The sequence below is a fragment of the Anopheles coustani genome, chromosome 3, assembly GCF_943734705.1.
Source record: "Anopheles coustani chromosome 3, idAnoCousDA_361_x.2, whole genome shotgun sequence".
In the NCBI taxonomy this organism is placed as follows: Eukaryota; Metazoa; Arthropoda; class Insecta; order Diptera; family Culicidae; genus Anopheles; species Anopheles coustani.
In genome coordinates, this window is record NC_071288.1 from 70,289,902 (window position 1) to 70,576,076 (window position 286,175).

Here is a 286,175-nt window from a genome sequence, read left to right on the forward strand (position 1 = left end):
GCGCATCTGAAACTATGATTTTTCCTCGAACGGTTCCAGGGCGCACCTTTGTGCGAGAACGTTCTGCAGAAACACTTAACGGAAAACGCACGTGCTCTTTGGCCATACGCAACCAAGAGGTCGAAGTGAAATGAAATGAAGCGTAACGTTTTTATCGAGTTCCAATCAAGCGGCATTGACTGGCGATTGTACAAAACGTTTTATGTTCCAGTACGATATGTTGTTGATGCTAACCAATTTCAGATATGCAGCATTAGTATTTACCATATGCAAAGACAATTCAGACTATCAGCATATTTTGTCTTGTTTACTGATTCCTTATACATTTTGTTTATTATAACATCAATTTTCTTTTTCATGATTCACTACATTCTTTTGAATTTAATTTTTTCTCTACTATTTAATTTATGAACTGAAACACACTTCCTTTTTCTCAAACAGAATTTAATTTCGTCCTTTCGACTCACAGTCCGCACACATTCCGAAATTGAATATTTTAAAGCAGAAAATCTCTTGTTGTTGTTTGCAGTTGCACTTTTTTCGTTTTTCTTCCATCCAATTTCAACCCGTACCGCTCCGATTGGCTCGTTATGCGTATACCGGGGTCATAAAATTTAAGTTTTTATTACCACCACAATACAAACAGGCCCGTAAAAAGGCGTACGGCTCGGGCTGAAATTCAGCTGTCGAGCTCACGTGGCCACAAGGCACGTTCGCAATTCTTATAATCGAAAACGACGCTAGTTTGGGGATTTTCATTTTATTTCAATTTTATTTTTGTTGCTCACTTTCGGCAACGCGTCCCCGGGGCGGCTACCGAGAAGGAGAGGATATCCTGATCGACGTGGAATGGTGGTTCGTGCAGGTAAACGAAAGGGAGAAAAAAAACGTATTTGACCAGAAATCGGACGGTACGAGCTGCAATTGGCATTCGTAAAAAAAACCGGAACAGGGGCGGCCAAATCGAACGGGGAAGTACACGGTGTAAATAGAACAAAGATATGCGAATCAAGATATCCAAGATTTGTGCTGGTCACGAGCGCACCGGGAGTCGGCAATTCCCCTTTTTCCTCGGGGGTTACCCGGTTGGAAAATGAGAAAGGTCCGGGTAATCTATTAGGAAAACGAAAACCATACGCAGTGCCACGGACGGTAAAGAGATTTCTTATTTTCTTTACATTTACCCAAAGAGCTGCATGCCAGCCCATAAAAGGCAAACTCTTGCGTCTGTTCTTAAGCGGCGGGGAACAGATTGGATGGACTTTCCATCCGTTTTTAGAATTTTCCGAGCGTGGATATGGCTGCGCCTGGAACGTGGTCATGCTTTTCGCCAATCGGGAGCGGGGGAGGTTGTTGGCGAAATCCAAATAACCCTATCAATTGGCAAAAAACCCCGGCTCAACTTGGGGTGAAATGGCCGACCAATTATTCTGTCTCTAGCAGAGCGGGCCATTTTATCAATTCGTTTGCGTTCCTCCCCACTTGACTATAAATATCAGATAATAGAATGATTGAACATTTACGGTTCAAGTACTGCAAATAATTGCGAATCTTTGTCATTCAACGAGTACTTAAACCGTAGGGAAATTGTTTTATTTGTTTCATGTTTTCTATTCCCCCTGAAATCTCAAACATTCACAATGAATTCATTTTACTATAAACTTTACCTCAATGTTTTTAATACCTCAATGTTTTTAATCCTATCGTATTACCTTAAAATACAACCTTGAATATGAAAAATAATAATAATTTTTCCATATTTGTTGGTTTTACGGTTTAAAAACCTCTTTTCCCATAGATGCAATTTTAATGTGTCAGTACGCAGCCACTCGCTCAAACGCAGCCATTGTAGTTGCATATGTTACGCCATTTGCCTACTTTAAGGCGTTTGCACTCGGTTTTGGACTAAACGCCTGAGGGGCTGCAGAAATATATCAGTTTATATTGTTTTGTGAAAATTTAGATGAATTCAAACTAAACGAACATTGAATATATTGATTACAGAATAAAATGATTTCAGAATAATGAAACCGAGCAAAATAGCTCCGATATGCGAGTAGAACATTGTCCTTTTTTACAAATTTAGCATGTCCAACCTAATTCGTGTGTTTCATTCCCGCGCTCGCGTTACACGCTCTACAGCTACAGTTTAGTAACTTTAACGTGCACCTGTTCCGAAAACACGTTTCAACGGCCCTTGAATACGTTTCGAAATTCACCAGAAACGGTGTACAAAGATCCATAGAAAAACGGATTTGCTTCTAAATTAGCTTGCCCTGACGGGTTGCTCTTTGCATCGTGCATCCGATCTGAACGTCCCGCCGGACGACGCAGGAACAAATTCACAGTCATCGTCAGCGTCAACCTTTGCTACTGTCATTTCACCGGTTACAATTGTTCACCCGGGGAACGCCGGTCCAGCTACAAGGGATCCCAACCCCAATTTTATACTCAGATACCGGGCATACCATTGCATCGTTAGAGGGTAAGAACGGAACACCATAATCGAATATTAGATTCCATTGAAAACATTTTAAAGTTCATTAATATTAATTGCCTCTTGTGCAAACCCGTCACCGAGCGCAAACCAGTCCAACACGTCATTACAACCTGCTCCGGGAACTCAAAGGATTCGTTACCTCTCGGGTAGCGCGTTAGATTACGTTTAACCCTCTTTCTATCATCACGGCCGGTAACAGGATAGCTACCGTACATCCTAACGGTTTGTTTGCCAACCCTAACCTTCCTTCAGAACGTTGCAGCTCACTCGAAGCGTGTTTGCATTGCATTACGGTGGCTATTAAACGGACTGAGAAACAACCACCGTGCAGAAAGTAAATGGACTCTCTCGTTTTGCGTAAGCAATTCTGCAACGCAAAGCCATGGGAGGAGGATGTGTTTCAACTGATGAATACAGTATTCATTAAAGTGTTGTTAACGTAGGTAGGTTGGTTGAACTTGAAAACCTCATCAATTTCAAGCAGTTGTACTACAAAACAACAAAATGAAAAATTGTGTTCTACTTGAAAGAAACTACACAGACAAATAAATCAAACAGGTTTCCTTTCATCATCACCAGGAAAAATCTTTCTCGAAATAATTGCACAACATAACAGATACATGAAAGCTCGCGAATCGCTGATGATTACTTTCTCCACCTGAAGGAACATGAGAACGTTTTCGATAAAGCTATTTCAGTCTCACCGGATACTGTTTTTCCGAGGGTGTACTTAAAGTCGGTCACACTTGTCGCAGCATCCAGCAGCTTTCCGCACACCAATTCCATGCTATTTTTTTCATCCCCAGCAGCTACTGATTGGCTTTCTACAGCCAGTTTTGGCACGAACCGGAGAGTACTATAATTTTCTTCCTATCCATTTCGAGCGCGCGTTCGTACGGGACCAAGCCGGAGGGCGCGGGTGAACATATCGAATTCCATAACAATGATATATGTTGTCAGTGGAAAACAATTTGCCGTTAAGAGAGTACCGAGCGGATCATAAAGCTTCCCGGTTTTTCGATCCGACGGGGTTGAGAAGTTGGGGAGCTTTTGCCCCGGAAAGGAAAGTGAAATTCAATAGCACTTCCGGGCTGCAACCGGATATAGAGCCGGACGACCGATCCAACAAACATTTGGTCGACCATTAGTTGTTTCCCGTCCCGTCCTTTCCCACCACAACATCCAGCCGTGTCCTCGTGGCGCGAAAATGAAGCCCGAAAGAAGCTCGGGAAACTTTCGTTGCCGTCCGAAGGCGGAAAGTTGTGCGAAATTAGAAATGACACAAAAATCGATCGGTGGAATTTTTCGACACATACTCGACGGCAGCAGCATCCATTCTTCTGGCCCTCTTCCCATTTCAGTTTCCGTTTCTGCTTGCAAATCCTCATCGTTCGATTGCTGGAACGCTTCGGCAGAGTAATTCTCCGGTGCGACTTATCATCTCACTTGCCCGACTTTCATTCGCACTGACATGACGATTTTCTTCCGATGGTTGGGGTTTTTCGTCTTCTTCTTCTTCTTCGTTCTCGACCTTTGGCTCGTCTTGGGTTGTGCTCCTTTGGTCGAGCACCTTAACACTTCAATCTGTCAACGGAGGTCTCCCAGTGGGAAATATTGCTCCGCTTACGATGCGATCTTTTTCACCGGCTGTCGGTTTTTATTGGTTTCCATAGGCGTCTCACGAAATGTGCAAGGCATTGCTTTCAACAAAACAATTCCCCGAAATCATGTTGAGCGGTTCGTGAGTGAGTATTGTTTTCTTTACCTCTAAAAGTGATACTTAAGTTTTTGAGCTTTTGAACTTTGTCAAAGTCGACTACGGCTTCTGTAGAACTTTCAATCAATCAACACAAACTTGATATGAGACGACATACTTTTGAAAAATAATCACTCTAACACGAATAATCCTAAATAAAGAATAAACGAATGGATGAACGTCTGGGGAATTAAGATAAAATTGAAGATTGATTAGTTTTGATACTGTGTACAATTGGTTAATCTTGCACTTGTTTACCATAGACATGGAAACAAATATCTCAATTAAAGTGTGCGTCGAATGTTGATCCTTGTTGAATGTCAAATTCATTCTTTCGAAAGAGGTTTTAGGTGTTTATTTTCGATGTTTCAATTCGAGATGCAGATGTAATAAATAAAATTTTGTATTGTGTTTGCTTCTATTCAAATAAATTGACGCAATAAAACTTTGAATAAGTTTATCAAATTTCACATCACATCATTGTTCAACTAGATTTAGAAATATAAATTTTACAAAGAGCGAATCACTGTCAAATTCTTGAATAGAAATATATTTTACAATGTTTTAATGTTATAACGTTTCGATATATTCGTAAATTGAAACATTTGGCATTTATTTGCATCTGTTAGTGCAACTTTACTCAAGTGTTTAACAGATTCGCTTGTGGGATGCGATATTTAAGATCGAAAAAATCATAGGATTGAAAGCATTGCGGGAATAAATTATTAGTTGCGTAAGATAGTATTTATTCAGGGTGAAAAATTTAACACCATCGAGCAAATAAAAACAACTCCATGATTGCACACATTACGCATGGTTTAAAGAACAAACAAACGGTTGAATGTTCGCTGGCATACAAAAGACACACACTTCCGGTTTTTTATGGCCCTATGAAAAATGTTTATTTTCTAACACTTCAAAATCATTTCAGATAAACTAAGCGCCATTATTACGTCGTGTCCCTGTTCCACCGAAAAGCCAGTAAAAACAAATGCAAGCTACCAGCAGCACAAGTTCATGCTGCTCGACAGCGTGGAAAATAAAAAAAAAGGCACCAAAGGACGGCAACCATTTTGCGCCCCAGAGCGCATTAGTATGCCGCCGGTGGAAAGTACGCCTGTCAGTTCGTTTGTCATTCCAGCTGACCGATTCCGCTTCCCCGGAGACGGTTCTCATGCCGGTCTCGCATGAACGTGCCCTCAGCATCGACTCCACGGTCCACGGGGATCCCACGTCCTGCGTCCTGCGCACGGTGCGTGTGTCCTGCGTGCCGACCCTCACGCCGGGACTGTGCGTGATTTGTGCGGACAGTTGCCGTCGGTTTTAGTAGCTTCCCCCATTCTCCCCGCCAACCCAAACCGTTAGGCAGTAAATGTTGTTTTAAACACTTCGCCCCCATGTCCAAATGGATACTGAATTTACGTTGTCCCTCGGTGCTGCGAACGGAGACCCGACCGCCATCCGAAAGCGATTTGTTCGCACGACCGATGGACCGGAGGACGCACTTGGCGTAGCCGGCGAGTCCCACATGTGATAACGATAACGATAAAAACCGGGATTCCGCCACGCTTCCGTTGCAGTGTCGGTCCCAGAAGGAATAGCTGTCAGGGACAGAATCTTAGCGGATCGACCCAGCACGAAGGTGCGGGAGCAAGTTAGCTCGGGAGAAATGCTCGTTTTTTTTATCTCCCGGAAGTGCGAGAAGTGGTAAACGATGTGTTACCGCAAACATTCTACGCTTAATGTTTTCTGAGTGCCTTCGAAGTCTAGTTGTAGGAATGACAAGACGAACTAGGGCCGTTATAAAAACCAATTTCACTGCAACATCGAACATAGGTAGACGTTCATGCACTGGTTGGCTTCAAACGATGTAAGGGAGACTCTTCGGTTGTGGGCCACCTTAAACCTTAAGAGATACCGATGATCTCAATAATGTCCAACATGTAGTTTTACCACACGCATAATCAGACCTAATAGCAAGCCTGAACTGATAACGTTAAAAAACGGAATATGTTTCTAAATTTGTGTTACTTCCCAAGCATCGAAAACTCAAAAGAAAACATTGGAAAAAGATGGGTTGAAATGTAATGTTTGTGCCGTGTAATTTAGCTGAATAAAGGAACGATGTTCCTGGTTACGACACCTGGCACCTGATTTGTGTTTAAAATATGTGTTTGGCCTTGATATGTGATAAAATATCATTGTTTGAAAATACAACAGCCCTTTCCTTTTTTTTCGAATTTGACACTTTTACGGCTTCTTTGGGCTCTTTTACATTAAAATTACATTTTACATTATTTTACGTTCAAAAATATCCTACAGTTCAAGAGAGCTTATAAAACAAGTTAGTCTCTGCTTGGTATCCATATCACTGCATAATCTTGAGTGAAACAAATATTGTTTTATAAATTCTAGAATTAGTATAACTATTAAAATGCCCTGGAAAAGACCAACTGTATGTAGAAGCTGAAGAAAAAACTGTTTTTGATTGAATATTATGTCCGAAATTTTGAAATGAAAAGAAGATGGCCTCACAAGACAGATTCATTTATAAATAGTAGAAACAGATACAGGTAAAATAATTTGTGTTATTCAATAAACTGCAATACTGTCAGTCATATGGATAAAAGCATTGAAGTTTGTTTGAAAGTTTGAAATTTTACTCAAATATATCCAATGTCTCAAGAAAATAATTAAAGATGAACAAAACCGATGTTCAATCACCCAAATTTCAATTTAAATCCTTTACGAAACTGCAGGCAATATTATGATTCGCCTTCAAGAGCAAATATTAAATTGAAAAGTTATCAACTCCGCCAAATAGCTAGCTTCCCTTAAAAGAAACAAGCCACAAATGACACCAAGGTAATCAGGGTCTGGAATGGGGATACATTTTTCCCAAACGCCCTGATAAACCGCTTTTTTCCAACTCCAAAAGTAAATGGAAAAAATAAACAAACACCAAACACCACTGACGAACCTTCGGCGCGCGAAGAAGGAAAGGCGCAAACCCGGATCCGAGGCGAGGTGTGAAACGGTTTCCCTCACACGGAAACCGTGTGGTCGGTGTCTATCGCGTCGAAAGGTTCGAGCGATCGTGCCCAGGGCCCCACTCCTCCAACTACCTGCGCGGCCACCTGCCTGTAAGGGCTTCATTTATTATTTACTTGCGGATTGTGCAATTCTTCCCCCGAGAATGCTTCCGCAAACGATGATGGATCCAACCGACGGGCCGTTTACTAAAGAGGGAGGTGGGGGGGGGGCAGTTTTCCGGCAGGCGGTCGGGAAAGTGAGCTGTCCGGGCGTCGGTGTCTTTCGGCGTGTCTAGCCCGTTCGCGTCACAGGATGAACGTCCCGGATCATGGATTCTTTCGCTTTCTGATTTAGCAAGCCCAGGCCAAGCCACCCTGTCTTGTGACAGTGACGCACTGCAGGACTTCTTTCGGGACGGCACTGGTCTTTGATGCCCTGTGGTGTTACTTTTCAACAGCTGCGGTACGTAGCCGTCGGTTTGCTGTCACACCACGGGACAGCGTCAAACGACGAGTCAGACGACGACGAAGACATTTGGTAACTGGAGTTGAGAATGAACCTGCATCTAACGAACTTGAAATTTGAAGTTCATAAAAGTCACAGTTCTTGTAAATTAAAAAGACAACCAAACACTCGTAATAGTGACCAAGTATAAAGACTAGAAAAATAGATATACCAGATATAAAGAGTATAAAGACTTTATAGAAAGACTAGACTTCGGTTCAAGTTCTTTACATAAAATATATTTTAAACAAGAACTCTGACAAGCTTATTAATGTAGCATTCACGATAAATAGGAAAACAATTTTCACGAAAGACAATGAGAAGAAGATGAATGTATCTTTTCATTCACAAGAAGAATTTCAGGATATTAGAAATATTTAAACACTCGACTGACATGCGTTAAAATAGATTTTCGATCGAATTCCGCTCATGCAAATTCCAACGTTTTAAATCATCCTTGTTTATCAATCTCCAAATAGCACCTCTGCTTCCGCCGTCGTTCCGGCAGAAATTTGACGAACTTCCATTAGCGTTGAGCGACAGGTTAATTTTTGTATTCAAATTGGATGAAAGATATTTAAATTGGCCTCACGTCCGTAAATAGCCAATTGAACTCTTTTCACTCCCGGGCCAGAAGAAAGAAAACCCCAGCTGATCGAGTTCAAATTTCGGGCCGGGCCATAAATCATTTCCTTTTGGCGCACTTCCCGCACGGGACGGACCGGGTGCTGCCCCCACCCTCCGTAGAAAATTGGCTCCATGATTCATGGGGTCCTTGGGAAGGGAAATGTTGGAAGACGAAAACGGAAAAAAGCATCCAAATCTTCCGATAAACCAAACGGACTCTACGATCCGCCCGGCCATCGCAACCGTTTGCCATAAATTATCCCACCGACGGGATCCGAGCCTCGATTGCTGGCTATTTAGTGCTCGGTTGGTGCACCCCTAGCTGTTTGTGTGTGTGTACTTGTGTGTAATCTATTTCGCCACCGTTCCCGAGCCGGGGGAGTAATCGAAGCACTGCGGAGAGAAAAATCCCACCCCTTGAGCGTGATTGATGGTACGGTGTACGATGGGGAGTGTGGGAGGAAAATTACGATCGGTGTAAAGCCTTATGCAACTGCACTTTATCCTCGGACTTTAGCACCTTTAGCGCCCGGGACAAGGTGTGCTCTATTCTCTTTCTGCTTTCTGCTTTTGCAAGGGTCAGTCAAACGAGTGAAGCCTTCAATCCTGCTATTTATTTCCGGAAATCGTCCTACGTGGCACAGGATAATCGCGCCACTGCAGAGTATTTGCTTTTCGAACTCGAGTGCTTTCGTTGGAGGATTCGCTATTGGTCGTTGCTATGCGGTTGTATCTTAGATTACACTTCCAGCTAAGAAAATGGGTTGCATTTGAAATGAAAAGTGCAGAAGTTGTTCAGAGGCTCCTTTTGAGATGTTGTTATCGATTATTTTTACATTTCTAGTTTACTTGTTAATATATTTTATGTCAAAAACAACACTTACTTGTTTAACGTACCTAGTTGAAAAGATACTCTATGTTTATTTCTATTGAAGCAAATTTTCCAACACACTGAAAGTTGAAGTAAAAGTATAGACTGGATCTACTTTTTGTGATACAATAATGGAAGTAAAGAATTATATCTTTCAATGTTTTCTTCACACATTGGTCCTTAGCAATATAATATTGTACTTATTTTACCACCATGTTTCATGTTTTGTAGAAATATGCATGAAATATTAAACCCATACATAAATGTTATTATTTAGAAGCCTTTTTAAACATGGTCTTCAAATAAACCTTGATGTCGTTCAACGAGTAACACAAGAAATACCACAAGTAAATATGTTATATTTTTTCGTTTATTTCTATTTTATTCTTCACTCTTTTCATTTTCTACGTATCATACTTCAAATATAATGGACTTTGTATTAGTTCACTCGTAATTGTATTATGAAACATGAAGCTTTTACACAAAGTCGGTTTTCTCTGTTTGAATGTTAACTTAACAATATTAGTTGGTATTTAAGGACGAGTAATATACAAAATAATAAACACTTTTATTTATGATCAAGATAAATTATATATATTTAAGATAATTTGATTGCAATTAAAATGATCAACAATCTTTCAAACATTTTTTAGCCCTTGAAAGCACTAAAATTAGCTCTCCTTTTGAGTAGTTGAGCTTAAACAAGTTTGACTGAAACTCTAACCGGTGAACCTTACACCGTGAACCTAGCAGTGAACTTTACAGATAAATGTTAGATTTTTGAAGGAATGCCTAAACATTTACCACAAAAGTTTCTTGCAGCGACTTATCGAGTGCATAAAAATCATGTTGTTAAATCCCCGAAGCAATGTTTTAAAAATCTTCCTTCAACTTTAAGACACCGTATTTCAAAGAGGCATTAAAAAGCACCCACCCTCTTTCAGCTGCATCTCGCCAGCATCTCCCCACCTACTTCCCACCCGCACCAGGACAGCTCGGTGAGGAACGAGAAACATTTATCCCATTAAGACTGGAAAGCTTCCCGGCTTCATTCAACCGTTGCATAATTTATAAACTCATGCCCACTGCAGCAAGTCGGGAAGTGCAGGGGGTTGGGGGTGGACACTATCTTCACCGCCCAAAAGGAACAGACGGCTTCCGCTCGCTCGAAGATCCTCCAAATCCCTACAATCAAGAAGTGCATCCCGCACGGCCACATCTTGCTCCCGCGGGGAGGTGGTTCCGGCGTCCGCAGGAGCAGAACGACGTTTCGGTTTCCGTTGAGTGCAGCACCAGAGTAGTGCAATGCACTCAGCAGTGCAACGCTTCCACCTCTCCCCCACTCTTCTTCCAACAAACAGGAAACCGGTTTCGGGATGGCGTACCATCCCGCCTTCAGCTTTCGGTGAGCCAGTGAGCGGAACGCTGGTGCATCCTCTTCGGGGTGCGCTAATAGTTTGCCGGAAAGGAAATGCATTCGTACACACGGCGACGGACGGAGCTAAGCGGAGCAGATTGGCACTTGCAGGTTGCTTGCCGGGCACACCATCGGGCAAACCATCTTCGTGGCCGGAGACCTCAGAAACAGAACCGGCCGCGCGCGCAGGAAGGATGCAAGCGGTGCCGGATAAATCTATTGGCGGCGCTGGAAGACGTACTGGCTGCCAATGCCAAAATGGAGCGTGCCGGCAACGGAACTGATTGCCCGGACGGGAAGCTGCTGACTTGAGAAGCCGGCTTCGAGTGCATCGGGTGAAACATTGCCCAGTTCGCCCCAGACGAAATGCAGCTCGCTTCCGGCGTCCTTTTCGCTCCCAACGTCTCGAAATGTTTCGCAACGCCGTTCGGAACGTCGTGAAATATGGCCAAGAAAACAAAAAAAACACCACCCCTTCTTCCCACCGCATGAACTGCGAGGTCGAGAGTTATTCAATTTAAGTTTTGCTGTGAACAGATAATGTGTACCATAGATCTTTGCGCCAAGAGGGCAACATCGGTGCAGGTAATGTACGGCGAGCGCGCGGAACCAGCGTTATTTATTGGCGATCGTTGCGAAGGATTTCGAGGGCCACGACGGCTCATTATAGGGGGGAAGTGCGCACGGGGGGCTTTGTTGTTTCTGTCGAGTGTCGGGGAAAATCCCGCCTCTCAACTACGCCGATAAAATGGCATCGATCGGGCGTTCGATTGGTATAGTGGGTGCATTTGTTGCAAGGTTTTCAATTACGGGTTAGTTTATGTGAAAAACGGGAGCTCGCAAACGCGAAACAAGATGATAAAATCAGACATCACAATCTAGTAAATTTCGCGAAGTGCCAAAATGAAATCGAATCGAATAATGTATTTGCTCTTTTTCTTTCCTTAGACCACTTCATGTCGGGCTCTAAAATTGCTTGAATTTTAAAATGTTTTCATTTATTCTTTTTTCAATCAGTCAATCACATATAAAATATATTTTTCTGTTTTTCGGAAGAAGTTTGTTTGTATTAAGTTTTTTTTTTACATTCTTTAGGACAGATAAGTTATTGTGATAGTTTGTCTAAAGACTCATGGCAGTTTTGATCTGATTGAACTCTATTGGAAACCAAAAGAAAACTTGAGTGAAAAGAACCAATGATTCTTTCCATTGAGGTCTTCTGAAAAATTCATTCAAGATAACATTAAATTAAATGGAAAATTTAATTTACGAATGGAATCAATTGAACCTGTTTTCTACCATTATTCTCTTTAAACTTCTCAATACCTTTCTCTTTCAACATTTAAGAAGAAATTTGCTTTCCTGACTGTGTGCTTTACTATGGGCTATGTTTTGTATGTTAAATAAATATACATCCAGCATGTTGTTAAAATGTCCATCCATGGCATTGTGCCATAAGAACATAAGTAATAGAGCAATAAAGTGTATGGTAAACTATACATTTTCGAAAATTATTACGAATTGAGTGTTTCGTTTGTGCTTGCAAAAATATATGTGTTTGTCTATAACTCTCAAAAATGAACCGTATGGAGAAAGCGTGAATTATAGTTGGTTTTTGTTCTTAAGGAATATGTTTCTTTAAGATTATCCTTATATGCTAAATAATGAGCTACTAAAATGATTTCTACTGTTCAAACTGAAAATCATAAAAATTAAAATCATCAAATTTCATTAATCAAAAGATCCTTGCAGAACAAAGGCATGTTCTACATTTTCGAAGTAACATGTGATTTTCTGATACTAGCATTTTCCAGCGTTTTTATTGATTCATGCTAATTGCACTTAATAGCTATTGTAGGTATGTGAACTTAACTCCTTATCATAAAAATTCATTGTAGTTTAATTAAATCTTAAATGGATTGAACACTCTCTCAAATGAATTGCAATGAAAAATATTTTTGTTAATATAATAATGAAATCCAAGTATATTATTAAGTAACTTTATTTGACCATGATTTTTTTAAAACCATCTCCAAAAAACCCTATAGTACATGTTGACCTCGAAATCTACAGTACACAGATTACCTTGAGTTGTCAGTGTCGGTGGGGAAAGCAGTGTCCGATGAAATACTCACATCGGCTCTTCCCTCCGATTCTCCTGCATTTTCAACCACCTTTAATAGCCTTTATCCCCGATAAGAGCTCCAACCCGATGCTCGATACGGCTAAGAACTTAATTCCTTCTGACCGAGTTAATGAAAATCTCTTTAATTATACAACGGCCGTGGACCACCGGCTTCCCGGCCTCTTTCGTCCGCCGTTTCTCGCGAAGCCGGACCGTATTTCGATCCACCTTTTATCGCATTAAACACTCAGCCCGCGCTTGGCGCCGTCGATCGAATCGGCGAACCGGCTTAATCCTGCCACTTTCTTTCGGGGGGTTTCGCGTTTGGGTGGGTGGGAAAATCGACGGGACGCCGGCTTGAAGGTGGAAGTGTGAAGTTGATCATTGCGAGCCGCGCCGGTAAAAGTCCCGACGTTCTCGATTGACATCGCGGTTCCGGGAGGTGATTGGAATGTTTTCCGTTTGAGAACAGAGCTATCGTTTAAAAAGCAAACCAAACCACCAAAAGCAAATGGCACCAATCTTTAAAGGGCGTCCGGGCGTTCGGCAAAAGAAAAACCCGGAAATTATCCCGGGGCCCGGGTTGGAAGGACGGATTCCACGGTGCGTACCAGAATTAATCAATGTCAGAGAAGACTTTCCTTTGTCTTGCTATCAATGGCCCGAATGGGGGGGAACAACGGTTTGAAGTTAAGACTAATGGTACCGGGAAGCCCGCTCTGTTTATCGCCTCCCCACTGTTCCCCACTCCTCACCGAGATGAAACATTTTTCTTCAGCTTCCTTTTGGTCTCAGCTTTTACTTTCCACTCGCTGCGAACCGAGACCGATCAAAAGCGTTCCATTTTCCACCGCTTTCCTCGCCCTTTGTGCCGGGCTTTATTTTGCCCCGCCCCGGAAAAGATACAAAGATTCTAAGAAAACGGATGAACGAACGTTCTAACGAAAAGGTTTTCCTTTCCGTCCTAATGGCCAGCTATGTAAGCTCAGCAGCAGCAGCAGCAGCACCTTCTCCACAACCGAAATCCAGGAAACAGTCCGATTACGCTGAGCAACAAACACCCCCGAAAACACGGCGGCCCGGTCCACGATTGTTTTGCCGGGGAATAATGAGATCTTTATTTCGGAAATGGTTCGATGAGTTTTCCCTGTACCACCACCGACGGGCCAGGTCCAGGCACTAAAACCAACACCCCGAATGGATCCATTTCAAACTCAAACACGAGTTTTCCCTCCCGCGCCGAATCGGGTGAAAAGCTCCGCGCCACCACCCGCACCGCCCGCTGTAATGGGTTCCACTAAAATTTGAAAGCCTAATGAAACTTTTGCCAAAGTCAATCAACTCTGTAATATTTTCAATTATTACCAATGGCCAATGGAGGCGAGTGAACCGAGCGGGAGGTGTAACTTTTCCACCGGCCTCCATCGTAAACTTGCCATCAAAATAATAAACCTCATTAAAAAGGATAAATTGTTGCTGTTAAAGCATTAAAAGAAAAACAGTAATCGCTTTAAACTCTGATCTGGCGTAGATAATCGAGCCGAATCGGATGTAAAAATTTGCTTCGCGCCACCGTTGTTTTGAATTGGGGTTTTGTTTCGGATGAGTTTTTGGCACATGCCGGGAAAATAAACATGAATTTCAATTTAAACATGATATTATCAATTTTATTACTAACTCTTACGGTCTACGGTTACGGTTATGTTTTACGATTTAAGTCTGCGTTTTGATGGCTTGATTAGTGTTTTATCTTATTATCGGTTTTATGCTTTTCTTTCCATTTCAATATGGTTTGGTTTCAGTTGAATGTTCTTATCGGTTGAGAAAATTCGAAAAAAGAATGGTCGCTAGCTGATACTTCTCCTTACCATACCATCAATCATAATTTGGCTAACATTGATTGCGCTCTCCTTTATAAAACTTCATACTCTGGCTGTCATTTTAATGGTCCTTAAACAATATTCATGTAATTTAAAAAAAATCATATGGTATTACAACTGAGTTCACAAAAAGTTTGCCTCGGAAACGAATAACTTACTCGATATACTGCCATTTTTTTGCCATTTCCTCTGATAAAGAAACTACTTTTATTTTGTGTGAGTTATTTGTATAGTCTTATCGGTTGATTAGTTTAAAATCACATCATTAGATCAGTTTCTTCTTCGGATGATAGTTTTATTTTGCCTTTGGTACATATTCGATATAGGAGAGATCTTACTTTCACTGTCGTGTTTTCTTAGTTTTCTACAAAATCTTGTGTCAGCCAGTTTTGTGTTTCTTTTCCTTTTCGTCCTTCGCAACTTGTTTCGATGGAAAGTGTGTCTGTACAGCTGTAATTTTTGTTTTCTTTTTGTTAATAATATTCATTGGTAATTACTTTAGATTTGTATTCTGGCCGTCCTACCGTTTGATATAGTTATGATCCGATTGTAAACATTGTTGTGAAATTTCCCAATATAGCTTATAGACTCCCATTATGCATTTCTAAGATTGTTGTCGGTCGTTAGCTTTGCCTATTCGAAAGAAAACTTTCCCGCTTCCACACCACTCGACTTTAATGCTGAATGTAGCAACAATCGTCGAATCATTTCCACCTTTCAACGAAACATTCCCATGCCGCCATGCGAAACTACCGGAAAACTAAAGACGGGCGCTTATAAATATTCATCACTTTCACTTGCTTTGCCGATTCTCGACGCGTCCTTCGACGTTTTGCTTTTCTAATGTCAGGGCAAATGGGCGAAACTTGCGTCTAGCCACATGCAGCTTTCACTCTCGGGCGCTCCCTCGAACCCCTCCCTTCTTAGCCATCCCAACCGTGACCGTACGGGCTGCTAATTCGTTGTGCGGTCCGGGAGTAGCGGATAAGATAAATAAAATAATAACCTGAGCCCGAGTTTATCCACATTTACATAATTTATCCTAATTACTACACTCCCGCTCAAACGGTTGGGATCGTTGGATCCGGGGTCGGAAACATCCTTTACAAACAACATGTAACGGAAACGGTGGCCGCGAAGTGGCCCTTCGTACATTTTTCCCCGGCTCGATACGTTCCCGAGCGTGCAGGTGCTGCTCATTTGTATGAAAGGATCGTTCGACGCCCACCTGATAAGCTAATGAGACGTGGACCCGCTCACCGGGTGATCCATTTCATTCCCCCCGAAGTCGTTCGTAGAAAAAGTTGTTCTTCTATTGAAGGAATAGACTTTTATGTTGAAGAAAAAAACCCACTCACACGTTATTAACTTCCTTCGAAGCGATATGGAAGGAGAGAATCATAATCTCCACCGTAAAACTTTTTTCCATTTTGCCACCAATTTTGAATCGACTCCAATGGATCCTAATTTTTTACGAAAAACATCTATCGAAAAACCCACGTTCGAACACACACGGGGATGCAAAAGTTTTTCCGGTACGGGCCCGAGTTTTCCCGGCTCCCGGGAACGAACATGATAAAGCGGTTAACGGAACCACCATTCTGGCGGAATAAGGAAGTGGGAAATCGGGAAGCTAGGCGTCTACAATACCGCCACCCCCGGCCACCGACTTTACTCAATTACCTGTTAATCTAATCAAATATTTTGATTTTTTGTGTGGCGTGTGTGGGTGTGTATGTGGGTATTTCCTTCCGAAATTCCACGTTGGGTCATTCATGCATGATTACGACAGGTGGTGACAAAACCGCACAACGCTGATGAGGAGAAAGCTGAAACCCTAAGGCGGGAGGGTGGATGACACGTTGGCATGCAGACTGGGCTGGCGAAAATGAGGAAAAACTCGTTCATGAAGTATGTATGTGATCGACACTCGCTTAACGCTTTCCACGGAGGGTTGGCGGTAAGTGATAGGGAAAATTTTCAACAATTTTCCAAAGCCAACCGAGCGGAGCGAGGTGCGATGCGGTTGTGAGTAAAAGTATTCACTCGAAGCATTACGCTTCCGTGTTGAAGCAGGGTGAGGAAAATTGATTAATAACGTGTTCTAAAGAGACAAAAACAGTGAAGAAATTTATAAAATTCTTTGACTTTCATAAAAAAGCCTAAGCGCATTTTGTTTACTTTAAATCAGTTGAATAACAGTCAACAAAACACAAATCATAGCAGGCTCTTTGGGTAATTTATTTTTCTCCCTTCAATCATAAAGGTTATTTTTGTTGTTGTGTATAGAAAACAAACGCAAAAATTATCATTCGATTGAATAAAGAAACTAACTGCACTCAACCATTGTCCAAATCTAAACGAAGTAAAAGTAGTACCATGGTGAGTGAGTTCTATTTCCTTCAAATACCAGGCGTCTCCATTGTAATGATTGAAAAAACTTCATCGTACCGGTAGCGAAATCGCTACTAGAGCCAGTTTTTCTTCCCACCAACCAAGCAGCCCGTGAATCGCGGCCAGGTTCTGGAATGAAACACTTAGATGAAATTGCAACAAAGCAAGCGAGGAAAGGCAGCCCTTCATTGGTATAGCCGCGCCGTTGAACGGCGTCGTGTTAAATGTGCTGTTAATGTTTATCTTCTCGCCAGGTGGAAACCACTTCCGCGAGTGTAGACCGGCGTAATGATCGCTGGTTGGCGTTCCTTTTGTTTTTCCCCCCAGACGCCCGAATGCCATCGCGCGTGCCATGATGTATGATGCAAAACTCCTCTTCCGAACCGAAGACAGAACCTCAAGCAAACGGTACGGGGAACGACAAGCAAGAAAGAAAAACGTACATTGAAACAAAGTGTGCAGAATTTCCCACCCCGAGGCCCGCCGGGCATGAGTGGTGCGAATGCGTTGGGAATTCAAATCCTTACCCTTGTCTGGCGTTCGGATACACTCTGCAACGCGAACACGCGCCCGGGAAACGGCCGTAAACCGAACCTATCATCGCACGTGTGCCCTACATTTATGGGCCTTTTTGCCACACACTAACACACACACAAACATGGAACAGTTGAAGCGCCCACAAAGTGCCAACGATACGTATTTCCCGACGAAACGGGCACCGCGAGCGTAATCGACCAGACAGTCACGATCCCGCTCTATCGTCCTTGTTTTATTCCAGTCGTTTTTTTTTTGTTTTCTATCCCTTCAACTTCTTCTTCCCAGGAACCAGTTACAGCTGAAAGCCGCCTGCCGGTACGTTACACCGACGGTAATTACAGATTCATGTAACGTGAGCTATTCGGGGAGCATTCAAATGGAAAATCCACCACCGGTCCAATCCACTCGAGACCGGGCTTTTCCGTTGGGCTCCATTTGTTTTATCATTCGGTTTTGTTTTACCGTGTATGTGTATGTGTTTCTTTTGCGCCCCGAGGCCCCAGAGCAAAACTTGGCCCACCACCAAAACACAATGAATGGGAAAATCCATAATTTGTTTTGTTATTTTCAACCACGAAAAAGGCCGCCCTTCGGTTGTGTTGCGTCCGAGAGCCAGACCGGGAAGTTTTCCAAGCAAATATTCATACATTCCGGTGGCGTGAACCCGCAACCTGCAACACCAATGCAACTACCGCGACGGCCGCGAAAAGGGAAAGTTAAAGTGACCGCGAGTTTTCCGGTGGCTTCCCGAGCTTTACTCCGTTGAATTTGTGCTCATTATTCGAGCACACCAAACTTTGGCCAGCAAACGAGTAAAAGGAAACCCCGTCGTCACGGCACGACAATAGGAACGGGCGCTTTACAGTTGAACATCGGAGTTTGGTGGCTTGGTACGGAATGCTCTTTAAGCGGCCACACGGTTCACACATTTCAACTGCACTTCCGGATGGTCGCATTATCGTCGGAATGATTTTTTGCCATGAGCTCCCAATGGTGTGAGGAGAAAGGAATAAAACACTAGAACCGTTGGTGCCAGGCAAACGAGGTGAGCAAGCGATTCATTCGAATTCCCTGTCAGCACCAACATCCCCACCAGAGTACGGACTCTTGACTCTTTTCACCTTTCGAGAAAAACAATACAAAAACTCCATCGGCTCCGAAAATCACTTTTCGCAACGATCTCGGGTCCGAAATCTACCGGGAGTCACTCGCCCCTCAAAAGTCACTCGTTACCACCAGTGCGACGCGTAGGGAACATCGGCGGCCTTATCTATCCTTTCCCATACGCCAAAAACCCGACCGCAAATGGGGCGGCTAAAGGGTTTGGGCAAAAGTTTTCCCTCACCCGGAAAAGGAATGCATTACCCGAAAAAGGTACATTTTCAGATCCAACTGAAATGGTATGCCAGAGTGCGAGATGGGGAGAACGACAGGGAGATATACCATTCGTTGCCCTTTTTTCGTTGCCGGAAAAACCGGGACGCCGGGACGGGCCGACGGGATGCCGACGTGTAAAAAGCATTCCGTTAAAAACAACGGACAACAAACGGGGATAATCATGGCAAACTGTGGTGCTGGGTGTTTCCGTAATTCCGCAACTCCGGGAAGCCCCGGGTTTGTTGCGCTGTCGTACGAAGCGATGAAAATAAAAACGTACGGATTGCGGTTAGTCGCCTCGGTTTATCCTTTCAATTTTCACCAACCAATTTCACGTTTTTTTCCTCAAGCTTACATTTTCGCGTGCGTCTTTGGATTAGCGCGGGGATTAAAACTCACTCGCCCTCAGCGTTCCATCTGCATACCGTAACCGAGCAGAATCTAACTTAGCTGCTTCCGTGCTAGTCACTCTTCAACACATTTTAATTACAATTACTCGCGAGAAAAAAAAAACAAATGGCGAGCTGCCCGGAAAGTTGGAGCATACACTTGGTGCCTTCTTGAACGGAACCAACGCTCCTCGAAAGTACGTCTCGCTCGGTGCAAGCGGAATGATGGGATTGGTCGAGGATAATGGTGGTGTTCCACTTTGCTGCATATCGTTGCTGTTGTGGCGCAGCGTTTCCCCCTTGAAACGTCCGAGCGCGCAACGGGAAAGTTACTTATTTTCTTTTCTTTTGAGAGGACAATTAACAATGATTAAATTAAAATTTTCCGCCAGTCAAAATGGGAGTTGGATTTAGTTGGATGTTTCGTTTGTGTAATGTATGCAGCTCTATTTATTTTATCATTCTTGCAGATGCTTAGGATAGCGCACCAGATTATCATAAAAAAACACGGGAAGGACCAGTTCGTGATAATAGAGTTTAAGAGCTCTCATCTAACCTACGAACACTAGAGCTATTTTATCGTAATGTGTTTGAATCTTTCATTATTGCTGCTTGGTTTCATTTTTGTAGTAACACGAACACTGTTTCGCACTTCTTTTGTTAAAAGGACTGCGAGTATGCTTGGAGAGCCTGGATTCGTGTAGAAATACTGATACATTCACTTGATTGCGACCCAAAGGACACCACCCTATGCCAAACATTCGACCAAATCATCAGTTCATTCCTTGTGTTGAAGGAAACATTCAAGAAACATTTCCAGCACTTCACTTAAACACGTCACAAATACCTTACACGAGCATCGGTGCACGAGGACGTGTGTTAAAACTTATGCAATTTTTCGTAGCTTTATACAGCACAACTTTTCTAAAATGTACACGTATGCTTTGTACCGATGAAAAATCACAATACATTTATCTAACTTATTGTTTTGAGTGACGAAATAAAATATAAACTAATTGTCCTGTCTGGCTACTGTGGATTCGTAAGACTTAATTACTCTAACTAAAAATAAAACCAATTGCTTAACGTAAGATGGAATTTTACAAACGAATGGAATGGAAACAGATTATCAAATACTTTGAGTAAATGGTCGGACGACAGCCTCGTTCGCTAAGTATCTGTTAAGTGGTATAAATTAATGTATAGCTTATGTAGACATAGATATCATCGGAATCGTCCCCGAATCACCTTCATTCGCTTCCTCCGATCCGATGGAAATCAATTTACACACTTGCATCGCACTCCTCCAACCTTCAGTACTATAACTCCGTCATCGGAAGTGGCTTGTTGTAGTAAACGTTCGGGTTCTGCTGCAGGTACAGCGGGTAGCCGTTGAGAATCGGTTGCGCGGCCGGTCCGTGGTAGAGATTGCTCGACCGTATGAAGTAGTCGTCGTCCGAGAGTGGCTTCTCGTAATCCCCGTGCACGGTGGATAGCTCGGCCCGGTGTCCTAGCGGAGGCAGTACCATTGGCAGCCCACCACCGCCGGCTGGAGTGACACTGGACGTGGCCGCTGCAGCAGCTGCCGCCGCCTTGCTTTTGCAGCCATTTTTAACGTACTCCCGCAGCAGCCCACGGAAGCGGTAGAACGCGAGGGCGATGGCGGTGACGATGGCCACCAGGGGCACCACGACCGAGATGAGGTTTTTGTTCTTCTCGAGGATGTACTCACATTCCCACTGGTCGGGCAGGTGCTGGGGGCAGCCGGTCGCGTTGTAGCTGACGCGTGCCGCCGTCTGGAGCCGCAGCAGCAGCTTCGAGTAGTAGCAGTCGCAGTTGATCGGATTGTCCGAGATGTCGACCGTGCGGAGGCTGTTCCACGAGAACATACCCTCGTCCAGCCGCTCGAGCCCGTTGTTGCGCAGGCTGAGGTGCTTCAGGTAGAGCAGACCGGCGAACGTTTCCTCCTCCAGCTCGGTGAGCGCCTTGTTGGACTCAATCACAACCGCCTCGAGGTTGGTGTTGGTCTGAAATGCGGCCCGCTCGATGCGCCGCAGGTAGAGCGAACCCTTCAGCTCGAAGCGCTTCAAATTGGAGAGCCCTCGGAACGAGTGGGCCGGCAGCGTTTCGAAGTGGTTCTGTCCAATCGCCAGCTCCTCCAACCGTCGCAGCACGGCCAGGGCAGCGGTCGGCACGCGCTGGAACCGGTTGTCGGCCAGATTGAGCGACTTCAGGTTCTCTATCCCACCGAACGTGCCCTCGGTGACGTTCGGCAACAGGCTGCCACGCAGATCGAGCAGCGTCAGCTCGGACAGCACCCGGAACGCACCGTCCTCGATGCCGGCGAGCGAATTCGTACCGATGTACAGCTCCGCCAGCTTGTCCACCGGCCGCAGCGTGTCCTCGGACGGAATTACACTCAGCAGATTATCGTCCAGCAGCAGTATCTTCAGATCTCCGATGCCCACGAACGCCCCGACCGACAGCCCGACGCTTGCAATCCGATTCTGGCCCAAGTTCAGCTCCTCCAGCTTCGCCAACGGCGTGAACGTCAGCGCATCAATCTGATCGATCAGATTGCCCCGGAGATTCAGCACCAGCAGCTCGCCCAGCCCGACGAACGTCCGGTTCGAGATGGTGCTGATTTTGTTGTGATTCAGGTGCAGCTGCTGCAGCTTGCGCTGGTGGCCGAACGTGCGGTCCGGGATGTTGAAGAGATAGTTGAAGCTCAGGTCGAGCAGCGTCAGCTCGGAGTAGAACTGAATCGACGAGTCGATGATGCGAATTTTGTTATTCTTGATGACCAGCCGCTGGATGGACGGGTTGAGCGCTATCGGTAGCACGTCCAGGTGCCCTTCTTCGCAGTTCACGTCCAGCTTGTCGTCGTCGCAATGGCACCGGTGCGGGCAGTGCAGCAGACTCGACGACAGGTCCGGCACGATGAGCCCGAGTATGAAGATCCACGAAATGATGAGTGCCATCTCGGGGGATCAAATATCAAGTACGGTTATCTGCAACGAGGTAAGAAAACATATTCGATAAGTTTTGGGGCGAATGGCGATTCGATGGTGGGAAATGAGGGAATACATATTACAGTCGTTGCCACCTATTGAGATAGCTTATCAGATTCTGTCTCTGACTTTGTCTCTTACTCATCAGTTTTTGTCTCGTGTTCTTCTGAGCTTGTCTCTTGATTTCAAATTTCTCTATTTAAAAATCGCTTATTTAGAATGATTCAAAATGTGACGATTATTATTTGTACTAAAAATTACTTTTTAAAGCTGTCTACAAAAAGGAAATGAGACAAAATTATTATTAAATTAAAATTTATATTACTAAAATTAAATATAGTAGCTATGAAAATACATTTATAACCCCGAATTCACGGATCCTGTGAATTCGAATTGCGCATAGAAAAATGTACTCGAAAAATCGGTAAATTATAATAAAAGACACAAGTTAGTTTTAAAACATAAATGAATTAATATTGATTGTTGTTACAGTGTTATCTGGGAAAATCATAAACACCCTGTCTAAATCTTCCTCTGTGTTTTCAGCAAGAGACAAAAACTGGTGAGCTAGAGAGAAAGCCAGATGCGTTGGAAACAAAATCTGATAAGCTATTTCGAAAGTTGGTGCCTTAGAGACAACATCACCTGCTTTCGTGCTAAAGTTTTAGAGGCAATGGCTGTAAATCAAACCATGTTATAAAGATTAGAGGCAAAACATTGTTGTTTTCGATAACTTTTTTCGCCATAACTTGAGTATGTTGGACCGCGAAAAAATATGTAGTTTATCCTGATCATTTAACACTTGTATCCTTCCATTCCAAAGCATGAAAAAAGGATAAACCCGGAACAAAAGAATTAAATTGAATTCATCTTTGAAACAAGTTTAAGAGTTTGAAAACGAAACGACCATTACATTGGGTTTCAACTTCACAGGGAATTAAAAAGAGCACGTTGTTGACCAGTTCAAGGGAAACCAAGATTCTGCGTGCTCCAAGTGGCACAAACTCTTCAAATTTTGACCACCGAACCCACGCTCCTACAAGTGCTGGATTTGACAAATTATTCATTCCAAACACGCCTCATCCACCATCGGGGTTAGTGATATAAAAAAAAAAACGCACCAACTTCTAACAGAATTTGTGTCAGAATGTTACCGCTTCGAATTGAATTACTCCAAAGAAGGAGACATGAGAAGAGAAAAAAGTCCCACATGTCGCAGAAGCTTATATCATATATATATACACACCCGGTCCGCCGGCCGGGAAAGCTTGCATACACCGTGACTCACGTGTGACTAAAGTCGTTATCCTTAACGCAGCGGTTTTTCCGAGCCCTCTTTCTTCCACCCTCCCGCCCTGGTTCAGCGCAAAACCGATGATAAGCTTACCGGTGTGAAAAGCTAAGACGAAATCGAATTTTCCATCCCGGCGCGTGTGGGATACACTTCACCAATGGGGGTCCGGGGGAAATGGAAGCTAGTCGAAAGCCGAGCGTGGATAAGATGGATTAGTGCTCGGGGACAAAAATGATTCGATGGATACGGATCCATCGATTCCCGGGGTAACGATTAACTTTCTACCATCCATGGAAGTATCTGCCACTCCCCGGATCTCCTCGGAACTTACTCCTTACTTAGTTCCAGCGTTTTCTTTCCAACTCGAAGTGCGGCTGCGACTTACTCCAGGACTATTTTTGCCGGTCCAAGAGTTAAATTTCTAAAGGAAAGTCGAAAGTTCTCGTCCCCTTCCCCGATCACGAAGTCGCATTCCAGCGTTTTAAATCGCATTCCATCCGCGGGATGAATCCGATTTTTAACTCACCCCCCACCCCGAAACCAAACGGCGAGTCAATCCGAGCGGGTGATGGAAAATCCCGGAAACAGCCCGGGCGAAATCCGAAAACGCAAATGGCAAACGCCCAACCATTAGCACCAAATCGGGGGTTGGCAAGAAGCGCAAGAAAGTCCCATACCGCGTGAAACAACTTTTCCAATAATTCCGTTATTTACTTCTTCTGACAGCTTAAAGTGGAGGATGATAAAGTTTAAGCAATTCCGATGGCAGGCGACAATCGGCTGTGGAAAGCGCAGCCGTACGTTCTGTCCTCGGTGGCACCGGATGGTGGTTCCCCGGGTTTCTTGTCATCCGCTTTGGCAGAAGCGCCATAAAGCAATGGTTCGGGGATGAATTCTTCGTTATGCATACGGCTCGCAGCTGACTTTCCAAACCCGGCCCCGGAAAATGGGGTGCCATTTGTATGTGCACAACCCAACCGGTTTCGGAACCCGGATGGAGTGTGACGAAGGGGGGGAAAATATGGTTCGGACTCTTCGCTACGCCGCCTGCCAAACCCTGGCCTGCGTACGGGACGGAGAAGATCTATCTCACATTCTTCCCCCGGAAAGCCAGAAAGTAAAATTTCTTCCCGGACGTACCGTTCCGCTTGCACGTCGTCAAACGGAGCAGAAGGAAAGGAGTAAATAACGGAGGCAAGAGGGACGAAAAACTTTCGAACCTCCACCTCACATCCCGGCGTGGCAAATGTGTTACCTCCCGTGCCATTTCCCCCATGTGCCGTCCGCTCTGGGGATATCGAGCTGAAAAGAGCTTACTTTAATAAACGATTCAATGGACTAAATTGAATTTGATAACGTTCTGTGCCTCTGTCTTCGGGCTCGTGCCTGCCATACTTCGCACCGGAAGTTCCGGACACTCCAAAAGGGCTCACGTACGTGTGCTTCCACAAACCTCCGACTAACTTTCACCTGCTCCGGGCGTGTGGGTGTGTGTCGTTTCTATCTGTCTGCAAACACGCCTGCCTCTTCCTTACATTAAATTGTCGTCTTAAGAATATCGTCCTTAAAACAGGGAATGTTCCACAGAACACAGGAACACACACATACACACACACACGCATAGTCGAAAGGAGTGCACCGGGCAAGATATGGATACGGAAAAAGGCACACCTGTCCTACTCCTGTCTCTCACTCTTTGGTGTGAAAATCCGACATTGGCATATGGTAAAGGAGGCCGGCTGGAAAAACGGGAAATTTTCCAACGCACGACACACACGGCGAGACATGTCTTCGTGTTCGGAGTCAGTCGGCAAGAAGTAAGGTTATTTCCGAACAACATTTATTGCGCTCCACCAAACTTAGGGAAGGCGCTACGTCCCGTCCGGAGTGCCGGAGGCTCGACGTCTCAGTTCTTCTGACTAAACAACAATTCCTCACAACAGTCCCTGGAGTGTAATCAATTTTTTCCCCCCTTCAGCACCATTTCCCGATGCTGAGGAGGAGCTAACGGGCAAACAGCTACGGGCGAAAAAATGATCCTACCGATACCGATACCTACCAACCGTCCCCTCATGTCGGACTCACCTTCCCGGGTGGTTTTTCGGGGGGGAAAACTTTCTGCTCGCATTTCAAAGACGCAGCTCGTGGTAGGCATTAGGGTAGGGCAGCGGTATGAACATTGCTAATTCAGGACAAATAATACCGAAGACGTGGACGGCCGAGTGGTAGGCAGTGGAGGGTAGCATACTTTCTTCGGAAGGAAACAAGAGACCTTGGGAATGGTCCCGGCGTCTTGGAATACCTTTCGCTTCTTCTTCGCTCCACATCAAACGGGCTCCCGAGTAACAACAGCGGTTGGTAGACGTCGTACGAAAATAGAAAGACTGACATTTTCAAGCACGAAAAGATCCGTTACACCCTGCTCGCCGGTCTCGCCAATCGAAACGGCGGCTAGCTTGGAAAAGTCTGGTGAAAATCACGAACAAATCGGCAGCCCTTTTGAAGGTTCGGGCCTATCAACACCACCCAGCATCCTGGCCTGACGCCAAATATATCCTTCGTCTTCGTCGCGTTTGATTGAAAGCACCCCCAAAATCCGCACGTCAAATGCTCCAGCTCAAACCCTAACCTCAAACCACCAGCTAGACACGAGCCGGTTCCTCGATGGAGGTTAGAGTTCCGAAGGATCACCGTTACACGATTAGCCTAATCTTCGCCCACCTGCGCTCAATCTGCCATCATCAAAGCCGGTCTGAAACCGCCGGTCGCCGGTTTTTCCACCATTGTCTGATAAATTCCGGCGCGTTTTATCGATCGAGAAAAACACAGCCCCGCCGAAGGGAAAGCTCCTACGCACCTAGGCGACGGGAGGGTGGGGGGAGGTAAAAAATGCCAGAATATCCAAAATACCCCAGCATAAATTCCACCCCTGAACGTGCTATCGTGTTTCGGGCCGTCGTCGATAAATGAATCTGGCAGGGCAAGGGTTTCTCAGCCGGTGGCATTTCGACACATCATGCCCACCGCCATTGCCAAAACATCAAAGTCCCGCGTGAGGAAACATCAGTGCGGGAAGTGAGGGTAAGGAGGTTTTTCCGTACAAATAAGACCTTTTTCTCGAGGGGATCTTGGTTCCGATAAGGCAAACGGGAGATCCAGCGATGGTGAAGGTTGATACAACCGTGCGCCTTTTTTACATCTGAGATCATAACTCGATACGGCACTTAGACCTTTGACTGAATTCTTATCACATTCCGCGAAATCATGTTAATGGATACTCCAAGAACCCACTCATGGGCTGTAAGAATAAAAAGGATTTTTTTCTAACTATAAGCAGACGAAATGAAATGAACCTAAACATGCCGTCTCAAGGGTTTATTTACACGAAATGATGGTAAAGTAAGATGCTTCAATAAAAGATGTCATTTCAATAAATACAAATCAGATCTTCGCAGGTAAAACAATGCATTCTTTTAACCTTAAGGAAGCAAGGTAACCTTTTAACCTTGAGGAATGAAATACAATGCCAGGAAAGGGATATTAACTGGAGCACTAGAAGTAATTTCAAGCTTTTAGGAAAATGTCTAAATTGATGCAAAACAAACCTTCCAATAAAAATATCTTTAGATCTGACTATATTAAGTATCACTCAGTTATCATTGTATTAGTGTATCTTATATCTTTACCCAGTGTATATATGATATCACATGTTTTCCGAGTGTGCCTTTGAATAGTGGGTCTTTTTTGGAAAGTTATACGTCACAATTGAAACTCAGCTTTACTAATCCAATAAAATAAGCAGATAAACATGTGTCAAGGTGTATGCACTAATGTTATACAACAAGGTTTATACAACATGGGTAAATCGATGAACTATTGACCAATTTAAATATACCGTTAATGTAACAATTAAATTAAAACATAACTGTCAAGTAAAGAGTTAAAACCATAATTCATTTCTCAATCCCTTTTTCGCTGAGCATCACCGGGGCTAGTCAACGTCAACCTAGTCCAGTATTTTCTATTCCGCTCGATATGACGCAAAGTAAGATTCATATAAATCTAGATAAACATGCATCAACTTACAATAGAACCGCCATTTCTAGATTGAACTTTAAGAGGACTTTCTTATTATGTTATGTTTGATAGACTTCTTCCCTTGTCTGTACACTTTCGTTCGGAAAATCAAACAAACCCACACATTACAAAAATTGTTTGACGTCTGCCTAACGCATGTTTGATTTTATCGGAGCTGAACTTCCAAACAAATAAAGTATGTATAGCTTGATTTTTTTCCCCGTCTCCCCCTTTCCGGTCTTGTCAAAACCAATCGCCTCGTGGCGAGCAACATGTCGGCGGACCGAAGTTAATCATCGGCAAGCAGCCGAACAACTTTGCCGACAGCGCCGGCAAAACTTTTCCTTCCAGCTCATCAGCCACAAAACCGCACGAAAGGGCATCACACGAAACGCTCCCAAAACTGGCAGTGACACGCAAGCGGCGTTCCATCCTTCCGCCCGGACCCAGACGGACTAACTTATGTCCTGGGATTAACTGCGCCGTGATGACGGCGCGATACCCATGCACAAAACTGTGCTTCCCAAATAATTAGTCCTTCACCGACGTCGGTTAAGGATAATTGAACGGAGCGTCTCTGTCATTAGGAGTGGGGGAAACCCGGCATCTTTCCACCATCCCACCAATCCCACCGGGGGCCAGGGCTGGGTTGATGGATTGTGAGTAATAAAAGCAACTTCGCTACGATTTTCCGCACCAATTTTACTTCCATTCAACCTACATCCAGACACAACCCACTCCGGTGTTCGGGTGCCGATGAGATAAAGGATGCCTTCCCGGACGGGTTACGGGTTTGAAAGCCGTATCCAGGACTCCCCAAGGACCAGCAAGTGGTTTCCAGCAGAATGAAGGAGCCTGTTTGCACCTCACTCGAGGACCCAGGAAGTCACACAGGGAGCTAAATTGATGACGACCCAATTGGCACGGTGGAAAGCAATAGCACACGAAAGGAAACCCACGGCAAGAAGTCGCACCGCAGCATACCAGGGAGTTCCTGTTCCACTGTTCGGGTTGCCTTTTTTCCAATTAGATGACCTAAAATGCAGCACTCGCAGCCGAGCGGAGACGGCGATGGCGTACTTTTCGCTGCAGTGCCATAAAACCGTTTCCCCCAAAAGATGCAATCGTGGACGTGTGAACAATCAGACCGTAGATTTTATTGCACCCCTCCTATGTGCACAGGACCATGACGAGGTAAGGCCTGTGGGACGAAAGGGAACCTGGGGAGCGACGTTGCACAGCGATCTCACTGATCCTTTCCCGGGTCGTAAAGAAAGAGAAGAAAACAAAAACCCGTTGGAAACCAACACGGGATTTTAGAGTTTCTTCACACCTTCCACCAGCATCATCTTCCGGGAAATATTAAAGCAGATAAGAGAAAAAACAAACGGTAAAAAGAGGAAAACCTAACCTGCAAAACGTTTGTGACAATTGTTTGAGAACTGAACGAGCAAATAATGAAGAAAGAGCGAACGAGGTGGAGGAGAAAAAAAAAGAGGAACAAACATACGAGGAAGGAAATAACAAACGACAGCTAGCCAAGTTGGCTCATAATTAGGTTAGAAGGTCAGTTGAAATTTATTTTTATGACTCTATTTTCCACATCCTCCAGGAAGCGCTAACATCTTCCTCGCTTTTTTATATCTTTTATTTGTTGTTTGTGTTTCTATGTGTTCGCCACACAACTTTTACCCGCCGGCATATGTAGTTCCACCGACGGAACCGGCATGACAAATGGAACTGTGATAAAAATAAACAAAAATGTACCAAAATAGCTATTGTGCGGGAGGAAGGAACAATACATCCAAAAACCAAAAAAAAATGGATGTAACCGGGAAAACGATAGAGCGCAGTTAGAGCGAAACGAAAAAGAAAGAAAGACAACATCCTGCGAAACAATTCGCTGAAGCAAAAATTGTTTCCTGTAAATTTTTTAACAAACTACCGCATCGCAACCTCACCGTTAGCAGCGCAAGTGGAGTTAGAAGTTGAGGGAGATACAACAACAAAAAAAACACATTCGCGAGTAACACACACATTAGCACGGTAAAGTGCAGTCCGTTTTTTTCGGAAGGAAAAGCGCAGCGACTGGAAATGGACCGGCTGGGGCACGTCCAGAGGTCCAAGATCCAAGGTTCGTTCACTCACCAGCGACCATCAACAAAACGTAGCGAACCATTTCCGTGGACATAAATAATTCCCCGGTCATTACCCCGTGCCGCCGCCCGGAGACCCCCGGAGAGCTGTTGCAACACGGGGAACACTGTACATATCCTTTTTCACAACCCACCCCTTCTTTTGTAGCTCCACCATGCGTTAGGACTCCAAGAAAAAGAGTGGTAAACGGTAAAAAGTCACCACACTTGCTGCATACTTTTCTGCCGCAGAATCCAACGGTGTCACAGAAAGCCTACAACATGTTTTGTCTAGCTGCGACTGTGTGCGAGTGTATGCATTGCGCATTTTGTGTACGTGTGCGGGAGAGAGAGTCAGTGAATTTATATGTATTTCTAGTTGGGTTTCATTTTTTTATAACTTTTTCCGAACTACAATCGCATCCTTTTCCCTGCCACTTCCTGCGCCCGGTGGAGGTGCTGTTTATTGTGGCCATTTGTTTTCGATCCTTGTCATGACGGCTGAATTGCTGATGCACATCCGTGCTTGGAGGGGAGACGGGGCGGTGCTGCAATTGGGGCAAAGCTGCAACATTATGTGCCACCGAACAATACGGTCACGTGGCATAACAAAAAAAAAAAACCGGGGAACCAGCACGGGAAATACGTACCAGAAACCGGACGAATGCGGGAAAGCGTATAAACCAATTGAATTCAAGCCGCAGTGAACAGGTAGATAACAACGGGACAATTGTTGGAAAACAATATGAGTTACGCGAATGTAGTAAGCCATAAATACACCACACTCCGAATGGTGCAGTTCTCTATCGCCCGACGGTTGCCGTAAATCACAGCATCATGCACATCTAATTGGCCAGCCATTATTTAGTACTGATTTCCGAAGAAAGCATCGCACATTCAGATCATAATGGTTCGTTTTGTTTGCACTGAAGAGCTATAATTATTGGCAATGTTGAATATAGAACTCCACGAAATGGGGTCGAATGGACTGTATTACTTTGAACGTGGTTAATCGGTAAAAGGTTTGGGAAAAGCCTGAATATGTTTGCTTATTAAATATCCTTTACGTACCACGAACTTGTTAGTGAAATAATAAAAAAAAGAACAATCGAACATCTTGTATTACTTTGACCGTGGATGATCGGTATGCGTTTTTGGAAAAGCCTGAATATTTCGACTTATGAAATATTGTTTAATATACCACGAACTGATAAGCGAAATAATAAAAAGTTTAATAGAAAATACATTTTCAAACACTGACAAATATGCACAACTTTAAAACAAAATTTAAAAAAAAAATTCGATCTAGATCTATCAAGATCATAATTAATCAGCTATATGGTAAAGACGAAAACGTAATACCGCGCAGCGCACCGTGAAGACTTTGTACCTCTCTCCAGTTTCTGAGGAAATTATATTTAAAGACATATTACATTCTCGTAAATTTGATTTAAAAGTGAATTAAGCCACCAATGTCACAGATAACTGCACTGCAAACCTTGCGCCAAATTGTATCAATTAATTTCTTTTCCATTTTGAAATAATTTAGAGTTTAACTAAAACCTTTAATTAATTGTTTTGTTTCTGACGGCAACAGGCAAAAAAATTAGAGAAAAACTTCGGTGTTTCATAAAGATAAATTATTTCATTTAGGGAGGGTAAAAGTAAGAAAAAGCAAAGGAGTAGAATTGAACATTTAAAGCCCATTAACAACAATTAACTAAATTGGAAATGACTAAGAAGATGGTATAAAAATCGTGAATATAAAACTCATTCAGTTTACAAATTATCTTTGCAGCGAAGGAAAGAGATTCATTTAAAATGCATAATTCACAATTTAAAAATACCTATTTAAAAAAATTAAACTAGATCTTTTCACGTAAACCATGGTCAACCATCCCCTGTCATACTTTCAGTAACCCTCTGATGTTTTATACAATCATCTGCCCTAGTTTCCACTACCCCCACCACCCTCCGCATTGGAGCGATGCTTTTTCCATTTGTGCAAATTTGATGTTTCCACCCGTATTTCACCTATTGTATCACTTTGCCACAAATGCAATTACCCTTAATAATATGTACAAACTCGGGTACGACGCTTGGCTCCCTGTGCAACGAATCCCTGCAGGAATCAGCCCCCCCCCCCCCTTTACCATCATATCCCTCCCAACCCACGGTCGGACGGTCGGTTGTGTTAAACGAATACTAAACGGCACAATCGAATGCAAAATTTCCCACCACATGGTTCGCGAGAACCGGCCCCGGGAAAACAACTGCGGCACAACGGCGACCCCAGAAACACACCGAAACCGCACGCGGGAGCGCAGCGAATTCGTCGCAGGAGGCGGTGCCGCAAACAAACCGTACACAAGATTAAACCACGTTCAACCGCCGTGGCGAATCCGATTTGTCTTGCAACACAACACGACGCATTTATGAATATTTATGCGACCGTCTCCACCCACGCGGTCCGCCATTTTGGCTGCGCCACTGATTCCGGGCGGTTTCTTTTTTTCTTTCTCTCTCATCTGTTTGCTGTTTTCTTCCGTTTTTCCACCCCTCTCTTCTCAACAACTGGCAGGGCTCGATAGTGTTTGCAAGGATGGAGTGTCGCTTCTGCTCCTGCACAGCTTTCATAAAGAAAAGCACGAAAGAAAAACAAGCCAACTTCCGACAAGTCGGTAGAAATCTATCCTCCCGAGGCACACCCAGTAATCGGTACCGACAACTTGCTAATGAATCTTTGCCATCGAAGACTTTGGTACTCGTACTTCTCATACCTTACCAGGGGTTTTTCGGGACCCGGAAATCCGGGCAACCGTCATCTTCTGCGGGATCTCCCCGGTCAACGAGCTTCTCGGACTGACACCCCAGTACCGGCGCGGAGGGTTCCGGGCAGGATCCGATTTCCGAACGGAGTTTGTCACGTCACTCCTGCAGGATGGGTTCGACGAGTGGCACCAACGGCACCGGGGCTCCTAAGGGTAGGGGGTAAGCAAAGGCGACGTGCCAGGTTCAGGTGCGTTCGAACGTTCACGGAAAACAAACCGAACGTGATCGCTTGCTCGCTGCAGGTTCATCTGCACACAGCATGCTGCGATGGTAAAGCTCCGAGCAACCGAGCAACCAATAGCAACGGACCTAAGCAAGCAAGCAAGTATGCAAACAAGCAACTATTTGCAGCTCTCGGGTACCAGACGGTTGCCGACGAGGCGTATCCTTTTCCAACGAACGTCATCCGTGAGCTTCCCAGGATCACCGCAGACTTCCCTGGAAGTGGCACTTGGATGGTGAGTTGAAAAATGTTTTAAATTAGCCACTACCACCAGCACCACCACCGACGGGGTACACTTCCTGAATTACCATTGGGAAAAATTCAGACCCCGACCCGCTTCTCGAGAGTCCTCTCTCACGTGAAAATTCTACCAACCATCCTGACTTTATCCGGCTCATTGTACCTCCTTTCTCGCTCACTCCAGGATTTCGGCAATGGTCTATACAGTGGCAGCAAGGTTCGAGCTTTGAGATCCAAAGATTCGCAGGGACGTCGAACGACAAACAATGTCCCACACCCCTAGGAGTGACTTTTTTCCGGCAGGGTGGAGTAAAAAAGGCTGTAGATAGCAGAGAGGAGCACCAGTGTCACCATGTTGAAAAAAGCCAACACCCCAAGTCACCCTGCCTGGATGTGGTTTGTTGGTGTATTTTGTACCATCGGTAACACAAACCCAACAAACACACACACCGATGCAGAAACACCACGACGGGACCATCGACAACCCCGAGTGGACCAGTTTTCAGCGTTTGTTTTTCCTCTCTGTGTGGGCGACGTTTCTTTTCCTTTCCTCCCAGCGTCTGATGAACCGCCGCTCATTTTCGCTCGATGTTGACGCAGGTTGTCACCCGTAGGCGGCTCCCGTGCGCTGGAACAGCCTGCAGAACACGCGCGCGGTCGCTGGCATATATTTGCGTACCAAATTTGCTGTTAATAGCAGGTTCAATTTGTACTTGGTATCGGCTGCAAGTGGAGAGGTGGTGTGGGGCACGACGATGACGACGACGACACGACGAGGAGCACGGTTGGGGGGTTGTCACCGTTTATCCGCCTATCGTTCGGAAGCTACCGTAGTAAACCGAGCGAAACCCTCGCACAGAATCGGAGTACTGAAGAAGAGTTTCCACGGGAGGAGAGTACAAAGGGCAACAAGGAGCTTGTCATCGTCCCCTCTCGAAAAAGCTGACGGCTCCCTCTCGTATGAGACACGGTACCCTACGTCGGCCACTTCAAACAGTGTCCCTTTCAAGCCGTATCGCCCCGATTCGTCTGAGTTGATGAAAAACTTTAAAGAAACAACATTCATTACTTGGCGGTTCACCTTAATGAAAGGCTCGTGTCTTTGCTGGTTGAGGACGTTTCGAGGACGTTAAAGGAACCACCACTTTAGCTACACGGAAAACCGCATCGGCTAACACACTCTGGTGGTGTGGCTCCATTTCGCCTCGGCAATCTCGACAGAGCAGTCTGTCGATGGTTGTAGCTCATTAGGATATCGCAGGAGTTGGGGACCGGATCGTTTTGCCATTTACACGATACTTATTCGGCGGACTAGCAATGAGCCGTGGGGATCCTGAGGGGGAACCCGAGTCGGTTCAACTTCAAACAGATAAACAATAGAACCTTGTCAAACGACGTCAACCCAGACCGCAAAGTTTGCGTGAAAGAGGGAACGGTTGCATCGACGGGAAAAGTAGTACGGAAGCCTTCGACCCGGGACTGGTTGTCATTTAAATTCTTCCCCACCGCAGTGATAACCTTTCCAGAATCACTTACCACGATGGATAACGGTTTGTCACGTAATTCCCGGGGGAAAAATGCGGCCCAAAATGGTATCGTAGTGATTTCACTAAAGGCCCATCACGCATCGTCGTTTGCCACGTTTACCTGATACTATACGCATACCAATTTCAAACAACCCGTAGAGTTTGTTAATTGCGTTGGTGATAACGTAGTACTATGGGTTTTCTATTAGTTCACACATTTAAATAATTTAACATTAATCGATTAGGCAGAATTAAAGAAGACAAAGGAGTTACCTAAATCGGTGAGAAATATGTCAACATTGGAGCAATTCCGATCCGGATTCATGAATATGAATGATTATTTGCATCGTGTTAGAGATTCATGAATCTTTTAAAAGAGAGATTCATTAATCCCAAAGATTCATTGATGTTAAAATAATAGAAAACTAAAGACCAAACAATGCGTAGAGGGTTCCTTGTTTTCGCACGATCCACACCAATGAAACAATCATCAAAATTCGTGAAAACACCATGAAAAAATAATGAAAATTTATTAAGGTTTCGAAAGAACATTCAAATCCCAAAAGATTCATATGTCAATCTGAATGAATAAATCTCGCCTAAAGATTCATAAGCCACATCACTAATTAACTTGATAGTGTGAAGAAGGAAACTTGATGAACTATAACAACGACTTGAGTTTGCTATTGATTTTCATTCAATCTAATCGACATAAAGAGCAGTTTATTTTTATCAAATAAAAAATAAAAAGTACAACAAATAATAAAATTTGAACAACGTTTCTAATTTGAACTTTGTTTGCGCCATTTTTTAACAAAATTAGCTCGTGTATGAAAAAAATTAAACGTTTACAACTTGTTACTTCTTATTTCTTGATAAACAACACACAAATGTTTAAAATGTGGTACGCTAATGTTCTATGCACAAAAACGTGCCACTCGATGTGAAATTAAACTACAAAAAAGTGGAAAGTAACATAAAACATTATTGTTGGGTGTAAAATCAACAGTTTCTTTGCTCAATAAAATGCGCAACTATTTTTAGAATCCAATTTTACAATATTATTTCCAAAAGAGTGACTAAAATTGTATGCAGTAAATATTTAAACGTAAATATTTAAAGTAAGTAAATATTTAAAGTTCCAAAGTCAAATTAGAAACTTTTCTCCAATTGTTTGTACTTTTCCCTTGATCTTCTCAACATCTTTCGGAGGTGATAATGATGCAAAATCTTCAGAAAACATTCCTTTTAAAATTTACAATCCATTCGCCACACAAATGCACACTTTGCTTGATTACAAAAACGCACGAACAAATAAAGAAAAACTTGCACATCAAACCCAACACGGCGCAACGCTGCGGTGACGAACATCTGTCGGCGGCCCGAAATGATTCGTTGCTTTGCGTGGTTTTAAAATAAAACAAAGTACAAAAGAAAGCAGAAACATGCGCGCACATCAAGCATTTGGGTACTCAGCAAACAGTAATCAAACTTCATGCTCACCCAACCACCCCTTTCCGATGACGGTTTCTCTTCCTTTCTCCCACTGAATCGGGGCATGACTCGCATCAAACCCTTAGCCCTTGGCCGTGTCTGTGATTCGGTTGCACCGTATCGACGAGTTTGGATGTCCCCCGGAGATGGAAAACGTTGAAGCATCGTTCGGCGCATAAAACATGACAAATTGCCGGGCCCCGGGACTGAATGTTTCGATCGAATTCGGTCCGTGTCTCGGACCGTTCGGCAAGTGCTGTTCACGAGACAGGGAACACATGTTTCCTTTAAAGGTTTATTTCAAGACGCATTTGAAAAAGTGCCAATCTTCGCAAGTAGTTCTCCTGGTCTCCGCCATCAACATCATCAACATCATCGTCATCGTCGTCCTCGGGTCGTTCCTGTTTTCGGTATCTCGCTCCGGCCGCCTCGCGAATTGGATGTCAATCGATATCGTGTCGCGCCGGGGGAAGAGAATGTCAAGCGCTTCCGGCTGAAAGCGATAAAGCACTTGCCCCATCGATTTTCCCGGAGCCACATCATTAGAAACGATGACGGGTGCCACCGCCCGGCAGGGGTTCATTTGATTAAAACCCTCACGGTTCTGCTCGAGCATGTTCCGCAAAGGACGTGTTCGCCGCTTCCATCATCGAGTACCACCACCTCGCCCCTCGAGTTGTTTCCAACCTTCTCTCCCTCTTCTCAATTGACGAACTAACGACACATCTTGCGCCCGCGAGTTGGGAAATTCGCGTACCGTAGGGTAGGCGGGGGAAAAACTCATCGCCCACAGGGTAGGAAAAACTCGTCAAAATTGCTGGGATGCGGCTGCGGTAGTGGGCTGGGAGTGGCCACTCGAAACTCCTTCGCCGACAACTACGCTTGAACGGTGATCCACCAGCCGCCGCCATCCAAACGGTGGCGCACGTGATTTGAGTACCGAGCGCGATTCTTACGTCCAATTTTCTCATCCACCGGGCGGCTGGCATTTCGGGTGCGCACACACACACGCACAAACATTCCGGGTGTGACGGGTTTTCGGGCAACTGCCCAAACTTGCCAACTCAATTGTCGGCTTTAAAACTCCCGCCATCAAACGGTACCATCGCACAGTGGTGTAACAAGATTTTTCCATATAGTTTCCTTTAAAATTATTTTTTAAAACCGTGCATGAATATCACATCTAAACGATAAAAATTATTCATTATTTATGTATTCTTGCCCAGTACAAACTAAATTATGATTTTTAACTTGGTACTTCCTCTTAAACGTTTTTTTTTTTTTTACATTTCAGTTGAAAAAGTTGCTCCAGGGATTCAGGTTCAGAGCAGAGAAGGGTTTAGATGAAAATGACTAGGAAATTTATGGAAGAAATGGAAAAGACATACAGTTCAAGTTTGCTATCATCTTTTGAAAAAAATATTGGTTAGTTATCTTTTTCTCTTGCGTTTGATTGGAAATGAAAATTTCCTGTTCATGGCATATAAAAACAATCTAATGTAATAAACTGAAATCTAATCTAATACACATCAAGATTTTTCAGATAACGTTTGCATAAAAAAAATAAACAAATTGCAACGACTTTTCCCGCAAAAACGAAAAAAGCTAGCAATTTTCTATTAAAAACAAAATAAAAAGTAGCATTTCTTTTAAACTTAGAACAAGCCGTGGCTAAAACGTCAAACCATCTACGTTTGATTGTATGTCTCAACTACAACCAATCGAAATAATATTTACAACACTTAAAGCTACGACCCATTCCAACATTTTCCAACAAACAGTCCAAACGGAGTAGCATTTGTTCATGAATGTCTCACAACAACTGAAAAACATGCTTACACGACTGGTTTTGTTTGGCTATGGATCAAGTTTCGGTCAAGAGCCATAAAGCCGCGTTACTGCCCGTCAGAATATTTTTGGAAAGTACTTAAAAATGTAACTTAACAAAAAAAAATACATCATTCAATTAGCTTGGTTAACTGTTTTCTTATCACCGATGAAAATTTGTCTTTTTTTTTTAATGCAAACATTCGTTCATTTAATACACAATAATAAGTGTATCTATGAAATGAAGTTTGAGAAACATTGATACAATAAATGAAACACAATAACATAAATGCAAATGGGAACCACTTGACGTTCTTTTGTCAAAGCAACAATCTTCTTATGTTTTTGTTAAGAACTGCAAATCAAACTACAACTAAATGTTGCAATACGCAAACTAAAATGGTTATATTTCGGGAATTTGGGCAATAAAATTGATAGTACTTGGTCTTCCCAAGGCATAAGATTTTAAGAAAATTTGATTTCATAAACTACTGTAGCAAAAATCCACTCGATGCACCACTGTGCCCCGGGTCCTGTCGGAGGGTTTGATTGGACAACACTAAACGATTGCATTTCAAGCGTTTCGAAACATCCCATGTTCTCGACATGCCAGCCAGAACACAACACCGATAACGATAAGGAGACGCCACCGGTGGTGCTTTCGCTCGCCCGTTGTACCTCCCCCCCCCCCCCCCCACCCCCCCCATCGCGCACCAATCCTTGCCCGGAGATTATAGGAAACACGAGGGAGAAGTTCTTAAAATTTAGCAAAAACCCTCACCGACCGAACCAGTTTGTCTATCAAAAGGGCAAAATTTAATTTATGTTTATTTGCTCACGGAACGGCAGACGCCAGGTCGGCGGAAAGGTCATCCCCGGGTGGTGGTGGTACGGGCGTGCCGTAAAAGGAGGATTTTCACTCTCCGATCCCGTGGCGTTTGTGGCGCGGTGTGAAAATTTCGCCCTCATTCCCCCGACCGGAACCGAAGCGTCCCAGCGTCGTGAAAAATGAACAATTCGAAGGATTCTCTGCAGAACTGCACACCCTTGCCCTCGCCACCGCCACCGCGCCCCTTTTCGGCCCCCGGAGCCAACTCGATAATGCAATTAGCTGCTGTTTTGTGTTTCGGTGCAATTTATGTTCGACTGCTCGAGAGGACGGGAAAATCCACGGGACCCTCCACCGGAAACGACCAAAATCAACAACCAGACACACACACACCTCCACCGGATCGTCCTTAGACGTAGTTCCGTAAACGGAATGAGCGCTCCGGTCCGGAAAAAGGGCTGTTCAACTCCGCTCCATGATGACGGCCGCTTTTGCCAGCGCAAAAGTTTATGTTTTATTTTATCTCCAGCGGCGCGGCGGACGAAGAATCGCGGGCACCATCGGGTGTGAAAATTGACTACAACACCACCAACACCACCACCACAGCCGGAGTTTGGAGTGTGCAGAGTCTTTAAACGCCGTGTCGTTTGCCGCCGTGCAGGACATGCAACGAATTTACGAGTGTCGTTTTGAGGTTTTCGGGCGAAACGGACGCGAGTGCCGAATCCGAGAAGAGGGAAGAGGGGTGCCCGAACAGCGCAACGACCCGGGACCGTGGAAAACGGTAGGGAAAAACCCCGGCATCCTTCGATAATAATAAACAAAACAAAAAGTACAATAAAACAGGAAACTCCTCCTGTCCTAAACTTGAAAACAAACCTCACCCCGTACCACGGCGTGGGTCCTTCTACGGGCATGTCGGGGCTTGGACAGGACTCGTACCCAAACAACCGGTGTGTTGGGGAGTTGGGGAGCCCTGACAGTAAAATAACAGTGAACAAGTGGACGGGAAAATTGGCAGTTCATGATAAATTGCTTTCGGCTGGCGTGGAGGGACGGAGGAAGATCGCTTTGTTCGACGGCGCCCGACGTCTTCTCGTTGTTAGCTGTCATCCCCCTCTCACTTTTCGGATTCCCCCCTTCCCCCTTTCCACGACATCAAACTGAAGAGGGTCCCCCAATGGTGGAGCCCACGGGAAGCGACCCCGAGAAACTGGTGGGAATATCATGCGACGCATCGATGGATAAATGGTTGACATTTTGGGCACTTTTTTCATATTATTCTTTTCCCGAATATGACACTTTCCACATTCCACCTCCTTCCCCCTTCCCCCAGGTGAAGTCCCTAGGTAGGAAAGGAAGTGCCATAAATTATGGAGTTCGTTAGTCAAAAAGGATATGACACGAGACTCGCAAGATTCGTTCGTTTCTTTTGGGGATGAGTTTTTTTTTCTTGAAATATGATTGTAATTCTTGCCAGAATTGGTGTTTACATTACTGGGTTGTATACATTGCTCCCTAATGTAAATACTTCCTTTGAATAACGCAGCATTTTTAAGTGGACCTTTAAGAAATTAAAGTCTTATTTTACTGAATTCACGATTTTATTTTATTTAGATGCATTCTTCATATGTTATGCCCGATTTAATTATGTATGTCTGGGTAAAACGAAACTTTCAACTATATTTTAGATAATCAAAAAGTGTTGTTTTACTATTAGAAGTTCACTTATATCGAAATCACTATTTCCATGACTTAGTACACACCTCCAACTACTTGTTCTAATATAGGAACACTTGTTTAGTGTAGAGAAACTTAATGTTATTCTGTCCAGGAAATGCCAAGTCTTGTTTAATTTGCTTCTTATACAATGTATAAAATCTTCTACAATTTCCGATAGAACATGAAATGGAAACCCTCAGGAAAGGTTCCTTCACAGCATGAATAATTGGTGAATGTTTCTTTCATCAAAGAATTAGCCAAAAATTTGGGTATATTCATGTCATAGAGTTTCCCTGTTTTTAATCAAACTCCTGTTTACCATCTTCGGAAACTGTAATATTTGAACAGACAAACAATCATGGATGATCCAAATTCTTCCCCAAAATAGTTTCGATCTCATCCTGATCCTCATACCGTGATTTTATCGAGCGAAACAGAGCAACTTCTTACAATGTAAATCGATAACCTGTGCTCGGTTAAACAAATTGAATAAAACCTCTCAAACATAGGTATGTTTATGGTATTTATCCATTCTGGAACATACTCGTGATTCTGTACCAAAACGTTGCTGAAATTATTTGAAGAAATTGAAAAAAAATCGTAAGAGCATCTACAAAGAGCTCGCAGAATATATACAAGTTCGGTGCAACTTTCTCTCCCCTGTACTGCTTGGGCTGCATGGCCATTTTGGGACACAATGGTACTTCACTTCGCTGTACAAACGGATGGTTTGGTTCTACAATCGACAATGACAAAACTATACCGCAAACTACCGCCCGTCTGGTACTTCAGCCATTTTCTAGCTCCAAGAATATTGGGAGCAGTACTGGGCCGGGAGTAGCAGAAGCGAGCGGAGAAATAAACCCAATAAAATGGACAAGAAATCGATTTCGTTCAACATTGCCCCCGGGATGGAGCATCTCTTTCCTCCGCTCCTCGTCCCAAAAAGTGGGACCCCTTATTTTTGCCGTCTCATCGACCCTTGGGCCCTTGTCAAACCGTCGCTGGACGGTTTGGATAACAAGCTGCCAGGGATATGCGGGCAACCGAACCGACCGGAGAACCATGTCCCGAAGGGTGACGGTCAACTCAATAGAGATTTTGAGCGGATTTTCAGAATTAATCACCTCGAAAAGTAGAAATCTTTTCTCCTTCATTCCACTTCCTACCACCGCCGCCGGAGTGCTTTCAAAAACCCGAACGATGCAGCCTTGGCGCAATCCTCCGTCAGGCGGACTTTTGTGCTCTTGTAAACCGTGTGTACCACGGAGTGTGAGAAGAATTTAGTCCGGCTAATTCTACCATGTTCTAGGTCACCGTAGTCCTTAGAAAACGGTGTTTTTGAGGGAACCGAATAAAAATCCCTTCGAATCCCTTTCAAAGGCATCACTACAGCTGGAAAATCTTGCGTCATCCTTTCCGGATGCTCGTAAGATGGAGAGATGTTGCTCATATAAACATACACACATACACACATAGGTGAATGCATGCCTTCCCTTGCCTCCAAGCGTAACCACACAAACCGGGAAAGGTTAAAAAGGACTGCGAACCTTCTTAAACCGAACCGATTGCCTTAGCAAAAGGAAGTTTTCTTTCACGATAGAAATCCCTGCGCTTCCATTCTTCCCGCGATGCCGAATTTTACTCCGTCATGGGTCGCCCTGTGGCCCACACAAAGCCCGAACCGTATTCATCCAACCACTAAGGATGTCTCGGTAACGGGTGCTTGCCTTTACGACGCCTCTGTATGGAATGCATGGTTGGAAAGTGTTGAATAGACCTCGGCCTCGGGAATCATCCAGGAGTTTTTGGTGCTTGTAGGGAGCGACGGTTACATGACAGCCTTCCACAGGGTAATGCAAGCTGGTAGCTGCTAAACAACGTAGAATATACCTCGCCATGTATAAAACTTGTAGTTGATGGGTTTAAACCCCACCATCGTTACGTTCTACAGCATCCGCCTCTGTTAGTTCCTCTGTTTTGAGTTATACCTCACGTTTATGTGTTTGATGCAATTGAATTGAGAAAAACCATGTGATTTATGTTATGTTTTCCTTTTTTACACTTCCCGAAGGTCCCTGAAATGCAACGAATTCACAAACAGTTTAGCGTATTCCGCACCGTCATCGACCCGAACGAGATCCTACATTCCCGGCTCTAAAGGTGCAACACGCATTCGGATCAAAATCGCCCTTTTCCCACCGAACAATCATGAATAATTTCAAGTGGCTCGGTTTGCCCGATCATCGGCCGAGGTTTTGCGTTTGGTTTCGAAGGTTTGTGATTGGATTCAATTTTATGCTCCAGCGAGCAGCTGTCATCGTTTGGGAACAACAATTTCCAACGAAACGCCAACGAAAAACAAGCCTCTGCCTTGGGAGAAAAACCCCCTAAACGATCCCGTCCCGTCCCGTGCCTTTCCCGACGGTAGGGTTGAATGAAAATTGCAGCCGGGCATTTGGAAATGTTTGCCAACCGGAGGCCTTAAGCCTTGGCCCGTTCGAGCGTAACCTCAAACAGATTAACGGAGGTATTTGTCAGAAGCAGTCGAGCTGCGAGCTGAATTCAATGGAATGTTTTGATCCGCACAAGGATCGCAACAGCGTTCGGTACGCCGTTTTCCCCTGCCGAGTCGATTAATTTTCTGCCCAATAAAATGTGACGGAGTTTCGAGTGGCATTTGGGTGTTTATTTTTGTTTGCGATATAATCTACCCAGTTCTGAGCCCGACGCGTATAGCTTGAAACGGAAAATTGAAAGGAGAAATAATTTAAATTCATTCCAAATGTTCTGCAAACGATAGAGTTACAATGCAATTGTGTCCTCCGAATAATTAAATTCACTGTTTTCCGTAAAGGAGCCAATTTTATTCCGAAACATCATGTTTATCGCACAAAGAGAATGTTGAAGTATGCATAAATGAATTAATTGTAAAACAGAAAGGACATAAAAGCATGTTTTACTGAGGCATAAAATGTTTTCGTGCCATGAAAAATATGGATTAAAAAAGTTAACTACTTCTACAAGTTTTCCTAGTCTTAGTCTTTCATTGTGAGTTTTTTCTTTTTTTCAGAAATCCAATTAAATCTTGTTATTGTAGCCACTGTTTTCTTCTTCTCCTTTGATGCAATAGAAAACCATCATCTCATGTTATCCATTTGCCAGCAGAAATATCATTCTCCATTTGGATACTTCCAGGAATAGCACCTTTCGTATTTCGGGAACTGTGCATCATTTTTCATGTTTCTTTACTTTGTTTCAACTTTCCTCCATTGGAAGATGATGAAACGAAGAGGCTGAAACTCCTGTTCATCGAAGCAGGATCCCTTTGGCGTGTTGGTAATATGCAACGCATCTTCGAAATACGACTCGTTTGTTTCAAGACCTTCTTTTCCCATTCCCTGCCGATGCCGAAGGTATAACATGTATGATAATAGAAAATAATTTTCCAAAAAGAATTATGGAATGGAAGGGGAAGGAAAATTAAAGCAACGGGCAACATTTCAAAGCCAGTTCGCACCACCGAAGGCGAGGCAAGGAATCGAGTCGAGGTCCTTTTTGTGTCTCATCGTTCATCGTTTTGCGCCCGCCAGTTCATGATATCGCCGTAGGTCTGGTTTACAGTTTGGGAAGTCGCACTTCTTTTCTCCCACTCCGCAACACAAAGGTCCTGCAGAAATGGTTGTGGAAGTTGGGAAAGTGGAAAATAACGGCCAACGGCTCACAAAGCAACAAAGTACCAGACCAGACAGGGCCGAGCGCGAATCTATTGCTTTCATCGTGCGAACGATTTATGCGCTCACTTCTGGTCCATAAATAAAGCCATTATTTACGACTGGTGATTGCACTGACGATCATAATTATCGTAATTGTTCTCGGGTCGCCCCTCGCGAGCGCAAGCACTCGAGGCCCGGGAGCCGGAAACGCAATATAGAGCTACCGGGGTTTTCCGCCACCCGGTTTGGCTGTTTCCGAGAGGACACGAAGAGAGAGCGAGGGAGAGAGTTCCGGGTTCAAGTTCAGCTGTCGACCGAAACCGAAACCGTTGGGTACCATCCTTACCGGGTTCCATTCCGACTAAAGAAGGCGGGATGTAGGAAATACGTCGCCGATACGGCGGATTAGGCTGGTAGGGTATAAATATAAAATGTATTATCTTTATTTTCCACTTTCACTAACGTGCCTTTTCCACCGACGCACCACCTGATGGCGTTAAAACTGCGTTCCAAAAGCACCCGAACTATATCCCTCGACAGAGTGGGGGTTAAACAAAAATGCTCTTGCTATAAAGTATCACAAAGCGAGCTACTCAGCTCCGACCGCACAGGAGAAAAGGTCCGGGCCACTCCGGAGGGAATAAATAAATAATGAATCATCGACAATGGCTTTAAGTTCATCCGAACGCTACCCATACACGGCAATCCCTTGCTCCAAACGGGGAAAAAACACAAGGATCACCTACAGGAAGCGCCTTCCGGTGGAGGAAAAACCCAGGATAAATTGATGAACTTAAATTACGATTGCGGACCCTACGGAGGGTGATTTTAGGGGAAGGACTCGCAGACTCGTACTGAAACATGAAAGTAGAAGCTACCGGTAGCGTAGGCAATGAGGAGTATGAGAAATTGTACAGAACGTCCGATATCCCTGAACGGTAAAGACAAAGAAGCAAAAATAAAGTAAACCATACGCCTAGGACCAGAGGTCATTTGAATCTCCTCATCGGTAGATTAGAAGTTGCACAATGCTTACCACCTGGGACCGGGAATCTAAGGATATACGAGATCATGGCCTACCTGAGACATGAAGGAAAAAACCTAAAACAGGACTAAAGACTACTGAGACTCGAGGTGCCCTTCTTTTGTCAAAAGGCAAAACATACGAGTCATCGAGCCATATGTGCCCGGGGCCGAATAGCCAGCCACTCCCACTGGTGGTTAGTCTTAAAGTAGGAAGAAGCCTTTTTGAAAAATATAAAACCGAAAATCTCGGCCCCGGCAAAAATTTCCTTAAAGCCAATGCGAAAGGAGGATTGCATGCCGGCTCGATGAAAACCCTCGTTTCATCGGAGTTAATTGTCTTTAATGAGCCACCCGTATCATGGGCCATCACCTTTCGAAAGGCGGTGAAGGACAAGGATACGAGGCAAGGTAGCGTTGAGCTTTAGGAGGGAAAAAACAAAAGAAGTCCTGCCAAGGTCTGGGAAGCGAAGGGCGAAGGTGAACCGTCCAAAAGTTTCTCGGTAGAAAAAAAAACCCAACAAGTGGGAACAGCAACGAATGGTTCGCCGAAGGTAGAACACAAAAATGGAAAACATTACATCCTTCGAAACAGGTGTTCCGACGGCGATCCTCTTGGCGATCCTTTTTTTTGTTTTTCGACCATCGGCTACGGCTAAGCCCCCGGAATAGGACCTAGGGTTTTTGGTGCCCATTGAGAAAGTAATTAATTTTTACTGCCCGTCCGTCTCTCGTCCGAGGACGATGCTTTTCCTGGGAAAACGGTTGGGAATCCGCTTGCGTTGGTCAGCGTGTGTGTGTGTGTGTGTTTCAGCAGGAGAACTTTTCCCAGCCGGAAAGTGGAACGCTTCGGATACGTGGGTCCTCGCCCTGGCCGTAATGAAGATGTGCTTGTGCTGTGTGTCGCCCGGCAGGATAACATCTGACTTATCGCACCTCGTCCTGGCCGAGGGTCTCGTTACCTGGGACCGATTGGATTTCGATTCCCGCGTGTGACGGCATGGCAACGGGGTTTCGCTCGGTAGAAAAAAGGCCAACCGAAGACCCGTCCCAGCAGCTCAGTTCATAGCTTTCCGGGAAAGTGTCGCACGGGTGTGTTGGCTGGAGATGGAAACTGGAGCTGGACCATCGACCGTAGATCGTTTCAACGAGATAAAGATATTTAAACAAATTGCTTGTAGTAATTTCTCTTTTCACCTTCGATCCCGGGACCGGCGTCTGCTTCGGTTTCAGGCACCCGGCAGTTGGATATTTGGTGACAAATTAGATTAGAACGGGCGATCCAAGTGGCGATCCTTACGCCGAGCCCGTGTTATCGGAGCCCCGAGAGAATCGAACGGACAACACGTGTTAATCGGCTTCCTAATAGAGAAAGAATGTAAAGTGCTCTTAACCATCCGGAGAGCCCGACGTGTGACAACCCGGCTCGTTATCGTTTAGCCCGGATGAAATAGCCTGCGTCCTTGAGCCGTTCTCAGAATAGCAATCTTTCTAAATACCCATACAGTGTATTTTGGTTTGCTTGCACATTAGAAAACTTTATAGAACGAAACACAATATCAGCAGTGAGTAATAAATACAAACATAAGAAAATTAAAAGTAAAAGTATAAAGTATTGTAAATGACCAAGCACAATATCAGGAATGAATAAAAAACAAAAATATAGGGAAACTTAACGCAAACAGGAAAAAAGATTGTCCAGATGCTTTTGCTTTAATTATCATATTTATCAATGAATCGATCAGCCCGGATGAAATACCCCACAGTTGCGTCCTTGAGCCGTTCACAAAATAACAATCTTTCTAAATACCCATACAGGGTATTTTGTTTTGCATGCACATTAAGAAAGTTCATAGAACGACACGCAATAGCAGGAGTGAGTAATAAATACAAACATAAGAAAATTACAAGGGAAAGTTTACGGTATTGTAAAACACTAAGTGCAATATCAGGAATAAATAAACAAAAATACAGGGAAACTGAAAGCAAACAGCAAAAAGACTTCCCAGATACGTTAGCTTACTTCACCCCAAAATAACTCACGCTATAAAATATTTAACAATTTGACGTAAAAATGAATAATGCGTATGAACTTATGGACTCGCTTTGTTGAAACCAATCGACTTATTTCTCAATAAAAAATATGTTTTTTGAATTGTGGAAAATATGTTTACGAATAGAAACTTGTCTACATGTTATCAAGTCAAGATTGAACTAAAACCTTTCTTGAGATTCTATGCGCTTCAAGGATAAAAGGGTTCTTTGTTACAAAGTCTTACAAGGGACGTTTCTATAATTAAATAAATCGGAACGCTTCACCTCAGTTAAGCTTGATGATACTGTTTTGCCTATATAATCCCCCCCCCCCCCCCCCCCCTCTCCCTCTACTCAGTTCAACTATCAATTTGTCCTCAAAGGTTTCGGAAATAGACACGGAACCCATCCACGGGACCTTTGATCGTGTGCATGTAAATTTTGGAAACCAATAAACGCACCTTATCGGAACGAATCGATAAGTACGCGGACCGTTGTTTGCGATACTTTCTTCTCCTTGGAAGTCGTGTCTTGGTGATTCCAAGAACCTCGACTGGCACATACTGAACCTGCAGGCGTAAGGGTACAGGACACAGAGCCGAGGCAGCGCCAAATTCTCGACACTCGAGCACTTTGTCAACAGCTCCGTGACGGTCCAATTTTCTGTCGCTAACGTCATCGCGCGCCAAATCGCGCCTGGCGCCTCCAAAAAGTCATAAACGGCTCGCGCAGCGGTGACTTTAGTTTGCTATTCATTGGAAATTTATTCCAACCATAAATCGAATTTATTTATTTCCATGTATATTGATTTCCCGAACCCGTAGGCATCGATCTCGCGGCCTGGGACCTGGTTGTGCCCGAACAGGCCGCAAGAGATATCGATGGTCTGAAGAGGTAGAACAGGACAGGGAACTCCCTAAGGGAGCACAGGTAAACGGCAGACGTTCCGGTCAGGACAGACAGGCAGCAACAAACGAGCGGGGTGTCAAGTGGAGCGGAACGGTTTTTCGCGGAAATTGAAACGCGTTCCAGCGAATTCAGCAGGACACGCCTGAAGAAATCAAATATCCCCCCCTCCGCCGAAAGAATGCGCCTGACAAGCTGCCACCTTCGTAGCGTTAAGCCGCACCATCAGCGCTGATGTCTGCGCCTGAGTTCGGCAGTCATGTACGGAGCTTTTATCACCATCACTTTCATCCGTGGATTGAAGGAGGAAGGAGACAAGAAGTGAGGGGGAAAAAAACCATTGCGCCATCCCAAATCGGTGAGAAAAGCTCCTTTGAAGAATTGCTGCGAGCAGCCGAAATCGGAAAAAAGGTGACCAAAAAAGAAAAAGAGGAAAGAATCCCAAGCAACCCGGTGAATGCCTTGAATGAGGGGCGAAAAGAAAGAAAAATATAACGACAAGAAACCCCAAATCAGATGCCGCCAGGAACGAGCCAAAAATCAGTCAATAAAATTTCCGCAAATCTCAATATCAATGTCACATCTGTCTTGCGCCTGGCTGTTCTTCTTTCGTCCTGCGTCCTGCGGCATTATTTTCGACACACCGGAGGACTGACTTCCGTATTTGCTTTAAGCCCAGCCACCTCTACCACCGGAAGTCCCCCCCCCTCGCGCACACGGAAGTGTCGATGGAATGGCATTCGTGGACCCGGCCTCGCCCCCGGGGCTTGGGCGGTGAATTTCAATTTAGGGCGTGACACGGTATAAATTCTCACCGTCCGCCGCAGTTCGCGTGCGATTTCGATCTTGGACTCTTACTTTCACTGTTTACATTTCACGGGTGCCATCGTCATAATAACCAAACTCGAGAAGAGAGAGAGAAGAAAAAGAACAAAGCTGCAAACAAAATAAATAACAGTGGAAAACATCCGAAACAGCAACCCACACACACACACCCGCTTGGCCGCAGAAAAGGAATGCAAACTAAGCTATTTTGGGGAGCTTCGGCCTGGAGTTGGAGAGTTCCTTCCTTATGCGTCTGCCTCCCGGGACGCGACCAGTCCGGTGGGTAAGGTGCAAAAAACAAACGGAAAGGTTTTTCTTCGACGACTTTCCCTCCCCCCCCAAACCGGACACACCCAACCGACACGGAAGCCGCAGGACTTTGGAGCCGTCCCGGAGGAGGCACAAAAGGATAACTACCCACCGCGGGCGGAAACTGGAAACGCGGTAATGTTGCGATATAAATAATTCATGACTACCTCCTTAGACGGGTGCGAGTTTGGATGCGGGGGGAAAGAATGTGTGGAAAGGTTCCTACGATGGTCCTTGCGATATGGGTCGGTATCTGGCCAATGAGAGTGGATGGTATTTAAAGAATGTAATAAATACAAACCTCTTTCAGCTTTCGTTCGCCGCACTTAGCAGGGGAAGGTGGGCTGGGAAAAAGGGCGTCGGACTCAAGAGGTTTTTCCTTTTTGCTCCTCAGAATTTGTGCCTCCCAGCTATATCTCAGAGGGCTAGTTGTTTTTTTTTTTTTTTGCGAGCTACTTTGATTGTCCGCAGTTCTGGTCCGTTTGCCTTTTTGTTCCGCTTGTCGGCATTCTTCTTCACTCCCGCACGCCGAGTTCCGGATTCTACGAGTCCACCAGGACCACTCCCTGGCAGTCCCTGGTCGCTGGTTTGCGACAGGAATCTCAAACAGGCGAGTCCCGACCAACTGGTGCGTTCAGATTGCACGTTCGTGAGCCGTCGCCGTTCAGATTGTTGCTGCCGGAAGTTCTGATGCGGAAGGTGTCGCAAAAATTGGGCCACGCATGTCCACCGGACCGTGTATCACATTACCCGCACCTCGTTGCAACGTTCGCGTCCTCAGTAGGCTGCGACGAGCCTCGCAACCGATCACCGAGAGTCCAATTTGTCAGCTTTCCGGTTCAGTGAACCGATAGTGTGTGTTCGATTAGTGGATGCGAACTAGTTCCCGTGCACATCGGCCACTAGGGTGTGGTTGTGTACACTTTGCTGGAGGCAACGAAAAAAACAGCAACTAACGTGTGGTTGCTGGCAAACCGAAAAAAGAACTACGCCCGTCCACCCGATTAAACTTGTGTGCCTATCCTTCCCGGGGTCGACCTTTCGCTTGACCCGTGGGGCACACGGAAAACGGGCACCAATAGGACACGCCTACACCAAGAAGTTGAGCGTTCGTCGCTTCCCGGGGACCGAAAGGACCAACCAACCTTAAAGTGCTTTAGTACAGGGTTTGGCAATGCGATTAAACTCCCGGAAGTTAAAACTGAGGTCCTAGATTTTATATTTTTGGTTTCGAATAAAATCACATTCACACACACACGCGCGACACAGGAAGGATCCTATTTCTTAGAAGGTACTTTCTTGGTTGGCAGGATGGAAAATTCACCACATTTGGCACGCAATTCAATCACGAGCTTACACGGAAACGGTCCTTCACGATGGTTGCTAAGGTTGTTAATGTTTTTTTTTTAATCAGACACACACACGCACACACACACTGCTCCTCGACGCGTCGATTTTTCACCTCCCTCGGGATAGAAAAAAAAATCCCCCCGAACGGGAAAAACGGTCTTCGCCCCGTGTCCCGATTCACACACGTACGGGACGCACTGCGAAAGGATGTGCCCTACTGGCTTTTGGTGACAAAACGCAACCGACCCAATGTTATGAAACATCCAGCTCCGACTAATCTTCCCTCTCTCGGAGCATCACACGCTTAGCTTCGCAGCAGCTTCGCCCTATTGTATACACACGTCGACACACACATACACACACATAACGAGAGCCAGGAAGGCTCGCCACCACCACCACCTGTCACACTACCATCGCCAGCAGCATCAACAACGGACACGGACGAATACGAACCGCCAAGTAATGGGCATCCTGGGATAAGCAAACGGGCGAGTTTCTCTCTCTTTCTCTCTCTTTGTCTCTCGATCCTGCCAACCGATGGTTACCGAAAGGCTCGTTCGAATGTCCTGCCACAGCTTGCTACGATATACGTGCTGGGATCGGGTCCGCTTTTCGCCCGCTCTCGACATAACTCTCTCTATCTCTCCCTCCGAAAGGCTCGCACACAAACATACAATTGTCCATTACTTTTACGGAAGGAAGATTTTCCTATTACTGTCTCGTTCGCGCGCGCTGGGAAACGCAAACCGGAGGATCCTTTTAGAACCGGGAATCAAATGCCGTTTCGTTCCTCAACCCTTGGTTTAAGGAACCCTTGATAATAAACAACAATGAGGGGTCGCCTTTTTCCCGAACAGGGGACGAATCTGAAAGGACCCTTTGTAAGGCAAACCCCCTTGCGAAAAAGTAACGTGCCAGACGCAAAATACAAACATGTGCTCCCTAAGGACACCACTGCACTCTCTCTCCCTTTGCTGCGCGGATTGTTATCCTCTTTTTCGCCCACCTCAAGGTTTGTGTCCAGGATAAGTTCGCCCGATTTTTTGCATCTGGTTTTTTTTTATTGTGAGCGGTGAGAAAAATCCTTTCACACGGCAGGATTGTGAGGGAAATTCTGTTTCGTTAAGTTTTTCCCCTCGATAACCGGTTGAGGAAAATGTCCTTGTTGCGCGGTTTTGGGTGGGGATGGACGTTTTCTTTTGGTGGGGATGAAACATTTCAACCAGGATCATGCGCAGTGTTAAGAAAGGATACGGTTTCATGCGGTCGATGTAATAACACGTGCTGGGATACTTTTCAAATAATGTTTTATGTTTAAATTGCACGACCAAAACTGTGCTCATGCAAAAGGAATGCTGCTTACGTACTATGAAAGTCCAAAGCCGTCATCAAACACAAGTAAATCAAAGGCACGTTAAGCGATAAGCAAAAGCAGCTGCTCCATCAGCCGTTTGTTTTATGTTTTGACCGGTTGGAACTCGATCGATTTGTTTGTTCGTCTGACGGTGGCGTTCAACGGCTTCCCATGTGGATTTCCCTGTTTGGTAGAAAGCAGTAAACAATTCGGCGAATACTACAGTAAATCATCTGCACCATAGCTTTGCATTTGCACACGATTAAAACTACTCGTTTGATTCCTCACCACAATAATCATGCACGAAAAACATATGTCCACATGGAAAGTATCGTACTTGATTTTTATATTTTTGTACAAACGATTCAATCAGTATTCGGCAAGGCTGTATAAAGAATGAGTAAAGCAAAAATACTTTACGCCGGAGTCTGATAATTCAAAACATAAAATGAAATTCATCAGCTTGGAATTTCACACACTATAACAAAGTGAATGCTCAACTCAACTCAAAAACTGTACTAAATTTCGCAGTGCATTATCATGCATGTTTTGAATAATAAGTGCAAAACAATAACATTCATTGTTCGATATCATTTCTTAAAATATCAAATTGAACTGATCACATAAAACACTCTTTCACACATTTCTTTTTTTGTGCTACATTTGCAACAAATGTTTTCTTGGTTTTAGTATATCACTGGATAAAAGCTGCATCTTGTTCCTAATTAAACATAAATATTTTTTGACATTTTGACATTTTTGTATTAAACGACAACAATACATGTTTTGTATAAAACAGTGTCGTTTTATTATCGTTTATTAAATCGTAAGAATAACTGAATGATTGTACGTTGTGGGAAATTAAAAAAAAAATGTTCGGAATTGCAAGCACTGTATCCGTTGTGTTGTAACAAAGCGTGAAATACATCCTTATTTTGACCCAGTTAATGTAGAAAAATAAACTTTTACACATCCAACCTTGAGGGCACCAACTCGGTCACGGTCGCACATTGGTTCGCCTATCTTTGCTAGAAGGCTGGCGAGGCCATCGACGAAGTAAATCAACGGCCTGTGCTGAGGCACACTGATCACAGGCCGTGACATCAATGACACCGTGTTGCCGCTTGAGAAACACATAACAAAATCCACTGAAAAACTATCTCCGACTCGGCTGCATCCAATTTGAAACACCAATATAAAATCCCTATAAGAACGGACGATCAGCATAACCAACGTCCGCTTTCATTTGTAGAATGTCTCGCTGGTTGATCATCTCGTCGGTGCTGTCGACTTTGGTCGCCGTCAGCCTGGCTACATCGATATTCATTGAACCTGGAAGCATCAAAGCGGCGTTCAAAGATGCCGGAAAAACGGTCGGTGTTGAGGTGTGGCGTATCGAAAACTTTCAACCCGTAACCGTGCCGAAGCCAAAACATGGAGAGTTTTACAACGGCGACTGTTACGTGGTGATGAACGTGAGTATTGAACGATGTAGAAAAAGCTTTCTTTGGAAACTGATATAATAAATAATTTTGATTTTTTTTTAATTTTTGTTTTGAATCATCAGACCAAGGAGGGCAAGAACAAAGTAAAGTCTTACGATATTCACTTCTGGTTGGGCACGAAGACTACTGAGGATGAGGCCTTCACGGCGCAGTACTTCGCCGACAAGCTGGGCAATATGCTGAACGGAGTGCCGGTGCAGCACCGCGAAGTTGAAGATGCCGAGTCGGATCTTTTCTTTAGCTACTTCAAGGGAACTGTTCGCTATCTGGAGGGAAGCGTCGCCAGCGGCTTCAAGCACGTCACCACCAACGATCCGGGTGCGAAGCGCCTGTTCCAGATCAAGGGTACGAAGAACATTCGCGTCCGCCAGATGGAGCTGGCTGTGTCGGCCATGAACAAGGGCGACTGTTTCATTCTCGAAGCGGACCGTGAGATCTACATGTACGTTGGACCGACGGCGAGCTGTGTGGAGAAGCTGAAGGCGATCATCTTCGCTAACCAAGTGCGCGATCAGGATCATACCGGTCGCTCGAAGGTGCACATTCTCGATGAGTTTTCCACGCTCACCGATCAGGAGAACTTTTTTACCGTGCTCGGATCGGGATCGCCGTCGCTGGTGCCCGACCAATCAACCGCTTCAGCAGATGCCGGAATACATTTGTAATAATCGTGTTCTTGATTTTATGTTACCACTAGATAATAACAAAGATCTTTTAGTACCAAACGGTATTGTTTAAAATATCATATCGACTCATGAATCCTCTAAGCTAACGCGAAATTACTACATTTTAATAAATATTTACCCCATTACGAAACATTGCTACAAATAATACTTAAACAACTTTTTCAATTTTATCATTTATCTGCATGTCTATGTTGAATAAAAACATTGATTATTATCAATAAGTAAAGATTGCGAAGCCCTGCATTTTAGTAGATCGGGTTGTCACTAGCAAAGCCCCAACGAGTGCGCAATTGAATGTACTTCTCACGATCACACATGATCCGCTGTCCGGTCCGCTCCGGAGTGTAAGTGTTCACTTTGTGTGAATTGCGGCCGTCAATAGCGATGACTGATGCACGCGTTCGGTCGGCGGTAAGAAGATCTGTAGGATTTGCTACGTAAGGAGCGTAATCTTTGATGTTTTTTTCCTACGATCGCGAGACGCTGGCCGCATCGTCCGGCATTGATCGATGTGTTGGTTCCACCACAAAGCGCCAACGGAGAAGATAGATGAATATAAACGATCGTCTCCATCGAACCGGCAGAACGTTCACGGAGTCGCTACTGGACGGTACACATCGGTGAAGTTTGCTCCTAAACTATAACAGGTAAGAATAACCGACCGGTTGTACGATATGGGAAACGAAAGAGTGATTGTTGGGAAGTGCAAACACGGTGTCGGTTGTGTTGTAGCAAAGCGTGAAATACATCCTTATTTCGATTCCGAAATTTACGATCAAGTTTATGTAGAAAAATAAACTTTTACACATTCAACCTTGAGCGCACCGACTCGGTCACGGTCGCACATTGGTTCGCCTATCTTCGCTAGAGGGCTAGAAAGGTCATCGACGAAGTAAATCAACGGCCTGTGCTGAGGCCCAACTGATAACCGTGACATCGATGACACCGTGCGATGCCGCTTGAGAAACGTGTAACAAAATCCACGGTCGCTTCTTGAAAAACTATCTCCTGCAGTGCTGCATACGATTCGACAAACAAATATAAAAACCCAATAAGATCAGACGATCAGCAAAATAACTCTCGTCTGCTTTCGTTTGTAGAATGTCTCGCTGGTTGATCAGCTCGTTGGTGCTGTCGGCTTTGGTCGCCGTCAGTCTGGCTGCGACGACGGCCAGTGGCCCGGGAAAGAAGTTGAACATTCCGGCGTTCAAAGATGCGGGAAAAACGGTCGGTGTTGAGGTGTGGCGTATCGAGAACTTTCAACCCGTAGCCGTGCCGAAGCCGAAACATGGAGAGTTCTACAACGGTGACTCGTACGTGGTGCTGAACGTGAGTATTAAACGATGTCAAAGAGGCTTTAACTATTAACTGGAAGAAGAAATAATTCTGTTTTTGTATTATGGTTTTAAATCACCAGACCAAGGAGGACAAGAACAAAGTAAAGTCGTACGATATTCACTTCTGGTTGGGTACGAAAACTACTCAGGATGAGGCCGGTTCGGCGGCGATCTACGCTGTCCAGCTGGACGATTTGCTGAACGGAGTGCCGGTGCAGCACCGCGAAGTCGAAGGTGCCGAGTCGGACCTCTTCGTCAGCTACTTCAAGGGAACGGTGCGCTATCTGGAGGGTGGCGTCGCCACCGGCTTCAAGCACGTCACCACCAACGATCCGGGCGCGAAACGCCTGTTCCAGATCAAGGGTACGAAGAACATCCGCGTCCGCCAGGTGGAGCTGGCTGTGTCGGCCATGAACAAGGGCGACTGCTTCATTCTCGATGCGGGCCGCGAGATCTACGTGTACGTCGGCCCGACGGCGGGCCGTGTTGAGAAGCTGAAGGCGATCAACTTCGCTAACGAAGTGCGCGATCAGGATCATGCCGGTCGCTCGAAGGTGCACATTATCGATGAGTTTTCCACGCTCACCGATCAGGAGAACTTTTTCACCGTGCTCGGATCCGGATCGCCATCGCTGGTGCCCGATCAATCGACCGCTCCGGCCGATGCTGCCTTCGAGAAGACAGATGCTGCCCGTGTGACGCTCTACCGGGTGACGGACGCGAAGGGAAAGCTGGCCGTGGAACCGATCAACGAGAAACCGCTGAAGCAGGAATCGCTCAAGCCGGAGGATTCGTACATTCTGGACACTGGTAGCGGTCTCTACGTGTGGATCGGCAAAGGATCCACGCAGCAGGAGAAAACTCAAGCGTTCGTTAAGGCACAGGAGTTCATCGGCTCGAAGAAGTATCCGGCCTGGACTCCAGTCGAACGGTTGGTCCAGAACGGCGAGACGGCTCCGTTCAAGCACTTCTTCCAAACCTGGCGCAACCCTGGATCGACCCAGTCGCGCTTGGTGTAAGATCTTCAAGATTTAAAATGTTAACACTAAAAATGACATGAACAATAAATGTAAAATTGTTGATTCAAAGTTTAACACGATTTGTTTTCTTCCCGCGTCACCTAACATAAGGACACAATCCTTTTCTATTGATCCTGATCTTTTTCTTCGTTTATATTTTGCTAGAAAACCAATGGGGTTTATATTACTTTCGAAAGCTAAATAAAATTCAACATCACTAAAACAATATAAAATATTTATACTATTATAGAAAATAACAAACACAAAAAAGGGTAGTGAAAACCTTCAATTTTTCAAAGCCGCATAACTTAGTTGATACAAACTGCATGGGCTGTTGTTTGTTATGCTTTAATTAAACGATACGCCACATCCGGTGCACGATGCTGGCAAAATATTCCGTAAATGGTTCAATTATCATCTCATTAGGTTGTTGTACATTGCCCCAAGCCAAGGAAATGTCATAATTTAATTGAACCTGTATGCCTACCGGCGAGCTGTATTGGCACCTATTTAAAAATGCCCTGCAGTCTATTAGAAGTGCCCTATAAAGACCTTAAAGTTCCAGGTGGCATTACGAGAAATAAGTCTTCAATTGATTTTATAAGTCTCTTATCACAATCATCAACATGAATAAACGGTTGTTGCTTACATCGACGCCTTTGTAACTCAAATTCCACGTGTTTTTTTCATCCAGTGTACTCATCATTCTTTTTTCATTTTAAATGTAATATTTACTACAAATATGTTATATTTCATATAGGGATAAAGACGAAATAACAGTTTCCAAAATCAGCGGTTAACAATTTGAACAAAACAGAAATTTTTAATGTAAATCATCAACGGCTTTTTTTGTGTGTATGCTGCAGATTTGGTATATTTCATCACTGAAAGGCGGATATTGAGCCCTTAGTTTCGTTTCTGAAACAAACAATATGAAAGTTAAAAACATATAGTTTAGTTTAGATTGTGACCAAGGCAGAAAAAGAAAAAAGAGTGAGAAAAAGGAAAACAACGCTTGAGTAAAAGAAATAAAATCACTTTGTATTCGCGGTAACGCAAATTGTTTTCTTAAATTTACGTTTGGATTTCAGAAACAAAATGAAAATGAACAAAATTAAATTTCAAAATACCATTTTTTCCGATTGGGTTCCATACCCTTACTAATAGTAACATAGAACTCTGATTGATTTCTGAGTCTGTTTCTCCTTGTATACCGAAATTTCATTAAAATTTGGAACTGTACATGAAATTATGTTTTATTCGTGGAACTCAGTTTGAATTATCGCCCGTTATCATAGTTCTATTAGTATAATGATATGTCGCTTATCTACGGCGTGGTTTGGTTTAAATCGATTGTTGTTTCTTGTTTATCGATTCCATACAAGGAAAACAGATTACAGCTGTTTCCATATGGCATGGTTATCGTTTATTTATTGAGGCACGTGATCGTCTCCCGTACCGAGATTTATTTCATATTATTTCGACAAACTATTTTGAGTTTCAGGCTTGAAATTTTAGACATTGTTCTAACAACAACGTTTACTGCTCGACATCGTAGTTAAATATATATATTTTAGGCCGATTGATGAGTAAATATAATTCTAAAGTACAAAAAATTGTTATTACGAATATTGGAGCTTTTTTCACTGGAAATTGTTTAAATCTTTATTCTCCGTTGTAATGTATGACATTATTGTATTTAATGTGAGCAATATTTTAAATCGGTTTCATTTCATTATTTAGTTCTAGTACAAAGTACTACTGTGCAAAGAAAGATAAAATAATAACATTTTAAATATTATGCTTCCCTAAGGGCATAACAAAAGAGGAGCAAATTTTTAGATATCTTAAACTAAACAAAACATTAAAAATAACACTACAAGTGGATCTGGCATCTTTTCCGCCCATCACTGTAAATAATGGTGTGAATTTTTCTCTCCATCAACCATGACTCATCTTCAACTCTCTTGGCTTCGAAACTCCCCCCGTTCTCTCGCTCGCAGTTGTGATGCAAGACTCGGTTATGTGCCGCATCCACCTCAACCCGTTTCTCCAGCCCTCCCAGCGCCCACGTGTCCGACTTGGGCCCCCCCAACGGAACCAAGTTCAAGCTCAATGAGACTCTCTGTTTTTACGTGTTACCCCCCGAAAAACTGCGGGCCGCGAGACACGCGAGATTCCGTCCCGCTGCTCTACCGGGAGCGAAGCCGGCCTCCACCGACGGCGAGGCGGTTCAACGACGACAGATAAACAGTCGCTACAAATGCCGGCCACCAACGGTTCGAGCGTTACAGTTCCGCGTTAGAGGTCGCGTGCTGCGGATGCCATTAACAGTGCCTTCGGGAAGCCGTTCCGTGGGACAACACCAACGCAGTGACGCTTAGTTTTGCGGCGTCATTCAAGTGGCCTTAGCGATAACACGGGGAACAAGTACAGTGCGTACAGCCTTAAACCCAGCGTAACCGTCGGTTTCGAAAGTGCCTAAGAAAGCAACAACCATGCATCCAGCGTTCGACAATGCCGGCACCAGCAAGGGCCTGGAGTTGTGGCGGATTGAGGTGAATATCGCAGTGAAGAAGCTAAATTTCGCGTCGTTGGGTGAAACGCAGTGAACCAAAAGGAAGATTCCACCTTCGTGAGAAAACAGGTTTCAACCTACGGAAGACAATGGAGATGCAAGCCAAAAAATTGTCGGATTGCTTTTTGGTAACCCTTTTGGCCTAACCAATGTTTGTGACGTGCTGGTGGTATGATTGTGCAATTTGAAGAACTTCGTAGCTTGGTGTGTGTGGTTGAGTGATTTTTATATAATTTTTTTCGAGACTAAAAATCGATTTCCGTACGCTCGTTATGGTCCGCTGGATGCTATATAGATCTGTATATGCGGAGGCCACGCCGGGAAAAAAAGAAACTCCCAAGAGACTTGACGCGCCTGCTTGACGCTGCCAGTTTTAATGGCCTGCGTCTCGGTGTGGCCATTTGTTCATGTGACTATTACGAGGTGGATAGATTAATGCTAAGCTACAGTGGTAGCTATAGTTGAACATTATAAAAATCAACGCAGTTTGAACACCCAACACCGATATACCGGTTTTGATAGGCCGATACAGTCGCTCCCTAATGGACCAGTTCCAGACCGCACTTTATCTAATCCAACCAAAGGTGTAAATAATACTGTCTCATAAAGGCAGCACGATGTTATCGATTGCATTTGTTCGTGTTTCGGTTATAATTATCACTACGTGACTAAACCATTCGAACAATATAGAACCATCGAATGTTAATACAATGCTGCTAAATGGTTTCCCTCGGGCGTTCAAAATCAGACAGTTCAGCGTTCAGGTTCAAAAATAGAAACCCCATCCATCTTGCGCTTCCCTGGAACCAAACCGTCTCGAAGCCAGATGTTTTGCTAAACCAACGGAATGTTTATGTCGGCGTTTTCGTTGACTTTAAATTAACTCGCGGGAGGGAAAATAAATCACACTTTGAAGAAGTACCGAAACTTATTGCCTTTTTTCAACTGTTTCTTCTTTTTTTTTTGCTTCGCCAATTAAAATGACCTAACAGAGAACCCTGTGCACGTTGTTCACCAATAGCTGGCATTAATCAGCAAACGGTCCCTGAAACGCCAGCCTACTCATACAGCGTCCCCAAAGAGTCATGAGATAAGATAAGAACCACCATATCGAATCAATTGTATGTTTGTAGTACTCACTCGGTCGGAAAAAAACAAACGCTAATGCAAGTCAATGTGCGCAATTTGACGATCTTTAATCGAGCAAAAACCCCCCAAAATACGAAGCCGAGGTCGTGGTGTGTTTTTAACCAGCCGAAACCGACCTTAATGTAAACTTTAGAAATTCGGGGGAGTAAATATGTATGCAATAAACGTGCCTTTTTTTGCACAACCATCTGTTTACTCGCGGCATTCCATTTAAATTCTGTATTTGCGGCAATGGGGGAAAAATGTCCGCTTAATAACACAAACTTCGTGGAACGTTCAGATAGTCGCTAACGAGCACGGCCTGATCCAGCAACCCTCTCTTGGGATGGTGGGTTAAAACGCAACGCGCTGACTCAATGTAAAGACTGTATAAAATGATCTTCTATGGGGGCTTGGAGTTAGATAGGGCAACCAACTATCATCGTACGATCCAATGCATCCGACCTTGGGTGTGAGTCATGGGAAAAAACGACACTCCGAGACGAACGCCAACCGTTACGGTCCGCTAGTCCGCGAAACGGTAGTTTTAACTGAGTGGGAAAAACAGTTTTCGGTTTCGGAAATCACTACCGCATATTTCTTTGAATTTTTATAGCTTTCTGTTGCGTTATGACATTGAGTCATTCCGTACATGCGTAGCACGCATACACTGCGCGACTCATCAAATTATATCGTTTCAGAACTTCGAGCCCGTTCCGGTGCCAGTGAAGGAGTATGGAAAATTCTACACTGGTGACTCGTACATCGTACTGAATGTAAGTATGCTTGTTAACAAGTAAGGTAGAATGAGGCATTATACACCGCATTAGCGAAAAATATCAATTTCTTACAGTCCTTTGACGGACATTACCCCAAATTTGCACAAATTAATCCTGACCTCTATTTCATTCCCAAAACATAACAAAAAAAACATTAATAGAAAGCAAAGATTGGAAATACACTCTTTACAATGCGTCATTTAACATTCTAAGCCCAAATGCTCCAAACCATATGGCAGAAGAAATCACGTCAACAGTTATTTAATTAGAACAATTCATCGCGATTCGATGTTTTTTGAACTTTTTTTATATTCCCATAACGAGTTGAACTCTTTTAAACAAAATTTAGCTAAATTTGTTTCAATCACCAAATGAAAATTCCTTTTGCTACAAATTTTGCAACAGTTTCCTGCCTATGAGTCAATATAAGTTTGCGAAAATGAATCATTTGTTATTCGTGTATACAGTATAAATAGAAACAAAAGTGATAAGTTCGGATAGCTCGAATGTTTTGCCTAATATTTATACTAATGCAGAGCGTGTTTCTGTTTTTAGTTACACAACCGGAATGCAAGATTTATCAAGTTGTCTTAACTAATATATCTCATTTCAACACTTTTTAAAGCTGATGAATAATTTTCATTAGCTCATAAATATATTTTAAAATTCCATTATTTATCATAAAAACTGTGAGGGCATTCAACCCCAACGATGTATCTTGCCCCAATGTTCGCTACTCGTTATCTATCAAATGAACGACTACGCTTTTTTTTCTAAAGTACACTGAACAAGACATTCAATAGAAAGTGTTTTAAACTTTTCGCACCACTAAATTGTAAAGGTGTTTGCTGGAAACACTGTGAAAAATTGATAATTTTATTAAAAACCATTTTTTATGTAAAACAATGGATTATCAACACTTTGTCAAAAACCAGAACTTTCATTCCTTAAGTACTAGTTTTAAACACCTTTTTAAAGGACTCTTAGAAGTCAGATTGGTTAAGATTACCTAGTTTATTAGACTAGAACAGCAGACTACGACTAATCCTAGGCATTATTGTACATGCATTTTATATATCCAAGATCATGTTCTTTAAAAACCTAAATGATCAACACTATCCTTTTAACGTCCCCAGACTAAAGCGTCCAAGAGTGGAGTCCTCTCGTGGGATGTACACTTCTGGCTCGGGCTGGAAACTACCCAGGATGAGGCTGGATCGGCCGCGATCCTGACCGTGCAGATCGACGATCGCCACAACGGTGCCCCGGTGCAGCACCGCGAGGTACAGGACCACGAGAGTTCGCTGTTCCTGAGCTACTTCCCGGGAGGCGTGCGCTATGCGGCCGGCGGCGTCAAGAGTGGTTTCAACGAGGTCGAAACGAACGCGGCCGGCGAGAAGCGCCTGTTCCAGGTGAAGGGTGCCAAGAACGTGCGTGTGCGCCAGGTACCTCTGACGGTCAGCTCGATGAACAAGGGTGACTGCTTCATACTGGACGGTGGCCACGATATCTACGTGTACGTTGGAAGTGGCGCAAAGCGGGTCGAGAAGATAAAGGCCATCAGTGCGGCGGGACAGATCCGCGATCAGGATCATGCGGGACGGGCTCGTGTACACATTTTGGGTATGATTGCTGTCGTGTCTCTGTGAGCTAATTTAATTCTAAATAACATCAAACTATTCGCTGTAACTTTGTAGATGAATTTGCAAGCTCCTCGGAGCAGCAGGAGTTCTTCGACGTCCTCGGAGAAGGTTCCCCGGATGCTGTAGCAGAAGAATCGGAAAGTGATGAAGCGTACGAGCGCTCGGATTGTAGTGCCATCACACTCTACCACGTGTCAGACGCCAGTGGATCGATGGAAGTCACTGCCATCGGTGAGCGCCCTCTGAAGCAGACCATGCTGGACTCCAATGTACGTACACGGGAGAACACTGTACTTCTGATAGTCGATGGGTTCAATTTCACACATTCATTCCTTTAGCAGGACTGCTACATCCTCGATACCGGAGCAGGCAGCATCTACGTGTGGATCGGCAAGGGTGCCACCGGCCAAGAGCGTTCGCAGGCGATGTCAAAGGCACAGAAGTTCATCGCCGACAAGGGCTACCCCGTTCACACGGCCGTCCATCGGGTGGTTGAGGACGGTGAAACGACCGACTTCAAGCAGTTCTTCGCTAGCTGGCGCGATAAGGGTATGACGCATGCTCAGCTGATTAAAACGGCTATGGGCAGTGGCGACGAAACGGACGACGATGCTGAGTTCGACCCCGAGGTGTTGCATACGTTCAAGAAGAATGGTGGCCGTGCGCTCGGCTTTATGCCGGACAATGGTCAGGGAACGATCGAAATCTGGCGCGTCCAAAACGTCGACCTCGTCGCGGTGGAGCCGGAGGCGTACGGTATGTTCCACGCCGGCGATTCCTACCTGGTGCGGTACGAGTACACGATCCGAGCCGGTGGCAGCGGATACATCGTCTACTTCTGGCAGGGTAAGACATCCTCCACGCAGGAGAAGGGCGCATCGGCGATACACGCCGTCCGCATGGACGACGAAATGGACGGCAAGGCAATCTTGGTGCGTGTGGCCCAAGGTAACGAACCACGCCACTTCATGAAGCTGTTCAAGGGCCGTATGGTTACCTTCCTCGGGGACTACGATAAGGCGGCCGAGGAAAGTACGCGGCTGTTCCGCGTTCGAGGCACCTGTGCCGACGATGTCCGGGCCGAGGAACTTGCGCCGAAGGCTAGTTCGCTTGCATCGGACGATGTGTTCATTGTGAAGACGCGGGAGACGGCCTTCGTTTGGCACGGAGTTGGTGCGTCCGATCTCGAGAAAGATATGGCCGCCAATGTGGTGGCTGCCCTCGCATCGGACTCGAACGTTGTCGGCGTGGAGGAAGAATCGGAACCGGCCGAATTCTGGGATGCTCTCGGAGGCAAGGATGAGTACGATCGTGAGCTCGATCCTCCGGGTACTCCGTTCTTGTCGGCCCGGCTGTTCCACTGCCGCATTCTGTACAACAAGAAGCTGCGCGTCGAGGAGGTCCCTCACTTCGAGCAGGATGTAAGTTGGCATGCGGTCATATTACAATCAATTCGCTAAACGAACTTTCCTCCTTCCAGGATCTCAACGTAGATGACGTGATGGTACTGGACGGAGGGGATGAGATCTACTGCTGGATCGGAAACGGTGCCACCGAGGAGGAGCGCAGCAAGTCCATCGACATGGCACGCCAGTACATTCGCACGGATCCGTCCGAGCGCACGGAGGACACGGTTCCGATCGTGATCCTCAAGCAGGGAGCCGAACCGAGAAGCTTCAAACGTCTGTTCCCATCCTGGGACGATGGCTTCTGGGAGGTTAGTCGCCGTTAACGCCGCGCTTCGTTAACCCCTGGTGCATGGTTTATTTATGGTGTCTTGATGACCGTTGCTTGAATCGGTTTTCCTTCTGGTGCGGAGGAAATCAAAAACGACACCGAAAACACATTCCAAAAAATTATGGCATAACATTTACAAAATTATAACATAACACTAGCTAACACTACCAATTGAAAAGCGCATTTTGATTTCTCTCTCCTTGATTTACTATCGTAATTTCGTACTACACTAATCGTACTGTATTGTTTTTTTGGTTTTATACATTTGTCGCTTCTTTTATCACGCTTCCGTCCGAGTGTCACTTTGTACATGGTTTGTTTTTCCTTTTTCTACACTGAACTGTTTTCCTAGCTCTCTCCTGTAGGTTTTTATATAGTGAAAAACATTAAACATTTCCATATTGTGCTATTTTTTCTCTCTCTTACAGTCGCAAATGTCATACGAATCGTTCAGACAGCAGTTCTTGGAATCAAACCAACATGCTGCATGAACGTATACATCACCATCTACCACTACAATCCATTGTAATCATTTTTAGTGTGTCAATAATATTACCTCGGAACGATGTTCACAGGTATTTTCGATCATTCGATTACCGAAATAAAATCATTTATATTCCTCGTACATTATAGCGTGGTAGTTTCATTGATAAAGAATTCGTGTAAGTAGGATACAAAATTGAACAAAATGGAACGTAAAACTATAGGTAAGTAATGAAAACAAAACAAAAAAAAGGATGAAACTCGAAATAATTTGAAGACAGAAAAATATCACGAACTAAAGCAAAAAGAGAAAACAACGAATTTAAATAAACCATGAAAGGAGATTAAAGACGTTTTTTATTGCTTTGTAATCTGTATATTCGGGGATTTAAACCATACATTTGAAATTCATCATGATTCGATAATTCCAATAAAATATGGTAATCGAATTAACACGTTCCGTACCGCGTCACCCAAATATGGGTGACAGCAGTTCTCGTTCTAAAAAGTTTTTGACCCATACATAAATGAAAATGCAACATAAAATTTATAGTTATATTAAAAATAATCTATTTGGTAAGCTAAGGTTTTACTTGGCCTTCAAAAATCGTCGGTTTAATAAATGGTATGAACAAATTTTATTTTAAAAAATTGTACTAAAAAAACACTTGGTACGCAACGTGTTAAAGTTAGTATTTTTGATTAATTGCTCAAATTCATGTACGCAAATCGAATCTAATCTAATATCTTTTTATTTGACTGAGTTTACTGCCAAAATAAAGAGTTGAATTTAAAGCATAATTAAGCAATACAGTATTAAATCCTTTCCAATCACATGAGTAAGTTAAAATTATTTTTTTTAATAAATTAGTTATTAAGTTTTGTGTAAAGATATTCACATTTCAAATTATTGTTGCTAACAAACAAATAATTTCAATAATAGTGTAGCAAAAATAAAAATAACGTAAACAATTCGAAATGCGGGGTGATCTTTGGTTATTTTATTATACGCATAATGTACAATGCTATTAATCAAGTGATTTTCAGGCGTTTGTCGAACTCATAAACCCATTTTCGGCCAATGCTGTGCTTTACTCCGCCGCATCGACATCGCTTTCCAACTCGTCTAAGCTTTCGTTGTTGGTAAGCTTTTCGCGCAGTTCGATACACTGCTCCGAATCGTCGCGGAATTCCTCCGGGCAGGACAGCGTAAACTGACGCCACAGGCAAACCACAAACTCGAACCCTTCCGGGTTACATTTAGCTTCGTCAGTCGGCGCAAAACCACTGTGCTTTTCGTCGACCTGATCGAAGCACTGCTTCACGAAGCCGGCCACCAGTGGTACCTTCCACTCCACGCTGCTCATGTGCTGCTCGACCGCGCTGGCCAGATCGGTGTGTAACAACGCCCCGGTCTCATCCGCTATGCCCTCCTTCTTGGCGATACACTCGGTTATGCAGTGGAGATTTTCACGGTTCTTGAACAGCTCCTCGTCTGCGGAGACAAATGATAATTGTTTATGAGATCTCTCTCTGCACAAAATAGTACACAGCAATGTTACTTACGAGGCACTTCCGCCAGGCCAAGTTCGGTCACACAACCCTCCTTAATTTCGGCAAACTTGGCGTGCACTTCGGATTTATCGAACCCATCGTTGCAACAGCGCATTGGCGCGTGGCGGCGAGTTCTGGGTGCGGAAATGGAACGATCGAATCGTCCTGCGGCAGCGACGACCACCATCAAGCTGACGACAAGCAATACTTTACCCATTTTTACACTAAACCACGGGAGGATTGTGAAGTTTGTCGCTCGAACCGAACGCTTTTATACCTCTCTCGAACCCAGAAGCGTACGTTTAAAGACATCATCTTGAGATGATCGTCAACGATCTTACACATTGTCATTGTCGCCCTCGTCGGTGAGGAAAATTGTGCATCGTACATTTTAATATCCCCAACGGGGGTGCTTTTCTCACCATTGTCTAGAACCATGGTGGAAATTAACTTCCAACTACCGGAACACATGCACATGACTTCCGACATAAGATCAAACGGTTCATCGTCGATTGTAGGTGAATCATTACGAAACTGAGGCTTTCTCCGTGAAGCTTGCAGCTGTTGAAATTTTAAATTAACATTGATTCTGTCATTGAACCGTTTGTGGCCCAACAACACAAAACCGGTTGTTGTTACTCCAAAAAAAAATGGGTAGAGATCAGTTTCGTACACGCGCCTTCGTCTTGATGGTTCAGTTATTTATTTACCACCTTCACGTTTTCGTCTATCGTAAGGTAAACATACACAAAACCGTTCCAATTCGACATATCATCATGTTGGATCATTGACCCGAGCAATCCGATGCCCATTGGGGCCCGACATAGGCGACGAACTGGAAACTGGAAGGGCAACATACAAATATTGGCAACATTATTCTAGAATCAGACATGGGGAATTTGTTGTTAGTTTTCGTTTTCTTCTGCCAGCTTTGCAGTACAACAAAATCCAGAAGATTCCCGATCGTCGACCGAGGAAACGCCCGGTCATAGAAACACATCGAAGCAGCTTTAGATCAATCTCGAGCGCCTGATCTTAAGCCCATCAATCATCAGTCATCTTTGGCCCGCGACGGCCCAGGATAAGTATCCATAGCGAAAGAATGGAGCATGTAGACACACGGTATAGGTGTAGATGTTTGTGACTAGCCGGCAAAATTGCATAAGACGAAAACAAAATGAAATTTTGCAAGTAAATTTATTACTTGGTCTTGCTTTGGAATTTCACAATATTTTCTAATCTCTAATATTTCTTACTTAATTATACGTTTCTTAAATTGCGTATGACTTGTGCAATTTGTCCTGTTAAACTCTGTCTTGTTGAACGTAATAATTGTAACAGCAACAACATAAATCCGGCGATTAAATCTGTTATATGGTCAATTTGATGAAAACCAAACAAAAAACGAGTGCGATCTTTAAGAACAAATCAAAATAAAGACGATTCAAGATCTTAAAGCCGGTTTCGTGTAACTAACCAGTTCAGAATCACCTACACCAGCATATCAAGATCGAATGAGGATCGAGAACGCCGGGAATGCGAATGGGAACTGCAAATACACACCGACACCTATTTATTCCTTATTTTTTCCCTTTCGAAACGGGTATAAATAGTGGGTCCAGCACGGTTTGGCGATTCAGAATCGTGTCCGGCCCCAGAACGGCCAAGAACTCTCCGTAATATCTCAAGTGGTGCAAGAAAATAATCCTTAATCATCATGCTGAAGCTAGTGTTGTTCATCAGCTGCGTCGGTTTTGTGGTGGCCTACGACTTCAAGGATTCGTTCTACAGTAAGGCGCTCAGGAACAGTGGACGGTGCAAGTTGTTTGTCTTAACGGTTTGCATTGTGTTTTTGTTTCTCCTTTCCGCGAGCAGATGAGCTGTTGCTGGAGGATATGTTGGATGGCTCGGAGGAAGCAACACTGATGGGCCGATTCCGCCGATCGCCATCAGGTGACTCGACGGACGACAAGTGCAAGCGTCGCTACAAGTGCTGCAACGATGCTAACGGAGAGAACATGGAAAAGATCCACGAGATCAAGAAGCAGTGCTTTACGGAGGTGCGCAACAAGAACAAGGCCGAAGGAAGTGAGTATAGAACGGGATATACAACGTCATTCAGGAACCTTCAAAACCACTGACGTGATGCATTTCTATCCGACCGATGTACACAGCTTACGAGCCGGTGGATATGTTCTCCTGCGAGCGCCTGAACAAGACCAAAATGGAAGTGATCTGCGCCATGGAGTGTCTTGGACGCAAGAAGGAAATCGTTGACGACTCCGGCAGTCTGCTCGAGCCGAAGCTGCACGAGTTCGTTAAGGTAAACTTTGCCGCCGACGAATGGCAGCAGCCGCTGATCGATGGCCACATCAAGACGTGCGTCAAGGAAGCCCGGGAGAAGACGGCCAAGAGTCCGCGGGAGGCTGGCCAATGCAATGCGGAAGCGTCCAACTTTGGCTACTGCATGTGGCGCCAGATGGCACTGGCCTGCCCGAAGGAGAAGCAGGTGGCAAACAAGCGTTGCGATCGCATCCGGGAGCGGTTGGCCAACAATGAGCCGCTGCACTACTATAAGGCTGAACTGGATGACTAAACTTAACGTAAATGATTGAACAGTTAATTCACTACGTGGAAAGGTCGAATTGGAAAAATAAAATAAAGGATCAAGCAGAATGGCAATGACAAAAAATGATATAACGAACTATCGTGTTTGTATCTTGGAAAGAAATAAGTGTTTTAACTGCTGAAATAAATGAAACAATGGGTTTCGAAAACCGATTGCCTGAAATGTTTGAAAATGATTTTTTTTTTTTATTTAGAAAGACGAAACTCCATTTAACTTTGAAAACATCGTTTAAGGTATCATCATCAAGTCATCGTATAAGGTATTCGGCCCGCGCTTTCGATTTCCTTTTAATCATCTGGCCCTTTCTAGGAAATGTATGCCGATCCGTGTTTAATGACATCAGTTCAACAACACTCAAAAGAGGTGACATCATGCCACTGTTTAACTTTCCTGCAACGTCTTGCCGATAAGAAACTAAGACCTCAACGTCATACGACTTGGGCAAACACAAAACGTTAGCTAAAACCATCCTCCCCAACGGCTGCCCGTTTAGCTGTGGCCCAGACACTGGGAGTGTTCAAGTGGACACAACCTTCCCAGAGGGGAAAAAGTATACCAGACCGGAAAAGGTGCGAACTGTATGGCATGCGAACTGCATGGCATAGGAATCAAACCGAACTCCTGAAGAACCATTTCTACAGCCCGTTGTTTGTTTGTACAACGAGGTGCAACACCCAATGACTGTAACGTAAATGCATCGCGTTTTATCTAACATATAAACTAAATTTATCTTTATTGAACTTTCGATTAAGCTGATAAGTGTGAATATTTACGATCGTAGGATATTCTGCTGTCCATGTTGATTTATAATAAACTTATCATTAACCTCTTATCTCACATACGCTTACGTCGGAAATTGAAAGACATTTAATTTAAACTACTTTCGTTTGTTTGTTTTGGTTTACGATCAATTATTTAAATGCTTATTCGCTTAACTCACAAGCTAGTAATCGTTGTTGGAACACTAGACTGTATTGAAAGAAAAAGTTTGCTAAAATTGTGAAACCAACCGATTTTTATACTTTTTATATTAGTATGTTACACAAAGATAAAAGATGTACAACAAACAAAGACAACTGATTCTTTAAATATTTGGTTTGCTCTTAAGTCTTTGTGGCGATGTGTGTATAAGATAAAATTTAACAAAAATTAACTATATAATAAAGAGAACCCGTTTTGCATACAAAATTCCTCTGGTTTCGGCGTGTAAATACAACATACCAATCATCAATCACATAAAATCAACTCAAAAATCCTCCCGTCTGGCCATATGCCAACCGCAGACGCTGAGTCACATCATAAGCACAAGATTAAGATAAATAAAAGTGTGCCAAAAATGAAGAAACATGCGCCGTGCACTAAACCTTCCGTCGTCACGTAAAACGCCACCGACGAAAAGAACTGATGCGCGGCCACGAAATGCATTCCGCCTAGATAAGCTTGCCAACCAGACGGGGGCCAGTTGTTGGAAAAACAAAATAGGTAAATCCTTCCTAAGCCGGTTATTGCGAATCGGAACTGGGTATCGGAAAATAAAATCACACCCCCGATGATCCATTCGCGCGCGACGAAGAAGATATGTTACGTTACCTTGATAATTCCGGACCATTCGGGCAGAGGTGAAACAAACGATTTGCTAGCCACGTCCGATTTACTTGTCCTTTCCTATCTACTTTGTTATTTTTTTTTTGTTTTAGTAAATGCGATGTTTTGTAAACACATGGAAACGAGCGATGCAAGCGATGTTTTTTGTTTTACTTTAAATCAGGGGTCGGCAAAGTCGGTCCCGCCAACTGATGTTATCTGGCCCGTGGGAAAATTTTAACGCTTCATACACAAAACCCGAGGTATTTCTGTTGAACCAGGTATTTCTGTTATATGTTGAAAAAAAAAATAAAAGAAAATAAGTATGAAAATGTTCAAAACAGTTTAATGATAACATGTCCAATATTTTATCTTTTACCACTGTTATGAAACTTCACTATTTAGAATCGTCAAGTCTTCGTTTAAGGTATTCAGCCGGCGCTTTCGGTTTTCTTTTAACCATCTGGCCCTTTTTAGAAAATGTATGCCGACCCCTGTTTTAAGTCATCAGTTCACCAACACTCAAAAGGGGTGACATCTTGCCACTGTTTAGCTTTCCTGTAGTCTCACGACAAACTGCCCTTTGGGGTTGGTGTCTTGTAGTTTATTTCGCTGTAGCGTCTTGCCGATAAGAAACTAAGACCTTAACGTCGTACGACTTGGGCAAACACAAACGGTCAGCTAAAACCATCCTCCCCAACGGCTGCCCGTTTAGTTGTGGCCCAGACACTGGGAGTAGTGGAAACAACCTTGCCAGAGGGAAAAAAAGTATACCAGACCATCGGAAAAGGTGCGAAAACGAACCCTCCTGAAGTGTGGATAAAAGTGTGAATTTAAATTTGGTTAAATAAATTGTCCATCTAACTAACCAGTGAGCTTCGGAAGTGATAAAACAAATTCAGTGAATTTTGGTTTTGAATTTTAACGAGTGTTTGCAACATGTTTCGCTTTTTCCGTGCCCTTCCTATCGTACGCCACGAGCCGAGGTGCTTGTGTGCAAGGATGGCACCTTTTACACAGCGCTTTTCCACCGAAGCGGACCCAATTGTGCATCTTCCTGGGTTGGGAAAACTGAAGGGATCGTACACTCGGACGGCCTGGACAGGCGCTCCGGTGCAGCAATACCTCAACGTACGCTACGCCGATCCACCGGTCGGTAAGAACCGCTTTCGGGCTCCGGTTCCCGTGCAGCCTTGGGATGGCGTCCAGGACGTGTCGGTTCGTGGCCGGGAAGCACCCTGCTATGGCGATCTGAAGAAACTCCCCAAGGACCGGCTGGGACCGGAGCTGGAAGATTGCATCAGCCTTTGCGTGTACACGAAGGACACCACGGTCAAGCGACCGGTGGCGGTGTACATCCACGGTGGTGGTTTCTACAGTGGCAGTGCGGCCCAACATCCACCGGAGTACCTGCTGGAAAAGGATATCGTTCTGGTGGTGCCTCAATATCGGCTCGGTGCGCTCGGGTTCCTTTCCACCAAGACGGAAACCATTCCCGGCAATGCGGCCATCATGGACGTACTGCTGGCGTTCGAGTGGGTCCAGAAGAATATCGAACATTTCGGTGGAGATCCGACGCAGGTGACCGCCGTCGGGCAGTCGGCCGGTGCGGGCATTTTATCGTCGTTACTGTTCAGCCCGGCCCTGAAGGAGTTCTACTTCCAGCGGGTCATTCTACAGTCCGGTGGCCCTTTCGGTAGCTGGCAGTTCGATCATAACGGTGAGCGTAACGCACGGGATATTGCACGCCGAGCTGGATTCGATCCGAAGGCTCCACTCGAGCAGGTCGAACAGTTCCTCGTCGAGCTGGACACGTACTCGTTACTGAAGGCGTTCATGCAGCACAACGTAAGTCGGGGAAGTGTAGATTAATCCATCTGATCGATCGGTAGCTAATCCACTCATATCTGAATGTACGCAGTGGCAAGGGCTCCCGAATGGAATCAACAACACTGGCGGTCGCATGACCATCGGTGGACCATCGCAGCTGTTCCCGGCGACACCCTATCAGGTGATGAAGGCTGGTGGAGGGCGAAAAAACATTCCCATGCTAACGGGAGTCGTAAAGGACGAAGGAACATTTGCCCTCGTGGACGTGTTTACCATTCTAACGGCACTGAAGCTGCACGACAAGAAGGACTTCCTGCGATTCGACGTGATCGAAGAGATTCAGCGAATCCTCGGTACGGTGGAAGTGTCCTGCTCCGTAACACCGCTGGCGGTGAAAAGTATGCTCGACATGGAAGCGGCTGCAAATGGGGATATCATAAAGATGATTCCGGGATTAATCGATGTAAGGTGGCTTTTGGTGACGAAAGGAAACATCTCACCATATTTGGATGCATCTTTGGTTTTTTCCTTTTTCTTAGCTTTGTGGGATGCACTTGATGAAATCCGGTGTCCTCCGGATGGCACAGTACAACAGCAGACACACACCTAATCAGACATTTGTCTACTCGTTCGATTACCGGGGCGAGCACACCCGGTTCGGGTACGATCAGGACGTCCGACAAATTCCGTTCGACGGCGGTGTCCATCATACGAACGATTTGCTTTATCTCTTCCCCTACCCGCCATCGGCCGCTCAGCTGAACGAACCGGACACCGCCATGGCGAAGAAGATGGTCGACCTGTGGGGTTCATTCATTACCGACGGTGTCCCGACGGCACCGGACCTTCCCCAATGGCCCGCATTTAACCGTAAGTAGGAAACGCCAACAAGAAAACCCCCCCAAACCGTGTGACGTAAACCCCTTTCGCTGCGCTTATCTCCCGCACCGACAGAAATCTTCGGCCCGTACGTTCACCTGAACGGTCAGTTTACGGTAGGTAACAACTTTTTGGACGAATTCACGGTCAACGCTGACGCCGCCCGCCAACGCCGCCGACAAACAGAGGCCTCACAATCCACCGGAAAGGAAGCCACCGGGTCCAATCGGGACCGGTTAATCCAACAGAATCTTACCCAACAGCAGCGGGCCTAGTGATTTTTAATCCAGTTCTCGGACCGACGGTTTGATAAAAATGACAAAATAAAAATAACGCAAAATAAGATAAGTGATCACCAGCCGCCGCAGACCGAAAAACAGCATGTCGACAGCGTCGTACGATATAAATGTTGTTTAGAAAATTATCTGCTAGCGGTGTATCTCCAAGTAGACTATATCGACGTCCGATGGACGAACATTGATAATAAAGATTAAATGATAAAATGCCGACGTACATGTTTTAGCGATATTGGCACGCAATTTTCCTTCCGCATCGGGAGCGAGTTTTAGACAAATTTCACCATTAGTCAACCGTTAGTCATGTTTGGATTAACCTTGCCGAAGGGTAACAGCTTAAAATAAACGATGCTAACCTATACTGTGGGGGCTATATTTATTCCAAACGTACTTTAAGAGTTTCATTCGAAAGAAAAAGATAAATGAACCGACCAGCTCTCAACTAATTGAGCAAATTTAAACGAATTATAAACAAGTCCGTGGTAACGACGAAAACAGAAACTGAAAATTACTTATGTGGTATTTAAATTACACAAATATTCGCATTTTCTGATAATAAATTCGCCAGACGTTTATGCAAAAGATGAAATGTGAAGATATAAGTCACGTTTTCTAGAAACAAACCTAAACACACGACAACAAACAAATTTACAAATAAGATTTGTTTGAATATATCGCTTTCAAATCAAAAGAAAGAGTAAGATAAAGTATTCAGAATGCAGATCAACAAGCAGAGGGCTTCTAACGCCTACTACGTTCTTCCATTTCGACAAAGTTCATTGCTATCTTAGATATAACATTCTTGGTAAAGTGAAAAGTAGTTCAAAAATAAGTACAAGCAAGACTAACCACAGAAACGCCCCACGGTATGCAATAAAAATGTGAATGTGGTTTAAAAACTATTCACCTGTACGTAAAACGACAAACGATAACTTATGCGATAACGGTTATCGCGGCCAGTGAAATCATACTGACCGCAGCCTACATTGTTTGAATATTTTGAATTCCAAGGCTGGTTTTTAAAAGACAGTTGGACCGAGTTTTAAATCGAGCAGTGTTCACAGATTTGTTCAGTTTCACATTAAACAAATAAAATACACAAAACTTTTGAAAAACACAAGGGATGTTTGTGCTCATAACTGTAGGATTACAGCTTCTCTGAAAGACTCTCTTGGTACGGTTAGAATCAATCATAAAAATATACACTTCACCGACACTACACTTCCAGATTGGAGTAATGTTAATTGGAACTTAAATATGACTATTAACGCTCAGATAATAAGACGATCGTGCAGATCAAATAAACCTTCATACGTAGTTAAACATCAGTAGGTTACCTCACATACCTAAATTCAACATCACATAAGTAACCATAACTCGCTGCCATTAAATACGAAAAGATATTTTTAGAAGTTTGACTGTCTACCTCAACCGTTTAGCAGTACTGCCCTGCCCGTTTCGGCTTTTCTTTTGAGCGAGTAAAGGCAAAGGTGCTTTCCGCCTCAATCCCTTTATCGGTTGGCCTATAAAACCGACGCTGGCGGATCCGACACATGACGACAGTGAGTGTGCGTGCAGAATAGGGAAAATCGCAATGTTTCTTGTTTGCAAAAATAAAATAAAAAAGCAGTTATCACCCTCCGCTCTAATCGTCTTAAGCAGTTACAGCGGCGGGTTTGGTAGACACAAAAATGTACAGGATAAAAAGCAAAAAAACCCCAAATGACGTGCGGACAGACGAGCAGTTATCCAGTGGCGTTCGGAACCTCCGGTCAGTTTGGCGATGGCATCGATTAGCAGAACACTTCTTCTGCCGGGGCGACGAAACGGTATCGGTCTTGTACGTGTCCTATCCTCCTCGGTAAGAAAATACTCGACCGGTATGGAGTGTCCGATCGTAGAGCTTCCGGGGCTCGGGAAGCTACGAGGTTCCACGACGACCGGTGCCTGGACGGGGGTGAATATTTACCAGTTTTTAAACGTGCGCTACGCCGAACCGGCAACCGGTGAACGACGCTTCAAACCCCCGGTACCCGCGAACGCCTGGGACGGGGTGATGGACGTGTCCGAGCCCAAACTAGGTTCGCCAGTGTACAAGCGGATGAAACTGCTAACCGACGAACAGAAGGCGCAGAACCTCGAGGACTGTATCAATCTCAGTGTGTTCACGAAAGACTTCAGTGCGCGCAAACCGGTCATAGTGTACGTGCACGGTGGGGGTTTCTACGACGGTGCCATCTCGCACTACCCGCCGAACTACATCATGGAAAAGGATGTCGTGCTCGTGGTGCCCCAGTACCGACTGGGGGCCCTCGGGTTCCTGTGCTCCAACACCAAGCAAATCCCGGGCAATGCAGGCGTCATGGATGTGGTGCTGGCGTTCGAGTGGGTTCAGAAGTACATCGCGCACTTCGGCGGAGATCCGCAGCAAGTGACCGCTATGGCGCAGTCGTCGGGTGCGGCGATGGTTTCGGGCATGACCTACAGTCCGCTGGTGGACACGGAGAAGCTGTTCCATCGGCTGATACTGCAGTCCGGCAACTGCCACGCCTCGTGGGTTTGGGATCGCAACCCGGAACACAACTGTCGCGATATCGCCGGGTTTGCCGGATTCGATCGGAAGGCACCGCTGGAGGACGTGGAACGGTTCCTCATGCAGCTGGACGTTTTAAGTCTAATGAAAGCCTTCACCCAGCATTACGTAAGCCGGAAGATAAGGTTCACCATCTATAAAGTGATATTTAAACCTGAGATTTTTTTATCATTCGCAGCGTGTTCGAACACCCAACGGAACCGACACCATCGGTGGGACTCGCATGGTTTTCAACGATCCAAACGGGTTGTTTCCGGAAAACCCATACTATACCATGCGAAAGGGAGGAGGACGTACAAATTTACCCCTCCTAACGGGCGTGACCCGACACGATGGAACGTTTGCCTTCCTGGAGGTGTTTCAAATACTGATGATCAAGAAACTTATTGGTGATCCGCATATTACCATCCACCGGATGGTGGATGAAGTGAACCAAGTGCTCGGAGTCGACGATCCCCGGTGTGCCGTGCGCACGATGGCACTCGCACAATATTTCACCCACGAACAGCTGGCTTCGGGTGACTTAAGGCAACTTGTTCCCGGGTTCTGTGATGTAAGTTCGGTGACATCCGAAAACTGTAAGCATCCGAAGTCCAAATTGTTTCCCTTTTACTGTTTTAGCACACAGCCGACGTTCTTATCAAAGGGCCCGTATTGAAGATGGCACAAAACAACGCAATGTATCTGCCGGAGCAGACGTACCTGTACAGCTTCGACTACGCGGGAGAACACACGCGCTTCGGATACGGTGGAGATACCTCGGCCATTCCGTTCGATGGCGGTGTGCATCATTCCAATGATCTTATGTACCTGTTTCCCTATCCGCCAACGGCGGCCAACCTCAACGAACAGGACACCGAGGTTGCCAAGCGTATGGTTGACCTCTGGACGTCGTTTGCGATTAGTGGAAAACCTCAAGCCGATGGAATCCCTTCATGGCCCGCCTTCAACAGTATGTTTGCCGTATGGACGAACAGACGAAAGCATAAACTAACAAACAATGTACTTTTCGATCTTTTCAGACGTCCTGGGTCCTTATCTTAAGATAGACAAACAGTTTACCATCGGAAAGGACTTCCGGCAGGAGTTTACTACCGCGCTCCAGGATCCTTCACAGATTCAGAAAAAGAACACCAAAAAACCAAAGGGAGAACAATAAAAACGAAATCGTGGGGGGTGACGGATTTGGTATAGGATTGTTGTGTTGTTATTTTCCTAATAAACCAAATGCATTTTTGATGTGTATAATTTTCACTGTGGACATGACAAAGTTTCCCCAGAACTTCGTAATTTATAGCCCGTAAAACGTTTGTAAAATGAAACATTATCTACAATAAGAATATAGGAACTCTTCCTACATCTTACACCGAAGACCGAAATATATAAATATATAAAAGAATACATAAAAATATAAGAGTTGAATGTTAGGAAGTGTATGGTAATGTTAAACGATTAACGATCCAAAATTAGTACCCTTTAATTCAAACACACAAATATTTACATGATGATGGAGCGAACGTAAATAGCTAATTGTAGGACAAGTGAAATTTCTATTGAAAGTTACAAAACTTACCCGGGTAAGCGATTTATACAGTTGGGTTAATGTGATTTCGAAATGTATCAGTCTAGAATATTTTTAAAAGTTTTATTTATCATAAGTTGCCACCGAAACTGTTTACCGTATAGTGTGGATATATTTGGTTAACTTTAAGACGGCTCCATCTTTCGCTTCCAAGCAAAAGTTGGCACCCGATGTTCGATACCCAGTGCCGGTGGCATGCTCACTGCCTTGAAATGACTTCTATTCTTCCCCATAATTCTTCCCCCTTTCTCTCTCTCTCTCTCTTCCCTTCACCCATAGTCCCATTTGGTACATGTTGTGCGATCTTACCAGCAAAGCGCAGCACGTTTAGCGTCGCCGAAGCACCGGATTTGGATTGTCCTCGACGACCACCGTCTTTGTCATGACGTCGTAGATGGACCGGTTGTGCCGGAAACACAGTAGCAGCAAACACATTGGGAAGAAAAACGCTATCACGACGTTTTTCACGACGGCCCGAGCAAACGCACGGCCAAAGCTGGGCGTTGTTGCGGGGTACAGGAGTGCCCGGAGTGGCGTTTGATTGTTCAACAGACCGGGTTGGGGTTGCGGTTCGAGCACAACCACCGACTCGACGTGGACGATCCGCAGGCCCATCAGCATTTTCCCGGGGGTCGCACTACCCGGTATGACTTGTACATGGGCCGTCCAGACGGCTTCGTATATGCACACCGCAATCTTAATCACTATCTCCAGGAATATCAGCTCGGAGGTAAACGATAGCAGTTCGGTGTAATCTTCCTCGAACGAGTTGCGGATAGCATCCAAATCCATGTACAATCTAAAAAAAAGAGAAGGTGTAGAAATGGAATATGTATTAATATGACTGAACAGACTGTGTGTTTATCGACATGATTGGTAGGATCCCAGCGTAACACTTACAGATCTATCTCGAATGCATCAATAAAGGCCAATGTTGTCATAATTTTCAACAGAAAAATGATGACAATATCGATCGCCTCGGCAGCGAATCTTTTCCAGAGCGGAGCAATCACGTACTCATATCCTCCGTGTCGATTAATAGCTGCGAAGTAAATAAAATACGTTATTGTGACGAATTGCGTTGCGACGTCCCGACGATTGAATTCGCTAGCACATACCCTCCTCTTGGCGGGTCTGATCCGATGTATCGTTCCTTCCTCGAGCATGTCCTCCATTTGGTCCTTGCGATGGCACTTGACCTGACGGTGTGCCCGACGAATTTGAGGAACCTGTAGAAGCGGCCGCAGCAGCCGCCGCTACGGCAGCGTTGATCGTGGCGGTGGTAGTGGCCGTTCCCGTCATGAAAGCATTCAGCCCCGGAATGGCCGCGGACATGGTGCCACCGGCATTCAGCTGAAACAGCTGTGGATAGTTGCTCATCAGGTAGTACGGGAAGTAGGCCTGGATGTGGTTTTGCATGTCTGCATGGTACACCCAGGTCCGCAGTAGCTCGAAATAAATCTGTTTCGGTGATTTACTCATATCCAGCTGCGGCACACCGTCGATGGGTTTATCCTTTTCACTGGTTTTATCTTGTTCGTCTCCCATGATGGCGAAGAATCGAGGAGGATGAGCTAAGAACGAACGAAACTTGCACAAGCAGTGATTTGTTTTGCAATGTTTTTCCAGCGCATCGATCTAGACACAAACAGAAGGTTCAACAATCGGTCGATTGTTCATCAAGTCTGTCAAACTGCCAAAATGGTAAACAAACCATTGTTCTTGTGAAACAAGTAGCACTCATCGTGAAAAAAAGGGATTAATTTCAGGAAACAGAGGTTTTTTTTAATAGTTAAACACAGTTTGCAAAGTCCTAATGTATTTTCTTGCACAATCTAGTAATTAAAACAATCCTGCAACTGAAATTTCATTTCCAACTGTCAGATTGACACACTGTAATCGATGAAAGAGATAATGTCGATGAAGCTCTTTGTGTCATTGATAGAGTTCTGAACCAGCCAACGATGACGTGTTACCGTCCGTCCACACGGCGCTGCGACAATTCTGCGACCGGGGTTTCTGCGACCGATTTGTGCTCACCGGAAGTGTCAAAGTAATCAAAAGTAGCCCAAGTCGGCCATCTTGCATGTCAAAAGTGTCGCAGAAACTCCCGCCGGCACCGGGTCGCGGCGTTGGACGATCTGGCCAACGTTTGTGTCGCAACTTTCTGCGACATTACAAAAAGACCGTTATTCGTATGTAAAAATGGTCATTGTCGTGGTTTGCTCGACGAGAAGGAGTTTTGATATAGTAAATAAATATACTGGCGTGCTAATTCATGTTTTTAATGCGTTTTTTAATTTAACTATTGTGTTAAAATGAAAGAATGTAAATAATGATTATAATGTAAATGCACCCTATAGCATATTTTTATTATTCTACAAAGTCAAAAATTAATGCTTTTCAAAAACATTAATGTTAATACAAGTAACCGTTAAAAGCGTTATTTTGGAAGCGCTTAAGTATTAATACCTACTAAATAGTATAATTATATTTTTATAATTAATACTTATTTAAAGGTATTTATACTTATACGCTTCCAAAATGACGCTTTTAACGTTTACTTGTTTTTACATTAATGTTTTTGAAAAGCATTAATTTTTGACTTTGTAGAATAATAAAAATATGCTATAGGGTGCATTTACATTATAATCATTATTTACATTCTTTCATTTTAACACAATAGTTAAATTAAAAAACGCATTAAAAACATGAATTAGCACGCCAGTATATTTATTTACTATATCAAAACTCCTTCTCGTCGAGCAAACCACGACAATGACCATTTTTACATACGAATAACGGTCTTTTTGTAATGTCGCAGAAAGTTGCGACACAAACGTTGGCCAGATCGTCCAACGCCGCGACCCGGTGCCGGCGGGAGTTTCTGCGACACTTTTGACATGCAAGATGGCCGACTTGGGCTACTTTTGACTACTTTGACACTTCCGGTGAGCACAAATCGGTCGCAGAAACCCCGGTCGCAGAATTGTCGCAGCGCCGTGTGGACGGACGGTTATAATAAAAACGTTCTGCGGGCCTTGCAATTTTCGTCTTATTAATTTTAATACATTTAAACATTTCAAGTGATTGCAAATAAATGTCTCCAGTAGCGTTGAATGCGGTGTAATGCTTTCTAGTTATAAGGACAGTGATTGGTTCCCCGTGCGTGATAAACCTGCAAGTATATAGACCGTGTGCACAAATTAGTGATGAGAATAACATCTCTTTTTAGAGATTTCAATCAGAGTGAATAATCATCACGATGATTCGAATCTTTAAGTCACTCTTTTGTGATTTAAAACGTGTAAAATGATTTATTAACCTTCGAGGTGATTTGAAACCTTCACTGGGATTCGAATCCCAAAAGAATGAACGAGTGGATAAAAGAGTCACTAGTCACCATAGAGATTCGAATCCCAAATTGTGATTCGAATCACAACTTGGGATTCGAATCTCTATGGCGACTACCGACTCTTTTACCAACTCGTTCATTCTTTTGGGATTCGAATCCCAGTTAAGGATTCAAATCAAAGGGCGTCACAAAAACTATCTGTTACTCGGTGTCCACACTACAACGCGACGTCGCCTGACAGGAGCTGAACTCCATATAAAAAAACCTTGCGCGATGTCGCGGGAAGCGCGCTAGATTTTTTTTGCATGGATTTCAGCGCCTGTCAGGCGACGTCGCGTTACGCGACGTTGCAGTCTGGAAAGCGTGTTAGGATTTAAATCGTTCATTCAATATTAAGATTCGAATCACTCACTCATTCTCACTCAGAGCGCACATCACTAGCTCAAATGCAAGGAGTGCCTACTGTCAAAAAAATGTAATGTCACTAGTTTTTGCTCGCGAACGAGAAAGGGAGTTTTCTAGATTCGCTGCTCCAGTTCGTATTAAATTTATTGATCCACAGCTAAAGACGTCCGTCTGCCGTGCGTTTTGCTTACAGGTCGACTCACCCCGGAGTATCGTGGCTGCAGGCCGGTTCGATACCGGATGGTAGAAAGCTGGTGACCCGTGAATCGGCATCCGAAAACCCGTAGCGTCCTCCGCAGCAGCGACTCCCAGAAATTATTCCATTGCTTTCCGTGCTACGCTGTGTGAGTGCGTGTGTGGACGTGTATGGCGCGTGGCCGCAAACGGTAAAACATTCCAACTTTCTTCGCGCTGGACCGTGTCTCGCTTCCAGCGACCGAGAGTTCACATCTTTCTTTCAAACGCACCGATTTGCGCTCGCACCGACTCCTCCGTTCCGGCACGGCACACGACGACGACAGCCACTCTAGCATAGGGGGGTCGCGGCTTTCCTCAGGTTTTCCAACGTATCGCCGTGTCAGCTGAAGGCAAAAGACGTAACAAAAAAAACAACAAACCAGCGCTAGCCAACGAAGCAGCTCGGGAGTGCGAAGACCCCTCTAGGTTTTGCCCGATACTTTTTTTAATCGTCCACATATTCCTTCCTCATTAGGCGCTAGCTTGTACCGGAAGCTCAAATCCCCTTGTGGCCAACGGGTCTTCCGAGGCAAGTTGATCGGCGAATCGTACGGGTGGTGTTGATCGTGCTCTGTAGGTAGTGTCAGTGCAAGTGTACGTGATCGAGACCGTGATTGTCCCGTGGAAACGGTGAAAAGTACGAGATCGCAATCCGGAGATAAATTGCAACCGATCCCAGGAATAATAATCGGTTCACGGCGCAGTGAATTACGTGTACACTACTTCGGTACTAGTGCTATTCTGTGTGCGTGTTTGTCACTTCTTTTTTATCCTGTGAGGTGTTCCTAGCCGCTGCTGTTTTGTGTCGTGTGATTTTCTAGTGCCGCCTCTGCTAGGGTGGAGGAGTAAAGTAAACGCGGTGAACGAAGAGAAAGGGCCTGTACGTCAAACGTCATTCACACGATGTCGTCATCCGGCGATTTTGGAAACCCGCTGCGGAAGTTCAAGCTCGTATTCCTCGGTGAACAAAGCGGTAAATATCGTGTTTCGTCGTCGTACTTTATTTCAAAAGCTTTGTAACTAGAAACTCTCAGCCTTCTAGATATCCAAGTTATCTTGGCATAACATTTATCCTCAAATTTGTGAGAAGTAGTGTCTAAAGGCAGAAATACTTATAAAAAGGCAATACATTTTCCACCGCGGCGAAGGACGGAAACTTTTGCTAATTAGCCATTATTCAATCAGCAAGAAAGGCGTTGGTGATCCATTTCTTACCCATCCCGTTTCGCACGGTACCGGCGTTGGCCTCGTCTGCTTTCACCGCCCCCTCCCCCGGGAGTACCTATCCGCGTGTACGTGAGAGCTACCTTATCACAATCATGCCAGCCGGAGTAAAACGGAACAAAATGCTGGCCTCTTTTTTCCGAGCAAACCAGAAAAAGGCCACACACCAACGGCGGCCGGAGAGAAGAAACAAAAAAAACAAACATCTCCCCGCAAGAAAGAACCACTTCGGAGGAAACCCGTTAGCCACGGAACGGAGAATCCGTTCGATGAATGATGCGAACGAGCATCATGACCTCACCTCATGAGGCAGCGGCGCGAAGACACGAAGCAGGCGCAATATGCTGGATGAGGAAAATCTCACGGCAAGGAAATCGCCCTGGGAATAAGATTTATTTATTCATCATTGTGTCCAACCTAGGTCGGACGCGCTTCTTTCCTACCTCACTCGTAGAACCCGTAGATGTGGCAACGGGGAGAAACGGTTGACCAAAGTTTTCCGACGTTCCGCAGCACAGGAGCGCAGAGAACGAAGCGACAAGAACAACAAAAAAATGCACCGATTTCGACCTTTCTACTTTAAGAAAGTGACTTTTTGTGCACGGTCACCGAGCATTTATCTTCGATATTAAGCTGGACAAAAAATGTCACTCGGGTTTTGTCTGTTTTTGGCAGTTTTGTTTTTCAACGTAGATCCTAATTTGCCCATAGCAGCATTTTCCTGTATTTCTTCATTCGAATTTTTTTTCGTTTTTCCATTTATAATTTTTGTCTTGATTTGCTTTTCCGAAAGTATGTCCTTTTAATATGATAATTTGACCAGAAACATCTTATTATGCTGCTGTTTTGCAGCCCTTTTTGTATGGTTTATCTTTTGTGATGAAGTTGTTTCGTTTCGACTGTTTCCAAATCAATAGAAACAATTTTGGGTTCCACCCGACATCGAAGCAGGCGTCAACTTACGAAACAAGACGAGAACACTAAATAACAAATGCGAAACCATGGATCTAGTTTTTTTTTTTGTGAAGCACAAAGAATGGAGGAAAATACCATGTCACCCGAAGAGGAATCAAAATCAAACCAAAGAAAAATTGCTCACTATACAGCATCAGTGGGCCAGTGACACGAGAGAACATTGGTGGCCCTCGAGGGTTCAAGAACTGTCCGCCCATCCATCTCCTTGGCTTTCCGCAACCTTCTTCTCGCCGGGCACGTAATCAAATTATGTGATACATTATTCCGGCTTTCTCCCTGCCATGTCTCACGAATCCGGTCGGGAATGGGAGCGAGGGAGAATGTGTGTTTTTTTTTTGTTGGCTTTTACTTTGTATGTATGACTTCTTATTTTGTGTCTTTTTTTCCATGGCCTCCTATGCCACATCCAACTCGATCATCCACCCGACGACTACGATGATGATGATGCTATTCACGGTCTGTTGGAAATCGCGTCCCCATCCCCCGCCACCCAGTGGGCAAAACATCGCTAATCACCAGGTTTATGTACGACAGCTTCGACAACACATACCAGGTAAGTGGGGAGAGCGGTCTGGAGCCGGACGTGGGATAATAGAATTATGTTTTAGGGATCAAGTTTCTCTGTTTTTTTTTTTTGCATACATGACTCTTGTCACCCTTTCGGGGTGGCGTTGTTGGTGGGGGCTAGGGTGCTCCATAGGAATGATTCATATCAGTGATTTCCACCCCATAATACCGGATCTTTGCGCCCGTTGCCCTTCTCGTGGTCGGTTGTTAGTCATGCCATTCGTTTTGAGGACGGTTCGATGGCATTTTGTCATTGATCAATTACAGCTGGCTCAGATTTGGTCATTTTTGGGATCGTCCCATTTTACTTTCGGTGTCATATTTTGCAGCCATCCATTTTTGATAGGCTCATGTGCTGTTTTTCTTTCTAGCTGGTATGCATGTAATCGATGTGTTGAAAGAAATCTTTGAAAAATTAAATTGTTAAGAGAACTTATCCTTTTCCTGTTTTTTGAGTGTTTTATTTCGAATTTATTCACTCCATTAATATAAACCGAAACTGTCAATTCGTTCAATAAACACAACACATCTGATCGCCAAGCTGACACAAAATTTTCCGTAATGATTCATTTGTTATTCTAAGACTTCTTTTAGGCCTAATCAGAATGACCATCAATATTTCACGCTGATGGAATTTTCTTTTCCCGTAAAACTGCGATAAGATTCGCCAGATCGGACACAATCGGACACAAAAACAGCGTTACCTTGGACGGGCAAGATAGACAAATTGATTTCCCTGTCCTCCGCAACAATCCATCACCACAACTGTATCGTTACTCTATCGGTAGATCTGAATAGCGAAAGTAAGCAGTAGGGCTAACTGGCGCTAACATAGCCTTTTTACTGCATCGTCCATGGGCGGTAATCAATAAGAGGATTGGGTTGTAAAAATGGCTTTCTTTTATCACTTACCACATCCGGTAGCATCATCGTACGTCATATTATATTCCTTCGAGAAGATCCAATGGTTCGCCTTTTTGCTAAAAGCTTCTTCTCCTGGATGATTCCTTCTGTGCCGGTGAATTTGTTATGGTTGTGTACGGCAGGAATCCATCGGTTAGTCCCACGTAGCCATGCACGGAATGTAAAAACACATTTACTTTACGAACTATCGCGGAGGTCAAATGTCACCGCCTTGCGCCAATGCCTTGCGGTTGAACGAAGGCACTGAGCTAATAGATTTCTCTAAAGTTCAATAGTTTATATCCTCCGGTGGACGGCATTGTGGCATTTCTGCGCCGTGAGTTGGTACCCGAGGTTAAATAAAATCTTGCCACACGTGATCCGGTTGTTCGTTCTCGGGACGAATAGAAATTGAATTATTGATCCTTTCTGTGGCGAGCGAGATCTTGCTGTGTCCCGAATTGGGTTACATTTTTCTTCCTGTGGCCTCAATGCCGATACAATCAGCTGCAGGAAAGCACGTTTTAGAATGACCATTTTCCGCGGCTTTTCTGGAACGCCCCGAAAGGACTAAAGGACGGCCGGAAAAAATGCATATTGTTCCTTCTTTGTGGGATGTTTTTTTTTCTTTTCAACCTTTACCAACTTTATTCGGCGAACAAAACCGAGAAAGAATCGAATAGGCGACACATTGACAATCGCATTAAAACTTTTCCGCCCGAGGCGTTCGAGGTTTCTAAATAGATTGGTTATTTCCAAGATGATGTTAAGCGCGCAATTAAAGAAGCAATCAGATGTTTTGATTTGTTTTGCTGTAATGAGAGCTTTTCGAACTTTACCGACGCGAAATTATTTGTTTTTTGAGATGAGGGGAACGAACAATGATTTATATTTGTCGTTAATTTAATTGACAGAAGATTTTTGCAGTTCCATCTAATTGGATTATTTGCCTCAGGTACTTTTTCTTCAGGTACATAATAAAAAAACAGTTTATGTGCGAAATGTGACGCTGTAAATGTGTGTTTATTGAAATGAATTCCTTGCAGCGACGAAGAACCCGGTCCAAGAGGTGACCAAGAGATAGAATAAGCAAGACCGCGAACCGCTCTTTGCAAATGAGCCGACCAATTAATTATAACTTAACCTAATTACTCGACTGGCACGTAATACGTCCCGGCGGCTCAGTCCGCGACAGACCCGCCATCCGGCAGTTCTCGGTCGGAATCTGTCGATTAGAGTAAATTAAGCGATTCCTTCATGCATGAAATGACCGATGGCGGGTGGAAAAAGAGGCAGAAGATGTCGTGGCAGGCATACTGATGGACAAACATTGCGCTCTACCTTGATCTCTGGGTGATGAATGAAGCTGGTGCGAGCAAGTTGACGGAGGATTTTGTTTTTTGCTTTCTCCATCATTGATAAAGGCGACGTTGACGATCTAGTTCCGAGGAGAGTAATAATAAATTATAATGTTTTAACGACAACAGCGTCATTTCGGAAAGATTTTACCATGTTCTAATGGATGCTCGCAATAAAAACGTGTTTAATTTATGTTGTTGTATTAATAAATTTTATGATCATGGTCTAAGACTTTGACTAAATTTTGTCACTTCAGAGGTAGCAGTTGCTTACACATGCCTCAAGTTAGCCTCTTCAACGTTTGTCTTATTAGATAAGAAGTGTTATGAATCATTCAATGAATCATGGTTGTTAGGAGTTGTACTTTTCTATAGTTTTTGAAAAAGGTGTTTGTGTTCAAACTCATACCAATATTTTTGCGTATATTCTACAAGCACATTGCTATATGAGCGTCAAAAATATATTTTTAAAAAGCACACTTCAAGTAACACGAACATTCCGCTGCAGTATTGGTTTCCCTTGCCACGTAATCGACCCGGGTTTTGTTTGCTGACGAATCTGTCCAACCACCTGCACACTGTGGGGGGGGAGAGTTTGATACTTGCTCCAGTTATCTGGGTTTTATTCCAGTTGTTTTCTTCAAACTGCATTCTCACACCTGTACTAGCTACGTTACGTTCGATTCGATAAGAAACGGTACGAAAGTTTACGACACGTAACTCTCGTAAAAAGGGGGCCAGCTCTGATAACCGTGGCGCGCTTTAATGAAAGTACTTAAACATTACCATCACCTCCATGGTGGAATGGTTGATAGGAAAAATGTTCAATACTACCTGTTTGTTCGGAGTCTCCGTGTTGGAAGACCTATTATTAAGTGTCTGTCTGTCATAAGTCCCTACCTTAACCCCATTCAGAATGTTTGTTTGTTCGGAAGGGAAGGTTCCCAAAAATGGCAAGGCGTGCTTGCGATGACTAATGCATTCGTGCAGGTAATATATTAATACGGTTTTGCTTGCTGATGTGTGCGAACGGCGTGCCATGCCACGTGTAAGTCACCCGCAAACACCTATTTGAAATTCATTAGCGTAACTTTTCACATCTTTTACGATGCTGTCCCGCCCTTTCGGATTCCGTCCGCCACTGTGGAATTGCGTTTGCGTTTCCAATTAACATAACTCTCCGCCAACTTATGACGTTATTTCTACTCTTCATTTTTTTGTTATTAATTGTTTTTTTTTTTTTTGGAAAATAAAATCTTTCCTCCGAGCGAACAGCGAACGCGGTCCATAACTGAGAAGTTGAGGCTTAATCCGGCCGGAATGTGCCACCCCGAGGAGTGGAGTACTTTTCCCATTTTGCCTGAAATTGAATCCTGAATTATTCAAAGTAGCTTCTCCTCGCCCAGCTAAGCCCTCCTCTCGTCCCCCTCCCCGCGCTAAGGTGGTTCAACTTTGTGCTGCTGCAATCAAACACAAAAACGCTCATCAGAGGCAAATTACAAGATGCTATGATTTTTCTTCCTTTTACGCCCATTTCGTTTGATGTTTTTTTACTTTCGTTGCGGCGTTTGTTGGCCTTGTCTGGAATTTGTGGCATTCCAGTTGCCACGCGTCTGGATATGATGTCGGTTAAAAATAATGCCACAACTTATTTGCAGCAGGAAAAGTTTCTATTATTTATTCCACAACTAATGTTCATCATATTCGATACTTACGGTACAGACCGTACGGTACAGACAGTTGACCGTGAGAGACAAACACGCAGAAACCATGGTATAATATTTTTGAGAACGGAAAAGTATCTGTGGAAAATTGGCAAAACGGTTGCTTGAGCAGTCTTTGTCGAAAACTTACGAGCAAAGCATAAACTGCTGGAGTTTTGTTGTTAATGGCAGGTTTATCTTCTTTTTGAGAAATAAGACACATTAATAAATAGAATATTTTAAGCTACTCAATTTCACAAACTTTAGTAATAAATATTATTGCTCAATCTATTCTTTATTTCTCAATTAATTTGCACCACATTTGAATGTAATTTGTTACGATGTTTTGACGACAAGTAGAATAATGTTTTGGACGCTATAACATTCTTTTTTTCTCTCCATTGATTGATATTTCAACAGATAGAAAGGCAGTTTTATTCTAACCAGGGAAAACATCGAAATTCCAATGGCGATAAGCACATTCCGCACAGACTAGGTGAAAATATCGTCCTCGTCTGCAGACACAAAACGGAAAGACTCGGGACATTCCTATGCGAAGCCGAAAAAAAAACCCAGTCTGATGATGTTAACGCGAACGACTACTCTAGTCCGGAAAGAGTAGAAATCGACGGAGAAGGTGTATGCGTATCGTCGGGCCAACCAACCATTCCGGTTGCTGGTGGTTCGTTTCCTCCCGACTTGGTGGTGCATTTTTATTTCCCCCCGCATACGCCTGGTTTTCCTTTCATCTTTCGCCAATTTTTTTTCGCAGCATAAAAAGCTCACCCCTCTGGGGCGGGGGGGACAGGAGAGAAACGTTGTTTACGACCACGCGCCGTAATGCCACACTTAACGGCATCCGCCGAGGTTCCCGGGCCAGAATCAAGGCAAGGAGACGAACCAACCGAGGAGCATTTGCGCTATTACAGCAAGTTACTAAGCAAGTGCTGGGGAAAAGGGGTTTATTGGCAAACAATTTTCACTACATCTCAACCAACCGGTTCCGTTTTGGGCCTCGCGGCAAGGACGTTCCCTCCGGGTTTCGGCGGAAGGTTTATGGTACATGTGAAATGTTTCGTTTTGTGTCTGCCTTTCTTAATTCACTAAAACCGTGGGCTGCTTTTGATCTGTTTGAGTTGTGGTTTGGTGTTTGTTTTTGCTTTGTGTCGTTAGGCGGCGCACAGGAAACCACCGGTGGCGGAAGGTGGCCAGTGTTACACAATTGATCATTTTAGTACTTGTTCTCATGTTTTGTTTTCTGCTTTGCTGGCTCTTCTAGTATTTACTTATGTTTATGTTCCTTTCATCTTCCGGACAAAGTTTGTGTCTGTTTCGCATGATGACTCATCTCATCGGGAGGGAGTTGTAGCTGTTACACTCTACTCCCTTTTTCCTCGGGAATGGAGGGGGCAAACATCCGGCCAACACACCTTGCACATTTCCCGGCGACATGAACCTGCGTACTACAAACACGTGCCGCGTCCCCCTCCCCCACCCAATTGGTGTTTCTTTTGTATCCGTACTCACGTAAACTTTCGTTTCCACTCAAAACCAGAAGTAACTTCGCTGTGTGTTGTGTGTGAAATTTAAGACAGAAAAAAACTTCCTAAATGATTCTCCCAACTTCTGGTCCGGTGGCCGCCCGGCTAGCCCTGCTTGGTGGCTTTTTCAGTTCATCCTTTTCATCAGTTGTGCAGGAGTGGTAATGGATTTTTGCCATTTTCTGAACGGTTCCTTATGTTGTGTCGAGCAGTTTCTCCTGGTGCTGAAAGGAGGTGGTTCGGGATCGCTTTTTTTGTGGTTGCATTTGTAAAGTTAGCGGTGCGCTAATTTATTTTCATCCTTATCAATCAAGCATAATGTTGAAAGGGGAGTTTTTCCGTAGGAAACTTCTATGGTACATTGTGTTTTTTTCTTCTTACAATTAGCAGCAAGTAAGTCCTCTTTAATGAGGGAGATTTAAACACTTTCTCGAAATTGAAACTTATGCCGGAATGAAACTTTTACATCAGCGTTTGCGCTTTCCCAGCAACGAAGAAAGACGCTCGGGGCTTTTCGATTCAGCCCACACCACCCGGTGCAGTCAGTGTGCCCTGTGTACTGTGGCTTACCATCCGATGCAGGAGAGGAGGGTAGGTAAACATCGAAGAAGGACACGACTCTCCCTTTCGATCAATGATGGTGCCCTTGGGCGATTCAACCAGGCGTCGGTCGAACAAGGAGAAACATCCATCATCATATGTTCCTTCCTTCCTTCACTCGGGACACGGAGGGGTCCGGAGTGCGCACACACACACACACGCCGACGGAGTTGAGGTGGAATTAGATCATTAAAATGTATGCGGAGACATCATGTCGCCCCACGCAAAGTGCAGCAAACCGTGGTCCGGGCGTCACCAAGTCCTCATGGCCACCATGGGAAACGGTACCGGAGCGACCGGCGCCATCGGGGAACGGCGCGGACGGGGGCGGTATATTTTAGGAACTTGATGCCACACCGACATCGTTACACGTTCCGCTGAGCCCGAGCGTCGACAACGATACGAACCCGATACTGTTGTTGTGTTCGCGTGCCGGCTTGCAAAATGAGCCCTCATGCACAGTGGGCCAGTGGTTAGGACATTCCAAGAAGATAATGTAACACCATTTGTTGTACTTTTGCTACTTATTTATGCTACCCATTTATGGGTGACGTCGTACGGAATTTGTTAAACGACTGTCATCAGCTCTTGTAAACAAGTGTAAATTCAAAATTATCATGCAATTTTGGTTGCGCGACTAAATTTTCACTTAACTTTAGGCTAAAAATTTACCATATCTAATAGCAATCAAATTAATTGGACAACTCGTTTTGAAAGAAGTTATTATAGGGTAAGGTTTTACAAAGTCGTATAAAACGAACGTTAACACTAGAATGCATTGCTTTGGAAACTTGCCCGAATGCTTTGTAGGCAGGTTTTCTGTTCTTTAAACGCTATTTTTACCCTTATTCTTAAAACTTCATTATTTTTGAAAAATTTTCAAATCCGCAAACATTTAGAACCTTTGTTGACTACCTTTTTTCGTTTTTAATTTTGTGACATTGTGGTACACCACTTCAGCATTCCGCTAGCTCGGTGTAACCATATCGGGGTTGTTTTAGATGTAGCTTTGGATTTTAGGAAAAGCCTTTTTTTTCAAATATTCAGCCGCCTACGAGATATTAAAATCGCAAATTGCCGTGGGGTCAAAATGACCCCTATTTAGATTCTAGTGTTAAACGAAAGAGAAACGATTCACTCTCGTAAATCCCAATGACAACTGAATATGCATAATTGTTAATTTTAGAGATGAAATAATTTGTTTTTCCGTTCAAAATAGCTGGTAGACAGTTAACGTTATTTTGTTTATGAGTCGTGTATGCATATACTGAGTACGGGAATTTTCATTCTACTGAAATGATGACGAATGAAAGTTTTCAATGAATGAAAGTTGCTGTCAGCTCTTTGCATCTTTGGAACAGATCCCCCAGCAATGTCGTACCTTCGAAGCCGTTTCTTTTGTCCTCCAGTTTCGCATAGTCCAAAGCACAATCGAAGGTACTGTTTGTTCCCCATTTTGGAACATTTCATGTTTCATGTGTAGGCGGAGGTGTAGGTGTATGTGCGTGTATACTAGGTCCCTTTCCCTCCCTCCCTGATCGCCAATTTAAACATGCGTTAAACCGCACAACAAGTACAACATGGCGCTACGCAGTTTAAAATCGACTCTCCCTCCCCCACCTCTGCTTTGCCTTAGGAACGGCAAGAAGCATCACCCGAATGTAGTATCCCGTTGAAGAACGTCATCGATCGTTGGAGGACAATCGATGAGAAATACACGAATAATGTGTCGTTTGCTAGCTCTCCAGCAGTCCCTTCTCACATTATGAAGCCGCAAACCCTGCCTTGTATCAGAAAAAAATGGATGATTGATCAGCCGAAGGGAAACGGTTTGTGGAGAATGCTGTGCTGGGTGGGATAACTTGCGTCATCATTTGTCATCAGGAATAAGGATGGATCGAACAGCACTTGTATCGGTTCTTCTGGTGTCATGTGAAAACACGCAAGAGCTTATAGAAGCACATATGTCCCATGGGATGGAGAATACGCTGGAGAAGAGAGGAGTTGTTGTTAAGCCAATACAGATTTTTCTCATCGAATATTTTCCATCATCTCTAATGAATTGTGAAGTTCGACGAAAACGTTGAATAATTTCATTCCATTTTCCCTATTCCATCGATACCGTTTGAGATTCCTGTTACCTGCTGGAAGCTTGGGTTTAATTTTACTTAAGACATTTGAAGTGTATTCTATTTGCCAAAAACTTTGTCTGTTTGTAGACTGAACCAATGCAAATGCGAGGCAATAGAAAATTAAACTAAAACCAATCATGCTGACAAATGACTGTTTCGAGCGATTGACTCTCGTCTTTCTATTGACAATTTGTCATACAATATGATCAATTAGCAAGCACCATTGGATGCTGCACGACTCGCAAGAGAATCGTGGAACACGCTATTTGTGCCACTCCATCGTCGAACGTGTGAGCAAGCTTGATGGCCCAGTTTTTCAATGCTTTATATTCCCATCGGATTTATTCTACCATTTGTTTTACAAGGGCACCGGAAATGATGATGCACATTTGTCATTGCGAACATTGTAGCACACCCCGGGTGCAATAAATCAACCAAACATAACCACTCAAACGCACACAGGACGCGAAGAGAAGGACTCTCGATTCGAGCAACGGACCAGAGCGACAACACGATAATGATTGTGTCTCGTCGGTTGATGGTTTTCTAATGAAACCGTTCGAGCGCTGAATAATTTAGTGCTCCAACTTACTCCATTCCGGGCCATGCGCGCCCCGGTGTGCCCTGCTGAATGCAACACATTCACAATGACTTCACCGTTGCATCTGGCCTCAATGGAGGGGGTTTCCTTCTTCGGCGACCCACCGTCGATGGTGACTTTCGCCCGGTGGCATATCGGTAGTGTTATCATTTTACTTATTCAGTTTAGAACTTTTGAAATCGTCGTCCAAGGAACACGAGACATGTGATGCACCGGGTGAAGTGCATGATGCTGCTACTGCTGCTGCATCCCTCTTGCGCTTCTGAGTGGCGTTTTATGTTTTATGTATGGGATGCACTCTCCTGGCTGGCTGTGTTTACGCCGGAGTTTCAAGTGGCATTCGAGATGAAGCAACCTATATAACGGCTGTATGTCGGAACCACCATCGCCTGTGGTTCTCCTCGCAGCGAAATGGGCGATGGATCTGATCCCGTGCTCCACGAATGTTCCAACAACCGCTGATCGTTGCAACGCGGGGTTAAGAAGTTTAACATCGCTTAACCTACAGGCGAACAGCAGCCGTCGGCAGCATCCACCATCGGGTGCTATTGCAACCGAGTCAGCAGTCAGCCAGCCAGCCAACATTATCTCATCAAAACACGTCCCCCGGACCGGAGTTGGCGTCGGACCCCGTTTTGGACCGATGGCGACCGCCCAGAGGAACAATTTGCCACCCGGTTTTTATTGCAGCGCGCGGGGAGCAATCGTGGAGCCATAATTTATGCTTCACTGTCCCGGCATTTTTCTCGTAACACTGAAACAAACATCGGTAAAATGGAGTTTTTCAGTGAGAAATAAAATTGTTCTACAGCTCTCGCAGCCATGTTATGAAAATGTTTATCCTACATAATGTTAGCGAAAGTTGATTACTTGAGGTTTACTTTTTACTTGATGGCTCTGGGGGCCTGAACACCGGCGTTCGTGGTCCAATTAGGTATTTAAACCTTAAAGCACACTGTTAAATCCTGTTTTTTAAACACTTTCGTCAAAGATAATCCAGTTTTCCGGAGTTCATTTAAAATTAAAATCTAATCTGGCCAATATTTTGATTGTCTTAGAACTTTATATGGTGTTTTTTCAACCATAAAAAGAAAGTCACTTTCCTGAGTTAAAGTGCGTTTGGTTGTTTCTAGGTATTGTTTTAACTTTCATATTTCAAATGCTTCTCTTTGGAACACATAGTTGAATTTATTGTTTATCATTGTTTTAATTTGTTTGAAAATTAATTAATTTGTTTGAACAACTTAATTGGTGTATTTTGCGCTGTATCTGCGTTTAACCTTCTGTTTGTTTCTCACGATTTAGAAAAACAATATTTATGATACATCAATGTATACAATTTAATGAGAATAACTTACACTTGGAACAAAACGTGTGGAACAGTCAGCCATCTAATATGCAGTTGATTATTTTCCTTCGTTTGAAAACTCTTTGTAAATCAATAACCAAATCTGGAACAGAACATCATATGTTTCACTTTTCTTCATAGGCTTCTTTTTCACAGCATTCAAATTGAATAACCTATCATAATTATCTTGATACATTACCGGCAACAATAGGGCAGGGAAACGACATTAAGGGTAGTCTCGACGATTCCCTAAGCGATCCTTGAAGGAACGTTCATGTACAAACTTTCCCCGGATAGTTATCCCCATTCTTTCTAAATTATCCTCGAATTGTTTCTCGTCTCGCAAACGCACCGTTCTCGATAACACACTCTCGTCACGGTAAAGCTGTTTCACTTTCATACGCCGCATCCATATTTGATGATCAACATCATCAATTTAGTTACCTTCGTACCCGCGTCGTCCGTCGTGGGAAGAAGATTCTGTTTTCTTATCTTGAACGGGACGGGAAAACGCAAACTCACCACATGGCCCCGGGGGGGGAGGATGTGTGTAGGTTGCAACGAAAACATTTGCCGGAAAGGAGGTCACCACCGGTCGGTCAGCTGGTTTTCCTTAGCTCTCTCGCCCGCGCCACCGATGACGCCATCCATCGGTTCGGAAGATTTATAGTCCTCGACCGGCTGCGGCTCATCGATCGGCGGTGGCTGCCGGGGGGTGGGAGGAAACGGTGAAGGGTCGCCGAAGAGGAGACGATAAAGAAGCTGGAAGAACTTGCCAGTGATGGTACTTTAATAGTTCCCACCGGAGGCAGCACCGCTCGTAAGGTTAAGCAAGTAAGAAATTATGCTTACTTTATGGGCCGGTGTTCGAGATCCGAGCGAACCAAGCAGACCGACGAAGACGTGCCCGCCCTGCAGTCCGTCCGGCATCCGACGAGCAGGAACAGAGAGTGGGGGCGAACGTCGGCAAACGGATGATGCCCCGACGTGGCTGCACCGGAAATGAGATCGTTCGGACGACTGGACGATGTTGCCAGTGTTTGTGAAGTGTTGGCATAATTGGCTCCGGTGCTTTAGAGGGTGATTGAATTGCTTATCGTACCAGAGCGAAACGCACTGTCGGGCTTTTCCTTCGGCGTCCGATTGTTGGTGTTAGTTTTGGGGAATGCGTACGACGCGTGGATGTGGACACTTGTTTTCCATCAACAGTTTGAAAGGCTCCGCTTGATCGATGCGGCTCGTGTATTAATTCTACCGTTTACTAATGCACTGTTTTATCTTATCCCAACGTCTTCCCACAGGCCACGATCGGTATAGACTTCCTTTCGAAAACGATGTATCTAGAGGACCGGACAGTGAGATTACAGCTGTGGGATACCGCCGGCCAGGAACGGTTCCGCTCGCTGATACCATCCTACATCCGTGATTCAACCGTAGCAGTAGTTGTGTACGACATTACAAGTGAGTATCATCCACGGACCGGCTCAATAAGACCCTTGGTGGACCAAGTGTCCACCCTCTACTTCTCCGTTCGTAATGCAAAACATGACTTTCTTACCCAAAGCCCCCCAAAGGGAGGAACGGTCAATTGTTGTTTGGTTTGTTTTTAGAGATGCTATAAATCATCCACGCAGTGTTGTGACAATCGAAAGCACACAATGGACCAGCATAGACGTAGGCAGGACATTCCATGCCTGCCGGGACGGTCACCACTTGGTCGGAATGAACGCTCAAATGGATATACATAGACGGACACAACGGAACGGGCGTGATAATTTATTTTTAGCTGTTTGACCTTTCCTTGAAGTTGGTTTCAGATGTTTTATTTCTTCCTTGTTTGTAATACTGAGGTCATTGGTTGTTTTTGTTTTCATAGCAATATAGACAACTTGCTGTTTGTCTATGGATATTCATGTTCAGGTTCTTCAGATGTGGTCATCCTGTCATGATTCTTGAAATGTGCTTCTCTTGGTTGAGTTTTTTATAAATTTTTTAGCTCAATATTTGAGAAGTTTTCGAACTTGTTACAATGTTTCGTAACCGTTAAATTTAATAGTTATAATTACCCGGTTAGAAAATCGGCCCATGAGCGCCGGGGCTCACCACCTCGACGGCGTGGGTTCGAATCCCAACCGAGACCGGACCCTCCCCTGTACGAGAGGACTGACTATCCACGTACAACAGGGAAACAAGTCTCGTAATCCCTTAACGGGTAGGCATGACCAAGAGGTCGTTACACCAAGAAAAAGAATTACCCGGTTGACAAAAATTCAATTTTTTTGCAGCTGTCATGAAGTTCCAGCAAGTTTTTCCATGGCAGATTGCTGATACTCTTGATGGAACTACATAGTAGCAGCAACAAATTAAATTTCTGTCAACCAGGTAGAGAGAAAAAAGCTTTCTGAAAAAAAACTCTGAGCGCCTTACACAAGTCTATGTTTGTTTTGAAGAGGGATCTCATATTAAATTTTGTTTTGGTAGGTCGGGTAATTAAAAAGAATATTGATAGAAGGCAACAGACGCCCTTTGCTGCGAAGTTCTAAAGATTATATAAACGTTTTTAGGTTAGCAATATATTTAATGGAGATTGCTACTTCTAGCGATTTTTTCACACAACCAATAAAAAAATCCCGAAGCGCCGTTTTATTGCTGTAACGGTATTTGCATCACGGCACTTCGTTGCAACCATTTAACCTGTTACCCCACAGAAGAGGTGCACCGCCCTCCTCCGGTATCGAGGAACCAGCCAACCCCGACGGATCGATCCGGGGTTTATCGAATTTTCTCCTCCACTGATTGGAAGCGACACATATTTGCCAACCGCAGGCACGTGCACGGAAAGGACGGCAATATTGTCTTAACTTATCAACGACAGGCGTCTCCTGTCTCCCCCCCGTCGATCCGATCCGATTCAATTAGTGTGTGACTCAATCCGTCACGCGTCAGCGACAATGGTCAATTTATAAATGTATATAAATATATGTTTTACACCCCGCGTAATGTCGTTGCGTAAGCTGCAACGGTCAGCTGAGTTACCGGCTTTTAACCGTCCGTTCGGGTTGAGGTGGTTCTTCGGTTTCTTTACCCGCACCCGCTTCTTCCTCTTGACCATCGGGTGTGGAAAAGTATCTCCTTTTTCTGTTAATTTTCTTTCGATTCAATCTCCATTTAAACCACCAACCCATTGAGGTTAGTTGCACCCAATTGTTTTGGAAGATTAGCAATAAAAAAAAACCCCGGTTCGTATGGTGCAAACTCGCCAAAAACGCTTACGAAAGCGTGTGTTCGTCGTTGTATCGTCCCGCACAAGGAAAGTGTTAGATTTTTGGTCAAAATTGCACTCGCCATTTTCAACGTCCGTCGTTTTGCCGTCCGTTTCGATCACACGCTTTACGATTGGTGCAGAGTGGATGATGCGTCCCGGGCCGCCGGGGTTAGCTGAACACGTCAGCGTCTGCAATGGAATCGAATGACCCCGAAGGCACACCACCCCACGCTGCAGTTCGGTGCAGTGCAGGTGTTGAAGCGGTCGCTTTTTTCCTTGTGCCGTGGAAATCCATTCCGGCCCAGGTTTATGGCTCGTTGGTGCAGGAATCGCAATCGATTACGGTCCGTTGCTCCAATCGATTGCGCACGTTTGTGCATTCTGGCTCTACCCATTGGCTATTGGAAGCCCCATCTACTCCGCGCTGGAACGGGAGCAATGGGAAAAAGTAGCAAGAATCTAATCATTTTCACACTGAATTCAACCGACATCAAACATCATGCGGTTGTGCCTGTGGGCTTTGAATGCTCAATACAAGAATGGCTAAGAAACACAACAGAACTTAACATGCTACTGGGCGCCTCCATCATCGTGTATGGATGGCATTGGACCAACGTCTTTTGCACAACGCGTCTTCAGCACATTGCTGACGAATACTATGCAAATGGGATGACGCCCGACGTGCTGTTAATGAATAGAATTAATGGAATTAAACAATTAGCACCCTTTTTTCTTCTTTACTGATCAGTAGCTTGGCTTTTGTCCAGCTATACTGAATAAGTAATGCTTGCCCTTGTCCACAACGGCAACTTTCCCAACAAAGCTAACTGTGATGTTAACAATGATTGTAGGTTAAGGTTTTCCCGTGATGGCCTCAATCAGGGCACAGTATTATGGAGAGACGGAAAATGTGTTTTTATACGACATTTAGTTTAATATAACTGCACCGACTGTAGGTCAGTGATTCTGCCCTCATTTCTTTTTTGTAGGTTATAATTTAACGTGACCGACAAAGCAGTATTGTTTATCCCGAATGCATATTGAAGGCTTTTTCTCAGCAACTTAGATTGTATCGGATGCCTGAAGAAGTACTAATTTTGCCATCTGTTTGGTGATTGTAGGGCATAGAATTTTTAGGAGTCAATAGAGGCGTGTAAAAATAGTTCAATAACACCGTCGCTCTCATAACCACTATTTAACTAATTTAGAATTGGCAAAATCTACTTTAATTCGAATCATCTTGATCAGACACTCCTGTGATTTTTTGTCTTCTTTTTTATGACTTAAAAGATGCCTACTATGATTTTTATAATATTTTTATACAATTAAGCCTACTGTGTTCACAACGTGTACACGAAAATACGGTTCTTACACCGGCCGTTCCTAAAAACTTTATTTCAATGCCGTTTTTATAACATACAAATACACAAAATGTAATCGTTCGATTTCATGTAATCGCATTGACTTTTAATTCCACTCATTTTTTCCAGATGCGAATTCATTTCACCAAACATCGAAGTGGATCGATGACGTGCGAACGGAGCGCGGTAGCGACGTTATCATAATGCTAGTGGGAAACAAAACCGATCTCTCCGACAAGCGCCAGGTGTCGATGGAAGAAGGCGAACGGAAAGCGAAAGAACTGAACGTAATGTTTATCGAAACTAGCGCGAAAGCCGGCTACAATGTTAAGCAGGTACGCATGCACCACCTGATTTATCCCTTTTTGCAACCATACTAATTATGACACCGCATCGTTTTTCGTTCTTTCAGCTTTTCCGAAGAGTTGCGGCCGCCCTGCCCGGCATGGACTCGACCGAGAACAAACCACCAGAAGACAGTATCCTTTTCGTAAAACAAACAAAACTTGTCAATCGTTTTCTTTACAGGTTCTGTTACGATTGTTATATGTAAATTAATTAGATTTGTTTACTGTTTTACTTACTGGTTTCAATGCCAACCAGGTTATGGAGAATTTTTCGTTTTTGTTTAACCTTTTGAATCATTGTTTTTCTTGTTATGTTATTTTTATTTCTTTTCCGTTGTTTTCCTTAACGTTTTACTTTCTCACCTTCCCTCCCAGTGCAAGAGGTTGTGCTGAAAGATTCCCCGAACGAAACGAAAGACCCGGAAGGTGGCTGTGCTTGCTGAAAGTTGGACTATTGACATCCCGTGCCCGGTTCGCCGGCACGAAGTGGCAGCAACACACCGGCAGGAAAAAAAGGGACAAGGCAAACCGTACGACAACCGTTACTGACTATCGTTACTATTAATGCTACTTCTACTACTACTTCTACTATTAATACGACTGCTGGGGGACGTTTGTGATCGCTAGTGACGATGACATTTTTTCCATTTATTCCTCTATGATAAAACAACCGAATGCAACCGGCATGTTTTGTGGCGGCGCTCTGAAACCACCTGGTGGATGGCTGAAGTGCAAAACTAAGGGTAAGGCGTGCTTTTCTTTTCTGTTATACCTTTTTTGCGGCATATTTATTAGTAGCTATAACAACGCCAGGGAGCAAAACATACACCTTCAAAATCGAAGTTACTGAACTGATGTTGCACACGCCGGTGGTAAACCGATTTTTATGGTGCTGCAATTTTGTTGCTTATACAATTAACGAAAACTCAGTGTATGAGGGAATATGTGTTCTGTTTTTATTTTTGCAAAGTTCGAACCATTTTAAGAAGCATTTTCCCTCGCTCATTTTGGGTAATTTTTTTTTTCTTGAAGCAAATTCAATACCGTTTCATATATCCAATAAAGGTTCCGAGGAGTACATGTTTTTCAATTAAATAAACCCACGATATGCTTCTGAACCGGGGTAATAAACAACAAAAACTGCTTCATTGAGTTTATATAACGCAGGAAGTTCATAACATTGTACATTAGCATTGCTCGCATCTTTCGAATTGCGGAGACGAAATTCTATTTTATTTGCTTTAAACATTGTTAACCGAATCAGTTAAATCATAATCCCATTAATATTATTCCCCCCATCCACCCCACACAATGACGTCCCGTTCTCGACGACAAACGTAAAGATAATGAGGACACAGTTTAACGAAAGACTTTCTAGCTGACGAGAGGTGTGCGTGTGTGATGCCGAAGGGGAGAGATAACTGCAATGAAACACGTTCCACGGAGGCGCATTACGATGGGGTCACTTACTTTATTCTTACTTATATATTAACGTTTTAAAGCGTAAGTTGTTAGAGAAGTAATAAATGCAAAACCTCAAAGTTTAATCTATACAGCGGTACATGGAGTATATTGAGTTGTACGTATTTTTCTTTTTCCTTCATTTTCTGTTCAAAAAATTATTATCTTTCTATTATGTTCACTGGAGCGGAAGATGGTTATGATTGTTTTTGAGAGGAAAGGTATCCGACTAACCCCAAAATGCTCCTTAACCCAACCGAAACACTACTAACGCTCCTCTTACAGCCGTGGATCTGCAAACTCAGCCGTCGAACTCGGGCGATCAGCAGGATTCGGAAGGTGGCTGCATGTGTTAAGGTACGCACTGCCGGCGTCATCCAACGGATGGGCTTAGGGAGAGAAAGAGAGGACACAAACTGATACCCCTAATTTTAGAGTGTAACATGCGCAGCAACGCCGCTCAGCGAGCAACATTAGTAGAAGAAGCAGCAACGCAGTGGCATCAGCAGTGGCAGAAGTAGTGTACTTTGCAAAGTTGTTATTCATGTTTTCCATACACACATCCAGCTTTGTTCAGTTGTACGCTTTCGAATCAGACGAATCCGATCGTGTCGTTGGAAGAAAACGTTTCTGCGTCATAAAATCAATTTAATTATGTGTATGTGTGTGTCGAGTAGGCTATGCTTGAATGTTGCATTTACGAGCCATGTGGATGCACAAAAACTTTGTTGGAAGCTTACGCCTGATGACTGCATAGTGTTTGGAAACAGGAACGCAGTTATGTTAGTTTGCATGAAACGAAAACCGAATTCGCGCGTGTGGTTCAAAATCAAAAACTTAATGTTGTGAAAATGTTTCAAGCTCGTTCTGATGAAGAAAACGTAATTCGAGTTTCAACTTTGTCAAGCGATACGTTCCAGGCAAATAAAGAGTGAGAAACGCGGCCTGCTAGGAAGCAGCATATTGACATTTTGATCAAAGCAAACTGTTCGAAAAACATTGGTGAATTAAAATTATCGCAATGAAACACGAACGCGGACTGGAGAAGCGAAAAATTAGAAAAGATTTCGGAGCGCCAAGCGAACAACTCAATTACCGTGTGAGATTTGAAAACGCAATCCAGGGAAAGGAAAACAGATAAGCATTAATTTATTCACCCCAACTCTAGTAATGAATTTACAATAGGAAACCACGTTTGAACAGTTGCTGACAAGATAAATAGAAGAACTGATTTCACGTGATGATAATAGGGAGGCTCAGCAGGAAATAAATGCGTGCATCAGTTGATTTTAAACCTTCATATGTTCCATATGCCTTCAATGTGATCTGCTTGTATTTGGATTGTCATTATCAGGTGCACTTATTGTATGTGAATGCCAAAATGATTCAACATGACGACACAGTATTGAAGATTTTGAACAAAACTTTCGCTACACTTTTAACATGACCCTTTGCAATAACGCCTTGGTAAAGCCTAACAACTAAATAAACCAAAGCTTCACTGCACTAGGAAGAGTGGCGATATTGAAAAAAATGAAGTTGAAAAACTAAGGAGAGGCGGTAGAGCCAATTTTGAAACGCGAAACATTCCTAAAGTTGGAATATAACTGGTGTACTTTTTTATTCACATTATTTCGTGCACGCATGTTCCGGGAACTTAAAGTCAAAAAGTCGATGGACTGAAAAAAGCCAATACTATTACCATCGCGCCTCGACTAATCGTCTCGCTCTCACTGCCCAACCTACTCGTCAGCCCCTAGCGTCACCAGTCATCCGAAGAAAAACTCAGAATTAGTATCTTCGTTTGGTAGAATCAGTGAACGAGTAAAAGGAAAACTAACGTAAGCAAACAAAGAACAAGCATGCATTATGATGTAGAACGCAGAAAATACCTTATAATTGAGCAGTGTTTCGCTGCTTGAGATGAGCTTCTGACTGGCATCGTCATTAGTAGGACGATAAAACATGGCTAGGAGCAGTATGAGTAATAGATAAAATATAAATTAACTCAAAACAGAATACAGATATGGAACAGACAAAAAAACTGTGCAGAAAAATACACAGCATCATCATCCTATCCTCGCACGTCTTAACCTCCTAGAGCATTACTCGTGAACCACGTTAAAATCCGGAAACAAACGCATTGAATCGATATAGCAAATGATGGAATAATGACTTATCTCTTTCAACCAAATCTAAATCCTCAAATGATTATTATCATAACAAAGACTAACGTTATCGATAAAAATAAAGCAAAAATATGGAGAGAGAGAAAGAGCGAAGGTATGGGAGAAGTGGGAAGCAAAATTTCTTACAGAATGCGTGTGTGGCATTATTTTTTTTTTAATTTCGTTTAATAGATTTAAAAGTCCTGCAGTCAACTAATCTTGTAAAAGGAAAAACGAGAAAGCTAATCTGAAAAAAACGGTGGTTTAAAAACAAAGGAACGAATTATTGTTGAACGCATTAGCCGCCAACGAAGTGAACGAAGGAAACAGTTAAGCAAAACAATAAAGGAAAATCAAGTGCTAAAGTATAGGTAAAGGAAATGTAACAATGAATTTCCTTTCTGTTTAGAAGACAACATAAGAGTGTAAATTGATTTTGCAAAGGTAATACGGCAAAGCTGCAAAAAGGACTCACTGGCAACATTTCTATGCAAGATTAGCTACTGTTTTAAAAAAAAATGGATAAAACCTACAATGATAACCCGAACGAAGTTATGCATTAATTAAAGATGCTAATTACTCAGCCGGCAGGTCTTTAGTAAGAGAACAGCAAACGGAACTAATGCCCAACTCAAACAGAAAAAGCTTTCGATTCCAATCGTTATTTGCTTTCTGACCGAACAAGCGAACGACACAGACAACCCCATACTCAATTGTAAATGGGACAGGAAAAATTATATAGCACATAACATATTTTCATGCATTTTCTCATTAAAAGCAAATCACACACACAAACAATCGAAACGGTGCCGGACGGTGGAAAAAGTGGATCGAACATCCGCTATAAACATAAGCTGATTGCTCCTCAAGGAAAAGACAAACAATCAAATGCTACAACAAACCCGCATTAGAAAAAGCTCACACACAGTACACACACTCCCCCCACACAAAACATACACATAAATACATCCACATTAGTCGCTTTTCATAGTTAAAAATAAAGAAATGAGAAAATTTACACCTTGTTCTGATCTTATTTCAGTAAATGGTCACTTTTTTGGGGTTTATCTCTTTATGCTTTGAGCTTTATATGGCGTACATCTCTAGCTTATTAATTAACTCTCGTGAAAGGAGTTAACTTTTATGTCCTTTTTGCAAAGGATTTCCTACAAAAAGTAGGAATTTAAAAAATATAAAAAAGGATTCAAATGAATGAACGCACGGTGGAAATTTTAAAAAATAATTCCTATAATTTATTCAAAATTGGTAGCAGGCAGAATAAAGTTAACAAACGCGTGCTGCTGTATATCGAAACGAATATTCAATGCCTGTTCGTGGCGAATATTGGCTGTCATTACCATTTCGCAGAAATTAATCGTTTCGAAAAGTGCAGCTAACTTTTTCGTGTCCACCCGACAGGATGCTTCCGATAGGTTGGTCAGCTGTTCTGTCTGGTCCCCACCGGTACGCACCGCTGGTACACACTTAAGATTTCGGTAGTGACTCGCTACGGTTACCACTTCCGTTTCCACCACGAGCGACAGTTCGTCGTTCATCGTAGCATACAGAACCAACGTTGGGGCCAGATTCTTCTTCTTGTCTAGAAGTGCACGGAGCGATTTGGCTGATGGCATGATGATCGACAAATCGTAATCCATAGCGAGCGGAAGCTCATATTGATCCCATTCGCTGCGGGGCACGATCGTTACTGGTAGGGAATGCTGTATCTTCGGGGTGATTACATCCTGCAGGTTGCTGATGCTACCAGACATTTCGACTGATAGGCAAGGCATATGCGTTTTGATGAGCTTGAGCTTAACGTAGTCCACGGCGTTAGTTTTCACGAAGGATAATGCACGCACAAAACTGGTCGCCGTCGCCGTCATGTAGATCTGGTTGTACGTTGCATCGATCCCGTCCATGACGTACTCGGAGAAGAATCCTTCCCGATTTGTTGTATTAATTTCACACCACAGATACTGCCCATCGTAGGCTTCGGCATCGACTTGCAGGATAACTTTGGTGGGCTGGACATTGATGATCAAGTTTTTATGCATTCGTGACAGTGTGCTGATGATGTTAAGAAATTCTCTTATGTGCGAGTAATCGGACATTACCGCTCGGAATTTCATTTTTATTGGTTTTTGGTTGGTTTTATACCGTTTGAGTAACGAATTTACTGCTCTACACAAACTTCCATCAGATAAAATTAATGGTAAACAAAAACAATATTTGCCGGCATTTGAAATGACTGACTGTTCGAAAATGTGATGTTCGAAATGCAGTCAGTTTAAAGGGACGGTTCGATCGTTTTAACAATATATCATTCACGTTCAATGAAAAATGATTGTAATTTCCACTCAATAGTGATGGATTTATACGTTTTCGTCCGAATTACCTTATATTATGGTTACAGTTACCTTATATTATGGATTTACTTCGCTAAAAACTGAATTAATTTCGAAGATCTGAAATAATTTGAAGGCTGTCAGATATCCTGACAGCATGTAGAAACTGTCAGTGATGATAACAACCCTGCGAACGGTTTTGCTCGAATCAGTTCATTTTCTCTACTGTGGACAAGAACAAGATAGTTGCTATTGATGCTATGCCCTGACTCTTTCTTCCTCATTGGGTCATGCATTTGCTGTTAACGCGGAATAAAAATCGGTTGATGGTGTGGGTGAAGCGGAAGGCATATGCATGGTATACGTGTTTAGGATTCTCTTTCAATGCTTTCTGCTGTGTGCAAAAAGAGCATGCCTCAAATGTGCTCTGAGTTTTCTATGTTATTGGCACAGCTGATTGCTGAGCAATGTAGGGGTCTCCAGATTTAAATTCGATTTCAAGTATCAAATTAAAAATTAGTAGCAATCGCTGTACGGTTCTGTTTGTTTCAATAATGTGAATGGCGAAAATTATCGGAAAGGCTCTGGCTCACTTCCATGAACCGAAATTCGATGGACCTTTACTCATGCTGACACGTGCATAGAGCGATTAATGGCATTATTGCGGTGGTTGCGTTAATGTGAAGACACATTACTACCGTATTTCAGCCCATTGCAATTCATTATTTTTAATCGTATTTTAATGTTGTTCTTTCATTAATTCAATTCTATAGTGAACAAGTTTTTACGGAAAACAAAGTAGAAGAAGAAGTTAAACGACAAATAAAGAAATTACTTAGTTTCATGCATGCAATTTCATTCCATTAGCTTCACTCAATTTCATTCCGCAATCAAAACAATACCCCATGCATGCATCGAACACATACACCATTCATATCATTGACGTTGAACAGCTGTGAGCGAAACCATCCGTGCTTACACCTGAGCGGAGCATAGTCGTGCGCCGTGATGGGAGAGAGAATGGAACGTCATGGAAAACGATGTCCATTCCTCGTAGGTTAATATTGCATGTTAAACCTCGGGCATCGACAACTGACAAATAGCCCAGAGTGATTATTGCACTGACTTATCCTATCGAGACAACATGACGACAAAATAGTAGAAAAAGACGCATTGGTGAGAATTGATGACGAGCTGGGAGAAAGAGTGGGGCTGGACATAGTAGAGAGCGGAATACGGGAGCAACTATGTTTTTGCTCTCTTTTAATCTGGTGCGCTTGGTGTGCGTGTCACCTCTGACTCAACGTTGTGTGCGTGTAATTCGACCCCCCTGTAGGGATTGAGCCGAGCTAGATGAATATATTGTATAATAATAGTGAACGAATTAATCGAAATTATAAACAAGCGAATTTCGAATGCGAGGAAACGAAAAAAAAATTAAAAATGAAATCATTCGCTATATAGTTGGCAATGAAAATTGGAAGAGCGATGGCCTACTACTGAACCGAGATGGATCTGCATATTGAAAAAGATGGAACAAAGTAGACATTGGAAAACGAAATGGATTGAACCATCAGTCTTGTGATTGATTTTGACGAGAGTGGTTGGAGATTGTAAGAATTAAGAGAGGAAAAATTGTCGAATTTGGAAGTTGAAATATATTGGAAAAGAGTAATGATTCGTGGAGATCACGACAATGGCGCAAGTCGGTAAGATAAAATAGTGAAATATACATGAAAAATGATGACAAACGTTCATAATTTCGGTTTGACCTAAAGATGGCACCGGATTGGCCTTAAAAGAATATGGAGTAGGTTAATAAGAATGGTGATTCCCGTTCGTAGTTTAGGAACTAATAAATTCAGGATTTAATTTGGTTAGCAAATCATGGCTACTTAATCAGAAGATTACCTATTTTTGTGATTCGTTGTAATTGGCTTTTATAACGAAATATGATGAATTTTTAAAGTTATTTTTCTAAATTGTGGTATTGAGATAATTTTGAGAAGGTTGCCAATTGATTCCAAAAAGTTGAATGCGGTAAAAATAGCGTCACACAATTCGTAAGATTTTCTCATAATGGAAGACTTAGTATTAAGGAAATTCTATGGAAATGAAAAGATTCCCCGAGTGGAAGGCATTTTTTTCTAAGTGTTTATCTGAGTGGAATCCTCGATGAAGTTCCCTGAGAGGAACGGCACAAATGCAATGAGGTGGAAGACCTCCTTTACAAAGTGCTTATCTGAGTGGAATCCTCGATGAAGTTCCCTGTAAGGGAACAGCACAGATGCAATGAGGTGAAAGACCTCCTTTACTTAGTACTTATCTGAGTGGAATCCTCGATGAAGTTCCCTGAGAGGAACGGCACAGTTACAATGAGGTGGAAGACCTCCTTTACTTAGTACTTATCTGAGTGGAATCCTCGATGAAGTTTTCTGAGAGGAACGGCACAGTTACTATGAGGCGGAAGACCTCCTTTACTAAATGCTTCTCCGAGTGGAATCCTCGACGAAGTTCCCTGAGAGGAACGGCACAGTTACAATGAGGTGGAAGACCTCCTTTACTTAGTACTTATCTGAGTGGAATCCTCGATGAAGTTTTCTGAAAGGAACGGCACAGTTACAATGAGGCGGAAGACCTCCTTTACTAAATGCTTCTCCGAGTGGAATCCTCGATGAAATTCCCTGAGAGGAACAGCACAGATACAATGAGGTGGAAGACCTCCTTTACTAGCTGCTTATCTGAGTGGAATCCTCGATGAAATTCCCTGAGAGGAACGGCACAGATACAATGAGGTGGTGTTGAACTTTGAACGAAATACACCAGCGTGTTATCCTTTATGGCTGATACACAAACGACTGACACTGAGCCGAGCGTTCGCCGTGCTTTTATTCAGATGGTCAAAGTTCATACATATAGAGGTGCACCCTTGTCACCATCGCGGTTTGACATTTCTCCTGTCATTTGACGCTTCTATGAACAGTACATTCATGCCAACATACATATGTCAACACTCCTCCTCATGAATCTAATGTTCATTCCGTTACTAACTTGCTAATACCGAGTCCTATCGAGAGTTCTTTAATCTTTTGTGCCCCTAGTGGTTTGGTTAATATGTCGGCTAGCATTGCTTCAGAAGCACAATACTTTAATTCGATAACTTTCGTGTTACAAAGATCTCTAGTATAATGATATTTCATATCTATGTGCTTTGACTTTCTCTTTTCATGACCTGACAAAGTAAATTCAATGCACGCACGATTATCTTCGTTAATAATGGTTGCTTCTCTTTGTTTTACATCCATTTCCTCCAATAGCCTACGCAACCAAACCGCTTGCTGTCCTGCTATTGTCTACAAGAGTCTTAATGTGCACTGATTTGCTACAGGTGCAGTAACTTCTTCGTAATCAAATCCTTTCCTTTGCCCGAAGCCTTGCGCTACAAGTCTTGCCTTATATCGATCAACATTTCCATTCGCGTCCAATTTTTTCTTAAAAAACCCATTTACATCCGATAATGTTGCTGTTCTCGGGTGGATACGTTAGCTCCCACGTGTTGTTGGCTTCCAGGGATCGGAACTCATCTTCGATAGCCTCCATCCACCTGTCCTTTTCCACGGATGTTATGGCTTCGTTGTACGACGCTGGCTCATCCACACTCGTTCTTACCAAACCTAAAAAATAGTCGGTAAATTTAGCTGGTGGTTTACCTCTTGTCGATCGCTGTGTTAATGGATCGGCAACCGGCTGGTCTAGGTCTTCTGAGCCCGATGAGTAATGCTCGTTTTCTTCCGCTGTATCAAAATTCTCCTCCTGCACGTTGATCGGGTTGCTTTCTTCATCGACATCATCATGTTTGTATCGATCAGGATCAACGTCGAGTATAATTTCATCAACAGGAACACTATCACCTTGCTCGCACGATGCTTCGTTGAATACGACGTCACGACTAATCACAATGCGGTCCGTGCTAGTATCTACAAGCCTGTATGCCTTTTCTTGGATGGAATATCCGACAAATCTTAGTTGCTTTGCCTTGGGTTCCATTTTTCCACGCTTTTCTTTAGGTATTTGAACCCATGCTTCGCATCCAAACACTTTGAAATGGTTGTAGGATGGCTTTCTACCGAACCATTTTTCAAAAGGTGACATTCCGATTATTTTCGATGGTAGTCGATTCTGGGTATATGCTGCAGTAAGTACTGCTTCTCCCCAATATTTGCTTTCTAAACGTGCATCTTGTAACATACACAATGCCATTTCTTGAAGTGATCTGTTTTTCCTCTCGGCGACGCCATTTTGCTGAGGCGAGTATGGCACTGTTAGTTGACTCATAATACCTTGCTCTTTGAAGAACTTTTGCAGCACCTTTCCGGTGTACTCACCACCATTGTCTGATCGTATGGCCTTGGGTGTTTTCCCGAATTGTGTCTTGCAGAAGGCCACGAAATTCTGAATAATTTCACTAGCATCTGACTTCTGTCGCATAAGGTAAACGAACGCCATTCTCGAATAATCATCTATAAATGTGATGAAGTAACGGTGACCACTCGGTGTGTGAGGAAACGGACCACACACGTCCGTGTGAACAATGTCCAACTTGTTTTCACTTCTTTTGTTTGTTCTTCTGAATGGGGATCGGGCCATCTTCCCTTCTATACAACTCGTGCAGACATTTGTCATGTTCAGTTCTTCCAACTTCGCCTTATCGCCGAATAATGTCTTTATTACTTGTGGGTCTCGATGACCAAGCCGTCTATGCCATAAATGTAGACAATGATTTGGTGATGTTCTACTCACCAACGCATTTTCGCCGATGATACACAGGTGATAAAGACTTCCGAGTTTTGTTGCCACAGCTATAACTCGCCTTCCTTGTTCGATAAGACAATGATTTTCTTCGAAAATTACTCGCATGCCCTTCTTCACCAGGCAGCTCACCGATATTAAGCCACTTTCCAGTGTGGGCACATAAAGTACATCGCTAACTTTTATGGCCAATTGTTCGCCATCTTTTGTCACGCATACTAGGGTTCCTGATCCAACACCTTCAATTTTTGCCTTGCTTCCATCGGCCAGTGTGACACTACTTTCCGCACAATTCACTTTAATTTCAAAGAACGTTGGATCATTCGTCATATGCCGCGACGCACCACTGTCTATATACCAGTTTCCTGGTAGGCCTTTGCTTGCAGTCCAAGCCACCGGTCCTTCGTCACTCACCGTCACTTTCGCGGAATTGTGTTTTGCTTCCTGCATTGTTCTGTTAAGCAAACGACAGTTTCTTTTCATGTGGCCGGCTTTGCCACAATGAAAGCACACTACACTTGGTTTGTTCCTGTTCACTTTGTTCTTCGTCGTCACTTGAAACACTTTGCCTTCTGCCGAACTTGTTCCCGAACGTTCACGTCGTTTTTCTCCTTCGGCTAGAAGTTTGCTCTTCACCAACTCTAGGGTTAAATTATTGGTGGAAATCTGTTCCAATGCGGTAGTTAACGGATCGTATGATTCCGGTAACGAACATAGCAACATCGCAATTTGCCATTTTCTGGGTATTGGCTCTCCTAAATCAGCGATTTGTTGGACCAAGTTAGAGAACGTTTGTAAATGATTCTCTATGTCCCCGCCTTCTGCTAATTCTAAGCGCGTCAGCCGCTTTAGCAGGTACACTTCTGATCCCGCTTCATGGTACCCTTTTATGGCATCCCACGCGTCTTTTGCAGACGTTGCGTCACGCACTAGCCCAACTTGGCTATCGTCGACACACAGCCCAATCGTTGCACGTGCTCTCGAATCTTTCTGCTTCCATACCGGCGTCTCTGGTTCCGGCTTTGCTTCGCCAATTGTGCACCAAAGCTCATCACGCTCGAGGAGCATTTGCATTTTAAACTTCCACGTTTGGTAGTTTTGATTGGTCAACTTAGGCACCATAAACCGTTGCGTATCCGCCATTTCACCTGGGCCCATAACCTGTTGAACTTTGAACGAAATACACCAGCGTGTTATCCTTTATGGCTGATACACAAACGACTGACACTGAGCCGAGCGTTCGCCGTGCTTTTATTCAGATGGTCAAAGTTCATACATATAGAGGTGCACCCTTGTCACCATCGCGGTTTGACATTTCTCCTGTCATTTGACGCTTCTATGAACAGTACATTCATGCCAACATACATATGTCAACAGGTGGAAGACCTGAGGAATGGATCGATTACTTGGTTGTTGGTTTTTGAGTATATGTATATAAAAGAAAAGAGGAAAGAATAACAATGTTAAATATAGATTCTGATATAGAAAGGAACACATTCGTTTTTAAAGTTTTTCTCTTAGTAAAAGGCGTACGTTACTAGGATCTTCTCCAAGTTTATAATACATAAATGTACGTATGTTATGTAGATAAAAATCATTCGTTACTAAGATCTTCTCCGAGTGGAAGACTTTTTATCTTCGAGTTGAAGAATTTTTTTTTAAAGAATCGGTACAGATTAGATGAGATTTCCTGAGAGGAAGAATAGTATGTAACTTTAAATAAAAGATTCTCCGAGGGGATGAGATACGTACGGGTAGGAGGTAAATTTGTAAATAAATGTTCTAAGATGAAGAATCAATATGCAGAGAGATTCCCAACAAGACATATACGTTCTTTTCTGAGTGAGATCATTAATGTTTGAGGTAATTCTCAGGAAGGAAAAGTTCACATTTCTCATGTATTGCTGAATGGGAGACAACCCTAGGAATACAGTTGTTATACATCGTTTCTAAATTATGACTTATTTTTCGTTATCTGTTTATACATTTTATCGTAGCAGAAGCAAGAATTTGTTCGTATTATCCACTTTAAAGAAAGCCCTTAAGGCTGAGAAGAGGCGAAGCGCGGTTCTGAAAGCTAAGTTAAAAGGATTACGCCAAAGGAGCACTAACGGTTCCACATGGACTGAAGAAACAGTAGAGGATCATTTGATTAAGGATACCCCATGCGGTTCATCCACTATTCTTCAGTCGTCATTTGACACTCTTGGCATTAACTCTAGTACGATGTCTATGTCATTCGCTACTTTGCAAATTGTTGAATGTAAGCCCAAGGAAGGTCAGGACGAGTTAGATAAGAGTACTTTTGATGGATGGAAGGAACAATTTCGGGCTGCAATGGAATTCGCCGGCATCTCAAACGAACATATGAAATTGAATGCCTTCAAGATGAAGGCTGGTCAATTACTCCTCGAGATGTTGGAAAACGCTCCAACCAATACATCTTCGGACCCCATTTTATTTCCGTATACAAATGCAATGGAAAGGTTGGATTGTTTGTTTAATTCTCGCGACTACATTTGCCTACAAAAGCAGAAGCTTCGAACAATGGTCCAAAAACACGGTGAATCTGACCTAACCTACGTAAAACGAGTTGTGAGTACTGCAAAACTATGTAACTACAAAGGAGAACAGCTGGTAGAAACGGTCGTAGACATCATTCAAGCCCACGCTTCAAACATCAAAGTGCGATTGGCGGGCAGGAAACTATTGAGAAAGAACGGGTCTATTACCCAGCTTTTAGATATGATACGCGCATGTGAAATCGATACCATTAGTGAGGAAATGTTCCTTAAAAATCATTCCCAGAGGGGAGTTGTAGCCGAAGTGGCCGCAATTACACAAAAATCAAGAACCGGTTTTCACAAGGAAATCGCTGGCCGTGAAGCATTCGGAGATCGTTACAGTCAATCAAATTATGGTAAAAGATTTGGAGATGTACAGCGTGGTAGAGGAATGAATAGAAGACAATCCATCCGGAATATGCCGTATCACTACCCTGGGACTCAACATAAACCGTGTTGGCGATGCTTGAGCCATTATCACTTACCGGAACAATGTAAGGTTATTGACAAAAGATGCCGTAATTGCCATGTCATCGGTCACATTGAACGCGCGTGCAAAGAATCTTTTCGGAAGCGCAACGACACAGATGGGAATAACCCGTCTCAGAATATGGAGCCACGAAAAATCGCGGCGGTTACTGACGATTCTGGCCAAGGAGAGGAGGAACTGATTGAAACTAAGCAGTCTATTTTACCTAGAATGGTGTACACGGAGGAGAGCCAACAAGTTACTAATTCTCTACACACTCCGGTGGAGGAAGTTAAGGAAAATATCCTAGTTAACATGGTTAACCGCAACAGTACGAATGAGGAGATTATAGTTGGAAAAATAGCAGGTTTTTCCGTAAGCTTTTTAATAGATTCCGGAGCAGATGTCAATACAGTAGACGGAAATACATTTGAATGCTTAAAGAACAATGATATTTTCAACTTGAAGGAAGGTACGGACCGACAGCTGAAAGCGTACGGTGTAAAGGAAGAGATCCAAGTGCAAGCCTCCTTCGTGGCCGAACTATTCATTTCCGAAGATCGACCACGATTGCTGGAGAAATTTTACGTCATTCCAGGGGGACGAGCACTATTGAGCCGGGATACAGCACTAAGGTACAGCGTCCTACAACTCGGAATGAATATTCCAGTGATAGGTTATCATGATGAATATCGCTTACTCCCGGGAGAGATTTTTGCCATCGCTGTCGAGCATGAGTTTCCCAAATTTAACATAGCTCCAGTAATGTTGCACTACGACAAGAGCTTACCACCGTCTCGAAACATATTCACCAGTATCCCTCCAGCATTTAAGCTCGAAACGGAGAAACGTTTAGATGATCTACTTTCTACGGGAATCATAGAGCGAGTTACCAAAGACATGGAGAAATCGTTTTGTTCTTCGTTGTTGGTTGTTCCTAAAGGAAAAAATGACATTCGTCTCGTCGTAGACCTAAGAGGTCCTAACAAGAACATAATCAGAACCCCATTCAGGATGCCAACCTTCGAAGCAATATTATCGAAATTGAACGGCGCTTCGTGGTTTTCGACGATAGATTTAACAAGCGCGTTTTTTCACGTTGAACTTCACGAGGATTGCAGACATCTAACGAATTTTTTCGCCGGAACGGGAACATATCGGTTTAAAAGATTACCCTTCGGACTTTGCAACTCACCGGATATTTTTCAAGAACTGTTGCAAACAGTAGTCCTGGAAGAATGCCCAGGTGTATTGAATTACTTGGATGATATTTTAATTTTTGGTGGTTCGAAAGAAGAGCACGATAATCATTTGAAGTTAGCACTTCAACGATTGAAGGACCATAACGTCCGACTAAACCAGAAAAAATGCGTATTCGGAGCTAGAACCGTCAAGTTTTTAGGTTTTAACTTGTCTGGTGACGGTTGGAGGATCGAAGAGGACAAAAAAAGAGCCATCAAGAATTTTCGAAGACCTGAGAATTTATCGGAGGTTAAGAGCTTTTTAGGGCTGATGACTTTCGTAGAACGCTTCATACCTAAACGGGCTGATAAAACCGAAAAACTCCGATCGCTCACCAGTTCTAATAACTTCTACTGGACAGACGAGGAGGAGCGAGAATTTCAATTTTTGAAAAACGAAGCACTAAACTATATAACCAAACTCGGCTATTTTGATCTAAAAGACGAAACTGAATTATACGTTGATGCATCTCCTACAGGGCTTGGAGCCGTATTAATACAATTCAACGAAGAAGGTAGCCCAAGGATAATAGCTTGCGCATCAAAGACACTTACACCCTCTGAACAGAGATATCCTCAAACGCAGAAGGAGGCGCTGGCAATTGTTTGGAGCGTAGAACGATTTACTTATTACTTATTGAACAAATATTTCGTTATTCGAACCGACTCCGAAGCTAACGAATTTATATTTAATGGAACACATCGTATGGGCAGACGAGCGGTGACACGTGCAGAAGCATGGGCCCTTAGGTTACTTCCTTATCATTTCAATGTTAAAAGAGTTCCAGGTCACCTAAATGTTGCGGATGCTTTGTCAAGATTGATTAGCAAATCACAAGAAGATGACGAGTTTGACGAAGACAACGAAAAGCACCTGCTATATTCTTTAAACGGCGGCAACATGAGTATCTCTTGGATGGAAATTCAGATTGCATCCGAAGCAGACGAAGAACTAGTTGCTGTAAGGGCAGGAATCCAGTCCGGAAAGTGGCCTAAAAGTCTGCGTCGTTTTGAGTCGGAAGCAAAGAATCTTAGAAGTTTGGATCCCATCGTATTCAAGGATGACTTAATAGTTTTACCATCAAAGCTGCGTTCTACAGCATTGGAAGCGGCACATCGTGGGCACGTCGGTTGTGGAGCAACAAAACGAATCCTTCGAGAATTTTTTTGGTGGCCAAACATGTCAAAAGAGGCTGCAAACTTTGTGAATAATTGCGAGACGTGCATCGTTATTTCGAAAAGAAACCCACCCATCCCGCTTTCCAGTAGACATATGCCAAACGGGCCATGGGAAATTCTGCAAGTAGATTTTTTGTCTTTGCAAGGATACGGATCAGGAGAATTCCTGATAACCGTCGATATTTATTCTCGCTATTTGCATATTTCGGAGATGAGGAAAACGGATACCCAAAGTACCAACGCTGCGCTTTGCAAGGTTTTTACAATTTGGGGCCTGCCTCTTATAATACAGAGTGACAATGGTCCACCATTCCAGAGCTCGGAGTTTAAAGAATACTGGGAAGACAAAGGAGTAAGAATCCGGAAATCCATTCCTCTGAGCGCACAATCGAACGGAGCAGTAGAACGACAAAATCAAGGTATTATTAAAGCAATGGCAGCTGCAAAAGAGGAAGATAGGAATTGGAGAGACGCATTAGAGGAGTATATATACATTCATAATACCCAGAAACACCATTCGCGTCTGGGAGTTACGCCTTTCGAGCTTCTAGTCGGATGGCGATTCCGCGGAACTTTTCCTTGCCTATGGGAGAGTAAGGAGCCACTCGATCGTTCAGATATTAAGGAGACTGATGCCGTTTCTAAACTAATTAGTAAACAATTCGCAGACAAACATCGCGGAGCAAGAGAATCCGATATAACAGTCGGAGATACAGTGGTGCTTGCTATTCCGCAAAGAACAAAAACCGATCCAACATTTTCCAGCGAGAGATATACGGTATTGACAAGAGATGGGGCAAAAGTGGTCATAATAAGCGAATCAGGAGCTAAAATAACCAGAAATGTAAGAGACGTGAAACGCGCCCCGGATCGAGAGAATGTTCAGGAGTCAAACCAAGGAAGCGGCTTAGAGATCAATGGAAAAGCAGTTGACCCTGCAGAAGATAACGAGCATATCAGCGGTAATCTACAAACAAGACCCCGAAGAAAATGTAAGATACCGAATAGATACCAGGATACAGTTATGTATCACGTTTTCGATTAAGAGTAGAGGTAGTGGAGGATGTAGGGATTGAGCCGAGCTAGATGAATATATTGTATAATAATAGTGAACGAATTAATCGAAATTATAAACAAGCGAATTTCGAATGCGAGGAAACGAAAAAAAAATTAAAAATGAAATCATTCGCTATATAGTTGGCAATGAAAATTGGAAGAGCGATGGCCTACTACTGAACCGAGATGGATCTGCATATTGAAAAAGATGGAACAAAGTAGACATTGGAAAACGAAATGGATTGAACCATCAGTCTTGTGATTGATTTTGACGAGAGTGGTTGGAGATTGTAAGAATTAAGAGAGGAAAAATTGTCGAATTTGGAAGTTGAAATATATTGGAAAAGAGTAATGATTCGTGGAGATCACGACACCCCCGTTAAGCGGATATCGGGGGGTCCGAAAGAAAAAGGCAAAAAACTGCTCGATATTCAGTGTACCGCCGTTCGCTGGGTCTGATTCGAATCTTAATCGAATCAAATCCTTAGAATCCGTCAAATGGGATCCAAATCTTTAGAATTTGTTAGATGGGATTCGAATGTCTAGAATCCGTCAAATGGGATTCGAATCTTTGGAATCCGTCTAGGGATCGAATCTTCGAATCTTCCGAATCGAATCTTTCGAATCTTCCGAAAATTCTGCCAACACTAATGTGATTCCTCATCTTGCGCTTGTGCGGTTCGGTTGACTAGTGCGTTTCGCGTATTTTGCAAGATTCAGCTTATAAGCTTCTATTTCCTTCACGGATCAATCGACCCGAGCGCGTTCACGGGGCAAGTGGTATGTACCCTTCGGTTGATTAAAAGTGTATTATTCATCTTTCCAAGCACCCGCGAATGAGAAGTGAAGCGGATCAACAAGCATCTTAGCCGTGCGGAGCGGAAGTGATCAATCGCAGTGTGTGGAATTATCGCAGTACAGTTTTCCCTCACGATAGAGGTTGGTGGTTTATCCATTTCGCTGTTAGTTTTATCGTCATCATGTGCTCAAATTCGCAAATGTGTCTGTTTCTGTGATTTGTGGATGTCGCGGTTGGCGAAGAAAAGTGCCCTTGTGCTATCGGAGCGACAAAGTTTCATTTCATTTCGTGTGCGCGAGTGCGTGTTGGTTTCGTGTGCCATTTTTCGTGAAGCTGCCGGTGGAATGATACGGTCTGGGTCGCACATTAGAGCACAGGATGCCGTGTCTTTTTCGGTTTTCGCTGCATAATGGATGCCGCTTCGCGAAAGGCTCATCATTTCTCCACTCCAAGTCAAGAATTCTGCTGCCAACAGTTTTGCCATCGTTGACGTTTCTTTTCGTTTCTTGATTCTACGAACATCCCACATACACACACGCACTCAATATCGGATCTGTGCACTGTGGGACAATGTGAGAATAACTGGCCAAAAAACAACAAATGTTTTCAGCAAATTTTGACCTTTCCAAATCCAATCACTATCATTTAATATATTCACCCTGTTTACAAATGAGGTGGTGAATTTAAACTTGACACGGTCTTGCAGCTAACAAGTTAAAAAAAGTCAATCAATGGAATGTTGTACAGAACCCTCGTCCACTGTTCTGTGTCTCGCCCCCCAAAATCGTGCCTTCTTTCTTCGACCGCTTCCGTCCACACTGCAGCGTTGAGAGTACAAAGCAAAAAATGCGGATATGGCGTGAATCATCCGATAGAGTTTCTTCGTGCCTCATTGCACCGCACCGGATTTGTAGCGGGGGTGTGTGTGTGGTGTGGTGGTGCGAAGGTCCGCTCCGTAATGGAGAAAACACAAGACACATTCTTGCATTCCCATTGTTCGCTGATGTCTAGACTGAACGATGCTTGCCCCTTCCAGCAGCAGCAGCAGCAGCAGCAGTGGAGCAACATGACCCCTGTCGACTTGCCCTGATTTCGCTGGAAATGATTCAGCTGGGATTCTTCTGCTTCAAGAAATCTGATTGATCGATCGGTTGGCCGGTAGGAGAGCCGACACATTGTGGCAAATCACATCAGCCACTCATTCGGCCCGATATGCTGTATCGCCTGAAGTCCTGTTGCCTTGCCGTATAGAACATTTTTCTCACCTCCCTTGACCGACCGGTTGCATAGCTTGCTATGGTTGGATATTTGACTCGCAATTTGCCGCAAAGCTTCCGGTGGGTAAGATAACGCTCATACGCCGTAGGCCATCGTGCAGTATCGACCAACTGATTGCATCGATTGAAACGTTAGATACTCTCAAGCGAAAATCGGGGCCGCCGTCGCTTCTTGGCGCATAAGCAGATGCCTTTCCGCTGGTTTTTCGTTTTTTAATTTAACATCTGACACAGTTTCCCATTTGCATACTGGCGAACACACACGGGCACACATCCGTTTCAATCAATTCTTGCGCCATGCGGAAACGAAGAGGAAGTGAATAATTTGGAGGTAACGGAAGCGGTTCTCGACAGAACGAGGCGAATCTGTCGGTTTGAATGCGTTATCCAGCGGGACCCTGGGGTACGATTTTACTCTTCTTCGTTCTAAAATCATCCCGTCCCGGAGAGGAGGAAGAACCCTACATCAAATGTTTCGAGGAGTGTTTGCATAAATGGTGAGTAAATTATACTTTTTCCTATGTATTCCATCTGATAATATATTTATAAGTTTATTAAACACAGAAGCTTTTTAAAAAGTATCATGTTTCCTACCACACTTCCTTGTTTTTCATGTCCACAAAGTTTCGAGCAACTACGGTTGAATTTGACATCTGGGGTTTCGCAGTGAAATATGGTCGAGATTTGTCGGCCAGATGACCCAAATTCGCTAGTGCCTAGAGTTTTCAAATGACCGATGAAGTATTTTCATCCTACTGCGCTGTTGTCCTTCCCATGGTGTTTTGGAAGTGCCTTTTTTTGGAAAAGACTACAATGAGAGGAAGTGAGAAACAGCTTTTTTGATTAGTTCAAGATACTTTTGCGGCATTTCTTCTATTACTAACTTTTTAGCCATTTCTATACCCGTTTGAACAAGTTTAACTTTCTTATCATTTTCAAAACCGCAATCTTTACTTTAATCGCTTCCCTTTGGCATCGTACGCTCAGTTAAGTTAAACGTACAAGACTTGAGCAACGAACCGTTGTTTTGCAAAGAAACTCTGGTGTAGTTAATAGCATAATCGACACTCTTCAAAAGTGCTTTTAGTCATTTTAAAGTGTTTTTTTTTTTCATTCGATGTAATGTTTGTCGCACATATGTAACAAATTTCAAACAGCCTCTTGCATTATGATCATTAAAAACTCTGCACGATAAAACCATCAATCGTTAGATCTTCTGATTGTGTATCTCTTACGTTCCGCGATGTTCTATTTGATGGCACAATTCTTGCGGTTCGTGGTTAGTTAAAACCCGCCGCGCGTTAACTTGAAAGGGATTTTTCGTGGGAAGCGTGCAAAATGTTGATCTTGCGTCCGGGGCAATCTCTTTCCATCCTGTGTGTACTCGCTGCCGATGATATTTTCCTAGAGATTATACACATTTCCCGGAAAATGTCATGTTTACTTGGGCACTGTGCAGTGTGTTTGTGTGTTTGTTTTGTGCGAGCACGGTGATAGAAATTAGAAGCGGCACATTCGCCAACTTTCTTCCTTCTCTCTAACAAAATATACGAACACGATATACGATAACGGCTTGAGGAACGGAGTTTGTGGGGGTTGTGTCTCAGATTGGGGATGGTTTATTTCAGCTAGGATAAAGTTACTAATTATAAATGCGATTACGATAAACAAAAAGAGTAAATACACTGTGAGGCGCACGTACACCCCAACGAACGCTTGTGCCTGCGTTTTACAATGTTTGAGCTTAATCAGCTGCCAATCAAGCTTTCATAAAATCAATTTCATTATATTCCAGCCTTGAAAGTGCTCGAACAAAAAACGAAAGAAATGTTTAAACAACATCCCCGACTTCAGACATTTTTGATAAACTTCCCGATGAATAATTTGTGCAAACATCACCGGAGGTGATAATGGCGATGGTGAAGCAATATTTATCGATGCAATTATCACGCACACCTTCAAAAACATTTGCAAAACAATGGGAAAATGTTGGTGAGCGCATAAAATTGGTTTGCTGGTTTGTTTATTTTATTCAGTAAAGAACTTTACCGGTGGACTAGAGGTTGTTCCAAATACCGCTTCAAGAGATTTTGTGTAATGTGTGCCGTAGGTGCTACATTCTACTAATCACTCCGACTGGGCGTGTATCAAACAGTTAAACTGATTTCCCAACCGAACCCCCGGTTTCAAAAGGGAATGCTTCAACATTGGTGCAACTGATGAGGGGATGGAATGATGAGTTGGCAGATTCTATTGCTGCCAAAATTCTCATGCGCCATTGGTGTTGGAAAATGAAAAAAAAAAATAAAGAAATGCCTGGCTTACCGGCAAACCACCCGAAGCAATGTCCGGTAAGGTATCGAACCATTCCTAGACGAGACAACAAATCGTAGTCGTTTTGAAAATGTGAGAAGAAACGGGCAGCCGAGCCAGGCACTGATGGCCAATTTGTTGCAAGGCAATCAATGTTTCCGTTTTAGCAGGCACCTGATCGCTTCACATCCGCACCTTCACCCACAGTTTTGTCCAACTCCCCCACCACCCCACTTCTCACACCCTGTGTCCGGAGGTTTGCCGGTTTTGGCGCGTCGGGTGGCGATAGGTTCTGTTTGTAAAATTACTCCTCCAACAGTTTTCCATTTGTGAATCGCAGCAATCGAGCCAACCCCGTTGGGCAGAGGCAGTTCTCGTTGCAGAAGCATTTGGCACCAGCCTCCCCGGTTCGGGCCGGTTGCTCTTTCTCTCTGTGGATATCGTTGCTGCCGGTGCGGAGAAGAAGCTGTTTATTTTTAACGTCATATCCCGTTGCGCACGAATACCTGGGGCCGCACCATTTTCCCACCATGTTAGCCTGGAGAGGGCTTCGTGTCGGACCGGCGATAGAAGTAATCAGTTACGAGGTCAGATGGATGTAGAGAAGTTTGTCGCTTACTGCGTGAGTTGATAAGGGCTTTGAAATGTTTCATCGAATGTAAGTTTTACATTGTTAATAGCTGCATCGATGGTGTAACAGAAGATCAACAATACAATCAAAAGGATAAATGTTTTTTGTTACTTGTAATATAAAGTCCCACCATTTTTCGAATCTTTAAAACAAATAGTTACAAAACATTTAAGAAAACTTAAAAGAACTCAACAATTTATACAATTTTCATTGGTACTTAAGTAATTCTAATTAAATGCATTGAAGAAAACGGCTGTGTACAACCTTGAAAAATAAATTATGCATCATTGGATTGCATTTACATATCATGATGAAAAGTGAAATCGTTTTGGAGATTCATGAATCCCAACGATTCATTAATGTTAAAAGAATAAAAAGCTAAAGACCTAAAAATGGGCACAGATACAGACCCTCTTTTTGTTTTGGTCGCATGATCATCCACGCCAACGAAAGAATCATAAAGAGTCGTGAAAGTTTTTAATGTTTCGTAAGATTCACTAACGTTTGAAGATTCAAATCCCAAAAGATTAATTAATTAATTCATATTCATATGAATGAATCTCACCTAAAGATTCATAAGGCACAAAATACAAAAATAATAATTGTCCAATTCCATGGATTTCGTTAGCAACGACGACTGATTTCTTTAGCAACATCACATATTTCATCACTACACGAATAACTGCTAAAGATTTTAAATTTAAACTAAAAGCATGATGTTCGTTCCATCGATGATGGTTCTGCAATTCCACGAACTCATCAATTCGCGACTCGCGTGCACGTTGGCGGTGCCGCTAGCGTCATCGCCTTTGCCAGATGATTAATTCCGAATAACCCTTCGACGGACGATAGTCGGGAGCGCCGAGAAGCCGATCTACCAGTAGTAGTAGCAGCAGTAGCAACATCATCATCTTGGCAAAATGCCTAACGCGACCGTGTGTTGTGTGCGCTGTATTTGGAAACCGTCAGAACAAACCTCTTTCGACCGAAGGGTACACGGTCTCAGGGGTGTAGGAATGGGGTGGTGGATGTTGTCACCCGGCTGTGTCCCGGCTGCCAAGTTTTGCCAGCTCGAGCCCGGTCAGCACTACTTTCGATTTCGTTTGATTTGTTGTAACATATCAACGTCGGCACCTACGTCCGTCCACGCTGCTCCTCCTGCGGCCTCTTGGTGTCGAAAATGATCCCCGTTCGGCTCCGCTCCGCTGCAGAATTGAGCTGTGCTGCTGCCCTTCGTCAGCGATTTGTTGCCGGTGAGTTGCGCTCGAAAGGGAACCATATGCGTCAAGTTACCCTAAACGGACGTGCGGGGTATGCTATACGCAGCCTGCACCGAAGCCATGCGTAGACCGAATTCCACACCGAGGCGCGCACCGTCTCCCATACGCGTTTTATCGACGTAAGGCAGCGAGTTTCAAGAGCATGTCCCCGTTTCGTGTCGTGTGTTCGGAGGAGCCTTTCGGCCAAAGAAGGTTTCGTTTTTGTTGGCTTGATTTTGCGCCCCGATTTGGCACATCGACGCGTGTTGGGTTGGATTAAGATTAATGGTAAAATCATGTGGTGATATTAATTATATTTAACGTCAGTTTATCTGACACTTGTTGGGAAGAGAAAAAAAACGTTAAAAAATAATAATCTACCAAGCAAACAAAACTGGAACATATTTTTTTTTAAAGAAAGCCTTATCGAAATCCAGTTGGGAAACTTTTTTTGGAGAACCCAAAGTCTCGTCCCCTCCTGTTTGACTCAAGGCCGTGCTAAGAAAACACATAAAATCATTCGCTGTGTGGGCGCACGTATTTAGCTGGAATTCACATTTATTCGCACTCAAAGTGCTCCAGTGAGATAAAGTTGCCAAGCAGTGGAGGCATATGACGCAAATGAGTTGTTTTATCGCGTCAATTGGAAGTCATCTCCAGTGGTCCGTCGTTGAGGAGAACGGCGTTGCATAGCTCCCCATAACAAAATGAATCGTTAAACTTTTGGACTGTACGAACAACGACGATGAAGACACTCGAGGGGCGGAAGGAGACAGCAACTTCTACCGAGTTGTGCGTGGAGTTTGCGAATGATGTATGTCTTAAGCGTAGATTCTGGAGCAGCTTGTGGTATTGGTTTTGATAAAGTCATCCTTCGGGGGCGTTAGGTTGCTTGTGGAGGGGTGGGTTTTGGTTCTTGGTCGGCAGGAGATGCAATGATTGAACTGGATAAGGTAGTAGCGGTTTCTGAAGGATGCATGAGCGAAAATAATGGGAATTTATATATCTACTGATTTCGGTTAATGTAATGACGCACCGAAATCTCACTGGGCACAATACTTCATTTTTATCTCTTTGGCTAGAACTGTTGACTTTGGGTGCAACCGTTGACTTAAAATGAATCAATTTTGAATGCTATATGCAAAATATTACGGGATATAGTATTCATTTTCCAGTTTGATTGTTTTCTAATCGTTGAGAAAGAATAATCATTTCTCTGCGTGTAAAATACACCTTTGCCTTCTTAGTGTTTTTCGTCTGTTTTTGAGACAACAACTTTTTTTAACATAATTTTGTGTTTTCTGTACCTTTTTTTCGTAGTTATTAACATGGTTTGATTTGATTATGTGCCTGGTTAGTGCAGAATAAAAGGTAAAATATAGAATTAAAAAAAAAGACAGATTACATCTTAGATTTGACTACAGAAATATAACAAACAGATTAATAACTTTAGGTTGTCCTTTTCGATTTATATACTTATCGGTGGAGAAACTTATAAACAAGGACTCACACATTGCTTGAGGTTAATTGAATAAAACGCTCTATAAGCTGGTTAGTACTTCAAATCTAATTTTATCATTCTATCAAAGTTTTATGAACGTATAAACCGAACTGCCAGCTACTTAAAAACTCTTCAAAAAGTCTTTGGTTTATCCCTACGACTGCTCCCAACCCTTCGACTTTCCTGATGATGAAGATGAGAACGTATTTTTTTTATTTTTACCGTATCTAGAAGATGCTTCGGATCTCTTAAAATAACCATGTTGTCGATGTAACGATTTACTTGTTAACTTCGACTACGTTTTGTTGCACAAAACGCGTAGCGAGCGGGAAAATAGGCATTTCGGTTGTTTCTGCCTTTTCATCCGCAGCTTCCATATCGCCACCCAGTGTTTGCTCCTGGTTTTTTTTTCAGCCGTTAGCCGCCACGTTCCAGAGTTCCTTGCCGTTGATTCGATTTGCTGCCGGGTAGAGAGAAAAGAATCCACCGGGAAAGCACTTTAAAACTCAATTTGCGGTGCGTTTTCGTGGAAATTCGTGTTTTTAGTCGTCCATATCGAACGTTGTTTTTCGCATTCTTTTACCCCGAGATGTACAGGCGGAAATCGGATGCCTCTATCGATGGACGCGGGTTTAGGGACTGGGCTGGGCTGGCTGGCGGCCGGCAAAGAACTTGTGTGTGTGTGTGTTTTGGTGCGCCCGTGTGATCGGGGCTTAGGACCGGATGTTTGTGCTGGAGAAATATTACGTATCACCGAGGCCATGCGCGCGCTACGGGCTGAGCCGAATGTTTGTACAATTTAGAGTTTCGAGCTTGTCTTATGAACAAGGGCGCACAGTCAGTATGGCATCAGAGTCGGAAGTGCTGTGAACCATTCTTTTTTGGAAACGTTAACTGTTACTGAAAATAATGCGCTCCAGTGTATTTAATGGTTAATACAATTGTTATTTCTAACACGTTCGCTGCCAATAACTACATACATAGTGGGATCCAATCCGGAACTTGTCACGAAACTCATAAATAAATGTACAAATTTATCCTTAGAAAAGCTTGGTCTATTTGTTATTTGTTTCTATATTAAAATGAAGGGCAGATGTGGATTGCCGATGTCGCTTTTTGGGTGGCACCGCGGTCAACATGTTTGGATTAACATTTTTTTTTTCATTTTTTGATAAACATCTTTATAGAATAGAAAGTAATGAACATCATTTTATAAACAGGAAAAATATATATTCTTAACCTAGGTGGTTCCACGATAGCCATTTGTAACGTCGGTTAGAAAATTGACCTTGACGGTGTGGGTTCGAGTCCCAAACGAGACTGGACCCGCCCAGTCTGATCTGATACAAGAGGACTGACTATTCACGTACACTAAGCGAAACAGTCTAGTAAGCCCTTAACGGGCAGCCATGATCTCTTGGTCGTTACGCCAAGCTAAAGCAGAAGAACCATTCCATGAACCAACTATCCTCCTGAAAAATCCAAGCCCTGTAGTATGTTGATTGCCATGCGTTTTTAGTACCATCTTTTTTAATAAAATATGTTTATAACAGTTGTTAAACCGATTATTTTCGAAGGCCAAGCAAATACTTAGCTTCCTAAAGAACTTATTTTCTATATCAGTAAAGTTTTTATGTTGCATTTCATTTATTTATGGGTCAAAAATTTTTTTGAACTTATTTCTGCTGTCACCCAATTCTGGGCGCGCGTTTTTAGAACATTTTTAGTACAATAATTTTTGGTAAAATGTGTTCTTAAAACAAATGCTTAACACGTTGCGTACCAAGCGTTTTAGCACAATTTTTAGTACAATTTTTCAAATTACAATTTGTTTATAATATTTGTTAAACCGATTGTTTTCGAAGGCCAAGCAAAAATTTAGCTTCCCAAAAATGTATATAAAATATTACAATAATTTTTATGTTGCATTTTCATTTATTAATGGGTCAAAAACTTGTTTGTACTAAAACTGCCGTCACCCATATTTGGGTGACGCGGTACGCAACGTGTTAAACTTGATTTTAAACCAATAACAAATAGACCTAAGGATATGTTTTACAACTACTGCCTACTGAGCATGTCTAAGGATATGTTTTACAACTACTGGAGCCTAATACTATATTAGTGCAATACTACATGACTTTCGTGGCATGATCTGTATTGCCTGTCACCTCTATGTAGGACATTGGCAGTCAACGTGTTAATATAGTATTTCCTTCACACCTTCCTCTATTGGATGTCCAAAGGTAGTTCTCAGTAGCAAATATCATTTAGATTCGTGTCAGAGATGATGGAGCATCTATTTAATAGTCGATTGAGCGCAGTAACCGGTCGCTACTCTCTGTTGTTGGTCACTGTCCTTGTAGGTGATCGATCTACTTTGGGCCGCATTATGCAGTCGCGGTATATGATGCCATTTCCGGCTCCATCTCGCCGACGATGCCACACGTCGATGGTGTCGGATGTTGTGCGCCATATTGGCTGCACGGGATGCATTCTCGTGACGCATTTTGAAATAACCATCGATTTCCGATGCACGGCGACCAACGAACACGCACTGTCTGGAGTCCGCGCGGTGCGTGTATGGAATCGGTAACCTTTTCCAGCCACCTTTCCCCCCCCCCCACGCCCCCCACCCCCCGTTTTCCCAGTGGACGGGGGTGCAGACTGTTAACCGCCCTTTTTGGAAAAACATGGATATGTCTATGTGTTTGTGTTGTATACGAAAATGGATCTTTTCGTGCGATGACCTATTTGTGCATCGCACATTTACTGGTGGTGGCACTTTGACACGCACAGCAAAGTGCACGTCGCGGGTCGTTAGTGACGTTCGGGTTGGAAAATTTAATATTCGTTAACCAGCTTCGACGACACCCGCGTTAGAGGTTCACCGACCGAAACCGCACAAATCATATTCGTTCATGTCGTTCAACATTCTATCGGGAGAAACATTAAGCACTATGGCACAACACGTTAATCATAGTTTTATAGTTACAAACTGGTTTTGCCATTTTATTTTACCACAGTTAACTATTCAATAATTGGCAAAAACTCAGGAGAATTTCACACGAGAATAAATTTAATCTTCCGATCAAAACGGTGTAGCAATCAAATAAAAATGACTCAACCTGGTAGGTCAACTACATATATGAATTTTCAGAGACTAGCATGCTCCCCGGCGCTTTCAAATACTGCGATTCACGCAAAGCGACCTCCTGAATCAAACAGGTTTGCTTGCGGCTTTGTACGTGTTTCATTCAGCATCTCCCGCATGTGTCTGTGATGTGTACGTAATTGATTTGATTAAATAAATAATGTACATTGGATGTTCGAACTCGTCGATGGATTGACAAGATGCCGCTGTACGTTTCTCGGATGGAAAACCGTGACCGTCGCTTTACGCGGTCAAGGTAAATGTGTTGCTTTGGTCTTTGTTTCGAATTGCTTTCGAACCACACAAACCCGGACGGACGCAGCAGTATTGTATATTGCTGTAATGCAACTACAGAACGAAGCGGTCGCTGCATTCTGACGTCGGAGTATTGTTATGCATTTCTAGTAGTAGGTTATTTTCATTGCAATCTTCATGTGTTGAAGATGCTTTCTTAGGATCAAATGAAAATGTTGTTACAGGCGTGAAGCACTGAACAGAGCTAGCGGTTTTTAGCTTTGTTTTCTATCCTGTAGTCTGTGAATTGTTGTTTTAGATAACTTTTTTTATTAGCTAAAAATTAGCTGTAGAATTGATTCAAACTTTCCCTATTAGAGGAAGACATTTTGTTTTTCTTTAAACTTACACTTAAAATATTTTCTTTATTCTTCTTGTGACATACAATTCTTAACATTAAAGCTCAGGGTAATTTGGATGGAACATGATTTTCGAAGAAATTGTCTACTCTCTACTTTTTCGATCACTTTAGTTCCCTTAGTTTTGGGATAGATTCTTTTCAAGATATTACGAATGATCCACCTTGCAATACTAAACATTTCAAAGGGATTTATCTTCATCAATATTTTCTTGGAATCTTTAAGCTTTGGCTCATTTTCTTGTGGATTAACATAGATTTTTCCTTTTTCTTTTCTATCGCAACACGCGACCATGGTATCAGCACAGACGCAAAGTCCTTGCTTATTTTCTTCTTTATCCCAGGCTTATTGCGAAATAATACCACCATGGTGCGACCTACCCCATGTAGACTGTACAACAGGTTTTTTTAGGGAGTTCAATGGCACTCTAATCAGCCTATTGCCGACTTCCGACTGATTGACATCCGCAGCTCGAGGTGCCCGGACGCGAGCAGGGCCTGAGTGGATCCGGTGTGGGAGTTTCGGAAGGAGATACCTCGGCTGGAACTGTGTCGAATGTGGCCTCAGGCAATCGACGCGACGTTGGGAAGGTGTTGTTAATATTTATACCCATTTTTGCTGCTTCCACCGTCGGCAAAAGGCCTTTCAATCAAACTGTTTCCATCGATAGACGACGGAAGCACAACCTGCTGGAAAATGTTGGCTTTTTACTTCATTTTCTGTGTGCCCGACAAAGAGAGAGGTTTTCCTTTTTCTTGTGTGCTATGAGCCATTTTGGAGTTTTAGTTGGTTGTTTTTAGAGAGATTTGTACTTTCGTTTTTCCTTTATTTTGGCTTCGGGAAAATTGGATTTATTTTCAATTCCAATTTGGTGTTTTTTTTTCGGACATCGAGCGTCAAGCAGGGGACGGCTGGCAGAGTTTAATGTAATTTGCTGTTGATTTTCCACGATTTTTCCGATGGCCTTTTCGCTCGCCGGATCGAGCACACACCATCAGTCGAGTGCGTTTTCTCGTGCTCTGGGTCACATACCGTTTTTGCAGCCACACTGACGGCGGTCACTTGTGTTGTGTGTAGTCGTCAACATTTTTCTTTTATCGATGGATGTTTTAGAGCGGATCGTAAATCGGTCACCCTGATCCCCATTAAAATCCTGTGGTTCGTTTCAACTTTGAGTTTGGAATCCGATCAGAAATAGATATTTCGCTATGTTTGGTAAGAAAAACGGTCGAAATCGTTTTAGATTATAAAAATTTACGTTGTTTTTAGGATTCATAAAAAATTAAAAGAGCCCCAATTTTCCTTAGAAACGTTAGAAAATAATTTCTTTTCCGTCAAAATTAAACGATAACAACTGTTCTTCTTCTTCTTGGCGTAACGACCTCTTGGTCATGCCTGCCCGTTAAGGGCTTACGAGACTTGTTTCCCTGTTGTACGTGGATAGTCAGTCCTCTCGTACAGGGGAGAGTCCGGTCTCGGTTGGGATTCGAACCCACGCCGTCGAGGTGGTGAGCCCCGGCGCTCATGGGCCGATTTTCTAACCGGCGCTACCGCTCGGCTAACAACTGTTATTCAACGTTTTATGGAACTCAACCCAGCTGTTGTAAACTCTCATTGTCATGGCAACGTAAAATTTTACATTTGTTGTCATATTAACACGTTGACTGCTATGGCTATCATTAGTTCTAAAAAGTTTTAGCCCCATCAATAAATGAAAATGTAACATAACACCATAGTAATATTAAAAATGAATTCTTGGGAAGTTAAGTTCTTGCTTAGCCCTCTGTTTAATGAATGTTATCAACAAAATTTCATCAAAAATGTTTGTACTAAAAACATCTTCTAAAAACATTCGGCGTTGAACGTGTTAAGTTGAATTTACAAGTGTTGATTAGAGGTTGGATAAGCTTTTCACAGCGAGCGTAGAATGAAAGTTGAAATGAAATGAAATATTTAGTAGTATTTCAAAGAAAATGTATGGCACTTCAAATTGATTTTCGCCAGAATGCTTTTTTTACCGAAGCAAATATTTGTTATCTGCAAAGGGCTTTGGTGGAAAGGAATTGTATGAAAATAATAATGCAGAGGACTATTCACGTGACTAGATAAACTAAAAGTTAAAATAGAACCATACAAACCTGATGGTGTTAGCCGATACATCCCGCATGCAAACCACCACAGTTTATCGGCACTCCGATGCGCACATACAGTCTTTTGCACTCGATTGCCACAAATTGCTCTTGGCGCACAATCTCCTGCGCAAACTAGGCAAGCCTGCGGAATGTTTGTTTTTCCTGGCGGCAGGCAGTCGGGCGGGCAAGCGAATCTCATTGCTGCTGATAAACGATAGCACATCGTCGATCCAACGAGTGGTTGCACGTTACCATACCGGAGGGCTAATGCGGGATAGTTAGCAGAAGTAATTAAATTACTTGCTCGCAACGCACACAGCCGAGCGGGGACTGATTCAATACCAAACAGCAGCAGCACAACCACACCGCCCCGCCGAAACGATCATCGGAGAATTCGGGCCCATATTCCCGGTTCAACCTTGGTAAGGTCTTTTTTTCCCTTGTTACACGTACCTATAAACCAATCTCTCGGGTATGGCAAAACTGCAGCAGTAATTTTGCGGAGTGCCGCAGGCTTTGGCCCAACCGATCGCACACACGCACGGTGAGAGGTGACGGTGGAAGTGGATTGGGATTCGAGGTGAAAATAGGTTTGTTTACACGATAAACTCTCCAACTTCCTGGGGCACGGGATGTCGAGGGTGTGAACGACAAGTTTGTGAAGCTCATCTCGTATAGAGATCGTCTGGAAACAAATGCAAATTTAGTACATTACGACCACACCTAGACTTACTTAATTTAATATATTTTCACAAAATGTATAATCTGCATCGAGTTTTTTTTTTAATTCTTTCGTCGTGAAACATCGCTTTAAGGACTGAGTTTATTTACCGCGTCTCCCAAATATGGGTGACAGCAGTTCTAGTTCTAAAAAGTTTTTGACCCATAAATAAATGAAAATGCAACATAAAAGTTATTGTAATATTTTATATACATTTTTTGGGAAGCTAAGTTTTGCTTGGCCTTCGAAAACAATCGGTTTAACAAATATTATAAACAAATTGTAATTAAAAAAAATGTGCTAAAAATTGTGCTAAAACGCTTGATACGCAACGTGTTAACACATTGACCGCCAAGCATCTTTAGCACACTTTTTCAGTACAATCTTTTTCAACTAAATTTGTTTATAAAATTTGTTAAAACGACGCTTTTCGAAGGTCAAGCAAAGATTTAGCTTCCCAAAGAATTTGTTCTTCATATTACTATGGTATTTATGTTGCATTTTCATTTGTTTATGGGTCAAAAACTTTTTAGAAGTGATTTCTGCTGTCACCCACCTTTGGGTGACACGGCAGTCAACGTTTTAAACAAATCTAAAGTTTGAAATGTTCATTTTAAAGTCAAAGGCAGTCAACGTTTTAAACAAATCTACAGTTTGATATGTTCATAAAGTAAATTTAGGTTTTATAGATTCTTCTGTTCCGCGACAGCCGAGCGGTAGCGCCGGTTAGAAAATCGGCCCATGAGCGCCGGGGCTCACCACCTCGACGGCGTGGGTTCGAATCCCAACCGAGACCGGACCCTCCCCTGTACGAGAGGACTGACTATCCACGTATAACAAGGAAACAAGTCTCGTAAGCCCTTAACGGGCAGGCATGACTAAAGTGGTCGTTACGCCAAGAAGAAGAAGAAGAAGATTCTTCTGTTAACCCCTTCAGTCCTGCCAAATCAGGAATAATTTGCCGATAATAAGCAAAATTTTGGTTGAATTGCATTGGTTAGTGTCAAATGTATCAAAGAAAGGTTACAAACACGAAAGAACGGCAAAGCAGTACAAATTCCATCCGCTTGCCCGAGCCAGGTTCGAGCAAAACTGTTAAGGGGTTGAATTATTTAAAAAAACGTATAAACAAGTAGAAAAACAGTGGATACACAGTAGAATAAGATGTGATCATAAAAACATAACATTTGCACTCACTTCTTGTTAACGTTTTGAGCTGATTCACTTATACAGCTAAAACGATGTAGTTAAAATAAACGAAAAGTAAATGACGAAGTTATGATAAAACGAAAAACTTCGATTCCACCATGAGAAAAATAGCACTTAAGCAACCGAACTTATAATTCATTTTGATTTGCTTTACGTGCTGTTTTAAAGTCGCACCGTGTAGTCTCTGGTTGCAAAATTGATGCCTCTAACTGGGTTAATATTTTCTCGTCAAATATTGACCAACACTACGCTCTCATCGCCCACTCCAGATGCGAACTGGCGAGCTGCGTACGTATGCACCTGATGGTTAATGTTCCATCTGTTTGTTTACTAAAGAGAATCTAATTTTGTCTGGATGGTGAATCCACACGCTCTTCCTGTATCGGTACTGCATTTTTTCCTCCATCATAGCTTCACACACAGTCAAAGGTTTTCCTAATACAATAATATTCTCATCAGTGTGCGAGTGTTTGCTAGAATCAAAGTTTTATATATTAGATTTTGTGCATGGTTTTTCACATTATGCATGTCTTCCGGTTTTTCTCATGCATTTTTCGCTGCAATTTAAAAAAAATCGATTCAACCAACGCAATTTATTGTTTCTCCATCGGTTTAGTTCCATCATGCCATCGTTTGCCTCCATCGTTGTTGATTTTCGGAGCAAGAACGCGTTTGTCTCACATCCAACTCCGCTCCGGCTTCGCCCATTTGTTGAAAGTTTTCGCTGTGCATATTAATTCATATTTAAATTTATTCATTCTCCGGCGACATAGTGCACAGTTCGCGTTCTCGTGGTAAACCCAGATGCATTCAATCAGCCAGCAAGTGCCTGGTACAGGCACATGAATCAATTCCCGACACGTTTCGCACCGTTGTCGTCGGACAACAAACACTGCTGTTTGTTGTTCGGGCTCTTCTACGCCGCTGGCGGTTGGTTGGCGAAGCTAATTGAAAAGCACATGAAATCAATAAGCAAGTACAGCTCGGCGCGCCACTGACGCACGATATTGCATCGATACTTCACAATTAATTGTGAACCGTACGCAGATGGTGTAAGGTACATCACCGAACTGGTCTTGTTAGGTTTTCGTTTTGAACAGAAATTCAATTTCATGAGTGACAAAATCATGCAGCTCAGATCAATATTAAACTTGGTATCCATTTTGGGGATTGTAAATAGCCCTTGAATATTAGCATTGCCAATACTAGATTAACACGTTCCGTACCGCGTCACCCAAAGATGGGTGACAGCAGTTCTAGTTCTATAAAGTTTTTGACCCATAAATAAATGAAAATGCAACATAAAAATTATTGTAATATTTTATATAAATTTTTAGGGAAGCTAAGTTTTTGCTTGGCCTTCGGCGGCGGTTTAACAAATATTATAAACAAATTGTAATTTAAAAATTGTACTAAAAATTGTGCTAAAACGCTTGGTACGCAACGTGTTAAGATAAACAAAAAATCGCATCGACAAAATGATGGGAACATTTTTTCTAGTACAATAATGTACAACTCGTATCGAAAAGAAAAATGCTAATGATGTGTGTGACTGTTAATGGTGGCTGTTAAAAACCAAATTACAGACGGAGGTTGACCATTCTATTCTACCGTCGGAAGTTACACCTTAAAAGCCTTCTCATCCTTGTTTTGCCATGGATCGGTTTATGGGTTTCCTCCCAATGGAATGGAATTGTTACGAATTTTCAATATGTTTGGTTTAACACTTCGTCCGGAAAGGAGGAAAAACATGGGGAGGGGTTGGTTTCGGATCGTTTTCTGCTGCCCAGATTACCACATTGGGGATCCAAGTTTAGTGCCGGCCATCGATACGTTAGATCTTTTCTCGGGGGAACTAAAAAGGCCGCCGAAAAAAGATGGATTCAGGGTAACGATATCAAAACGCAAATAGATCAGCATTGACGTAGGCGGAAAGGAACTAAATCGAGACGCATATTATTTGTCTATATCGTTAAGAGCTAGAATGTATAACAAAAATATCCAGATGTCTGTCGGTATAGTGTTCGAAAACTATACCTGAAGTTTTGGTTGTGAGTTCTCAAATGTTAATTTTATACTTACATGTCTTATGTTAGATAAATAGTGTCTTGTTTGGAAAGGCCTTCAACGTTCTATGTTACCTATATCGCATAGCCTAGCACGTGTCCCTCATCTTCGAGACGTGTTCGACAGTGGGTACATAATGTTGCCCCCACTCCTCGTCAGCGATTTGCGGCAAACGATGACGTCAACGGTGAATTCGGTGCGCTACACAATCATCACCTTTTATTCAGATAAAAGTGATTGCCAACAGCCCCAACGTCATCGACACACGCGTCCATGTTTGTCTTGGTCCAGAGAGTGCCGGTGAACGCTTAGGAATCGTCTCGGCCTTTGCCATTGCAAACGTTGTACGGAAAGAAAAAAGATGCTGCACTGTATTGAAATGTCTACGCTTTTGACGATAGTTGAGGCGTAGCGTAGAAGAATTATTTTTCCGCTTGAATCAACCTAAAGACGAAGGCATACAATTTCTAGATGCTGTTGTCAGCCTTTTTGTTAAACTTTCACAAGTTATTCTATGAAAAGATGTACCAGGAAAGATCTGTGTTGAATAAAAGATAGCATGTGAACATATGATAGAATGCCATCTGATGATGCTACAATCAGGTAGATGTTGTTCCATTTATTTAAATTCTTCGTAGTAAAGTGCTAGTAAAAAACAACAAACTATAAATCGTAAATTTGCTTTACATTAGATATGCTCTTTTTTCGTAATCCTATTCTATACAATTAGTTTCCTTCCTTGATTCAACTGTACAGGCTTCTTTACTGGTTCTTTATTTATTTATTTAAAGTTATGCTGATAAATACTTCCACTATAAATGTTTCCCGTCGATTGCAACTGTTGCGACACTACTTTGGCATTCTTGCTTATACTTAAGACTATGAATACTTTCGTATTGGACAAGAATGTTGTTTTTAAAATTCCACAAACAACTCTGACGCATTCTGGTGTCATGTTTTAGCCGAATTGAGTGAACGTCATCATCTCTCGACGATTCGACATTCAGCGACTGAGTGTTATGTAGGTTGAGTGGGAACTTACTGCAAGCTCTGCATGCTGTTGCACATCGTGAGTCGCACCTTGGTACCGGGAATCGATGGGTCGCTGAGCTTTGACGTAAACTCCCAACAGGTGATTTCGGGCGATTTGTTCCCATTCGCGATGAGTAAGAACCGGTTATTATGCAAATCAAACACCAAAGTCCGGGAATTGCTACAGCATCATTCAAGGTTGATCGGTTTGTTATCACGTTTAATTTTTTTTATTAATTAAAAAATCCCATTTAAATGTTGAAACGAGTTGCGGGTTCCTATCTTAACCAGAAGTCAAGCTGTGTGTGCTTCCGAGCCAATATCGCCGACCGTGCGCCTCCACGTGATGATTCCCTAGAACAGGTATTTGATGGCCGCGAGCCATTGGAGGCCGTTGTTTAACATCGTCGTTTCGTGATCATCGCTGCCCTCACACTCGGCGTGGTCGCGCAGAGATGCACCCAACCCAGCGGCTTTGCCACGTGCGAGTTGAATTCGCGGACGGTTTTCCCCGTCCGCTTGAGTTCGACTCTCCTGTTCGTTCTGGTGAAAGGGGATTCTTTGTGGCGTCTGCGTGACGTTCGTGGCTATGGTGAAAGCGGGCGGATAGATGCTATCAGCGGTTTCGGTGAGTTTCGACTGGCCGCCTATGATGAGAATTACGCATAACAATCTGATGGTTGCGTTTGCATGGTCTGCAATGATATTGGAAACAGAAGCTTTATCATACACTGCGTCGGCTACGGTAGTCCCCCACTGGGAGAAACGATGTTTTTAGATTGGTTTAAATTATGTTATCACGCATTTCACGCACAACCCTTACTTTGATGGTGCAAATAGAGACAACAAGAACGATCATCGTGGGCGGATAGGACTCACACATTATTCTAACCATCTCGATTTTTGCTTTCGGATTCATAGATAAATAAAAATTCCACCATCTCCATCGTATTCATGCATCTCCGGGGCGGGAACAGTCTTCAACCTGATCTTTATATGCTAGATCCTATTTCCAAAGATTCCCTCCGACCTATAGGATCGAAACCTTCCAAGAACGCTTGTTAGGGCCACGCGTTAACAACACCCCGGATATGTCTGTTTGCTTTTGACCTTCGTAGGAAACGGCCAGCCCCAAAAAAGGGTCATGTGTTATAGCCATGCCCGCCGGTAATGAAACGACATTAAAATTTGATCTCGGAGATTAAAAGAACTTCATCCTCCCACCTAACCCGGTAGCGATGGTGGTATTTTGGTCCGTAAGCTCTAGTGGGCCTTTGAGCCCCACATGTCAAAAAAGCCATTTCTAAAACCCTGCTATGGATTTGGATACTTTATTTTCTCTTGGATTTGAATTATTTTAAGGCAACGAATTTTGAATTTGTACACAAACCAAGTGGAATATTATTTCCTATTTTGTCGCCTAGTGTTGCATTTTGGTTAAGGATTTCATTTAAGTTTGTTCATATCGTGGATTTAAAAGATTAGATACCAAGTTGGATTTTAAACTTGCCGACATCAATTCCATAAGTTGTGTGTAAGTTCAAAGGATCACACAGGAGCTTTCATACGAATGTGTTTCGTGCGGAGCTACGACTCGAGCTTACTGAAAATAATTGTCTAAGTTACCAGAGAGGCAATTATTGTCACAACTAATCTGCGAAATAATGAGTTACGTGTGCAGTTGGGCGGCACGATTCCAGTTCTATAATTGCCATTTTTCTGCCAATTGCTTCAAGCCTCACCGATGATGACTGGAGTTGAAGGATTTGCAGTCGTTAGTGCTATCAAAGTGTGTCCGATTTCAAAAATATACTTTTTAATGAGCATAAGAATATTTTTTCTGCAAAAAGGATTTTAGGTAAAAAGGTACAAATTTTAACATGTCCATTGACAAGACTTTACTCTTGGTAGAACTTAGTTCGAATGCCATGTTCATTTGGCGTCAGTTGATTCCTTGCTTCATCGTGCGCAATTAAATAATAAAGTTTATTATTATCTCATTTCAACTCTGCACTTTGAAACTGATAGTAATAGAAATAAAAGATAAAACTCGCTGCAGAATTCTTTCTTATGTCATCTTGCGAACACGTTATGCAACTCCCTGCGTAGTAAAGTTTAGTACTCCGTAGAGCTTTTTACGAGTTCGAGTTAAATCTCTGTGAAGACTCATAACTTGGACTCGAAAGAGCACTCGGGACTGTATAAAGATGTATCCAACATAGGAAAAAACGACTTTTTCGTTTCTTTGACTTGATCTTACTTTAAACGATACTGTTTAATAAAATAGTACCATTGCGAAGACGTTAGATAAGTGCATTGCGTATATTGCCCCTGTTAGATTCTTCAGCTTAATGTGGAATCATCGACCGAATGGGGTGAGATGTAGCACCCCAGTCTGGCCACAAATGGGAAATGCTCGGTGACCTACTTAAGAGCTATCTACCAGCGGAAGTCACCGAGGTTAAAGGGCATTGCACTATGGTGTGCGGCTCCGGTGATTTATGCTCCGTACGTCGCGTCGTACTGTTGAACGGTGAAAACAGAGCTGCGGGAGCAAGAGACGTGACTTGCGCTGGCAACCAACCGATGGGATTTTGGCTATTGTGGAAAAATCCCTTACGTGCGCTACGGGTGGCTGCGGCATCTTATGAAAGCACCGAGTCTTCCGCACGGGAACCAAATGGGAACTCTGCCAAATGCTGCGAAATGAGTTATATCTTGCCATGGCGCCCGGTATCGTCTTAATATTTTCAATTATGGTTTTGGTTCACTGTTATTCCCCAAATAGGAAAACTCTTTTTTTCCGAGTTTCCGACAGGATAAAAAGTTTGAAAGTAATGCTTTTCCTCAAATACTGCGAATATTATTGCGCAATTCACCGTATATCAACTCATTGTAGAGCTCGAAGTATCGAAGCATATGGCAAAAAAATAAAATCTATGCGATAGAAGTATTTTATTTTATCTATCTTTTATGCAGAACTTAAATGTACATTCAAGTTACGAAGGTGTAACCTTTCTTCGCCCCTAATCATACCTCTAAAGCCATGTTCGGAAAATCAATCACTCAAATTAGAGGCTGCAACGAATTTAATACACTCGGTTTTTAAGAATTATATCACCACCACCAGGTAGCTAAATCCTGCTGATATCGTGTCAAATATTGCGGACAACCGGAAACAAACGTGGGTTTTTTCGGTAGAAATTGAACTCCGCACGTATGAAATTTATATAACGCCGGACTTCCGACGAATGTGCCTGCTAGATGTGTCCATTTGTCCAAATGGATCATCATCATTCGTTTCTTCCTTCCCGAAGGACGGTTACGTTCGGTGTCACGAGTTGTTGTTTGGAGAGTAAGAAAGTGGAGCTTTCAGAAGCGCCTAGGGTGGTCGCACCTCCCTCCATCCACACCAGCCAATTTCTCTGGGGACAGAACGAGCTTATCGCCGGCTGTTTGGAGGATGAAGTGCATCACCGTAATATGATATATGGCACGGTCATCCCCCGAGCCTAACCTGCTGCTGGTGTGGATGATGATGATGATGACTATTATTTTCTGGATCCAGGAGCATAATTCAATTAATGTTATGCAACGTAACGTTGTAAGCTGAATACTCAAAATTTAATTCCCACGAAGGCAGGTAAAGCTATTAAGGGTTTGAGCAGTGGCAAAGGGCAGTGGTTTTGATTTCGCAATAAATATTCATATCTGTCGTGGTACGAATGCGCTTTACTTTACCAATCCTTTTTGATAGAATTCTGTATACATAAATGTCTATAACATATTTTTAATCCAACAGTTTTCGAAGGCTAAGCACAGATTTAGCTGCTCAAAGAATTTGTGTTAAATATTGCTTTAATTTTTATGTTCCATTTTCATTGATTTATGGGACAAACACTTTTTAGAACTAATGCCAGCTGGCTATAAACAATGATAGCCATGGCAGTCAACGTGTTGAAGCAAATACGAGTCGTTATTTCCACCATTAAGCCTCACCTTAAAACGACGATGCCTTTCCTTTTGATCTCTCTAAACCGAAACCGAAAACAAATATGGCATTTCATCAAAACTGAGAATTGTGTCCTTCCCACGATGGATGAGAACGTTTTGGATCATCTTCAAAAGTTATGGGGAGTAAGGACGAAGCTCCCTACGTAATGTACGTGCTTCTGGTACGTCGGTTAAATTTCGTTATCATACCTGGCTGCCTGTTGAATTGTACCCTAAACCCTGGCTTGGTATCACTACGAGTCTATATAGCTAGGAAAGTGAGGCCAGGGAAATGACGGAGGGATAGCTATTTTTCGTGCTATTTCCACACTCCCGACCTGGCAAAGCTCCCAAGAGAGGCTGGACCCCTGGGTCACATAATGTATTTCACGTTGGATTTGGAGCTCACCGGGAGCAAGGTGTAGGAGTGAGGCCGAGAAGGTGTCTCCTAACTCCTATAAGGTTCGCTTTGGGAGGCTTTTTGTGTTAATACTCCTTAAAGCGTGCCTTCAAGCCGCAAGGAGGGGGCAGACGGGCTAGTTTGCTGGTAGTTTTTTTTTTCCTATATCGGGACCTTCTGTTCTGGCCTCTCACTGGTGTGCAGCACACGTGAGCTAACGAACGAACGACAACGTTTGCTGCGGACGATACGGTCCATTGCCGGATAGATCAGTTTCGACCGGTGTCCACTTCAGATCGACCTGTTCTACGGCTCGCCCAGAACGGAACAGGCTTTCAGGTCTGCTCTCTAGTAGCCTTGCCCGAGTTTGGCTACGGTGTCCAGTTTCTAGTTCGATGTAACGCTGTGTATCGTGCTCCGCAGTGTATCAAAACACCATCAGGCAGGCCGGTAAGTGATGCCCATTCGCTCGAATACGTAAGGTTGTGTTCTGAACTGGGACACATCATGAATAATTGCCCTTTTTCGTACACCAAAATAAAGTTTAGTTACTAGTCTAGTATCAGCTTTATTGTCCATGTCAAGGAATAATCTAACAGTTTGATTGATATTGAATAAATATAGTGTCTTGGTACCTCTTCTTGGGAAAGGCATTACTCAAGAATGTCTTTAAAGAAAACTTAAATAATTAAAGATATTTCATAAAAGCATTTTCAGCTGGGACATTTCATAAAAAAGTCAAATTTTTTATTCATCAACATAAAGTGTACATTTTGCCCATTACAAGAAATATAATAATCCAATAGGAGTGAAACGTGGTTGATTGTGAAGATAGTGTACTTAACTAAGATAAATATATAATCTAGTAATCACTTCATGAGAAAGGTACATTTAAAGAAGATTTTTTGGAGACAACAGAGAACAATAGAAGTGTTTAATAATAAAAATTAAAAAATAGAAATCGGCTATGACTTTATTTGTTTAATGAGTGTTTGATCTTTCGTCTAGCATTCATTTTTGATTAATTGCATGCATTTGTCAATCGTTTTCGTAAAAATGAATGGTCCTTAGCAAATGATCGTTTCTCACTCAGGCTAATTTCCAGCTCTTAGGTCTATGACTATCATTAAATGGACTATCATTAAATTTAAACTATCGTTAAAATTAAACAAATCCTTTTACGATTTCACGTAATATGTTGTTCAAACTCAAATGTTGCTCAACTTCCTTAAAATGAAAATTAAGATAATTAGCAGTGTTTGCCACTACATAATAATCCGTATAAATATATTTCTTCACATCGCATCCTCTCTAAAAGTTTAGGCATTTTATTTGCTTTTCGACCAATTTTGTGAGCACAAACAGAAAAATAAAGTTAGCAGCGATTGAAGCTAGTTGTTATGACATCACACATCTGCGCCAATTTCCCCTATCAGCGATTTCAAATTCCACGTGTCACACGTTGGCCCTTGTCAACAGTTGTGCGAAATTATACGTCCCTGCCTGTACTTGCATTGGATAAAGTTGAGCCAGAAATATCGTAAATTGCGTACCCCCCACCCAGTGCACATCAAATTAGTGAACATTGTCCTGTTGGTCTCACTTGCTCGTGATCCTGCAGAGTTACAGCAGGATAAAAGCGATGATGGTCAAGAGTGGTGTTGTATCCTTTCCCTGCGAGAATCAGTTGTCGTGCCCGACTTACGCTGGCATTAAAATGTATCCAACTTGCGCGTCATGCCATCTGATGTCCTAGCAACCTAGGTTAAGACATAACCCCCGAGACACAAGAAGAGGTACGATGCGAGTCCTCGTTCGAACGAAGCCACAGAAAAGAAGGTACCGAGGGATATTGCTTAAATTGTTTTTATTTCATCTAACCACTTGCTATGAGATGCCCTACTTTAGGTGGTAGAGGTTTTCTTTCCGGAGCAATGCACCGCGTTTCCATTTATCCCGTTTCTGCCACAGCACCCGTTCACCCCTTCGTGCAGCCGCTTTCCGTACATCGACCCAGAAAAATAGAGCGAGAACTATTGCCCGCGTGAAGAGGATGTCCTCGGTGGGATTATCAGCTTCCTCCGCGACGCGACGATTGTGGTCCGGCACGCGTGAGGATACACGATGATGATGATTTTATCCGCGTTTTTCCTCCACATTTTCCACACAAGGTTTTCGCGCCCCATCGGAGCGTAAAGTAGGGCGCAATATTTTGATTCTAGCTCGCCCGCGATTGAGCGTCGGCAAAAGTGTGCTAGCTCTATAGCCGGTTTATATTACGCTTACGCTCGGGAAAGATTGTACTAATGATGAGAGTTGCGCTGCCAAACCATTCGGAGAAAAGTGCGAGTAAAACTGGAGCATTCGTAGGTGAAAGCGAAAAACAACTACATGGAGGGGTTTTTGTTTGTCCTCGGTTGTGGCGGCGTTGGAAATGTAGGAAGAAGTGTTCAAATGTACCTTTGGATAGTTCTTTAGATGTTTCTTTATGTGTTTTTAGCTCTGCATGGAAGGATGATCGCGAAAAACGTTTAATCACAGATACGAGACAACTAACCAAATATGAAACTATAGACAAGCGAAACAGTTAGAAAGGACACACACAAGGCACATAATTGTTTACTTGTAACACGTTGACTGCCAAGCGTTTTTAGCACGCGTTTTTAGTACAATATTTTTTAATACGATGAGTGTATAACATTTGGTTATTGGTATTTGGATAACCGATAGTTTTTGAAGGCTAAGCAAAGACTGTGCATCCCAAAGAATTGATATTAGATATTACTTTAATTTGTATGTTGCATTTTCATTCATTTATGGGACAAAAACTTTTTAGAACTAATGACAGCTGGCTATAAAAAATGATAACCATGACAGTCAACGTGTTAATGGTAGTCAAATTGCACTTGCTTGCTCGAGAAAGATGGTCAGAAGACGGTTAGTCCAGTTTTCCTGCAAATTTCCTACAATTTCCAATCAAAGCACCGCTCCCTGCTCGTATGCTGCTGCTCTGCCCACTTCCCTTCTGGTAATCATATGTGAGCTGCCCGCTGATGACCCCCTTGGCCTGTCTGTCCGTTGGCGAAAGGATCCGGTGACACGCGTCCGCTTTGGGAGCGTTTTCTTTTTCTGCCTTTTACTCTTTGTTTTTGCGTCTGGCTGGCGCCTGCCTCCATCGTTGCTTTGAAAACCTCCCCGCGGGATATTTATACAGCGCACGCTTGAGCGCGCGCTCTGCCTCTACACTCTGCCGAGCCGAGTGGTTCACTCGCCCTGGTTCACTGATGTTGATGTTAAGGATTATAAATGAGCCATAACCCTACTACCAATTTTGAATGAACTCAGGCCTATCCCCGTGGATCGGAGCGAGACGCAGCGACTGACTTATGCTCCGTCGCATTCGCGCTGCAGGGCCGACAATTTTCGACCCGCCCGCGAGCGTAACTTATATGAAGAGTGAGCAAAACTTGTATGAAGCCTGAGCACGCGTGGATACAAACAAGTGCGAAGCCCTCAAAGAGCGCAATTCGCTCCATACAATTACACGCTCTCCACCGTACGGCAGTGCAGAGAGTGTACGCGAAGACCCCGCGAGAGCCTTAAATGGCCTGCTCTTGGTTGAGGCCTACGCTAGCGATCGCTAACGATGCATGCAAACGCATGTAGCTAGATATATATTGTACATTTAGCGCGCCATTCTCAAGCAAGAGCGCCGGTCTAGTGGATAGCGTACACAGACCGGAGTTGGAGAGGTTGGGTTCGAATCCCGCTGTGTGCTCGAAGCATGAGAGTGTTGTAGAAGGCAGAAGAGAGAAGGGGGCCCATCAGGGCTCTCCTCTTTTTGTTTTTGCCGGCTTTGCTCCGAATGAATTATCCCGGTTTAACTGGACGATCGTTGAGAGAACCGTTGACAAAACCGGGACCCATTTTGTATGGAGAAATGTTCATTTTGTGTTGGATGGGAAACGAATTTGTCACCGGACGGACAGAAGGTGAGGAGGCGGTGAGGCAGTGCGACATGTCTTTTGGCCGAATGTCTTACCGGTTGGATACTGGCGAAAGGAAACAAACGCAACCGGGTTGAACAACATCCTCTTGCATGAATTAGTGTCCGGTGGAAGGCGTTTAACTATTCAAAAGCATTGCATATGCGGGAAAACTACTGCGTCGTCATCGCTGAGGGTGGAGAAGTTTGTACATGGCCGAGTAGTGAAAGAGAATTAAAGTGTCAACGGTAAAATTGTTTTTTTTTTTTATTTTTACCTACTTCTCGATTTCTCTATAACATATTTGAGTTTTAATTCATTGTGATCTTTCGATCTTTTGAATAAAACCCCAACCAAGTAGTCTTCTTTTTTCATTGCCTTAGTTTGTATCCGTTTTTATTAAATTAAACCTTTTTTTGTCTTTGTTTTCGTATTGTTATCTTTACTACCGCAGATTACACAACGCTGTACTCTGAACATAAGAGATCACGATTTATGGTTGCAAGTTTAAATGTTTGAATTTTATTTTACCTAACTACCGTAGAAGCACCATACTTGGCGCGGGTCCAAACTTGGCGCACTTTCTAATATTTTCTTCGATATTATACTATTTTCAAAACATTTCAGTCTAAACTATACAGTCAAATATTTGTTAATGTTTGTACAATACATCCGCATCAAAACATGTTATTGGTTTTTAGTTATTGAATGTATATATAATTAAATGAAAAATTCTATCTCACAAGTGCGCCATTTTTCAGCCGCGTTAGCAACGCTGCTAAGAAGTGGGTTCAACTGTTTCCAATAATTTATACACAAAGGAAAAATTATTAGGGATTTTTTTTTTATCAGAAACTGTTAAAACGTAAGTATTTTGAATGAATCGTGGTTAGATTCGGCGTTTTTTGAGATTTTTATGCTAATTTTTAAGCAAAAATATTTTGCGCCAAGTTTGGCTCACAGTGTTCCTAATTATTCACCGTGGAGAATATGACTGTTTGCGCTGCTAGATATTTTTGAATCATAGAAGGCTTTGATGAATGAGATTTTAAAAGTTAGCGAAGAGATAGTTTAATTTTCACAAGAGAAGCCAAAGTCCGCTGCAAAAAAAAGCTAAATTATTTTTGTAACTGCTGTTGAAAAGTGTTTCTATTGTTTTAAGTTGACTTTTGAATAAAGCTGTTGAATTCAATGAACTACATTCATTTTGTTGTAAGTGCGCCAAGTTAGGAACACATCGCCCCAAATAATGAACATTGCAAAAACCATGCGTCAAGTTAGGAACATAATGTGCCACACAAAGAGTTTCTGAAACTTGAAGAAATATCAATTTAAGAGTTTCTTACTTATTTTTCTTATATTCTATGGTAGTTAGGCTAGCACTGTGCAAAAAATGGTATGATTTGACCGAACATTGATTTTGTTATTCAAAGTTTTATGCAGAATTTCCTTAACTGCGCCAAATATGGTACATCTACGGTAGTATTAAAGACATGATATCTATTTGTTTTGCTCTACAACAATTAAAATTTACCAGAGTATTGGTATACATTGATGTATTAAAGTTTTTATATGCTGCTTATTTATAACTCAAAGTTACTATGTTGTATATAACGTTTGTTTACTACATATAATTAACTCACGTCTTTTTTTTCTATCTCCTTTACAGATTCTCATCGTAAATTCAATACCCAAGTCAAGTGGAGGCTGTTTAGTTAAGGCGGCAAAACCATCGAAACAGTCCACTTGAGCACCGCACACCACTACGTCTGATCCAAACCCTCGACCAGTACGACAGCAGGCAAACGTAGCTCCAGGCTCATTAATCACTCGTGGAATTTGAAGATTAGGGCTCCCGGAACCCTTTTAATCAGCGGGATATTCCGTCGGCGCTGTTTGCCACTGGATGGACCAGGCGTATTTCGTCCTCGACAGGCAAACAATGGTGCCTTAAACTGTGGAAAATTAATTACCGCCTAAATTCGGTAACGATCGCAAAATCCCCTAGACCAGCCAATCGGGGGGAAATTAATTCAATAACCGCAGCGTACCTAGCAGGCAGGCGACAGTGACCACCACATCCTTCGGGAAGCGTCATGAGCGAGGCACCGGACGGAGATGGCGTTCGAGATGGCCATTTTGCTGCAAGATCGATGGCTAAGATCATTTTCCAGGAAAGCCGTTAGACTGCCGGCCACTAATCGGAATGTACGTTTTCCGAGAAGTGGCATCCTTTTGACACGTCTCAATCGGTGTTCGGTGTTTTAGCGAAATTGGGAATCAGTTTTCGTGTTCGCATTGTTGACTGTAGGATTTTTTTTACATGCGTTGATTTTCTGATGTCTTTTTAAAAGCGGCAAAAATATGTGCAAAGTATGTGTTAAGTTCAGGTGAAACACTTTACGCTTTTTTGAAGAAGCTGCAACGAAGTAATGGCTTGTTAAGGGAGGAGAAAGATTCCACTACCTTTTGCTGATAGGTACCGAAACAAAATCATATTCCAGCCAAACTGTCCCTCTTCATGAACCCCTGCTTTTTCTTATCCCAACACTCAATGATGGCGAAAGTGGGTGTGAACATTATTAGATATTTTAAGAGCCGATAGAATTTCAATCCCTTCCATAAAATAAGATTATACACATTTTACGGTACGAGAATCTGACGTTGTAGATGCCCAGGGTAAATAGCAAAGGAGTTCTCAAAATGGTGAAGTAAAGTTCTGCAATCCTTTTACCACCAGGATCGTATCCGTTTAAAATCAGATCACAATGGGCAGTGAAGCAAACTCTCGTCGAAATAATCTGTCAGCTTTCGTCCCGTGGGAGGGAAAAAAATGTAAAGCATTGCTGACAGGACAAGAACGACTAGTCCAATAAAAGTGCCCTACTTTTGGTGCTTTATTCGCTTCGGCGTTGGTTCTTCTTTTTCCTGCCAACGTAAAATGAAATTAAATGCAGGCTGGCGGAGACGTGGGTATTACGTGGACGTGGGTATAAACCAACGTGGACGTACAAGAAACCTGCAAAAAGTTTTTCTTAAGTTTTCTTTGTACGAAGTTTGTCCAGTTTTGTTTGAATTGTGTCATAGAGAATGGAACATAGATAATGTTGCGGTGATTGAAAGTTACGCTGCTACCCGTATAAACCTTGGTTTCGTATACGACTGGATTTTCGCTTCTTCACTTTTATCAAGCAGAGTTTTTAACAATTTTAACATTTTTATACCAAGATTAAAGGAATGTGAAAAAGATTCTGCTCAGGTGTTCTGCAAAGGTGTCAAAGAGAACGATTTTATAAGTGACCCCGACGATTCCAGAAATTCATTTGCGTCGGTGCATGTGAAGAGAGAGAGTGTACGTAGGCGATGTGCTAGTAAACATTCCATTCGAGAATGCATTAAGAAAAAAATAACGATGTGTACATGTTTGGATTGCAATTAATCTCGGGTGCGTTTTTTTCTTCTCTCTTCCCCACCTTCGGCAGTTGGCGGAAATTTGGGAGATAGCAGTAGTTTCCATCGAAGCAAATATTTAACCAAAGTGTTTGTGAGTGAGTTTATCGAGTGCACGAAAAGACGCATGAGATTGAAAGTTGTTTGGATTTTTCGCAAGGTGTGAAGTGAAAGATCGGGGTATAATTAGCATAGAAGAGAGAGGGAGAGGAAGAGAAATTTTAGCTAATTGCAAGTGCTGGAATTGAAACGTGCTACATAGTGGCCTCGCATTAGCAGCAAATCGAAATGAATACCCATTTACAAGGATCGACCCCAAGGTCTCCCGCACCGTCACCGGATCCTGACGTTGACGAGGGTAGTTCCAAAAAACAAGCTACAAGGTAAGTAAAATATTCATCCTTATAAATAATGAATGTAGTAAAAAGGGAAAAAATAGGCCTTAGATCATTATGCTTAAGTAGTAGAAAACAACCTAGACAGTGAAAATCAAAATGGTAGCAGTTTGCAGCACTAAACCATTTGATTTCCCATTCCCAAAACATGTGGTACTAGAATCAGATGAAATTGCTATTCAACTTTCCCATATGTTCAGCATATTTTACCTCAAGAACAGTGTGCATGACGGATTTCAATTATAACTCGATGTGCCACGATCTTAAGTGGATGCATACAAGTTGTCCGGTTCCGATTGGAATGCAAATTAATTTATGTTGACGGTTCACGTAGATCCTTCTGATTTGCGGGAAGACATACTGCCCAAGTGTGTTTTCCTATTGGTTTGCGGTAAACTGAGCAGAGATGATTTAAATTCAAATTTCTTCTCATATAAGAAAATGTCTTGGCATTGCATGTCAAACACTTTGTGAGTCCATCCTCAAGAAATGGCATCCTTATTCATGAATTGTACTGAAAATTGGCGGTTAAGAGTCTTCTTTAAAATAACATAACTGAAAACTGCCTTTATACTTTAACATCTTAACATTAATTCTATAGATATTTTAATTATTTTTAATCTGCATTACAAATATCCTATTTCTGATGTTACATCTCAGTACTTTGTCTCTTAGTTTGCTCATCTTATCTTTCGTGGATATCTAAAACTACCTGATGTGGCATCGATTTAAACCCTCGTTCTTCAGTTAACATCTTCAGTAACGTATTTAATTTTTCACTTTCAGAGTTTTTAAAAAAAGTTCTTCGAATGGCAAAATTACGGTCTACTTGGGAAAGCGTGACTTCGTCGACCACATCACACATGTCGATCCGATAGGTACGTGCCAACGAAAAGGAAAACGGGACGGCTCGCCGCACCCATCATCGACACTCCCGGGCCGAAATCAACAAGTTATTTATCCCATACTTTATCCTTTTACATTCTCTCTCCGACTGTTCCGCCGCCGCCGCCACCGTTGCCGCCGCCGCCACCGTCGATTCACCCGATTCCTCCGATTGCCTCCAACTCCCACCGGCAGATGGTGTCGTGCTGATAGATCCCGAATATGTGAAGGATAGGAAAGTTTTTGGGCACGTCCTGGCGGCCTTCCGGTACGGGCGTGAAGATTTGGACGTGTTGGGACTAACCTTCCGAAAGGACCTTTACCTAGCATCGGAACAGGTTGGTACTGGAATCGTTTGTCTAATAGACTTTCCGCAGGATATCGATTGACTAGCACTGGTGTCGATTGCAGTGAAGAAAAGGCGATTTGATCTAGTTCGGAATGCCGATTTCCACACTGGTGTTACTTTTAGCTATTTTTTTAAGCTGATATTTTAATATCATCAACAATATTTTTTGTATTTAAAGCTTTTATTCTTACCAACATGTTTGTTTCTACCACGACAATCAATTATGATATATCGCACAAAACCTATTTCACCCATTTGATTTTCCTTTATTCCTGGGATAAAAACACAACCCTTGGTCCCAAAACGATGGGACAGTTTCATATCCATGACATAAATTATCTTCAACATGTTCGCTTGCGCCACCATGCGCCTCCATCGAACAAACGCAATTACCAACACCGTCGAACGTTAGGTATATTTTGAGTTTACGTTGCATTTTTTTACATTATTTTTATGGCGTGTTCTTAAATGTGTGTATGTTTTCAATTTAAAAAATATTTTCATCAATATGTTTTAAACCTTGCTCACATAAAAAATGTCAATCGATTTTAGTTTTTGGCTATTTAAGTATTGTAAGAGAAGATTCAAACCATCACTGCAATAAGATGACTTATTTTACAATTTAAAAAACTCTCGTCAAACCATATTGTTATTGTAAATTTAATCAAGTTTTGGATGCGCTTCTTACACTGAAAAGTCATTGGAAATTGTACTAAAATATGTAATTTTTTGTATTTATTGTACTTTTATATTACGTTTATTTTGATTAAGTGTAAATATTTATTTTTTTCTGTTATTTGTTCTTTTGTTTACTTTAGTAGGCAATATATTCGTCAGCGGCTTAAAATTTATCGTTTTTTAAATGACCTAGCTTAATTTCTCCGTGTAGCAGCTGGGGCGCGTAATGGTTGACTGTTTTGTTGTTCTCCTGCGGAACACCGAGCACGTTCGCTTGTACCAGAGTAAATGATGTAATTTTGATTTACGTGTGCGCTCTCACTCCTGGCCGCAAGTCAACGACGAAATGAAAGCAAACATGCACACTTATGACCGTGCGACACAATGTAGATTTTCTCATGCAGAAACAGTTTTGTTTCGAGCCGTGCCGTGGCGATACTCATCGTGGATTTGGCTGCGATGGGGCTCGGCAGCCACTCCCTTACGAGGCGCGCTACGAGAGGAGCGTTTGGTTGGCTTAGTGGATGTAATATTTTAAAAAATAGTGTCGCTCACTACAGCCACTAAACTTCCATTTTCATTAAATTCTATTTGCTGTACACGGGGCCCAACCGTTGGTAGTGGTGGGTGTGGGATTAATGTGCCGCGCAGAGGAATGGTGGCATTCGGTTACCATGGAACGCTGCCGCCATGCGTCCCGGCAACGGTTGGTTGTTCCGTCTGGCGGCTTAGCGACGACGAACGAATCCTCCGACGGCACGAAGAAAGTATAGCGGGAAAATAATCAAAATTTATGGGTTTTCCTGTGAAATGGAACGATAGCGTCGGTTGGGAGTGTGTAAAATGTAACAATGCTTCTTACAGGTCAGGGGATACATTACTTTACCGCCGGGTCGGATTGTGGTTCAGCTGTGGCTAGGAAACGGGATCCAAGGTATGGATGGAAAAATGGCACACGAAGACAAACAACTTCACACACTTAATGGCAGTGTTTAGAAATGGAAAACAACGGCCCAGATGAAGCTGTTGACAAAGGAGGTGTGGGGAGGTGGGGTGAAGGGTGGGTGTGAAGTGGAGAGTGGTGCTTTAAACTCAGCAAAGCGTGTGGACACATTTACGATCGCACTTTCACGTCAGATACACGTTCATTGATCGACTTATGTTGAGGCATCTTCAAGAAATGGTACCGGCAATAGTGCATTACCAAGAACGCGGAAGATGTACCAACAACATCATGGCGCTTTATGTCCTTTGCAGATTTCATACTTGCCACAAGAAGTTCAACGTCATGCTACAAAATGTTTCAGTTCATATATGTTTGACGTTTATTATGATACTTCGATACAACAAGAACAAATAATATTTGTTTAATTAAATCTCATTTTGGTTTTATGTTTGGATCGACTTCGACCTGGAGCGAATGTTTTAAGGCGCTATGAAAATTTATTTTTCACGGCACGTTTGGTCATAAAATATTAAATGAAGAGTTGCTCTGTCTTTATGGTTCAATTATATAGCGCCTACCTTTTGCATCGTCCTGATTTTTCGCCAATTTATCAACCAGCTTGTTTTGCCAAAACCCACACTTTCTTCGGCGGTACAAGGAGCAGCAACAAAATGAAACCGGTGGATAATTATTGTATGAAAATGAAGAAAATTGAAGCCGTCGGTGCTTTGCCGAGCACAGCACAAGACATCGAGGGAGGTGCAATCCGGCCTAGCGCTAGACGGCCTGAACCTGAACCTGAAATTTTCCCGCTAGCAATCGGAATGGGACGAAGGGGTCGCTACCGTTTCTGTGGAGCGCAACAACGCGACGGGGCCAATAATGACGTGTCAGTATTCCGCCCTTATTTTATTATCCTTCGTGCCATTGTCGTTATTATTACCATGGATTGCCGACCCAGGCGGATCGTTAAGAGCCAACTTCGTGGTTGTAGAAATCGACCAAATTATTTTAATGGCGTCCTATTGCAGGGGGAGAGGTTTGATCGGGGTGGCCGTTTTTACGACGATGCCTTGCAATAAAGACAATCACGCCTTGTTTATCATTTGCCCATGTTCGACGTTTATGATCTCCGGAGTCCGGTGCAGGATTCTTATTTCCGCAAATAATAATCAACAGGGCTAACATATTTTTATCTAAACTTTAAAAACAATATTAACAGCATTTGAACGTGGACATTTAACTACACAGATCATTCGATAGAATATTCTTGTTTTGCTCGTTCGGCAGTAGAATCTTCTCATAAACAGATATACATCTAAAAAAAAAAAAATCCCTACTCCATGTTGAGAAAAAACTCAGTGATTTGGTTTCAATGCAATCGATTAAATTACTCTGCGAAAAAATACATTATTTTATATATTCTAGTTGAACTCTAAATTAATAATAGCTCATACTCAATGACTGCATTAAGGATCATACTAGAAGATATTGTTGTGTTTCTTTTAACACGTTGACTACCACGCGGATTTAGTACAGATTCTTGGTACAATTATTTTTATTAAAATTTGGTTATCAAAGTTATTAAATCAACAGTTTTCGAAAACTAATCAAAAACTAGGTTTCCAAAACGATACATTTTAGTAATTATTATAGCCTACTACTACATAAGTACTATATTAGCGTAAAGGGCTGATGATCCACTTTTTGGGTGATACGGCAGTCAACTTGATAATCATTGAAAAACAGCATCATTGTTTTATTAAACTGTTACTCTTTAAATTCCTTTGTCAATTTAATTGAAACTTAATTATGCAATCTTTCGCCTTTTCACGATGGTGGTACAATCGCCCGCGCCTTCACCATCTGACCTCGTTTAATCCACTGGTGCCGTCTTTGACCAAGACATTTTTCTTCTTCCTTTGTTCTTTTAAAAATAGATCTACCCACCGCTGGAAACGGACCGATCGCTCACCCGCCTACAGGAGCGTCTGATTCGCAAACTCGGCGCTAACGCGTATCCCTTCTACTTCGAGGTGCCGCCGCACTGTCCGGCCTCCGTTTCGCTGCAGCCGGCCCCGGGCGACACCGGCAAGCCGTGCGGCGTGGACTATGAGCTGAAGGCCTTCGTCGGCGAGACGCAGGAGGACAAACCGCACAAACGAAACTCGGTCCGGTTAGCGATAAGGAAAATCATGTACGCTCCCTCGAAGCTGGGCGAGCAGCCGTCGATCGAGGTCAGCAAAGAGTACATACTGAAACCAAATAAAATTCACCTGGAGGCGAGTCTGGACAAGGAGGTAAGCGGAGCGGTGTGTGAAGGGACTGGTCGATGTAGCTCCCCACGACGCTAACGTGCTGTTCTCTTCCGTCTTTCTTTGCAGCTTTATCACCACGGCGAAAGCCTGGCGGTGAATGTACATATAGCGAATAATTCAAGTAAAACAGTTAAGAAAATTAAAGTGTCAGTCCGACAGTTTGCGGATATCTGTCTCTTCTCTACGGCGCAGTACAAGTGCACAGTTGCAGAGGTGGAATCCGAGTAAGTAACCGCTAACCGGTGTAACCGATCGGCAGACACCAAACGTTCACAGTCGACGTCGGATATGGACCGTGTGCCTTCTGGAAAGTACAGGCGTCCCAGATTCTGCTTCCTATGGATCGAAAACGTACGAAATGGAAAGATACTGTCTCACTCACATACATGTGTCTTTTCAATTTTTATATTTGTTTTTTTGCACAACGCTGCTCTTGATCCATTTACGGCCAGAGAAAACAGTCTGAAGTTTGTGCCTTCCTTTTTTCTCTTCGCCTCGAAGAAGGAAGCAAGAATTTGTTTCAACCGTATGTCAACCGAGGTACGATGCCGTCTGGTTCTGGTTCGGCGGATCACCGGAGCAGCGCTATGACGTTACTTAAACATCCAGAACGGAGAAGAGCACTCAGGTTTAATTGAAGGATTGAATACTTCAGCACAAGTTTTTTTTTTTTGAGTTCCCAGTCTGACAGAACCCTGCCGGGCAGCAACATCTCGCATGGCAAACGAGCGTTTGTAGCAGCACAGGATACAGGACAGGGCTTAAGTACGGCATGCAAGTACCCGATGGGTACGTCTTTAGCATCGCCCGCCGGAAGCTGGTTGCGTGACATGGAACGGATTAGGTACTTCTAGGCTTGTTGTGAAGGACTACGATGCACAGTTAACACGAAGAGAGCGTCATCGTGGAATGGGCGACCAAAAGAGACTTAACGTGCGAGCGAATGCGCCGGTCGGTCCCCGAATCTCAGTCGCCATCGGTGTCCCACTTGGAGCTAACGACCCGTTGGCGCTACTTTTTCGCTGCGTTTCAGAGGAAAAAATGTTGCATAAATAAGAATAGTTGTGCCCTCTGCGGTTTCGTTCTGGCCGAGATTGTGCAAACACCACCAAATCTTTCCTCCGGCTGTGTACAATTGCATGGGACATGAAAGGTTACGTCTACACATCAACCTAGGGGAATGTTTTCATGTCACGAACTTTTGATGTGATCCGGAAAGTTACGACACAGTTTCGGATCGTTGATGACAAGTGAAAAAAGGGCGAAGGTAGATCTTTAAAAAATATTGAGCACTATCTGTCTTTGGAGGTTTTTTTTCCCAAAAGACAAGTCTTTTAAATGAACATGACGCTTTTTTTATCATAAATTAATGTAGCATAAAATCAGTACAATGATGTTGAATTATACGTTTGAACTGAAAGAGACAATCTTTACAAAACAAGTAATGGTAATTGAATGTTGTCTATCATATACACAATTAAGGTTTACTTCTACCAATGCCACATCTCGAAAGGCGTAGTTTATCGAAACGCAGACAATTCAAAAATTTAATTTTCCAATCAACAATTTCCAATTGGAAAATGTCCCGATACCGGACCGAGTGCGGTACGATTCACCACCTCAGGTAATGCGTCAGAAAATCGATGTCTACCATACTCCGTACAAAACGAGTTTACAATTGCGCGCAAACTGAAATAGAATTCTTCTTCCCCGTAGAAGGCAGGTCTCCAACATCATGGTGGACCTTCGCCGACTTCTACGGACCCCGGGGTCAGCGCGAAGCTTATCGAAAATCGTTGTATTTCTTATTTAGGGGTCACACGCGGCACGGATAGAATGGTCCTCGATGAAAAGGTAGGACGTTTTATAGCCCACCTACCTTTGCCCACAGTCGTAAGTGTGAAGTAGTGGAATCGCTTATCGATTCGAATATCGCCAGCGTTTTCAAAGTAGAGAGAAGATGTTTCTAAATGCGATGGGAGGGGTTCCGATAATCGCCCATTCTTCAGTATTGTAGACCTATAGAACCCTTCCACCGGAAACAAAGGTCCAGCTGCTTCCAATCGTTTTCATCGAGTTTGTCACATTACAGGTTTACCTTCCATTTCCGTCCATCGCTACCCACCCACCCATCCATTCGTCATTCCTTCTGTGACCTTCTTTTCTAATCCACCTTCAATCGATTCGCTACAGAGACTGTTCCGTCGGTCCGGGTTTTACCCTTTCCAAAGTGTTCACCATCAAACCGCAGCACCAAAAACACAAGCAAATGCTCGCCCTGGATGGTCAGCTGAAGCACGAAGACACAAACCTAGCTTCCAGCACGATGTAAGCAAGAGGCGATGCTGCTAGCAGATGCGAAACGACGCATGGTGGATGTGGGTCGAGGATTGAGAGGGTCGGAAGTAACTAAATGGCTTTGGTATCGCGTCTTCCTTACGGTCTCTTTTTGGTGGTATCCTTTTTTCGAACTTCCGTAGAAAATATCTTTCTTCTTTGCAAGAAATCTTTCTTGTTTCATCTACATAATATTACGGGATTAAACGTATCTTCCATTCTATCACGCTACGGTTTAAGTCCATGGTAAAGTTGGTTCCGAGGGTTATATAAATAAAACAAATCCAATATTTTATCTTACCTTCGTTATAAATTAAAATTCACTTCCATGCTAAAGTTTGCTACCAATATTTTCTGACTGAATTTAAAAAAACTCACGGTTCTCTATTTGTCCTGACAAACTCAATTTCCCTGATTCCTTCAGTATTCTCCCAGTTAAAGATTTATTTTATTTTTCCTTAATTAGTTTTAGCCTGCTGTAGTATTTCAGCATTATAATCTAATTTGGTAGGATCTCTTGGAGCATCCGTTGTTGGATGCTCTGTACAAAAAATCCTTTTTCATTTAATGTCTAACATGGAATTATTTTGATTGACTCCATGTTCTCTAATATTCTGATCCCATCAAATTTTCCTGACTCCAACTTTGCATTTTCCTTCTACCGGTACTAATTTTTGTGATAAACTTTGTAGGTGTACTAACCCATGTTCGTTGCCTCTTTTGAATCTAGTTTATCTCAAGAGCATGGGGAAATGGTTTATTTCTTACTAAATGGGAATAAGTTGTTGAATGAGGAGTTTAAATGCCTGCCTATTTTGTACCGGCATGTGGTAAATGTAGTTATACTTTTCATATTACGGCATCGGCAGCCAGCCGTGGCTGTGCACAAGCTCTCTACTTAGCGGGAATGACTTCCATGGTGAAATATTTTTGCGGTGGTTGTTATAGAGGAATACTTAAAGTACGCCCATCACTTTGAATAATTTACCTGCCCAAAACGGCTCGGTGAAACTTACTCGGTCAATGCAATGCGATATCGAGCGTGTAGTCGTACAAAGCCAACATTATTCCGGCAGCTACCATCGATCGTAGTTTTATTTTTTGTTTTGTTTGACTGAACGGTTTCATTATGCTGAGGGCTATTAAAAGGCACGCAGTATACTTGGCTTCGCGAATCCGACGGTGGTAATTTGTTTTTCGCCTTGCCATTTATAAGTCAAATATTCGATACCCACTACGGACACGAAAGCGTGAACGCGAAAGATTGCCCACCGGCATGAAAAGTCCTGGCATGTATTTAGAGATCGTACCTCACAGTCGTTGCAAGTAAATTTATATGACGGCAGATACAATTAACACAATTAAAACGTGTATCAATAAAGCTTATTCAGGGCCAAAGTTGAAAATCGTAATTGATAAGACCAACTACAATCGAACATAAAGCCACAACTAATTACAAACCACATTGCGAACAACAAGCCAAATAGCACAATAATGTTGCATTATTTGCCTACGACAACGGAATCTCTTTGCCCTCGCGCGAGCAGCAGGGTATTTTTGCGGTAGGGTGTTTCTACTTCCGTACTTGTGCAGCCGGCCGACACGTGCGTGCTGGGCGTCATTATCGTCGGCTTTGCTTTACGTTGACTTCTTCTCAGATATCTTGCCCTTTTCCAACCTATATCGTATCTATACACTACCACGAACTTGCCGTCAGTGCCGTGACCCCCAAAACACGACACACGAGGGGGCCAATTTTTCGCCCACCGCAGGAAATCGATGGAAATTGAATCCCACCCGCGACTTCATTAACCGATGCCGCCGGTTGGCCTGGCCAGTACGTTTGCGCCGCACTATTGCATCACGAAAATGTTGTTCCGGGTAAAAATGGACACACATTTTCCCCGCGCCAGCCGGGCAACCAAAGGTGGGAACGGTTCATGCTACCCTCCAATGAGTCGGAGGAAATGATATCGATGATATTGTGGTAATATGATGCTAGTTGATTTTGTTGTTTGCTCGTGGAGTCTTTGTAAATATATTCTTAGCGTAAAAAAGGTATGTTTTTACACATCCAAATTTTTGTGGAGATTCTTCTTTATAAGAAGCATTTGTTTTTAAGGCTAGTATATTTTTCTTACATAAAAACCGACATCCTTACTTATAAAGTAGTAAACCACCAGGCGTCTCCATGTATGAGCAAAAACCTTTTAGAGTTCGATAAAAAAACGCTAGTTTTGGGGAAAATATCCAACCTAAGGCGCACAGTCCTGTTCCAACGCTGAACCTTTTTATTCAAGTTTCATTGACACCGACAGCCGAAGCATCGTTAAAGCACTAATTGTTCTTTCTCTATTTTTCTATCTCTCCTTCTACATTCTATGAACGGAACAATTTTTTTAAAAAATTAAAATTTCGCATGACATTCGAATGTGTGCCATTTTTCAACGTTCCTATCATACCAATCATTCTCGATCAAACCGGACTGCCTGTCATCTAAACACACGCGAACATATGATGATGTGTGACATCGTATGGGCGCGACATGTGATGTGATCTGCCTGTTTTGCCTGCCCATTCCCACCCACTGCCCCCATTCCGGGCGTTCCATCGATAACCAAACAACGTGGCAAATAATGTGTACGAATAATATACGAAATACCCCTCGCCCGCGTCAAACGATGCGCTCCGAACCACCAGAGACGGATGTCAGGTCGCACCCGGTTTCACGCTATCGAAAGTGTTTACGCTGACGCCACTGCTGGCCAATAACAAAGACAAGTGGGGCCTGGCACTTGACGGGCAGCTGAAGCACGAGGACACCAATCTGGCCTCGAGCACGCTGTAAGTTGTTGATACTTCCTTCGGTTTGTCCTTTGTTTCTCTTTTTTTTAACGTTCTCCTATGTCCTATTCCCATTATACTATTTTTTTAAACTGTACCACTGCTTCTCCGCTCGTGTTTTGATTCTTGTCATTTTTCTATGCGTGTTCGTCCTTGTTCACCTGCGGCTGTGCTTTGTGGCCTCTTGGGGCCCGTACGTGCTATCATACCCGTATGAGAGTTGCTCTGTTGCTTTACTTTTCGTTCTATTATTATTTAATTCATTTACTTTTGATTACTTGAAAACACCACTCAACTAGTGGAAACATGCTCTTACGTTTTACAAACACACCTTTTGCCCCCACATTTTGTGGACGTATCTTGTTCCACTTCCTTCATCTGCTCATCTTATATGTTTTTTCAATGCTTGATGTCGATTTTTCTTAGTTGCATTATGTATTATTTTTTTTATTTACTATTGCATGATTTTCATTTTATCTTACTCTTGTGATCAAATAAAAAAATCCTTTTAATAATTCAATCATTTGTCTTTAAACTGTAATTGTTATGTTTATTTCAAATATTTGAAAACTTTACTGAGTTTCACTGTAAATATATGAGATTCATGTCATGAATGTCATGAATTAACTCATGATTAGAAATGTCATGATTAACTTGGTGTGAACCATTCACGAACATATTTTTGAAAACAATATTAGAAAATATTTATTTTATATCCCCATTTCGCATGGCTTTAAACCGTTAGTTTCTTAATGATGCCTTGTTTTTGTTTATCCCTTTGCTTAATTTTGTCTCTCCCGCCTCTGTTACTTTTTCCCTCCACGCTTCCGCTTTGCTTTTATTTTCTATTGCTCTGCCTTTAACCTTCTAACCCGTTTTAAATTTTCGCAGGTCTCGCACGCTGGTCGACGGAAAATATAGGTAGAAATGGTGACGGGAAACGTCAGTTACGGCACTTCGCCGTAGATAGTATTTAATTTCGTCCCTTCCCCTTCCAAAAACCAAATTGCCAAAAAATTGTTGCTGCTTTCATTTGATTGGCATGAAATGTCTACTGAAATTTGTCATTATCAGGCTCCATTCAGTTCTTTGTTTTTTCAACGCTGATAATTTCAACGTACTTTTCTATCAATTTGATTTACCTTTCTTGTGTTTTAAAATCCGTTCCTTTAATGACCAATTTAGGTAGTTTTTTTTCCCATCGCGCAATATTTTGTCTATATTTTACGACCATCGATATGAAAAATTGCTTTTTCCTTTTCGTTGATTTTCTTCGTATCCTTTAACCCAATAGTAGACATGTTAACCAACGTTTTTTTGTTTCCTTAAACCCTTTGTGGGTTTTGCTTGCCGCTTCGAGTTCTGCCAACCCTCTCTTCTCAGCCCTCAACAGGTCTCTGCATTATTTTCTGTAATTGTTAATGTTTGGTTTTCTATTTGCAATTTCAACATACACTCACACACACACAAACGCATAACGTCTGGTGCAGAATTGCTGATCCGACACAAAGAGAAAATCTAGGCATCATCGTGCAGTATAAGGTGAAGGTCAAGCTGTGCATCACGCCGTTGGGCGGGTAAGTGCATATTAATCGTGTTGTGTTCTGATCGAGTGCAAGTAACATTTGGTTTGGGGCTGTTTTTTTTGTTTTTGTACAGGGATTTGGTAGCAGAATTGCCATTCATACTCATGCACCCGAAGCCGGATGACGATGAGCCCGTGATAGGGGACCGCTCACCTGGCCGAACGGTGAATAGTGCCGACCGGAAACACTCCTATCAACCCGGTCACGAAATAGGTTCGAACAGTAATAACGGGGACGCGAGCGCAGTGAAGGAGGACGGGCCAAATCTAATCCAGCTGGATGGGTAAGCATGGGGAAGGGAAACGGTTGGGGTATCGGATCGGAAATAACGGAGTGTGCTACCAGCCATCACTCAGCGGGGAATTGAAGAGATTTAGATCGATCAGGAACTTTTGTGATTTTATCGATCACCGTTCGCGATACCGTTTGAGAAGTTTGCCGAAGGTTTACGACTCCCACGGGTAACTGAACCCGGGGGCTGTAAGTTCCACTCAACTCAAGTGTAAGATTGATGACGGCAGACCCTGTTTTCTTTCCTTTTTTTCATATCCCTGTGCCAAGCCTCCAAATTTTCGCTGAAACCCTTTTTTATCGGCGGACCTACCTGAAGGTTTTAAAGGTCCCTGGGCGAATACTGTAAAAGTTGATTATTCCGAAACGAACATTTGGTTTGGGGACCGATTACCTGATCTTGGAATGAAATTGTCATAGCCCTTCCCGGTCGGTTTAATCAACGAACCATAGCATTATGACGAACCTGCTCCTATGGGGATGCCTCTTAAAACTTCTGGAACATCTTGGGACACCTTGATTGCCGTAACGATCTTTACAGTCTGTTTATTGATGGGTACGCGATTAAGATTAGAGGTTTATTTTGCATTCCTCCTCATTTTTCCAATTACGTCTTTTTACTGATTTACGTATAATTTTATTGCGCCATGTGACTATATGTCCGGAATCATCTAACATTTTTTTAAATTTATGTGTAATGTGACGTATTATTTATGCTTACCTAGTCGCAAAAAAAGAGCAGAAACGGATGACAATGAGAACCAATCTTCCAGCTTGTAAGCGGTTGGTCACATCGACGATAGTTTTTTTTATCTTTGATGAGGAATTCAACTAACGCAATTTGAGGTCACTAGGTAAAACGGCCCGGTTACACGGGCCAGTTACAGTACCCATTGCACGGGTCCCAGTTACAGTGCCCGTTTACAGGGCCCGTTTACAGGACACGTTGAATGTTCCCAGTTAAAGGGCCCGGTAACACGGCCAATTTACAGGGCCCGGTTACACGGCCCGGTTACAGGACTCAGTTCACAGGGCCCGGTAAGTCGGCCCCTTGACAGATCCCGGTTACAGGGCCCGTTTACAGGGCCTAACCTTATGAATGTAGTTTACTGCCTAATTTTATTCTGCATTGGTTATTTCCATTACGTTGCAGCACCACTTTTTCCAAGAATACATGCAATGTTCGAAAAAATTGTCCCTAAAATCTCGAAAACGTTTCATTTCCTTCGTACTGCAAACTTTGAATGAAACTGTGTAGCACGTTCACGCTTTGCCGTTTTTATTTCGGCAAAGTAACCATCGACTACCAAAAACTCGTCCAGCGCAAGAAAAATTTCCCCTACCATGCTGCATCCATAGTATCCTTAGCAAAATAACAGCAAGTGGGGAAACCGTACAGTGCGTGGGAAAACCGGAACGTCGAAATTGTGCATCTCACTTTGGCGCTCGATTCGCTCGTTCAACGGTGCTATTGCTATCTAAGCTCAAGGTAGAAATTGTCGAAATTGTGCATCTCACTTTCACGCTCGCTTCGCTCGTTCACCTTCGTTATTGCTATCTAAGCTCAAGGTAGAAATTTCATCTCGCTTACGTGCTCACTTCGCTCAATCGTACTGTCTAATGGAACCACTCAGTTAGCGGAGTTTGTATACGGGATGTTTTTTTCAATACAATTTTCGCATTTTTTATGTATCAAAGCCACAATAGTGTCGTAACGTTCCTTATTATTGTCCAAACTGAACTACAATGGCACATTTAATGTTGTGCGTTCCGATTTGTTACGAATTGTTATTGTCCGTCTTAAACGATTCATTCCTTATCTTAACATCTGTTGTTCGTAATTTTAGCTTTTTGGGTTTAGTTCATCTGTGTATGATCTCAAAAAAAAAAACCTTAAAGATCAGAACCGTTGCGGAATCCACTCTTTCGTGGCACATTCAATGAAAACACATTCGAAGTTGTGTAATGAAGAGACAATCGCTTCTTGTCTTTAAATGTTTTTTTTAATTGGTAATAATTGGATAAAATTTGTATTTTACACAGTGCTTGTTTTACCTAAGTCGTACAATTGTGTACTATTAACGTAGTCCTTTTCAGAAGAAATTCAAATGGATGTTACAAACTTAGCTGAAGTATAAATGTTTAAAATAATACATATTCACCAGTGTAATAGTGTATTTAGTTCACCGTAGGTTATTAACAGCAGCACTTTCTCTTGTCTTTTTCTTCATTTTTCCTTCCTGCATCTGACGATTCAGCGACGACAACTGTCAAGACGACGATATTATATTTGAAGATTTCGCCCGATTGCGCTTAAAAGGTGCCGAAACGGAAGCTTAAAACTGCTGTGACGACAACTTCGGCTACAACTCTGCTACTTGTAGTGCTAGCACAAAGATGTGCGAGAACGTTTGCCCGGTCGAAATATACCTCTGCCGCGGCCTCAGACCATCATCAGTACTGTACAGCGATTGTTAACAGAGGGTGTGTGCTGAGGAGGTTTTCGCGAACTCCTCAAAAACCATGTTGGCGCCCCATTACACACACACACACACAATGCAACTCAAGCTACGCCAAAGTGTGGGCTCTGGATGATTTCGAATTGATTGGCTGGGTCCTTCCTACTCCACACGCACACACACACACGCGGTAATGTTTAAACCCATTGGTTAGGGGTCATTCCGAGCAGCGAGCAAATTGTGTCACACAAACGTAAGGACCAACGTCTTTATAAGTTTTCCGGTGATTTTCCGAACCGGAGAAAGAGGAACAAAATCACGCTAATCGAGCATAGATAAGCTATTGTTAAAGTTTATTCTGCAACAGCATCTAGCTATTCAATTTCCAAGCAACTTCCATCTTACACAAACTCGGTAGGTTTATTTACTGGAGCTGCATGGTATTATAAAGAACTATAGACACCACGACGATGACGATAAAAAGCAAATACAAAGCGTAGTACAGTGTCGTACGTTCGTCTGAAAGGATAAGCTCTTCTGTTTTTAAACTGCGTTCGCGTTGAATGTAAGTTTCAGATTTTAAGGTTCATGGACCACAAATACGCGCTTTAGTACTGTACTGTGCGCATCAACACCACTCCTTTGTGCCCCGTCGCTTCTTTCCTCAATCAGCGTGTGCTATACGCTAGCATTTTTCTCCCTTCGCTATAAAACAATTGCAAATCACTTACCGCCGATCGGGTAGATCGGCAAAAACAAACGTCTCAATACGCAATACGGCTACCGATAGTTTTACACAACTACCGCCATCGAAATTCAAATGTGTATCCCTTGCCGTTTGGTAAGCATGATACATCCCCGAAAATTGCATTTATTATAGCGACAAGAAATTGAAGGAAGCAGATCAAATCATAAATAAATGTTATTTGTAATTCACGAAGAGAAAACACGTAGTTCCATGTGGTTATCGTGCAATCGTCACATAGTCAGCGGTGTACACTTGGTATTTGGTATATGGTCTTATTTCATCGTACGGCTCTGTGAAAGTATAGCCAGATGTACAAGTAAGATGATTTCCAGAGGCACAAGTTACACAAACCAATTTTACTTATGGTGTTTTTAAATGTTCGATGTTTGATTTTATCTTTTTTCGCTTAACTCTGTTCGTATTATCGTTTATTTTATGTTTCTCTTTTTTTTATTATTATTTACGCAACCGGTATATCTACTTCGTTGTAGAGATAATCGCACAACACAAAAAAGCAAGTATTTATTGGAACATGTTAGGTAGAAGTTTAATATAAGGGACTAGTAAACAACTCTCCCCCATAACAAATACATAGTGCACTCTCAAGCATAAAATCGTTACATGAGTGTAAAGTGGAGCGAAGTAGCTTTAATAAAAAGTATTGTAAACAGAGGAAACATAAGGGGCACGGTCTTCAAGCGCGACGCGCTTCCGTTTCAATTTGTTATCAGTGTTTTTGAATGTCATCAGCATTAAACGTAAGACAGATGCAACCGAACTACGCATTTAGGTTTTTTTTCAGTCGCCTCCAGCTTGGAATTATTATTTTCTAGTTAACTTAACTAGTACGTTTACATACGATATGATTGGACCTTATTATGCTGACGCCCTGGGTTCCCAGTACTTTGCATCAAAAGTTGCAATAAAAATATTCATTCCAATGCTTCTGCCCTCACTTCGAGCGTACATCTAAGCGTGCATTTATTACGTGTAAAGACAAGTTCTCTGCCTTATTCATTCGTGTTTTGATCGTTTCGATGTTCCTTCCAACTCACAGATTCCCCCACGTGCAACAAAAAGGCGCGTAGATGTTCTTAGCAAAAGAAAATAGGAACAGCATAAGTAGAGCAGAAGAGTAATATTTGTTTTTTTTTACTTTGTGATCGATTTTATATAATAAACAATTCGAGACCTACCTGTTGGTCATTTCACGTCACTGTTCGTCGGTCAATTTAGGAAAAAATCATTACAACACACAGCAGCGTTTCAATGTTTAAAGTTCACACACACGTAATTTCGCAGCAACGGTAGGGTAAAAACATTCATGTGATCACATAAACCATTTCAAATATGTACAATGTCTGAATGCGCTCCAATGCCCTGGAGGCAAAACAATTTTCAAGTGGCATTACGAGCACGGCGAAGGAGAAACGATGACAAAATATAACTAATCCCTAAATTCTGAAATCGTTTTGCTAGCTAAATAAATTAATCAATATGTGCGCGGTAGGATAATTAGCCGTTCCGGTTTCGTTGTCCGTCTTGTGGTGGGTGCGCTTTTTGATGTACTGTAGTACCGTGTACCGGGCAGCCAGGCAATACCCTTTACAACTATTGCCTCGCTAGGTTAAACGGAACGGTTTAGCAGTCATTTCTGGTAGTCACTTTCCATGTGTCGCATGGTCCATCATGGCCGTAACGCACAGGGTTTTCCACATTACCAGCAAATGGTTATGGGCAACACAAGAAGCGTGTGAAGCAGCGACAAGCGCAATCTGTTTTCAAATGTGCATTTAAACCTTAGCAACATTGATGTATCACAAACGACTTTTCTGTATTGATCGGATGTAGCTCCGGCAAGACGTGATGTTAATACCGTGAAGAAAAGCTGAGCAGGAAATGAGTTTTAAAAAAGTCCAATTGAAAGCACAAGGGCCAGCAGGATAAATTAGTTTTCACAAGCAAATTCTCATCAATTGTGTCTAAAAATGTAGTGATTCAAACTAATCATCATACAATACAAACTAAAATGTGTACCTTCCGGATACTTAACCCGTTGACAATACCAACCTGATAAAAGATTTCAAGTGAACAAGTGGTACCGCCTTTTCATTCATGCCACATTTGCCTGAATGCAGTAGTTTAATTTTTTTCTATTCGGTTCAATGTTTGGAGTATTAAAGTTTTTCAAGCCAGGTACGTAAGTAAAATTTGATGTTCGTAGTGCAGGTGCTGTTTTCTTTTACAATTCAGTAAGAAAAGAATTATGAAAAACATCACTTCCGTACGCAATTTCGACTACAAAAAAAAAAAGAAATCAAATCAGCTTACTATTTTTTGTTTTTCCTACAATAGGCATGATTCTGGGGTAGATATAAAGGAAACTTTTTGTGGTTGATATAGATAAAAATATTAATCCTAAAGTTTGCTCCTGTGTTATATGTCGTGTCGGCCTTGTTATGTGTTATAAGCCACATAAACCTGATTGCAGCGGGTAGTTGTACATTGTTTTGTCACGTTGAAACCAACGAACTATGAAACGGTTTCATGAAAAAAAAACCGTTAAAATCAATGTTGCCAGATTTAATCTTCAATCTTCGGTGTCTGCTACTAACCCCAAAACGAAAGAATGACGGAACGGAACTCACTAACCTGCACTAACGATAACGTCTATTTTGGTGTACAATTAACAAAACCTTTTAACGTTTAGCAACGGCTAGAGTTCTTCCAATAGAAAGCAAATGCGACATTAAACCACATTTCCCTTCTTAGTAAACCCGCACGCGGTAGGGCTGTTAAAATTGAGCGGTAAACGAATATTCAGAATGGTGTGGCGGGGTATCCATGGACGGGGGATTGTGCATAATTTCAATTAAAGCGAAACATCAACAAGACAACAAAAACATACAACTCGACGGATGGAAAGATCTGAACTATTTAGGCATAAATTATAGGAACCAAAAAACCACCATTAACGAACATGTGTGTGCACACTAGTAAAGCCAACCACCACAGTTTACCACCACCATTTAGAGAGCATTGTACTATAAGGTAAAAAGAAAATGGCCATAAAAGAAAAACAATCCAATAATAAATAAATAAATAAATTAGAAAATAAAAAAAATCTTTCACAAGTAACACACACACACGTCCCGAGGGGGCACGAATAGAAAGGGTGTTACGATTATAGGAGGAAAGAGATGGAAACGGGAGCGTCTGGCAAAGGATGTAACAATCGAAACTCTTAAACGTTAAACGAAGTAACATGATAACACAAATAATCGAAGTGAAAAATTTATACTTGAAATAGCAAACATACAAAATGAAATAGTTTTTGCTCCGACGGAAATGCTGGCGAATTTACGCTAGTTACAAAAAACAAAACACGACGTAACGAAAAAAAAACGCAAATGAACAAGGCTACACTAAGCACGATACACACTCACGTACACTGTGGATAGGGCAATGACAGTCACTTAATGATCCACCATCAATTTCCGTTCAGTCAACTCCTAAGTCTTTTTGTAAAACGTTAGATGCTATATTTTAAAACGCATAATTAGTTTTATTACTCTTATGGAAAACAATGGATTTTAAAGGTAGCGATAAAAAAATGCATGCAATGGGGGCTTAGCGAGGAGGGAAAGGGATGGGGGGAGGGGGATCCGATTTGAAGTGGAAATAAATTTACCAATAGTAGGCCAAGTTGAAGAAAAGGGGGAGCCACTTGGAGCCGCAATTTCTTCTTCGGAATGGAATGCGAAGTGCGTAAACAAAACAGAATTAAAATAAACAGCACATAATGTATCGCGAGTTTTGCGAGCAACTGGCGGAGGATGTAAACAAGTTTACAAAAATATAATTTGGTGTAAAAAAAAGTCGTGGTAATTTGTCGACAATCTATTGTGTACATGATGACATAGTTTAATAAATTAACACAAATAATATGCATTAAAAGTCTGGTGGGTAGTTGTTGAAACTTGCTACAGAGTCAGAGACTACAGACCACTACTACTCCCGCAAGATGTCTACTTACAAGGCCTTCCGGTAAAACAACGTGTTATCTGTTCGCTTATCAGATCTAAAGATAAGAAACGCCCAATGAATAACACCACATTTGCACCGTGAGCTCGACAAAGAGCACTACGAAAGTGGAATCCACCGTGCAAAGATTTGGGTGGTACATAAAATCAATTATTTTGAAGTTTTTTTCGGTTTTAATAAATGTACTAGGTTGATATCTGGATTCAGGTTTAAATGTGCAGTGCTGCTCTAAACATGAAATGAAAATTAGTGAATACCGTAGTGGAAATTAATTGTAACACGATTACATTTTGGTTTATAACGGATAAAGTGTAAAATGTGACATTACCTTAGAGTGATAATGTTTTTTCGTTGATAGTGGTTATTAACCGGTGCCATCATCTTCAAGACATCCCTTTCATATAGAGTTTTACATACATGTTCATTGAACATCAAAAACCACTTCGAATTGTGAAAAAACTACCGTTTATTTTACTGCAATGAAACATTCACAGCAAGCAGCATATTGTGCTGTTATGCTCCTCAGCTTAATAGTTATAGGTGAGATATTGAGCCAGGTTTAGGAACACCTGGAACAGCGGGAAGCACCTTACTTTTACATTGTGCAAACGATGGATGTTGAAATGTCGTTGTAGGGTTTGTTGGGACCGTGAGGGGAGCCTACAGCATACCCGATGAACTCATCGACTGTTATCGAGGTAATGGTACGCAGCCCGGCCCTCCACAGACCGTGCAGTATCTGCTGGAACTGATACGCAAGATAGAGCGGCACAATCCGACCACGCTGGATATGCGTCTGCTGAGCGCCGAAATGATTCACCGGTAAGATAGCGTTAGTTGGTGTTGGTAAGTGAGACGCGGGTGTTGGTGTTGGTAAGTGATACTTTTTAGGTTGACAGTGTGATTTGTTTTAAAGGAAACCTAATTGCAATAAATAAAACAAAACAATAAACGAATTGAGATGGAGTTAAACAGTTGCTAGTACCGTATTCGGGAAAAGTTAGTGGTTGACAAATCAAATACCATTTTACATACATTGATATACATTAAACTCCCGATTTTTCCCCCGAATATTCGCGCACTATAAGTTTTGTAATATTTCACAGAAAACAATCTAAATTTTATTTTGTTATGTAAATTGTTAGAGCTTGCCGTATCCATTGAAAAATCATGTTAACTGATCTTTCCGACACATTTCCGGGTTGGATAAAATCCTTTGATCCAGTGACGATGACTATGTTTCTTAGTTTGTTGCGATTAGTAATCTCTGGTTAATTTTATGAGATAGCTAACATGTCAAATTTATCTAATTATTATGCGGCAACGATGAGAAACAAATTTGTTAAAATTTACTGTTAAAGAAAATTCACGTATTCACTTGTTTGGAGTAGCAATATTCTTTTGCTTATTGTTTAACAACAGGAAAAATAGGCTTTTTATATTTTAAATATATTTTATACATTTAAACAATTAAGTTTGCGTATTGACGGTATCGAGAACGTGCCGGGGATCGCTGAAACGGAATGGGTCACCCCGTACAGCCCGAACGGTATTATGGTGCCGAAGTACACACTCCTCCGCCAGCTGGTTTCGAACGTGCCGGGGCGCATCGATTTCGATACTTTCCTCACCCCGGGAGAAATTTGCGACCTGCATCGAATGCTGAGTAGCTCCGTGGAGCCATATCAGCGGGATGACGAGCGCAGGACCTGCCCGGTAACGTTGACAAGCAGCGATGGTAATCCACAGGCCCCTTGGATAACGCAGAATAAGTATAAAATTTGTTTGACACATTGTTGTACATGATAGTAGGAACAATTGCACTCATTTATTGCTTTTTTTTGTTGATTTCTTTTGTAGAGCTCAGAAATCAAACTCTAATAGAACCACCTTTGCGCGCCCTCTCTCTCGTTGCCCACTGGAACGTGGAACCGTCCTCACCGCTGACCACGGCACGATTGCCCCGGGTGTCGTCATTATGTCCATTGCCGCCGGCATGCAGCCGCAGAACGTGCTCATTAGTGAGTTTATCACGGCCTACCGGAAGAAAACTCCGTACGAAAATCTTGAAACCATGGAAACGGCTGACACGCGCAAACAGCTTGAGAAACTGTTCGCCTCGCTGGAATCGATCGATAACATGTACGCGGCCGGATTGGCTGGCGATCTGGCCGAAGTGTGCCTGTACCAAGGTCCGGCACTCTTGACACAGGTAAATGTCGGGCTGGCCGGCAGCTGGAATGATAGCTACTTTCCACGCGCCCGCTACCTGGATGAAAATCACGCCGGACGCTGGGAGATGACGGACAGCGAGATCCTGTCCGGGATCGATGGATTTTATCTAGCCCAACAGACGCCACAATTGGTGAAGCGTTTGCGTCGCTTGCGGCTATCGCAGGTACTGGATATGTTCTACAGCGAACGGGGTATTCCGGTGGCGTCAATTGAAAATGTTTCTCACCGGCGTCGGCTGGGCGGTGGCCATGGTACGATACCATCGAAAGGTGGTTGGCCAGCTGCGCAAAACGCACTTCGGGCGGAGCTGGACGATGAACGTGAACACGCCGGGAAGACACAGTTCAGTGCGAAGGCGGCAGGGAACAGCAGGTTCCGCCACGTGTTCGATGACGAAGGTGAAAGTACGCTGGAACAAGGACAAAGGCAGACGATTGACGTGACTCGGGCGTGCCAACGGAAGGACATCGTGCGGTCGATAGAGCGGGATAAATTGAAGCAGGAAACATACAAGCTTGTGGAAGTCCTCCAGTACGCCACGGGCAGTGTGGTCGTCGAAGAAACGCTAATGAGACGGATCTGCGATGCTACCGTTGATAGATTCTTCGAGCGGACCAGTCAACTGCTAAACACCATTTCCAGTTGTCCGGTTGGCGTCGATCCCACCAAATCCACCATCAAACCTAACGTTGATCTAACGGTCGTTTTGGATGGTTCACGAGACGAATATCGTAGCTTACAGCTTATTTCGTGAGTTTTAAACCTAAAATCAGATTGTGGGGAAAAAAATGAATAAACATCTTCACTCGATAGGTTTCTAGTCGAGCTGATCGAAGTTTCCCACTACGGTTCATCGATTTCCATCATAAACGGAGCCACAGGTGAATACATGGTCAACAAAACGAACAGCATGTCGGAGGTGTTTGAGCGACTTCAAACTTCCCTTGGATCCTGTAAGTATAGCTCAAGAATAGATCATTTGTATGGAAGTTATTTTGTTATTAAATATTTACAATTGACTTTTCTATTTCTCGCTTTCTGCCAGTTCCGCCGCAGCTTTCACTTTCCAGAAGCTTTGCTTCCATCGTTACAACGCTCTCACGACAAATGGATGCGGAAAGATCGTTGTTCCTGGTGGGATCGAACACTCCCGTCGTTCTGGTCTTCTCACAGTCCCACCGTATAGCTCAGGCCGATTTCGAGAGCGCACGCCGAATGCTGCGTGGATCGTTTCAACAGTTTCCTGACCTATACTTTGCGTTCGTTACAAACGATGCTGCTTCGATCCGTCAGTTGGTTGACTTTGTAAGCAATGGCGGTAAAAATTAGATTTGTTTTTCCCGACGCTAATGGCTACCTTCCGTCCTATTGCAGAGTGATACTATTCACAGTCGAACCGCGGAAGAACACTATCACATCATCGATTCATCGCAAACGGCTATCGAAAGCTTTGCAAAAGATCTTGGAACGCTCGTGCAGGGTGTTCCCCAGCGTTTGATGGCACCGCACTGTCATACGGCCAGCAATCGCGATACATGGCGCAGCGATCTTATACGCGAGGAGTACGAACAGTATCTTTCGCCCGGTGTGGAGCTGCGGTACCGACTGGGACAGCTCTTCCTGCGCAACAGCCAGGACGTTCGGATGCAGTTCATGAACACGGACTATGGAGAGTTCACCGTGTGCGAAGGACGCGACCATCGGAGCACCCCAACGAACTGCCAGACAACGGGGCCGGATCAGCAAAGCCTCTGGTTCAACAACAGCCATCCGTGCAATGGTGTGGACGATCATGCCTGCCGCTCGCTCTACTATTCCGTCCGCATGGAAAGCTCGAATATGATGTGCAACGAAAACGATTGCCGATACCCGGACCAGGTACGCTTCGTCATCCGCCATGAGGGTCTTCGATGTCTGAATGATGGTAGTGGGGCAACCAGGTCCCTTCCAGTACGATTTGCTTGGCTTGTACTGGTGATGTGTATTTTATTTCGTATAATTGTTAACAATTGAGCACCAGTACTCTTGGCAGCAATGCATCGGATGCCAAAGTTTTAGCATTCAATAATTGCCACCATCATCTGTGCTCGATCTGGCCTTATCAACCATTATTCGAATTCCGCAAGTTCATTTCGTACCTGTAATTCGTTTCCGTTTCATGAACCATGCTTTTGGATTGCTATCAATAAAATAATAGTTATCAAATACACGATAAAAGTAATTCTATAAGATTTGAAGTTGTAATTACTTTATCCGCTGGCGTACTGTGTGTTTTTTTTAAAATAAGAGGTAAGGTTAGTTGAGACTCTTAATTGAAAAACAATTAATTTCTCGTCTTTTTAAGATAAACACCCAAAATTTAAACTTAAAACTCTCAGCTGAGTTCTGAAATGAAGATTTTTTTTACTTTTTCAACACGGCAATGTTAAATGTGGGGTAAAATAGTCCACATAATAACGGTGTCCAATCAATACAATTAATTATTGTAATTATTTAATTTGTCCTCAAGTCGAGAATTATGTCGTGGCTAACCATCTTGTAAAAGGATGTACCTAAAAGTGTCCAATGGGTGATGTAAATCTCGGTGTGTGAACAATTTGAATAAAATGTCTTGTTACACTAAAGATTATGGCAATTCTAGACAGGATGGACAACATGAGCATTACTTGCATGTGTTAATGAATATTTGGCTACGCTATTTAATTTTACAAATTTATAATAAACTCATATTTTCGGTAAATGCTGCGCTGCGCCTGCTGCGGACACAAAACTGTTCAAAAATTCAAATCAACGAGGCCGTGAGAAACCTTATATATTATATTTACCTTGGTTGTAGGTGACGGCATGATACTCGCAGTGGTATGTTTTGTCTAACTAAAAGCGACTTGTCACACGATTGCAATGACAACAGCTCAGGATTTCAATGAAAATCGTCAACGTCACGTAAAGTTGCCTTTTGGAGCAGAAATTTTCCGACAATTAATTAGTTTCATTTTTTAGCGTTTAACGCATCCTAGATAATAGTAGTTTTACACGATGGCGACCCTCAAAGATCGGCAGATAAGTACGTAGTGCTCGTGTGCCGTAGTTATTAGATGTTTCGCTACGAACGTTTTCATTCATCCCACTTACAGATGCAATCAAACAAATGCTGAACCTGAACCAACCGCTTCAAAAAGCGATATCGGCAGAACCGGTATGGAAACTGTTGATATACGATCGCACGGGACAGGACATTATCTCGCCCCTGATATCAATCCGCGAGTTACGCGAGATGGGTGTTACCTTGCATATGTAATAATGAATCAGCAATCGATCGAATACGCTGGCGGTAGTAGACCGCCGCTTCAATTTCGTAAGATAACTAATACTTTCGCTCCATTTCAGTCAGCTACATTCCGATCGCGATTCCATACCCGACGTGCCCGCAATTTACTTCTGTGCAGCAACAGAGGAGAATTTGGGCCGCATCGCGCAAGACTTCCAAAGTGGCCTGTACGATGTATATCATTTGAACTTCATTTCGCCGATATCTCGACAAAAGCTGGAGGACTTGGCGGCGGCTGCCCTGCAGGCGGGTTGTGTGGCAAACATCCACAAAGTTTACGATCAATATTTGAACTTCATAACGCTGGAAGATGATATGTTTGTGCTGAAACATCAAAACAGCGATGCATTGTCGTATTACGGTTGGTACCCTGTTGGTGTAAAGTTTTACCACCGACTGAACTGATGTGTTAACCACGCTTGGTTTTCTGATTTACAGCCATCAACCGTGCCAATACGCAGGACTTTGAGATGGAAGGCATAATGGATAGTATTGTCGATAGTTTGTTTGCGGTGTTTGTGACGCTGGGTACCGTGCCCATCATTCGCTGCCCGAAAAACACTGCGGCCGAAATGGTCGCCCGAAAGTTGGAGAAAAAGTTGCGCGAAAATCTTTGGGATGCACGAAACAATCTGTTCCACATGGACGCCACCCAGACCGGAGCTTTTAGCTTTCAGCGGCCGCTGCTGGTACTGCTGGATCGCAATGTCGATATGGCGACCCCGCTGCACCACACCTGGACCTATCAGGCGCTGGCCCACGATGTGCTGGAGCTCGCCCTCAATCGGGTGGTCGTGGAAGAAGATCCCGCTGCCGAGCAGCAGCACCTAGCGTCCGGTGCCAAGCCAAAGCTGAAAGCGTGCGATCTGGACTCACGGGATCGATTTTGGTGCACGCACAAAGGCAGCCCGTTTCCCACCGTGGCCGAGGCGATACAGGAAGAGCTAGAGCAGTACCGGTCATCGGAGGAGGAAATTAAGAAGCTGAAGACGACGATGGGTATCGAGGGCGAATCGGATGCTGCATTTTCAATGGTCAACGACAACACGGCAAAGCTGACGAGCGCGGTCAACTCGCTGCCTCAGCTGTTGGAGAAGAAGCGCCTGATCGATATGCACACCAAAATTGCCACCTCCATACTGAACTACATCAAGGCACGCCGGCTCGATTCGTTTTTCGAGCTCGAGGAAAAAATTATGTCCAAGCAGGCGCTGGATCGTGCGCTGGTAGAATTGTTGAAGGATCCCGAGTTTGGCCTGCCGGAGGATAAGATGCGACTGTTTATCATCTATTACATCTGCAGCAATGTGACGGACGTGGAATTCAAACGGCTCGAGGAAACGCTCAAGGAATGTGGCTGTGACCTCACTCCTTTACCGTACATTCAACGATGGAAGTAGGTTTCCCGGGCGATTGCTCTTCGAATCACACAATTAATTGGTTTTCATTGTCATTGCACAGGAGCATCATGAAGAGTACATTAGCAAATTCAAACCAGTACGAAGGTAGCGGAACCAAAACAGTCTCGATGTTTTCCAAACTAGTGTCCCAGGGTTCATCGTTCGTGATGGAGGGTGTCAAGAACTTGGTCGTCAAACGGCATGTACGTAGTAGTAGAATTCCTTTAACAACAAATTGTTCAAGCTAACTTACAATACAATACGTGTATTTCTATGTTTTATACTTGCAGAACCTGCCAGTGACCAAAATCACCGAACAGCTGATGGAGTGCCGTTCCGGTGGCTCCGAGGTGGACGATTATCTGTACCTCGATCCGAAGCTGCTGAAGGGTAGCGACGTGGTGCCGAAAAATCGCTCCCCATTCCAGGACGCGATCGTATTTGTGGTCGGTGGCGGCAACTACATCGAGTACCAGAACCTGGTCGATTTCATCAAATCGAAACAAAGTGCAAACAGCATCAGACGCATCATCTACGGTGCGTCTACATTGACGAACGCGAAACAATTTCTGAAACAACTGTCGCTATTGGGTGAAGAGATCGGAGGGACATAGAGCAGCAGGAGCAAGTCGCGCAGTTGGGTTGCATTTCTGGGTGCGATGCACGGGTGTTTACCGTGGTCTACCGACCACTGACCGGGAGCTTAGGTAGGAATAATAACAACGTGTTTCTCGGCTAGGGGTGTGATTATATAGAAAAAGGAAGCGTATGATCGCATGTACAGAATAAACGAATCGTTCCATGTATTCCACACAAAAATCCACTCTGTTGGTCGCATATCTCATTTGAGGGGAGATCGGATAACGGGTGCTTCTAATCCCACCCTCACACAAGATAGTTAATTTCACCCATGTTTTTAGGATCGTAAAGCATTGAAACCTACTGACGCCACTGAATTTTGGTGAAGTGAATATATTTTTCAACCTTATTTAATCTCTATAAACCAGCAATCTAAGCGCGTGAATGGGCTAATTCTAGCGGTGCGAGAATGAATGAAGAAACTGGGCCTTTCCTTCCAACGGGTGTTACGTTCAGCACAACGTAATGAATAGTCGTTATCATCGAGCCGATTAAAATATCTTTTCGTACGCCGCCGATAATCTGCAATACCCGTTTTAGCTGATAATAGAAACGTTTGGTAAAACAACCATATGGAAGCACTTTCGTCAATAGTGCTACTGACCCCGGAGCTCACAGGTGTGCTATTGGTGGCCCACCCGTTCGACGATTTGGCCGTGGAAGTTTGATTATTTCTGTGCGAAATGTGGTGAATAAAAACGCAAAACAAAAAATACATTGACTAGCCCCTAACACTGCGTAGATAAAGTGTGATGAAAGCTCAACATTTACCAGTGAGAGTTGTTTAAAACGTTGTGTGAAGTGTAGAATAAGCTGCTTCAAACCAGCCCTCTTCCCAGGGAATGAACGACGATGGTAGACGCCAAACGATGCAACAAACGAATCGCCAAGGCCATCATTTGGATTCTGCTGCAACAGTGGTTTTGGACGGCATTGTTGGGTAGCTGGTTCCACCAACAGCTGATTGTAACGGCAGATACAAGCGCGCGGATTGACGCGAACAGTCTTCATAACGGCGCCGTTGCTCGCACAAACATCGACACGGCCCCCGTGAACAACGCGGACAAGAACGAACCGGTACAGGTTAACATTAAAGAGGATATTATCAAACTGAAGAGCCCCGATTCCTACATGACCGACGAACGGGAATGTATTCTCGGGCAAGCGGCGTACTATTTGAAAAATTGGCTGATGGCCAATGCTACCATCAACCGTCTGAATACAGGTAATCTAAATGTTTTCGTGCAATCTATACATCTGATATCTTGCTAGATTTCTGTGATAAGCCAATCTGTCCTAAATGAGTTTTCAATTAGTTTACTTGTACATTACTTCCTGGTTGCCGCAAAAGTACATGCACACTCCGGACTTTTTATGTGTTTAGATTAAAATTTGATTCATTTAACAAATGAAAGCAGCCTCACTCACTTGAATATAAATTTTGTGAGAGAAAAATCAAGTTATGTTATCCATCACATCAATGGAAAAATCAAGCAGCTTAAGCATTGAGCATATTTATAAGGAAACAGTGAAACTAAAAAATCATAAATCATTTTAAAACCTACAGCCAAAAGAGCTATTCTGTAAAATAGATTTTCCTAACTTCTGAAAAAACGATCACTTCAAGTCGGTCCTTCTTGCTTAACATCGACCACGTGCAACTCACTTGCATTTTAAATTTTTATAAGACCAATGCATAGAGGTTAAGCCAATGCATAGAGGTTCAAAGCAGATACAAAAAGGGCAAAACTCTAATTGCCAGAGTTAAATGAATTAAATAATTTGAAAAAAAAAAACAATTCCTTCGGGATGAAAAATGTTCGTTTGTCAGCAAATCACTCGAATGTACAAATTTAATTTAAATTTTAAATTTTTAAATTTTCGTCATCTTCAGATATTCATGGTAAATACATCGACTTATCGTACGATACAACAGACATCAGGAGACACATTTTGAGAAGTCTACTTGACGCCAAAGTACACGTGAGTAGTCTTAACCGTCATCTTAAATTCAAAAATGATGTATATTTTAATTCCGTTTTCCTTCTTCAGGAAATAATTTACGTATCGTTTGCCCATAGAAATATGTTTTTCGTGCCTTCCGACGAACTGCTAATGATCAATACCACAGTACAGTACTTATCGCTGGCTGGAAACCAATTTAAAAGTATAAGCTACAAGCTTCCCCGGAGTGGATGTAATATTTACTGGATCTTTTCTTTTTTCCCGCCAAAACATAGATTTACGATTTCCAGCGCTATATAACTTAAGGGTGCTTGATTTGCGCAACTGTGGATTGATGCTGCTGGAGTACGATACCTTTGCTTCTTTCGTTAATCTGGAGCAGCTTTATCTGTCCCACAACTACCTGGAAAGGATAACGGCCGTTCATATGCAGCCTCTTGGAATGTTGCGCCACCTTGATCTCGCCTACAACTCCAACGGTCAGCAGGCGTACTACAACACTTACATGTCGTTAGAGATTGTGCCGGACCCGTACATCAGCCTTACCGAGGGGCTCGACCTGACCGAAAACGTTTTCGATCCACTCGAGCGGCTCGAGTTCCTTGATCTATCGCACACGAAGCTACTTCCCACGAGTGCGCGCGCGTTCCGAAGGTTGGCAGTGGAAGAGCTGAGCCTCTGCTACACAGGAATTTCGATAATCGTCGGGTCAATGATGTACGGGGCGCTACGGGCACTGGACATATCCGGCAATCCAGGAATAACAGCGGCCATCCATCACGACACGGGCGGGGGAAGCATACGCGGTCTGAATGGAAACATCGAAGTACTGGCCTGCGAGAACGCGTCGGTCAAGTATCTGGATTGGGTGGAGGGCATGGTCAATCTGCGCGTACTGCTGCTCAGCTACAACAACATCAACCAGCTGACGAACCAAACGTTTTCCACACTTGCCCGGCTTGAGGTTTTGGATCTAAGCGCCAATCACATCAGCAACTGGCGCTGGCGTATATTCACCTCGAACCCCAACCTGGCCGTGCTGGACCTCTCGGCAAACAATCTCAACGTACTGACCACCGAAATGCTGAGTGACTTTGAGCACGTCCGGTTTCTCGCCATCGGGCAGAATAATTTCATGTGCCACTGTCTGCTACGGGAGCTGATGGACATGGCTGCGCGGAACCCGGACGGTGTGGGATGCATTATACGATCCTTGGGACAGTACTACTTACGAAGGACGGAGAACGAAACCAGCGACATCCGGGCCCTTAGTAGCGAAATGCAAAGAAACCCTCAGTATGGAACAATCGAACATTTTATCTCCAAAGTAAGTTCGCAGCGCAAGCGGAGATTAAATGCTACGGCACAGATTTGGGTGCATACCCGCAGCGTAGACCGGGGACAATCACATTTGAGATCCTTACAAATCTTGCCATGCAACGCCAGCCGGGAACCGGGGGATGAGTCCGTGGAGGAGAAGGACGAGGAAGCACAGTTAATTCAACTGATCGATTATGATCCCAATAACTACAAGTGTCGCGATTTGGAGAACGTGGAGTACAACTTCGATGAGCAGGAAATATGTACGTTCGATCGGGCGCTTCTGGATGAACTATTCTTGGACCACTTTAGCAATACCACCACAACGACGGTGATCAAGTTTTTGATCATTTTTTTCGGCTTTGCCTTGGTCGCGTTTATTATTTACGTCTCCAAGTGGGACTATGTGAAGTATTTTTGCATCATTCTGCGCAATGCCACTGTGCTGAGCATTTTGCGGCATAAGAGTGAAGATTTCGAAGAGAACCGTGACCGGCGACTGTCCACGTGTAGCTTTGCGTATGATGTGTTCGTAAGCTACTCGGAGCACGATCGTCAGTGGATCCTCGATGAGCTGCTACCGAACCTGGAAAAATCGGAGGACATAAACGTGTGTTTGCACGAGCGTGACTTTAAGGTTAGTGCGGAACAAAGATTTGTACAGTGTTGGATTTGTAATTTTACGTTAGATTCAAACTAGAAATTGTTCTCAATCAATTATTGAAGTGGGAAATTTGAGCTTGCAATTCAACATCTTAATCATTATCACTTCTCCTCTCTTGCAGGTCGGGGTTAGTATATTAGAAAACATTATCCACTGCATGGACCAGTCTCGGACGTTGCTTTTGGTGATATCCGAGCGCTTCCTTCTTAGTCACTGGTGTCAGTTCGAAATGCACTTGGCTCAGCATCGGTAATAAAAAATGTGCTAAAATCGAAGGGCATGCTTTAATATTAACCCACCGGTTTATGTCCTTCTACTAGCCTTCTCGAAACACGACGAGAGCACCTGATATTGGTCATTTTGGAGGATATACCGAAAATCAAACGACCCCGCACGTTGCAGTACCTTATGAAAACGAAAACGTACATCAAATGGCCGACGACGCCCAGGGAAGGTACATTAGGTGCGGACGATGAGCCGAGCGGCAGAAGCGTTTGGAATTTCGGTCGCAATAAACGAAAACCGAAGGCGGCAGATAAAAGATGGACTGCATCGATGCTACTTGCGGAAAGAAATCTTTTCTGGGACCGGCTTAAAAAAGCCATCCACGACGGAATCAACTGGGAACCAGCCGATAAGATGCTAGTTTCAACTGCCTGAATGGGTGTGAGTGTGTCCCTGGGGTCAACAGTTACGAGGCCGGATTGTTTTTATTTTCTAATAAAATTCACTTACATCGAGGGTTTTGCCCATTTAGATATAAGAAAATAAATAGTGGACTATGTTGAATGATAAAAGGGGCCAACTGAGTGATCCCGGGTTAAGATTACCGTGTGCAGCAGGGCGGAAAAAAAACTACGAAACAATTAGTCCTTAAGCGTTAGGTTAAGAATATTGTCTTGTTTCGGTGCATCAATTAAAAAACAAATTCTAAACATGAACTAAAAAAGAGAGATTAAAAACAGTGACGATGTGAAGCCTTCGTGTTGCAATACTCTTATTGAAGTTAACCTAAAACCTTGTTTAAATTAAGTCTATCAGAGACATTTGAATCATTGCGATACTTACAACACAATTGGAATTGACTAAAGAATGTAAAAATTTGCCCGATAACCTTCTTACTTCTTATTGTTCTTCTCGTCCTGTCCCGGTTTGAGAACATTTCGTGCTTCACTTATCATTTCATTTCATTTTTTCGCTATTAATATTCCACTTTCAAAATATTCAATTCTAATGTCTCAGGTTGCATGAACAAATTAACTGTCATTCCTAGCACGTCGCATAGCGGATGTTCTAAAACACCACAAAGTATAAGTTAAACATGGAGATTATTGTAAAATAATTTTACATTTGCAATTCGTAACCGGATGTTGCAGTTTGAACGATTTAAACTAAATACCTTGGTCTCGATCACTATGACAGAGGAACTTGCGACACGAACATAACCTTACACCCTCTGGAAACGGTAGTGCCTTCGTTTGACAGTTCTCATCATGTTGGCAGCTCTGGTTCTTTCTTTTTCCGGGCTTCAACATGGTAAGAACCGTGCGGTGGTAGTGCTGCCTAAAATAGTATATTTATCAATCTAAATGGTAAATAAAGTGATCAATTTATACAAATAGCCTCCCAAATCACCGCCCTGATAAATGTAACAACAGTGCAGTGTGTTTTGTTCGATAATTTTCACGAAAGCAGCATCAACCCGTATGGGTCATGCGTTGTTGCTTGCGTGCGAATGTGTTGTTTGTTAACATTGATTACTAGTCGAATGCTTCCGCCTAGCGAAATAATGATGATAAATGTGATAAATGCAGCAGTTTTTAATATTCGTATTTCATTGTTCGCCCCCAGGGTATCGACATCAATCACAAGTGGGACCGCAAGGTTCGCCGTACGAAGCCGAAGTCGCTGGACGTTTACTTGCGGCTCCTGGTTAAGGTGAGTTGTCAGTGCCGGTGACATGTCCACGAAAGTGTTTGTTTCGGTCGCGACTAACGAACCGCGTGTGCATCACCGATCATGTTTCGCCTCCCGACTTAAAACCCTTTCTGTTTGTTTTTTTTTTTGCAGCTCTACCGCTTCCTGTACCGTCGTACGCATAAAAAGTTCAACAAAATCGTTATGCGCCGTCTGTTCATGAGCCGTACCAACCAGCCCTCGATTTCGCTGGCCCGTGTGGCGAAGCTGATGAAGCTGCGAGGAAAGGACGAGAAGACGATCGCGGTCGTTATTGGCACCGTGACGAATGATGACCGTAAGCTGACCATCCCGAAGCTGCGAGTGTGCGCGCTGCGTGTGACGGAAAAGGCTCGTGCGCGTATTTTGAAGAGCGGCGGAAAGATCTACACGTTCGATAAGCTGGCACTGTTGTCCCCGACCGGAAAGAATACCGTGCTGATGCAAGGCGCTCGTACCGCCCGTGAGGCCTGCAAGCACTTCGGACGGGCTCCCGGTGTACCGCACTCCAACACCCGGCCGTACGTGCAGTCTAAGGGCCGCAAGTTCGAGAAGGCTCGCGGTCGCCGTAGCAGCTGTGGCTTCAAGAACTAAGTATAGCACGATTGATACTCCTTCCGAGTTGCAATCACAGCAGGGGAAATGCATGTGGATCGTTTTCTTTATTGCGGAAAAACGAAGGCGAAATACAAGGATATCATCTTCTGTATGAACAAACCAGTGTACTGTGTTCTGTGCGAATAAGTTTTCCGAAAACGACAATGATTGCAAGTTAATTCACACGAAAAGTGTTACATTTCAAACAAATCCTTTTTATTGCTTGGTATGGCATAGAACAAGATTTGCTGTCCCAAGGACAGCGAAATTTTCGCTACAAATGATTGTACCAGTAGTTTATCAGCACCTGGTCCTGTGGTTGAATGCCCAGTATCTTTTTAATTTTCACTACATCCTGGTTTGAGCTCACTTTGCGTATGCAAACCACTTTGCTGTAAAAAGGAAAAAACACGAAATTTGTTACATAAATTCTTGGAGAATGACGTCTGGATGGGTAGGTGTCCTTACTTCTTCCATTCTTCTATTAACAATCGTAAATGTTTATCCAATGCCTCATCGTTAAAGAGTTCTTCATCCATCGCTTTCATGATTTTTTGCAGCAGGCTAGGAACTGAAAAAGAATCAAAACCATTTGTCAGCACTATAGTGATCGGTAATTAAGGTAATATTTATCATACGTTTGCTAGGCAGTTCACCGTCCCAGGCACAAACTGCAACTGTGTCTCTATCGTAGTCGTCTACCAGGTCGACCCGCATGATGCTACTGGAAGAATGTGGCGCAATAGCTTCCTGCTTCAAGTTGATGATACGAAACTCATTTGCCGAAGTGTACGTTTCCGCATGAGCACGGGCTAGCTTATGCAGCGCTTCCGGAAGAAACTTTTTAAGGTTGGCCACCAGGCAGTACCCCTTGATAGGGGTACCGCGAATTACTATCTGAATCCCCGTGAGCGCGCAGTAGCAAACCGACAGAAAGTGTGACTTCAGAACGGTTCGGAACATCCGCAACGAATATTTGGCACGTGTGCATTCATCTATCTGCTCGAAGCTCCGATCACCATTCCCGATGCCGTGACGACGCATCTGGTAGCCTTCCTTATCCGACTGTACCAGCGCAAAGCCTTCTTCCGTTTCTTTACCCAACCAGACCGGAGTGGAAGGACAGCCCAAGGTAAAATTTTCGGTCAGATATCGCGCTCCGGCCCACAGGATGAAAGAGAAATGGGCATGAACGTATGCGTAAATTGATTCTTTTCCTGTCAATTCAATAAGCGACCGATTTGCAGTTATATTGGCGGCGTTGTTGGTCGAACCAGTACCATAACACTTATTAATGCGTTGCGCACGGTCCAAACCCTGCCTCCGAAGATCATCCTCATGGACCAGCTTGGCAAAGTCTTGCAGCTCTTTCGACACCTTCGACATGCAGTCGGCTAGGAAAGGTTGTGTGTTGAGCAAAAACATTTTATCTTTCATAATGATAACGATAGAGAACCGCTTCTGAAAGCCACGAGCTTCTGAGTCAATCAGATAAAATGTGTGGCTCAGCACATGGCCATGCTTTGCGTCGCCGAAAAAGACAAACCCTCCCTCCGTTGTCGTGCAGCTTACTTCCGAGCTGAGGCTGCGAAAGGCTGCCGTCTTAACGAGCGAAACCGTTTCCATAAGCACCGGCATCTGGCTGCTGACAAAGTTGGCATTGCTTTCCGGATCGCGGCTCACAAGACCGATATTATTTCCCACCGAATTACAGGCTACACAACCTTTCCGGTCGGTATCGAAACTGATGTCCAGCTGTTCGATGTTTGTCTCCCGAAGCGTTTGAGTACATAGTATTGCACCAGGACCTGCGAGGACAAATGTATATCCCTCATTACCACGGCGCTTCGAAAATTGTTTTAGGTCTTACCGTGTATTTCGCAAAAATGGCACAATGCAATGATTGCATTCATTTCGGCCTATCAACCTCAACTAAGTCGAAGCAGTGCAAAATAGTCGATGAGTAAAATTAATTTCCTACTGCGTATCATCAGCTGGAAAGGTTGTTTACGTTACTACCGTTATATGGTGTTATGTCAAAAATGTGTTTCGTCGGATGATACTGTAAGCGCACACGGAAGCGTAAACCCGAACCGAAGTTCGTGAAAACTACGTATCTTCGGTTGCATCCGAACAAACAATGAAATTGCGAGAATGAACGAAAATATATTGCTTTCTTATACCATCCGGCATGATACAAAGTACAGCATGATTTCTGTTTAGGATTACGAAATTTGGCAAAAGGGTAAATGAGGCCCGGCCTGGATTCTCCTCTTCCTGCTAGTCCTCTTTTGCGCCTGAACCTATGCAAAGCGCGACACGTGCATTCTTTTCGAATATTTGAACGCTAACGGTTCGCTTAAAAGATCATAACGGTTTATCTAATCGGTGCGTCATCGGTGACAGCCTATCTCTCCCATGGGAAAAAAAACGCAAACGCGTTACGTAAAGCTGTGACCAGGGGTTTACCAAATTAACGAATTGATGCATCACCTATTGCATACGTTTAGTGTTGTGCTTAATGAATCTTTCGATGAGATTCATTCATATGAATCTGTTTCAATTAGTGATTCGATTCACGAATCAAATTTTGAATCCGATTCGTTAGGTTAATGAATCTCCACTATTCATGAACCTCTACGATTCACGATTCTCCACGATTCACGATTCTTCACGATTCACGATTCTCCACGATTCAGGAATCTCCTCGGTTCTTTGGGGAGGCGTTGATTATGCGAAAAAAGAGGGGCCCTCGACCCATTTTTGGCTGATAGCTTTTCCTCACTTGGTGTGTCTTGAGGATTGACTAGCTCTAGCAAAGCCAGGTTTCATGAATCTTGGAGATTCGTGAATCGTGGAGATTCATGAATCTCTAACATGGTGATTCAGATGTATTGATTCTTCAGATTCATTGACTCTATTCAGATTCATTGATTCTTTTCAAAGATTCATGAATCTGAATCTGATTCACACAACACTACATACATTCAGTTATATCGTCGCACAAGCGGTGTAGGCACGACTGAAAAACGGTGTAGCCACGACCGGGCTCATTTACTCTTTTACCAAACTTTTTTTAATCTTGACGAAAAATCAAAGAAACTTGTAAGAACAACTACAATAATAGATTTATTCCAATATATGTTCTGTTATCACTGTGCACCATGGCATTTGCAAACGCAGCCGTTCAATGCCCGCATACGTTATTAAATGGCACGATGCAATTTTTAGCCTTGTGAGCGACGGAAACACGTGGGGGATCAGCAAAAGATTATCGTCGGTCAACTGTCATTCCAAAAACCACATGTAACGAGATTGTATAATATTCATGAAAAAAAAAGAAATAAGAGTGATATTATCCACAATCGTACCAATCATGGTCTTCTTACCTTGTCGCAGCGGTTAAGCGAGAGTAGCTTAACTTCGTTAGGCGGAATCAGTATCAAGAACCCCTGAAGAAGATCTAAGTATCCCAAACTTAACTCAAAGAGGTGGGGTAGTCGATTTAAATATTCAAACCCATCCTCAGTAATCTGAAATGCAATGAACAAATAATACAATTTTAAAGTGGAAACTTATGCATAGCAATCAGTAAACGCACGTTGGGACACATTTCCAATAGCATCTGCTGAAGGGATACCATGTTTTTGCAGATAAAATGGAGACAATCATCATCCATATCCTGTTCTATGACATTCAGCTTTCGCAGGTTTGGCATCATGGTTGGCAGTTGTTTGAAACACACCAACGTTTTATCCATCCTAACTGAGTGAAGACAAAGCTCTTGCAGTGCGGGAAGCGGTTTACAATCCTCAAATACTTCACTCCTCAGCCAGCCATCCAAGGTAAGGACCTGAAAAAAGAAATAGAAGATAGTGCACCAGAGCGCTTTTATCTTGAATGTGTTTGAACTTACTTTCAACTTTGTTAGGTTTGCTAATCCACTAAATGCACGATTTTCTAGATAGCTCGTTTTGATATGGAGGCAAGTGATGTCGCTGCAATTTTCCATCAAAGCATTCATGATCGGCTGGGTTATGTTACACCTCAGCGTAGCCATCTGAAGACGTTTCAGTCGTGCGAAAAAAGTGGAAATCGTTCTTACCGCTGCATCATCATCAAATTGCTCATCATCGCTGTAGAAATCGATTTCTAATAGCTCCGGAAAATTTATCTCGCAAAACCGAAGAAAATAGGAATCGAGTAGAATGTCCCGAGTTTGCGAGTATTCTAAATAGTCCGAAACAAGCTTTAAACTCTCTACGGATCTTTTAAAGTTTTCTAACAGCTCAATAAAACAAGATGTCGCAGGGAATTCTTTGGAGCCTATCTGTAATACAACGTGACGATACTGTCGTTTGCTTCCACGGAAAAGTGTTAAGTAATCTACATTATCGTGGATACGATAATCAACATTGAGACGAACGCGGTGCATTCTACGACCCGAAAAGGCCAAGTTTGACCACTGGAGGCACACCAAAGAGGCAATTTTAAGGTCGGACACGGTCAAGTAGTCGAAAATAATCTCCAGGATCTACAAAACACAAAGCTATTAAGAACGGAGAAAAACATGAAAATAAGAAAAATAATTCCTCAGGTAAATCCATAAGCTCCATTGCATCCTTAGGCTGGTGTCATTGCTTTACCGCACGATGTTTTGTCGGACGACAGGTCCGCCAATTTTTCTGTAATTTTTTAAATTCGAAGACAATTAAATGAATTTTATTATTTTTCTTAGATGAAAGGCACAACTCCGAGTTTATAAAGTCCAACTTTGTTGACAGATAAAATCGGATGCGTCCATCCGATAAAATCAAATGATTTTGATTTTGTCGTGCGGAGAAATCCCAGGTAACCGCGAGCTGTCATCTTTGGAACATTCAATGTTTATACCATGTGCGAGAGCGAGTGCGCACGACTCACGGAAGCAATTACATAGTGCCTCTCCCTTTCTACCGCATCACACAACCATTTTGTAAACAAAATCAGAAGCAAGTTGCAAGCGTCCTGCACTCCGGAAATTTTGATTTTATTAAAAGTGGTGTCCATAACTAGTGAAAATGGCCGACAATAACAACTTTCTAGGGCAGCTCAAGCGTTCTGGTAATTTGTACAAGGCAAATGCCAAAAGAATTGCTCAGGAAAGCCAACATTCTTGTGGAACGGACCGTAAGTGTTTGTGCTTGTGTTGCTCCAAATGTGAATGGGAAATTTAAATGTACGATTATTTGTTTTAGCAGCTCCTAGTACCAGTGCGGGTCAGCTAGAGATTGATGACAATTCTTTGATCGTCTTCGATCCGGTTGATTCAGAAGAAGAAACGCGTTCCGGAGACGATCAGGGCCCAGATGAAGCCTCAAGTATCGATGATGTACCTGATAACGTGAGTAGTGGAGATAGCCATGGTGAAAGTTCCTCGAAGTATGGCGACATGACGATGGAGGAATGTATAAGGTTTTTGGCAGTTGTTAAAAATCTATCACATTCGATTGTGAACATGATACTTGATATTTTACGAGAGAAGACTACACATCAGCTACCGAAGGATGCTCGTACTCTTTTGAAAACTAATAGGACCGTCGCGAACATTGTTGCAGTGGACGGTGGTCGATATTGGTACAAAGGCGTCCTATGTTGTTTGTCCAACCGATTCAGGTAACAAGATTGAAATACTAGCCGAATGCTCATGCACGTATCGTGATGTTGAATTATTATTTATTTCCAGCAATGTGACTTTACCTACCACGATATCTTTAAACATATCTATCGACGGGTTGCCACTACATAGAAGCGGGCCGGAAACGTTTTGGCCGATTCTTATAAACATACATGAGCTTCCACAAGAGGCTCCGATGACGGTGGCAATCTTCAGCGGCTCGACGAAGCCTCCAAGGGTTGAAGAGTTTCTCCGACCGTTAGTGCAGGAGCTTAACGAGCTTTTGGATAACGGAGCCATCATCAACGAAGTGCAGCATGAGATAAAAGTTCGTGCAATTATAGCTGATGCACCGGCACGAGCATTTATTAAAGGTGAGACCCTCTTTCTCTCTATATGTTACTTTACTTATCTTTCTTACGTCCGTTCTCAGGTGTGACGAACTTCAATGGAAAACATGGATGTTTGAAATGTACTACCGAAGGCGAATATAATCCAAATTCTCGCACGGTAATTTTCGTTGGAGTTGATAAGCCAATTCGGACCGATGTTTGCTTCCGGCAGAGAGCATACGGCCAACACCACAAAGAAGACTCTCCGTTATTAGACCTAAAATATTTTAATATGATTGAAGATGTAATTGTAGCGGATCGTCTGCACCTGATCGATTTAGGTATCATGAGGAAACTCTTGAAAGGTTGGGTGTTCGGAAAGTTAGGTTCGCCCAAATGGTCTGATGAGAAAATGCGCAGTGTTTCGCAGGCGCTGAAACTAATTCGTCTTCCATCAGAAATACATCGCAAATTTAGAAAGGTTGAGCATATCAAATATTGGAAAGGATCGGAATTTGCTTCCTTTCTTCATTACGGTGGTATTGTGGTTTTGTGGAACAACATTAGCCCAGCTGAATATAACCATTTTTTGTTACTCTTCTGTGCTGTGACGTTGTTGTCCTCCAGAGTGTACCGATCAAGTTGGCAGTTTGCTGGAGATTTATTGGCTAAGTTTGTTTTGCAGTTTGAACACGTCTATGGAAGACAATATATGACCAGTAACGTGCACAATCTGCAACATGTTTATGATGAAGTTAAGAATTTTGGTGAATTAGACACATTCTCCTCCTACCCATTTGAAAACGAGCTACAACATTTAAAAAACCTATTAAGAAGTGGTTGGAGAAACTTAGAGCAGGTTATAAATAGATTATCAGAGCTAGACCATTTCCAAGCTCTCCTTCGGCGCAACAGAACAACTCCAACGAAAACCTTTTTAAAGACGCATAGAGATGGAGTTACAGTTTATTTTAGGTCTCATAAACTAAAACCAACAAAACGAGATGCATGGTTTCTAACTAAAAACAATGAAGTTGTTCAATATTGTACGGCAACACAGATATCATCAACGATCTTAATTGAAGGCAAACGGGTAATGGATCCTACCGATGTATTTGATGATCCCTGTGAATCTACTGGCCTAAATATTTGCCTCGGATTGGTGGCCTCACTGCGGGGAACCAATATACAAGTAGATGCCAGAGACATTAAATGCAAGCTTGCGGCCATCCAAGTAGATGAAGAGGGTCAACATCTATTTGTTCCTTTACCTCATACGTTGGTGGAATAAGTTTAAAGTTCAAACACAAACAACTATCGAAAGAATAATATAAACGTGAAACATGTAAGGTATTCTAACATGCATAATAAAAACAAAATACTGTTTTTCGCTTTCTTAATGAAAATTTGTTTTAATTCGAATTTGCAAAATAATTCTATTTTGATTATAAAAGGAACATGAATTATTTATATACATAAAAAAGTAGAGAATCATATATACATGCAAAAGAAATCACAACAAGTTCACATTAATTCACAGGAAATTCTTAAAACAAAATGGAGATAAAAAAAAATACTATTAAAACTACTAATAAAAAACTATGGCTTAAACCTAATGATCCTGCAGCAGGTTTTTCTGGTGCCCTTTAATTCTAAACGCGTTTTAGCATTTTTTAGCTTCCTCTGCATAAATCGCTTCACTTCATCATCGGGAATGTCTCCAGCTAACCGGGCAGATTGGACCATCATTTCCAATATATTAACATGAGCAGATATGGAGATTTTAGGCCCGTTTTGTCCTCTGCCGGTCCAACTACATTTTGTAAATAACTCCCGATCAAATAGCAGGTCGATCGCCTCGTGCAAACGATTTTCGGCTTCGCTTGCCCTAATCGTCGAACAAAGCCAATTCGTCATGTCGCTTCTAAATTGGGCATCTGCTATCAGCTTGCTTTCGAGCTCTTGGAGTTGTTCTGGAGACTCCATAGGTTTGTATTCAAAAGTGCTGCGAACGATACTAGCACCCCCCAAATTTCCCTGTGAGAGGGCCAGTTCATGCATCGTTCGTTGGAGGGCTATTGTCCTACCCTGCTGATGCACAGTTTTTTTCAAAGAAGTTTGGTTCGCTTCTAAATCCTTTACTTTGCGTTTCAATTCGTTATGAGCAGCCAACAAATTATTAATTCTATCATTTTGGTCTATGTTTCCTAGGGGCGTCTGCTGTACCGAAATTTGTGTATTTGATGTGGAAGCTTCTGTTGGGATGCACGTCGGTGCATCACTTGGTTGAACATTATTTTGATTTTGTATTTGGTTGGAACGGCTACTTTTCCAGCCAACTGGTGCTTCTGGTTGTTTTTTGGTATAACTGTGGTCAGCCATTATCTGTTGAATGGATTCGTTAATATATATTGAGCATTTAAACTACCAGTCGTCGAAGCGGCGCGTGGCTCAAGTGGTTTGATGAACCGACTACAACATACCTCGTCTTGTACGGCGCAGTTCGAGCCTTAGAAGCAGCAATCACCAACACACACGTAAGTAAAACAACAATACTTCTCATAAAAAGATTTCAAAAAATGATGTTGTACTCCACTCTAACAGGTTGGCTCCCAATAGCTGCAGCTGCATGCAACTAATAAATGACAAGCAAGACCGGTGGAAATACAGCGGTTGATCCCGAAGAGTACGAGATACGATTCAGTCCAGTGAAAATATATATATTTTTTAAAATTGCCGTTTTTTTATTTCATATCGCTATACTTTTTCACCGGGTACAATCGTCGGCAAAAATGGCCGCCTCCATGAGTTGTCAAAACTCAAACGGCTGGGTTACAGTTCCTAATGTAGCGGTTTATTGGAAGGTGCAAAAACGTTCTAAAGATCAGACAGAATGTTCTAAAGATGCTTGTCAATTGTTAGTTGGGATCGTGCGAACCTTGCAGCTGTCAAATCCCATACATTTTTGCCTGTCAAAAGATCGTGCGGTAAAGCACTGACACCAGCCTTAGCAAAACGATCCATTCCTATGGATGAAAAGGTACAGAGATTCTAGAATGCACACGGTAAATTTAAATATAAATAAACAGATATGCGATGTGCGATGCATCGATGCAGATCTGATTCTGCGTTTCATGAACGGGGTCGAGAATTGTCACTATCCAACTGCAGTTGGTCATGACTCATGACCAAGATAAATACACACTATACAGTTGGTCCCCGCAGTACGCGATACTCGATATACGCGAATTCGCAATACGCGATTTTTTAAAACTGACAGCTCATAGCGTTGCTTGAGTTCTGACTAGTCAATTTTACTTTGTTTTGGTAGAATGAAGTTTTTAATATGCACTTTTTAACAGAGATATTACTATGCAATATAAGAAATGGAACACTTAATAGTTATTTTGATAAAAGATATGTTAGATAATGTTAAATCTCAGTGTCAACTCTTCAATATGAGGTATAAACGATATGGCAGAGGAAATCCGCAATACGCGAAAATTCGATATACGCTATTGCGTTCGGTCCCAAACATTCGCGTACTGCGGGGACCAACTGTATAAGGTAGCAGAATGTAGAGCATGAATATTTCCTTCCGTTTGTCAGATCGCACGAAACTCGTGATCCGCTTGATTACTGGTTTGAGTCCACCACTTGTTTACCCGGTTGACAAAAATTCAAATTTTTTGCAGCTGTCATGTAGTACCAGCAAGTTTTTCCATGGCAGATTGCTGGGACTCTTGCTGGAACTACATAGTACCAGCAACAATGTCAATTTCTGTCAACCGGGTACTTACATAGTTGTTTACATTCTATGCTGTTTATCACCATGCTGTCAAAAGCCACGGCCGCCATTTTCTAAAAAAATACCTACTAAAAAGTCAAGGTGTATAAATATAGCTCCAGCAATCTGCCATGGAAAAACTTGCTGTAACTACATGACAGCTTCAAAAAATTTTAATTTTGTCAACCGGGTTATTTACTCTTTTACCCGTTTGAGAAGTACATGCATCGAAGAAACTTATAAAAACAACTACAATAATAGATTTATTCCAATATATGTTCTGTTATCACCGTGCACCAAGGTATTTGAGAACGCAGCCGTTCAATGCCCGCAAACGTTATTAAATGGCACGATGCAATTTTTAGCCTTGTAAGCAACGGAAACACGTGGGGAATCAGCATAAGATCATCGTCGGTCAACTGTCATTCCATAAACCACATTTAACGAGATTGTATAATATTCATGAAAAAAAGAAATAAGATTGATAATATCCACAATAGAAACAATCATGGTCTTCTTACCTTGTCGCAGCGGTTAAGCGAGAGTAGCTTAACTTCGTTTGGTGGAATCAGTACCAAGAACCCTTGAAGAAGGTCCAAGTATCCCAAACTTAACTCAAAAAGGTGGGGTAGTCGATTTAAATATTCAAACCCATCCTCAGTAATCTGAAATACAATGAACAAATAATACAATTTTAAAGTGGAAACTTATGCATAGCAATCAGTAAACGCACGTTGGGACATATTTCCAATAGCATCTGCTGAAGGGATACCATGTTTTTGCAGATAAAATGGAGACAATCATCATCCATATCCTGCTCTATTACATCCAGCTTACGCAGGTTTGGCATCATGGTTGACAATTTTTTGAAACACTCCAACGTATGATCCATCGCTATCGAGTGAAGACGAAGCTCTTGCAGCGCCGAAAGCGGTTTACAATCCTCAAACACAATACTCCTCAGCCAGCCATCCAATGTGAGGACCTGAAAGAGAAAAATAGAAGATAGTGCACCAGAGCGCTTTTATCTTGAATGTGTTTCAACTTACTTTCAATTTTGTTAGGTTTGCTAATCCACTAAATGCACGATTTTCTAGATTGCCCGTTTTGATATGGAGGCAAGTGATGTCGCGGCAATTTTCTATCAAAGCATTCATGATCGGTTGGGTTATGTTACACCTCAGCGTAGCCATCTGAAGACGTTTCAGTCGTGCGAAAAAAGTGGAAATCGTTCTTACCGCTGCATCATCATCAAATTGCTCATCATCGCTGTAGAAATCGATTTCTAATAGCTCCGGAAAATTTATCTCACAAAACCGAAGAAAAAAGGCATTGGTCTTAAAAAATACTGCTACCGATTTCAGTCGATCGCTAAAATGACTGAACACTTCTACAGCCCGAGTTAAATCGCAATCCATGTCGAGCTTTCTAAGATTTGGAGCGAAGGTGCAGATATCAAACGGTTGCAATTGCAGCGACGAATCACTTTGTAGCACCAGGTCAGTTAGTTGGTGCAAAGGTTTAATCGATGGCGGCATTAAATTAGCAGTTTGTGCATGATCTAATAGCACCATAGCCTGAAGTGAAAGTTTCTTTAAGTTGGGTACCTCGAGTAGGATGTCCCGAATTTGCGAGTATTCTACGTAGTATGAAACAAGCTTCAAACTCTCTACGGATCTTTTAAAGTTTTCTAACAGTTCAATAAAACAGGATATCACAGTCATTTTTTTGGAGTCTATCTCTAATACAACGTGACGATACTGCCGCTTGCTTCTACGCAAAAGTGTTAAGTAATCTTGACTATCGTCGTTACGGAAATCAACATTGAGACGAACGCGGTGCATTCTACGACCCGAAAAGGCCATGTTTGACCACTGAAGGCACACCATAGAGGCATTTTTGAGGTCGGGCACGGTCAAGTAGTCGAAAATAATCTCCAGGATCTACAAAACACAAAGCTATTAAGAACGGAAATAAATATCTAAATAAGACAAATAATTACTTCCACAGGTAAATCCATAAGCTCCATTGCATCCTTGGTAAAACTATCCATTCCTACGAATGAAAAGGTGCAGAGGTTCTAGAATGCACACGGTAAATTTAAATGTAAATAAACGGGTATGCGCTGCATCGCATTCGATGCAGATCTGATTCTGCGTTCCAAGAACGGGGTCGAGAATTGTGACAATCTAACTGACCAACGCCATGTTGTTGAATAGTGGTGAAAAACTTCCGTATTCCAAGAGTAGATCACTAGCTCTCAGTCAGAGATCGGATCATATCTGAAGAGCATAATTGTACCTCTACCCAATCCACACCTCGGGCTGTGGGATAATGCATAGCAAGGGCAATCTTGGATCAAATTAGACCTCGTCGCCGCAGGGTTTCTGGGAAAGTTACAAAAATGGATAGATCCGATCGGACTCGGGAGATAAGTTCCATGAGGAGAAAAGGATGAATAATTCAGAGCATTTGCTCTCACATTTTCAATGAAGCTAGAAAACAGAGCTGGTCATATTAATTCTTCTCATCACTATTCATTACATTGTTGTTATCCGAACGATACCATGTGCTTGTTTTCAGAATGTTCGTCATTGGTGACCCATTTCACTCTCTAGTCAAAAAAAATATAAAAATCCTATCCCAGTCCCGGATCATTTTCCTAGTTCTTATGCATAGTTAATCCTTCATGCTCTGCATCAGAGCGAGTTAATCTTTCCAAAATTAAGTGTGGATTGAAAAATTTCTACAAGGATCGACTCTGACGAAATCAATCCAGCTCCGACTTTGCAACACTACAGAAAGTATATGTACAAACACAGCTCGGCTGTTTATAATATCATACTGTTGTTTGAGCGCATAAAAGTAACATTTTATACCGATTCGTGTTTCCGATCGCCAACAGTAATGATATTGTTTTAAGGAACTAAAGACATTTCGGCTGGCTTATTGGTGAATGCATTTTCAGTGCAGCGTGTAAGCTTCCCTCGATGTTCCTTGGCTACAGCAAGCTTTGTGAATTTTGACAGATAAACAGTTTGTTTTCATTTGGTACACACTTCGCAGCAAACAACGAAAAATTAGGGCATTTGTCCTGTTTGTACCGGTTTGCAACGCCAAGAATTGCTTTCTAACGAGTGCGGAGAGTAGAAGGTGAAGCGTAAACATTCATAATGTCTAGTGCGACGCAAATCTGTATGTCTCCTCGAAGTGGCGGTGGTGGTGGTGGAACCGGCGACGTGAAGCTTGTGCTGAAGCAGAAACCCGGATCATCGCCGAACTCCGCCGTTGTTTATCAGTCCGATTCGAACGATGGTGTCTTGGGTGGCAACGTAAACAACCCGCTGGTGTCGGTAGACGGCGATGGGGACGATTCTCCCACCTTCCTAAAACAAGAACCGTCAGGCAATCATTATCCCTCCAACTCCCGGCCAAAGCGCTCGTCCTCGGCTTCACCGGCTTCCTCTCCGTCGCCCACTCAGCTTGCCGCACCGGAGTCGAGCGTCGAACCAACGGGATCAGGTCATAGATCCGGCGGGGAGCCCGTTCCGGTGGCCATCGGCAGCGGCCACGGAAGTGCCAACACGGCAAACTACCATAATTTTATCGCACGTCTAATAAGCAAGGACAACATGCTGTTGATCAGCGAGGACGTGATCGAGGTCGGGCGCAACTCGTCCAAGTCGCAGGTGGACTTCCACGTGGGCAAGAATAGTTTCATCTCGCGGAAGCATTTCATCATCCAGCACGACATGAACGACGAGTTTACGCTGTTCTGCATCAGCAAGAACGGGGTGTTTATCGATAACGTGTTCTACCGCAAGCGCGGAGAACCGTACAAACTTCCGAAGCTGTGCAGCATCCGTTTTCCGAACACCAACATCAAAATCCAGTTTGAGAATCTTATCGACCAGGCGAACAACGGCATCATGGTGGACCTGAGCGAGCACACACCGGTCAAGATCGGTACTGGGCCGATGGGCGGTATCCCGCTGCACGCCGGTTCCATTACGGGATCTACCATCGGAGCCCTGTCGAATCTGCAGCAGGGGCGTGGCGGTATCTCGGTCATCACTGGTGACCAGCATAATCCCGATGGAGAGTCGCCATCGTCGACCGTCATCTATGCACCGTTGAAAATTTCGATTCCACCCGAGCAAGGAGCAAGTACCAGCGGCACGATGATCCAACGTGGCGTTGGCGGCAATGGTTACCCATCGCCAACTGGGACAATCAGCGCAGCGAACAGCTGCCCTACTAGCCCCCGGCAGAATGTGCATGACTTTGGCCACTACAGCAGTGCGCGCCACCGCACTACCCACGCTACGGGCGGTGGGGATAACCACAATAGCAGCAACACCAGCGGCAACAACTTTTCCGAATTCCAAGCGCCTGCCACGCATTCGTTGGAAAGCGATAAACCACCGTACAGCTACGCCCAGCTGATCGTTCAAGCTATCTCGGCTTCGCCGGACAAGCAGCTGACGCTTTCGGAGATCTATTCTTTCATATCGAAAAACTACCCGTACTACCGCACTGGGGCGAACAAGGGTTGGCAGAACTCCATCCGGCACAACTTGAGCCTGAATCGAAACTTCATCAAGGTGCCGCGTTCGCAGGACGAACCGGGCAAGGGTAGCTTCTGGCGAATAGATCCATCGAGCGAGCTGAAGCTGGTCGATCAGAGCTACCGGAAGCGCCGTCAGCGCGGTTCCCAATGCCTGCGCATGCCATCCGGCATGCCCCGTTCGGCCCCGGTTTCGCCCAGCTGCACGGACAACTCGCGCGAAGGTTCACCGATTAACGAGGAGCTGCTCCTGTCGGCTCCTGGCTCGCCCGGACAAAACAACAGTGGCTACCAGCCGTACGCCGGTCAGCAGTACACGGTGTACGAGAGCACCGAGCAGATGCACGCCGAGACGTACGAAGAGGATGAGCAGATCGAGTACGAGAGCGACGACTACGAACCGGGCCACAAGCGTCAAAAGATGTAATTGTCGTCGTCGTATAGGCGCGGAAACATGTCGGCTATTTCATGAAATACAGTGCAAGCTGCAGTAGATTAGTGTCACTATTCCTCGTCGTCTGGCGTCAATCTTCGCCATCATCTATTCAAGAATGGATGTTTAAATGGAGAGTTAGTATTCGATACACATTTTTTCAAACTAAGCTTACTATTATGTTTTTTTAAATCAGCTATATCCCAACCCGATGCGTGCGTTTTACGAAGAGAATTTCATTTGTAATTGCTGATAGTAAAATAGTAATAATAATAAAGATAAACATACAATAATGAGTTGTGCCATTTCATTTGTGCTACATGCGGTACATCATTCACTTGTGTTCCTTGTAGAGTCCCGGTCAGCAAGTTGATGGAATTCAGACAACAAATTCTGCGATGAACTTAAAAGGAATAAAATACAAAGCCCTCTAAAGAAGGCCGCGACTGTTCCATTTATGGCCATACTTTATTCTACCGACAAAATAAACCTGTTTCATTCAACAAATGTTGGTACACATTTTTATATACCAGCTTTATGCATCTTTCAAAACCGCGTGGCTTTTAGTTTGTTTTGTTATTTGGATTGCCTCGTTGTTTTGCTTGTGAAAAATTCTTCGCTTTAGAAAAAGGAAAAAAAAGCTAAGAACAGGTTGTCAACCCAATTGTTTACCGACATGGCGAGCGACCAAAGAGAAGTAAGAGGTGGTTTCTTGTGTTCTTCGCTTCGGTGAAAAAAACCCAAGGTATATAGATATATAAGAAGTACACATCACGGAACGATGGCCAAACGTAATTATTTGTTCCTAAAAACGGAGGGATTATTCCTAATTATATTTTAATGAGGAAGAATATGTGATCTGTAGAATTTCATGCAGTAATCAATCGGCATTTGGTATCTGTATGTTACGTTTAATATGTACCTTGGTGAAAATTTTAAATCAAGCCCCACCTGGCACCCTAGCCCTTTGGGAATAATGGTTTCAAAGCAGATGCGCAATTTCGAGTCAGTTAACTGAAAACAAACAGTTTGTTTTGAATAGTTATTTACGATTAATGTGAATAGATTCAATGATTATGTACCAGTTGGTTTACAAGTGCTCATGTTTCCCGCGGTCATACAAACATGGAGATAGTTTTACAAAACCAATCCGAGCCTCCAACAGAAGTAAGTTATAATATAGGTTATAGGTTCTATTTACATGAAACCTAATTTTCTATTTACATGAAATGTTCTCGCGAGGCAATTGTAACAAAGCATATTTGTGTGATAACACCTTTATGTTTTAGACAAGTAAAGCCTGCAATTAACTATTTTCGTATTTGGGATGGTCTTAGGAACCTATGGTTGCCATTTATGCCATACACTGGCATTCTCTGGCCCTGGAAGGGCGGGAAAATTTTACATTTTGCATGTGTTGTCAAGAGTCCAGCGACCGGATTTCACTGGATGAATCACTTACCTTCGATGGACGAAGTGATGGAAAAGTTGAGGTTTCCATAATTGCCCGGAACTAGCATTGTTATTACAATTTGCTTCACAAATAGGCACAGGAAGCTTTGCACCTGGGTCAGAGATGATCATGTTGTATTTGCGGCAAATCCCATTCCAATTACAAATCTGGGTCCTGTTTTTGGGACTATCTGATTAATCGATTAATTGGGGGTCCGCGACAGCCGAGCGGTAGCGCCGGTTAGAAAATCGGCCCATGAGCGCCGGGGCTCACCACCTCGACGGCGTGGGTTCGAATCCCAACCGAGACCGGACCCTCCCCTGTACGAGAGGACTGACTATCCACGTACAACAAGGAAACAAGTCTCGTAAGTCCTTAACGGGCAGGCATGACCAAAGAGGTCGTTACGCCAAGAAGAAGAAGATTAATCGTTCTCAATTTTGTTACAAACTTCGGGTTTAGGTTAAACTTAGGATTACGCATAATAGAAACAATGTTCTCTAGAAGGGGGTCCGCGACAGCCGAGCGGTAGCGCCGGTTAGAAAATCGGCCCATGAGCGCCGAGGCTCAGCACCTCGACGGCGTGGGTTCGAATCCCAACCGAGACCGGACCCTCCCCTGTACGAGAGGACTGACTATCCACGTACAACAGGGAAACAAGTCTCGTAAGCCCTTAACGGGCAGGCATGACCAAGAGGTCGTTACGCCAAGAAGAAGAAGAAGAAGAAGAAGTTCTCTAGAAGCTTGGATGTTGTTATAATTATTGCTCTTTTAAGTTTGAAGTCCCATGCTCTAGAATATAAAAATGTAATTTAAACGCATACAAAGTTTATACCGTCACTCACTGGTACACAATATGCACACCAAAATTTTATTGTAATTCTTATAGATTATACAAGCAACATACACTGGTTTCTGTTGTTTCCGCATTTGTTGTTTCCGCAAAATTGCCCTAAAATGGCTGAGTTGATTACAGCTGAGGATCGTCAGGGGTTAACTTCACCAACTTCTTTGACGCCTCCCAGAGCGCGTGCTGCCTTGCAACATGCTGCACGCGACGGTTGAGCTGATGCACTTTGCAGCCGCGGAAGTACTTGCCACTGATCGACTCCACGTCTGGTGACACGGACAGATAGATGCTTGTCCGGGCGCCCTCCTCCGGCGTGCGGAAGCACATCTGGATCGGCTTGAACAGGATGTTGATCGGGAAGGGCACGTTGCGCCAGATGCCGGTATCGATCACACCCGGGTGCAGACAGTTCGCGGTCACCTTGGTACCCTCCAAGCGGCGTGCCAGCTCCTGCGTGAACATAATCTCGGCGAATTTGGACAAATTGTACAGGTGAATCGGGAAGAGCGAGAAATAGTTGACCGGATTGATGCTGTTGATGTTGTCCGGATTGAGCGACGCGAACTGGTACAGCTTCGAGGAAACGATCACGATTCTGCCCTGGGCAGACTTCTTCAGCAGATCTATCAGCAGATGGGTCAGCAAGAACGGCCCGTAGTAGTTGGTCGCCATCGTGAACTCCAAACCGTCCGGCGTCACCTTGTTGTTGTAGCCCTGTGCAACGCCGGCGTTGTGAATCAGCACGTCGATGACGGGCTCGGTGGCCACGATCTCCTTGGCGAACGCACGCACCGAAGGCAGCGAGCTAACATCGATATGCTTGATGAGCAGTTTCGTGTTTCCCGTTTCGGCCATTATCTCCTCTGCAATAGATATGGTTATTGTAGAATAGCCTGCGAAATTGTATCTAACGTTCGCTAGTCGAAAAGCGGTTAAAGTTCGTTAGCGTTTTGTGGCTGCAAATCAAACTTGTAAACCCACTCAAAACAACAATTGAAGCTGATGTGTCCTTAACGCACGGCTTTAAAATTGATTTCTCATAGTTCTTCGAGAGTACCGGGTTTCTTAAGATTCGAATAGTAACTACTAGAGCTATGGAATCTACGAATATTCTTATATGAAATGGCAAAGACTTCTAAACTAAAAGAAATTCTAAAAGAAATAAAAACTCCAATTAGCGGGGACAAAATCATGGAATATGAAATGTTTCATATTGGGCTTCATAAATATGTTATACGTATAACAGTGGTTAAAGAAAACTTTCGAAATATGTTGGAGCACACTTCGCTTCACAAAAAGATGACTATAATTTAAATGATTTAATTAATATTTAGAAAATCGGAGTAGTTTGCAATGCTGTAGTAAAAGAGATGCATCCATTCTAAAGAAATAGATTTTAAATATCAACTCTTTAGTTATTAAACGAACAGTCTTAACAAAAGTGTTGCAGGTCATTCATACAGTTCTACAGCTAATTTGCAAGCTATCCGTTCAGCCCAACGGGTGTTTAAAAAAAATGAACATTGTCCGTCCATGCATTGTGAACTGAAAACAATGTTAATTAAAAAAATGTGTTTTTGCACTGATGAACGAGCCTTGCTGGTGTTAAAAGTAGGTTATGCGAAATTATTAATGAAGCAAAAAATCACGACGAATAAATAAAACAAGTACCAAACTTAAAACCAAACGATATTCAAACAATAAAAAACAATGCGCACGACGAATTCCACAATATCAGGCATATTTTTTAAAGCATCGTTAATGCAATCGCGGCGAACAAATAAATAGTTGGTAGGGAATTACATAAAATGTTGTACCTAGTGTCAACCGGTATGAATCGGATATCGTATGTTTATTAAAACCTTTAAAAACACTAAAACAAAAGAAAAATACGGTAACATCCAACTACCACGAAAAAATATTGATACTGATTCTGGACGGAACTGCACGATTAGTTTGACGGCGATTGCAATCCTGCCTGTACCAATGAATGCAATGAGAAAAAAGGGACTCAACGACCGTCAATTGGAGATTCTCGGACATTGATGGTATGTCGTCATTAGATCTTCGGATCGCTGCTCGTTAGATTGACGATTTTGACCGATTCTTCCCAGAGTTGACGGGCTCTCTCCATATCGCAGATACCGGCACTGAGGCCCGCCTCCTTGCAGTCCATGAAGTACTTGCCGGTGACGCCCTCCACCTCCTCCGAGCAGGCGAGATACAGTGAGGTTTGCGCTCCCTCGGCATTGGTCTTGAAGAAGCTCTTGATTAGGCGCATCGGGAGCGTCAGCGGGAACGGGACGTTCCGCCAGATGCCGGAATCGATCATGCCCGGATGCAGACAGTTTGCCGTCACCGAGGTACCCTCAAGCCGGCGGGCCAGTTCGCGCGTGAACATAATGTTGGCACACTTTGACACGTAGTACAGATAGGCCGGCATGGTGTTCACCGGATTCAGATTGCTCAGGTTGACCGAGGCGAACCGGTACAGCTCGGACGCCACCACAACGATCCGGCTCGGGGTGGACCGCTTGAGCAGATCGATCAGCAGATGGGTCAGCAGGAACGGCCCGTAGTGGTTGGTGGCCATCGTAAACTCGATTCCATCGACGCTCTTCGACTTCCGGAACGTTTCCGCAAACCCGGCGTTGTGAACCAGCACGTCCAGCTTACGCTCGGTGCGCAGGACCTCCGCCGCAAACTCGCGGACCGACGCTTGCGAGCTGAGGTCCAGCTTCAGCACGACAACGTTTTGGTTACCCGTTTCTTTGACTATTTCATCTGCGAAGAAAAAACCGAGTTTGATGGAGCGGCTTTGTTGGGTATATCTACGGAGTTTCTAACTCCGGAGCGCATATCACCAAGGGTTCGGTATGTACAGGTGTCGATATTTGCGACTTAGTTGCGCATGCATGCACGTGCGATGGCCTGGGGTGTAATTTTTAGATAGAAGACGACCGAAAAAACAGGCACTCGGTTTGCCGGAAGATCTTTGTACAACAGCCTAAGCGTGAGGGGTTGGAAGGAAACGTTGCAGGTTCGGTTGTCTATGCACAGGATGACTTGCGGCCAACGGGGTTGCTTCAGTGAGTAACGGGTTGGTTTCGACGAGTTGCTTGCGCATAGTAAAGCTATATCTTGCACCGGAAACAAAATTCCCTTGGTATACCAAACACCATTAAACGATCGAAAAGTTGTTAGAATGTAAAAATTATGTCTTATTCTAGGGTTAGATTAGCGGCCAGTTAGGATTTCTTCCAAACCCATCTAAAGCTTTACCCACCGCTTTGCGGAAAGCTAGACTAGATCGTCCACCTCTGAGTTATAGCTACTGGCGTGCACTAACAACCGAGCACTACTTAGCGATAGCTTACCTTGGGCCTGCTTAGCCGTCTCCATGTTCCGGCAGGCCATGATGATGCGGGCGCCCCGTTTGGCCAAATCTCGGGCAGTTTCCTTGCCAATGCCCGAGTTGGCACCTGTGATGATCACGGTTTTGCCTTCCATGTTTCGCTTCAGTGGGAGTAGATGAGAGAATGGATAAAACAATGAGTCCACTACAATCAATTTAACCATGCTTCATATCACATTCGCATGGCAAGAGGTTTAATGCTCTACGGGGCTTTCACCGCTCAATGCTTACAGCCGAGGAAAAGTGGCCGCAGGTGAGGTACAGGTAGTATTTAATTAGTGACAGTACGATCGCTACTCCTGTGATGACAGACGCGGTCGCTGTGAGTGGATCGTCGAGCCCTAGTAACGACATAGTCTACAGTGAGTGAGTAGGCTAGAATGGGGGAAACAAATACACCAGAAAAGAAGAGAGACAAAACCATTAGTAAGTACGTACTAAAAACTATAAAAACTATAAACAATTTACATAATATAATACAAGACTGTACTTTAGAGGTGGATGTTTTATTTTAAACAAAATTGTCCGAGGTGTCATAAAACATTTTATTATTTTAATTATTCTCATCAAATGAAGATCAATTGTTTTCAGTAAAGCAAAAAAAAAAATACAAGTACAGTAATTAAAGAAAAAATAAGTGCAAATATCAGTGCATTTACTGCTATTATTTTAATAGCATTATTTTAATAACGACGAGGCTGCCGTTTCATGTCTATGTTTGTTATGTTTGTTTCAATAGTTAACATGTTCAATAGTTCAGTTGTTTTAGAACCATGTTGGCCATAACTAACAAGCATATTACAAAAATTAGTATTTTTAATTTACAAATTAACGTAGTTTAGCGTTTCTGTACGCTTACGGTAATTACTGAAACAATTACCAACTAATGGTAACCGCAGTCCGTATGAACCACGTGATTGCGTAGGTACGAAATTACCGACACTTGTTCGCGTACGAATCGTTAGTCCAGAGTTTCCACCTACTGCTCAAGACGGCATGCAGAGTGAAGTGTGTAATAATGTTTCAATAATTTCTATCAATTTTGTTTTTATTCGAATCTTTGGTGCCCTTTTTATTTCCAATTTATCTCCGAAGCTCTCCAAAGTAGCATCAAAAAAATACTCAGGGACGTATGAATGGTCAGGAAGCAGCGTACCTGATTTTTTTTCCCGCACCCAAAACCTCCCTTAATAAGTTCAGCTTGGTTTTTTGCATCGTATGGTCATTAAAATTTAAACTCCAGACAGTGCGTGTAGTCATCTTTACTGCTGTTTCATCGTAACTGCTGGGGAATCCTTTCCGCTCTCTACCAGATCGTGTCCTACCAACGTTTTGATAATGGTATCTATTACCAAAACTCCCGTGAAAAAATAACAAACGAAACACTTGAATAGCGTTGCTATGCGGGGGCTCGAGCTTGACTGAATGGCGTAATAATATTAATATTAATTTGCATCTTCTTCGTTTTTAGACGACAGACGGCCGCAAAAATCAATCAACGATGCTCGTCGCGGTGTAGTGGGTCAATATTTGCTTAGGGGGGTTTCTTATTTTTATTTCCTTAAAGTCTCCTGACATCATCTTCTGCTTGGCTGTACAGGTTCTCAACACACCCGCCACTTGACTACAAAGACCGAACAGGACAAGCGAGCGTTTTTTTGCACTGCTACGTGTGTCGGTTCCATCGCTCGTCTGGTGGCCAACAGTTTTTTGTGCTACCCTACTTAGCCCTGTGCCACTTGGTTGCGTCTCTTAAGTGCTGCTAATGTTTACGGAACCACGTTCTGTTCGATGCAAAAAATAAAGCATTGGCCAGAATTGAAACGTACGCAAAGTCTCGATGCTACGGACAGCCTTGCCAATATCGACAATCAATGCGGTAATTGCTGACACTGGAGGGCGACATGAGTATGCTGCCACTGGATAATCCATAGCTTCTACGTTTGTTTGCTCCTTCTATGCTAGGATAACGAACCCGGAAATGTTGGATTGGACGAACGGCCGACGAATTCTTGTTCTTCAAATTGAGCACATCTTGAACGTATACCTAGGAATGTTTCCCATGTAATGTGGCGAACATAAAAACCATCAATCTTGTTTATTTTTTCTTAATGCTTGAAACAGTCCTTGACACGGAACGAGTTATTTATTAATAATTTCGAATCACAATAATCAATCGATAAGAAACGAACTGTCCGGAACAACATCGCTCGAAATCGTGACTGTTGTCTTTTTGCTAAATCATTTAAAATTCGCACCAAACAATGATATTTCTCCAAAAATTGTCGTTACAATCTACTATTTAAGTCAGCTTCTACATTAGCAATTTATGAATCATTGATTTGATATTGAGTGGAATTAGTTGAGGTTCGTGCCAAGGAAACATTTCGTGTTCATGTTTCATGCTCCACTGAGTTCAGTGGCCTCCACGCTGCACCTTTTGTTTCGCGATACATCCATGGAACTGGCTGAGGTTACTTTTGCTGATTTTTGTGTTGCTTTAGGTGTCGGGTTATATGTTATGCTGAATGTTGGATTCGTATGTAACTGATACAATTCACATTTTTCTCTAGGGTCATTGTAAGTTATTTTGCATTTTTCACAGATACCAAACATAATTTTCTCGCTCTAGCGAAGGGCCTCCATTCCCAAACTGGTTTGAGATGTTTAAAATAGATACATTGCATAACATTTTTGTCGTAGGAGAACCAGTAGGTCACGTTGCAGGGTCTGGACCTTCAACGGGCCAGAGTGGATCTTGTTTGATGCAGTTTAAATGTAAATGTAACGAAAGGAATCTTCCACGCAGGGGTAAACCTCAGCCGAACCTATAGCTTACGCAAGGCGTCCCATGTGCCACGTGTTTGACAATATGTGCGCTTTTACGCTGCGAACGATCGACGCCAACACTTGAGGGCATCGTGATTTTCCGTCGCGATCTGTCAGTTTCTCGACGCGGTCCCATACAAAAGGCAAACAACACTTTAAAAAAAAAGTGAATGTCGTTTCGTTTTCGCGATGTCTCTCGACGCGTCAGTGGCGTCGTTTTGAATCGTCGAGAAGATGTCGACACGGTCTGCCAATTTTTCGCTTTTTCCAAAGTGTTGTTTTCCTTTTGTATGGGGCAGCGTCGATAAAACTGACAGATCCCAACGGAAAAATCATGATGACCTCAACTGTTAAGTTAAGTTTTGCAGCTTCTCTACAAACTTAGTAGTTTGTAGTAATCTAGTAGATCGCGATATGGGTACAAAAGGAAAGGTGCTGAGAAGAAACCAATCGTTGAAGGAAGAAATATAGGATTGATTAAGTTCATAACCAACGGGTTATGGACCCAGAGTTACGAACGTGAAAATGGCAGTGGATTTCAATCATGAAATTTGGACATTTCAACTTGAGCTGCTACTGACTTAGGAATTTTGAAGGATGAGAAGTCGGAAAAGCTAAATACTATATCCTGGATCACAAAAGACGATCGATGAAAACCAAGCATGTCGTCCGTTCCAAGCCGAAGAGAGAAATGTGGGAACGAAAACATAATGCACGATCGACTTCAACTGAACTCTGAAACTGGCAACATGGCTGAATATCTCGCCGAAATTACGCAGTTGTCCAACCATCTCTTAAGTATGGAGCATCAGCCTGCACCAATCGTGCCACGCTTTAATCAGGAAGATCGACTCTAGAAAGTCGACCAGAAGAGGACTTGAACTTGCAGTTTTTTTTTCAAATGGATGCTTTTGGATAAGTGAGGGAAGCGAGTTGAACGAGATGGAAATGCAAATGCAGAACAAGTTTTTAAGATTGTATGAAGGTCGAATCAACTGGTGAAGAAGAAAAAGCTTTGCCATTCTTATAACAACGAAGCACACTTTCTGCGCGACTGTCTATGGAAAATAACGCAAGACCAAGCCACTAGGAACAACGAAACTTAAGAAGCCCTCTGGTTTACTAGGTTTGACCGCATTGAATTGTTGAAAAAGCTGCTACTGATGAGGAGTATTACATAAGTTATCTATTGCAGCTTTTCAACTTAGTAGTCTGTGGTTTCTAACCCAGTTGGCTACTATACCAAAGGGGAAGTTGACTACTACGGCAAAGAAGAATTACACGAACGAGGCGGAATAAAGAGATGTTTTTGAACCAAAACATATTACGTAGTCGTTATACAGATAATATAAAAACCCACTCTGGCGCTATTTTCAAATCACGCCGAAATCGAAAGTTAGCTTTTATCCGTAGCGGTAGATGGAGTTTCGCTTACGCTCGAAATCTGCTGGCGATTTACGGGGGGGTCTATTTTATAATAAAACTTTTACAACCTGCTGGCGTCCAGTAGTTGAATAAAAAGAAACCAAATGTCAGCAGTATTGGGTGTAATACTAAAAACCAATCACGTATGTTCAAAATCCTTCAGAAATACGATGTGCTTGACACAACGTAGAAGAAATCCCATCGGTCTCCGAGGGTTTCTTTAAAATTTTAATGCGTACCAATCAGTCCTCCTGCCTTTGGGCGCTGATTGAAGGTCGTTGTATGAAGATTCCAAATATAGACATTTTCCCTTTCTTTGGCAGAAGAGTCGAAAAGTCAAAAGGAAGCATAAATTGCGACGTTCAGAAATCTTCTACTGTGGTAAAGTTCTAGCATGAAGATAAAAAAAACATTCTTCAACAAATTACCAACGTGTCCATCTTCTACAACTACGGGCGTCACATTCGGCCAGCCATTTACAATGTTGTGGTAGGACTTAAGGAATCATTAGCGCGATAGCACCTTGAGAGGCTTCGAGAACGGATTCCTGGTGGCCCGTGAGGTGCTTGGTGTCATTGCGAGAAATATTCTTCTGTAAATGTTTGCTTCGCCATGATGTCATACCACGGGTTTGTTTGATAAATAGCACCGTTTAGTTGTGGACGGTTGTCCGCCACATCTCCTTTATATAAAGATATTCTAAAATGCCCACGAGTGAACGATCTCACTCGGTGTTTTACATAAATTGTCACAACACAAGCAAAGGTTATTTAAAAACTATACTTTAACCTCAAACATCGCCATTCATTTTAAACAAATCCTCACTTGACTTAAATTGCATCAGCGTTTCGGCATAACGAAGGCAAACTATTTTGTGAAGCTTGAACTAATCCACATTTGACTTAAATTCAACCAACGCTTCTACCGTACCGCTTGAAACCGTAAATTAATTTGTTTGTTTTGTTGTTTTCGTTCCTTATTGAGATGTTGCTAGTTAATTAAAAATATTTTACCCAATTTCGAAATCGTCAAACGCTGCCTATATTACCATTCCGGTTACGATGCATCGTATGTAACTTAGTGGAACTAGCGATTTACAGTGCCTCAAATATTTGCGAACCAATCGTTAGATAATCCGTCGCGCTGCTTTTACTATCGCCCGGGGGACTACGACTGTCTTGCCTTGAGGTGATGCTACCTTCAATATATTCGTTTCGTAATCTTTTGCTCTCGTGTGCATTCGGACGTCCTCTCTCCCCCTGGTCCGGCCTTACGGCGCATTCGTTTTGGCCTGGGTGTTTGGCTTAATCGAAACCTTCGAAAGCTGAATACCGTAAAAGCTGACCGATGGGCATTTGTCAGCGATCGCTTCGGACCCTCCGCTGTCGAAACGCAATCAGCGCACACGGTCGACGGCGGGGGATGTCATAATAGGTTGATTTTCAGGTCGCTGACTTGACAAACTAAATTTCACGTCCTTTTGGGCGGCCCTCTGCGCCAGCGGAACGACCGGCATCGGTTAGTTCTGCCATCGTAGGCGATTATCGTCAAAACAAGCAGAGCCACTCAGCTCGGAACAAACGAGGCACGAAATATCGCACCTGGCGTAACTGGTGACGGATGGTGTTGTTGATGGACACACATTCCATGAACAGTGCGCATCGGTGGCGATGCATCGCGGATGGGTACATTCCAGCCACTGCAGGAACGACCGAACGGAAGAAAGCGTGTAACCCGTCTGTGCGGTTCGTATTTCGGCACGGAACCGTTAATCTCAACCTTCCAAAGCCCGGTTGACCCATTTTCGCCGTTTCCTACATTTCACCGTCGTTCCACGTCGTTCCCGGTTGAGGTTATCGGGCTTTCTCTAGCCGCTTTCTCGCGTCCCACGGAACGTTTTGTTTTTTTTTTCTTAATGCACATGGGTGTAGGCTTAATGCTTGAAGAATTTAACTTTACTGTTATTCCATGCCGCACGTTTTTTTCTGTGTTGGTGGGTGGTAAAAAAGGGCGTCTGTACACCGCGGTGTGCATCATGCAACTAGGAGGTAAACCTGCTTTCCCATTCCAATCAAACACTACACACGCTCACACAAGAACACACGTTCCACTAACCTTTGACCTGCAGCTGATTTGCCCTGAAAGGGATGAACTCGCCAGTCGTTCGATGACGGGCCTCCCTCGCACACTTGACACTTATACACGAGTATCTCGCGAGTATTCACTTTGATCTGGACGCGTCGAGCGATGGCTGCGATGGTTTCGACTTCCTCGTCTACCGGTGTCCGCGATCGTACTGACTGACCCTGGTTCGACGTAGTACTATGTGAGCTGCGATTTGACGTCGGGAGTCCTCTACCACCGCAGCATGGAACGCGATCGTTGCCTGCTATGCTCCACGCGCCGTGATCTTCATCCCCTACGGAGGAGCGCGCTGAGCAGAGAAGAAAAGAGAAAATTCTACAACTACGCGAATCATTTGTGATGTTTACGTGAACGAAGAGCGGCCGCAGTTCCACGGACGCCACCGCGGCCTCTCTACTCGTATTTTGCTCACTTGTTCGCATTTGCAGCGGCTCATTCGAATTCGATGCAGCGGTGCATTAACCTACGCTAAGTGCGAGCAATTCTTTGTCAAGTGCAAGGTCTTTACCGTCCTGTCGAAAACTGGATTGAATGAACGACAAGTAGGGGTAATTTTGTTTTGCATTGCGAATTATTGTAAGGTTTGCCGCGTGTTCCTATGACGAATGATGTAATACATACCGTCCTTCAATAGGTCATTGTTTCTCTCCTGGGAGAAACACAATGGCAAGTGCTATTAGAGGGGTTTTGTGCTATGTAGAAAGGGAACGACGTGCGTTTGCCTTTTATTTATAAAGGAATCGCTTTACTAATGAGTTTTATAGAGACACAAGGCACAACAATTAAAACAAATAGTAAAATGCCCCGAAAATATTATCAATATCATAAAATTTGCGTATATGTAATACAAAATAGCTATTTTTCCATACGACAATTTATAATCATCCTTCTCGATAGCGATCATGCTTTACACATCTTCTAATGAGAAGGAACGCCATTACCGTTGTTCATTTCGTTTATCTGTGCAACTACGATACCATTTATTTCCTAGTTTTCCATTATTACAATGTAAGCTTTTCATATTAGTAATCGACGATCGTGATTGAAACACTTAGTAGCGAATGAAATGGCCAGCGTGGAAGTTTGTAATAAGCCTTTAACAAATGTCATGATTAGGTTTAATTGATAATTCTTTCTTTCCCCATTGCATAACGATATCACTTGACAGTGATAGTTGAAACGCAAGCTGAGTTACGCTATTTGGTACAGCGTTTGTAATACGGTATTTCACCGAAAGTTGTAAAAGTCATAACGCTCTGTATCACAACAATTGCGTAAGTAGTCATTTGATGGGACCATGGCTGGGGGGAAACATTTTACATCACATCAGCTAGGAGAGATTGTTACAACTGAAATGAGTTTTATTGCAACTTTATCGATATTGCGTTAACCTAATTGTCCTTATGACTAGTTTCGTTGAACAACTTTGCTGAAACTATTATTGCATTTTTAGTTTCTCAATTACCATTAACCTTTACAAAAAAGAGTTTGAAAAGGTGTCTAAAAATTCACTTTTATCCATTTACCTTTGTAAACTCAAACATCTTTTGAGGCTTACCTTTAACATGTTCATGTTAGCTGTAGGTTTTATCAGTAGTATGAAGCTACTTTTAATATTTGTAACATATAAGATTGATAAGCTCACATATTGATAAGAGCCCTAGAACAATATGAATGTGCTGAAAATATAAATTTAAATCACACCTTAGGTGAAACTTTTGTAAAGTATCAAAGTGTAAATACCATGTGAAATATCTGACTACCCTTAACTAGCATGTAACGGTCAAATTGAAACCAAGCTTTAAAGCTTGCCGAAAGAGACCGTAGCTATCACGGAAGCTCATGAAGCTTTCGTGACCCAACAAAAAGCAATAGCGAAGTTTTGAAAAATAGTTTTAATGAAATACTGTTTATAATGCATTAAGAATGAAAAACTCTGACTGTGATGTTGGGAATGTTTAAAAAAAACCAAAGAGATATGCATAATTAGTTGACACATTCAATATCTTATTTAATTTTTTATAATGGTAACTTATAATAGTGACTTATTGTAAACACTTCATATAAACTAACATTACATTATTTAAATTGAAGTATTTTATAACAACTCGTTGATCTATGTCGTGTTGTTGGACCTTCATCCGTTTCTTTAATTTCAACCGTCAATCATATAGAACCCACTGTCAATCGGTTCCAATCGTTTAACGTTAAAATTATACCTCGCAGTCCCCATTACACCGGACTGCGACAAAATACTATTCACCATCGATTTCCGCTCGTCTGGAGCACAGTTTTCCAATATTGGGTTCAAAATGACATTTGCTTCCGAATAGTGTTTATTTATCACCGCTAGATACAGAAGATTTCGGCCATCCGCATCTCTGGATGTTATACAATCTATTGGATCCTTCTCCATCATGTACGTGAATAATTCACGCCGTGTTTCTAATTCATATTGAATCTTTTGATACTTTTTCTCAATGGTACTTTGCTTCATTAGACAGTAGTGGAAGGCATTCCAGCGGTTGATCGTATCAGCTTGGTGTAAAGGAAATTCCTTTTCGTCTATCAAGTACCGTACTATATGAAAGCAGTTGTTTTCTAATGCAATGTGCAATAAAGTTTTCCCGTCTGGATCGATACAGTGCAGGTCATTCATTGTGTTAATGAGATGAATCACATTGTCCTCACATTCCCAATGCACAGCGACATCCTTCAGTTTGCTTTCCTCCATGCTTTTTACTATGAAGGGGTAGGTGAATCTATTTATGTCTATCCTGGCAAGATGCATCAACAATTGAACAGCATTAATATTGGTATTTTTGAACGACATGCGCAGAAGGTTTAGAATTTCCGTATCGATTCCTGGCGGATTGAACATTTCTTCTTTTCCAACGAAATTATACACAAAACTGAATGACTTGTATAAGCGACCCACGTTTTCATCCTGATCGCTTGAAGGACTTTCTACGTAGTCAAGATATTTTCTACTACTATACAGTTTAAAGAGATTATTGAATAAGTCATTCAAGGAATGAACTACACTTTCTTCCAGGACGCTGTAGAGCTGTATGTCGTCAATTGCAGTCGGAACATCACAATGACACTCGCAGATGAGAAATTCTAGCACATGAGCAGAGTTACTAGCAAATGCTTGTAAAATAAGTGGGCCAATATCCTTTTCTACCACCTTATCGAGCCCTCCGGCTCGGTGAACCAGAGCGTGGAACATAGGCCTATCGTTTGTGCTAACATAATACTCCAAAGGTGTCAATTTCATGCCACCGTGGTCGACTATGGGGGAGTGAAGGTCTATCTTTTTTTTAATTATAAAATCGGCTACTCTCCTTCGTAGCTCGGTTTGGAACTCATCCAATGCCTCTTTTGCAGTTTTAGGTAACTCCTTTCCTTGAGTAAGAAATTTACCGTATTCATATGTCTTGCAAAGTATTATTGATGGATCATCATCGTGGCTGAGAATTACGTCAATCAATTCGTTTGTATTGATATTGCCTCCAAATGATAGCAAATCGCAGCATTCAATTTCGTCGAACTGGATCATTACATATTCTACTGGAGTCCATTGCAAGAGACTATCCTTAGAATTAATGCAGGATTGAAACGTTTCATACAAATTTGGGATATGCTTCCATGTACGGCAAAAATAGCCCAACATTTTGGTACATCCACGACATGCTTCAAGATGAAGAGTGGTTCTTCCTCCAGCATCCCTTTCAGCTAAAAGTTTTGGATCACCTTTCACCATATCTTTAACTGTTGGCTGTTCAATAATTTTGAAAACTGCTAGATGAATAGGCTTTCTGCCAGATTCCGTTATAAGCATTCTATCGAAAAAATTCCTTATTTCATATCTGCTTGGTTCCCAAAAGTAGAAAGATTTCAAAAAGCTAATCACCTTCGGTTTTTTAATATTTTGGTAAAACCACCGAGCCGCAAAGAAATCCGCAAAGGTTCGATGAATGAAGATTGGTCGATCGTCCACAACCGCTTCGATTATGCCGGAGTTTTCATCTCCATTTTTGATTTCGTCCATGCAGTCGATCAGTAACTCTGCGTCTACTTGCAGTCGCGCTCGCTCTTGAGGATCAAATAACTCGCAAAGCGCCAAAAGTGAGTGCGTTCTCAGCTTGTGTTTTGTCAATATATTTCTGCTCGATATTGCACCAGAGATGTTGGAAGCAGCCTCGGGCAGTTGGATCTTTTCGACATTAGCTTTAAAGAATTTGTTTGTAACGAATGTTTCGATCAAGTTCAGCCCTTCGAATTTGACCTCAAGAGAGTCGAAAAAGGCCTTGTCGATTGTACCATTTACGAAATCGACATTCGTGGCGATCAGAGGTTCGAGAACGTCAAGCGCCATGCGGATGAAAAGAGGAACTTGACTGATTGTTCCTAGATAATATTTAACCGTGCACGTAAGAGCTTCCAACAAACACTTCACATTCTTGCTATCGAGGTATTGCTCGAATCTACTTTTCATAAACAAATGCACTGTTTCCGCGATATTTTCATCGGAAAAGGTGATAAGTTCGTAAAATGCAACATTTGTAAACAGCTCTCTCAACTCCATGCGCAACATGTAGGGACGGCTGGTGATGAATATTTTATGAATTCCATCGAATTTTTCAAAACGCGACAGAAGATCGTATACTAACTTCTTGTAGTGAGGAACCACTTCGTCGAAACCATCAAACAGAATAACAATTGTTTGTTGATTGCAGTGATGTACGAAAAGTCTTAATGTAATGAGTTGCAGTGGAGTCAAATCAACCAACTTCAATTTTTTTTTTCGAACAATAAGCTTTCCTTTAGAAATCTCCATAAGGCTGGCACACTGGTCCGCGAGTTCTCGGTGTCGATCTGTTTCTCGGATCTCCTTGTGATTGATGTTGCGTACAAACAGAGCCAAATGAATCATTCGGTACAGTATTTTTAATGCGCTAGTGTCGTCTATACATTGTTTTTCTTCCTTAAGACGTTTAAAATCGGTGGAGTAGTCGATCGAGTTGAATCTAATCACCCACCAATCTGTTTGTGTTTTTTGAAAATAGTGTCCTAACCAACTTAGAAACGTAGTTTTTCCGAACCCAGCATCATCCAGGAAGATGTGTACTTTCGAATCGCTGGCGTACATGTGTTTTTCTATAGTTTGGTAATGTGACGGAACGCTCCTTTTTTCGCTATCAAAGAATTGTTCAATATTGCTGATGTTTCGCTCAAACAAACAGAAGCATATCAAAAATTCCTTCCAATCCAATATTTGATCTACATTCAACTTGTCGATAACGAAAGCTCCGCTGCTAAGTTCTCCGGAGTTTTTTACTATGGTGTTGTTCGCCGATGGTTTCTTAATTTGAATTTCTCGCTCGACATACCAATCTTGAATGAGTTTGTAATGCTCTTCAGTCATACTGTACTGCATCAGTGTTCGATTGTTTTCTTGCATTAGGTCTAACAACGTGTCTATATCGTCGCGGCGCTGCATAACAGATTTAAGTAGTGTATGAGTCCCAAAGATAGTCATACTATCATATTCAGGGAGCGTACGGTCCAATGAGCCTTCAACAAAACTCTTTAATAGCAACCTATTCGCAGAATTGGATGTTTCAATTTGTGCAGTAAGTATAACTTTCTTTACTGCACTACGAGCGCTTGATTCTGAGCTTTGGAATGTGGTGATTATCTGTTGTTCGAGCTGTCGTGCAAAAGGTTCATCCTTACATTCAATTATCAAAAATAACGACGACCTATTCAATCGTAAAACATCCCACAGCGCATTTTTCAGTTCTTCGTGTCTAGTAGCCTCAATGAATATAACTTCCACTTCATGGTGATTTTCAAAATACAGTTTCAATGTTTCTAGTACAATTGAAGACGCAATTTTATCTTCATAAACTGAATAAAACGTGTGAATTGAACCTTTCTTCGAACAAAGGAACCTATACAGAGGTGTGCTCTGCAACCATTCCACTTTAATGCAGCCTTTGAACATGTTTAGCGTTTTAACGTACTCATCGCTGATGTTCTTCAGCTTGAGGTGTTGTAGATGAAGGTTGCACTTTTGCAAAATCTTGCCCACGTCTTGTGCTGTCAGTGTGGCTGGAAGATCGCTCTGCTGTGTTATCCAATTTTGGATCATGTTATGCAAATAGTTAAACGCACTGTCTACCTCACCGCTTCCTAATTGTTCGTAATCCTGTCCAATAATGTTTGTTCGAGACAAGATGCCCTTAATTTTTGTAGGGAGCTTATCTGCTTTAGTCGCGAATATGAAGTGATTGAAAAACATCAAAATATCGTCATCTGATATGACATCCTCTGGAAAATCTGCTTGTGATGAGTCTTTGGGCTTCGCTTTACCCTTTACCTTGATACCTTTAGCTCTCACGTCATTCCAAATTCCATCTTTGATTCCCGATTTCGTTTTGTACGCGTCTTCGAACTCTTTTCTAAACTGTTTTTCATTTGGAGTAAGTTCAGTACCACTGATGAAATGTTCTTGCACTTCATGAGTGTTTTTGTCTCTTTTAGTTCCAACTAAGCTGCTCAAACACTTGTTATACTTGCTCACCAGAGCAACATTCGGTCGTTGTGGGTTATTCGCTGCGAGATCGAGCTCTTTTTCGTTGTAAATAATGTCCACCAGCAGATTTACAAGATTATAGCTGTCGGAACAACCTTTCAATAGTTTCGTTATAAAGTCATATTTCTTGCATGACTCAATCTTTCCACGATTGAACTGATAGCATGTAGCATTAAGAGGGCTAAACATATCACACGCCTCGGGAAGGTTACATTTCTGCATCAACTTTTTGGTCTCGCCGTCAAGATCCACGTTGGTACACAACACTAACCATTCTCCGTCAAGTTTGTCGTTCGCACCATGTTTTTTTAGTTCAAGGAACGAAATGAAGTATTTACTTATCGAAAAGGCTCCTGTCAACTCATTCCCAAAGAGTTCATCCAAAGTTATTTGTTGTCCATTCATTCTGTTTTTCGCTTGAACACACAATGTATTGAAAACGCCTTCGAAGATGTTGGCGAATATAACGTCGTCGAACTTTCCCGCTTCCGGATCTTCGGCAGCAATGTTGCATTCGAAATCGCCATCCTGTTTCATCAAAATACCTGCTTTTATCACCGTCTGGAGTGTGAGCAACAGTTGGTATTCATCTCCTCGCAAACCGCCCAGCCTTGCTTTGGCATGATTAGGAGCAGTGCCTGATGTTGGGTTTTTCGCCATAATAGTTATAAATATCTCTGTACATCAATTTTCAACGAAATCTGAAACAAACAAAGTTTTCAATCATATTAAAGATCATTCTTCGCAATGCCAGTCGCATACCCCAACAATACCTTTTGATTTTTTAATCAAAATGATCAATCAGTTCAATTTGAGGTGCTCCTTGGATGTGGTTGTTTTAAACACACCTACGGAAAAATAGAAAATCAACATCAACATATAAAAAACTGCATTTGAAATCAATGCTGATTTCTAAGTTATTGAACATGTCTCTTTTAACTTTGATTATTCGTCAAACTGGCTAATTATGTAAGTTGCACGCAATTTTGTTCGTGAACACAGGCACAGTTTACAATCCTTGTGTTGGAACGCATTTGGTAATCCAGAGGCTCGTTTTTACTTGGTAAATTTCTTCTTACCGTGTCTTCGCTTTGTATCGTCTCAATATACCTTCTAAATGCAAGGGTGTTGCTTCTTTCGTTTCCTCTGCTTTTTTACTTGTTTGCACACAAAAAGTAGCTTGTTTGCATAGAATTCACATTAAGATGGAAAGGCCGGCTGTGAGTTTGCCGATTGATTCGGGTGGCACTGCTGCGAACATCAAGAATGCTGCCGTTGATGACAATGCCGACCTGTTTAACGTATAGAAAATTTCACTTTCCAAACTGTCTTAAAATAGTAAAACTTATGAGCACAAAAATACACGAATGGCAAAGGCTCGTTGGGTGGTCAGAAGAGTCTATGTTACTTACGTGTATTTGGTCATTGATTTGCCCAAGACATAATGATAGGATCCAAGCGAGTATCGGGCGCACAAATCTTATCGCTTTTTTATCTCGCCACCTTTGCGACACCACCACCTTACGTTCGTTGAGTTTCACTGCTTGCCTCGAGTTTCAGCCATACTACGATACTTGATTTTTTTAGGCCAATATGAACGTGAGACTTCTTTCGCCTGTTGCTCGCCACTACTTTGTCGGAGGTGCTGCGTGTCTGCTTTATAGCTTTCGGAACGTTCGAGTTCCGATCCGATCTAAACCAATCATGCTATGTTTAGTAAGTTAAATTTCCTATTTTCTTTTTCCCACGTCAACCCGAAATTATTCTCCAGTTGATATTTATTATTTGTGGTGGAATTCAAACGACCGCATTTCGCGAATCATTACACAGAATCTCGTACCTCGATGGACAAATACTATTTAAGAACGTGATACGTGAACTGTTCGGTTTAAAACGATCATAAACGGCAACAAGTTCGCAAGGCAAATCAAGAAACGGATTAGAAGAACCAAAGCGGGTGCGACTATCCGCTACGTCAAGTAACGCTCAAGCATTGGGGTGTTCAGTTTACAGATTCAAAAACAGTTTCAAGCATCAAAACTCGTATACATTTAATTACACCTCTTTTGGAACTTTTGTAAAATAACAAACAGGATTTGTTTTTTTTTATTGATTAAAGAGACTTTGCGCCTTAACCGTCCGATCAATAACCGGGTACCCGGGTACCCATTTCAGTTTCCATGGCAGAATTTTGCAACTTTCCTTCCGAATCGTTTTACGCCACTTTAGATCCCCAGAAATGAAGGCTTTTTGCACCAAATTTGCTTCTACGTGCATAGCATTTAATAACTCAATAATAGTTATAAGTAATTAAACAAAACTTCCTCCATACAATAACCGGGTACCCGGGTACCCATCACATCACTTAGGTATGAATGCTAGGTTTATGGACAATAATATACCGTTTATCCAGGAATGCCTGTAATTTGTCTTCTGAATACATCAAATATAATACATTGTATCGTTTTTCAGGACTTTTAGTAATTTTAATTATAAACAATGCAGAAGTAGATAGAATATATCTTTTATACTATAAAACATTTTTTTCCACATATACGTATTCGCAAATAAAATTGTGCACTGCTCACATGTTGATTTGTAGTTTTATTATATAATATAACATATAAGATGCAAGACAAGCGACATCTAAGAGATTAAAAAAAAAAATGATAAAGGCCATCTTCGAGTAGATCTTTTTGTAGTATATCTACCAAGCATACTGGTCCATGGTGTCCAATCCAGCTTTTGACCAGTTATTCGCTGGTTCGCACCAATTTTCGCTTCCAGATGCATTGAAGATAGCATAATCACGGTTTTTTTTCGTTTTTGGCATATAGCTGCACATGGTTAATTTTTCATACAAGCCGAACAATCTAGATAATTCTTCACGTTGTTTCAAACCTATCATGGCAGGTGGTATAAATGGTTTATTTTTTTCAAAGTACCAACAATTGTTAGGGTCCAGGACAATAAACATTTGGCTAATGGCAACGAAGTGAAAAAAAAATCCATTGTTACGTTTCTGCCAGATCCTTTATAAGAAGCGACTAAATCCTTAACGATTATCTTCCCAATGTTCTTCCCACGGCCAGCTTTCGATTTCCCAGTGTAAATCTAGTCAGTGAAAAGATACGAATTCCACCAGACTTTAGTCCCATATTTGGCTGGTTTGTAAAGTATGTATTGTGTAAACCTGGTTCGTCCACGGTACGGGAAAAGCTGCTCGCCTACTGCTAAGTACTCCGATGGTTTATAATTTTTTGCCAAATTACTATTTAGCATACCCTATATATCGCGTATCGGAGCAGCTTTGCCATCTTCAATGCGCTGGGCATGAGTTTACGCATCATCGAATCGCATAAAACGCATTATGTTACTAAACTGATTGATGAATATTACTGCACGATATGGTGGATATGACCACGGCTTCCGTGGGGGGAGGGGGGGGGGCTGCGACAGCCGAGCGGTAGCGCCAGTTAGAAAAATCGGCCCATGAGCGACGGGGCTCACCACTTCGACGGCGTGGGTTCGAATCCCAACCGAGACCGGACCCTCCCCTGTACGAGAGGACTGACTATCCACGTACAACAGGGAAACAAGTCTCGTAAGCCTTTAACGGGCAGGCATGACCAAGAGGTCGGGGCTTCCACATATCTCCTGCCCTATCGGTATTAGAGTAGTTGGCGCCAGAGGATAGAAGAATAGCCAGGAAAGCATACATTTCTTCCAAATCAAGTGAGTGTCGTATTATTATATCGATCATTTGTGGAGTGAAAAATAATTTGAAGGTATCGAGAATTGATAGCATTTCCGTAATCTTCGAAGGTCTACTTTTTTGCGACAATCATCAGATTGTTCTGAATCAAAAACGAATTCTTCATTCACATGCACTCTTTGTGAACTTTGTGATTCTGTTGTAAAATGTTAATTTTTATTAATTATTGATCATCTTTTTCAACTTTTGGGATGAGTACTGCTGCTTTAGTTTTGTGCTTTAGTTTTTAGCCATTACTCAAAAAATACTTGTTTAACGTTTTGATGGACTACAAATTTATTAAACTTTTATTTTTTCCCCACCTTTTTGTTCCCGTTTGACATATAACGGATCAGTGAAGTCTTATTTTTCCCACCTTTCTGTTCTTGCATTACAAATTACGGAATGAGAAATCAAAGTGGATATAGTAAACAAATTTAGTCATGTAAAACTATCTAGTACTATAGCATTCTTAGCATTCAATACCAAATTCGATTTCCGGTTGAAATTCGACGATGTTTAAATCACACAAAAATTGCTCAACTTTGTAGCGCGCATCTGGTGGGTACCCGGGTACCCGGTTATGAGACGAAGGGTGAAACTGTGGTTAGTGATCGGACGGTTAAGAGCGTCATTCGTCTCTAAAGATATCAAAGTGGAGACAGTACTTGAAATATCTGACTACCCTTAACTAGCATTTAACGGTCGATTTGTAACCAAGCTTTAAAGTATGTCGAAAGGGAGCGTAGCTATTACGGAAGCTCATGAAGGTTCGGTGATCCATCAAAAAGCTAAAACGAAATGGTTTTAACGGAATACTGTTTCAAAAGAATTGGGAATGATAAACTCTTTGACTTTGGACTGTGATGTTGGGAATGTTTAAAAAACCAAGGAGATGTTTGCAGGATTAGTTGACTCATCCGATATCTTATTTAATTTTAAATAATAGTTATTTATTCAATATTGTAAACCTTCTATAAAAAGTAACATTATATTATCTTAATTGTAGAATTGTGTAACACTAGCTGATCAATTTCGTGTTGTTTGTACGTATATCCGTTTTTTTTTTAGATTGAACCGTCAATGAGATACATTCCATTATCAATCGGTACCACTACGGTTCGGTTGTACCTAGCAGTCCCAATTACACCGGACTGCGACAAAATACTATTCGCTACCGATTCCCGCTCGTCTTCAGGGTAGTTCTCCAATAATGGTTTTAACATGGCATTTGCTGCCGAATAGTGTCGATTTATCACCGCTAGATGCAGAAGATCTCGGCCAGCCGCATCTCTGGACGTTATACAATTGATCGGATCCTTCTCCATCATGTACGTGAATAATTCACGTCGAGTTTCTAACTCATGTTGAATCTTTCGATACCCTTTGTCAATGGTACTTTGCTTCATTACACAGTAGTGGAAGGCATTCCAGCGGTTGATCGTATCAGCTTGGTGTAAAGGAAATTCCTTTTCGTCTATCAAATGCTGTACTATGTGAAAACAGTTGTTTTCTAATGCAATGTGCAATAAAGTTTTCCCGTCTGGATCGGTACGGTGCAGGTCATCCATTGTGTTAATGAGAAGAATCACATTGTCCTCGCATTCCCAATGCACACCCATATCCTTCAGTTTGCTTTCTTCCATGCTTTTGACTATGAAGGGGTAGGTGAATCTATTTATATCTATACTGGCAAGCTGCATCAACAATTTAGCAGCATTAATATTGGTATTTTTGAACGACTTGTGTAGAAGGTTTAGAATTTCCGTATCGATTCCTGGCGGATTGAACATTTCTTCTTTTCCAACGAAATTGTACACAAAACTGAATGACTTGTACAAGCGACCCACGTCATCATCCTGATCGCTTGGAGGACTTTCCACGTAGTCTAGATTTTTTCTACTACAATACAGTTTAAAAAGATTATTGAATAAGTCATTCAAGGAATGAACTACACTTTCTCCCAGGACGCTGTAGAGCTGTACGTCGTCAATTGTATTCGGAATATCACAATGACACTCGCAGATGAGAAATTCTAGCACATGAGCAGAGTTACTGGCAAATGCTTGTAAAATTAGTGGGCCTACATCCTTTTCTACCACCTTATCGAGCCCTCCGGCTCGGTTAACCAGAGCGTGGAACATAGGCCTATCGTTTGTGCTAACATAATACTCCAAAGGTGTCAATTTCATGCCACCGTGGTCGACTATGGGGCAGTGAAGGTCTATATTTTTTTTTATTAGAAAATCGGCTACTCTCCTTCGAAGCTCGGTTTGGAACTCATCCAACGGCTCTTTTATATATTTAACTAGCTTCCTTTCCTGAGCAAGAAATCTGCCGTATTTATATGTCTTGCAAAGTATTATTGATGGATCATCATCGTGGCTGAGAATTACGTCAATCAATTCATTTGTATTAATAATGCCTCCAAACGTTAAAAACTTGCAGAATGTATCTTCGTTGAACGTGATCATTGCATATTCTAATGGGGTCCATTGCAAGAGACTATCCTTAGCGTTAACATAATTTTTAAACGTTTCACGCACATTTGGCATACGTGTCCATGTATAATCAATACAGTCCAACCATCCGTAATTGCGAAGACATGCGAGGAGGTGCAGAGTAGTTCTTCCTCCAGCATCCCTTTCGGCTAAAAGTTTTGGATTACTTCGCAACATATCTTGAACTGTTGGGTGTTCAATAATGTCAAAAACTGCTAGATGAATAGGTTTTCGGCCAGATTCTGTTATAAGCATTCTATCGAAAAAGTTCTTTACTTCACGTCTGGTTAATTCCCAAAAGTAGAAAGATTTCAAAAAGCTTCTCACCTTCGGAGCACTTTTATTTTGGTAAAACCACCGAGCCGAAAAGTAATCCGCAAAGGTTCGTTGGATGAAGATTGGTCGATCGTCCACGACCGCTTCGATAATGCCGGAGTTTTCATCTCCGTTTTTGATTTCGTCCATGTACTCGATCACTTTCTTTTCGTCTACTTGCAGTCGGGCTCGCTCTTCAGGATTAGGAAATAACTCGCAGAGCGCCAAAAGTGAGTGCGTTTCCAGCTTGTATTTTTTCAGTATCTCTATGATCGATATTGCACTAGAGATGTTGGAAGCAGCCTCGGGCAGTTGGATCTTTTCGACATTAGCTTTAAAGATTTTGCTTGTAACGAATGTTTCGATCAAGTTCAGCTCTTCAAATTTGACCTCAAGAGAGTCGAAAAAGGCCTTATCGATTGTACCATTTACGAAATCGACATTCGTGGCGATCAGAGGTTCGAGAACGTCAAGCGCCATGCGGATGAAAAGAGGAACTTGGCTGATTGTTCCTAGATAATATTTAACCGTGCACGTTAGAGCTTCTAACAAACACTTTGCATTCTTGTTCTCTAGGTATTGCTTGAATCTGCTTTTCATGAAGATGTGCACTGTTTCCGCGATATTTTCATCGGAAAAGGGGATAAGCTCGTAAAATGCAACATTTGTGAACCGTTCTGTAAACTCCTTGCGCAGGTTGTATGGACGGCTAGTGATGAATATTTTATGAATTCCATCGAATCTTTCAAAACGCGACAGAAGATCGTATACTAACTTCTCGTAGTGAGGAACCACTTCGTCGAAACCATCAAACAGAATAACAATTGTTTGCTGGCTGCAGTGATGTACGAAAAGTCTTAATGTAATGAGTTGCAGTGGAGTCAAATTAATCAGCTTCAATTTTTCTTCCCGAACGATAAGCTTCCCTTCACAAATCTCCATAAGGTTAGCACACTGGTCCGCGAGATCTCGGTGTCGATCTGTTTCTCGAAACTCCTTGTGATTTATGTTGCGTACAAACAGCGCCAAATGAATCATTCGGTACAGTATTTTTAGTGCGCTAGTGTCGTCTATAGGATTACATTGTTTTTCGTCTGAAAGATGTTTGAAATCGGTGGAGTAGTCAATCGAGTTGAATCTTATCACCCACCAATCTGTTTGTGTTTTTTGAAAATAGTGTCCTAACCAACTTAGAAACGTAGTTTTTCCGAACCCAGCCTCATCCAGGAAGATGTGTACTTTTGAATCGCTGGCGTATATGTATTTTTCTATAGTTTGGTGATGTAACGGAACGCTCTTTTCATTGTTATCAAAGAGTTGTTCAATATTGCTGATGTTGTGCTCAAACAAACAAAAGAATCTCAAAAAGTCCTTCCAATCCAATATTTGATCTTCATCTAACTCTTCGATGATGAAAACTCCGCTGATAAGCCCTCCGTTGTACTTTACTGTGGTATTGAAACCAAAATCTAGTTTGTAAATTTGAATTTCTCGCTCGACATACCAACCTTGTATGACTTTGTAATGCTCTTCAGTCATACTGTACTGGATCAGTGTTCGATCGTTTCCTTGCATTAGGTCTAACAACGTGGCTATATCGTCGCGGCACTGCATAACAGATTTAAGTAGTGTATGAGTCCCAAACATAGTCATATTTCGATATTCCGGGAGCATGCGGTCTAATGATCCTTCAACAAAATTATCTAATAGCAACTTTTCTGTAGAACTATCGGAGGTTTTAATTTGTGCAGTGAGTATAACTTTCTTCATTACATTACAAGCGCTTGATTCTGAGTTTTCAAATATGGTTATTATCTGTTGTTCGAGCTGCCGCGCAAAAGGTTTATCCTTGCATTCAATTATCAAACATAACGATGAATCATCCAACCGTAAAACATCCCACAGCGCATTTTTCAGTTCTTCGTGTCTCATAGCTTCGATGAATATAACTTCCACTTCATGGTGATTTTCAAAATACAGTTTCAATATTTCTAATACAATTGAAGACGCTATTTTATCTTCATAAACTGAATAAAATGTGTGAATTGAACCTTCTTTCGAACAAAGGAATTTATGCAGAGGTGTGCTCTTCAACCAGTCCACTTTAATGCATCCTTTGAACATGTTTAGTGTTTTAACGTACTCATCACTGATGTTCTTCAGCTTGAGGTGTTGTAGATGAAGGTTGCACTTTTGCAAAATCTTGCCCACGTCTTCTGCCTTCAGTATGGCTGGAAGATCGCTCTGCTGTGTTATCCAATTTTTAATAATGTTATGCAAATAGTTAAACGCAGTCTCTACCTCAACGCTGCCTAATTGTTTGTCGGCCTTTCCAATAATGTTTGTTCGAGACAAAATGCCCTTAATTCTTGTAGGGAGCTCATCTGCGTTAGTCGCGAATATGAAGTGATTGAAAAACATCCAAATATCGTCATCTGATATGACATCCTCTGGAAAATTTAAATAAACTTCATCTTTTGGCTTTGCTTTACCCTTTACCTTGATACCTTTAGCTCTCACGTCATCCCAAATTTCATCTTGGATTCCTGATTTTGTTTTGTACGCGTCTTCGAACTCTTTTCTAAACTGTTTTTCATTTGGAGTAAGTTCAGTACCACTGATGAAATGTTCTTGCACTTCATGAGTGTTTTTGTCTCTTTTAGTTCCAACTAAGCTGCTCAAACACTTGTTATACTTGCTCACCAGAGCAACATTCGGTCGTTGTGGGTTATTCGCTGCGAGATCGAGCTCTTTTTCGTTGTAAATAATTTCCACCAGCAGATTTACAAGATTATAGCTGTCGGAACAACTTTTCAATAGTTTCGTTATAAAGTCATATTTCTTGCGTGACTCAATCTTTCCACGATTAAACCGATAGCATGTAGCACCGAGAGCGCTAAACACATCACACGCCTCGGGAAGGTTACATTCCTTCACCAAATCTTTGACCTCGTCTTCAAGACCCACATTGGTACACAGCACTAACCATTCTCCGTCCAGTTTGTTGTTCACACGTTGTTTTTTCAGTTCAAGGAACGAAATGAAGTATTTACTTATCGAGAAGGCTCCTTTCGACTCCTTTCCAAAGAGTTCATCCCAAGTTACTTGTTGTCCATTCATTCTGTTTTTCGCTTGAACGCACAGTGTATTGGAAACGCCTTCGAAGATGTTGGCGAATATAACGTCGTCGAACTTTCCCGCTTCCTGATCTTCGACAGCAATGTTGCATTCGAAATCGCCATCCTGTTTCATCAAAATACCTGCTTTTAACACTGTCTGGAGTGTGAGCAACAGTTGGTATTCGTTTCCTCGTAAAGAGCCCAACATTGCTTTGCCATGTTGAGGCCCAGTGCTAGATGTTGCGTTTACCGCCATTATAGTTCAAAAAGTTTCTGTACAGCAATTTTCAACGAAAGCTGAAACGAAGAAGGTGTATAATTATATTAAAGATCATTCTTCGCAATGCTAGTCACGTACCCCAACAATACCTTTTGATTTTTTAATCAAAACGATCAATCAGTTCAATTTAAGGTGCTCCTTGGATGTGGTTGATTTAAACTCACCTACGGAAAAAGTTAACAGAAAATCAACATTCAACATATTAAAAACTGTATTTCAAATCAATGCTGATTTCTAAGTGATTGAACCTTGTTCTTTTAACTTAAATTATTCGTCAAACTGCACGTAATGTTGTTCGTGAATCATGATTGTTTGTATGTGTGGGTGATTCAAGCATAGTTATTTGGTAATCCAGAGTCGTGGTTTTTACTTTGCAACTTTTTATCACCGTGTCTGCGCTTTGTATCGCCTGAAGATGCCTTCTAAACACAAGGGTGTTGTTTCGTTCGTTTTGTCTGCATTGCTGCTTGTTTGCACATAAAACGTAGCTTGTTTGCATAGAATTCATATTAAGAGGAGAACAAGAACTAGTAAAAGAACTGGTTTGAAAAGAATCGAATCTGATCTGTTTTGACGATCCAGAGAGCGTTGTATTGAACATGTATCGATGAAGCAGCATGAGTTAAGCACCCAGTAAGGCTCCATTGAGGTGTTATCCACCTACCAATTGAAAGACCCATTCATTCATGTTGTCAACATTTGCCGGGGGTTGTACATACCTTGGATCGGTATTTAGTTTGCCGATCAAGAATACCACCGGTGCTCGACCTTTTACGCACCGAAACTATTGAGTAGTATAGAAAATAGCACCTTTCGAACTATCTTAAAATAGTAAAGCTTATGAACAACAAGTACAAAAATACACGAATGGCAAATGCTCATAGGGTGGTCAGAAGAATCTATGTTACTTATGTGTATTTGGTTATTGATTAGCCCACGACGTAATGATACGATCCAAGCGAGTATGGGACGCACAACTCTTATCGCTTTTTTTTTCTCGCCACCTTTGCGACACCACCACCTAACTGTTCCTTGAGTTTCACTTCTTGCCTCGAGTTTCAGCCATGCTACAAGACTGGTTTTGGGCTAATGCTAATCTGAGCATGAGACTTCTTTCGCCTGTTGCTCGCCACTACTTCGTCGGAGGTGCTGCCTGTCTGCTTTATAGCTTTCGGAACGTTCGAGTTCCGATCCGATCTAAACCGATCATGCTATGTTTAGTAAGTTAAATTTACTATTTTCTTTTTCCCACGTCAGCCCGAAATTATTCTCCAGTTGATATTTGTTATTTGTGGTGGAATTTAACTGACCGCATTTCGCGAATCATTAAACAGAATCTCGTACCTCGATGGCCAAATACTATTTAAGAACGTGATACGTGAACTGTTCGTTTCACCACGATCGCAAACGGCAACAAGTTCGCAAGGCAAATCAAGAAACGGATCAGAAGAACCAAAGCGTAACGCTCAATTATGGGGTGTCCAGTTTTTAGACGTGCAGAATCAAACATATTTTGAAATATCAAAACTAATTTCAACGAAATTAAAACGAAAAAAATGTAGTACGTACTCTTGGGAACTTTCCTTTTGAACTGTCTCTGTTATCTTGAACAAGCTGAACACGTGGCCAGGATAAAAATAAGTATGTAGGATTTTTAAAATAGTAAGTTATATTGCACCAGGAAATTATAATTTTGTTGATACGATCATCCAAACTTCTACTTACCACGATGGAGAACCTTTAACAATGTGTAGTAATATTTAACTTCAATAAAACTCGCGATTAGCTGAAGTGAGGTAGAGGTGGTTTTGTACGTTAGCTCTTCGCCTGTCGTTTTGCTACTAACTCTGGTTTATCTTCGTGCGGTGGTCAGTGCGTATCTCAAGGCTGACTCCGTGACCGGAAGTATATTGATCCCCGTTGCCCGTCTCGTTATCTTTTGGTAACGGCTACGCGCTTTCTACTTAAATTAATCCTTGCCTCAGTTACCTGGGTCACGCACCTGTCCATTCGTTGATTTGTTGAGGTGTTTGTTTATCAACACAGTGTGTATTCCTGTAATTTTTGGTTGTTACTTCATCATCTTTCGATGGGCCGATCGTTAGCTGAAACCCGTTAAATCTCGATTGTTTTCAATAGTTTAAGAATTTCGCTTTTTCGAAGCAGTCGTTCACGAACTATATTATTTGCCGTAACTTTTATAAAGGAAAATAAAACAAAGTATCCCTTGTTGACCAGCACTTGCAAATGTATGTGTTCCGCAGAAATTTGATCTTGGATTCTATTCCTGAATGAATAATCTGATGTAAATGTGGTCACCAATTCGATAGGCGAATACCAATTAGCGCATACAATACAGGCAAACCAACGCGATAGAATTTTGCCAAATTTCATCCCACGATTAGCGGTTGGACGATGAAACTTTTTGGCAATGCCGAGGGCATAATATCCGGAAATATGCATTTGTTATGCTGCCCGAGATGGTTTGTTTTCAAGTGCAACTGAAGCGCGCACCCTTCAACCTTGCCGGAAAGCCGGACCGTTTTTCCATCGCTATTCGAACACTCAGCGTACCAGGATGGAAAAGTAATTGCAGGAAATCCAACGGCACGGAGGATGGATTGTTTGACAGGTTTTTGAGAAAACTGCGGAAAACGCCATCTCCCCATAAACGCGCCAGAGCTTGAAGCCGTGCGGTGGAATTTCGCTGGGTGTTGATCTGAGGAAAAGTTTTGACGGTAATAATATTGCATTCGTGGCAGCCATGTTCAAGTTCATTGGAATGGTGGAGAGTAAGGAGTACTTTGGCAATCGGCGCTGGGTGGAGACTGTGAAGAAAAATCAAATAGTTTGACGATTATTTTCCAATTGAATATACTTTCCCGGATGGATGAAATATGACCCACTTCAGACATTTCGGAAAAAAAGAAAACTCATCGGCGTGAGATGCTGGAAAGTATTTTAATTAAAATCTTTGCAGTTTTAACTGAAAACTGTAAAATTATTTTAGAAAAGAGAACAAAGATAAATATAAAATAAATTGACTCTACAAAATAGGTTGACGCTAACAACATCGATCTATCATCTGCTTTTGACCGTGTTTTTCTATGTCTTGATCTTTGTTGTGAACTTAGAAAATGCTCTTATGCGCCATTCCCTGTACCGGTTTGTGTTATCTGCAGACAAATGTGGCGTGATACCTTTTTTCATTTGAACTGTTATTTTTTTTTTAATGCTTATAAAAATATAAATGGCAGCATACGCGTCTCAAGTATACTTCGCTTGGATGGTGTCTTGGATTCAAAGTTAACTTTTTCAAATTTTAACGTTTCTACAATTGTGATGTCTGAGAAAACTAGAGGGAATGATGGCTGTAATGTATAAAATTTATGATAATATGTAAATGAATGACTCATTGGATTCCGCGACTTACATTACTGTATATTAGATTATTGTTCCAGTTCCATGTAAATATGAATGTCGCAACTTTTTAAATGTAAGTGGCATCTGAGATAGAAATTGTTCAAACTATAATTTGTTTGCAATATTCTAGGTCTAGCGGGATATGTTTTCTTCCTGCACATCCGACGTTTGTTTTAAAATTTAAATAAAATTAGCTTATAGTTTGATTTCATACTTTTTTTATGTTAACTTCCGTTGTTGTTGTTGATTATATTCACTTTCGTTTGTTTCATTTAAGTATCAAATTCTCAATCATGTTTCATTTAAGCATCCAATTGTCAATTTTTTAAGTTTGCAATTGTATTCAGCAATTTCGATTACACCAGATTGAATCCAGAAATCTTCTTTTGATGGGCTATTGATCAGAATTTGGAGGGACATTTTCTGCAAATCCAAAGTTGCCTTTTAGATATTTATCCCGGCTTCGCTCCATCGTGCATGAGTGATCGTTTGGCGTTTGTACATTAGTCGTAACCGACAACCGTTTGCGGTTCAGCCGAAAGAGGTTTCGTAGCAAACTATCGTCACAATCAGTAGACGTCCTTATTATCGTACGAGATACGTCAAGTGTTGATGAGGTTGTTACAGTCCACTTTTCATAACGAATAGGACCATTCTTCGGCGTTAGCGATGCAACGCAAATGATTGTCCATGTGCTCTATCGTATGTGGTAGTCTTTTTTAAGGTGTAAGGATGCACAAGGCTTTGCTGCAAGCATTCTGGGATTTTCGTCTTAGTACACTTTTGTTGAAAAGGACATAACAAGTTGGTCCAAAACATTCCTCGCATGTTACACAATATGTTTAATGAGCATTCTCATTGTAGATCAGGGAAAACTAGTATTCTGTGTAATACAGAGTAATTATACCCCATTATTACTATTTGGCGAAGTGGACATACTAAATACAAAATGACAGCAAAACAGAAATTGTAGATATTCCAAAAATGTTCAATTTAGAAAACGGAAAATACATTAGATAAAGCTTCGGGAACTGTGGAAACTTGTCAGAAAGTTGATTCAAATTGATTTGTTTGCTTAAAACATTGTTTTATGAACCGTTTTGAGATGAAAAAAGACGAAAAAAAAACTGCATTCGCTTAAGTAGGATATGATGCGTTATGAAGTCTTGTTTATTTTATGCGTATATTTAATTTATTGCTTTAGTTAATTTCCGATAGATAATGTTATTTTAGAAAAATAAATTCGGAATAGATTTAATGGTTGTGGATGGGAGCTAAATTGTGCTTAACCTAGGTTTGAATTTTTCAAATATTTAAAACCCTTCTAAACCCCGGTTGACGTTGTCATTTCGATGCCAGCCTAATATTGGACCCTATATCCACTCACACTATTCGATCGTCGCCCTGTCCGGTGGTTGTCCCTTTTTCAGCTGCAATTGTAATTTCCCAAATCACCCCTCTACCCTCTGGTGGTGGGGTCCAGGATTGCCTTGGTTATTTTTTCCCAACAGTGTTCCTCTCCGCACCAAACTGGAGCGGAATCGAATGGAAACGTTCAAATATTTGCACATTCCCGTCACGAACCTGGCCCAATCGTTATCGAAACCATCGGAAAGGGATCCAATCGGCAGGCCGCGGCTCCTCTTACCTTCTGTATACAGGTGGGTTTCTCCGTACTTTCCGCTCCGTGAGTCCTGCGAGGAGGATTAAATGCCCGGCGCCGGGCCGGTTGGTTTAAAAATGAAATGCAAACAGCAAACAAGCAAATTTTCGCCAACCGCCAACCGATTTCGGACCGTGCGGTTCGGCACGGATCAGCTACGAACTGCAGCCCGATTGTAACGCTTTTCTGTGGTTGATTCAAATTTTGCTCGGCCGAAATGGAAAGCGTTCGGTACGCGCGGCCAGTAGACAAAAAAGGTGGAAAATAGATAGGCAGATAGCAGCTAGTGGTAGAAATTGATACAAAGAAGCTGAAAAAAGGGATTGGGCGTCGAACAAAAACCGATGTTGGAATTAATTTTCAACCTGCCCTTAAATGAAAGGATCTTTTTGTACGGATCTGGTTGAACCGGTATCAAAGGATGGGTTAGAATTGATGAATACGTGAATGAAAGAATACGAACCGGTAATCAACGTTGGATAGTTTGTCATGTTTGGTGTGTACAAGTTTTTTGTTTGGTAAACGCGAAACAAAACAGTGTTACATGAAACAAGTGTTTACAGTTATCCCTGAGAGGATTGTAATATGTTTGCGAATATTTTTCTGTTTGATTATTTTTTAAATCATATACAATATTATGTCCAAAGAGGATTTCGTATGGTTTATTTTTATTTATTTTATCAATTAGAGGCAATTCTCTGCAGATTTTTTTTTGCAGTTTAGAAATATGGCATTGTACTGTGTTCATTCGTTCGTTTTAAAACCTCCTCGAAACGGCCCGTGGCAATAAAGTGCCTTTTTCTCATAATTATCGTATATCATCGCTGGTGCCGGTCAAGCTAAAATGTACTCCCACTTAAGCTTAACAGGAGTATTCATCCTAATTTTTGGCGTTAAACTTGATTCAGTAATTTATCGCAACAGCTGGCCGGGGTCAGAATCTAAGATTGTGTTGTTCTTCCTTCGCTGCCTCGTGAACTCTGCGTGGTCAGCCACCCTCCGCTGGCCACCAAAAACGGAAACATTATCTCAAAAATATGCTCCTTGCCATAATTTCCTTCCTGCATGTGGTCAGTGTCGATAAGCGTAGCCGCCAAGTCCCGGTGTTGATGTGGAGGGAAAATAAATGGACTTTTCATGCTCCTCTCGTGCGGCTGTGGTACTTTTTCTTTTGCTCTCTCTCTCTCTCTCTCTCTCTCTCTCTCTCTCTCTCTCTCTCTCTTTTGCTAAAGCGTTGCCGTTTTCTTATCCTTGGATATGCGTTCATGTTTTCCTCGTGCCGTACGGCTTAGTAAATACGGGAGGCAGCTCGTTTTAGGTTAATTCATTAATCTCTTCATTTTTCAACTTTATACTTTAGTTGGCTGTGGTTTAGGATGCTGTCGGAGGCAAACACAACTCTGTCCGGAGAGGTAAAGTGGGTAGGAAAGTTTCTGCGAGACGTGAAGTGGAGATTATAAAAATAGATATTGTTTCGAGACCGATCTGAAAAGGAGAGCTGGTATGTTGACATCAGAATCTGCAAAGGACAGATTGAGAGGAATTATGTGTTAAATAAAAATTAAGTAACATGATGAATTAATGATAATAGCTCGTTGAAGTGGCTAACATAATATTCCAAAACCCTGATTATTAGAACTCATTTTGTGTTACTTTCGGAAATTTCAAAATCGTCTTATTTGTGACAACAGAATTTACTGTACAGTTGAATCATTTGTTAAAGAGTCCCAGTTTTACCTTTTCTCATTGTATACCTCATAAATCTCGTTGTTTATGACATTTCCACCGATTTCGCGGTTCTCTTGCGTTACGAATGGACAGTAATGGTTTCATAAACTGTCCACGTTTGCCTGCATATTTCATTCACCGCTAGCAGCATTCGACGTGTGATTTTATTTCCGGTCTAGCTTCTCTCGACGAACCTCCAGCCGTTTGGGGAAAAAGGTTGAACTGGAAATAGCACAGGCGGCAGTTGGCGAAATGAGAGAATCGGCGAAAAGGTTTATGGCGCACGGACTAGGGATAGTTTATGGGGAAACTATTTTCGGCACATTCGGCTAATAGGACGCCATAACAAACAGCAATTAAGACAATCGTCTTAGCTGTGCATAATTGATGCACTCTACTTACGGTAAGGTAAAAGCACGGATGTTGTACTTCTTCTTCGGTCGCAACGTCGGTGGTCATATGAAGTACCCTTTTCAAAACCATTATCAACACACAACTATGAATGGCATTGGAACAGAAAAAAACTTTCAACCTTTTCGCCCGCTGAAGTGCTGTTACGTGCCATGAACGTTTTTCAAGTAAAAATACCACATGATTAAATCGATGAAAAGTTAAACAGCTGTGTTGGGTTTAGAGTTAAATAGTGCCGAATTGGTAAATAGTTAGTATTTAGGGCCAAAGAACGTGAATCTAAGAAATATTTACTCTTAGCATGCGGTTTTATATGTAAAACATGGTAAATTAGCTTTTTTATTTGTTTATATTCATAATACATTTCTATTTTGTTGCTGTTATGATAATTTTACTAGCAATTCTTCGTCTGCCCAATTTTTACATATTTATAATAAGATTTCAATTTTGATGACCACACCATTCCAATGCTTTCTTTTTTTACATTTCGTTCTGTAAATGTACATTTTACCGTAATAGTCCGCTTTTTTCAACGACAATGCATACCTCTATCCGATCCCGCTGTAAGATAATGTCAGGGTCAAGCGAATATCCTTTGGCCGTTTTAATATTATTTTCGTTCTGAATGCTCTACCATTTCTCAACTTTACTTTGATCAACAATCGTGTACAGTCTGTAATCTAAGTAGGCAAAATGGAGCCGCGAAGTTCCTATCATTGGTTTATCTTCCCAGAGCAGAAGAGCTATAAGAAAGGTTTGAAAAAAATGCTTTTAGCATAGCTTTTATTCTTCGGTTTAGTTTTAAAAGCTTTCTTTGAAGCTAGAAACGAAATGCTATTTGTACTATACTCAGTAGTTTTTTACATTTCATAGAATTATTTACTACTGCTTTGCGGCTACTGTGACCTATGTCCAATGTTCTTACTATGTGTTGAAAAATGTCTTCACTAAGATTCGTCTTCCGCGCTGCCAGAAATTTCTAATTAAAACCAACGAAGGCCCCTTTATCAAGTGGATGGGTAGATAGGTCTATCCCGCCCCAACTGCAGGACATGCCAGAGATTTAGGAATTCTAATGAACATCGTCTTCATCCATCTCCGAAATGACTACGGTCCGATGGGGATGATTGCACTGTTCGATGGTCGTCGAAGCGAAATGAATACAAAGCGAATGATAATCGGCATTTTCCTATCCTCCGGGTCCGGGGAAAGCTGGCCCACTTATGATACCCGCCGGTCGGATGTCGGCCGGCGCACGGGATCGTCCGGAATTCTTCTGTGCGACCATAAATTATCTTAATAAATCGTTTTTGGGGCGAATAACGTGTTATGTTCCGAGGATGGCTCGGCGCTAGCAGGGATGAGGAGATTCCCGGTGGTGGATTGGGGACGCGTCCTTGCGACGGGGTGGTGATAACTGGGGTGATTTGGACGAAGGCTTCAACGTTGGCATCGGATGACGACGACGACGACGAGCGTTGCTTTGCCCCGCTCCAGTTCGCCGCCGAACATGACACTCGCTCCGGAGCACTTCCCGTTCGGCAAGTTTTTGCGAATTAAATTTGCGCTAGAGGACTTTGCTCACCGACGCTTTCGGGTGCGACCAGGACCGACGGGCCTTGGATTGATGTAAGTGGGTCCATTTTTCTCGAGGAATAAGGACTCGAGAGCGGCGCGCTCTGGAAAGGTGGAAATCTGGAAATCAGTTGCACTGCTTCACCATTCCGGGGTTTGCGGTACGACGGGTCCAGGGGCGGTTTTGGGTCGTTTGCTCGTCGACGGTGCACAAGTTGTAAGACATCATCGCACAATATATATGGCCCAATTATGGAAATGAGCCTTGGGGAGATGGTGATATTCGAGACGCCCATGCAAGGCGTGGTACTGCTACCAGGGAGTAATATTACAATTAAAAGTTTGTATGTCGAGCGTAAATTTCGACAAGCCGAGGCAGAAAGTCTTTGAAAAAACAAAGTATCATGAGCCAATATATTTCTTCGACGGAGTGTTAAATAGAATGTTTGAATATATTACGTATAGCATTTGGTTTGGTTTGCAGAATTTTAATGAAGCCAGCTTAAAGTACTTTGTTAAAATGAATTAAAGCCTGTCTCATAGTAAATTGAGCCAAAGAAAGCGCGCTACTGTGGCGCCTCTAGTAGCGTCAGCCGGAAACTAATATTTTTAGTAGTATAAGTGAATAGTAACAATGAAGTTGTGAAAGTTTCAGACCTGTACTATTGTTTTTCGCTAAATGCCGTATAATGGAAATTGAACGACCAAAAATAAATCCGCACAAAATACTATAGCACCAAGGCAACAGAGCAAATTGAATATACCGGGAACCCATTAAAATAAAAAACAAAAACATGACAAGTATTTTTCTTTTGTACAGTTTTACATGAGGTTTGTTATAAAAATATTTTTTTACTATTTACGTGTTCCCTGTTCTTTTAAATTCACGTATTTTGTTTTTGTTTCCTGCATTAACGCCCATGTCGTGGAAAGGGACACCGTTTTCGCAACCTCCGTTCACTTTCTCTTGCCAAGAACATCAGTAACTGTTTCACCACTTTGTCTAAGACGAGGCTATGTGATTACCCACATTTTTTCGATGGGGTGAAACTCTGGGAAATTTGGTGTTGGTACCAAGTGATCTTATTGGCCCAGTACCACTCCAAGACAACCTTGGAATAATGGCAGGTCGAAAAATCGGTTAAAAAAAGTACGTGAATTTATAAGAACAGGGAACACGCAAAAAGTAAAAACCTATTTTTATAACAATCCTTAAAATATTAGTTTCCGGCTGACGCTACTAGAGGCGCCACAGTAGCGCGCTTTCTTTGGCTCAATTTACTATGAGACAGGCTTTAAGTAATTCTTTCTTGATAAATTGGATTGGATCGTGTATTTGTAGGAAGTTTGTTTCCAGTTTGTGAATAATCCTACAAGTTGTATAATTATCATATGTTATATTTAACTTGATTGTTCCCTATCAGTACCTCCACCAAGTTTTTTTTAAACGATAGTCGAATTTATAAGCACTCAAACATTTATTTGTAGTTGTCTACTTATTTAATGCTTTGAGAATAACATTTGGAAACTCTAGCGAATCTCTCTATCTCTGGCGTCGTTTGTTTGAAGCTCAGTTCCAGTAATAAACATCTCCATGACTGATGCTCCAGTCATCCACTGTCCATCTGAATACCAGAACTTTTGATAAATGCAAAACTTCTATAAGAAATTAGCTAGATATTAACCCCTTCACAGTCCAGCCAAATCCAAAAAATGATTCAAACATTTTGACACAGTCTGTTTAGCTTTTTGTATATTGTATGGTTATATTTTCCTGAACATTTGTAAAAAATTATATTTTCCTGAACATTTTGAATTTTATTGATTAAATTGTGGTCAGTTTGCAAGCAACCATACAAGTCGTTTACCATATGTGTTATTTGTGATTGTGGTCAGCAATAATTTGGCAATAATAAGCAAAACTTTGGTTCAATTGCATCGATTAGCGTCAAATATAAATGATATATAATATAGAATAAAAATTTACAAACCCATAAAAACGTGTTTTTGAAGTACATGCAATGGAAATAAACTCGGCGCAACGAAAACAGAAACAAAACGTGTGACAAAAAAAAACGTAATAAAAGCAGTACAAATGACATCCACCTGAAGGGAAGAGATTAACCTTCAAACTTGGAAATCAATGTTGTCGGATCACTTCACGCCCTAAAACATTTCTATTTACTCAGCTAGAAAACTAATTTTCCCTAAAGGGTTTTGTGTTAGAAGTTTGACGATAAGTTACCACTTTCTCATTAACTCTCCACTTCCGATGTGTTGTTTGCTGCACCAACTTTAATGGGTCATTTTTTCAGAATGTAACCACCGAGGGGAAGGTATGAACCAATGGAGAATGCAACCGTGCATGCACCGCCTAAGTCGCGCTCCGCTCCGATAGGTAACAAATGGAAGGACGCTCAATCGCGACACACAATGACAGCGGAGATCCTAGAGTCTTTAAACTGACGACACGCTAGACACGAGCAGAAACCGTCTAACGAATGTGCCAACACTCTTTTAGCCGCGGTACGGGCGCTTCGTCACTTCGTGCTCGTAGCGCGTCCTTTGCGTCCTTGCAAGACGGATTTATGACAGCTAATGGTTCTTGGCCCGGTCTTTAGCGACACACCGTGCGCTACGAGAGTGAGGCACAAAGTGAGAATGGTGGCGATAGGTGGTGGAGCATGGGCCAGGGAAACATCTTCCCACCCACCTCCCGTTCGCTCGTGTCGTGTAAAGTTTTTCGCTTAGTTGGAAGAAATCATTTTTCATTCTTATCACATTGGCCCACGGTTGGAGTCGGCGCTTCCTTTCCCACCCGGTAGACATAATGCTCTGTGCGGGGGATGCGAGAGCGGGGCCAACCCTCCTCGGTGGCATATGTCGGATATGGTCATTGTCGACCGACGTGCAAATCTGCCTCGCATGTTCAAATTGCACTATGGGACGGATTATGCGAAACATGTTGCGATAATGGGGCTTTTTCAAAGATGATTAGGAAAATTCTGTGCGCGTGGTACATGACACTGCGGTTTTGGATTGGAGTTATAACGGTAGAGACAATTTCGTAGACTAAAACATGTATGTTGTTATTTTAAAACGAATATCTTTTGGAATTCAAACAACGCTTAAAGAGCCTATTTCTAAGAAAAATATTATTTTATATTTTAAATATCATATATTTTCCATAGAATGTCCTCGCTGGTAAAGCTCATAACCCAAAGAGGAAAGCACGCCCTCCACAATTGCGCAATGGTGCGTATAACGTCCCGAATGGCGAGGCGCCTGTAGGGAGCTGGCAGGAACACTTCATCAGCAGCTGTAGCAGGACGCATGGCGTAAGTAATGAAACGTAGCGCATAAGGAAGCGCCCGACAGGCCACCTCCGTCTCCTAAAGCTCCTTGCCCCTTCTTCCCCGGATCGACCACAACTACATGCAACGGGGGTGCTACGGTGCGCTCCCACAAAAGCGTGGCAACGTGAGGTGAAGAATATGTTATCACTTGTTCACCTTGTAGTTTGTTCAGGATTTGCGCTCCCCCTGGATGAAGACATCTCGAAATATGCCACGACGGTGCACGCCGATGGCTGGATTGAGGTTTGTTTGAATGGGACACGGGGCGGTTGCAGAGAGTTTGCGGATCCCGAAAAAAGGGAAGAAAAAACACACACCCACACACATACCGAAGCACACACGAATCGTCTCCCGACTAAGACTATAAGACATATGATGATGGAGGCTAGAACTCGGGTGGTGGTGGACGACTGCGACGACTCAAGTCAGCATATGTAATGCTGTGATAATGATGTTGGAAAGGTGTTGCGGTTTGCAGATAAGCAGGTAATGAGCAGGAAATGGAAGTAACCCCGGATGTGTGGGCACGGACAGGGTGGCGGATCCTCGGCCTCCTGCGCAGATGCTGTACGTGTGCAACGAAGCATGATGCGAGAGAGTTTTATGAACTCCACCGTGGTACGAGTTACAAAGCGATGCATAAGACTATCAGCAGGCCCTTCGCTTATCAATGATGGTTTTAGCTTTCCGCACCACAATGAGAGTATGCAAATGGGGAAGCGCCTTTAAGCGTCTATAAGAGAGGGCAAAAATGAAAAAAAAACTCGGTGTCGGTGACCAGCTTTTCAACAAAAACAAACAAAAAGTTTTTAGCTGGATGAGCTTATTTTTGTGTGTTTAGTTTTAGTCAAATTGATAGTTTTCTTGTCGCTTTATCCGTACTGAGCATGATTTCGAACAGCTGAAAATTCGTGAAAAAGCTAAGATGGTCTACTGCTTGCGGACAATCAGAACAATCATGAAGAAAACCTCAAGAAGAGATGCTGTTAGATTTGTCAAATATTAAGCTATGCTATTTAAAACATTAAACTATATTTGATAAATAACGCCATCCCTGAACAAACTTTATTTCCCTATCTAAAGAAGACCTTTTTATTTACGCATAGTTTTTTTTTAAACCTCGGCCGTTAAGCATATTTTTTTAACGAAAAGGCAAGGGTTTGCATATTGCATACTTTCAGGGTTCGTCCAAAATTAGCTATTTCGTTGAAACAAAATTTTCGAAAATTCATTTTACTTTTAGATTTAGAAAAAGTTAGATTTAAAAGAAAGTATTCATTCTGCCTTATGTTTTTTTTCCAGAATCAGTAATGCCAGCTGAAAACAAAAATTCCCAAAAGTCTGGTTTAAAATCATCAATTTAACTGTGTAGACAAGTTCTACTTCCCGCGCTAAGACACACTGTAAAGCATTTGTCACCACTTGCTATCAGATGAAGCATAAATTAGATAGACGCTTTTCCCCCGACGACTGAACCGTCTTTCACTTTGATATAGCAATATATCCGTTGATTATTTCTTCAAAGCTTACTTTTACGGGGACTCAAGCGTGTAAAAGCGATGAAAACAATTTATTGTTCGTTCGATTGCACTTCCCGATTGAAGTGTAACGCTGATGGACTGATAAAGGACTTTATAGAATGGGTCCAAAACACAAACAAAAAATTGGTGGATTTGGCACATACTTGCAGCACATGGAATTGTTCCTGCATCAGTTACTTGCACGGATGCACGACAAAATCGGAGACAATTTGTGAACGAAATCAAACTGCCATAAAAGCGCCCCAGCGCGATGAAGCGTAAGGAGCCGAGTTTTCACTATTTTATCGCACCATTGCAGTAAGGAAGCATGATGCTGCTAGGTTTCTTCTTCTTAGAGGTCTTCTATCAAGTTCCATGTTTGATAGCATGGCAAACCAGAAAGCTCGTACCGATAGTAAGATCAATCGATAAACAGGAAGGTAAAAGAAACTTGTTTTCCGATTGGCAATAAAAGTGACTCTTCGTATGTGGTATCGTGCTGAACGCATCCTTGCGAACGGAGCAATGATCTTGGGTGACAGTGAAGAAGGAAAGTCATCCCTTGATGGTGGGGTTTCGGATTTTTCTAAAAACAAACGGAACCTCTGGGCGAGCAGACCAACAAAGAAAACTCATCAACGTGATCAAGGTGATGGGGGTGTTTGCTTTCATTGGCAATTTTCGTTTCCTTAATGATCGGAAAGAAGGCTTCACATGACCAAGACCAATACAAAAAACCTCAGAAGTCAGCCCTGGTGCGTCACAAACTACTGGTAATCCTTTATTTATAGGGCTATCAAATCTTTCTAGTGTGCAAAACTTTATGGCATTAATTCTAGTTGCACTGGTTTCGCACGGAATGAAATACACTATCGTTGTTTCTGAAGTCACGTTAAAGTCGATAGCCTGTCGGAAGTAAATAATCATGTCACGAAGAAATTTTATATCGATATTGTTGTAGTGTGGGTGGAGAACTACACAATTCTGATGATATCCTTTTGTTCCGGATCCGGTTTAAAGAATTGGTCTAGATATGAAGGCAGTAGAAACAAATTATGAAGGTAAGCGATAGGATAGGACAACAAAAAGCTTCCGAAGGATAAATTACTATTAAATGTTTGGTCTGCCATGTGCTTATACTGAATTAAATGATATTGGAAAGTGGATGCAGTCTATATGAAATGCACCACCACGCGCCTCCATTAATAATCCTTTAAACCACAATACGATGAATATATCGTGTGCACAATAATTCCTTGTTATCGAAATTGAAATCTCACTGTGTTTTAATAAGAAGTCATGAAATGTATATAGTGATTAGAAGACTCTGACTAAACATACAATTTGAAGTAATAATTAAGAACAAAAAGTACGAATATTACGTTCATGAACATGATCCTTAAGTTGTGTTTTTGTAAAGCAAGTTACAGTTTGCACTTTCAACACGACTTTTCTATTTTATTAAAAAATTTAAAAATGCTCTCTACTTATCGATTACTTCTCATAGTTGTCATTTTATCACTAATATAAAATTTAAATATTGCTAATTTGTTGATGCACTTAAAGTGTTTATGCTTTTTCGCCGTTTTGTTTACATCGCTCATTCGTAAACTTTTTGCGGCAAACGGTTGAATGACCGCCGCCTGCCAGGCAGAGGACATCCAAACGGTACACTTGCACGAACTCTCCGAATTGTAAATCCTCTCGCGAAATGAGAAACGGTAAATTTAACCTTGGAACGCGGCGCGTTTTTTTGCGCGAGTTTTACCGATTCGGTTATTCAGGAGAAATACGCTCTTCCGGTTAAACTACCTTGAGAAGCGCTGCCTCGATTCGAGTAGAGGTCATCAAAACGGTAAACCAACTTTTCCCGATTCGTTCACCAATAGATTTCCTTAATAATTAGTAACGATGGAAAGTTCTTAACTTGGACAAAGTTGTTGGTCGAAAAAAAACCTTTCGTTTGAGGGGTCTGGCGTAAAAATTGGTTCAAGGAATAAAAAGTTATTTAAAAAAAAGCCTGCTACGTCCATTTTTCCATACATCCTCGCAACATTTGCGGCTCGACACGAAGTCGCAACCACTCGTGCCGCCAGTTTGTTGTCAACCGCGGTCGAGTGCAGTCGCAAGTGGAATTGGTGTGCGCCGCGCGTCGTGCGGAACCACGAGCTTCGTCAGTCCAACAGAGTGATTGTTTACAGTTTTTCCCTTCTCCTGTTGATGCTGTGGAAAATCGTTTCGCGTGCCGGTGTAAGTGAATCTTTTTTTTCTTTCGGGTCTTAACCCTCAAGGGTACAACCATACCGTTGCCGGCGTTGGCTGTAATTTACCTACGATCGTCAAAGTGTGCTCATGACTAATTGTGGATTGGTTTCGCCAAAGTGGAGACGGTGCAAAACATTTACCCACCACCCCCAGGGTGGGGGTGTCTACCATCTTGGGAATAGGCTAATGGAAGGAAAACGGAATGAAAATATTTCAATCGCGACACACGTTTTGCAATCGAACGTTTGCTGCGAACGTTAAAAAAATCATAGCCTGCTATAATGCTCCACGCAGATTTCGTCCTCCAAGTGGAAAACTTTTGTCGTTCGTGAAAATCCGGACACCCGCCTGGGAGGCGCGTTTCCGACGGTGGAACACTCGGTGTTTCGGTTCCGAGGTGGGGCCAAGTTTTCCCATCGTTTACTTATTCATAAATTTGCATGTAGGCGAGATTTGCGCGAAAGTTGTTCCTTGTCCCGCTAAGCCTGGCCAAAGGCCGCGAAAGCCAATCTTCGCCGAACGGCTCCAATTTTGGGGGGAGCGTTTTGTGTGTGTGTTTTGTTTTTTTTTCTTTCGTTCGGCTTTTGTTTTTATTTTCACCCGAGCGGCGAATCTGACAGTATGGGATAACGTAAACATTCGCGTTATCGCTAACGTGCGCCCACCGTCGTGCGTGGAATGTCGTGAAAAAAGACCGACTAAAGATTTTTACCCCCCCTGGTTCTGGAAGCTTAAAACCTGTGCGTGTGTGAAGGTGAAGGAAATCGCGAGTGCGTCCGGGAATCCTCCACATAGCCTTGATCGGGCGTTGATCGGGCAGACAAGTGTGATTACCGAAATAGTCCCGCCGTTGTTGATGTTGTTGTTGTTGTTGTTGGTGGTGGAACGTCATTTACGACCCTGACCGGCTTCGTATGCTGCGTGTATGCGTGTTTTGCGTGATCGTTAATGTTTATGACTAAACAAGACGAACGCTGGACGGCCCGCGGTGTTTCGGAAGGTACCCTTCGACCTGTGGCATGCAGTAAAACCAATAAACGAAAAAAGGAAACACTTGCGCAAATTACCACACCCACACCTATGCTTGTACGAACTCGCGCGCGAGTGTGTCCTGGCAAACACAGCATCCACTTTCCGGCACAAAATGCGAATCAAATATTAAAACGTGTATCCGTCGCCCGTTCGGCCATTTTCCGGACCATTTTCTTCGTGCAGGACTTGCTGTTCAATATTTCCACTTTTGCTGATTTGGTTTTTTTTCGACGCTCGTTTCGATGCACGTTTTGCTTCGGCAAAACCGACTGGCGAAACACTCGAGCAGCATGTTTACTCTAAAGATTTTTGCGAAATTAAAGAACAACACAATCGACTTGCTAATAACGCTCTTCTCCAACGAATTATTTTGAAGCAATTATTCCGTGATTGCACGAAGGAGTTGTATATAAGTTTTTTAAATATTTGTTTCGTTAATTTTGATGGAAAGGGAAATCAAAAATAATGCTAAACCGGTGCGAAAATTTGAACGAGTGTATTTTTACGTATTATTATTTTTATGTTTATCAGGTTTTCTAAAAGACTTACAGTTGTGTGAAGAAGTGTGGAACTTGTACGATTATATTGATGAACAATAAGTGAAGTGGTGCAGCGTTTCTTAAAATATTACTTCGGGAAACCGGGTAAGTGAATTTCAGTTGTTGCTGATTTTTTTAAAAAAGTTAGAAACATAGTTTATCAAAAAATGTTACAAAACATGTCATCTGTCACGTTTGTTGAATCATCTACTGTGTTTGTGGTATCATCTGATTATTTTGTCCCATCAAATGGTAAATCCTGTAACACCAACACTGGATAGTGTGAAAAAAGAGGTAGTTTTGTTTATTCCTGGAGTGTAAAATATTTCAAACTCAGCGAAGTATCGAGTGTCAGCGATCTTCTTCGAGTGTTTAAATGTGTGCTAAACATCTTCATCCCACACAATCTTACAAAATGCTCTCGATAATCGACACGGAAGCCTTCCGGGAAACCTTTTTTTCCCCCCGCAACCTTTTGCTTCCGAGATGGAGACGCGGATGCGTTCCGGTATAAATCTTCGGCGCTTAAAATAAACTGCTTAAAAGTTACACGCTTTCCAGCGCACGCCCTGCTCCGGCCGCTTGCTGCGATCTGAAATGTAACAAAACGTTCTTTAATGAATTATTAATGATGGGTTCTGGGGATCCCGGCACACTCCGGCATCGTCCCCGGGCGCGGGCAATGCGATGGGCAAAGCAAAACGAAAAAAAGGGAATCCAATATGGAAATGATGGCCAAAAAGCGGTTTCAATTAGCTGCGTCAGTCAGAAAACGTCGAATGACCATAGCCTTGCGCGGGGATACTTTCCGGTGAACCGGTGGAGGGTGGTGGGCGGCAGAATTTTCCGCGTGCCTTTTCCGTGCCCCGCTCGGGCGCTGAAAACCGCTGCGGTTGGCGTTGTTGGCTGGGATGGTTTTCACTAAATTAAGCGTAACTAATTATGCGCTGCTCTGTTATCACGGGAATGTAATTATGTTCCCGGCTCATGCGGCCTCACTTTCTACGTACGCGAAGAAACCCAACGATTTGTACATTACTCAAACATTCCCTATTTGGGGTTGGTGTGGGTTTTAAACGGATGCATTGCTTGATGAATTAATTCATACACCTTCAATTTTTCTATGTTTACTTTAAAATGATACCATAAAACCATTTCACTAAAACCCTGCCGCTAACGACACCACCTTTCGTAAGCACTTAATATCTTTTATTAAGTCTTACTGTCCAATAATCAGTAAATCATACCACGTCCTCTTCAGGCTGTCTTTACGTTCTCTCTAGCGTAGCGTACTATATTTTCCCCCTGCGATTGCTCCATTGTTGGTTCGGAAAATTCTCCTCCCGCTGGTATGGGTATGGCGGGAAAGTTCGTTTATAGCGAAAAGGAGGTTTTGCTCTTTCGAAAAAAAAAATCCATAAACTTGATCCTGCTTCTTCAGCCTGACGGTGTGAGGCAATACACAAGTATTGATGGGTCGCAAGAAATAAGCTCAATTTTCCATCGCGACCCACGTTTCCTAGAAAAAGGAAAGACCGTACTGCCCACAGCGGTTCGGGCGGAATCATTGTATGCGCGAAGTGTTTCCCTTTTATGCCGTTACCGGCTTGTTTTACGTGGCTTTTTTTCGTTTTCTCCGGCAGCCAGGGGTTTGCTACTTCATAAAGGGTCCTTTAAAACAGTCAAAGGTTGTATTTGGCGACGGTGGAAAACGCGCAGCATTTGGTACACACTTTTTCAGTATCCTATTCGGTGCTGCCTGTGTACGACCACTTTAATTTTGGTATTTTCTTTCCCCACCGCACTGTAATGTAATCGTGCGTATGAACGCGAACCCTGGAGGTTTACGCGAATAACACTTTCCGTCCGACTGGGCAACGTGAATGGATTTCCATGGGCCGGCGTTCGGTGGATTTTCGGTTCCGCTTGCCCGGAACCCGGGGGGTGGTAAAGATCAGCCCTGGGCGATAATCCTGTTATCGAGTATCGGGCGAAGCAGTTGGTTGGCACGTCGTCAAAGGACGGACAAAAATCAATGGTGACGGAGAAGGAGCAGGAGATTGTATTCTCTGCCCTTAAAGTGAATTCTATGGCAGAAAGAAAGCTTCATCAAACAAATAGCGGACACCAAGAAACAGTGGTGGTTCTTTCCGTTCCTTCCACCCTCCTGCACAATGTCAACGTATTCTTTGTGAGTGACCGAAGGACTATCATCATTGGGTGGATTAAGCCTCGAGTGGTTGTCATCGGGGCGTAAATGATGCCGTTCCAAAATGTTCTGGATTATCGAAACCGAGCAAATAGTGATAGAAGCCGGTAGCATCTTTGGCGACTATGCTCCAGTTGATCTGTTGGAGGTTTTTTTTTTTTGCCATTAATAGTTACTTCGAACTGATGTTGATTATTTTAATTAACACGTTCAGTTTTTTATGATTGGAAAGAGATCAAAATTTTATCTTTTGGTTAGAATAGCTTAGGCTAGGTTGACTTTTTTTAATTGTTTCACTATTTTTTTTCTACTGTCAATTCAATTATTAACAATCACATTTTGGTTTATTATGTTATGTTACGTGTTTGTTTATCGGCAGCCGCTTAACTTTTGCGTTGTTAAGGAAATGTAAACAAAATTAGTAACAAAAATGGTAGGAAAATTGAACAAAAGCATAATCAGTAATCGAAACATTTGTCGAGCAAAACAGATAATGAGTTGAATAAAAATGTAGTGAATATCATAGAAAAAAATAGAGTTTCAAAATGGGGCGAACTTGGATTTTACGAGTACAAATTGAATTGCTTCTTTGCTGGAAAAATACAGCACAAACTGAGCTCATGTGTCTATCACATTATCGTGGTTATAACTGCATATTGAACATTTGCAATTTGTCATCCTTCGTGATTGGCATTGATTGATAGAATAAACTAACCTCGTTCCCGGAAACAGAGTTGGACTAAGAGCAAATATGTGGGAGTGTATTTAAATTTTTAAATTCCATTTCATGCTTCCATTTTGAATCGACTAATAATTTTAATGGAACGCCGCTGTCACATGGCTATCCCCCGACAGTCACAGATGTAGTAACCTCTTTCAGCTCTCAACCAGAACAGACGGGATGACAGCTTGGAACTACTGAAAAAAAAGGAACGATAGCGTAGCGTCGATGAAAGCCTCTCCAGATGCCCGCAAAGTAGATACCCTTCAGCTTAACCTTCAATCAGGTCAATATCTCCCCCGGGAGCCGTTAGGACACGGAAATCCTCTGATAGGATGATGCAAGAATCTGATCAGTCGTACGAAGAAGAGCAACAAAAAAAAAAAAAAAAACACGGTGAAACATTTTTCTCATCCTCTTCGGCCCCGAAAACGAGACAAATCAAAAGGCTCACGTGACTTCGGTGGCGGTGAATTGGGTGGTGCGGCCGTAACCGTATGGGGAAGGAAAGTCCATCCGGAAGGATAATTTTCTTCCATTTCCAATCGGATCTGCTTTCTACTCGTTAACCCCAGAACGCTCCGTCTCCCAAGCTGTAGACGGATGCATTGGAGGTAGAGTTCACAGTTCGTATGGAGGACGATCTGTGAACGTTAGTTCTGGCAGTAAAAACCACTTCTTCCCCCTGGGGGAAGCTAAACTTCCGCACGACGATGTTCCTGAGAGGAAACGTTCCTCAAGGGGAAACGCCACGGTGGCGGGGGGTCGGTGGAGAGGAATTGAAATTTTGATTTCCAAAGATCACCGGTGCCGCATGTGGCACAATCGATGGCACACTGTTTGGACGGATGTTGCCTTGACGCTACGATTGTCCGCAACCGTCGACGGGGTGTGTCTATCGTCAATCCGACCAGCTTTCCGTTGTCGGTCGTTGGTGTGTATGGATTGAAGTTCAAAGGTTCTCTCGTCCATCCAATCAGGGTGCTTCTCGGTAAACTTCCCGTCACTTCTCGACCCCACCTTGGGTCTGTGTGTGTGTGTATGCTGGCGAAAGGATGCGTTGTGTGGTGCCTCCGGGGAAGGTACACAGTTACCGCTAGGACTAGGCCATTTTTCGAGCGATAGGAGAGAGTGGATGTCGACGATACGCCGTGCCTCGTACGACGTGCCGGTAGCTTCATTCAGCGAGTCTCATCTCAGCCGTCGTCGTCCGGTTCCGCTAAGTAGCGCCACATCTCGGAAGTTGTTTGCCTGACGAAGTGGCGTGCCGCATCCTTTGTACCGTGCGCCTCCGGTTCTGGTGCTGCTCATTCCCGGCGTGCTGCTCCCGGACGACGATATCCGAGGACGATTGAAGTCGAGAATACATTAACAAATAACTAGCAGTCGTATGCGGAATGTGTGCCGCTGTCGTTCTGCACGTGCACGTGGTCGTACATCGGCGCGCCGTGTTCGGTGAATTCCGGAGTGGCTGTTACGGATTGAGCTTATGATGAATGTTTGATGGCGCAACGTAGAACCGGCGAAGAGGATTTCCTCGTTTCGCCGTCGTCTAACTTCGCGAAGAGGGAATGAACGGTACTCGCCATCGAGAGCTCGTCGAGAAGTATTTGACGGAGACTAGTACTATGTGCTCTCAAAACAGTCAACATGTTTGTGCAGACCTTTGATTCCTAATCGACGCTATCCCAAAGTTAAATAAGTAAGTATCACGAATGTATCGAGACATTATGCACCTTCAATATTTAAGTATTTCATTTTCTTAACTCGGTTTTCTTTCAAGCATCATGTTTTAGTCTAATGAACTTGAAACAGTTCTAACGGGTTGGTACAATCCAATGTGTGTTGGTACACTTCACCCAGTTCGTGGGCTGGAGGTCGGTAGACCGAAACAGGTCCAATCCCTATGGCGGGGGTCACACCTCCGACTCTTCCGGTTTGGGCCGTGGCGAAAGGTAGACCTCCGCTTGCTCCGTACTTCCCCGGCCTAGCAAATACGATAATTAAATTCTGACCAAACCAGTTTCAAACAAGTCACACGATCCTTCGGGGGCCCACTGGGCCTGTTCTAGGCAGAACTCTTAAAAACCGGCTAGGTCTTACTCCTTCATGGATAGACGATAAAATCGACAGGCTTTCAATGTGTCCCGGGCCTCATGCATGGTGCTTTGCGACACAAATGCACAATGTGTGAGCGGATGTTTTGTGTTTAAATATTTGTTTGCAAGATTTTCTGCTTTGAAACAAAGCAGCAGTGCTCTTCTATTCGAGTGGTGTAAGATGCGCTCCGTGTTGTTCCGATTAAGAAACCTAAAATAATGGAATATCCAGGAATCGTTCTATCCCTCCATGGACCATTTCGTACGTCCACTTCTAGCTGTCCGGTAACGTTGGCTGGCAACTGGCAAAGAGTTGAAGTGCCTCATGTTCTAGGCCAGCTGTTGGACATGTGGAGTTTGTTACACTGTTGTTTTTTTTCTGTTGTTCCCAGTCTCTATTCCCCCTTTCTGCCCCACGACTTTGGCGAGGTTGGATGGTCGACATGTGCGCTCAAGGTTAATCAAAACCACTTCACGGGCGTTACGGTTTCTGCGCTGGTGGGCGGTACGAAGCCAATTCAGTTTTTTTCTGCCTTCCATTCCATCCGACGCGTTCCGATGAATTGTATAATCATCGCGTTGTGTTGTGTCCAGAACGCCGATGTGTGAAGACTTAAAAATACCGGACTCCAGATAAATTAAGCACCAGTATCATGGAAAGTAATATACGGAATCAGCAGCGGGAATGGGGAAGGTCGTGCCGGGTTTGACGAGTTCAAATTCCGGAGATCAATAAACTCATGATTACGTTTGCTAGTGGAAAACGCAAGTTTTCTTTATCAACAGAAATAGTGTCTTAAAACGAATGTTCTAAAGTATAACGCTCAACTGTTTTCTTGTGGAAATACATCGAAAGCAAAGAACCAGTAGAGCATGGGATGAGCAAAGAGTACAGATCCAAAGAGTAGAAATGCTTCCAAATGAAGAGAAATTAATTTAGCTTCCTGTCTTGTCTTGGAAGACCGCAAATTTCCAATGACTTCAACGTTCGCCGCAAAGACGGGTTAGTCAATCGTGCAAGCCGAATGATGTGGTTAGAAAACGGGTTAGATTGTCCATTCCGTGGTGCGAGCGCTTGGGGAAAGAATTGATCAACGCCATGCTCCATGTCGTTTCGAGTTTCGTGGACGCTGTGGACTACTCTTCTTGCTCGTCCCCACAAACCGCCAAGTCACCGTGAGGAGAGTTTGAACCCTGCCAAGGACACCTGGCAACGCCCCCGGCATACACGCAGGTGCTCCGGAGCATCATCTTCCGAACTTCTTCGTTCCCGGCTCCGTTGGGGTTGATTTCAAGATGATGACTTCCACATTCGACAAAGCATGTTGGCAAACACACGATCAAACGACGTAACGTCGTGACTTTTTGGGTTCACCGTCGTCGAGATGAACGATACGGTACGGAACAGAACGGACATACCCGGTATGTGCCGAACCAACGGAGGGTACTTGGGCAAAACCTTGAACCAGCGTCAAGTATCACCATCATGATGGTTGGGGCCACTTCTCCAACCGGGCAAACAATTTTCCAATTTTGTCTTTGCTCCGGCGAACTGACCGGAACCCCACTTTCCAGCTCGCAAGCGTTTGGTGGAGCGTGAAATACGGATGATACGGATCTTTCTACCCCTTATCGCACATCGTTCATCGTTGGGGAGGGTAAAGTTAAAAGGGTAGCCAACTTTATTCACCTCCCTCCACCACTCGTGGAAAGGGATAGCCCTTAGGCAGACGTTGCCAAATTTCTTGCGACCCAAACGTTCCCAAAAAAAAAAGAAACGGAACGAAAAAGTCGGAGTCGGATCGGAGCGCAAAGGGAATCGGACGGAAATGGATCGGACGGTGATAATGATGTCGCTTGTTGCAAGCGTCCGGGGCAGGATGTTACAAAGCCGTACGGTGTGTGGTCCGACCCGACCCATCGCCGAAGAAGGATGACGTGTTTACGACGTGTTGTGTTTCGTCGGGGTCAGGTGGTTGGGTAATCAGCAGATGTAGATCACTTTCGATGTTTAAGGCACGATGTGTGTGTGTGTGTGGGAGGCTTCTTCCAATGGTTGTGTCGAAAAAAGTTACTTCCTTCCACCATTCGAACGCAGGGAAATGGTGTGTGCTATGATAAGGAAAATGGATCACGGAAGCGTCCGATTGGCTCTGTCACGGTAAAACGTTACGCCAAGATTAACCCTCCGTTATCCGCGTGCTGTCAAACTGGTTCGCCTAAGGTAAAGTTTGGGGCAAAGTTTTCGACTTTCATCATAACCGCGACAGCTCCGTGGACTGCTGATGTCGCGCGCGTGCACCGATTTCCTCAGACGTTCCGTAACGTTACGTGAACTTATCAACGATAATTGAATTCACCGCAACGTAACGCATAATAACGTGTCAGCGATGCGTATCGCATGTCGGCGAGGAAGTTTTTTTTCCTTACATCTATCAACTATAGGCAAAAGGGTACCAAGCGACGAAATCAGACTGCACGAAGGTCCCTAAGGGCGGAGGAAATTCTTTCGATGGAAAGTTTGACAGAATTGTTGACAGGACCGGCTGTAATGAATATCCGCCCTCACCGAACGTTGTTTGCGACATACCGTCAGACGCCATACTGTTGTTCCTTAATCTATGCAGGAAAGCTTCGTGAAGCATCCCGGGTGTTTGCAGGCCCCAACCCAACCTGCAGACAAACAACGTGCTAATACTTCCTTGGGCTTACTTGGAAGAAAACCTGTACTCCATCGGAAAATGTGCTCTGCCCTTTCCACCAATTATGGAATTGCGTAAAGTTTTCGGTTGCGTGTTGCAGCCAACAATGCTCCAAACCGAACGGGGACGAATGCGTAATCAGGACCAAAAATTAGCGAAAGCGTTGCAGAGGTGGATTAGTCGATGTAAGGATGCTTGTGTTGGGCAAAACTTTTTTTTCAAGCCACCGGCTGCGGGCCTCGCCCAGAATTTCCCGTACCCCGTGGACGCAGGGGGTTGGTGCATGAGGGGGCTGTAATTAAGTTCTGATTCGGTGCTACGTCGTTTTCGGTTGGACGATTTTGGAGCAAATATTCGTGTTTCATTTCCTTTTTTATTTCTTCCACCATTCCGCCTGTTTTCTTAACCGGGTGGCAAGAAGTTTCGTGTTAATTTTTCCGGGACGCCATCCGGCGAACAGGCATAAGTAAGTTAATCTCGGCATACTTTGCGCCACGGCGGTGCCGGCTGATTAGCATAATTTTGGATAGTGAATGGGAATATTGCGGCATATTTTTGGAGGATCTGTGTTCGTGTCTGTGTATTTTTTTTTGTGTCACTATCGTAAGCCATTTGCCGTGTTCTTTTTAACCGTTATTCTTGGGTGCGTAGGGCTTCTGCCTTTCGCCCGTACATTGGAAGGACCTGGACGAGCAACTCTGTTTGGAGCGACTGCCGGTGTCGCATTCACTCCTAATGGACTGTAAAATGTAAACATGACAGTGTACCACCATTGGAAGACTAGTCTAGCAGACAGTATTATAGATTCTTGCGGGACCTGTTAGACCCATTATCGCACCCTAGGAAGCGTTACATGCCTCACTCACCACACCCGCCCCGCCTGACGTAACGCTCTCGGCATCGATCGAATTCGTACGACGTTTCGATGAACCCAAAAGCCGCACCGAGTGTTTGCCGGGGATGCGAGAATCCAAAGACGCTCGTCCAAGAACCACGCCGAGATCGTCCCCCTGCAGGGCCGGTTTGGCATGGAGCGCGCAGTTCACTGACCTTTCCATTTCGTCGAACCGGTCCCCCGGTGCGTGTGAATGTATCCTGCGATATGTGGATGGTTTATAATTTTGTTTTCTTAAGATGCCGGCCGCACACCGCTCTTTCTCCCCCTCTGCTCGTGCTGAACGCTCGTGCTGGTTTGTGGTAATCACAGGTTTTTTGATTTTGTTCGTATGTTATTTCTGCAGCAAAAGCAAGCTGTTGCACTGGATCGCTGTTTGTATGTTTTTTTTTTGCTGTGGAATACGTTCTTAACAAAGGGAGGGGTATTAAATAAAATCTTGCAGATTAATAACCGTAAAAACATGGTTTAAAAATCAAGATTATTATCTAACAAGCTGCTCTTGACCTGTTTGGATCGGTTCGGGTTATCACAGGTTTTATGATTGTTGTTATTTTTTTTTAAACTAACTAAATGTGTTCCTCTGAAATACGATTGCTTCGTTGTTTTTATTTGTTGTTATTTCTTCTTTAAGAAAACAAACAACCGATTTTTTATTTACCTTTGAATAATCTTACTTTCGTATATTGTTATGATATTGTTAAAATCAAATCACGTTTCTAACAAACTGCGGCCAACATGCTCGACTTGGGTTCACAATTTATAATATGTTATTAATGATCGCACGTCCTCCCAAAGCCAAATTAATGTCTACCTTGGTTGGATACGTCAGAATCGTTCCCAATTCTCTTCGGGATTTGCCGACTCATGGCGCACACATGGTAAATCGTAGAGAAAAAAAATCCCTACCAGAAGGAGGTTGTTAAACAAAAAATCCAGTATAGCAATATGCATGAAACCCAAAGATTTACTTTTGTTTAATGATTTTATTGCACTGAAAAATTCCTGAATAGATACACACAATTTTTCATTGAATTTTACTGATAATTCTTGTACATACAATTTTCTTTCACATTTTCAATTTGAGCTGTCATAACATAATCAAACCTTTTCGTTTTTATTAATCAGTTTTTCTCCACACCTCCTAGTTTTATTTACGAATATAACTGATTGTGTCATTTCCGCACCATTAAACGTTTTGATGCTGATTTCTCGGGTTTTATATCATTAAATTAAACGGAAGTAAACCATGTTTAATACAGCGTGAATGCTTCAATCAGCGCTATCGTCTTCGCTACCGAACGATTCAACAGAGTTCTTGAGTAATATTCTATTAGATTGTAATGAGATTAGCATAAGAAGCTGCCCACCCGTTTGAACATTATGCAGCGACCAGTGTCATCAGGCAGGATGGTTCATTATTTAATCCAGGAATCTTAATCTCCAGGCTGGCGACGAGATTTCGCAACCGCCGTCTGTTTCCGTCGGTCAGCAAATGAGCATTTGTGCGGTTGAAACTTTCGTTCCAAGATTCGTTTTGTGTGTGCGTTTTTTTGCGTTAGAATGTTGAATGCCGCGCAGAAAAAAACGGAAGAGCACATTAAATCCCCTGCCAAGTGCCATCAAACACAGGCCCTGGGTGGACTGTGTAATAACTTCCGCCATGGGCACCGCGCCGGGAGTGAGGATTTGATTCCTTACCTTAATAAATTTCAAAGCAACCGAGTTAAGGTACGCCCGCCAGCCCGCTTCCCCCCAGTGGGGAAATGTTGGGAAAACGGCCGAACGGCCTCGTCCAAAGAAGAGAGGGGGAAATAATAAGGGATGAAAAACTGGCGGCGAAACGAGAGAGAATAGAACGGGTGTGGAAATTAAATTATGCAACGGATCTCGGAACTTCCATTCGCTTGACATTTCCATTTTATCCCTTCTTACGGTGGGGTTTGTCAGGTCGCTCTCCCATCCTGGTCCGGAACTGCTTCCCAGCCCGGTGCGATTCCGTCGGTACTTTTTTCCGTCGATGTGTGCCTGTGTGTGTGTGTGTGCGTGCATTCCAATTTCGTCCCCATTGTGTGCAGTTTCCTTTTCTTTTCTCCCTCTCTCGCCCGGACAAAGAACTGCGACTCGCCCTAGTCCTTCACGAGCATCCTTGGCGCGCCGTCTTTCCATTCGCCCATCAACAAATGGAGCATGTCCGTTTCGGGGCCCGGTTCCGGTTGCTGAAAGTGTCGTTTACGGAAGTGAAGTCCAAAAGTTCCTGAGTCCGAGTAGGAAATCCACTCAATGAAACAAAGAAAATGATGATAGATAACGATCCACGTTCTTGGCATTTTTTTCTTCTTCTTCTGTGCCCCTTCCCCAACGTTTTCCTCATCCCTCCGCCGCCCGAGACTTTTGCAATTTCTTCCCTGTTTTTTTGTCTTTTCCATTTTCCTACTTCCGTTTGATGGAGTAGGATTTTCGCCTTTTGGGTTTACCGCATCACCGTTGATGCGGAGGACGAATTTGCCGGACGACGGGACTCAACTTATGTTTGTGTGTTGTTATTATTTTTCGTTTCGAGTAGATCCTTTCGCACACCTATGGATGAAGCACACAAACATACACACACACTGCACGGACGGGTGAGCATGAATCAACTGCTCGAAGGGTAGTCTAGGGTTGCCTTGCTCGGCTGCTCTAATGTACTTTTTTTTCCGTTGATGGACGCCCGAGAAAAATTTGTGACGAGCGCCGTCGACAAAGAAAAGCGTAAGTGCTGAAACTGAAACGAAAAATATTCTAGCTCAACTTTCTTTTGCGTCTGCCGGACCGAACCTCTTTGGCCAACCGCACGGCCGGAGCGAATTAATTTAGCGCTGACGTAAAGTTCCGAATATAATTTCCATCTATATAAATACATAATGTACCGCAGGCTGCTGGCCGATGCTCTCCGGTTGCCTGAACGGTGGCAAACAGACCGTGTCCTTAGACCTCGCCGTGGGCTCCGACGGTTAGGTGTTTCGAATCTATCTCAGGTGGCAAGATGACACGCTCGGTTACGAATTTTTCCCTCCGATCTATTTCTAGTGGCATTTCGGTCCCCATCTGTGTGACACGACTGGACCGCATTTCTGTTGTCCGAACGATTCTCATTTTTGCATGCAGATGAATCCATTTCGTATCCGGATGAAGCTTAACGTGGAGCATGAGATAGTCTTTTCAAATTTCACAAAATATTTGATGAGGTTACCTTTTTTTCTCTATTCAGTATGAGTCATTGCTTGTGACATTTGTCGTTTTGCAAAGGAATATCTTTCCTAGACTCATTTAATAATATTTTATTATTATATGTTTAACTCTTGTTATGTTTTAGCTCTACCCTAACCAAAGAGAAGTTGAGTTAATAAAACAGATTTACAGTGCTTCACTTTTTCCACCCCGTTGCCCTCGTCCGGAGTAGACAAAAAAGGTATTTTTTTACTTTTCTGTCGAAAAAAAACTTTCCACCCATTTGCAATCTTGAAACAATTTTCAGCCGTAAGAAAAACAACCGGCGGAAAAACGGTTTCCATCGCGCAATAAAACACCGAAAGAGGGAGCCGGGCCAAAATTGGAATCAAATTTAGCTCCTTCACGGTCGCGTCACCCTTGACCGGGAGAGAAAAGAATGAAGAAAAAAAAACGAGATCCCTTAGAGGAGAAGTTTCCGCTGGCTAGGGAAATAAATCTCCGATGAAAAAAGTGTCATAACGCGGATCCCGTGCTGGGTTGCAAAGAAAATGGTTCGCTTTTATCCAGCGCCACCGCCATTATTTCGGAGGCTGGCGTTTGGTAAGGAATTGTTGGAAAAGCAACACCACCCTCCCACACACACACATAAACACAAACATAGGAGAAGGAAAAGTGTAGGATATCGTGTTCGCGCACTCGAGTTACGGTGCACGGAAAGGATCCTGTTGGAACCAATTAACCTTTTACCTTGTTTTGGCGATGATGATGAGCAGAGAGAGAAGAAAAAGGAAAACCCAAACGTCCGATGGCTACTTTCACACCCTCTTTACATTGACCGGAACCGGCGTCAAGTTCGGGACCGCTTCGCAAGATTGAGTGCCTCTTGAAGGTGGCAAAGCGTGCCCCTTTTGGCCTTTGGGTTTGCGAAGGGCCATAGTCGCAGCCACCGATGGGTGGTTCTCAGTGAAGATTTCCCCCCTCGCGCGCGTCCGCAAGCGGAAAGCGCACGAGCGAGCAATGGATAGCTTCATTTTCATCAGCATCGGAGCCATTTTAATTAAATTACCATCGCAGACAATCGCTTACGGGGCGGTAGCGCTTGACAACCCGTTGGCTGCATCTCCCGGGGGTGCTTTTCATTAGCTCCAAAACTCTGGACCCTAAAACGTAACCTGACGAATTATATCTACGTGCCGGCTACCGTTTTTTTGCCGTTTCCAAAGGGTCGGATGAGCAGATTGCTACCGTAAGGCCGCCGGAAAAAAGGAGTGAATCTGTTCATTTTGTCGGCTACTTTCGGATCGCGCATTTTGCTGGAAGATCCCGACTTTTTTGTGTGGCGTTGAGCAATATCCCAACGATGCACTCGAGTGCTCTTTAATCTGTCCATGCGAAACGGGAGTCTCTGAAGCGCTGGAGCTGTTGCTGCAATCGTTTCGTAGAAGTTTCAGGGAGTTTGGATTTTTTTTATTGCCCCGCTCAAATTCTCTATTCACTCGGTCTTTCATCTCGCGTAGCCGTTTCGTTCCGTTCCAGCAGTTGTTTGCCTTGCTGACTTGCCCGAGAACTATGTACGTTCGCTTCCGGCGAGTATTGCGAATAGAGGAAAGCCCACGACTATACACGGTGTCCAATATAATCTCATACACTTCCTTCATTGAGCTGTTGTGGACATACCACAGTTCATACATTTTTAACATGTTATTCAAACATTTTGCTGTGTTTATGAGTTAAGTTAGTTATAAATAAGTTATACATGTTTTTGTTTGGTTTTTGTCATTTATTAGAGCTTATTATGACACTCGAACGTTAGAGAATTTTCAACCCAAACTTTGACACAAGTTTGACAACCTTTTTGTCGATCAAAGCAATCTGTCAAAAACTGTGGGAAAAATAGTATTAACGTTCTCAAAAAGGAACGTTGGTCCAACACGACCAATTTTCATTCGTAAGTACGGAAAGTGCCAAACAGTTAAAAATAAGCAACATGTGTTACATTCGAAAGAAAATAAAGCATTCACATAACAATCAGGCATCTTTTTGCTTCAAATTTTATGAATAAAACATGACGAACTTTTCACATATTTTCCAATGTTTACAAAAGGCAATAGTTGTGTCACACCAGTTTGACAGATGCGCTTGGAAAAAAAATACGAATCTTACATCGACCCGAACAGTTAACCATAAGGTAATTTTCTCTAATGTTTGGGTTGACAATTGTTTGAGAATTGTAGTAGGCCAAAATAATAGAAAAAATTCATGGTTTCAAAACCACACTCCCGTCATGCTTTGCAGAGGTAAATAAATGAAAAAATGTCAAAAAATTACAGTTGTATCTATCCAAAAATGATAAGGGCAATGATCTCCATTCTATACTGGTTTTTTAAGCATTTCGAGTTGAAAAACACAGAAAAGATTGTAGGGGAAGGATAATATGTTGTTTGCATACCTGCTAACACTGCTATTTTGATCCATAACTTGTAACTGGCAAATTTGACTGACTTTTTTATTCAGATAGTCTGGAATTTATGCTCATCAGATCTCAATCCATTAAATTATTTTGAGTAGCTGTATATGATATCAAATATTAACAAGCAAAACATGTCCAGTTTAGCATAGTTTATCCTTTAAATTTGAAGTCATGCGTGACGCATGAAACGGTTTTGAAATACGTTTTAAGCTTGTTAAACACATTGGTTTCTGTATTGTTCCAAAACGTATGTCATGATTGATTCACTAAAATGTAGCTTAAATTTTTCGAAAATTCAATTTAGTTGTAAGAAATGTTTGATGTTTGTATTTGTATGAAAATATACTTGACACCGTGTAGATAGTGCCGACCAACTTGGCAGTACTGCGTCTCGTCCATCGCAGATTGGATTCTGCGGGAACCATAATCAACTAGCAAGGATTATCACCGCCGGCAAGGTGCCCTCCCAGGGCCGAGGTTCCTGGCAGCTGGCGAAGGTGTTAAGTGGATAAGGGCCGCGGGGAAGCGTTACCTCCCGAGGGTTAGAGCGAAGGGCCAACTTAGTGCAATGAGTAGTTTCCAGTAGAATAAATATGCAAACTTCTAGCCTTCGGGCTCGCGCGGCGTTAATGGTTTCGTTTTCAGCTCGAGAACTATATTTCCCGATTCTCGCTTCGCTGAAGCTTTCGCCACCATCTCGCTCGAAGCACATTTCTCCGCACTCCCTAGGGGACCAGGAGCGTTCCGGTAAAGTTTCAGCTTAAAGAGGAAACTGAACGGCGAGATGCTGCCAAAACAATCCACACCCCCGAAGGGTTCCCAAGCTGTAAGCTCGTCGTGCTGGAGTTGATCCCGAGTTCGGGAAAAGGGACGCAAGCGGGAAGACGGCTGAATGCATAATTAAATGTTATAATTTAGATGCTAGGTATCACCACACGACCTTAGGCAACCGTGGGTCGTCGCTTCCGCAGCTTATTGCTAAGGAGTCGTTCCAGGAACTATCGCTACCGGGCGGTTGTTGAAATGACGAATTGAATCCATAGTCAGTTGTTGTGATCAGTGCTATGTCTTTGGACGGTTTCATTTCAATTTAAAGAATCCACTTGTTGTCGTATAGAGCTTGAAAATTCAATCTTATCTATAACTGGTGATGCTCCAATGTGACTAAATTATGTACTTAGTTTAAGCCATTTGTTTCACATTTTACAGTAACTTTATTAAAGTCATTTGAAGAGCCATTTTTTAGTCTTCAATACCTTTATATATTAATCTAATCGAATGTCTATACACGAATGTAATGAAAATTTCGTTACACACGTTTCAAATTAAAAAATCCCTCGTCCCTATCTCGCCTATTCACTTTGATGGACAAAATAAATAACTGAAAATCCAGTCAACACTCCTCCAACCTTTCGTTTTTATTTTACAGATCATTCACCACCGGCCAGGCGAGTTTGTTTTTCCGCTCCGTTCCGGTTGCAGTGAAAAAGAAACGCATCATCAATCCCCAGTGGTCTGCGTTTTTTCGGTGAGTAAGCACTGTGCACTGTGTACAAACCTCATGCGACATGTTTCGCAAACGCATGGCACGGTGTTGACTTTGCCTGTTCGCGAACTATAACAGCGCGAGGAGATTAGAGGATATTTCACTTTATTTCGGATCACCGGAAGCTTTGGCAAAGGGGCGTTCATGCGGTGGAAAGCCGAACTCGCGTGTCAAACGTCAACCGCGTACCGATGAAGCAACTCGCTTCTTCCAAGCCGAGGTGATAATTTGTACCAATAGATATACCGCCCTCCAAATGGTGGGGGAGAGATTTCCTTGTTTTTACCCTACCCTACCCTCTTCGCTGGAGTAGTGACGGGAAATGTTTGGCGTATTTTTGGACGCCGGAAAACATCCAGCAGGTTGGAAGGCTCACGATGCAGCTGAGATACAGCTGTCGAATGGGTGCATAGAGTTGGCAAAATAAATCTTGTGCAATCACTCGATTTTCCGCACTCGGAATTGAAACCTGACGTCGTACATGGCTTAACCCTTGGAGGCTTTATATCTATATCGATACAGTTTAATTGCATTTTTGAAACAATATTTTAGTTGTGTTGTTTTAATCTTTGTTTTCAGCAAACCTTATCAACTACGGATAATTAAATATTAATTGGATGTTGTTATACTTGATATACTTTACTGATGTTATAAGTCAATACATGATTTGTGACCGCTGTCATGAGCACTAAACAACTATTGCCTTTGAAATACATAAAAATGCTACATAAAACTAAAGTGATTACAAAAAATATATATTTGTGAAGCGTAACCTTTGCGTGGTTTTCTAAAATCGTTTAATAAATAATACTGGTTTAATAAATTTTATAAACAGAAAAATTATTGTACTATAAAAATAATTGTACCACAAAAATGTTTTAAAGATGCTTGGCAGTCAATGTGTTAATATAAGATAATGGAACATCATGACAAAAGTAGTGAAAACAGTTCAGTTAAAGTTCTGAGTGATGTAATTCAAATAATTTACCACCTACACCGAGACGAAAGTGTTACGCTGCCAGTAGACAACTAAATTTCACTGAAGAGTTAATACAGATACTAACATATCAAGTTTATTCAACGATGAGCAGCAGTAGTGAATGTTTTACTTTTTTGTGCGAATATTTTCTTTTCGCATTTTTCCAAACCGGTGAATCTATGTTTATATCAGAGGCATGTGTGGATGAATGGGGGCTCGTTTGATTATTTCTTCAGCGCAGTGAGCACGAACAAATTTGTTCGCTTAATATTTTTATTTTGCAACCATGTTTTTACGGTGGGCTTTGATTTACCGAGCATTGCAGACAGGGGATGTGTGGTGGACCATGCTACTAAGGGGGAAGGTTTTTCGCGGAGTGCGGACACTGCCAGTTCGTATCATTAACTCATTTTGGATGTACCTACAGCTACTATTCGTGTATTTCGGTGTCTATTGGTTGTGTGCGGCTGGAAAAGCGTGGAGAATGGAAAGCCATTTTGTGGTGGAAATAAGCACAGCCCGCCCGCCATCGGTTCGGTGGAGTTGGGGAAAACCAACAGTCGGGATCGCCCATGTTTTTCGCTGCCACCGTCCGCACCGTGACATTTTTCCTCCCACTTCCGACAGGCGCCCCCTGTGCGCCCCTTCTGTCCGGGTGCTTTATGATACTGCGGGATTGCGGTGGCTGCAAACAGCAATAGACTTTAATTAACAGTTCTAGAATGGCTGACGGGCCGAGTCAAGGGTCGTTTCGCGGGACGCTGAGCGTCATTTTGCGCAGCGGGTGGAACAGCGAACGCTGGAGAAGTTTTCGGTTTTGGCGAGGGAATTTAGAATGCCCGCACACTTTACCCTCCGGCAACTTCCCATCCCCCATCAGGGTGATTGTTTTATTTATTTATTTTTCCTTTACTGCTTATGTCACAAATTCCATCATCCTCACGCGATGGTGGCTGAGCGAAGGCCTCCGGCGCACGATCGGAAGGAGGTCTCAGCACGGACGAATTTGAATAAAATAACACTCCGTGGCAGTGATGGAGTGTTAAGCTTACACATGTTTACATGCTTGTGCATTCTATGTTTTGCTAGCTTTCTGATTTGTTTTCAATGATTTGCATCCTCAATCTTTTCGTTGGCTTATGGAAATGTGTATTTCTTCATCATCAAGGAAAGTTTGATAAGTCCTTACATCTTTGAGCAGACTTTTATCTCAGTTGTAGTTAACACGTTCCGTACCGCGTCACCGAAATATGGGTGACAGCAGTTCTAGTTCTAAAAAGTTTTTGACCCTAAATAAATGAAAATGCAACATAAAAATTTTAGTAATATTTTATATAAATTTTTTGGGAAGCTAAGTTTTTGCTTGGCCTTCGAAAAAAATCGGTTTAACAAATATTATAAACAAATTGTAATTTAAAAAAATGTACTAAAAATTGTGCTAAAACGCTTGGTACGCAACGTGTTAAGGATTGAGTTGATTACTGAAACAAGTTTGTAGATTGTTTAGCTTTGCGGTGTTAAAACTAAAATCGCAAATTTCCTCTATACATAAACATTTCATGACTCTTTTCGTTTTGTTTTGTTTTCTTTACCTGATTGTGGTTTTAAATCTTTTATGAAGAATAACTTTTTAAATTGTTTTCCTTGAATTATTGTTCCTTGTTGTTTTAAAATATTATTGGAACCTTATATTTTCATTAACGTTTTTATGGCAAAGCTAGAAATGTCCTTTTTTCAAGTATATTTTTATTCATTAATTCCAAATAACTGTTACATAAATCAAATGGTTTTACTTATCGTGCAGTTTCTTACATGGTGCATTTTTTAATCAAGAGTCCGTGTGCCAATAGATCCAGGGGGGTTCAGTGCACCGGCACGAAAGCTCCCCCGAAATGTCCGGTCGGTGTCCCTTTGGTGGTGAAAAACATGGAAATATGCTATTTGTTGCGTACGCATGGATGGCTGCGTTACAACCGGGCTTACGTTGTGGCGTGCGATGGAAATGCATTCATAAATTGTTCGTGCCGATGTTACCATCCACCGACACTCGGTACCACCCCCTCGGCGCTGCCCAACCCTCACATGCGCGTATGCTGCGTGTAATCAAAACCCCGAACCGTTTTGTGCCAAGCATTGTTCTGCGTTAATGCTCGGTGCGCGATTAAAATTATGTAATTACGCGCTTAGCAGTGAACTTGTAAATTTTAATGAAAGTAATCGCCGCTCACCACGCATGCACGCATACCTTCCCTTCCCCTTTTGGCGTTCGCGTGCCATTGTTTGGGGCGGACCAGCGGTTTGTGCGATGTTGGTGATCCGGTGTGGCATTTTAATGCTGCCAGGAAGCGCTGAGTTGACACTATTATGGCATTAATATCATTAGCATTTTCGCTCGCACCTTTTCGTTTTTTTTCTCTCTTCATCGTCCTGCGCACACATTACCATTACATGCAAATAAGAAAAAAGTTTAATCAATCGCCATTTGATTGTGCCCGGCGGTCGGTTTACATTAAATGGCTCGTTAGGCAGAAGCTGAACGGCACGAATTATGTTGACTGACTGCGATTGGGGCGGGTTCGCGAACCCCGGGACCGTTTGCACGCCGATTTTCCACCTCCACTAATGAGGAGATGAATACAGTGTTTGCAAATGGAGTGTTGAAGCTTCGCACATGTGGATGAATGCATCAACCTGTAGGGCCGCTTTTCATATTTATAAGACATCTGTGCAGACTTCCCTTTCCGCGCCCGCGCAAATGGTTAAGAAGTTTGACTAGCAACGGTGTTAAACAAAATCAACGACCCACCGACTTTGGCACCTCGAAACACTGGGGATGATTTTGTTTGTGTGTTTGCAGCAACTGGCACTTTGGATTAGCGGTTATGTTTGCAGACACGCAAGCTTCTGTTTTTCCACGGCTTGCGAGGGCGCGTCGAGAACAATCGTCAGCATCGTCTTCGAAGACGTCGCCGTCATCGTCGATGTGTGCTAAACGCATTCGAAGGCCAACTGAGGCCGGTCGATGGCCGACGATAAAGCTTAGCGGGATGGGCTTTCGCACACAAAGCGCGTAATTAGAAGTCTTTATTTATCTACGCAATGACTTCGCGCACTCCGTTAGGCATGCCCAAATTTTGGCGCTTCGTACTGTTGAAGAAACTTTTCTTGATTCTTGGTTGTTTTATGTTAAAGGAATACTTTTAGTTTTATCACAGCAAACAAATTTGGTAAAATGATACGACTTCTTGTTTGACTTCTTTCGATTTAACCAACAAATTGGTAGTCCTATTTCTATCCCTAACTTAATATTATTGATGGCTAGCTTGACGTCCCGGCGATGCTCGATGAAGAAGGGATTGAGAAAAGAGTTATGGTTTTGACTTACTTGAGAGTTACGTTTCAATTTAATAGTTACAATAACGGCATATTTTAAATGGTTGATATTTCATCAATTTAAGCGTGTTGTATAAACCCTGCTGTATAACTTTGGTTGATATACCTTGACATATTCGTACATACTTGTTTTGTTTGTGTTAGCATAACTGAGCTTCAATTGTCAAAAAAAAGTGATCAAAACACAAAACTCCATACATAAAAAAGCTAAAATATATAATAGATTATTTATATTATGCATAATATATATTCCAAAATCAATTGATTAATAAATGAATGGATGAATTAAACCGTATTTACAAAATTTGAAAAATTTAATCAATTATCCTTAGCTTAACGATCTTAAATATTACTTAAATACCTTTAGAAATCAAATCATACCCCTGATTAATTGTTTTCTCGTAACTGTTGGTCTTTCTATTCATGGCAATACAACCGAAATAAAATGCAACAATATGCAACAAGTGCACCGCGGAAATATTTCCATTCTACCAATAGAAGGAGTCAATGTAAACAGTATTACTTCCCAGCAAGATACGATTAGGTTTTTCGTCGTTCAAAATCTTCGAATTTAGATCGTTACCGAACGCGTCGAAGCCTCGAGGAATAGCAAATCCCATGTTTATGACCGTCTCCGAACAGCATCGACCGGTAGCATTCCTTTATCCGACGACACAACAAACTGTCTTCCCTTCACATTTGCACAAAAATGCCATCCGATCCGCACTATTGGCAGTGAATTCAAAGTCCCCGTCTTCGGCGTCACTTCTTGCCTTGCGCACTTCCGACGCTTTGCTGCTGGGTGCAGCATAACCACCACATGCCCGGAACCCCCTCCACCAACGCCATTCGATCGTCAAGCTCATTTCGGGCCATAAAATCAGAGACTACGCAATAAACGGTTTAGATTTTATGCTCAAGTGTGTCGTTTTCGTGAATGGGGGTTCTCTAGCCGTGCTACTGCTACTAGAGTTCTTGCCGCGCACCCCAGCTCGTCTAGGAGGGCAGGACAAAGCGTTTTCCTCCATCCTCCACCGCCCCCTACCGTAGTGTTGCCATCTTGGCATCAAATTTTACCATAAAACGTGGAAGACGCACGCGGACGTCCCAGGTGCTAGGTAGGGAAAATGGAAGCTGCGCTTGATTTTGATGTGATGCAATTGTTTTGTAATGGTTGCAGGAGATTGGAGTCATTTACTGATTGAATTTACGAATTTGGTTGGAATTTGTTGATGGAATAGAAAGGTATTTACCGATTGCACTGGAAAGATTGTTGCGTTGTGTGATAAAGCAGAAAACGAAACGACTGAAATTAAGTAATAATCGTATTGTTTTTGAAATAAAACGAATCGTTTATCCATTTGACGAACAAGAATAGGACAAGAAAGAATATAAATACAAACTCTTTAACATGCTGGATGAATTTAAAATAAAACGATTTGTCCATCAACTTACTTATTCACAAAAGAGTACTGAAAGCTAGTGGAATGTGTTGTGTTTTCAACAAAATCATAAATTTAACGACATTTTTATAGTGCGTTTTGGCATTTCAGAGCAGATAATAATTAATCTGTGGAACATTAAAAACACATAGGAAAAACTCTGGCCTTGTACACCCTTGGGGTCCATCAACGGCATAGAAATAATTAGTTTCAACTTATTCATGCGTTTAATTCGTATTCGTCGCTCGATTATCAACTTCCATTAGCTGATGCCTTAACGTCGGTGCTAGGGAACATGCCAATAAAATCGGTGGCTGATCATTAATTTTTATCATCATCACCTACCAATCCTTTGGCGCCAACTGGCGAAGGTGGGCACAACATCGTTAAGCGTCGCTGACCTGCCGGGGGGAAAACCCCGCAGCGGTGGAAAATCGAAAAATCAATTCCAGGACCCATAATGCCCACGTTCCCTCATGGTGTGGGCGCCGGTAGGAGCGGGAGGTGGCAACATTTTTGGCAGAAAGCAAATGAGCCACGGTGCGAACGGCGATGCCGGATGACAATTTACGATCGATTTGCACACCAGAAATGGATTTATTTACTGAGTGGTGGCGAGGTGATTAATGTTCGAACGGCATTAATCCTTCCGAGCATTGGTTTCCGTAGTCGTTTGGGACTGCGGTTGCGGATGGAAACGAGCCGGTGCCATTTTTTTTGTTGTCCTCAGTTGAGTACGGCAGCGGAGGGCATTGAAAACACTAAATTACACCCGGTAATAAAGGCCCCTTGGGGAGCGGGTCGGCTCGCAAAAGCGGTTCAATGATGTCGGATGATGGCTTTATAATTTTGCATTTCATTGAGCGAAATAAGTATTATGCAAATAGCATTCCTTCTACGCTCTACTACAGAAATGCCTAGCACCGTTTCACACCAATCATTATTTTTCGGAGCATGTTTGTGAAGGTGCCTCGTTTGACATTCATTTTATTTATACCAACATATGAATCGGTTTCTTAAGTAATAATTTTACTATACACATCGAACAGCTTAATTATATTTCTTTATTCTTTATTTCGATACGGAATTAGTCGTGTTAGTGCAGATTTATTTTTACCTTGTTAAATAATTTCATCTTCAAACGAAATGTCGGTGTGGCTTAAAAATATGTTTTTGTCGTACTAAAAGAAATAGTCATTTACTTCAAATGAAATTACAACTAAGGATTGTGATAACTTCCAAGTAAAATGGCTGACAAATGTCGTCTCCACATCTTAGCTATTTTTTAGTTTTCTTTGTTTGTTTGGTTCACTGATCTGCGTTTCACTAGAAATATGATTGTAAATTACACTTCATTTGAATTTAAATTAATTTAATAATTTAATTGAATTCTTTCGTAAAGTATAGGATTTAAGGTATAGTATAAAATTAAATCCAACATTCCAAGGGTTCTAAACAATGTTGTTTTCTATTACTTTATTAATTGGAGTGATTCGAGTGGCTCAATGTAATAAATATTTTTTATTGTTTGCACTGTTCTGCTTACTGCAAAAGTAAAGGGATGCACAAAAAAATATTCCGTTCCGATAAAACTCAACAGCCTAAGCACCGACGACGGTTTGAGTGTTGATAGATAAAACCTGCTTAAGAATTGTTATCCATCATAAGGGCGGCTTTTTGATTACATTTCCACTTCCACTTCCACCGACGCTTCGGTCAGAAGAACTTCTTGTGCAACCCTTGGCGCACTCGATGTGATGGTCGGAGGAAAAGAGTCTGCGGGGGAAGAACAAGGGGGAAGGATATGGGGGTGAAGTAATAAAATTCGATCCCTCGAAGGGTTTCTGCTGTGCCGACCTTCCCGTCCAAAGCTAATCGCCAAAAGGGTCGACACCCAATCTATATTCAATCATTTCTTCTCATTTCGGAGTCAACAACCACGGGGCTCCCATTCGCACACCCCTCGCCCTGGTCTGGTCTCCCAGAATTCCACCCCAACGTTCAAAAACTCGTCACCGTTCCGATCTCTCCCTCTCTCTCTCTCTCTCTCTCTCTGACCAAGATTACCGCTGACGGGGAAAGCATCCTCCCCCTTTTTCCGTGCGACAATTGTTTGCATATCGCCCTTCCTGTAGCTTTCGGGGCGAAAACGACGCTTCCGGGAGGTAAACACTAAGAACGTTGGCACTTCTGCTTTTCCCGAGGAGACCATCACTAAAAGGTCCCGCGTGGGTCGTGAAATTTGTTACCCCACGATAAGGTTTTACGAGCTTCCTGCGAGTTTTCCCGGGCGCAAACTGGCTTGGGGGGGGATGGTTTTTCGGGCCCGTTGACGGCCGCCATGGTGTCGCCTATTTGCGTTTTTTTTTCTTCTCCCTCCACCCATTGGCTCTTGTTGTGGGTGTGTCTGTGTGTGGTTTTGTGCTGAGTTGCTTGGGGCTTTTGCAGCGCGCATCCTATTGTTACCTGTAAATTAATTGCCTTTAAAAAGGTGGCGTCCTCGTGTCCTGTCCGACGGGGTTTTCTTCGCGCCAATCGACCGTGACGTGTTTCGCTCATCAAAACGACCGAAACGATAAACGCCGCAAGAAGTTGGCACGGTTGTTGGTGGTGGTGGGTGGCCGGTATGCTCTGGTGGCGCCCTGCAACCCGGCGCTTGATGGATGGGTTGTTGACTTGGCGGGCCGTATTAAATAATGAGAAATTATCAATCATTCTTCGCTTACCGCAGCATATTGCTTCGGATATGTAAACGAAGGGCGGTGAATTTCACCAACTCAACACGATCGCACGGGGCGTATTTTCAAGGTCGTTGAAGTATACCCCCGGTGATACATAAAAATAACTATTTCAGGCATTTTTGCTACTGGAACGTGTTTTATCGTTTTATTCGTTTTTTTAAAATGACAAAACACTATACAATATTGGTTTAAGTTGTATGTCTGATAGGACAACAAACAACAAACTAAAATATCCTTTAAATTAACAACAATTAATAACTCAAACAAAACCTTCTTACGTATGCATTTATTTTCCTTCTAATAATTCATAAAACCACACGCAAGGCAAATCAGTGAACTTTTATTTGGAATTATTCGATTTTGAAGATTTTTTTATTATAGAGGACACGTATATTTAATTACTCGCTTGGGATAATATCAAAGTAATAGAAAATCCCTGTAAAGTATTTACATGCGAAGCGACTGAAAAGAATTTGCAAACGAACCATTTTTTTTTTTTTTTGTTAAACCTGGCCTGACCTGTTCGTCTCACGTGAATTCGTTTGATGAAAATCAATATTTGCGTCTAAATATTTCATGTCTACGGCTGTTACTTTGATTTGATTCAGCGTTTTCCACCTACCGTTCCGCGTTGCTAGGCGCAAAAAGTGATATTTTCCCCAGTAATACCAGGCAGCTGCCGGCGGGACTAGCACGGGATGAATTGGAGTTATTTTTTTCCACACTTCCCATAAACGGATTTACGGCCGTCGTCGTCGTCACCGTCAGCCAGCCTATAGTGTCCTTTTGCCTCCAAAGCCATACGTGATTACTTACGCTCGAAGCGTTACGAAAGGCATGGTCGGATGTTTTTTCCTCTGAAAAAAAAATAAATATAAATAAAAGACCCCCGGCCCAGTCCTCCAGTGTGCGATCGATGGAAATGATTCTGAGCACCGGTACCGATGAATCAATACAGCTAAATTGATTTTCAATTGATTTTCAGCGTGTGGCGCTCGGGAGTTCGTGGGAATTCTGTTGCAAGTCATGAGTTTTCCCTCCAGGTGCGGTGAGAGGTGACCTTTTCTTATGTCCCGCCAATGGACACGTGTGACCCGTCCGTAGATCAAAAGATGAAAGCAGCGTTGTGCTTGGGAAATCTGGAGTTTTATTTTGTTTAAATAAATTTGGGTTAATTCTACTGGGAAGATTTTCGTTTACACTTCTATCTTGATCCTGAATAATAAGGTTAAAAACCACAGTCGACCCTTTTTAGACTGAGGTAAGTTAGAAACTTATAAACGGTTAAATATGTCCTAGATAAATATTTGGACGCACCATTGCGAAGGATATTTTTATCCGGCACACGTAGGTCCATAACATTTCTAGATAATATTTAATACATATTAAATATGATACATAATCGTTTATCATACACGCAGATTTATACTTAGTAGCAAATTTTTATTTATTTTTATAGTAAAAACTATCTCATGATAAAGATATAGTAGTTAAGAAAACACTTGCTTTATTGTACGCCTGTAGCATTTGGCTTTTGCTTTTGTCGGTTTCTTGTAACAATTTGCTCGAACGATTTGTAGCTCGCTTCGGCTACTGACCGGTCGGATGCGCCGGACCCCCGCCGGAGCGTGTCCGTAAAAGTGCATCGAATGAATGTAAGCAGTCCATTAACCGAATCCGGTGCATTCCGCCCGTCAGCGGTGCAGGCATACCCATCGATTTCCATCCAACTCCATTGCGGGCCGAAATGGGTTTTGATTTATATGGGTTTGGCGTTTGCTTGCTGGCGGCTCACAGTGGACTCAAGATGGGTCGAAAACGAAAGTAAACTTTGTGTTAGATTGCAACCAATTGCTCAATCAGTCGGAGAAGTGGGTTTGATAAAACTATGTGATTTAAGTAATTTTAAACCAATTTTTTGCTGAATAAATCCTCGTAAGTTCTCTTTTACACCAATACACCAAGGTAACTGTAATTACCATAACGTTTACATAAAAAAATAGACAAATTTTAACGACTTTTTATACAAAAACGGAAAACGCTAGCAACTTTCTGTTGAAAGCATAAAAAAGAGTAGCATTTCTTTAAAATTCAAAACAAGTTTAACAACTTTATCGTTCCATAACTGTTCTATACCTGTATTGTTACCTAAGGCCGTTAGACCAGCTTATTGGTCGTCTGAATAATTTTTTAAAATACTTAAAACATGTAACTTAATTTTTTAATTAACTTAATACAATTTACTTTATTGAATTAGCTTGGTTTACTTTTTTGTTATTGCCGATGAAAATTTGCCTTTTTTTAATGGAAACGTTATAATTGCTATACCGTTGAAGAACTTTTCACTTTTCTCTATTTTTGTAGCTCACATTGGACGGGTTTCAGACTTCTTCTAATAGCTTGCTGTATGGTCATCCTTTGCCACCTATCAAACAACGTGTTTTAAATAAAGCGATAAGATTTACGTTGCTACTGATGCGGATCGTGAAACTATTCGACTCGATTGCCAGACCGGACGCACTGGAATTGGTGACGGCGAGCTCCTCTAGCGTCTCGATAGTCTGAGGTGCGCACACTTTACGGAGACTACGAAGAAGATTGCCCGCGATCGCCATTTACAGATACCCATCTTGATCGCCCTAATGCGAGGTATGTGATAAAGGCTGCCATGTCGTCGTTGCGCAACGCGAATGCAAACTCGCCGGGGACCAAAACCAAGCCACGCTCTCGCTTTGGACATGAGGGCCGAGAAGATGCGGGAGCTGGCACTGCTGATGGACCGCACACCATCGATCGGGGTTCAATTTACGAGGTGCCACTTTTCACAGTCCACGGGTACCATCCGGTGACAAATGGTTTTTCACCTGCACGTCATCGTCGCCGTCGGTTCTCGCGGATGGGATGTATCGCGAGCGCCCAGACACACACACACAGAAATGACCCTGACCCAGAACGAAGACGGCCAACGGACGAGCAACCTCCAAATGGTCAGCTAACAGCGAGAGAATATAGCATGGGCACGCGTCTCATTCCGTGCATGGTTCGATACTCCATAGTGAGGTTGCTCGCTTTGCTATGGTTTATCGATTTTTTCCTCTTCTTTTCAAACGCCAAAGCGATAAATCTCGTGTGTCGTCGCGGAACGTTGTGAGAATTGTGCCTTAACATCCAGAAACTTTACCGGTTTTATCGCTGTTAATACGTTTGCTGGATCGGAGACCACAAACTATCGGGGAAAATAAGGTGATGAAAGATGTTTGGTTTTAATATCAACCTGTTCTCAAAATTGACTTGTCATGAGACGAGTAATACGTCATTTGTCATGTATTAAATTAAGTTATAAATCAAACTGTTGTGCTTGAGAAGAACCATGAAAATTTAAAAATCTCATAATAATCTGCACAACAATCTGTCCCTGTATAATGTGTTCCTACTTTTGCTCCAACTCGTATTTTATTCTACTTCTGTTTCCACATTGCGTGCCTGTTCTCGATTGAGCGTGAGATGCCTCTCAACAAAACCGCACTTTCAAACCCTTAAAATAAATGTAACGCAGCGTTCACTTCAATATTTGAACGTATTTTTCGTTCGTTTCACTTTCCATCCCGGCTCCAACATCCTCCTCAGCGCTGCTCTCTGAAGCCAGCAAACCTACATTCCGCCGCACTTCCTGCAAAACGGAGCGATTCAGGAACAGTTGTCTATAAATTTTCCGCTTCGCAATATGTCTTTTCCACCCTCCCAGAAAGGAAATGTGCCGGAGAGTCCGGTCCGGAAAAGCTGCAAGCTGTTGCCGAGCCAACAAGACCCTGGCCCGCCGGATGATGGCACTGGTCCGCAGCACTCCGACTCCGGAGTGGAAAGGAAAAATGGATGCATCCTGCTGCCGTTCGGACGACTCAGACAGCTCGGTTTGGTACTGTTGCGGGCGTGAGTGTGTGGTTTGCCGCGTGTTCGTGCGGCTTCGACCGAAAACCGCCATTACATCGTAATACATATTTATGTTAATGTCTTCCGGTGGCAACATAAAAATGACTAATGCAGCAAACTTTCCGACTGTTCGTGAGCGTGGTGTGCTTGGGCGAGGAGGAGGTTAGTTGGAGTCACAGTGCAATTCGATGCATCTTTCGCAGAGTCCTCCAAGTTCGAGCCGTCGATGGTGGAAAACTAATTTCGATTGCTGCCACTCATCGTGTTCGATTAGCAGCGGCAGTCTGGCGATGGGAAGGTGTCGAAATGAGCGAAGCCAAACCGCAGTAAGCTTGTTGCAAAGTGCAGCGCCGCGTGCATTTGATTCGATTCCAATTTCGCACGCCACACACCGATCCATTCCCCGAGTCCGATGTTGGCCGGGCGGCGGGGTCGCCAAAAACCCTGTCCGCCGGATTGCCGTTAAAGCAATTCCAGTGAATTATTCATTCGCATTTCCATCAAAGTCAAGTGGGCGCACGAAAATTTACCATCGGAGTGTGGCATGCGCCCGCTTCCAATGCGCCCGCGACAAATCTCGACCTACACCGCGTGTGTGGCCTCGCTTCTCGATGGTTGTGCGGTGGATTTTCGCGACCGTGTAACGTTTGTAATGGTTTCTGCAACACAGCACAACGTCGTCCCATTCCGTACCACTCGTCCCCGTCCCCGATGCGACGTGCAAACAGCAAACCTATCCTGCACCTGAGCCGACAACCAGAAGAACGGAGGACGCTAAGACAAAGACACCAACTCACCGAGATCTGCAAATTGCTTCATGAATTTGTCATACATTAGCATCAACCGCATCTCGTGAGGCTGGGGGATAGGAGGGGGTCTTTCCAGGGGATGGAAATACACGTGTACCGGCACGTATACCTGGTGCCGATTCGGAACACGGCGGGACTGTGGTAGGTTAGAGTCAGGAAAGAGCGGCCCGGAAAAGCTGCGGTAATCCATCTCGGTGCTTCTCGGGAGATTTTAAATCCAATTTCAGTCTTACCATTCCTTCCCTGCGAAGACGGGGCCTCCTCCTCCTCCCCCACCTCCTCTAACGGCGTGTGGCGGCCGGAATGTCGCGAGAGCCATTGCCATTGTGGATTGTTATTTATTGGAAGCTCTTGGCGTGGCGTGGAACCGTCTCCATGTTTTCTTTATTGGATTGGACGTTCAGCTCGAAGGAGGGGAAAGAAAGTGATTCTTAGCGTTCGTGCTCGGGCGAGAATGTACGTGTCCATTGGGTCTCATCTTACAATTTACATTTCTTATGCTTTCCCATCTGGCAGGACTTTAATATCGCTTTCTAGAGCCGGCGGTTTTGAAAACTGAAGCGTTTCTCGGACCAATTAGATGTTCAAGTTCAAAGGGGCCAACTCCAAATGCGTCGCTCCGGGACATTGAGGTTCAAGAACGCGTGGGGCGAAGTTAGAACCATTAAGGGACAACAGCATGGCCGGTGGCACCCGAGTGCCAGACCGAACCTTCCCGTTGGCTAGAGAGGTCGCACACTCGGTACAACTGGAGCGACTATTTAGTACAACTATTCGTCCGGGGGGAGACTAGGTCAACATATGAGTGGGTCCGTTTAGCGCTCGCGTACGCTCGAGGGGGAGATGAAAAAAAAACCAGTGAAGCCTGGAGGAAGCAGAGGTTGTGGGTGACCGGAGGTGGGTAGTGTTTAGTTTTCAAGGGCAACCGGTTTCCGACGCTGCAAGACGACAAGCTGATCTCAAGTACGTCTTGGCCCGCTGCATCCAAACCGGTGCGGCACACGAAAGGGGAAGGGAATGCGGGTCGGTGCGGGGCGCTGGGGCTTGTGTGAGGATTAGGTTACGTCGGGGAAGCGGGTTGTGTATGTAGTTTGAGCTTTGTTTTTTTTTTTACTGCGTCAGTAATAGTGCTCACTGCGTGTACGGAAAACGTCGAATAAGTTCTTTGTTCGGTGGATAAAATGTAACTACAAGTGCGTCCCTAAATTGTGTAGATGTAGTCAATATCACTTTTTGTTTGTTTTTAGTTACAAGTTTCGTTAATAGTGTAGGTTCCTTTACATTTTATGCATTATTTAAGAGATTATTTGATGGACCTTTTTTGTTATCCATGTTTAGTAGTTGTCCTCTTGGCCCGTTTGGATACTCTATATTTTAATGTTCTGCTTTGTTTTATACTATTTTTTACTCGCAATCTTTATGTACTAATCTACATTATGTTGTGTTATATTATAAACGGGCTAAAACTGCTGGCCAGCTACCTTAAATGATGGTTTAATGTTTTGAATGCGATGTTAAGGCCTTTTTAAATAGATTATCAATTGTCTTCTTCAGAAAGTAACATAAACTTAACATAAAAGATTTCTAGGTTTTATTTGTCGTCGTAAATTTTGGAATGTTTTTTTGTTGAATTTACTACTTTTTCAACATATTATTCGTTTGTTGTACTTGGTTTCGTTGAATTTAGTACTTTTTCAACATTTTATTCGTTTGTTGTACTTTAAATAAATCTCGTTGATTCTATTTCTAATTATCAATTGACTTAAATTATGTTACCATATCAATTTTGTTCTGGCTTACTCTCAGTTATTGAAATAACTCATCGTCAAGAAGTTCTGATTATTTTGAACTATTATTTGTTTCTAAACGGTACCAATAACAAAATTCCTTGAAGTAGTTATTGTGGATGCAAAGTAAACATGTTCTTTTGCTGTTGGATGCTTGTCGTTAGTCGGGTTAGTCGCCTGGTATTTCACGTTCAACCCTGTATAAGAGGATTGCTTTCCTTTTTTCATATCCTTTATGTGACATATGGCAATATATTTTTTTTAGGAGACATAAATAAACATAACCGCTTCATAATACTTCTATTCACAGCTGCCGTTTGAAGGAGCATCTCCTGTTTGATTGCCCCGATGGAATAATGATTGTTACATCTTTATTGTAACTCTATCTGCTAAAAAAATGATATTTTCGTTATGGGGTGGCCTGAGGTGGGGATCTCAGATAGAGCTATCGTCATCGGGGACATATTCCGTTCGATTTGGTCGCGCACGATTTCTCGAAAGGTGTTTGCAAACGCCGCTCTCCTGTCGGCACCTCGGCAAATCGGGTCAAGTGTGCCGCGCCTGTGACACGAAAGTGTAATTATGCTTATCGAGATCAGCAACGGTTGCTTGAAGATGAGTTTAGGGGGTGTGTTGGGTACGCATGCGTTGTTTCATCGCGGCGCTCTTTATGGTCTGAATAAATGAATGATATCCATCGATGAGGGAAATGATATTAAAACCCCATTAGGATGGTCTTTTTTTGTTGCGTGTGTAAAAGAATGTGGGCTTTTTTGGTACGGATTCGTTTCCAATCCCCGCGGTGACCTCTATGTTGATGGATCAAGCCACGTTTAAAATCCCATGATGCGGATTTTAACATTTTGGGGTTCTTATTTGAGCAGTTCTTACTGTTTTTACTTAAAATCGAGTATGTACATACGTACACATCTCATGGAAATGGAAAAAAAACCTTTATCTTATCCAGTTATAGCCGACATCAGCCAAGAGACCTCAGTTCGAAGATACTAAAATTGTTTAATCGCCGTAGCATCCTTCCCTCCCACTTCTCACCGACCGTGTTTAATGTATTTTGGTATTTAGCGATGAAATGTGACCGCTCCTTCGACCGTCAGCGTTCAACACTGCGCCGGATGCTGCGAGGCCTCACATCTCCCTGTCGAAGGCCAAGGGAACCGTCCCGTACCGAACCGTAGATTGTCGCCGGTGCGCACACAGTGCGATTGCCTAACCTTAACCTAGCTCCCCGTCGAAGTAATCATCATTTTAGGAATGTTGTAATGCGCATCGATACCGCTTATGTCATTGGTGGCGAGCCGCTCACAAGATGACGGTCACGGTAGCTGGCGATGGATTTATTTATTCTTGACATTAAATGGTCGATAAAGGGGAAAAAACATGGCAGAACAAGAAAGAGACGAACCCGATATCAACCAGGTGAAGAACACATGGATGCCCATTCGACTACCCAAAGCAGTTCTCGTGGGTTTTGACGAAAAAAGGTGGAAATCCACCAGACCTACTAGCTACGGTTCACTGCCGGCGTGTCACTGTCGATCGAAAATGGTGCACAAAACCGTGATTTCATCCTGTTTAATTAGCCAATCAATTAGGGCCCAATCCGTCCTGTTGGTGGCCGTTTGGTGGAGACCTCCCCGCGACTTACAAAACTGATCGGGCCCAAAGCGGCTACAGCGGCGAGCGCTGCAGAGGTCAGACATTGCTGTGCTTTTTTTTGCTTTTGCTGCGACTCGCTTAGCTGTAGTTATTACTTCACACATTGTGGCCATCTTTTTTGCCATTTTGGTCTTTCGGTTCGTCTGAAATCTTTTATGACCGTGAAACATACTGCCAATGCCAATGGTGCGTGCGAAAGGAAGCCTATTTATAGCTCGGGTTGCGACTTGCCGGGCAATTATGTTCTATGCTGGATGTAACGCAAGGCTGAGCTTTAGAGACTCCAAAGGGAAAGACAAACAAAGCAACTCCAAATAAGTAAATGTACATTAAAACTTTGTTTAGTCTGCGCCAGGCTTTATTCTAAAGTGACGAAACGAAGACATGTTAAGGTTATTAAACAATGTTTCTACTTTATCCTGTAGATCTTAAGTGCACGTGTATGCTTAACACGTTGACTGCCATGGCTATCATTTTTGATAGCCAGCTGTCATTAGTTCTAAATAGTTTTTGTTCCATAAGTGAATGAAATACCAACATAAAAAATATAGCAATATTAAAAACTCATTCTTTGAGAACTCATTCTTTGAGTCTTTGCTTAGCCTTAAAAAACCATTCGTTTTATACATTATATAAAATTTAAACAAATTTAATACAAAAATAATGTACTAAAAAATTATGCTAAAAACGCTTGGCAGTCAACGTGTTAAGAGATGTGAGAATTAATTATACGTTGATTGCCATGGCTATCATTTTTTATTGCCAGCTGTCATTAGTTCTAAAAAGTGTTTGTCGCATATATTTTTTATGTTGCATTTTCATTTATAAAATTATCACAATAATTTTTATGTTGCATTTTCATTTATTTATGGGTCAAAAACCTTTTAGAACTAGAACTGCTGTCACCTATATTTGGGTGACGCGGTACGGAACGTGTTACTAGATATTATTGGATGATTGAATGATATCAAGTTATTCTTCATTGAATCATTTCTTTCTCAAATTTTCGAGATCCTTTTTTAATTTGTTTTTACCTTTTTTTCATATGAAGAAATCAGCCAAATAATACTTACACTCATAAACACATTTGATTTGATCTAAAAATACTCTCATCCAAAATATATGGATGCAACTGTGAACATTCTAGAAATTAAATAGGAATAACTTCAACACAATTAGACATCTAATTTGTCCTTGCGACCCTTACGGGTAATTGCGTCGCCGATCGTAATACAACGAAACACCAGACTGTACAAGTGGCACTTGCCATGCCAACTGGCACCAAACATTCTGAGGTCACTTTGTGTGTCTCTGTGTGTATGTCTGTGATGATTGTTCAACAGCACCCGACCGAAAACCGTACGCTTTACTGGGCCACGCGTCTACCAGGTGGCATTTTACCGGGAAAATTTATTACCACTTTTCCACGTACATTACATAGTTTTCCCCTGGCCGCCCGCCAGCTTTCCCGTGCCTCGCCGACCGGCACAGTTTGGTGAGAGAAAAGCCACAAAGCCATTGGTTCTGTTTGCGAGATCAGGTACCGATTTGCACGGCGGGAGTCGTAAAGCCAGGCAACGAGCACCGTTCTACAGCAAGCTGACAAAAGCTAAAACCCCCCGGGCGGGTTTTATAGGAGAAATATCGAATTTTTGTTTATAAGTTGTCCCTGCGACTCATGCGCATTTCCGCAAGTCCTGCTCACAAATCTGGGAAGGGCAAGTTGCGCTTGAAAGGGAGCCGAGGGGAAAGTCGTTCGAAAAATCGGAACAATTCTTCCTGCTTGAAAGAAAGTCTGCGGTTAAGCCTTCCTTCGGAACGCCTGGACTAAAATGCTAACCGAACCACAGGACCGATAAATCTGTAGTCATAAAAATGCCATCTACGGAGTGCTCCCTCGGTGGAGGGTTGTTTTCCACAAACCACCGAATGGAAAGGTCAGCCGACCGGGAAAGCCGGTAGTTAGTAACAGTTTTAGTCCCACTTCGGTGCGGAACAAATGTAGAAAATTCGTTCAGATTTTGAACTCCCTGTCAATCAGTATCGTTCATTGGTCGTCCATGAGGACTATGAGGATTGAACCGTTGGAATGATGTTTTTTACTTCAACAGTTTGAGTTTAGGGTTTCCCCTTTTTCGTGTTAAAAAGGAGGGATTTTCATTTGGTTACTGTTTTATATCAAGTATGTTAAGCCATATCTTTTATTTTCAATGTTTTGTAAATGTTTTGAGCGATTGCAAACCAATCGATTCTTCCAGGATAAACCGACCATATCCTCTTCAAAATACGAGTTGTTGTGGATCTCACCACAAACTAAACTCCGTAACATATTACACTTCTTATAAAGAAATCCATGTTTTTGTTTGATTTGCTGGTTATTTTGGGATCAGGATGAAATGAAAGACTATTACGTTTTTTTTCTGTGTGTTCTCTTTCAAAAACATCAACAATCGGTGGAAAATCTTGGTTATCAATCGTTTTGCTCAGCTCTGCGGCAAAGACCCTCCCGAAACTTCTCGCAACAGCAATGTTTTGATAGTCGGGAACCAAACATACCCCGAAACCCGAAAACTATACTGCCGGGAACAACATTCCACAACACTAGATTTATGCGCTATTTCTAAGCGTTCGAGTTCAAAGCGACCCAATATCCCGAGGAATCTCTTCTACCTCTGACTCGGGAGTTGGCCACCCCCCGGTACCAAAGGACCCGAAATTGTTTCTTCGATATTTTTGGAAACCGCACAGCTCGAACTCTCTCCCCCTCCTTGTTGGCCTCTTGTCTTCCGGTTGCAGGATGCAGATGAAACCCCAAAAGTAAAACAAGACCCAAGCACACCCTGTTGTCGTCTCGCAGGCCGGGTGAGCCGGGAAAATGAAATTCCGGTGGCTTCCCGTGGCCCGGCACCGGGTTTTGGAGGAGGGCGTCATAGTTTCGGGGTTTTGAACTTGTTAAAACTTTTTGTTTTCATAGGCCCGGGGGATGGAGATGTGCCTGGGTCGGGGATGAGCTATCGACTTCTTGGAACCCTGTGTGAGAAGCAGCCTCGCAGAGTTTGAAACTCGAATTCGGGTCGATGATGATTAGGATAACGATATGTTTATAGTGTTACGAAAGCGAAGGATGTCGATCAGTGTGGAAACAGCTCTCAAAAACTGCCCACTAGAGTCGTAGAAATGATTAGCATATTGTACGTGAGCAATGTACTATATTGACGCACGCTTTGGTAACACAAGCGTAGGGCCCATTCTGGTGAACTTTGTTAATGAAGCACTCTAAGCGGTCATCTTTTTCAATCGTTTGTTATGTCTTCTGTTTTACTGACGTATACCGTTGTGGCAGTGGATTTTATCTGATCCATAGACAAACATATTTCGTGAAATAAAATACGAATGTATCCTAATGTTTATTTCCGTTTACTTCTTCCACAGTTGATTGATGATCTAGCGGAGACTTTGGCAACGGACTAACGCGCACTACCGCCGCTCCATTCGCCCGGTAAGTAATTAGGACCACCCGGTAACGATGCCCATTACGACAGCTGCGTATTACTTAGTCAGAACCACACAAACGCACGCCTTGGATTTTAGGTTCATAAAATTAACATGATTCTTGCGTGCCCAGCGAGAGTGCCCCCGATTGACCGATTGCGCAACGTCCTTGTTGGCATTTGTTTGTACGCGGCCTGGCACTCCACCCCCACGATTTCAATGCTTTCCATTTCGACAATGAAAATTAGATTGCGACAAAGGAAACTCAGGACCTCCAAATAATTCACGAAAATACGGCCGAGCGCCGTTTCACTGTGGCACGACGTGGGTTCAAAGACGTTGCAGGTAATCAGGGGGAGGGAGGGGAAATTTCAAAATCGATTGGTTGGGTTGCCCGAAAGATAAGTTATTATTGCTTTATTTTGTCTGATTTTTTCACAAGCGATATCAAAAACGCTAGCTTTGGAGATTACATTTTATTTCTGGATCTCCAATGATTTTTTCTATTCTGTATTTTGGGGATATGGTTTTTTTAGAAAACTGATGGGTAACTAAGGTTTCGCTTACCTATGTTGTCATTTAACATGTTGACTGCCACGTCATCCATATTGTGGGCAGCAATCTTTATCAACCCTTTTCACTAATATAGTAGTGGACTTATATCGTAGTAGGCTATAGTAATTACAAAATTGTTTCCTGTAAGAAACCTAGTTTTTGTTTGGTTTTCGAAACTTCTTGGTAACGAAACAAGTGCTGAAAAATGTATTCAAACAGCCTATTACTTGTAAAATTATGTTTCATCTTCCTTCATATGGAAATTAAGGAATTTAACAATCATAAATCACTAGTCTGAAACAAGTTGAAATTTTGTTTTCCACTTTATGAGCTGCTCATTAAAGTTAAACATTGCTCACAGACATTTTCATCTGCTCGAAAAGTGATTTAGTTATGCATCACTATTTCTTTGCTTTGATTGAAATTTTTAATACACTTTTTTCTGTTTTTCACACACTTTTTTTTCAAGAATATTTTTCAATCGTTAGTTCAACGTAACCCACAACCCGAGAGTCAAGCGGGAATTATAATTAACTATATTTAAATGGACCGCCATAAACCCATGGGGACTTTGTCGTCGACCTAATAAATTGTCGGTCTGCATACCTCCACAACGCGGTGCGTCCATGTTCAGAGTACAAAGCGCCCGTACACAGCCCCAGAGCGTCTTCCACCTTTCGAAGCTTTCGTCCACCGACGCAAATGACGCTGCACGACATGCCAGGAATACTAATCGGCGAGGACTGACGTACGCGGGGTTAAGATTTTACGAGTAGCAGCTTTGACGAAAGCACGCAAACATTCGATAATGAACCCCAAACGGCCCAACCACCCTCCCTCTGCCACCCCCTCACGTCGGTGGTGGTGGCAACGCGAAAACAGCTGGTCCGGTGCCGGGACCTTCAAGGACACGCACGCCAGTCCACAACACATGGCGTGTCGCAACGGTCGTGCCCTACGCGAGTTTGCGCCAAGTTTGTCCAGATTTGTCGCTACCCCACACGTTTCGGCCAACTACCCCCTCGTCTACCCCTCCACACCGCTGGCGCCTGAAAAAGGTGCCGAAGTTCTCACAGCGAGACGCCGCGCAAACATCGCTCGGCTCGCGTGGACGCCATGGGTTAGCGCAACTGACCTCGTACATAGTGTTGGCGGCGAGGCGGCGAGGCTTTCCGCTGCGGGAAGGTGGACGAAGTTTGTGCATCGCATTATTACACGCTCGGGTCGATGTTGGGCAACATGTTTGTTCATTTGTTTTCTTGCTCGCCATCTAAGAGGACCATCTGCTGATAAAATACTTTCCAAGGTGGTTCTGTTTTCTTCTTCCGTTGGCTGTGAAACAATTTCTTTTTGGTTAGAAAACACGTTTGATGAAGTATTTGTAATGTAAATTTGTTATACCGGTGCATAGAATTCCAATTTTATTATGACAGTTTGGTGTTCAATGATCTATGGAAGCTAATTCTTCGATTGGATGTAGATGTGAATGAATATCAAATTAAAATATATCGGGGAAATAACAAGTAGGATAAATATACAGTTATGCATTGCATGTGCTGGAATATTGTTTCTACTAGGTTTTGGTAAAATATTTTTGGGAAGCTATACCTTTATTTTTAATCAGGAGAAGACAAAGTGTCTTTATTCTTAATCAGGAGAGGTGAAGAACGGTTTGAGAAAACAATTATAGCTTGAACTCTTTACTTGAAAGTTATGTTTCAATTTAATAGTTACAATAACGGCATATTTAAAATGGTTGATATTTAATCGACTTCTCCTTATTGTTGTAAAATTGAGTTTTAATTGTAAAATTTAGATGATTTTATCAAAAAATAGTGATTAAACAAACCTTCAACAACATCTGCTGTGATACAATAGATAATAATTCTCATCATTAATACTATTCTGGGAATTGAAATCAAATGACGAGGTATTTGCTTGAATTTCACAACTTTATTCAACTTTATTTTTAACCTACTTATGCATTTATTTATTATGTTGTACCTATTGTGATAAATCATATATGTAATCGACCAGATGAAGGTATTAAGGCAACAATTCTATCACTACAGCATAGCTTACTGATAGCATAATGACGATCCTTTTTCGTTTTTAATGCTGAATAATTCCCTTGGACCAACATCTTTTCAATCTGTCCAGACGATCTTACACAAAATATTTAATTTGTGCATCTTAAAAAGCTGAAGTATTTCATGACAGTTCAGTTGTACAAATATTTGCTCATCGCTCGTGCTTCAATTTATAACACGCTGTATCATTCTACATAGTTCCAACCTTGTCAACACTTCACAAAGGAATGGGTCTTTGAGGTTATTTAATTAAGGAAGAATGTATCATTCAGATAGCAGATTCATAGCAACATGCTCCTGGATCATGATTGATTTAGGTCCCTGTGCTAATGCTACAAGAATTTAATTCACTTTGCCAAAACAAACGAGCAGAAGTAAAAAAATCCGACTCAAACAGACCAAAATGGCTGTGATTTGACGTAACGAAATGAGTGTCTTGTTTTGTTCACCCGCAAAAAAAACCAGCATCATGTTCTCAGGTTACCATCTCAGGTTACCAGCTGACGTGGAGCAGGAAGTGAACGGATAATCCCCGCCCCCCATGGGCCCGCAGGAGGGCCCATTTTTATTTGCTTTTCTTGCTGCAGCCCCAGCAGAGATGAGTCTTCCGTTTCCGATGGTCAAGGTGCTCGTTGGATACGTCGATCGATCATTAGAAGACCCTTCCCGCGACCTTTCTTCTTCCCTTCGGCCACCGGGTATCGCCGGGCATCTTAATTAATCAACGACAGCGTAGCATCGTGTACGGCCGGCCTGTGGCAGCCCCAGCGTCGTCTAATTACTTCCTTTGTTCTCGCGACTGACACTCGACGATAAACGACACCTTCGGCAGCGGCTTCTCCTTTCCCTCCTCCCGCCATCCCCCAATCCTCCCGTCGATGTGGGACACGCGAGAACAAGATTCCGTGCGGCAGGCAAGCCTAACCTCCTCCAGGCTCCGTCGGCGAAGAAACCCGTATTGTGGTCTCGCATAGACAATTATTCTCCACCTGATGCACCTGCCTGGATGCATTGCATTGTCTTGTGTCCCACGCAAATCCGCTCACTATCTCACGCCGACCACAAAGCCGCGAGCACGCGCTGCGGGGCGGGCGTTATATAACGCGAGTGCATGCGGCATGCATATTGCACACGAAGTTCTAGCGTCGAAACAATGTCGATAAATTTCCGTCGTCCAGTCGCCCGTTGGAAAATGGCCGACCCTGGCCGACTGCCCCCAACGTTCCGGAACGCCGGAACAACCCTCGCACGGAACGGCGCGATATGAGTTGGTGACCGGACGCCGCCTACCGGGTCCGGGAGATTTTCCGAGCAAACAAACCGCGCGTCGGCCGCAAGAGCCAGATCGGCGACTAGATTGGCAACCACCTTCGGGGGATTTATGATATAATGGGGACTCCACTGTGGCCGACTTTCCCGACCGACTTTTCACCCCTTCCCCCCCAAGCCCCATGTCAAGGGTTGCCCAGCCCAATGTTTGCCATCGTGCCGGTTCGAGCACATCGTACCGGTTTCGATCCCGACCCTCCCTATCATTACGTCTCCCAACGGTGTGCATTAAGGTGTGCAACATTAACAAAACAAATCTTCCCGCCGAGACCCGGGGGTGGAAGTGTTGGAAAATGTCAATCACTACCAAACAACGTGTCAGGTCGCCCAGCTCGGAAGGACCGTTCGCAATCGACAGGGAAGGATAAATTGCTTCCAACCTGACGCGAGGCAATACCTTTTGGTTGTGGTTTCTCTAACCTCTAACCCTGTATTTGTTTACGCTCCGATCCTTGAGGTTTTGATTCAAAATTGGACGTGTGCTCTACTTTCAGTGCTTTTGATTGATTTTGCCGACAAATTAGTTTTATCATATAATTTACAGACGATTTCGAGGGATTTGACCAAATTTTTGTACTCATTAAATTAATTTTAGCTTAAAGTTAAATAATAGTTATGAAACAATCGCACTAACACGTTGGCTGGCAAGCGTTTTTAGCACACTTCTTTAGTACAATCTTTTTTAATAAAATTTGTTTATAACATTTGTTAAACCGACGGTGTTCGAAGGCCAAGCAAAAACTTAGCTTCGCAAAGAACATATTTTTAATATCACTATGGTTTGATTGCATTTTCATTTATTTATTAGTAAAAACTTTTTAGAACTAATTGCTGCTGTCACCCACTTTTGGGTGACATGGCAGTCAACGTGTTGAGCGAGTTTTCTGATTCCGATTTTTACAACTTTTCTAAATTCCAGCTGATTTCGATGACTCGTCAAACATGCAAAGCAAATTTGTATGATCAATATGAAAAACAAAAAAAAAATCGAAAAAGCCTACTTTTAATTTATTTTTCAGTTGTTCAGTATTGTTGAGAAACCGATGTCATTATTTGTTATAGTTGTGTAAATTAAATTATGTATCAAAAAGACAACTTACACCACTTCAAAAAATTCAATTTTAGCACAAAGAAGTAAAACGAAAATGCATTTTAATTAATTTAATTTGCCCTCCATTTTCAGCGGTTTCTAAAAGGTTTCTTTTTATCTGCTGAGGATCAATAAAACCTTGTTTGCCAGTTCGTATTGAATTCTCAAAGATGTCGGGCTTGGTCACCGGTATGTGCTAATGGACCATTTATTTGTCTGTAACTGCATAGCACTCTGTGATCGATGCAGCCGGTTGCAGAGGGATGTTAAACATGCTAATTTGAGGTGAAAAATGCACCAACAAGTAAGCGATAAACGGAACCTGTCAAAAGTCACCTTCGCTGTGTGTGATCATGACAAACAAAACTGAATTGAATTGAGCATTGAATGTGTCGATGAGTTGAATCGCATTTCAATCTTGTTTATGACAGGGAATTGCACCTATTTCGATGAATATGTAAAAAGCCATTTCTACGCAAAACAATTGTTTTAGTTATCGGAACGTCCATCTGGTTAGTTATTTTTAGTAAGTACTTGTGTGATACTTTTTTTGAACCTCTCCTTGCATCGTGCTGAACCGTTTGCTAATTTACACCTAACTTATCAAAGCAAACCTAATGTCATAAACGCTACCGTCAGACCGTGAAACGAGAGCTACATTGTGTCTGTCTGGCTGTTTATTTACCTCCCAAATTCATCATCAATCACACTGGCGTCGTCGGGCCGTGGCACTGTTGGCACCGCTGTTGGCCTGTAGCATTGTAAATATTTGAACTGGCTCCCTCGCCCCTCGCCGCTGCCACTCACCGGCTGGCACAATTTTCATTTCGATCTCAACTCTTGCGGCGGTTGCGAACCCCTTTGAGGGTGTCTAAAACGAAAATGTTATCTAGAAAAGTAAACTGCCAAACGAGAAGAAAAGTATGTGAATATCTAGTAGTTTCAGGGGTACGGGGTCGACGGGGGAAGGGATGAAGTAGTGTCCATTGCTTCGCAAGTCTGCCTCCCTGGACGGTGCCACAGAGTAGTATGCAAGATGGGCAAAAGCCCCCTAGGAGAAGCAACCATTCCCTGGAATGTCGGTTGATCCTTCTTTAATGGCAGATTTGGCGAAAGCGGACGTTAGAACTAGACAAGTCTCAAGCGATGGCATTTTTCTTTTTTTTTTACCTCTCTTTGCCTCTCGTCTAGCTATAAGTGCACCGGAGGACAAAGAAAAGTGCTTTGGGGTGATTTTACTACAAGGTGTCTCTACACGTCGTACGACAGGATAAAAGTTGGTAACTTAAACAAGTAGGAGGAGAAAAAACAGCGCACTGGAATAGCAACACAGGCAGCGGGACTAGGGTTCTCCGGGTCCTTTGCAATCTCGCCATCGTCGGGGTATGTGCATTTTCGTGTTTCTATCCCTTTTTTTAGTTTTGTCCCAGCATCTTTCATCGTTTCTGGTGTCACTGGAATCTTCATAAATTTTTAATAACATTCCCAAACAACAACCGAAGGGTTACCCCAACACTCCTGTGTCTTGTCCCTTTGGGGGAAAAGCAGAACAGTCCCAGCTGTGCATCTCAACCTCTAGCTCTTCATTCCTCTAAGTGCTAACAGCCCCCTTTTCCTTTCTGTCACAAGCTCAACTGCTACCCAGAAAAACGATTGAGTGTGGGTAAAGAAATGGCACAGCTTCGTCTCGACAAGCTTGCAAAGCGTATACACGACGTTGGTACGAGACTTAAAGCAGTCCAGTTCTTCAGAGCCACGAGCCCCGATCGGCCCGTGAGGGTCATTGCCAGTTATGATGTGCGGAGATGTTTGAGCGTGTGTGATTGAAGTGATTGGTGCCAATAGCGGCAAGAGTGAAGATGAATGATTGAGTAGTTGAGTAGTCAAGATCGTCGATCGGGTCGCGTCCGTGAACAAGGCGTGTCGCCGTGACACAGAAGAAGTATCTGCACACTCATGGACTTGTTGACGGTAAGGTGCAGACTTGTTGAGTTTCAAGATTAATAACGAGTATTTTATCAGCTGATCAGCTGATTGCTTAATTTTTGAAGAATTCTTTCACCAGCGACATGAGACACTGAAATCCAAACTTCTTAAAAATAAAAGTGATGCAACTGCTTTATTGTACTATTTTTGACAACACATTATGGAACAACCACTCAATTAACTAGGGTTACAGTCGTTGCCTCTTCTCTCCCTAACGCGTTTAAGTTTGTCTCGAACTCTTTAGCTTTTGTCTGCAACTCCTATGGTTCTGTCTTCTCATCTCAAT

The 286,175-nt window shown here is 42.8% G+C and overlaps 21 protein-coding genes across 28 annotated transcripts; 13 read left to right on the top strand and 8 right to left on the bottom strand.

Moving 5' to 3' along the window:
* Positions 1-20,729: 20,729 nt before the first annotated feature.
* Positions 20,730-22,391, bottom strand: LOC131259482 (toll-like receptor Tollo). The gene has a single exon (XM_058260984.1). It carries the CDS (start codon positions 22,389-22,391, stop codon positions 20,730-20,732), a length of 1,662 nt encoding a protein of 553 aa, XP_058116967.1.
* Positions 22,392-53,390: 30,999 nt separating this feature from the next.
* LOC131266137 (gelsolin-like) lies at positions 53,391-54,307 on the top strand. Its single transcript, XM_058268507.1, has 2 exons — positions 53,391-53,612; positions 53,705-54,307. The coding sequence occupies exons 1-2, from the start codon at positions 53,391-53,393 to the stop codon at positions 54,305-54,307; spliced, it is 825 nt and encodes a 274-aa protein (XP_058124490.1).
* A 498-nt stretch (positions 54,308-54,805) lies between these two features.
* Positions 54,806-56,759, top strand: LOC131272189 (gelsolin-like). Its single transcript, XM_058273845.1, has 3 exons — positions 54,806-54,975; positions 55,429-55,657; positions 55,746-56,759. Exons 2-3 carry the CDS (start codon positions 55,430-55,432, stop codon positions 56,682-56,684), a joined length of 1,167 nt encoding a protein of 388 aa, XP_058129828.1. The 5' UTR covers positions 54,806-54,975; position 55,429; the 3' UTR covers positions 56,685-56,759.
* A 2,364-nt stretch (positions 56,760-59,123) lies between these two features.
* On the top strand, positions 59,124-65,093 carry LOC131271747 (gelsolin-like). Its single transcript, XM_058273270.1, has 7 exons — positions 59,124-59,242; positions 61,092-61,166; positions 62,306-62,792; positions 62,867-63,081; positions 63,154-64,233; positions 64,293-64,529; positions 64,978-65,093. The coding sequence occupies exons 1-7, from the start codon at positions 59,183-59,185 to the stop codon at positions 65,038-65,040; spliced, it is 2,217 nt and encodes a 738-aa protein (XP_058129253.1). The 5' UTR covers positions 59,124-59,182; the 3' UTR covers positions 65,041-65,093.
* A 951-nt stretch (positions 65,094-66,044) lies between these two features.
* Positions 66,045-66,803, bottom strand: LOC131272811 (uncharacterized). The gene is made up of 2 exons (XM_058274672.1): positions 66,599-66,803; positions 66,045-66,527 (listed from the first exon to the last, which is right to left on the bottom strand). The coding sequence occupies exons 1-2, from the start codon at positions 66,801-66,803 to the stop codon at positions 66,124-66,126; spliced, it is 609 nt and encodes a 202-aa protein (XP_058130655.1). The 3' UTR covers positions 66,045-66,123.
* A 1,500-nt stretch (positions 66,804-68,303) lies between these two features.
* On the top strand, positions 68,304-69,182 carry LOC131271996 (uncharacterized). Its single transcript, XM_058273596.1, has 3 exons — positions 68,304-68,376; positions 68,462-68,674; positions 68,761-69,182. Exons 1-3 carry the CDS (start codon positions 68,304-68,306, stop codon positions 69,180-69,182), a joined length of 708 nt encoding a protein of 235 aa, XP_058129579.1.
* A 2,619-nt stretch (positions 69,183-71,801) lies between these two features.
* LOC131266147 (glutactin-like) lies at positions 71,802-73,783 on the top strand. The gene is made up of 4 exons (XM_058268517.1): positions 71,802-72,647; positions 72,721-73,092; positions 73,169-73,499; positions 73,584-73,783. The coding sequence occupies exons 1-4, from the start codon at positions 71,802-71,804 to the stop codon at positions 73,781-73,783; spliced, it is 1,749 nt and encodes a 582-aa protein (XP_058124500.1).
* Positions 73,784-75,587: 1,804 nt separating this feature from the next.
* Positions 75,588-77,556, top strand: LOC131266158 (liver carboxylesterase 1-like). The gene is made up of 4 exons (XM_058268528.1): positions 75,588-76,505; positions 76,576-76,950; positions 77,019-77,349; positions 77,420-77,556. Exons 1-4 carry the CDS (start codon positions 75,588-75,590, stop codon positions 77,554-77,556), a joined length of 1,761 nt encoding a protein of 586 aa, XP_058124511.1.
* A 670-nt stretch (positions 77,557-78,226) lies between these two features.
* LOC131258603 (protein FAM8A1) lies at positions 78,227-79,599 on the bottom strand. The gene is made up of 3 exons (XM_058259957.1): positions 79,098-79,599; positions 78,880-79,021; positions 78,227-78,778 (listed from the first exon to the last, which is right to left on the bottom strand). The coding sequence occupies exons 1-3, from the start codon at positions 79,525-79,527 to the stop codon at positions 78,307-78,309; spliced, it is 1,044 nt and encodes a 347-aa protein (XP_058115940.1). The 5' UTR covers positions 79,528-79,599; the 3' UTR covers positions 78,227-78,306.
* Positions 79,600-81,830: 2,231 nt separating this feature from the next.
* Positions 81,831-102,643, top strand: LOC131272679 (ras-related protein Rab6). 3 transcript variants are annotated; one of them, XM_058274504.1, is made up of 7 exons: positions 81,831-81,869; positions 82,452-82,949; positions 84,670-84,728; positions 96,230-96,389; positions 99,684-99,889; positions 99,967-100,033; positions 101,648-102,643. In XM_058274504.1, the coding sequence occupies exons 2-7, from the start codon at positions 82,880-82,882 to the stop codon at positions 101,716-101,718; spliced, it is 633 nt and encodes a 210-aa protein (XP_058130487.1). In that variant the 5' UTR covers positions 81,831-81,869; positions 82,452-82,879; the 3' UTR covers positions 101,719-102,643. The 3 variants fall into 3 exon arrangements, with proteins under 3 accessions (XP_058130487.1, XP_058130489.1, XP_058130488.1); XM_058274506.1 differs by lacking the exon at positions 101,648-102,643 and adding an exon at positions 100,277-100,651; XM_058274505.1 differs by lacking the exon at positions 81,831-81,869 and adding an exon at positions 81,977-81,993.
* A 2,127-nt stretch (positions 102,644-104,770) lies between these two features.
* Positions 104,771-105,733, bottom strand: LOC131258615 (checkpoint protein HUS1). The gene has a single exon (XM_058259967.1). The coding sequence runs from the start codon at positions 105,660-105,662 to the stop codon at positions 104,784-104,786; it is 879 nt and encodes a 292-aa protein (XP_058115950.1). The 5' UTR covers positions 105,663-105,733; the 3' UTR covers positions 104,771-104,783.
* Positions 105,734-117,856: 12,123 nt separating this feature from the next.
* LOC131260442 (arrestin red cell) lies at positions 117,857-164,747 on the top strand. 3 transcript variants are annotated; one of them, XM_058262162.1, is made up of 11 exons: positions 117,857-117,976; positions 147,806-148,156; positions 148,955-149,046; positions 149,249-149,391; positions 152,967-153,326; positions 153,411-153,568; positions 158,382-158,525; positions 159,417-159,446; positions 160,016-160,102; positions 160,185-160,394; positions 162,661-164,746. In XM_058262162.1, exons 2-11 carry the CDS (start codon positions 148,062-148,064, stop codon positions 162,740-162,742), a joined length of 1,401 nt encoding a protein of 466 aa, XP_058118145.1. In that variant the 5' UTR covers positions 117,857-117,976; positions 147,806-148,061; the 3' UTR covers positions 162,743-164,746. The 3 variants fall into 3 exon arrangements, with proteins under 3 accessions (XP_058118145.1, XP_058118147.1, XP_058118146.1); XM_058262163.1 differs by having other exon boundaries at positions 117,924-118,135; XM_058262164.1 differs by lacking the exon at positions 159,417-159,446 and having other exon boundaries at positions 162,661-164,747.
* A 3,385-nt stretch (positions 164,748-168,132) lies between these two features.
* LOC131266164 (uncharacterized) lies at positions 168,133-171,901 on the top strand. The gene is made up of 7 exons (XM_058268541.1): positions 168,133-168,193; positions 168,289-168,475; positions 169,129-169,425; positions 169,514-170,638; positions 170,702-170,841; positions 170,934-171,193; positions 171,263-171,901. The coding sequence occupies exons 1-7, from the start codon at positions 168,133-168,135 to the stop codon at positions 171,899-171,901; spliced, it is 2,709 nt and encodes a 902-aa protein (XP_058124524.1).
* Positions 171,902-172,813: 912 nt separating this feature from the next.
* Positions 172,814-175,435, top strand: LOC131271418 (protein sly1 homolog). The gene is made up of 6 exons (XM_058272835.1): positions 172,814-172,952; positions 173,023-173,182; positions 173,276-173,577; positions 173,655-174,612; positions 174,678-174,819; positions 174,907-175,435. Exons 1-6 carry the CDS (start codon positions 172,925-172,927, stop codon positions 175,228-175,230), a joined length of 1,914 nt encoding a protein of 637 aa, XP_058128818.1. The 5' UTR covers positions 172,814-172,924; the 3' UTR covers positions 175,231-175,435.
* Positions 175,436-176,107: 672 nt separating this feature from the next.
* On the top strand, positions 176,108-179,864 carry LOC131266174 (toll-like receptor 13). The gene is made up of 4 exons (XM_058268553.1): positions 176,108-176,480; positions 177,496-179,177; positions 179,326-179,453; positions 179,525-179,864. The coding sequence occupies exons 1-4, from the start codon at positions 176,108-176,110 to the stop codon at positions 179,862-179,864; spliced, it is 2,523 nt and encodes an 840-aa protein (XP_058124536.1).
* An 866-nt stretch (positions 179,865-180,730) lies between these two features.
* Positions 180,731-181,877, top strand: LOC131260386 (large ribosomal subunit protein eL18). 2 transcript variants are annotated; one of them, XM_058262090.1, is made up of 3 exons: positions 180,731-180,740; positions 181,056-181,142; positions 181,275-181,877. In XM_058262090.1, exons 1-3 carry the CDS (start codon positions 180,738-180,740, stop codon positions 181,752-181,754), a joined length of 570 nt encoding a protein of 189 aa, XP_058118073.1. In that variant the 5' UTR covers positions 180,731-180,737; the 3' UTR covers positions 181,755-181,877. The 2 variants fall into 2 exon arrangements, with proteins under 2 accessions (XP_058118073.1, XP_058118072.1); XM_058262089.1 differs by lacking the exon at positions 180,731-180,740 and adding an exon at positions 180,741-180,796.
* A 71-nt stretch (positions 181,878-181,948) lies between these two features.
* On the bottom strand, positions 181,949-183,764 carry LOC131260385 (folliculin). Its single transcript, XM_058262088.1, has 4 exons — positions 183,628-183,764; positions 182,396-183,565; positions 182,226-182,328; positions 181,949-182,149 (listed from the first exon to the last, which is right to left on the bottom strand). The coding sequence occupies exons 1-4, from the start codon at positions 183,668-183,670 to the stop codon at positions 182,032-182,034; spliced, it is 1,434 nt and encodes a 477-aa protein (XP_058118071.1). The 5' UTR covers positions 183,671-183,764; the 3' UTR covers positions 181,949-182,031.
* Positions 183,765-184,886: 1,122 nt separating this feature from the next.
* Positions 184,887-185,493, bottom strand: LOC131266183 (uncharacterized). Its single transcript, XM_058268564.1, has 3 exons — positions 185,359-185,493; positions 185,147-185,290; positions 184,887-185,042 (listed from the first exon to the last, which is right to left on the bottom strand). Exons 1-3 carry the CDS (start codon positions 185,476-185,478, stop codon positions 184,887-184,889), a joined length of 420 nt encoding a protein of 139 aa, XP_058124547.1. The 5' UTR covers positions 185,479-185,493.
* A 6,274-nt stretch (positions 185,494-191,767) lies between these two features.
* Positions 191,768-193,672, bottom strand: LOC131258632 (F-box/LRR-repeat protein fbxl-1-like). Of its 2 annotated transcripts, none has more exons than XM_058259985.1 (5): positions 193,535-193,672; positions 192,582-193,475; positions 192,266-192,517; positions 192,054-192,197; positions 191,768-191,951 (listed from the first exon to the last, which is right to left on the bottom strand). In XM_058259985.1, the coding sequence occupies exons 1-5, from the start codon at positions 193,583-193,585 to the stop codon at positions 191,796-191,798; spliced, it is 1,497 nt and encodes a 498-aa protein (XP_058115968.1). In that variant the 5' UTR covers positions 193,586-193,672; the 3' UTR covers positions 191,768-191,795. The 2 variants fall into 2 exon arrangements, with proteins under 2 accessions (XP_058115968.1, XP_058115969.1); XM_058259986.1 differs by having other exon boundaries at positions 193,368-193,475; positions 193,535-193,667.
* A 721-nt stretch (positions 193,673-194,393) lies between these two features.
* LOC131271381 (forkhead box protein K2-like) lies at positions 194,394-196,828 on the top strand. Its single transcript, XM_058272795.1, has one exon. It carries the CDS (start codon positions 194,706-194,708, stop codon positions 196,524-196,526), a length of 1,821 nt encoding a protein of 606 aa, XP_058128778.1. The 5' UTR covers positions 194,394-194,705; the 3' UTR covers positions 196,527-196,828.
* Positions 196,829-198,824: 1,996 nt separating this feature from the next.
* On the bottom strand, positions 198,825-208,868 carry LOC131260778 (retinol dehydrogenase 14). 2 transcript variants are annotated; one of them, XM_058262598.1, is made up of 4 exons: positions 208,620-208,855; positions 202,482-202,625; positions 202,213-202,351; positions 198,825-199,698 (listed from the first exon to the last, which is right to left on the bottom strand). In XM_058262598.1, the coding sequence occupies exons 2-4, from the start codon at positions 202,602-202,604 to the stop codon at positions 198,956-198,958; spliced, it is 1,005 nt and encodes a 334-aa protein (XP_058118581.1). In that variant the 5' UTR covers positions 202,605-202,625; positions 208,620-208,855; the 3' UTR covers positions 198,825-198,955. The 2 variants fall into 2 exon arrangements, with proteins under 2 accessions (XP_058118581.1, XP_058118582.1); XM_058262599.1 differs by lacking the exon at positions 198,825-199,698 and adding an exon at positions 200,669-201,619 and having other exon boundaries at positions 208,620-208,868.
* Between the last annotated feature and the right edge of the window lie 77,307 nt (positions 208,869-286,175).

Excerpts from the sequence above, each read along its gene's own strand:
- LOC131259482 (XM_058260984.1), bottom strand. The coding sequence starts at position 22,391 with ATGGCACTCATCATTTCGTGGATCTTCATACTCGGGCTCATCGTGCCG.
- LOC131266137 (XM_058268507.1), top strand. The coding sequence starts at position 53,391 with ATGTCTCGCTGGTTGATCATCTCGTCGGTGCTGTCGACTTTGGTCGCC. Across the intron at positions 53,613-53,704 it reads ACTGTTACGTGGTGATGAAC|ACCAAGGAGGGCAAGAACAA; the intron begins GTGAGTATTGAA and ends TTGAATCATCAG.
- LOC131272189 (XM_058273845.1), top strand. The coding sequence starts at position 55,430 with ATGTCTCGCTGGTTGATCAGCTCGTTGGTGCTGTCGGCTTTGGTCGCC. Across the intron at positions 55,658-55,745 it reads ACTCGTACGTGGTGCTGAAC|ACCAAGGAGGACAAGAACAA; the intron begins GTGAGTATTAAA and ends TTAAATCACCAG.
- LOC131271747 (XM_058273270.1), top strand. The coding sequence starts at position 59,183 with ATGCATCCAGCGTTCGACAATGCCGGCACCAGCAAGGGCCTGGAGTTG. Across the intron at positions 59,243-61,091 it reads TGGAGTTGTGGCGGATTGAG|AACTTCGAGCCCGTTCCGGT; the intron begins GTGAATATCGCA and ends ATATCGTTTCAG. Across the intron at positions 64,530-64,977 it reads GGGACGATGGCTTCTGGGAG|TCGCAAATGTCATACGAATC; the intron begins GTTAGTCGCCGT and ends TCTCTCTTACAG.
- LOC131272811 (XM_058274672.1), bottom strand. The coding sequence starts at position 66,803 with ATGGGTAAAGTATTGCTTGTCGTCAGCTTGATGGTGGTCGTCGCTGCC. Across the intron at positions 66,528-66,598 it reads TGGCCTGGCGGAAGTGCCTC|ACGAGGAGCTGTTCAAGAAC; the intron begins GTAAGTAACATT and ends TTGTCTCCGCAG.
- LOC131271996 (XM_058273596.1), top strand. The coding sequence starts at position 68,304 with ATGCTGAAGCTAGTGTTGTTCATCAGCTGCGTCGGTTTTGTGGTGGCC. Across the intron at positions 68,377-68,461 it reads CTTCAAGGATTCGTTCTACA|ATGAGCTGTTGCTGGAGGAT; the intron begins GTAAGGCGCTCA and ends TTCCGCGAGCAG. Across the intron at positions 68,675-68,760 it reads CAAGAACAAGGCCGAAGGAA|CTTACGAGCCGGTGGATATG; the intron begins GTGAGTATAGAA and ends CGATGTACACAG.
- LOC131266147 (XM_058268517.1), top strand. The coding sequence starts at position 71,802 with ATGGCACCTTTTACACAGCGCTTTTCCACCGAAGCGGACCCAATTGTG. Across the intron at positions 73,093-73,168 it reads TGATTCCGGGATTAATCGAT|CTTTGTGGGATGCACTTGAT; the intron begins GTAAGGTGGCTT and ends CCTTTTTCTTAG. Across the intron at positions 73,500-73,583 it reads CCAATGGCCCGCATTTAACC|AAATCTTCGGCCCGTACGTT; the intron begins GTAAGTAGGAAA and ends CCGCACCGACAG.
- LOC131266158 (XM_058268528.1), top strand. The coding sequence starts at position 75,588 with ATGGCATCGATTAGCAGAACACTTCTTCTGCCGGGGCGACGAAACGGT. Across the intron at positions 76,506-76,575 it reads AAGCCTTCACCCAGCATTAC|CGTGTTCGAACACCCAACGG; the intron begins GTAAGCCGGAAG and ends TATCATTCGCAG. Across the intron at positions 77,350-77,419 it reads TTCATGGCCCGCCTTCAACA|ACGTCCTGGGTCCTTATCTT; the intron begins GTATGTTTGCCG and ends CGATCTTTTCAG.
- LOC131258603 (XM_058259957.1), bottom strand. The coding sequence starts at position 79,527 with ATGGGAGACGAACAAGATAAAACCAGTGAAAAGGATAAACCCATCGAC. Across the intron at positions 79,022-79,097 it reads TCAGACCCGCCAAGAGGAGG|CTATTAATCGACACGGAGGA; the intron begins GTATGTGCTAGC and ends TTTACTTCGCAG. Across the intron at positions 78,779-78,879 it reads GATGCATTCGAGATAGATCT|ATTGTACATGGATTTGGATG; the intron begins GTAAGTGTTACG and ends TCTTTTTTTTAG.
- LOC131272679 (XM_058274504.1), top strand. The coding sequence starts at position 82,880 with ATGTCGTCATCCGGCGATTTTGGAAACCCGCTGCGGAAGTTCAAGCTC. Across the intron at positions 82,950-84,669 it reads ATTCCTCGGTGAACAAAGCG|TGGGCAAAACATCGCTAATC; the intron begins GTAAATATCGTG and ends CCCGCCACCCAG. Across the intron at positions 96,390-99,683 it reads AGTTGTGTACGACATTACAA|ATGCGAATTCATTTCACCAA; the intron begins GTGAGTATCATC and ends CATTTTTTCCAG.
- LOC131258615 (XM_058259967.1), bottom strand. The coding sequence starts at position 105,662 with ATGAAATTCCGAGCGGTAATGTCCGATTACTCGCACATAAGAGAATTT.
- LOC131260442 (XM_058262162.1), top strand. The coding sequence starts at position 148,062 with ATGAATACCCATTTACAAGGATCGACCCCAAGGTCTCCCGCACCGTCA. Across the intron at positions 148,157-148,954 it reads TCCAAAAAACAAGCTACAAG|AGTTTTTAAAAAAAGTTCTT; the intron begins GTAAGTAAAATA and ends TTTCACTTTCAG. Across the intron at positions 153,569-158,381 it reads GTTGCAGAGGTGGAATCCGA|AGACGGATGTCAGGTCGCAC; the intron begins GTAAGTAACCGC and ends CCGAACCACCAG.
- LOC131266164 (XM_058268541.1), top strand. The coding sequence starts at position 168,133 with ATGAAACATTCACAGCAAGCAGCATATTGTGCTGTTATGCTCCTCAGC. Across the intron at positions 170,639-170,701 it reads CGTAGCTTACAGCTTATTTC|GTTTCTAGTCGAGCTGATCG; the intron begins GTGAGTTTTAAA and ends TTCACTCGATAG. Across the intron at positions 171,194-171,262 it reads TCCGTCAGTTGGTTGACTTT|AGTGATACTATTCACAGTCG; the intron begins GTAAGCAATGGC and ends GTCCTATTGCAG.
- LOC131271418 (XM_058272835.1), top strand. The coding sequence starts at position 172,925 with ATGGCGACCCTCAAAGATCGGCAGATAA. Across the intron at positions 172,953-173,022 it reads CCTCAAAGATCGGCAGATAA|ATGCAATCAAACAAATGCTG; the intron begins GTACGTAGTGCT and ends TCCCACTTACAG. Across the intron at positions 174,820-174,906 it reads ACTTGGTCGTCAAACGGCAT|AACCTGCCAGTGACCAAAAT; the intron begins GTACGTAGTAGT and ends TTATACTTGCAG.
- LOC131266174 (XM_058268553.1), top strand. The coding sequence starts at position 176,108 with ATGGTAGACGCCAAACGATGCAACAAACGAATCGCCAAGGCCATCATT. Across the intron at positions 176,481-177,495 it reads CATCAACCGTCTGAATACAG|ATTTACGATTTCCAGCGCTA; the intron begins GTAATCTAAATG and ends GCCAAAACATAG. Across the intron at positions 179,178-179,325 it reads TGCACGAGCGTGACTTTAAG|GTCGGGGTTAGTATATTAGA; the intron begins GTTAGTGCGGAA and ends CCTCTCTTGCAG.
- LOC131260386 (XM_058262090.1), top strand. Across the intron at positions 181,143-181,274 it reads ACTTGCGGCTCCTGGTTAAG|CTCTACCGCTTCCTGTACCG; the intron begins GTGAGTTGTCAG and ends TTTTTTTTGCAG.
- LOC131260385 (XM_058262088.1), bottom strand. The coding sequence starts at position 183,670 with ATGAATGCAATCATTGCATTGTGCCATTTTTGCGAAATACACG. Across the intron at positions 183,566-183,627 it reads CCATTTTTGCGAAATACACG|GTCCTGGTGCAATACTATGT; the intron begins GTAAGACCTAAA and ends TTGTCCTCGCAG. Across the intron at positions 182,150-182,225 it reads TTAATAGAAGAATGGAAGAA|CAAAGTGGTTTGCATACGCA; the intron begins GTAAGGACACCT and ends TCCTTTTTACAG.
- LOC131266183 (XM_058268564.1), bottom strand. The coding sequence starts at position 185,478 with ATGATGCCAAACCTGCGAAAGCTGAATGTCATAGAACAGGATATGGAT. Across the intron at positions 185,291-185,358 it reads TATTGGAAATGTGTCCCAAC|ATTACTGAGGATGGGTTTGA; the intron begins GTGCGTTTACTG and ends ATTGCATTTCAG. Across the intron at positions 185,043-185,146 it reads CGCTTAACCGCTGCGACAAG|TTGACCGACGATAATCTTTT; the intron begins GTAAGAAGACCA and ends TTGGAATGACAG.
- LOC131258632 (XM_058259985.1), bottom strand. The coding sequence starts at position 193,585 with ATGGATAGTTTTACCAAGGATGCAATGGAGCTTATGGATTTACCTGTG. Across the intron at positions 193,476-193,534 it reads TTATGGATTTACCTGTGGAA|ATCCTGGAGATTATTTTCGA; the intron begins GTAATTATTTGT and ends TGTGTTTTGTAG. Across the intron at positions 191,952-192,053 it reads CGCTTAACCGCTGCGACAAG|TTGACCGACGATGATCTTAT; the intron begins GTAAGAAGACCA and ends ATGGAATGACAG.
- LOC131271381 (XM_058272795.1), top strand. The coding sequence starts at position 194,706 with ATGTCTAGTGCGACGCAAATCTGTATGTCTCCTCGAAGTGGCGGTGGT.
- LOC131260778 (XM_058262598.1), bottom strand. The coding sequence starts at position 202,604 with ATGTCGTTACTAGGGCTCGACGATCCACTCACAGCGACCGCGTCTGTC. Across the intron at positions 202,352-202,481 it reads GCGGCCACTTTTCCTCGGCT|CGAAACATGGAAGGCAAAAC; the intron begins GTAAGCATTGAG and ends CTCCCACTGAAG. Across the intron at positions 199,699-202,212 it reads GACGGCTAAGCAGGCCCAAG|AGGAGATAATGGCCGAAACG; the intron begins GTAAGCTATCGC and ends TATCTATTGCAG.